At 46.4% G+C, this 288358-nt stretch overlaps 1 protein-coding gene across 1 annotated transcript; it reads right to left on the bottom strand.

The window, feature by feature from the left end:
• Window positions 1-110751: 110751 nt before the first annotated feature.
• GRIK3 (glutamate ionotropic receptor kainate type subunit 3) lies at window positions 110752-236780 on the bottom strand. Its single transcript, XM_058819929.1, has 16 exons — window positions 236666-236780; window positions 163257-163433; window positions 162166-162423; window positions 160607-160788; window positions 156783-156836; window positions 151717-151890; window positions 149194-149337; window positions 146648-146755; window positions 143012-143125; window positions 140296-140499; window positions 130391-130614; window positions 124361-124479; window positions 121945-122162; window positions 113963-114185; window positions 112688-112938; window positions 110752-110958 (listed from the first exon to the last, which is right to left on the bottom strand). Exons 1-16 carry the CDS (start codon window positions 236778-236780, stop codon window positions 110764-110766), a joined length of 2760 nt encoding a protein of 919 aa, XP_058675912.1. The 3' UTR covers window positions 110752-110763.
• Between the last annotated feature and the right edge of the window lie 51578 nt (window positions 236781-288358).

The raw sequence follows: 288358 nt of genomic DNA, 5'->3' as shown, positions 1-288358 counted from the left end.
GAAAGGTCAATATTTGAATGTGCAAAACTTACTAAGTCTATCAGAGCACGGGGAGAGATTCTGCATCAGCTCACTGAAAATCAGCCTAAATTCCCACTCAAGTAGGACAGCAGCTGGACAAGCTCTACATGGCTCCATTGGTGCTGGCTGTGGTCAGATGTGCAGAAGCAGCTCCATGAATTCCTGTTCTCTGATGGCACAACAAAGTCTCAGCATGCTGCAGGATGGATCAGAAGGAACAGAATCTGCCCCAGTGTGTCCAAAACCCCTGAGGTTCCTTCGGTCAGAGCCTGCTGCTCTACAGGAGCTGATGTGAGCTGCTGCAGAACCAGGACATTCCCCGTGGACAGGGAGGAGGATTCCCAGTCTGTCTGATAATATAAGGATCAAATATTGGGATAAAATGTGTCTAAAATCATGGGGTGTTCAGGGGAGTTGGAAAGAAAGGTTGGGCCTGGTAGGTCCTCAGAAAATGTTGAGCTTTACTGGATCATGTGAAACTGCACCTGTATAATAATTTAATGACTATGATAAATGATATGATTGTTATATGATACATTGTTATATGATCATTATATGATAAATGATATGATTGTTATATAATAAATGATATTATTGTGATATTATATGATATGATTGTTAAGTGCCATGATTGTTTGGTAATTGGATATAATTATTGTTTAATTTTAACAAGAATCATGAGAAACTATGTTGGGGGGTTTGATGGAAATTAGAAAATCCATGCTTGGATGAGATCAATGTATACAATAGAACAATAGAAGTTTAATAATTAATATGTAGTTATATACTGATAAGGGTACAAAAATGTGTTCATCCTGAACCCATGTCAGAGTCAGATTTGGGTTTGTGCCCCTGACACCCAGAGCTCTTCAATAAAAGCACCTACATGTAATCATTCTGTGTTTATGTGTTCCTGAACACTAGCATGGCCAAGCTAGGGACACTTTGCCAGTGCTGATCACTTGTACTGGGCAGGTGACATCTCAGAACTTCCTCTCCCAAGCTGCAGCTACGGAAAGCAAAGCTGGAAAGCAAACTCAGCTATGAATTGCATTGCCAGGGAATGTTATTCCTTGTTTGCAGGATCACAGCAGCTGCAGCTTTCACAGATTTTGTGGGAAAAGAAGCAAATTTCACCGAAGCAGAAGAATGAACCCAGAGCAGAGGAGCTGCTGCAGCCACTGACATCTGCTGCAAAGCCAGTGTGAATATTTCATATCACACAATATCCAAAGTTTGCTCATGTCTCCCAGATGGGGCTGGGTGGTGATGTGTAACCGAGGGGTAGCACTGCTTCAGCAGGAACATATGACATGAGTTTGCTGCAGATTTCAGGATTCTTAGCTGTGATTTTATTCTCATTCAGTGATTTGACAGGCAGCCAGTTAAATTTCAACAGAAGAGAGAAAGTGAGAAAAGGCTCCTATTCCTTGGGATCATTCAGAGAAGAAGATGCTTCCCATTTCGGTGGCACTGTTGGTCCCAGGTCAGGACTCAGGACAGGGAGATTCCAAACCCTCCAGGCAGGGCTGGGCATGGGATGCTGGCTCTGCCACAGGCAGATCTTCACTCTTGCTCTGCAGCCACTGTGTGATGGTGTTCAGAGGGGTCTGAGGGTGAGGGAAGAGACGAGGATCTGACTCCATGCTTCAGAAGGCTTGATTGATTATTTTATGATATATATTACATTAAAGCTATGCTAAAAGAATAGAAGAAAGGATTTCATCAGAAGGCTGGCTAAGAATAGAATAGGAAAGAATGATAACAAAGGTTTGTGGCTCAGGCTCTCTGTCCGAGCCAGCTGACTGTGATTGGCCATTAATTAGGAACAACCACATGAGACCAATCACAGATGCACCTGTTGCATTCCACACCAGCAGATAACCATTGTTTGCATTTTGTTCCTGAGGCCTCCCAGCTTCTCAGGAGGAAAAATCCTAAGGAAAGGATTTTCCATAAAAGATATCTGCGACACCACAGAGATTTTGGAATCCCCCCCCCCAAAAAAAGAAAATATATTTGTATCTGGTTTGCAGCAGGAAACGAATCCATGTGAGGTGATGGGATGTGGGGTTCATGGGAGACTGGGATCCTGTCTGGGTGGATTCCAGGGCTTCCCCTGTACTTCCCAACCCCTACAAGTATTAGCCAATTCCCCAGTATTTAAACTCCTTTCAAGAGCCGAAGTGTCGTTAAGTCTCCCATTTTGCCACAATTTGCAATTAGTTTACCTCATTAAGCATTGTAAAAGCTGTCGGGAAGCACCTTGGAGGTTATCTATCACCCTTATTGCTGCTGCTGCTGTCCTGGCTCTGCACTGCAGGAGAGTCCTGGGGGACCCGAGGGCTCAGAGAGCCCTGAACAAGGGGGTGACACCACCAGGGACAGCACTGAGAGGAATGAGGGATTTGCCTTTCCAAACCAGCTCTGGGGCTGCTGGGAGATAAAACCAGCACTGGGAGATAAAAGAAACCATGGGAAAGATTCCACTGATTGGTGAATGGAAAAAAGATATTTGCTTTTACAAATAAACTTTAGGTTTGCTGAGAAATGAAATTAGAGATTGAAAGATGAAAGAAACAGTGAGGAAGAAAAACCCCTAAATTCCACAAGAATTAAAAATTAAAAGGGAGGGTTGTACATTAGAGGGGAATCTTTGGGATCAGGCATATCAGGGAGTCTGAACCTCTCAAGTACCTCAGAAATGGGGAAAAAGCCCTAAATTCCATAAGTATTAAAAATTCAAAGGGAAGGTTGTACACTAGAGGGGAATCTTTGGGATCAGGTGTTCTGGGAAGTCTGAACTTCTCAAGTACCTCAGAAATGGGGAAAGAGAGAAGGGAAATGCAGCTGGGAAATTGGGATAAAAATGAGACTGTGTCCTCCAAAAATTGGGGAGACCCCAGGTGATGCCCCATGGCCTCTGCCTTGATTGGAATAAAGTTCCAGGACTTCTCTGTCTCCTTTTTGGACACAAACCTCTGGTGTTTGTGGATGAATTTTCCTGACAGCACCAAATCCATGTGTGGCACCTGCAGCCCCTGCCTTGGCCACCAAGGGCCACCAGCAGGTGTGGGGTCAGGGCTGCAGCTCCTCTACTGAGCCCTGAGCATCACCCAAGGGCCAGAGTTGTCACTGCTCCTTGTGCTGCCTTTTCTGGGCACCTAAAAACAGAGGCCAGATGAAATTAAGGCAATAAAAAGCAGTTCTATTTATTGAAGGGCCTCCAGGTACATTTAGAGCAGGCAGGGGCTGCGCCCAAAATGGAATGGGTCACAGGTTTTCATATTTTTATAATTTTGGTCCATTTGCATGTTGGGGGTTCATCTTCCAATTACAGCTTCAGCTAATGAAGTCACTTCCCCCAAGTTTGCTGCCCCCAACTCACTTTTGTTTCCATCTCTCAGGGCCTGAGGCAGTGAGGTGTCCCTGATTGCCAGGCCTGGAGAGGAATTGTTGTGTCTGCCCAAAATGGGGAAGCAGCAGCTCCCACTGTGTGTGGAGTTTGGAGTTATACACTAAAGAATTGCAGGATTACAAATACATGAAAAATATACAAGCTGAAATCCTAAGACATCACTTGCATTTTCCTTATTTTAAAGTCTGACACTTGGATAACCAGAGAAGCAGAAGGAAGCAATGTGCTCCGCACAGCACAAATAAAAGCAGCAGAAGAGAAATAGCTGGTTTTTACCAAATCCTGTGTAATAGCAGCCCAATATCAGCATGAGATTGGAGCTGCATTTTAAGAGAACAATCTCTGTTCTGCCTGTAAGCAGCTCTTATCCCTTCCAGCAATCCTGGATCAGTCCTGATGCTCTTCCTCTTGTTTTCTGCCAGTACTTGCAATTTCTAGTGAGTAGTTAAATTTGACCAAAAGATAAATCTCACATTTAGTAAGCACTGCCTGAGGACAGAGTTTGCATCCAGAGATGGGTCCTTGCTTAACTGATGTAACTCAAACAGCTCAATTCCCTTGGGAGCTGCTGTGATGCTCAACTCTGGAAACCAAGACACTTCTACTGAGTCACTGAAATTGCAGGAAGAAGTTTTATTTTAAATTATTGAACTTGAATAATTTGGGAGATATTGCCCCAAGCAGAACTTGCACATTGGGAGCAGGGAGGGTTAAACTACTCAGTCACCTGTGTCTGTGCCCCTTCAGGAACATTCCATACCAGCATGGTTTTTTCCCAAAATTCCAACAATGGTGTTCCAAGTTGCTCCACAGGCTGTCTTACAGCCCTGTTTTAGGCTCCAGCCCAGGGAAAATAGGGGGAAAACTCAGTGAAAGCCACCAGAGCTGTCTGGTGCCATTGTTTACCCCAATTCCTGTAAAAAATCCACATATCAGCAGCGGATATTTGGGATTTAATTGTTTTGATAAGCACAGGGCACTTTGCCAAACAGTCAATTGAACAAAACTGTGGCAATTAGCAGAGAAGCTCTCCCTGCAGAATTACAATCCTTAATCTCCATTCCTATTTACAAATGAGATTGGGTGAGTGGGGATGTCCATGCTCATCCCTGTGCCCACCCCCTCCTGCTCCCAAATCTGTCCCAGCTCTGTGCTCTGACCCATCCGAGTATTTCTGGTGATATTTACACACATTGAGAGAACAAAAGGTGATTTACACAGTCAAGTGAGGATTATATTTTGTAGAGAAGTTCCCACTAGATTTGTGTCTCAGTTTGTCTCCAGCGTGGAACTGCAACCTCACTTTTATATCATGAAATATTAGTTTACAGAGTCACCTCACCTCCCAAAATCCCAGCTGGAGGTCCAGGAAAAGGGCTCACTTACTCAGAATCTCCCCATCCTGGAGCTTTGCAAGGGAATATTTTCTCCCAGTTGAACACATCTATAGGAAAAATGAAATCGGGAAAGCGATTCTTTGGGTTTATTGCATCTGCTTTTGGGGGAAAAAAATAAGGAAAAAAAAAAAAGAAAAAGGAAAAGCTTTGTTTCCTTGTTTCCTCCAAGAGGAGCTGTGATTATCAAAGATCTGTCTGTGTTCATTTCCCTGCTCTCCTCACAGGGCAGGGTGTGCTGGTGCTGCTGTCGATGAGAGCTCAGAGATCGATCCGAGCTCTGACACTGATGAACGGGCAGGGCCCCAGCACCTGCAGGATCCCCACTGAGCCCAAACCTTTCTGAAAGGCCAGCGAAGGAAAGTCTCTGCCTGCTGGTGTCCTACAAGGCAGAGCAGGGGGTGAGACCGTGGTGAGGTCTGGAGGAAGTTCAGGGATTGTCCCCTTTGCCAGGGAACTTTCCTGCAGTGCTTTTAGGCTGCCTTGGTGTGGTAACTTCTTCCTGGACACAATTTTTTGCCCCAGGATGGATGAGGAGCCAGGGGAGAGAGCAAGGAGGCTGCTCTATAGAGAGGCTGCTCTACTTCACCTGTGGTCTCAGTACAAATCCAGGGTGTGACACAGCCTGCTCAAATTTTTCCTATTTTCTAGGAATTTCCTAATTCCCTTGGCTGGCAGCAGGTGTTCCCAGCAAAATCACAGTTTCAACAACCTGCCTGGCCCTGTGGTGCAGAATCTCCACATGGCAGCAATTGTGGCTGTCACATCCCCTTTGATAACCCCCCCATGGCCCCTGGGGCTGCTGTTGATGTAGAACACACTGGGCCAGTCAAACCAGCTTGAGCTCTGCCTCTTGCTCTGCCAATTAATTTTATCTCCTACTCAAAGCCAGGCAATACTCAGCCTTGTAGAATTGATTTCAGGGCAAAGGAGGGACATTTGTGTCTTACCAAAGCCACTCCACTTACAAATCCCAAGCACTTGCTCCTTGTTATTTGCATCAGCATGTTCTAAAGTAGGACACAGTGCTTGGACTGTTTCTATTCTGGTAACTTACAATGTATTTTTATAATGTCTTTTTCCTTCCCCTCCCGTCTATTTTCTTTTCTCAGAGACAAACAGCAGCTGTGTTGTTGGCACAGTGCTGAGAAAGGGAAGCAGAAGGGCAGCAAGGGCACGGAGATAAGCAGTTCTGGTGTAAATCAGATCCTTCACAAAGCCGAGATTAAAAATTGTTGCTTGCCTACAAATAAGTGATGATTCCTTCCCTCCCCGTATGTGCAGGCACTTTGATTTCTCATTCAGATGCTTTCTGAGCACTTCATTTTGGAGTGGGAAAGGCAAGGATCAAGTCTCCACTCGTCTGCAGGAGGACAGAGCTCAGTTCTGTTCTCAGTGCAGGCACAGCACACAAACCCTGCAGTGATGCCACCACTAAAGCAAGGCTGAAGCAGCAAACCTGGGCCACTTTTGGGGACTTTTGGTGGCCCATTCACCCAATGCTGGCCACCAAAATTCTCCAGGTGGGTGCTGGGACAAACCTAGAGATGGCAAACCCAGCAGGACCCACCACATTCAGCTTCAGAGAGCTCTGCACAGGATGCCAGGGCCACTGAAGGGCCAAAAAAACCTCCTGGTCTAATAAACCAGGCTCAAGCCTGTGGTTATTAATTGCTGTGGTGTTGTTGTGGGTGCCAGGACGAGGTGAGAGATGAGAATTGACTCCAAGTTCTTAGAAGGCTGATTTATATTATATTATATTATATTATATTATATTATATTATATTGTATTGTATTGTATTGTATTGTATTGTATTGTATTGTATTACATTACATTACATTACATTACATTACATTACATTACATTACATTATATTATCACATTCTATTCTATTCTATTCTATTCTATTCTATTCTATTCTATTCTATGATGTACTAAAACTACACTAAAGAAAGAAAGGAGACATCAGAAGGCTAGACAAGAATAAATAATAAAAAACCTGTGACTGACCAGAGAGTCTGACACACCTGGACTGGGATTGATCATTAATTAAAAACAATTCACATGGAACCAATCAAAGATGCACCTGTTGGTAAGCAAACCCCAAACCACATTCCAAGCAATCAGATAATTATTTTTTTACATTTTTTTTCTGAGGCTTCCCAGCTTCTCAGGAGAGGAATCCTGGCAAAGGGATTTTTCATAACATATGACAGTGACACAAACCAGACCCAGCTCAGGCCATGGGCAGCTGGGATTTAACTGTGCTGCTCCTGAGCCACATCTGTAACCCACAGCACCCTGAGATCCTGGGCAGGATGCTCCATCCCTGTGTCCAGAGGTTTTAACAGGGATTGTTCAGCAGACATCACATGCTTGGCTTCTGGGAAAGCTGAAGGATGATCAATAGTTGATTAATCTAGTGAAGAAATTAATGTATTAAAAGCAGTGACTGATGTCAAATACATTCTCTCTTGCTCATCGATTTCCTTCTTTTTAACCTGCATGTGCCAAAGTCCTGAAGCCCAATTCTAGTGTGCAGCTGGCACATCCATCTCTTTAATTTCATATGGATATAAGATACTGAGCAATGCGTTTGATTGAGTAAATGTGGTGCCATTGATTTTGTGGCTGAATTATCTGATTTGATTGGCACCGTGTCCCGTTTAATAGAGAAAGCGACCAATTCAATAAGTAATGTTAGTAATTGGGTAGTTGTTGTCTGAAGCAAGATTACTTGAGTTTACAGGACTAATGTTTCTCGGCTGCAGCATAAACTGGATAAATTTCTACACGAGATGAACATGATAACATTTATCCATGTAATAACAGAGCTCTGGGCTCTCTAATGCGGCTCCTGGGCAGCCCCACTGAGCAGCTCCCACGCTGTGAATACACAAAAAAAATACAAAGCTCAGCAGCCAGGGCCATTCATTAATTAACCCTCGAAAGGCACTGAGGAGTGCTGCAGAGTGTGTGTGTGCTCTAACAAACACATTGGGAGGGATAACACCGACTGTGGGCTTGAGTGGGAGCAGGAGCAGCCCTGGCTCCAGTGGGGCTGGATCAGAACCCCAGTGGATTCTGATCCCTGGATCAGAACCCCAGAATTATTTAGGCTGGAAAAGAACTCGAGTCCAACCTGCAATGAGCCAGCCCAGAGCACTGAGTGCCACATCCAGCTGTTTCTTGGATGTGTGACAGCACATCCTTTCCCAAAACACCTTCCCAAGCCTGAATCCAAGGTGGGTTGTTGCTATAGGACACGAAATAAAACCATGCAGACACTGGAACCACCAAGGTAAAAAGAAGGGAAGTTTATTTTCTGATTCTAACATGTATAGATTTTCAGAAGTGGATTGGAGGATGACAGTGTCACCTCTCCAATGACACTGAACAAACTAACAGCTCATCAAATGTCTCTTCCTCCATAAAATAATGCAAAACAATAATTATTTACATAAAACTGTGTGAGGAAGTTCATTGCAAGAATATAAACATCAGAAGGCTTAGAAAAACTTAGACGAACAGAACAACAGTGGGCAATTTTATTCAAGGTGATGTTCAATACTAAGAGGAAAGATATTTAATTAAGTGCTATACTCGGCAAATTTGATACCAACAATCATGTGTCAAGTTCCTGTAAAGCTGATAGAAATAAAAGCAGGACGACTCTTATACTGATTTTTCAGCCTGTGCTGTATTATTTTCAAAAGAGAAACCAGCACACGACAATTGGATTCCATGCTGATATATTACAAAATACAATCTAGCCATAACGCTGATGTGACAGCCAAAAGCAGATATTAGCAGAAGAAAGTGATTTTTTTTATTATACAATTTTATCAGTGGATGGAAATTTCAGGACTTAAATTTACCATCACATCCACATCTGAACCTGAATATCTGGGAGGTCATTTACTCCACTGTACAATAAAAGGGAGTCAGACAAGGTAATGCATAATGGAAATCAAAGTGGAGCTTCAATTTGCGACGCTGCCGCACATAAACTATCGGCTGCAGGATCTAAATTATGAGGAGATTCACTCCCAGGTGATGAATGCAGAACACGACGAGTGGGGAAGGACAGACCCCGAGGGAGGAGGAATGTGCCACTTGTAGAGGTGTTTATCAAAACAGAGATATGCTTCTGTATCTTAAAATGTTATTTTTCTCAAAATTTATTTCAGCTGCTGATAAGCAAGGCCTGTTTATTTATTTCATGGCAATTACAGGGTTGCTCAGAACTGCCTGTTCTGGCAGATTTTCCCCACAGAAAAGACTTTGCACTGAGCATTTCAGGGCTTTGCTTCTAAAAATTCAGAACTTCAAAACCATTTTTAAATGTAGAAATATTCGGTTTGTTTTTTTTTGTTTTTTTTTTTCTGTTGCGGAGGCCCAGGCTGCATCTTTCAAATTCCCAACTTCTTAAAAAAGAAGGAAAGATGTTTCAGGCTCCAGAACAGCAAAAGATATTTTGTTTTCCTCAGGGTGCTGCAGGGCAGGAGCCCCGTGGGTACCCCTGCCTCAGGGATGCTCCTGCTGCTGCTCTCTTCATCTGACACACCAGATTTACCAAGCTGTGAAAAATGCCAATCACTTGTTTTTTAAAATTTTAAAAGTTTAATATTAATAAAATGGTTATAAAAATAGGAATATAATTAGAGTAATAATAATTCGGACAATTAGGATTTAGGACAATATGAGACAATAAAAACATAGAGTTAGAGACAGTCTGGATGCCTTTTCTGGGCAAAATAAACCTGAAAAAGGACCGACGTTAACAGAGGATTAACTCTTAAAAGCAACAGCCTGTTGCATATTCATACATCTCATATATGATGCATAAATTCCATTCAAGTAAAGGATTCTGTCTGGTCAGTGTCAGCTTCTTCCTCTGAAGTTGCTGAGGAGGTGGGAAGAATTTTGTTTCTTCTGATAATGGAACAATAAATTCTTTTTCTCTGAAAGATTTAGATGTCCTGTGGCTGCTCTTGGGTGTGAGTACCTCATTCCTTTATTTAAAAAAAAATATATCCCACATACATAGTTTCTATTTTAACATTCTGTTATAACCTAAAACTATATTTAACACACTACTTAAAAAAATTAATACAGCATCACTTTCTAACATAACACATATAATATTCATTTTAATATTTGCCAAAAGCCAATCATAAAATACACATTTTTCTCACAGTTCTGGCCATAGAAAGTGGGTGAAATAGACAGAGAACTGCTTTGTGTTAGGTTTCCTTGGCTTTTCAGAGGAGACACTCAGCCTTCAGCCTCTCCTGCCTCTCCTAAGCCGCTTTGTGCAAGAGCTGGAATGGAAAACGGCAACGACTCCGGTTTTATCTGCCCTTAATTAAATGCTGAAGTGCTCGTGTGTAGTGGTGGGATTGTGTTGTGGTGAAACCCAAACCCTGTGAATGGGGTAATTATAAGCTGAGGGATTTTGCTAATACCAGACTTCCCCTCATTTTCCCTCAGTAATTAGAACACAGCAAATAAATCAGTGTGCAGTTGACTTAAACAATCCGCCACTGGAAGAATTGCTTGCTGATGACTTCCCTGGCCAATCACATCCTTACTGCTGCCACATATCAAAGAAATTGGTTTTGTGTCTTCATATTAACGGCATTTCTTCCAGCTGGCAGGATCCCGTTTTCCTGCTCCTGGATAGGACAGGAACAGGGCTGGAGTGAGGTGTAAGACAGGGGATGCTCAGAGTCCTGATGTTCAAACCTATAAATGCCTAAATTCGGAGTGGGGATGTGATGGTGATCGCAGGGGTCTCATGTTGAGGGAAGAGACAAGGATTTGACTCCATGTTTCAGAAGGCTTGATTTACTATTTTATGATATGTATTACATTAAAAACTGAAAGAATAGAAGAAAGGATTTCCTCAGATTTCAGAAGGCTTGATTTACTATTTTATGATGTACATTACATTAAAACTATACTAAAAGCATAGAAGATAGGATTTCCTCAGAAGGCCAGCTAAGAATAGAATAGGAAGGAATGATAACAAAGGTTTGTGGCTCGGACAGAGAGTCTGAGATAGCTGGACTGTGACTGGCCATTAATTCCAAACAACCACATGAGACCAATCACAGATGCACCTATTGCATTCCACAGCAGCAGATAATCAATGTTTACATTTGGTTCCTGAGGCCTCCCAGCTTCTCAGGAGGAAAAATCTTAAGGAAATGATTTTCATACAAGATGTCTGCAACATGGAGGCATGGATTTGAAAGCAAGATGTTGGTGTTTAAGTGACTGACAGAGAGAGAGAGAGGTCCTCAGGAAGTGAAGCCTCTGCTTGATTTCTGGCCAGCAGAACCAGATCCTCCTCAGGGCCCTGTGGCACACATCAGTCTGGAGTTTATGTGATGCACAGCAGCCTGTCATCCCTCTGAACCACGGGCTCCGGGCTGGTGCAATACACAGCACTAAAAAGCTGAATCTGGAAGCATCCGTTTCGCTGAGCAGGATCTCTGCCATGTGGTTGCAAGATCTGCAGTAGATCTGAGCTCTCCTGACCCACCTCCCTGCCAGTTTGACCTGTCTGAACCTCAGAGGGCAGAAGGACCCTGGTGTCTGGGTTAGGGTTGGGGTTAAGTTTAGGGTAAGGATTAGGATTAGTGTTAGGGTTAGAGTTAGAGTTAGGGTAAGGGTTAGGATTGGGGTTAGGTTTAGGGTAAGGATTAGGATTAGTGTTAGGGTTAGATTTAAGGTTAGGGTTAGAGTTAGGGTTATGATAAGGGTTAGGGTAATGGTTAGCGTAAGGGTTAGGGTTGGGGTTAGGATTAGGGTTAGGGTTAGGATTAGTTTTAGGGTTAGAGTTGGGGCTAAGGTAAGTGTTGGGGCTAGGGTTAGGGTTTGGGTAAGGTTTAGGGTATAATTTAAACCAGTGAAATCAGCCCAGCTTTCCCACCATCAGTCACACTTTTCCCATTGCAGGGACACATGTCCTTATGTAAGCACCATTTTCCCATCTCTGTGCATGTGCTGAGGCTGTAAAAGCCCTGACAATGTGTACCAGGGCAGGATCTCTGTTTACCAGCTGTCAGCTAATAACAGGAGGTGTTATCCCAGCCCTGAGACCACTGCCAGCACGAGCAGCAGCTCCCAAGCTAAGCTGGCTGATTTACTGACTGCTCACGCCCGTGTTGCATGAGCTGGTGTGAATGTAATCTACTCAAAACACCCCGCTGGGACCCATAAACTTTATATAAGGAGCCTTAACTCAAACAGTAAGAGGCTCCCAGGGCCTATGGAGAATGGCTCAAATGCTGCTTGGGATGGATTTTTTAAATGCATTTTGGTTTTTTCTTTTGTAGTCACAAGGGCTGCTTTCTGTTTGTTTTGCAAAACAAAAGCAATGCCCCCTCCCCAAACTGTCCCCAAATCTCTCATGCCACAGGCACAGGTAAGGCAGGAAAGGTGTGCCAGCACCTTGTTATCCATCCAGACTGGGATGGGGAAAGAGCTGGGCTGCATTTCCTGGTCCTTGTCCTCAGTGGGGATTTGTGGAAGGAATGATTGATGTTATTTGATTGGACATTTGCCCTCCCAATGCAGCAGGGAAGTTTAACAGGAATGTAAAAGTGGTAAAACTCGACCCTGGGATGAGCTGTGCCAGGGCTGTTCTGGCTGGTGCTGTGGCAGGAGCAGATGCTGTCTCTGGGTGACATTCCAGGACATCCCAGGACAGCCAGAGCTCTTCCTGCAGGTGCTGCTGCTGTGCTCAATAACACATCTGCACAAGCCCTTCTGATCCCACCTTGCTCCCATTTCTTCCCAGAAAAAGAAATCTCTGTTGTTCAGCCTGGAGAAAAGGAGGCTCGGGGGGACCTTGTGGCTCTGCACAGCTCCTGAGAGGAGGGGACAGCCCCAGGCTGGGCTCTGCTCCCAGGGAAGGGGACAGGAGGAGAGGAAATGGCTTCAAACTGCACCAGGGGAGCCTCAGGGTGGGCACCAGCAGGAATTTCCCCATGGAAAGGGTGCTCAGACCTTGGAATTGCCCAGGGAGGGTTGGAGTGCCCATCCCTGGAGGTGTCCAAGGAATTCCTGGAGGTGACAATGTGGGGACTTGGCACAGCTTGCTCTTGGAGAGCTTTTCTAACTTCAATGATTTATTTTTCTATGATTCTACCAAAAAACGAGTAATTTGAATGTCCACAAATGATGGAGAGAAGCTGGAACATTATCTCTCTGAACCCAACACCAATAAGGATTTGGCTGTTTGGCACAGCTTTGAGATAATTGTTTCCAAGGATCTGAATGCAGAAAATACTTTAAAAACAACTTTAAAATCAATAGCTCTTTTAATTTGCAACTTGCAGCTCACTTTGACAAATAACCCAAAAAGGGAGGATAAATAATGCAGCTTCAATTATATTTCTGTACAAAATTTGTCTTATTTTGTGTAGTGTACTGCTGAGCTAATTCAATTTTCTGCTGCCAGCCCATGCTTGTTTCCCTTTCACTTGTAATATATAACTTTATGAAGAGGGACTAAATCTTCCTACGTGAATGGCAGTTTATCCTCGAACGTGAATGTTTCTGGAAAATAAGAGAAAATAAACCAACAACAAAACTCTTCATAAAACCAAGAAAAGCCAAACAGCTGAGTTATTTTTTCAGCAGGGACAAAGGATGCACAATAGAGGAAAGCAGGTGGCAGCTGGAAAACATCCAGAAACCCCCAGAGGCTTCTGGTTTTACAGCTGGAAACCAAGACCTGGTACCCCCTGCTTGAACACATTCCTTTGAATTCCCAAGCTGGAGGGAAACTCTCTCTCTGCTCTTCCTGCTGCCTGGCTGAAGGATGCACCAAGTTCTGAGATGCAGAAATGGTGGTTCCTGGCCCCAAAAGATGAAAATTTAAATTGGTTTTAGAGCTTGGGTGGGGGTGGAAATTTTGAAATTTTAAGCATGAAGATCGAAGGGCACTGGGATGTTCCAAGGTGCCCAGGAGGTTATTGGAGCATGGTGCCCTCTCAGCTGGGCTGGCACCACAAAACTCGTGCTTGTTTTAGTGCTGTCACTGTCTCTGCATCTCTGCCAACACAAACCAGGGGTGAAATCTTCTTTGCAGTGACATGGGACATGTGGTGGCAATGGCCACAACCCCTCTGTGCTGAGCAGGACACAGGCAGGGGACACTAAAACTGTTACCCCACTGCTCACTTACTGACATTTCCATAACTTCTGCATCCTGTAATCCACTCTCATGAGCTGCCATTGGAGCTATTTCTGTTCCTTTAATTTCTTTTTCTCTAAACTGCTGCCTCTGGAGGGGGAAAACAAACCACAAACGCTTCTTTCATGTCTAAAGGCAAAATGTCAGTCAGGCTCTGCCTGTCCCTCATCTCACAGCATCCCACTGTGGCCAGCCTGGCTGCTGGGAGGGAGTAAAAAAAGAGAGGAGATGTTCAGCTAAAGGCTGGGAATTGTTTGCAGCAAACCAACAGATGTTTATGGTTCATGAGTACATTCCCAAAAGGACAATGTTAGCAGCCTGAAAAAAATGGGAGGGCGGAAAGATGGAGGAATTGATTTAACATCTGTGTTTTTCTTGAAAATCTGTTCTCTCAGGGATGTTGGGAAGCTGACATTTTCACAAGGCAGGAGTGGGGTTCATGGCTGATTGTGGTCCTGATAGTGAAACAGCAGAGGATGCAAAGGAGAGAGCTGGAGGTGCAGCATCTCCTTCACAGCTCCTCCACCACCTGGAGTACTGACAGTGAGGGAATATGGGCTTGCTACAACTTTGTCCTCTTGGCTTCTCCCACACACAGCTCAGAAAGCGATGGCTTTGCAGCCTGTCCCTTGTCTCAGCCAACACACAGCCTGGAGGGAGCACCACTGCTCCAGAAATGTGCAGGGAGAGAAATCCATCTTCACTCCTGCCTTGTCCCTCTGCCTCTCTTCTCTTCTGATCCTGCTGCTCTGCAGACCTTCCCATGCCACACTTTGTGCTACAGGTGCTCGATTATATTTTAATTTTCCCTTAAATTGGTGCTGCTCTCACACAGACACCCCACACAGCAGCAGGAGCGGGTGAGCTGGAAGCCCATGCCCCCACAACCCAGACTTACCAGATCCACATTCTCTGCATTTCAGCCTGCTTGCTGTTAATTTTAGATTGAAAAGTTCCTGTTTTGGAGCTGATAACGTGGTTACCAGCTGTTGCTGTGCCCTGCCTCGGCAGGAGGCAGCACCATCCCTGTGTGTGCCGCTGCTGCACAGGTTGGGCTCACAGCTCCTCCCAAAATCGTACAGGTGCTGCTGAAGCCATGGTCCCTGCACTCCCTGCTAGTCTGGCTGGATTGTTAGACAAAATTTAAGGTATTTCTGCCCCTGGCAATGTCAGCTTTTGTGTGCTGGATTGGTCTGCATGTGACAGTGGTCACAGGGGTCTTATGTTGAAGGAAGAGATGAGGATGTGACTCCATGTTTCAGAAGGCTGATTTATTATTTTATGATATATATTATATTAAAACTATACTAAAAGAATAGAAGAAAAGGTTTCATCTCAGAAGGCTGGCTAAGAATAGAGTAGGAAAGAATGATAACAAAGGTTTGTGGCTCAGACACCGTGTCCAAGCCAGCTCACTGTGATTGGCCATTAATTCTAAACAACCACATGAGACCAATCACAGATGCACCTGTTGCATTCCCCAGCAGCAGATAACCATTGTTTACATTTTGTTCCTGAGGCCTCCCAGCTTCTCAGGAGGAAAAAACCCCAAGGAAAGGGTTTTCAGAAAGGATTTTCATGAAAAGATATCTGTGACATCTGCAGGCGTTCCCTGAGTCTCCATCGCCCATCTCTGCCCTGACTGTCACCAGGACACTGCACAATTATGGGGGCTGGAAGTAGGGCATGCACTGAGGACACACAAAACTCCTTCCCTCACTTATCTGGTGCTTAGTGCTCTCTCTTTTCTGATGGAGCAGGCTGGGGCTCCTCGTGGAGCTCCCAGTGCTGCTGGATTGTGCTCTGGGGATGCTCCAGCTCTGCTCCTCACTGGGGCCCTGGAGCTGCAGAGGCTTCTGGAACACACTGCTAAAGTTCTGGGGGATCCCAGCTCTGGACCTGCAGGGAAAACCAGCAGCTGAACGTCACTGGCATGTTTTGTAAACCAGGCCCCAGAGGTGTGAAGCTGCACACCCCAAAATTGGGTTTCAATGAACAGGGTGCAAAAGGGAAGCCACAGATCTACAGGACACAGCAGTGCCAGAAATCCAGATCAGCCAAGAGCAGAAGCAGCTGAAGCTGTGGAGTTGTCCTTATTTTCAAAGTAATAAACTCTGTAATTAACCATAGCTTAATAAGTCATCAATCTTATGTTAAAAAAGGAATAATGAACTAATTAACTAGAATGCATTTCCCAGTGTAGACAATCAATGCCTTATCTTAATGCTGGGTATCTCTGGCGGGGAAGGAGGGAGGTTAGAAACAGTAAAGATACTAAATATTGAGAGAGAGAATGATTTGCTTTTCCCCATAAAAGAAAATTGATTAAGAGACAAACTCCAGTGCTTGAAACCCAGGACACTTTTGCCCTGTTTTAATTCTTAGAGAAGATACAGACTAAGAGCTACCCTTAGTATTCTATGAGTAACTGTTTAATGTATAAGACAAGAACCATAAGGCTGGCAAAGTCCCTTTAGATCACCCTCCTTCCCCCTCCCCAAGTTTAAAGAAATGTAAATTGCCATTCCAGAGGCAGTGCCTTTAAAAAGAGGGAGTTTGCATTTCTGTGAGATTTTGGAATGTGTCTTTCTAATCTTCCAGTCTCACACATATTTATTCCAGTGATTCCCTTTGCTTCCTCTTGTCAGACTGAAGTTAATTCAAGTCATTTTATACTCCAAAAGCAAGCCTTTTCTTGTATGTTTAAAATCCAGTTTGAACCTCTCCCAGTTCAACAGAGTCACGTGGGCTGTGAGCAACTGCTGAAGCAATTGCTGCTTCTTCCCTGCAGAATATTACATTCTCTGGTGCTCACAACAAAGCCATCACGAGTGTTAATATTGTTGTCATGGTGACTGACAGCTGCTGCAAACATGGCTGATAGAAAGTTAAATTACTGCACTTTGGAAGCAGCACAAAGCTTTGAACGCCGCTGGGGGATCTCTTACATCCTCCTGGGGAAAGCTGAGAGCTCAGAGCCTTCCCCACCACAAAAAGCCTTGCACACCCCTGTCTCCAGTCAGAGATTTCTTATCTCATCCCCTGGGCAGGGAGTGGGGGGCTCCTCCAGCCCTGCAAGCAGAGGGGAAGGGAGGTCTCTGTTAGCAGCAGCTTGTGACAGTGTTCACAGGGGCCCTTGGATGAGGGAAAGGATGAGAATGTTGACTCTATGTTCAGAAGGCTTGATTTATTATTTTATTATATATATTACATTAGAACTATACTAAAATAATAGAGGAAAAGGTTTCATTAGAAGGCTGGCTAGGCTAAGAATAGAATAGGAAAGAATGATAACAAAGGCAGCTGTCTTGGACTCTCTGTCCAAGCCAGCTGACTGTGATTGGCCATTAATTACAAACAGCCACATGAGACCAATCACAGATGCACCTGTTGCATTCCACAGCAGCAGATAACCAATGTTTACATTTTGTTCCTGAGGCCTCCCAGATTCTCAAGAGGAAAAGTCCTAAGGAAAGGCTTGTTCATGAATAGATGTCTGCAACACAACTGGCCCCTGGAAGAACAAAAAGGCTCCCATGAGTAAGAGACCAAGACCAGAGATGTAGGACTCCAGGCAGCTCTTCAAAATGCTCTTTATTGTATGGAAGATGTCGTTGCAGTCTCAGGTTTTTGGTAGCACAGCCACACCTACAGCTGTAGGCAAGCCTGAAGACCCTTTAGTTCTGGTTACATTGCATTATATATTTTTATTTGCTGAGCATCTTAATACGTAAAAACCCATCAATATCTTTACTATCACCTACAGCCTATCATTACTGCTATTATTACCACATTATGGTCATTACTGTCCAATCACATGAGTTAGTACATTACAGTTTAAGCTTAAAGTTGTTTTTCAGTCTTCTTGCAGTGGAAAATTCTTAGACTTTTTTTCTGCTTGCCACACTGGCATGTTTGTTTGCTTGTGGTATCTTCCTGCTTTTCCCAAGAACTATTTCTGCTTGGTAAAAACATCTTTTTTGTTTGTGGTCAACATATTGTTCTATTCATAAAACCCTCTTCCAACTCAACATTTGCTTTTTTAGTTGTCCAGTAACGACTGGCTCAGCAACTGTCAATTTAGACATCTATTTTCTTCTATATCAAAATTTGTTTCCATCTCTATTCCACTCTCAGGTCCTACATTCAGAGAGCTTTCTGCCGAGCATAAATATCTGTTGAAATTTCCATCTTTCAAAACATCCACGCCTGGTCCTGGTGGGCACAGCACAGCCCAGCTGAGCTCCCAGGGATGTGAATGTTCCCAGTGAGCTGCAGGATGTGCAAAATCTGAGCAAGCCAGGGTCTGAACACAAACATCTGAGAGCTCACAGGAACCAACACCTGCACCAGGATGACTCTGCTTTGTTTATTCCCTTCTATTCCATGGTGATTTGATCTTCCTGCTTCTTACCTGGGGCTCTGGGATGGGCTTTATTGGGGAAGATGAAACAGGAAAGCCTTATAAATATGATTGCCTGGCAAAAGATTTTGAGAATATGGAAACTCTAAGCGAGATTGAAATGAAAGCAAGCTTTGAGATCCCTCAGTTACTGAACAACTGGAAAACAATGGCATGGCCAGCTGAAGGTGATCCCCTTTGGATCAAACAATCCCCTCTGCTTGCAGACAGGCCCAAGGCTCAGAGCAGACCCTGCCAGCTTGGCAGAAGGGCCCAAAGAGGAGTTTTTAGGGTTTAAAATGTAACCCAGTGTGGGAATGTAATGATTCTTATAGGCTGTATGTAAATGCTGTAGGATTTGTATCTTGTACTAGATTGGTTAGTGAGAATGAGAATATTCAACACAGAGGAACATTTATTGTATTGTAATAGGAACCTCGCACTCTTAGCTCTTACTTCTTGTCTCTGAGCCTTTTATGCTCTTACCCCTTTTACTCTCTTACTCCTTTTACTCTCTTATGCTTTTACTCTCTCACCCTCTCACCCTCTCTCCCCCTCTCTTCTCTCAGGCCTGCTCTGAGCTGTGGCAGCTCCCAGCAGGGCCCTGCACCCAGGCCCTTTGCAATAAACCACAAGTTCCCAGCCCTGGCTGCAGAGATCTCTGCTCTCTGTCCATCCTGACCATCCTACCTCCCCATCAATCCTACAGGCTGCACACAGCAGGGATGTGAAATGCATCAGAGCAGCCCTGCAGGATGGGCTCCCATGACTGGCATCACCTGGGCAGGTTTAATGTTCACATCCAGCTCCTGGTCCTTCATCCAGCACCCAGCACAGCCCAGCAGAGCTGCAGGAGGGGTCAGTGCACCTGGCAACAGGTGAGCACCACCTGGGCTCAGGAACTGCCTCCCACCAGGTCTTTGAGGGCTTCACCAAGGAATGAAACCCACAGGGGAGTGAGAGGGAGAATCAGTCAAATGGATGGAAGTGTAGGAGTGGAGTTTAGGTTAAGAAAGGCCAATCTCAAACCTTATTTTTAATTAAATTGGGGGAAGTTCTTAACTGATAAAAACATCTTTAGTTGGACTTAATGGCATTTAGCTGCTTTAATTGGGATGTCTATATTTGGTGTTTGTAGACAGAAACAGATAATAAGGCAACAAAAACAGATCACAGGGGCTTAAAATCCTGGCATTTGCATAACCCAATTGTTCACATTATGAAACGGAAACCCTGTTATCAGCTTGCATAAAACAGCTTGTTTTGGTAGATTGCAAATACTGTGTTTAATTAACCAAGCTTCAGGGACAGTGAATCTTATTGTTACAAGATACCACTCTGTGGAAATAAAGGCATTTTCATTTAAATAAAACAAAAGGGGATGTTTATCAGGATGTTACTTAATTGTCAGCATTGCTAAAGAGTTTTGTTCCTGCTACGATTTATGAACTGGAATTGATCAGTGAAGCAGGGAACCAGACGCCTTTGTCCTGTACAATTAAAGTTCTGTCATCTTAAATCCTGGCATTAATGATACCAGCAGCCAAGAGGAAAGGGGGAAAAATCTGCAAGTGCATTGGAAATCCTGGGTTGGATTAAACCCAATTTTAACCAATTGCCCCCTCAAAGGACCTCAGTAAAATTTACCTCTGGCTCTTCTAGAAAGTTCATTGTAATATTACTGAGGTCTCATCATGTTCCTCACCAAAAAGCAGGGCAGGAAGCTGAGGGTATTTGCCACTGACACATTCTTTGCCACCTCCTCCCTCAGCATTCAGATCCTTATCTGAAATCCAGGAGCTGTCCACGGAGTGAGATGGAAAATAACTGAGCTGCTGTGAAGAGAATGATTGGGTTTTCCTTGCAGAAAACACTGCTGGGAATGGAAAACATTTATTTTGAGCTTAAGACATGATATAAACTAAACATTTCTCTATCTAGATGTATATTCACATTTCCAGTATGTCAGAAATCATTTTTCTTTAGGGGAGGAAAAAAAACCTACTCAGACATCTCCAGAAATGTTGTTTGCTGTGCTGCAGCCTCATTGGGAGCAGCTGTGCCACAGGGGCATGGCAGGAGTGATAGTAAAAGGTTTTAAAATCATAAAATTTGGGAAATCAGAAAGAAGCTAGACTTAGTGGGGCCCTGGAAAAATGTTAAAAATAGACTCTGAAAATGTTAGGCTTTGTGTTTGCCAGATCGTGTGAAATTGCACCTGCGTAAGCAGTATATGATAAATGATATAATTGTTAGATGTGATGATTGTTTAGTAATTAAATAAAATTATTGTTTAATCGTAAGAAGAATCATGAGAAACTATGTTAGAAGTTTCAGGGGGACCACGAGGAGCCCATGCTTGGATGAAATCTATGTATACAATACAACAATATAAGTTTAATAATTAACATGAAAGTTAGATAATGATAGCATATAAAAACATGTTCATCCTGAACCCATGTAGGGGTCAGATTTGACACCCAGAGCTCTTCAATAAAAGCACCTGCATAGAATCATTCTTGTGATTATGTGTTTCTGAACCCTAACAGGAGCATCCCCACCCTGGGAGCATCCCAAGCTCTGGGAAAAGCAAACGGAAGGGAAGAGGATGCTGAGTGCACACAGGACAGTGCTGTCCACATTAACACAAATGCACAGTACCAACCGCAGGGTGTTTCTGTGAAATGTGCAATTGTGTTTGAAAGGACACAAAAGCTGCAGTTGCTGAGCTGCTTCCAGCAACAAATGGATCCCGTGGCATGAAAAAAAAATCTTATTTATATGCTGTGTTTTCCTGTGATTGCTTAGATATGCTTATCACACTGGTCTTGCTGCCATGCAAGGCCACTGAATTGCTTCTGTTCTGGTGTGGCAATGTGCAACATCTGATTTCTAACCACAGCCAGACCCCCCAAATACCTGGAGGCACTGGGGGGTTCAGCCAGGGCAGGAGCTGCTGGTGAACCCAGCAAGGCAGAGAACCAAGGAAATGCGCTGGAGTAATTGGAGGGGAGAGCAGATGCTGCTGGCAATAAAAGCCTGTGTGAAACCCAGCTGAGAAGCCAACTGTGAGACCCACAGGGGCAAACTTCCCCGTGCTGGGACAAAAGAGACCCGGAGAGTGAATAGCAGAAAAATCTCTTGCAAGGTGCCCATTATCAGGCAGCAGCCAAGCTACAAAAAGGAGCAAATTGGATTTGAGGGGGGAAGGGAAACAGGCACCCTGCAGACACAATTACAGAGCCAGCTCAGGAATTGTAGGGTGTGAAAATGCAGGAGCAGCCGATGGGACAGCTCTGAGCCTGCAGTGGGAGCCCAGGAATTGTCAGCTCCTGCTCCTGTCCCTCCACACTGCCCAGTGCCACCAGCTCCTCCCTCTGCCTCTGTCCACACCTGTCACCATCATATTTTCTGAAAAATCCTCTTTACCCAGGATTCTTCTCCTGGGAAGCTGAGAAGCCTCAGAGAAAAATGAAACCAATAATTATCTGATTTGCTTCTCCCGTGTTTTGCTGCTTTGGAATGTAGTTTGGACATTGTTTACCAACTGGTCATTGTTTGATTGGTTTCATGTGAATTGTTTTAACTTAATGACCAATCATGGTCAGGCTGTGTCAGGATCTGGAAGGAGTCATGGGTTTTCATTATCATTTTTTGTAGCCTTCTCTCTGTATCCTTTCTCTACTCTTTAGTATAGTTTTAGTATAGCATAATATAATATAATATAATATAATATAATATAATATAATATAATATAATATAATATAATATAATATAAATTATATTATATAATAATATATACTATTATAATATACTATATATACTATACTATATACTATACTATATATATTATAATATGTATTATATATATATAATATTATATTATTATAATATACTATATTATAATATATTACATTGTAATAATCTAATATAATAGTATATAATGTAATAATAAATTAGCCTTCTAAGAACATGAAGTCAGATTCATAATTTCCTCCTTCATTCTGGAGACCCAGCAAATACCCCACACCCCCTGGCAGCTCCATCCCCTCTGTTTCCCAGTGCTGCCAAAAGTCACCTGGGGCTGTGCCCCAAGCACAGGAGGTGCCCAGCAGCAGGGCAGGACCCCACCAACACCCTGGGATTCTGCTCCCAGCTGGGATCCAGTAAGGAGATGTGATGCTGTGACTTCCACTGGAGGAGGATCTTGTAACTGTGGCTGCCAGGGAGGTGTGGGATAAGGGAGTAATTAAAAAAAAATAAATCAAATCCTGCCCCATTGCTGACTGCAAAAATCTGCTGGGAAATGAACCCCTGGGCTGTATTTGGGGGGTGAAGGTTTGCAGAGGGTTGCAGGAGGTGGAACAGGGTGCAGAAACACCCTGGTGTTGGTGTGTGAATTACCAGCAGTGTCATTACCTCCCAAAATCCCAGATCAGTGAGGTTGGAAAAGCCCTCCCAGGTCACAGAGTCCAAGCTGTGCCTAATCCCCACCTTGTCCCCATCCCAGAGCCCTGAGTGTCACATCCAGACTTCCCTGGACACCTCCAGGGATGAGACCCCAAACCTCCCAGAGCAGCTCCAATCCCTGACCACCCTTTCCATGCAGAAATTCCTGCTGGACCCACTGCACAGCCTTACCCTACCCCAGCCCTGGAACCTCCCAGGAAAACTTCCCAGCAGCCAGGCTGCTCTTGGAAAAGGTGAACCTGCTGCTTGAAAGGCACTGAATCCTTTAATCCCTGCAGCCACTTTAACCCTTGGCCTCCAGAGCCTCGCTGAAGGATCTGAGAGCTTGCTGAAATCCCAGAGTATCACAAGGATCATTGTACATCCTTAAATAAACCTCCTTTCTTTAGCTCTCTCCCTTTGTGAGGATTTATGCTGCAAGAGGCACAGCTGCTCCTGAGGAAATGGCTTGAGGATCCAAACCCCCTCCTGGTTTTCACTCCTTGCCTCTGGAGGGTTAACAATCCTGGGGAGAGCACAGCAGCCTGTCTATCCACTTTGGTAATTGAAATCAATTTCTCTGCCTTATCTGTAGGAAACCTATATAGTCAAGACACTAATCTGCTGGCTCTGGCATCTTTTAAATGAAAACCTATTTTAGAAAAGAAAAAAGGTCCTTTCCCTGCCTGCTGCTGCTCCTTCCTTCAGCTTCTGTTGGTGGGGACAGACAAAACTCCAGGGTCTGGATTTATTTTAGGAGCTCACACGCTGGCCAAGAAGACACCCAGCTGGAGAAGGATGCCAAGAACATCTGGAAGAGGGGCTTTCAGCTGGATTTCTGCCTGCTGCAGCCCCCTGCAGTTACCCCAGGCTCTGCTCCTGTCACAAACTGGATTGGAGTCGCAAAATGCTTGTGGCATCCTGATTTTGTGGCATCCTGATTTTGTGACCCTTCTCCTACTGCATTAGGGTCACAAAATCAGGATGCCACAAGCACAGATGTGAGATAAACCCCCCCAGGCTGCTCTGCTGAGATCAGTGCCTTCCTTCACAAACCTTGTCAATCTCCAGTTACCCAAAACCAATCCAGCAGAGAAAGAGCAGCCCCAAACCATGTTGTCTCCTAATCCTGGTCATTAGGAGTCCAGCCAAGCCAATAGATTTCTATTTTGCAGTCAATCAGGCTTGAAATCCCTGTGGTTTTGATTGTAATTACACAGATCAAGTAATCAATAGAGAATCACACCTTCCTGAGCCTAAAATATGGGAATGAAAAACCTCAGAGCAGGGGAAGTGGGACAAAGCACAGAACTGGGGCTCCCTCAAGGAGCAGAGGCTGAAAGGACCTGAATTATTACTGACCCAAGAGCTTTCTGTGTATTTCTGACCCTTCCCAAGCAGCCACCCCACTGCTGGCTGCACAAGGCACCAGCTCTCACCATCCTCTAGTGAGAAATGTGCATTTACCAAAAGTTAACAATTTGTACTTTCCTTCAAACTACGTGCACTTTTTGAGCAAGACAATATAATTAAATGAGGCACATTAATACTGTGAGATAAGCATCACTGACCACATTTATGACAATATTAAAGGAATTCACAGAGAAAAGGGACTTATACCCCATAAATCAAAGCATTTGGGTGCACATAATTTGGGAACACGAGTCTATGAATTGTAATAGAGCATGACAAAGTCTCATCAGCAGAAGTAAATATTAAGCCCCTGATGACAAACAGACACAACACATCCTATCTGAATGTTTTTTCAATTTAAAGCAGGTCCCTGATTCTTATTCTCTTAATTGAGGTAATTTGCTTGAAGTGTCCCCTTGCAGCTGAGAAATTACAATTGCCCCTTTAATATTCTGGTAATTCTAACTGCATTTTCCCCATCTGATCCTAATCCTCATGTTCCTCTGAGGAGGAATCCTCTTTGGGTGAAGAAAGCTTGATAAGAGGCCAACATGCACATCAGAAAATGAAATGTCTGTCAGTGATTTGACTGCATAAGGGTAGAGGAGGGAATGGCCATTTCCCTGGCCAGTTATCCATTATGGGAAATTGCCATTATATTCCTTTCAGCTCCCTGAGAAGTCAATAGAACATAATGAAGTTATCACAAGATGCAGCTTCCTGAGCTAATTTGGTGATGGCAGTATAAACCAGCTCTGGGTAAAGGTGGGGAAGAGCTTTATTTGCAGAAGGAAACACAAGAATTGTTGGGGTTATAGAGGACAGAGAGAAGTTTTTTCCATCCTCCTCTCCCTTCCAGACCAGCCCTTCTCACCCAGGGTCCCTGTGCTATTTAGATTATTACTAAATTCTGTGTACAAGCACCCCTGGGAAGTTTTTTCAGCCTCTTGCTGTAGCAAGTCACCAAGGAAGGAGGGTGGTGTTTAGTTTGGGTTTTTGCAAGAAGAATTACCAGAATGAAGGTCAAGGAGCAGCGTGGGCTGACCTGTACAAATGTGGCATTTTTCCTCCTGTCTCCAAGCACCATGATAAACCACTCTGAGCACAAACCTGCCTCAAAATGAATCACCAACTGCTCCACAGAGCAGGAAATTGCAAAGGGGACACTGGGCATGGAGAGCAGATATTCTCTCAGCATTTCTACCAGTTTTCCTTCCCCCTCAATTTTCGATAGGCCATGTCTAATTATTGACTGACACGTGTTCCCCTCACTCACACCAGGGTATTGTCAGACCACGTCACTTGTGTCAGTCCACAGAATTAGCAGCCATAATTGGGCCCTTTTAACAAGGTACACAACACATTTTAAATTAAATTGCATTCCATAAATCAGGTTAACCTTTTCAACGTTGCTCTAAGAAAATTAATTACTCATATCGAAGCACATGACCTTTTCACAGTGCTTGGGATTAGCTTCCACATTTCTTTTATTTTCCCTTCTCTCTGCTCCTCCCTCCAGCCCAGATTTCTTTTTTGACTTAAAAGCATCAAAGCCCAGAAAGCATCGAGGCTGAGCACCTTGCTTCAGCTCTCATAGCTCCAGCCTGGCATGATTTAATTGCTTAATCTCCTCTGCTAAGAAAGCTGCCCCTTGTCCCCCTCCCCTCTCTCCTGCCCTGTGCCAACACTCAGTTTTATCATCAGACCCTTCACTTGTGTTTCATGTTTGCTCAAAACACCAGGGAACTTTGTTGTGTGAGATCTCCATTTCCATCACCGGCAACACTGGCAGTGTTTCTGCTTTATTAGCCTCACAACCGTAAATAAACTGTGGATGAGTGCCTAAAAAGCTCAGAGGGAAGAAAAGGGAGAAGTGCTTTGTGTTGTTAAAGTTTGCCAGAACTTTCCACAACATTTCTGCAGGGTTAAGAGGAATAAATGTCAGCAGAGTCCCATCAGGGCATCCTCCAACCCAGCCAGGTGGGAGAAACCCAAACAGGTACAATCCCATCACCTGCAATTGATCTAACCTGTAGTTTCCATGTGATTTGGGGTCTGGGAGCTTCCTAACACCTTCCACAGTGAGTTCCAGAGCTGCATTGCACTTACAGATAACAAATCTCAGTTTTAGAGAATTGGACAAAGCTCTCAGGGAGCAGCTGCAGTTCAGGTGAGCTCAGCCTGTCCACAGCTGAGCACCTGCCCCAAAATCCTACAAATTCTCATTGGGCTTTCCTCCTTGGAAAACAGCAATACTGGGATAATCAGTGGGAGTTAAATAAACTAAATGCTCACTCTGGAGTGAGTGCCTGCATCCCTTCAGCCCTGTGTGTCATCCCAGAATCCCCTTTGGGATAAACCCAGGTGTTGGTGTCTCTGTCCTGTGAGACCCACAATGGTGGGGATTGGTGTCTCCACACAAATGTGTGACTTATGGAAGATCCTCAGTAGTTAAAAACATCTGTTGTGCTGTTTCTCCCCTGAAACAGGATAATCTATGTAGTTTTACTATAGACTGTATTTCCCAGCTGCCTTAATTTCTTTAAATTGCTCTGTGAGTTGCTGAAGTCATCAGCAGAAATGCTGGAGTCAGCTGGATTTTAAACATTTAAAATGATATAGTGCCATTTTCCTTCAGAAAGAATCTTAAAAAATTTAATTATTCTTTTTCTTTTTCCTATTTCTTTCCTTTTCATTTAATGATGGTGTTGTTGAAACCTCTCATTAAAAGTGCCATAAAATAAAACAGACAAAAAAAAGCTTAGAGCAGAATCTTAGAGTGTGACAAAATTTTGTTGAAAACACCAGGCATTTGCTGCTGCTTTAGTGCCTTTTTTTACACAGAGAAGCAAGGAATGAAGAGGAGGGGGATGATTGAAGGTGGCTCCTGTGTTTTATGCTGAAATTGATGCTTCATATTCAGCATTGCAGTGTGGTACCTGCTCCTTGGAAAGCAGATATTGAATAGATAAACGTGTTAATGACCTAAGAACAATTAAAACAGCTGTTAAAGCCTGGCCAGGCCCATCTGGCCTCAGGGTGAGGATGCTGAGTACTCTGAGCATGTGTAGACCAAAGGATGGTGATGCAGGATTAAATTCTAGCCCCCTTAAACTCATTGGGAAGACTTATTTATTCTATAATTTCCCAATTAATCAACCTGCTTCAGAGTTTTAAGTTGGAGACAAAGACAAAACCAGGAGCTGATTTGGAATGAGGAAACAAACACAGGTTTTCCCCTTGTAGTGTGCTTAAACTGTGTTTGTTTTTGTTCCTGTGTACCCAGACACACATTAAAGAGATTGAACATAATAAGTTAATTGTTTGCCTAATCCTTAATGAAGATTGCTATTTCCTCTCCAGAATTGCTGCTTGAAGTAAGATGCATTAAAGCTCCCTTGGAAACATTGGGAGGTGCTGGAGCTCAGAGGGAGTTTTTGTCTTATCTCTCAGAGTCCCCTCCTGTCACTGCTCTGCTCCTCAAAGGCAGATTCCCCAAAAGCTGCACAATTTTTATTCCTGCAAAATCCATTCAACATTAAAATAGTCCCATCAGCCTCAGTGTCCTGCAGCAATTGTCCAAGATTACCTTGAGGGTCATTTCTGGGCAAATACCTGTAGTAAATGTTTGCTGGTTGGTTGTAACAGTGAGGAACTCCTGAGGGGTCTGGGCACTCTTTTTTGTCCCTTGTTTCTATAAAAAAATTGAGTTTTTGAGGTTGTTCTGAAGGCCTTTTTCTGTGGTTGCTTCTCTTCTCTGTGGCAGTGCTGGCTACCCCAGGCTTCTTGTCATTTATAATAATTATGATGGTTTTGCTGGAGTGATTTTGCATCAATCCCTCCAGTTGTAATTATGCTTTTTGATGCCATTGAATTGCAAAGATCTGGGGAAAAAAAAAGCTTTCAACATCTTTGATAACAAAATGTGATCCATCACTCAGTGGGGCTGGGGCAGTGGCTCCTCCATCTTGCTCTGAGCACTAAATCTGATTTTTTGATGGAAATGTCCCTCAAATCCAGGAGTTAAAGCCAGAGCCCTGTCCATGACACTGCGGTGCTTATGCCTGAGCAAAGAGTGTGAACTCAAACAACCCAAACCAGCACCAAATCAAATAAAAGCAGATTTGCTTCTAGGAGATGTATTTTGTCCTAAAGTTCCATTTGCTGCGTTTCACTTGTTTCAGATGTTGCTCCAGCAGCTCCTTCATTACAGCAAATCAAATAAACAAATGAAAAATTAAAGCTATTGTTATCCAGCCGTTCCCTGGGGGGGGGGGTCTGTGGTTCTTTGCATATTTATGATGTTTTTTGGGCTGTGTGTGGGATGAGAGCAGATGGCTGATGGCTTCCACTGCCTTACCTGCTCCAGCAAACTGGCAGGTGTCCACACCTCCAGCAAATGCAAACCCACAGAGCAGGTTTGGGAAGAGAAGTACATTGTACTCATTGAAAACTGCTTCCAATTGCTTATTGTGTTTTTTTTTTTCTTGTGGTCTCTTCTCCTGTGCTGTTCATTAGCCCTTCTGGAATTTAAATGGCACATTTTATGGATGAGAGTTAACTGGGTTTGCCAGATAGAATTGCTGCATTGCCATTGCCTCTGTGCATGAAAATAGAGATGTGGACATTGATAGCAATGCAAGTCCCTCGGAATGTTCTCACTGCTAGAATATTTCTTTTCCCTCCTTATTTAATTTTGCTGTTTGGAGTGAAAGGAACGCATTTAAATAATAAAAAAGAACCACAATGTGCCTGCTGCTCTATTCAGGGAGTTTTTCTAATTTCAGTCCTTTCTGCAGAGCTGCTATAAATACCCTGACATGAGAATGCCTGAGAAATAGGTCACAAGGAAAACTGCTAATATGTACATTTGATAGAAGTCCTTCCAAAGTTGATTTCTTTCAGAGTGTTTCCTAAAGCAAATAATGTGAAGATTAGGCTGGAGTTTTCAAGAATACCTGCCTGAGAGTGGGAGCCAGATGAACTCTGCCTCTGTTCACCTCCAGACATGCTCTGAATAAGAGACAGGTGAAACTGCTGCAGGCTGGAGTCCTGCAAGAGCATCATTAAGGTGATCATCTTCTCTTAGGGCAGTTTGCTTTTTGAAATGGGCACAATTTGCTTTTTGAAATGACCATTTGGCAGATGCTGCTCCTCCCAGGGTTGGCTACTGGGCTGTCTCCTGCAGGTTGCAGAGCTGGAATGGAGCCCTCTTCTTGGAGTTCTTGTAGTTCTCTTCACTTAGAGAAAACCTTCACCATCTTTGCTCAGAGAAGGAGGTAACAAACAAAGCATCAATGTGCCCAGTGCCAGAGTGAGCAGCAGTGGGGAGAAGCCCTGAAGCCCCCAAGCTGAGCAAACCTGGCAGGCAGGGCTGGGGCTGGGCTACCTGGCTGCTGGAGTGTGGGGTTGTGAGGGCCCCCAGGATGATATGAGAGATGAGAATTTGACTGCATGTTTTCAGAAGCCTGATTTACTATTCTATTCTATTCTATTCTATTCTATTCTATTCTATTCTATTCTATTCTATTCTATTCTATTCCATTCCATTCCATTTTAAACTATACTAAGGAAAGAGAAAGGATACAGACAGAAGGCTAGAAAAGAATAAATAATAAAAAACTGTGACTGACTCAGAGTCTGACACAGCTGGACTGTGATTGGCCATTAAAAAAAATAAAAACCAATTCACATGCTGGATAAACAATCTCCAAATCACATTCCAAAGCAGCAAAACAGGGAGAAGCTGAAGATTCCCAGGAGAAGAAATCTTGGGAAGGGATTTTCCATAAAATATCCCTGGTGAAGGGATTTTTCATAAAATATCACGGTGACACTGGAGCAGCCTTATCTTGTGTCACAGAGGTTTCCAGTCCTGCTTTATCAGGTTGTCCCCATGTGTGTCAGCACGTGGCACCTTCCCCCAGGTGCTGCTGTCACCTCTCTGGGAGGCCCCAACTGCTGGAGAGGCTCCTGAACAAAAAAATCTTCTGGAAATGACTGATTTCTGTGAGCAAAGCAGAAAAAAAGGCATTAAAGTCCTCCTTGACTAAATGTGTGACACAATAAAATTCTAAACTGGCTTTGGCATCGGACTAAGCAGAATTTTTGGCTGGGATTCTGGAGGTTTTGGTGTGATGTGAACAGCCAGGCTGGAGCTCCAGAGGAGGGTGCTGGGCACTAACAGGGATCAAAGCCCAGTGTGTTTGCTGCATTTTGGCAAAAGAATTGGAGTTTTAAAAATCTCTTTTTAAGCTTTTCTCCTAGGGCCTGGGAGCTGGATCTTTTAAGAGACACAATGCACACTGGGCTCAATCTGATTTATTTTTTTCCCCACAGCAGTTTGGAGGAACTTCAGATAATCATCAGAATGTGTGGACACTTATTTAAACTGAACAGAACTTCTTTAAGCTCTGGAAAGTTGCTTAGAAAAGCTCTTTTGGGAGGAAGAGTAATCTTAAAGACAGAGTGGAAATATGCATTTTATTTAAAAAAAATCTTTGTGGTCTTCTAAGTATTTTTGATGATAAGGGAATTCATGGGCATGGTTGAACCTGAGTAGAAAATCCAGGCTGAACTTAGGTGTTTTCAGATTATGTATTACACAAAATCAAATTAAATTTTAGATTTTCATTAAGGTAATCTGTGTATGTTATTTACACTAGTATAAATTAACTGCTTTGATCTAAGATGGTTAATAAACCAAATATGTCCTGAGGTTTTCCAAAAGGATAACAAGCCTGGTATGCTTTGGGGGACTCATATTAAATAAATCTGGAAGCACTGAATAAGGGAGGAAAAGGAAAACATGATGCAAACAGAATACACTGAACATTTATTGTGGCAGCATAAATAAATGTTTGGAATGTTGGAGCCTGAATTTGAGGCAATAACTGGTAAAAGAAACCAGTGGGGAAAAAAACACGTGATAATGGCAGAATGGAAAAGTTAAAATTTCATTCCAGCACCAGAAGCAGAGCTACAACAATGATTGTTTTCCATGGATGCTGATTCCCCTGGGATGCTGCTGATATTCCCACCAGGATTAGGTGTTACAAATGACCTTTTATACCATACATTAACAGCATGAATTATCCCTACCATACATTACATTAGGGAGGCTGAGGGGTTCCCAGACTGTCTGTTGGCATTTTCTGGGGTCCCCCTGCTCTGCCCAGCCCGGGTGTGCAGAGTGGGCGCAGGCATTTGGTGTTTAATTACTGCTCTGCTGCTGTTAATTCTTAATACACTCACAGCAATAAGTGCAAGATGATCTATCCTAAGCTCCCAATGTTTATCATTAATAGAGAATGAACATAAAAGCTTTAAGTATCTCTTTCCCTTCCTGTAGTGAGTAAAAACTTGATTTCCTTAACTAATAGATTGCTGTTGGTGTAACAGGAACTGAGTTTCCAGCCTGTAGTTAAAGAAAAAAAATCACTTGCTCCATTTACTTCATAGAGCAAAAAAACCCCAGCCCCAGAACGCCGAAGAGCTCGTGCTTTGTGTGTGAAAAATCCCGTGTTTTGGAGGCAGGGATGGCATTAACATTCTAATGGTGGCTGCTGAAGTGCAATCAATGTATTGCAGGTGTTGGACAGATCCTGGGCATGGAGCTCTCCTTGTCTGAAGCTGGAATTGGCTGCCTGCCTCCTGCTCTCTGGGGGCTGATTCAGTTTGTCTGTTTGCTCATATTTTACACTAAATTAGAGACCTGTGACCATCATATTAATACTTAGAACAAAAGCCTTTGAGTGCTTTTATCTTTAGAGTAAATTATACTGACTCGAATTAAGAGACGTTTGGAATTTTCCTGATGAAACAGGAATGTCAGCAGAAGGAATACGTAAATCTCTTTTGCCATTTTTTCTATATCAAAGCCTGACATCCAGCACCAGGTTGGAGCTCAGGAGATGGACAAAGCACCAATGGCTGCTCTGTTGCATCTCTTTGGGGTAATATATATATATATATATATTTTATATTGCTTTGGTACAGCATGAGCTGCAGGAATGCTCCTGGCTGGGTTTTCCTGAGCTGCTCTTACACCAGCACACAGCTCATAAGAATCCAGGCTTGGAATCAGCTGGAAAAAGCCAGGAAACAGCAGAAATGGTCCCAGCTGGACTGAAATGTAGTGACCAGAGTGATACTGGGCTGGGGCACATGGATAAATTATTTATACCAGTGACTGGTGGTGTTTTGTAATTTAAAAAAAAAAAAAAAACAAAATTTTTGCAATTTTTACCAAAGAAAAATTTTGTAATTTTTCTCCCTTGGGCACCTGTGGACCTATTTTCAAGGGTGTTAATCCTTTTATACAACTATTAATGAAACTGGGTTTTAGAGAGAAAACAAGAACCAGAATTTCACTGTAGATTTTAATGATGACCATGTGAATTTTGGGGTCTGGTGCAGAGCATGCTGCAGGCAAGGGAGTCCTTCAAGTGACTGATTGGGCAGTAGAGCCACAGAAGAACAAAAACTGGCACAGCAGCAGAGAACCCCCAAATGCCTGTGCTCACTGTGGGCACTTAAATGTGGACAAAGCTTTTGTCAAACTGGGGGTGACTGGGGGGCAGTGGCACCCCCCAGGGAAAGGAGAACAGGCATTTTAGAGAATGAATGTGTTCTTTCCAGCCCGATAGTCCCTGTGGACCTGGGGAATGAAGAGCAATCTCATTGTAAAATATTCATAGACAGCTGCTCTATAGCATTTATCCCAGTGTTACTTCAGTCTTGAGCTAGTCTATAATTAAAGCATTTATGTTTCAGATGCTTAACAGGGTGTTTTAAAATGTTTAGGTCTTGTAAATGATGTTTATTTATGGTTAGCTAATTAAGCCAGCAGAGTTCAGCTTGGTCTCCAATCCAGCCCAAAAGACAAGCAGTGACATTCAGTGTTACTTCAGAGGCAGCTGATCCAAAACTGATCCCCAAGGTGATGCCTTAATTTTTAGCTTCATATTTTTAAGATTCTGTGCTGCTTTAGTGTGTAGTTATGAGCTTCATATTAAGTGTTAGCAAGTTCTCTTAACAGGGTAGGTAGACAAAAATAATCCTTTTCCAGCATGACCAAGGACAATCATTGCAAGCTCCAGGCCCAAAGAACTATGAACGTATCATAAATAATATTATAATAAAGGGTGAATTGAAGAGAGAAAAACAAGAAGGATGGGAGTTCATGACCTAAAGCTGTAATTGGATAATTAACTTCAATATGCAAATGAAGCAGAACTTAGAAAAGTGAGGGACCCCATGACTGGCTGTCCATTTTTGTGACCATTTTGGTTCATCTTGGGTTCATTTTGGGACCATTTTGGTTCATTTTGAGTGCAGCCCTGGCTGGGCTCTTGTGCTGCCCAAGGTGCATCCATTGAGGACTTTAATAAATCCCTGCTTTATTCTTTAGCTCTGCCTGGTGTCTGTTCTAGCTCAGCCTTCTCAAGGCTCCTCTTGGCCTCATCCCCAAGCGAGGGGAGCTTGGTGGCAGCTTTGCTGCTCTGCAGAGGGGTTTTGGTTATGGGAGGGGAGAGTAAAAGTGTCAGATGAGTGCTGGCTGCTCCCTGGAGCAAGGTGAGCTTTGGGACAGTGTCCTGCTGCTGCTTGGCCCTGGCCCACGGCATCCATGGTACCAAATGGAGTTCGGGCTCTTGAAACGGAAGTGAAAGTTTGCAGCCACACTGCTGACAGTGGGTGGGTTTGGGGCCAGCCCTGCCTCGCACAGGGATGCAGAGAGCCCAGCCTTTTCTCCCATCTACAGCAGCCTGGGGAGGACGCCCAACCTGGAGAGTGTGAAAAATGCGTGTATTTTGTGATTGGCTTTTCGCAAATATTCAAATGAATATTATATGGGTTGTGTTAAAAAGTAATGCTGCATTAATTCTCTTAAGTAGTGTGTTAAATATAGTTTTAAGTTACAAAAATTGTTAAAATAGAAATGATGCTATGTAAGATACATTTTTAAAGAAAGGACTTGCAGCGAGATAGCAGCCACAGGACACCTCAATCTTTAAGACAAAAAGAATTTATTGCTCTTTTATCAGAAGAAACGAACTTCTTCCCGTCTCCAAGGCGCTGATAGGATTCGGAGGAAGAAGTTGACGATGACCAGACAGAATCCTGTATTTGAATGGAATTTATGCATCATGTATGAAGTGTATGAATATACAACAGGCTGTTGCTTTTAAGGGTTAATCCTTTGTTAACGTGGGTCCTTTTTCGGGCTCGTGCTGCCCAGACTGTCTGTAACTCTTTGTATTTGTTGTTTCATATTGTCCTAATTCAAATGGTCCAAATCATTATTACTCTAATTGAATCACTATTTTCATAACCATTATTACTATTAAAGTTTTAAAAACAAGTGATTGGCGATTTTAACAAGAGGAAACCTGGTGCCAGCACTGAGCTGGGTGCTGCGGGCTGGAGCTCACTCTCCAAACGCACTTCAGCGTTTCTCTAGCGAACAGTTAATTATCTTCCCTCTTTTTGTGAGTGTGAACTCCCAGGCTTTCAGGGCAGGAATCCTGTCTCTGCTGCTGGCTGGATGCTGAGCCCTGCTCTCAGTCTCTGCCATTGTGATGCAAATACCAATAACACGAGGCAACGAGAAGGTAAAGAGCTGCTGGCACCAGCTGGCAAGCTCGGGTGCATTTTGTTTCCACCAGATAATCCTGCAGGGCTATGATACCCTGTCACTATTTCTCAATTTCTTTTTTTATGCAGTATTACTGTGAAGGGTTGGCCTTTAGCATCCTTAAGTTCTTGCTTTTAATCTTTGACTCCTTCTATTCCTGTAATTATTTCCATCCTCTTTCTCCCCACTGTGAAGTTCTGCTTTCAGAAGAATTCTACCTTTAAAGCAGCAACTAAATGAGGTCAAAAAGTGCATATATGGAAAGACTATCTTGTCTAAAACATGCCAGTTATGGTTCATCAGCCTCTTGGCTGTGTTCAAGTGGGTATTAGCAACAGCATGTGTAACCTCCCGTTGCTTCACTACCCGTGTTTTTTACTTTATGCTTTATCCACCAATGCAAAACCCTCTGCTCAATGAGATTTGCTGATGGACTGGTCCTGTAAAAAAATTCCTGATGGTGATTAAAGCACAGCTCAGACATTGCCCCCGAGGCTGTGATGCCCTGTGTGCTCTTTACGGGGGCCAGATGGTTGCTACATGTGCCAAATGCCACATAGAAATTCATGGCATCTCCGTGGTGAACCAGTACATTTTAGTTAGTGTAAATCAAAACACAGCCCCAAATTACTTCTTAACCAAATTGTAACACTTTAGTGTAACTGCTCCCAGGCCGGCTGGAGTGGGGTTTGCTTTTGTTCATTTCGGGAACCATCTGTGCCTGCGAGCGCAGCTCCAGTGCAATAAAAATAACTCCAGAAAGCAGAGTGAACACACAAAGTGGGCTAAATCGGGGTAAATTAGCTTCAGTATAAAAACTGGTAGAATTCCTCACTTCAGTGCTGCCTGGAAGAGAAATGTGTTGCCCCCTTGTGCAGGATCATCCAAATCCTGCTCCCTTCAGGTGAGTATGGAGGGAGGAGAAATGCAGGTGGGACTGAGCCACAATGGGAGGTTTCACCTTTGTGTCTCCCCCATGAGCTGCCCTGGTGTGGGACAGACAGACAGACAGACAGACAGACAGCAGTGCAGCTCCACAGCACAGACACCACCAGGGTTATTAACCAGGGATGTATTCTCCAGTGCTGCACACTGAGGGGGAATTCTGGGAGCAATGTAATTCAGATTGGAGCTGTGATTCAGCTCCTGAAATTCATTGAAGCAGCAGGTCTAAAGCTGAACGATTTTACCTGGATCTATGCAAATTTATGGCATAATATAACATGGAAATGTATGTAAATGTTGTCAATTATTGTAAAGCAAAGAAGCACATAGATGGAATATTCCATAAAATGTTTTATACAGCATTTTTTGAATTCCTAAAAGAGAAAACCTGAGAAATAGCAAATGAACTGGAATTGAGTGTGGATGTTCCAAGCCCATTACATCGGGACATTTTCTTTGAACTGCTTATTAATCTCACTTTCCATGCAGGTTTTCAAGAGCTCACTTCTTTCCACTGCTACATTATACCTTTACAAATCAGGGAAATGTCAACTCGTGATTTACTGACAAAGTCGACAACTGACATAATTTATCTCACTTGAGATCAGTTCATCAAACTTGGGAACATCTTGGCTGCTGTAAAATCCAGGCATTTGATACAATCGTGGCTGCTTAAAATGCAAAGGCTAACCTACATTTTTAAAATGCTGTAAAAAGAACAAGAAGTGATGCCAGGATGAAAATTTATGAGGCACGGAGCCGGGATCTGAATTTAGCGTTTGCTGCGTTTGGAGTGTTGTTACTATCTTGTTTGCACAGTTGAAAACGAGTGTTAATGGGAGGATGGAGCTTTAAAATTCGAGTCCAGCACCGGCTGTGACCTGGTGCTATGCAGGAATTTTAAATGCTCATCCTTGATTTAATATTAAATTGTTTGATACCAGTGGCTCCTTGTTAGTGAAGCTCTGATTAGAGCAGCACGTTCCGGCAGTTTGAGCACTTGCTGCATTCAAATTCAGAGATAAACCTATGAAAACACAGATGAAAGTGGAGGGATATAGTTTAATATCAACTACTCTGATAATGTTAAAATGGAATTAGCTTTTGCTCCTTCTATCAGAAGGTGTTCTGTCTGATGCACCAGCCTTGTAAGGTTTTGGGGGTGTAAGGTTTGTTTTGGGTGTTTGCACAACGAATGCTCTGACAAACAACAGCTCCTACACCTCTAAGCACCAGGGTGAGAGATTTCCTAGGATATTAAAACACAGAGCTTTAGATTAAAGCCTGATAGCTCCTTTCTGTTATCTCCAAGTGCCTCGGTAATGGCCAAACTATTGGTACAAATTGGTACAGATTCCTCTGTGGGGACTGAGAGCAGAATAACTGCTGTGGGACATGAGTTCTGGTGTTGTAAAACAACTTCGGGGAGCACTTTGCTCTTAAATATTCATGACCAAGCCATCAACTGATGTGCCAAGAGCCGCGTTGACACAAAACCTGATCCAAGGGTAAGCCAAGGCTCAGTCTCGATGTTTAGCTCGGATTTTGCACCCCAAATGTGTTGGATGCTCCTGATCTCTTTTGAGCCTGGGAAGAGCAGGGCTGGGAGTGTCTGGGGCTTTCTGCAGCTCTGCCCGGTGATGTGTGTCCTGCTGACACCGAGAGAGCTCTGCAGGTTATGAGGGAAAGCAGAGCTCGGGTTAACATTTATCTCAACTGTCATCGCTATTTGCAACACTAAATCTTCCTCATAAATAAGTGCAGAAATCTTCGCTTCAAAGTGAAAAATTCATGCTCCAGTTAAACCTCAATTATATTTCCAAACAATATTTATCAGATTTTCGGATGTGTGCTCAGCGCAGTTCAATTTTGTGCTATCAGTCAGGAGTGGCAGTGCTTGAGAAGGGGGGCTGGGGGTGTTTTTCAGGTGGGAAATGGAGCATGCAGAGAGGAGGAGGCAGCGCTGCCAGGGCAGGTGAGAGGGGCCTGTGGCTTGGGTCCACTTCTAATGAAATATCAGTGCATTAAAAAGAAAAAAAAAAAAAAAAATCTCTGTAATGTTTCTCCCCTTGTAATGTTTCTCCCTGCAGAACAAGGGAAGTGGATCTGAATGTTAAAGTCTGCTCCAGGGGCTTGGAATGGGAAGCTATTGTTTCATCTCATAATTCTGGGGAGGTAAAAACCAAGCACCTCTAATTTCATGACTCTCTGAATTTATTTCACCTAATCTTTTTTTCTACAGCTATTTACCACATTAATTTAGCAAAAAACCTGACAAGTGTGCACATGCAGAACTTAAGCTCTGTCCTTAGGTACACATTAAGTAAAGATTTAAGGTTTTAAATATAAGATTAATTCAACTCTTGCTTACAGTTCCCTTGCAAAATTGTTGATTATGTAGAAACTCATGTTTCTTGTTCATGTGAATCTGACCAAGTGTAATTCATTCTATGTATAGTGCTAACACTTATGATCAGAGAAGCAAAACTCTGGAGCTGAATGGGAATGAAGTGTGTGTGTTTTGAGACTGCAACATGGAAGTGTTGAACAGATTCTTCTCAAAGTTTTGAGAGGAAACTTGTGGGCTGGAGCTGTGACAGGCTGCATACGTGAGGTGCTGGCTCTCAGCTCGTGTTTTAGGCAGCGTCCCCAGAATCTGGAGCCTCCCTGAATATTCCTACTCCCACTCACCCACCCATTTACACCTGGAGCTGCTTCTCGGAGTCATTTGTGCTTCTTCCATTGATGTACTAAAATTGGGCTGTTCTCTTTGTTCTAAGGGAGCTTATTCTTTGGTCCTGTCCTCAAGGCAGGAATTAAACATTCATTTCAAAAGGGATTTGCTTTGGGCATGGGTAAATTTGATTCTTCGTAGGTTTGTGGGAGCACAAATTACAGCTCTGTGAAAGGAGGAATGGTAGGATGTTTCAGAAAGTCTCTGAACATGCAAGGCACATATTGTTGTTTATCTTTGATCTGTGCTTCAGAACGGGGCGTTTTATATAGAAAAAGGAGGGACTGAGACAAGTGTTGGAAAAAAACACCAGTACCCAGCGACCAGATTCCAAGATTCCCATTTCAGATACATATAAAGAGGGGAGCTATAGCAGTATCATTCAAATGTGACAGCAGTCACTCCAACCTTTGCTATTACGGCACAAAATTACATGTTCTTGCCAGAGAAATAGGAAGGGCTGATAGGGACGACAGCTGGGATTTGCTTTCTTATCTATATTTTACACACATGCTCTTTCATTTCCCTCTCTCTCCCTCTGTTCCAGGATCCAGGCTGGCTCTTAGAGCTGCTGTTAGTTTGCAAACAATGGGACAGCTTTGTATCCTTTCATCCTCAACCCCATAGATCCAGGTTGAAAATTAAATTACTTAATTCCTGTGCTTTGTAATTGGTAGCATGAAGAGTGAAGCTCTGCCTGCAATGGGCTGTTTGTCCTGAAATGTCTCCAGAGGTCCCTTCCTGAGCTGTGGGTGAGGGATCCAGCTCTGGGGAATCGATGTGTGGTGAGTTTGACTTGGCTGTAAGGAAATGGGAATGGCAATCTCAGCCTGCACTGCTTCATGGCATGTGGAGAGAAAATGCTGAGCTGAAAATCCTCAGCATAAGAGATTCTGGGAGCTTGCATGACCTTGCTCTGCTGGAGTTAATGGCAGCTATTACTTACTGCTAATAGCTCATCAAAGCACTTTAAATTATCCACCTCTTGGGTGCATATCATAGATTCCATAAGTTGTAAGATGTGTAGTACCCTCTTGTCTCTGCCTTCCTGCTTCTTTTCTTGATCTCTGCAGCACCTGCTCATGGGTTCACCCACCAGTACCACGGAGAAGTCCATTCCCATGTTCCATTAGAGATTATGAGGGATTTTTGCAGGGGGACATCCCTGTGCCAGGGCTGTGCAAACTGGAGGGTGTGGAAAAGATGATCCAGCAGTCACACTGGAGAGGAGTGATTCTGAGCTATATTAAATGTAAAATCAAAGCAAGACGAGGGACTGATTTGATGGATTAATAGTAAAGTTAATTGGCCTTCCCCAGAATGATTATCATTAACAAAATGCAGCTGCTAACCTGCCAGAACCAATCTGTGCAGACAGGGTTTGGGGCTTTTTGTTGGGCTGTTTTTTATTCTGCCCATGACTACTTGGGATAAAGGTGCTTTTTTCAGTCTTTGCATTCTCTCCTGATGGATCTTGGCGTGGGCAGCTTCAGTGGTGGCTCTGGGAGTGGGTGAGCTGCAGCTCTGAGGATGGCCACGAAGCTGGGTCCATGCCTGTGGTTCAGGAAACTTGAACTGACAGGCACTGCGGGCTGGCTGTGCGAATGCAGGGAAGTTTTCTGTGCCAAGTCACTTCCATTAATCTTGGGGCTGTGACATGTCTGTGCTCTTATTGATTTCGCAGCAGGCTGATCATCACCAAGCTGATCACGTTAGGAGCCAATATGGAGAAGGCACAGGGGGGAAATGGGGCTGGTGTGTTTATCTCTAGGGCACAGGATGCTCATAATCAATGCCACTTGGAGACAAAACCAGATGGGCTGAGATAATTGATGAAAAGTGCCTTTAAGTAGGAGAGGTTCTACATAACTTACAGCGAGGGGGAGAAATGTTTTGGTTTTGTATTTTTTTTAAGGACAGCTGATATCTCTGTAGCCCTGGTAGGCAGAGCTGGTCCAGGGAGCACTGACCACACCTGGCCAGCCCCACAGGCCAGGTGGGCACCAAGTGTGGTTTGTACCATGCTGTGCCCATGGGGAAAGTTCCTCTCCTTCAGTTGGACACAGCTGAAAAGGGTAAATAACAAACAGGAGCAGCAAATCTCTGCACAGACACCACCCAGTGCCACAGAAACACCCTCAGCTCCTGCAGCACTTGTGCAATTCTCTTGCTGTGCCAAAATACACAAACTCCCCCCCGAGTCCTTCATTTGGTCTCTGAAACTCTCCTCAAAGTAGTCTCAAAACGTATTTTTCAGGAACTTAATTATTTCTCCTCTACTCAATCAATAATGAGCTATCCCAGTCAAGCCCTACATATTAAGTTGTTTTCTTGTTGTTCTTTAAGACAGCTGCTTGGAATTAAAATAGCTCTTAGGCAAATCTTAGAGAAACAATTAAAAGCCTGGTGCTTGGGAGATTTTTGCAATTATGAACTGATCATGGTTTGGTCCTGGAAACACTTGTGCCTCCGGCAGTAGTGGATGGGAGCTGTGTGCAGAGATAAGCACAGGAATATTTTTTTTCCCCTTGATTGTGGTCTGAATGCAAACTTGGAGTTGCTGTTTGTTTATTTAGTGTCACTTAATTTATCTTGTTGTCTGTTTTGCACATCCTGGAGTGGCTTTTGGCCGGGGCAGTGAGGACTGGGACACGTCAGTCCCTCTCAACAGGAGTGCTCTGCACAGGGCAAGGCTGGTGGTTAATCTTGGCTTTTATCTAAAGAGAAATTACAGCCCAAATCTGAAAATTCTTTCCTTTAAGAGCCCAAGGAGGGTGAGCTTCAGGTGCAGTCCCAGGTGTGCAGTGGCCCAGCAGAACCTCATCCCAAAGGCTGAACCCTGGACTTTTGGCCTTGCAGGGAAGGGAGGAGAGTCAGGCTGTGAGGGCCTGAATGGTGCACTTGGAGTTCTTGTCTCCCTCCAACTATTATTTAAAAGAAACAAACCTTGAACAGCACAACAAAAAAACCAAAAAACCAAAACAAACACAAAAGAAAAAAAAAAAGACAAAAAAAGCCCACAAAAAAAACCCCCAAAAACCCCACAAAAATACCCCAAAAACAAACCACCAAAAACCCACAAAAAGAAAATAAAAGCTCAAAAAACCCCACAAAACCCCAAAAAACAAAACAAAAACACCCAAAAATATTTGTTTATGAAGAATCCCAGAATGGTTTGGGTTGTAAGGGACATTAAAGCCCACCCTGTTCTACCCCCTGCCATGGGTAGGGACACCTTCCACTATCCCAGGTGGCTCCAAGCCCCAATGTCCAACCTGGCCTTGGACACTTCCAGGGGTGAGGCAGCCACAGCTGCTCTGGGAAATCTGTGTCAGGGCTTCACCACCCTTCTAATTATCTTTCTTTTATATATATATATATATATTTATATATACACACACATATATATATTTATATATTTATACACACACACACACACATATATATATATATATATATATATATATATATATATTTATATACACATATATATGTATATTTGACCTCACCTCGCTGATGGGAGCCAGAAAATTGAAAAAAAAACAGGACAGGTTCCATTTTCAAAATTAAATTATTGTCTGGGTGTTATAACAATTTATTGTTTCATGTTTCTGGATATCAAAGAGTTTTTTCTACCTACATAGAGTAGAGGAAAGAAAAAAAATCTAATTTATTTTCTGTAGCTCATAAAAGGAAGCTCCTTTCCCCATGGCAGGACTTCTTCCTGTCAGTTAATAAGCTCCTACAGCCAAACCTATTAGGAGCACTTTTAAGTGCTTGCCAGCATGGTTTAATTTGCAGTGCCCCAGTGTCTGTTCCCACCCTCTGACAACTTCAGGCTGACACAATTGTTAAACCTTTAAGCTGCAAATAATTACAGTTAGTGTCTGATCAGGGACACATTTATACATCATCAATATCAAAAGTCTGTGCCATGGGGAGCTGCTGAGGGAGCTGGAAAGGGGCTCAGGCTGGAGAAAAGGAAACTCAGGTGGGACCTTCTGGTTTTGCACAACTCCTGACAGGAGGGGGTAGTTTGGCTCTGCTGTCATTGATGCCTTAGGATTTCAGCTTGTATATTTTTGAATCTGTTTGTAATCCTGCAGTTCTTTAGTGTATAACTCCAAACTCCACACACAGTGGGAGCTGCTGCTTCCCTATTTGGGGGCAGACACAACAATTCCTCTCCAGGCCTGGCAGTCAAGGACACCTCACTGCCTCAGGCCCTGAGAGATGGAAACAAAAGTGAGTTGGGGGGAGCAAACTTGGGGTAAATGACTTCATTAGCTGAAGCTGTAATTGGAAGATGAACCCCCAATATGCAAATGGACCAAACTTATAAAAGTGTGAAAAGCTGTGACCCATTGTCCATTTTGGGTGTAGCCCCTTCTGAGGGCCTTTGTCTGCCCTAAATGTCTCTGAAGGCTCTTCAATTAATAAAACTGCTTTTTATTCCCTTAATTTTGTCTGGTCTCTGTTTTTAGGTAGCCCCAAAAAGGAATCACCAAGAAACAGGGACATGAGAAGAGGAAACAGCCTCGAGGGTCAGGCTGAACATCAGCGGGAATTTCCCCATGGAAAGGGGAGTCAGACATTGGAGTTTTGGAGTCCTCATCCCTGGAGGTGCCCAAGGAGCACCTGAACATGGCACTCAGTGCCCTGGGCTGGAGATCAGGCAGCTTGGACTCGATGCTCTTGGAGGGCTTTCCCAGCCTTAATGATTCTGTGATTTTCTGCACCTTGGAGAGAAATAACAGTGTAAATTCTGTCATCCCTATCCAGTGTCAGAGCTTATGAGAGAGAGCTCTGTAATTAATGTATTTCTTTCCCAGCTGTATTTCTTTTCTTTCCCTTTTTATAAAAGACTCTCATCCCCAAGGTGGGCACGGCAAAAGGTGGGCTTATAACGTGTCATTAGAAGCTTTAGACCTTGTGCCTTGCAGGCTGTTATTACTGTTCAGTGTGGGAGAACAGATGCTATTTTACTGGAAAAGCAAAACTGCATTAAATTGACAGCACTTTAATTTTTCATGGTAGTAGCAAGAATCCTTACTTCCTATTTTATTTGCATTTTTATTACTGAGGAGCACGGTGACTGAGCTACCTGGTGGTTTTGTCAGTGCTGCTCATCTAGTCAGGCTCTGACCATGCAAGTAGCAGCTGGGCTATGAATATGTATCATTTATTCATGTGACAAACTTTTGGTACAGGATGCTGAATAGATGGAGGCTTCCTGCAGTTAGTGACCCGTGGAGCAGAGGGCAAAATGAAGCGTTCTGAAGTGGAACACTCCATCAAGGCATTCATTTTTACCTAGAAGTGGTTCTTCTCTTGTTGACATTCTTGCCCAGACCATTATTTGCTGATTTGGAGCAGTGTTTAGGCAGTGTTTGATGTGGGTTATTGAAATCAAAGATGCTGCATTGAAAACCGCCAAGATTTTGGTGTTTTTCTGGTATTCTCCAGCCAAGAGTCCTGGTAGGCTTCAGAAAACTCAGGGATTTTACTTTTCCTTTTTAAATTTAGCTTACATTAAAAGTTACTAAGGTATCTGATGCCCTCTGACCCCCTTCCTATGAGGGACATAATGCTGATTTATATATAAAGGTGATATTGCTGTTCAGTTTAGAAAAGATTGGCTGGACTGTTCTTCAAATGTGCAAAAAAAACCCCAAACAAGCCCAAAAAACTCCTCAAACTACAGAGGGAGGAAATTCTCTTGTGTGTTCTAGGCTGGGCTAGGAGAAATGGTGTCAAAAAGCAAAGAATAGAGGTTTTATTAATCTTGTGCAAAAGCTGTCCATGATGAACCAAATGAAGCATGGGCTTGTCATGGCTGGGGAGCACAGGGTGCCTGACACTGGGGGCTCCTTAAGGAAGTTGAGCAGGGATTTGCTTGAAATTCTTCCCTGTGAGGGTAGTTATTCTTTCCTCCATGGATATGTATAGCTGTGTAGTTATTTATAGCCAAAATGTCTGTCCTCCTGTGAAATTGTGACAGGAATCAGTAAAAATAGAAAAAACCTGTGATGCTTCAGGGCTGCATGGAGAAAAAAGTCTGGAAAGCCACGAGTGTGATCCCTCAGTTGGGTGAGCACCATCTGGAAGGGTCAGTCCCACTTCTCCTGATGTGGCTGATGATCCTCTGGGGCACTGCAGACTGGTTTCACTGGAGGGGCAGGTGGGTGAGCTGCAGCAGCAGAACTGTGCAGGAGTTCAGAGTAAATAATTGAAATGTCTCATGGCCTTAAACTCTGTGAACCTGCGAAGGATTCAGTTTGCTGCTGGTGGGAGCACCAGTGCTCTGGAGATGTTCATCCCTGTGCCTGGAGGGTGGCCAGGCAGTTCCAGCCCCTTGGTCTCTTTGCTACAATTATTTATATTTATAAAAAGAGTGAAGTGCCCGCAGCACTTTGCCCAAAATGGTAATAAACACTCCTCAACAATGCAAAAGACTTTCTTTTGATAAGATCATTTTAAAAGGTAACTGCTTATGATAATACAATTTATTCGTAATGGCTTGAGGGCAAGCTAGGATGGAAATGAAGCATGTCTTCCATTAGAACCATACAGAAACAAACTAATAGGCTGCAGAGAGAACCATTTGTAATGTTACTATAATTCACATGATTCATTAAACTGAAATGGAAAATGATAGCATTTCCCCCTGAAAAAAAATCCGTATGGAATTACATGCTGAGATCACTTAGCTGAACTATTTTATTGACTAAGCATCTTGTTGTGCTGATGTGGAGATTATAGAGGCCTGCAGCCATTTATTTTTCTGATTTCTAAAATTAGAACTCCTTTTTCTAATGGGATTGTTGGGATTTGTTTCCTCTCTGGCTGTAGCTGAGGGGTTGCTCTTGGGGCATTTCCTGGCAGTGGGAATTACTGGATCCTTGGAAATGTGCTGCTGGTGCTCACCCTCGCAGGTCCCTGCAGGGAAGTGAAGGATTGAAGGGCTTTGAGGCAGTAAAAGGCACACAAGTGATGGGTTTTTAGCAGCCAGAGATAAAAACACAGTTGCTTTCCAGGTGATTCATGTCTTTGGGATCTGGAGAAGTTTCTCTTGACATGCACACTCAGCCCTCCCTAGAATGTCACCCGTGATTAATGTCAGCAAACACGCTGTGCCATTTAAAGGATTTTTGGAAAACAGCACATTGAGCAGGTTTTAATGCTGATTTTTTGACAGCCTTCACGTTTGGCCCTGACATCCTGCGGAGGAGACTCTGTCTTCCACTGGCCATTTATCAGAAGTATCACAGGACAGAGAAAGAATATTTTAAATGAGCTCAGGATGACCTCAGAGTGGATTAATGTATTTGGGAGGACTGATCAACCTGACAATCTCACATTCATCAGTGTGAAATCAATCTGAAAGGTACAATGGATTGTATCTACTTAACTGTTGATAGAGGATGCCAGAACTGACAGAATAACCTGGCACTTGCTATTTATTGCATAGGGATGCAGAATACTTGCCTGTATACATAAACATCTCTTCCTTCTTTTGCAACACATTGTATGGCAAGAAAAACTAATGGCAGTCTGGGATAACTGGGCATTTTCTGACAGACCCACACATCTCTTCAGTCATCTGTAATTCCAGTGAATTCCCACATCATGCAACAAAGGAAAGCAGGAGCTTTCCTTCATTCCAGTGATGGAATGTAACTCTTGTGCCAATGTCATTTACATTTTGCTTTATTAGACAAAAGTCAAGTAATTAATCAGTTGATTGCTTAATTCAAAATTCAGTCGATTGCAATTGAGGCTTTATCACTCTGCTTTCCACATGATGAGATCTGGCTGATAAATTTGATTCTGTTTTGGTTGCCTGGCTCTAAATAAAGTGAGTTTGGGTACAGGCAAGCCAGGGACTTCAGGTTTTGTGGGTGAGCAGAAATTGAAAAATTGGGCTGTGAGCAACATTCCACAGGGAGGCTTTCAGACAACCCAGTTGGATTTCAGAAAGTGCACTGAGGGTTGTGTTTTCAGAAATGCTGAGCTGATGCTGGAGAGAGGGAATCCCATCAATCCATACAAATAACTCCACGGGGTGCCAAGAGGATGGTGCCAGACTCTTTTCAGTGGTGCCAGTGACAGGAGGAGGAGAAATGGCCATAAACAAAAATACATCTCAGCATGAGGAAGAGCTTCTCTGCATGGTGTGTGGCTGAGCACTGGAACAGGTGTCCAGGGAAGACATGGAGTCTCCCTTTCCAGAGACATTCCAACCCCACCTGGACACCTGCTCTGGGTTCCTGTGGTTGTGTCTTGGTAAGAGATTGGACTGGGTCATCTCCAAGGGTTCCTTCCAACCCCAACTATTCTGTGATTGTGTTTGCTCCACTTATTTCAGCTCAGTTTGGGTGAATTTACCTGTGAAAGGTCAGATCCTGTATGTCCAAGTGAGCAAAGCTTCCCTGCTCTAGACACCCATACATTGTAAAATACACCTGAGGACCTGTTCAGACCCACAAGGAGGAATCAGGGCTCTTATCCAGAGCTACTTCTGGGCAGAATTTCTGCTTTTGTGCCAATGCCCAGAGGTGCCTTGTGCTGTGGAGGAGAGCACTGGGAGCAGTGGGTGCAGGCAGAGGGGGGAACATGAGGGGCTGTGAATTCCATGGATGTGCTGGGTCCCTCTCCAATAGTAACTTGGCCATCAGTGCCTCTGAGCAGCCCTGAAGCAAGAGCAATACTGAAAAGACCTAAATTTCTGCTACAGAGGAGACCTAAATTCCTGCTTTTAAGCAAATTGAAGTATGAGTACAAAGAACAACCAAATGTGTGGCTTTGGAGATGCTCAGTTCCCCGTGAAGAATATGCATTCAGTGGTCTTCTACCTGCAAAGTCATAAATCTGCACTCCAGCCTGGATTCCCTCTGTAAGCTCCAGCAAAGCTGTCATTTCTCATTGTCTAAACAATTTACAGCTGTCTTAAAAGGGTGTCTCAGCAATCTTGACATCTCGACTTGATCATAAATTCAGAGCTATCGTTGAAGGAAATGCTTTTCCCTTTAGATAAGCAGGCCAGGGGAAATCTCCCCAGCCTGAGCTGCAGGAGGGTGGCTGTGTGTGCCCCTTCCCTGGGCTCTGCAGTGCCAGGCCCATGGGCCAGGGGCAGGTACAGGGCTGCTGCTCTACCAGCAAGTATTTCATTATCAGCTTGTATTGCTTTAAGAAACTCTCCACAGTGGAATTGTAATCGGGTAAACCTGGGGCCCATGAAATGAGATTTTCAGTTCTGTGAGTTAGCAATAGGTGTGATACATTAAAGCAGATTTACTCCCCAAGTGAGGGAGATTTTTATGAGGAATCTGATAAATTAAGCACAGAGATTTGTGGTACAGAGCACAGCTCACCTGCTGACCCACTACCCTCATTTGGCTTTTTCATCTGCTGGCTATGTTTGAGGGAATGCTCCACAAATAAAACTAGCCATAACGTTACTGATACTTTTCTGCAGTGGCAAGGCCGGGAAATTTATTCTTGAAGATGTGTGAGGTTGTAAGAAGGTGAAACTGCAAGGATGTGTTCATTCCACGAATAAAAATGGGGGTCTGGAGCATCCTGCTGACATCAGGAACATTTGCTCAGGCTGCTTGGCACTGGTATAGCAATTCATTCTGGATCCCTGGTGCTTCCCCAGCCCTGCCCCTGCTTCCCAGGAGGCAGGAAAGGTGCCAGGTGTGCCAGGGCTGTGAGCTGTGGTGCAAGGAGCAGGTGTGACCTTGCCCTGATGCTGCCCTGGGTATCCTGGGGCAGTGCCAGCCCCTGTGTGGGTGAGTCTCCACTGTCAGCCCCGTCCTGCTGCTCCTGTGGGGACAGCTGGTGCCTTTTCTGGCTACCTAAAAACAGAGGCCAGGCAAAATTAAGGGAATAAAAAAGCAGTTATATTTATTGAAGGGCCTTCAGGTACATTTTGGGCAGACAAAGTCCCCCAGGTGCTGCACCCAAAATGGACAATTGGTCACAGCTTTTCACACTTTTATAAGTTTGGGCCATTTGCATGTTGGGGGTTCATCTTCCAATTACAGCTTCAGGTAATTAGGTAATTTACCCCAAATTTGCTGCCCCCAACTCACTTTTGTTTCCATCTCTCAGGGCCTGAGGCAGTGAGGTGTCCTTGATTGCCAGGCCTGGAGAGGAATTGTTGTGTCTGCCCCAAAATGGGAAAACAGCAGCTCCCACTGTGTGTGGAGTCTGGAGTTATACACTAAAGAACTGCAGGATTACAAATACATGAAAAATAGGAAAGCTGAAATCCTGAGGCCTCACAGCCTCAGGCACCAGGACTGGCACTTGGCACCAGGACTGGCCCAGTGGAGCATCAGAGAGTGCAAAGGCCTGGTGACAACTTCTGCTCATCATCCAAAAAACCACTGGGCTTCCTGGATTTCCACAGTTTTCTTTTCTTCTTTCCCTTGCGGTTATTACAAATTTTCTTCTTAACACAATTTTTCTCTCTCTCTTAGCCTTCCTGGGCTGTTGTGCCCTTTGCCATGTTTCTCCAGCTGTGGCACAGATGGGGTCAGGGGGTTCAGTGTCCAACAGCCGGGGTCAGGCCAAGCCCATCTCTGGTATGACACCATGGAGACAGCTCCAGTGTTCACCTGTCAGCCTGTTTGGCCCTGCAGCCACCTGAAATAAAGGGTCAGGAAGAATAAAGTGGCTGTTTTGTGCTCTCTGTGCTGCCCTCCTTGCAGGTGGGTGGCTGTCCTGAGGCACTGGCAGAGCTTTGGTGTGGAATTGTTCCATGCAGAGGGAACTGAGCGGGAATCTCCAGCTGCACTGGGCCCCATGCAGCTGAAAAGCACATTCCTTACACAGAACAGCTAGAAATTCTATTTCTGTGAGGGGTTTTCACAGCCCCCTGGGCGAGGTTCACAGCTGGGGTGGCAGTACATGCAGAAGGAAACAGGAGGGTGCAATATTGACCACAGTGAAAAGTGTCACTGGACAGAGCTGGCAGGACTGTGACCATGGAAAAGTTATGAGGGCAAAAGTTATAGGAATCTTCTTCCTATTCAACCATTGGAGCACTAACAGGGATTGTCCTAGCAAACTCCTCACTAGACATTGCTCTACACAACACCTACTACGTGGTAGCCCACTTCCAATACGTACTGTCTATAGGAGCAGTATTTGCAATCCTGGCAGGTTTTACCCACAGATTCCCCCTGTTTACTGGGTACACACTCCACTCTACAGGCAGCAGGTCATGGAGAATCCTTGCAAGCAATTCTGTGTGATTCCTGAGAGAGAAATGAGCCTTGTTGTGTGTCTGTGAGCTGGGGACAAGGGTACCTGTAATTACCCTGTGCAGGTGGGGCTGTGGCACTGCCCATCACAGCTGTGACTGTTTGTGCTCACTGCACACAGACCACTCCAGCTATGTTCATTTATTCCAAGTTTTTAATAAGATGTAATTGGAAAGGACTTCTACAAGATCTGCATGTGGATTTGACATTTAAGGATATGATTAAGTGAAAGCTGCTGAGGTCATTGCTTGACTAAATTGGCTTAATGAATGTTGATTACACTGTACAAGTTAATTTAATTTAGTGAGATTTTTATCTTCTGGATTGTGTATCACCTTCTGTTCTGTTATTGATTGAAATATGGGAGGATGCCAGGAGTGGTTGTGTCTGAGTTGATGGGTCACTGCAGCCCTGGCTGCTCAGCATGCCTAGGAGCAGGGGCTGTGTGTTCCAGGAGAAAGCCTTTTTCTCTCAAAAAAATTCCTCCAGGACAAGGAAAGGCTGATGCAATGCTCAGATTCTCACAGGAGCTGCCCACGCAGACGTTTTTGGGCTGTGGTTTGTGAGTGTGTCACTGATGTGCTGCTGCCTTTGGACAGCTGTGAGAACAGCCTGGCCAGAGCTGCCTCTGCTCATGGAACTTTCCTGGCTGGTGGGCAGGAATCTGTCTGTGCAAGGGAGTGAAGAGAACAAAGTCGCCTCCACAAAAAGGCTGCAGGAAACTTTAGTCATGAGGAGATGAATTTGTCTGAGTGTGTTTTGTGCAAGGCTGTGCTGCCCTGGCCAGAGTTTCAGGGTGGTGGGGCTGGAGCTTTGCTGGCTGACACATGTCCCTCTGGTGTTTTGGGCAGGAGAGGACACTTCTTTCCCTCCATCCCTTTGCATTCCCATGTTTCTAGAGCCTGCCCTGTCACTCCACCCTGTGATAATTCACTTGTGGGGAATTTTGGAAGGAATTTGAGATGGTATCTCTGAATTGGTTTTGATGATGTGGTTTATTTTCTTATCTTCTACATAGGCAGGAAGGGTGAATTCAGCTCACATCTTTACTGTATGGTTCAGAAGGTCTCAAGACCCTTAGTTAAAAGACATTTTAAGGAGTTGTTGACCAACAAAACACTGCTAACAAGGATGTTTATGCTTTTGACCCAATCCTTAAATATTCTGTCTTGTGGACCCATGCTGCAGTGTAAGCTCTCTTAGCCAATCATGTTATGACCCACAAAGCTACAGTGCTGCATTCTAAGGTTCTTTTTTACCTCTGTAACTAGTTTTATTTTTTCTATATCTTAAACTCTAAAACTCTGAACTTTACTTGGCTTAACGTGTCTCTACTTTAAACTACAAATGCACATTCTTGATTCTAGCACCTAAGTTTGGAAGCCTTTTCCGAGGTCTCAGATCAAAATCCTGTGTTTAATTCTGAGCTTTGGCTTCCAGCCCCAAAGTTCTGAGAGTTCCCTGCACTTTGCATTCCAGCACAGCCTGGGATGGCAAAGGAGCCCAGGGAGCCCAGGGTGTCAGGGCTGTGACACTGCCAAGGAGCCCCTGCCCTCAGCACAGTGCTTGGGGAGCTGTGCTGGTGCCTTTGGAGAGAGCAGCTCCTCAGGGAGCCGTGCTCCATATGGAATGTTTCAGTGGCATATGCCCTTAATCCTGTGTGCTGAATTATTCAGCACTTTGGAATAATGAATCACTGAACAAAGCCTGCCTGTGCAGCTCCACGGGCCTTGGGCTGCCTGCTGCATCAGTCCTGGCCAGTGCTCCTGGGTGGGACCCTGCTGGAGCTGTGATTCCAGGGAAAAATTTGGATTCCAGTTTTTTGGGCCATCGCTTGTGGCTGCTAGAGCAGCACCTTCCATGTGGCTGTCCAGGAAAGCTCAGAGGAGCAGCTCTGGCTCAGGCTGCTCCTCTCTGCCATGTAGATCTGCTAGAAGGTTGTTTGGTTGGAAAAACCATCCAAGATTGAGCCCAACCATTCCCCCTGCATTGCCAAGGCCACCACCAACACACATGTCGTAGTGCCACATCCACATGTCATAAATCCCTCAAGGAATGGGGCTCCACCACTGCCCTGGGCAATCTGTGCCAAGGTTTAACAATCCTTTTTTAAAGAAATTGTCCCCAATATCCAACCTGAACTTCTGATGGTGCAGCTTGAGGCCATTTACTCATATTTTGTCCCTTGTCCCCTGGCAGCAGAGCCCAACATCCCCCTGGCTGTCCCCTGTCACAGACATCTTTTCATGAAAAATCCTTTCCTTAGGATTTTTCCTCCGGAGAAGCTGAGAGGCCTTGGGAACAAAATGCAAACAATGGTTATCTGCTGCTGTGGAATGCAACAGGTGGATATGTAATTGGCTCATGTTAGTTTGTTTGTAATTAATGGCCAATCACAGTCAGCTGGCTTGGACTCTCTGTCCAAGACAGAAGCTTTGTTATCATTCATTCCTTTCTATTCTTAGCCAGCCTTCTGATGAAACCTTTTCTTCTATTCTTTTAGTATAGTTTTAATGTAATATATATAATAGAATAATAAATCAAGCCTTCTGAAACATGGAGTCAGGTGCTCGTCTCTTCCCTCATCCAAGAACCCCTGTGAGCACTGTCACAGTACCCTCCTGTCAGGAGTTGTGCAGAGCCAGAAGGTCCCCCCTGAGCCTCCTTTTCTCCAGTCTGAGCCCCTCGAGCTCTGCCCATGTTTTCAGAATATTTTACTCTATGTAAGTATTGCCATTCTTGTGATCTTTTAAGATTCCTGTAGTTCTACTGCTCATGAACTGAATTTGGAATTCCTGCCCACAGCCCAGCTCTGGTGTCACAGGCATGGCCCTGCATGGAACCTCACCATGAATCTTCTGGTGACTCAGGATGGATAAGGAGGGGAGGCAGCCCCTGCTGCAGGGTTCCCTGCTCCTCCCCTGCCTCTAAACCATGATGTTCCTGGGCAGGCAGGTGAGGGGGTCCCTGAGGAGCAGCCCTGGGCAAGCAGGAGCAGAGCTGGGCAGTGCTGGGCTGTGTAGAGCACAGCAGCAGCTCAACCCAGACACATTTCCATGCAAATGCAGGCTGGCCCCCTGACCAGGCTCTGTGCAGCTGGGCAGGATTATTCTGGATGTGTAAAAACTATAATATAAAACTATAATACCCCAGGGGGAAAACTGCCACCCATTTGTCCTCAAATCCCAGCCTCAGTGGGGCTGCTGAAGCTCAGAGGGGGTTGTGCATTTTCTGGCTTCGTGTTCCTCTGTCCCTTGCCCTTCATTCTGCTCCTGGAATGGTTTTATTGTGATCGATTTGTGCTCAGAATTCCTTTGCTCACTTGCAGCAGGTCTGAAGTGTGCTCCAGGACAGGCTGGGCACTGCTGGTGCCAGGGGCTGTGCTGGTTCTGCTTCCCCCACACGCGACCCACAGAGCTGAAGGGAAATGCTCAGGGCGAGGATTAAATCTAGATTTTTATCCATGTGAAAACTTTGTCATCTCAGCAGATGTTATGTGCTCCAAAGCAGTAAAATTGCTGTTATTCATAGGAGACAAGAGGAAAATGGATCTTCTAATCTCTGTTCAGAGCTCAGCAATACACTTTGTCTTCAGTTAATATCAGGCTAACTTTCCAGGCAAAAGCAAAACCAAGTTGAATTTGGCTAAAAAGTTGACCTCAAAAGTGTGGACTGCCTTAAAGGTTGAACTCTTTCGCTTTGTTTGACAAAATATTTTTAACAAGTAATTTTGGCATTTTAATAACAAGATTTCTCATTTCAGAAATGTGTTTATTTTGACAGTACTGCATTTTTCCTTTTAATTTCAGTGGCATTTAAAAATTAATGTTAAAAAAAAAATACAGTTCTGCTTAATATCTTTCCACTTGTTTTCCAAGTTGTTTATCTCCACTCTCCAGAGCATCCAGTGGTTCTGAACTGGTATCAGTTGCTGAACATTAGATTGCTCAGTGTAAAAAATGCTGGAGCTCTCTGGGGTGCTTCAGCAAAAATGTGATCAACACTTAAAAATGCTTAAAGAGCAACCACCCTGGAACTTCTTGGGATGATGCTCTGACACTGTCTGACGTCTGCACTGATAGGTCTCATCACCCACCACAAACCCTGACCCTGCAGTCATGGACTGTGTGTGAAACAGAGAGAAAAAAACCCAGAGAATGTAGGGCTACAATTCATAATAACTTCTAAAATAAGTTAAAGTCCCAGAGCAACCCATTTAATGAGGAACTGAGCTGAAATACACTACAGTGGAATTGCTGACGTTCTGATGTTGTTCCCACAGAGCCCATTAAACCTCTTTATGTAACATTGCTGCAGCCACATGTTGCTGAAGATTTCCTCGTTGTGCATTTTGCTCGATGGTTTCCCGGATTTTAATAATTCTTCTTTTTGTCCTTTCAATTTAAAAAAGGAAAAATCACAGTTCAACAACTTAATAAGGGGCAAATGAAATGTCTCATTTCTTTTGAAGGCAAATTCTGGTGTTTCAGGTTTTAGCAGCGCAATTCCACCCCAGAAAATAAAAAGCAGTGTTTGTTGCCAGCCCTGAGAAGCTGAGCAATAAGAAAACTGTCAAAAGGAAAACATTCAGCACAGCATTCTCCAGCAAGCCTATGAAAGTTGCCACAGCCTGTTTATTGAAAGGAATGGGTTTAGCTTTGCACTGTTGCATGGGGAAGTGGTGGCCATGGCTCTTTGGGACCAGAGATTTTGAATGGAAAATCGAAAGCCGTGCATGCTTAGCAGGGATTTTGGATGGAAAACTGGTGGCTGTGGCTCTTTGGGTGGGATTTTGAAAGGCACAATTACGCCAGGCTGGAATTAGTGTGTGCTGCTCCCCAGAAGGCTGGAGGGGGAGTGGCTGCTGTGTGGGTGCTCTGCTGCCTTTGAGCACCCCAATAACACGTCTGTGCTGCTGCTGGAGGTGGGGACTGGTGCACAGTTCCTTAATCACTCTCTGATAAACACTGTTAAGCCTCATTAATGCAAATTACTACATGATCTATTTTTGCAGAGTCTCAGTCCCATCACTTGAACTTGCACTACACAGCAACTTTAGAAAAATCAATTTTTAGTCCTTACTACAAATTGATTTATGGTTTTTTCTGCTTGGAGCTGCTGGGACCTCGAGCCCTGATCAACCAGGCTGCACATTCCCCTGTGTGCCCCCATGGGGCAGAGGGGGAACACTGGCATGGGGGAAGAGTGTCTAAAAGAAAAATTAGCCTTGAGAGTTTTTTCTGAAAGGGTGTGTAAAATCTTACAGAATCACAGGGTTGGGAAAGCCCTCTAAGGCCATTGAGTCCAGCTGTTCCCCCAGCACTGCCAAGGCCACCATTGACCCATGTTCCCAAGTGCCACATCCACATGGATTTTAATTCCCCCCAGGAATGGGGACTCCACCACAACACTTTGGATAAAGAAAAGTTTCCAGATATCCAGATGTGCAAAAAGAAGCTAAGGATTTGTGGTGGTCATGTTTGAGTACTCTGCAATCCTTTCCTTGAAGTGTTAGAGTAAAAATGTTCAGATTAGTGACTTGTTTGGTTACATCCCTGCTGATGCCTCGTGGTTATCTTGGTGACAAGAATCCTCAACTGAAAGTTGGAAATCACAGTCACTTCACTCAAAAGTGGTGTGGTCTCCTGGGCTCTGACCAAGTAATTACGTTTCAAACTTGAAATGAAATGTCTCCCTTGAAATGAGAATTTAAATGAATTAGCTGCATCTCTTGGCAGGCACTGGTTTAATTTAAACTCCAGGTATAGTCCTGGCTTGGCACACAGAGCTTAACTGCAGCCACTCCTAACAAAGAAAAACAAGGGGAGAGCAGACCCTGGCTGAGGCAGTGCTGGAGTTTGAAGTTTTTTACAACTATTGAAATTGCTCTGTAATTAATTAACCTTGACATAATGGTTTGCCTGTTGAAGGATGTTCACTTGAGCCCACAGCTGAGTTCTCATTTGCCACTCAAATGTGAACCATCAGGGCAGGGCTGAGGGAGCTCCTGGTGGTTGACAAGGTGGGGTTTGGTCACAGGTTGGACTCAATGATCTTGGAGGTCTTTTCCAACCTGGCTGATTCTGAGAGGCTGCAGAACTCGCTGCTTTGGGGGAGGCTGTCCTGGTGCTGGTTTTGGGGTGTAAGAGCTGTCATTTCCCCCTGGGAGAGGTGGCAGGAGGCCTGGGATGGGAGCAGCCTTGAGCAGGATGGCTGGGTGGGATCTGGGAATCGCTGTCTCTGTGATGGGGCTGGGTGGAGTGACTGGGATAGTGGGAGTCAGCATAAAAATAAGTGCATTTGGAATATTGGAAATGCTTTTAAATGTACTGCACCCCTAAAAAAAGGGAAGATTATACCCCAAATGCCAAAGCAACAAAAACAATTTCATTACTCCTGACGTAAAATTGTTGGGGGAACACCACGGAGCTTCCCAAAGAGAACTCTTAGCTAATCATGAAGTCATTTGTTGATACACCTCCTAATTTTGCATCTGATATTTATTTAGCTGCCTAAAATGTTTTTGTCACGTCCTGGAAGGCACCTCATTAGCTCTGTTATTTGTCCCATTAGTGCAGTTGATCACACGTTGGCGTTGGCGGCGCGTGCCTCGGAGCACGGGCTGGTGTGGAGGCAGATGTGTTTCACAGGCCTGAGTATGAGCTGGAGCTGGCAAAACAGGGAGTGATTTAATGAAGTTTTGATACAGCTCATCAGATACTGAAATGGGAAGATGCAATATTAATTTAGAAACGCATTATCATTTCAATTGTAGTCGTTCCGAAGAGTATTAATAACAGGGGAGCTTGTGGCGGTTTGGGAGGATGATGTATTATTCTAAAGGCAAAAATATTCTTCAGAATTATGTTTCATTTGACACCTAAACATCTAGCATATTCCTATTATCACTGTGTAATCAATTTTTTTTGCTGTGTCTTCCGTGCTTACAAACATAATCACTGGAGGCATTTCAGCGCTGCACAGGAGGTTCTGGAGGGGGGAGGCAGGATGAGCTTAAAACACCAGGCTGACAACTTCTATCTTTTAATCCTCAATTCTTCTGTGGATTTAAATGACTTGAAATTCTTTTTGACAGCAGGAAGTCCTTTTGCTGTCACCAGCAAAAGAAAGAAAGAATGCAAATGTCATTTAAAACTTGTTCCATCTGTGTCAGATCAGGCCATGTCCCACGGGGGGGACTGACCACCTCTGAAAGCTTTGATCCTTCTTACATGGAACTTGGTGGATCCTGGGATGAGTGAGGGGTGTCCCAGTCTGCTGAAACAGATTTGGCTCAACCAGAGCAGCATTCCTGGTAATAAGAGATGTAGAAAACATATCCAGATTTTTCTGACCTCAGGAGATTTGACGAACCTGATTTGGACAAACCTGAATTAACTATTTCTTGGTAATCTATGAAACCAGCCTCCTTTTTACTGTGACACTTGTTCAGGGCATAGCCCCACTCTAAGTGCCCAGCCTGAAGTCCTCATGGAACCAAAAACCTTGAGGATCATTGAGTCCAACTGTGAATTGTGCAAATGGTGAGCTCAACCTCTGAAGAACAGTCAGGAGGAGCTGGCAGGAAGGGATGTGCTTTAAAAGTCTGCTTGGGGATGTCCCTCCTGCTATGCCTACCCCTGTAGCATGTCCCTGCTCCTCAGCTTTCTGAGATGAGATAAAAGGGAATGTTCTGGAAAATACTTAGATGGAACTGTGCATTGTACTGTTGAAGCATGGAAGCATTTAAGTGGCTCTCACTCTGTCACTAGTAGGAGCCCTGCCATCCTGCATTTGAATAATCCAGATCCTCCTGTGATGTGGGGATGTGACCAAGGCCATCAGTGTCATCTGTTCCTGCTGCCTCTTGGACCCATCCCAGTGGGGCAGCTCTGGAGCCTGTGAAGAATCTGGGGTTTCCTCTATGGCTCGGGCTGTAATCAAGGCCTATTCACACCCTGATGGTGCTTTGGGAAAATGCACAGGTTCTCTCCAAAAACCCTGCTCATGGCTTGGGTGAGCTCCAGCCCAAACAACCACTTAATTACCACAGTCTCCTGGCACTTGGTGTATGAGGAAATTTCCAGATAACTGCAGAACAAAGCGATATTTTGTGTTCATTTGTAGTCACAACCATTTAATGTGTGAATTCTTGAAATCCTAAAGCTTCACAGTGAATCTCAGCCTGCTGCCTTCTTGCCCAAGATGCAGGGCTAGATCATGGGCTGCTCCAGGCTGATCTGGCTCAGAGGGCTGTGGGGGATTGGGGCAGTTGTCCAGCAGCCACACCAGCTCTGCACAGCAGGCACAGCATCCTCGGGCATCCCAAAGGGCTCATCTCATACCACATGTCATCTTCTGTTTCCAGCTGCTCCTGAAGATGCCTTTCTGGCAGTGTCCCAGGAATTTCCTGAAGATCTTACTGGGTCTCTGGACTTCAGCTTTTCTGCCTGGGTTTTAATAAACCCGTTACTGCTGCCTAGCTGGATGCTTGGCAGCTCTGCTGGGCTCCAGCTGCTCACACTGCAGTGCCTTCCATAATTTTCCTGACACAGGCAGCAAAACAACCTTGGCTGGTTTCTCCCAGCCTGTGGGACCTGTCATTTCCCCAAGAAGGCTCTCAGAGCCTGCTGGCTTTTTTTTTTTTCAGCCAGCCAGAGCTCTGGTGGGGACAGGCAGGTGATGGATGAGCAGTGTTCCCTCAAGTGTGCAAGCAGCAGTGCATCATCTCGGCAGGAAGAGACAGCTGGGCACGAGGCAGAGCCTGTTTGCTCAGAGCACACTCAGGCTCAGAAATATGTTTGCTGGACGCTGTTCCCCCAGGGAGAATGCTGGAATTGAGCTTTTCTTAGGGAGCTGTGAGCCTGCTCTTACAAGCAGGGTTAGCCTTTCCTGACACTGGTTTTTAGTGGAAATACCATCTAGTGATTTCCTAGTTCTGAGACTGTCACTGTGGGGGCTCAGCTGCACTGCTGTGCCCAAGGACTGCCATGGTGGGCACTGCTGGAGACAGGGTTTTGGGCTCCAGGGAAAGGAAGGAATTTCAAACTGAATATTCAAATAGAATATTAGGAAGAAATTATTCCTTGTGAGGGTGCAGAGGCTCTGACACAGGTTGCCCAGACAAGCTGTGGCTACCCCTGGATCCCAAGGCCAGGCTGAATGGGGCTTGGAGAAACCTGAGATAGCAGAAGGTGTCCCTGCCCATGGCAGGGAGTGGAACTGAATTGGATTTAATGTCCTTTCCAACCCAAACCATTCTGGGATTCTCAGTCTGTGCTCAGGCCTGAGGGATTGTGAAGGACAGAGTCACGGGAGGAAGATCTCACACACCTGATCTCACACACCTGATCCAGGTGTAGGTGAGAAAATTGCTTTGATGGTTTATGCAGAAGTTCAGAGGCAGCATGTGTTGTTGCCTCCACCGTCTCATGGAATGAGAAGGCACCCGTTGGTTAAAAAGAGCCAGATGCTCCAACAGCTGCCAGCAGACACCTCCTCCTCCTCTTAGGGTGTCTGCTCTTGGAACAAGGATTTTACCCTGTTGTGTGCATATATATGCAAAAAGTAACCAAGGATGAGCAAAGGCAAATCTGCCACTTCAAATGAAACTACAAAATTCAAATTTAAGGGAATGTTTCCGTTAGGTAGAGATTCAGAAAAAATAATTTCCTCACTAATTTCTTTACTTGATTCCCAAACCAGGGCAAAAAAAAAAAAAAAAGGGCTCAAACATTAGCTTTTACAGTGGTTTTCCTCACTGGAAACTGTGTTGTAGCTGCCCTCTGAGTTGGATTTTGAGCTTTACTTGAGTTTCAAATTTTTTGCACATTTGGGTGCTCTGAGTGGGAGTGCTGGAGCCTGAGTGTGCTGGAAGGGCCCATCACACAGTGCTGGGCCTGAGAATCACCACAGGTCACAGCAGCCTCAGGGACAGCTTTTGGCATGTTCTCATTGAATCGAATCTATAAAAATAAATCTTTGTGTTATACTGCTGGTTTTACAATAATTTAAATCAACAAAGGCCTGAGCTCCCTCTCCAGTGGCTGCTGCTCTTGCCATGTGATGGAGGAAGACAAATAACCAGGTAATATTTTACTCCTCAGGCTCTGCCACTGGCAAACACTTCCAAACACGCTCTGTGAATTTATGCTGCTGGTGGCAGACTTCCCTGGCAATCCTGGTAATTAATCACTCTGTTTAACAATGAGGAACATTTCACTGCTCTGATTAGCACCAGGTGAAGTGATCAGCACAATTAATCAGGTGCAGGCAAGGACTGGCATTGGATTTGGGCAGAGAAAGTTTAATTTGAAACCAGAGTTTCCTCTGTGTGTGGTGTGAGAAGAGCCTTGGCACTTGGTTGTCCCCCAGACTGGGGACAATGGTAGAAAAAAGGGACAAGGGTAGAATAAAGTGTATCTGGGAAAAAATACCACAGATGTGGTGTATTTATACCCCAGGTCCATCACTCAGGGGAATCTGGGATGGCCAAGTGACTAGCATGAGCTGCTCACAATTACCCATGTTTGCACATTCCCCTGGGAAAAACTCCAAAACTTCCACAAGTCCCAAAACACTTCCTAAAAATATGTTCTCTAAAGACACTTTTCCTGTTTTTGCTGTTTATATCAGCTTTGCACTGCCTGCTCTTTGACTGTAAGACTCTAGTGAATATTTCATGTGGCTCAGTTGCCAGCAGCTGCTCTGGAGAGCCCTGAAGGAGCCGCTTGTAGCCGTCACTGCGGTGCCAGGTGATGTGACAGTCCCTCCCACGCAGCTCTGCCGTCAGTGCCACTGCTCCTGTCCTGTCCTCACCTTCTGAATCCATCCTGGAGCCACAGCGCAGTGTTTGAATTGCAGCTCTGGTCCCTTTCTGTGCCCCACAGAGACTCAAGCTCAGGGTTTTAGGGTTGTAGGATTGAACAGCCTTAGGGAACCACTGTCAGAACCAAGAGGCTCCCGGCGATGATTTGAATCTGTTAGTGAATTACAACATACATTTTTCAGATGTTCATGTGTTTATCCTTTCCCATGGTGCTGTGTTTCCTTTGGATAGATGTGCTGATGAATTACCATCACAGGATGGCTTTCCTTTGAGCCAGGTGATGTGGGCAGCCTTCAGAATCACTGAAAATAACAGAACAACTTGAAAACAATGAGAAATACCTTGATCTGTGCTTATTCTCTTACCCTGTGCTACCATGAAGCTTTTTCCCAAAGCTGGGCTGGCAGCAGAGGGGTCTGTCAGTGAACATCCAGAGGTGGAATCATAGAATCCTGGAAAAGACCTTTGAGACATCAAATCCAACTATCAACCCATATTCACCACAGAACCATGCCCTCAAGTGCCACATCCATGTGTTTTTTGAACACTTCCAGGGATGGAGATTCTACCCTGGGCAGCCTGTGCCAATGTTTTATGAGCCTTTCTGTGAAAAATTGTTTTCTGATATCTCATCTAAACCTCTCCTGGCACAGCCTGGGGCCGTTTGTGCCTGTAGCCCACGCTCTGCTGAAGCATTGCTGGCTGGGGTGACTGTCCCCTGGGATTCCTTGCTACCTAGGCAGGGGTTTTCCTCTCTGGGTGGCTGAAGTGGGAGGAGGTTTTTCCTGGTCACTCTCTGCCTGCTCCAAGGATCAGTTCACACTTGACCCAGTTTTGCCTTGCTGTGGTTCCATTGAGTGCAGGAATGGGATTCTGAGGGAGGAAGCACAAAAAAATTAGAATTAGAATTAGAAAGAATTAGAATTAGAACCAGGCCTGGTTGTGCCTGTTGCACCCTCTTTGAGGACCTTGAAGCAAGTAAGACACAGACACTCCAGACTGTTTTCTCTTCCTCTTCCTCACGTTCCATGTTTCCCAAAGGCAGTGGGTGAGCATGTGCAGGATGTGGCAGCACATGCAGTAATTTCTGTTAGGCTGGAGTTTTATTTTTAAGGCTTTCAGTGCATACCAACATCTCCCCATTGTTGCTGGTCCCCTCTGGAGTAAGAGAGAGGCTCTCCCAGGAGGAGGCAGCAGCAGCTGCAGAGCTGTGGAGCCTTTGTCAGCAAGTGGCAGAGGGGATCTGAAACATGGACAGGGTGATTAATCTGGATTACGGCAGGAAACATGTTTTCCTGTGTCAGATCCATCTTACAAATCCCAAGGCAGCTGCTGCTCTTCATCAGAGTTCAGTGACTCTTTCGCTGAAATTAAACAGTCCAGTGACAGGAGAGATGCATGAAATGGCTCTCATTCCCTTTAAACTGACTGCTCACATTCCTTGCTGCCTCTGTTTGCCTTTTCCAAAGGTAAGACCAACCATTAATTTAGTAATTTGTGGGCCTGACAGACTCGGAGGTTTTCAAAGGTTATTGCTCGCACAGCCTCGTCTCCCAGCCCTGTGGGACGTGCTCTGTGAAGTGCTGGAAATGGTGCATGATGAGGGGGATGCCCTTTGGAAAAGGTTATGCCTGCTGCTGGCTGATCAGGGCCCTGGAGCAGGGGGAGACCAGAGGGAAATCAGGGAGAGCACAGGGAGGAGGCCAGGACTGAGCCTGGGCCCACGGGTGCAGGGGGGATTTCAGGTGGTGCCTTGGGATTTCAGCTTTTATATTCTTCATAAATGTGTAATCATGGAATTCTTTAGTGTCTAACTCCAAACTCCATGTGCAAGGGAAAGAAGAAAACCAAAATGGTGGAAATCCAGAAAGCCCAGTCGTTTTTTGGATGATGAGCAGAAATTCACTGATGTCACCAGGCCTTTGCACTCTCTGATGCCCCACGGGGCCAGTCCTGGTGCCAAGTGTATCTGACTGTGAGGCCTTAGGATTTCAGCTTTTATATTTTTCATCTATTTGGAATCCTGTAATTCTTTAGTGTAGAACTCCAAACTCCACACACAGTGTGAGTTGCTGCTTTCCCATTTTGGGCAGACACAACAATTCCTCTCCAGGCCTGGCAATCAAGGACACCTCACTGCCTCAAGCCCTGAGAGATGGAAACAAAAGTGAGTTGGGGGCAGCAAATTTGGGGGAAGTGACTTCATTAGCTGAAGGTGTAATTGGAAGATGAACCCCCAACATGCAAATGGCCCAAACTTATAAAAGTGTGAAAAGCTGTGACCAATTGTCCATTTTGGGTGCAGCACCTGGGGGACTTTGTCTGCCCAAAATGTACCTGAAGGCCCTTCAATAAATATAACTGCTTTTTTATTCCCTTAATTTTGTCTGGCCTCAGTTTTAGGTAGCCCCAGAAAAGGCATCAGGATGAGTGGGATCAGATGAACCCTGCCATTGCCCCTGCTGCATTTCAACCCCTCTGCAGTGTCCTGGTGAGGGGATGCAATGTCATTGTGGCAGCAGCTTCTGCAGCCCCCCCAGCTCCATTGGGGTGCTGCTCTTGGTAACCAACAGCCAAATACTCTGTCCATGCCAGTGGCTAGGCTTGGTTTATTTTATTTTTTTAATGCAGAAAATCACAGAATTGCTGAGGTTGGAAAAGGACTCCAAGGTCACAGAGTCCAACCTGTGGCTGATTCCCACCTTGTCCCCAGCCCAGAGCACTGAGTGCCACGTTCAGCCCTTCCTTGGACACCTCCAGGGGTGGGGACTCCTGAGCAGCCCATTCCACTGTGTCACCACCCTTTCCATGGAGAAATTATTCCTGCATATACATAATTGTACATTTGCAAGCGAAACAAGCCACAGACATATTTTGGGCAACTGGAAGGAATGAAAACAGGAGCTGATATTTAGCTATTGAAATTTTATACTCCAGCATTGTCTACTTAATAACTTCATTATTGCTGCCCCAAAGCGCCTCCATTACACCACAATTGCAAAACTGGTTTTAGTCTGTGTTCTTGGATTAATTCTGTTTGTTCCTGTTTCTATCTACTTGGTTTTTCTTTCAGATCAGGAGAACTGAAAGCTCCCAGCAGCCAACACAAGGAGAAGGGGAAACCTGAACAGAAAATCCCAGAATTTGCAGCCTCATCCAGGGAGGTGAGCTGGGCTCTGTCACTACCCCCTGTCCCTGGTGAGCTGTGTCTGCAGAAGAGAATTCTGTGGGTTCCCTCCCCACAGCCTGCCCTAGGAGGGAACATTCTGCAGCTTTTTCAGCTCCATTAGGTGGTCCACCTGAAATGGATGGGGCTAATGAACATGTGCACAAGCTGGATGGCTCAGGAGCTGGAGAGCCTGGGAGCAAGTGAGGCAGAATTAGGCAGGTAAAGAACCTGATTGTTTATCAGGTGATAAAAGATTGGTGTGAATTGCAGGAGACACTGGAAATTTGGAAGATATGTAGATCTAAATGGGTACATTTGTTCCAATTAAATAAGGGTAAGGGAGCAGGATGCCTGTTCAGAAGCATCACAGACTGAGGTTTTCATCTTATTTACTCTGATTCCTGGAGGAACAATTAATGGGAATGTTCCTGTGGCTGGAAAGCCCCATGGTGCTGGTCAAAGCCTCCCTCACATGTCTTTAAGAAAGGAAGGGATGGCAAACCAAGGTGACATGGAAACCCCTTCTGATAAGTTGTTTTTAGTGAATCTGAACCTTCCGCTTTGTTATGAGGCTTGGTTTCTTCTCTGTAAAGTTTTGTTTGGTTTTAAAAACAAATTTTAATTGGGAATTTTACCAGGTTCATTTCCTAAGCTGGTATTGGCTTTTTTTCCAATTACAAGTGTTCTTCCTGCAGCCTTTGGAAAACACAATATTTCTGTGAAGGTTTTGGGAAGCATCTCAAAGAAAATTTTGATTAAAAACCTGCAAAGTGAAGCATGTGAGAAGTGTGTTGTTACGGGCAGCCTCCCCAGAGTAATCTATTTTTATGAAAAACTGGAATGTGCTCATTTACACCCATTGCCCTGAGGGCACAGATCTCTCTTGGGAGGGAGGGTAAGGATGCTTCCAGAGGTTTTTGATACAGAGAGAAAACTCAACCCCTTGAATTTCTCTTCTTCATGTCCCATCTTGAAGCTCCTGCTGTTCCTGTCACCCCTGTCCTGTCACAGCTGCTGGTGCTGAATGTAAACACAGAGATTTCCCAACCCCAGAGCCCCCTGGAAAATGTCCTGTCAGGTTCATGCAGCCACTGCTTGGCACCTTCCTCCCATTCAGGGCTCAGGATTCCTGTGGCATTGATTGAACAGGAAATTCATGGAGGAAAATTAAGCCTCCAAAAGATACAATAATTTAAATAATTGGCAATTTTTTGTGTGTATGTGAGAACATGAGAAATGCAGCTTGTTCATTCACTGTCAGTTCCTCCAGGACCGCATTACAGGAGCAGATGAATTCTTATGAAACAAAGATTCTATTTTCATGCAAATATCCCTCAGTAATAAAATACCCAGGGAATAAAAATGACAGGAAAATGTATGAGGTACAAGCAGAGCTGTTTCCAGAGCAGTGTGTTTCGCACAGAGCCTCAGTGGCTCCTCACACCCCAGGCTGTGCTGGGACAAGGTGCAGGATCAGGCAGGATCAGGCTCTGGGAGCAGTGGGATGGGGCAAGGGCTGCACCTGCTGCTCATGGAATCAGGGAACCAGTCAGGGAGGAAAAGATGCTGCTTCTGAGCTGCAATTTCTGGGCAAAAATAATCTTTTCTGCTCCCATATTGTGACAGGGAAACCTCTTTGTACAGTGTTAGAAGAGGCTGCCTGAAGTACTGTGAAGGGAGGTTTTCAGAGTTACAAATGTGAAGTTTTTCTTCCTTCTATTTAAAATAACTTTAAGTTATTCTGTCAAAGCAAAAATCTTTTGTTCAGAATTCCTTTGAATGCCAAAGCTGATAACGAATTCTTAACACCTCTGTTGTGATACAGGTGTGAGGAATTTACCTGGAATGGCAGCAGAATGGTGGGATGTGGGACAGGCTCAGCCTGGTGGTGGTTCCCAAAGCTAATTTTTTGCATATTCTTAATTGCTCCTCTCTTCTCTTCCCTTTGGGAATGCCATGTCCATCTCTCAGGCTGCTGGGTGTCCTGTCAGCCTGTTGCAACATTAATCAGTTTATTTCCTGCTGTATCTCCGGCCTTCCAAGCATGGATTTAAACATTAGATGAAACTAAATTAATCAATGTATAAATTAATTACCAAAAATGACTTCGCCTCAGAGGCTGAAGCAGGGATGGGTGAAAGAGAGAAACCTAAATACCCAAATTAAAATCTCTATCAAACTTTAAAAATAATGGATAATTACAGGGCTTTTTTTTTTTAATGTTCATATTAAATTGTAAGGAATTATTAGATATTTAACTGACATTTATCCAGATAGCCCACAGCAAGTTAGGTAGCGCTTACATGCTGTAATAAATGTCAGCATTTAAAAATTAATTGCTGTGCTATCTAACTTGCTGTGGGCTGTCTCGTTAAATATTAATGGGATGTCTAAAAATATGTTATGAGCTGAAAGGATTATTTGGATACGGGATTGCGGAGTTCTAAAGCCTAGAGGGGAAAGCTGTGTTTGAGCATCAGCAGTTCCTTGGGATTGCTGTGTGATGAGGCAGAGCTCTGGCTGTGCCCTCTCCAGCAGGAATGGGGTCTGGGAGAGCCCAGGGCTGTGTGGAGAGCTGGGCTGTGGGAGGAATCCTTCCCTGGGAGGGTGGGGAGGCTCTGGAACAGATTCCCCCTGGATCCCTGGGAATGTTCCAGGCCAGGTTGGATGGGACTGGAGCAGCCTGGGAGAGTGGAAGGTGTCCCTGCCTGTGGCAGGGGTGGAATGGGATGGGTTGAAGGTCCTTGCAACCCAAACCATTCTGGGATTCTGTGATCCTTCAGCCCCTCTGATAATGCATTAAAGGAAACCAGTTCTGGCAGAGATTGATCAGCTCCTCAGCAAGGAGATAGTTTTTCCCTCTGCTCACCTGGAGGAGAATCAGGAGATGTGGGTGCCCTGGTGATGCCTCAAGTTTTAACTTTTACATTTTTCAGATTCTCTGCTGCTTTAATGTGTACTTCTGAGCTTCATATTAGGGGAGAGTGAGCTCTCTTCACAGAGTAGGGAGACAAAACAATTCATTCTCCAGCTGAGGACCAAGGACCAATGATCCAAATCTCAGGCCCAAGAGCAGAAACAACGTGGACTGAGGAGAGAAAAACAAGAAGGATGAGACTTCAAGCTGTAATTGAAAAATTAACTCAGAACTTATAAAAGTGAGAGACCCCGGGAGCACTCATGAATTTTGTGACCATTTTGGTTCATCTTGGGTGCAGCCCTGGCTGGGCTCTTGTGCTACCCAAGGTGGATCCATTGAGGATATTGTTTTAATAAATCCCTACATCACTGGGACCCTGCTGGTGCAGGAAGAGCCAAGCAGTTCATACCTGACCCAGCTCTGCCTTGCTGTGCTTCCACTGAGTGCAGGAATGGGATTCTGAGGGAGGAAATACCAAAAAATTAGAAGTTAAGGCCTGGTTGTTGGTGTTGCATCCTCTTTGAGGACCTTGAAGCAAACTCAGTGTTGCTGTTTCACATCTCTCCTACTCCCCCATCTCCAGGGTGGGGATGGCCCTTAAGGTCAGGCTGGGAAGGAGGAGGAGGAAGGGAGAAAGTCTGAGCATGGCCTCGGCTGCTCCCTGCCAGGAGGAGATAACACACAGTGGGGAAGACAAAAGAGAAGGAAGGGAGGTCCCGTCCAACACGAGTACTGGTATTTATTATTTATTTTGTGCAAGCCTTGCCAAGTGCTTTGCAGGGAACATACAGTGTGAGGGGTTTGGTTTAAAGAGCAGCACAAGCACCAGAAGGGAAAAGTCTTTTGCAGCTCAGTGAAAAACTGAAGGGATATTTCTGTCCTGAGTCAGTCTCCCCTATGAATTATGCATGCTGGCCTCCCAGAAACACGGGGTAATCAGGAATAGCTGTGCCCATGATAAACACAATGCATGTTGCTGTAATAGAGCTAAAGACCATTCCCAGCCACTCTTACTATTAAAGCCAAGAAATATGCAGTGTTTTCCCACTCAGCCACCACTTTAACTCCAATGCTCTGCTATTCCCCAAACACTAACAAAGTGTTTAGAGTGAGTGAGAGCTTCTGCATGCAGAGGAAAGGCTGCTGGATCAGACTGTGGGATGGTTCTTCCTGTGGCTCCAGGGTTTGGAGCCAGGACAGGTACCTGCTCGGGTTTTCTGGTGAGCTCCTCCCCTGAGGGTTCACTCACAGAAGGATTTAACCCTACAACCAAGGAACTTCCAGTCTTGGGATCATTTCTGAGCATTTCTGTCCCCTGAGTCCCCCATGCTCAGCCAGGGAGTGGGGTCAATCCCAGAGGAGGATCTGGGAATGTTCCAGGTGCTGGTGCTGCAGGGGAGCCACAGCCTGGTGGGATGAGCTCAAGGGCTGCATCACCTCTCTTTGCCTCAGTTCCACTTCTCTTGTTTTTGTCCATGTCAAATAAAATCCAACAAAATTTGGACTTGGTGATCTTGGAGGTGTTTTCCAACCTAAATGGTTCTGTGATTTCCTGATTTTGTAGCCTCTGGGACAAAATCCATCGCGATGTAGCTTTGCAGTCAGCTGAAGCATGTGGAACAGATCTGCATGGATTTTGGAGAAGTGGCATCTTGGAAATAGAATTGGTGGGATTGCTGAAGGAACATCTGCTGAGCCCTCTGCCCACCTTGAGCAGGAGAAGACAAAGCATGTCCTGCACAATTTCTGTCCTTTCCAGCCTCAGCCTGTTCCCAACATGCTCTGGAATGCCCACACAAAGTAGAACATTCTCTGCAAACACTCATCCAGCACGTTGATTTTGATTCAAAAAAACCCCAGCAGAGAATTGAATTGAAGATGATTCAGAATTCCCACTGCCTTTCCCCTGAACAGACCAAGGAATGAGATTTCATTCATTGTATACTCAGTTCAAGGCACCATTTACTGCTAAAGGATCGAGCAAATATAATTTAAAGTTCCACTGTGCATGTGACAGATTTAATTAGTGTACTTGGGAGCTCGGAAACTCAGAAAGTATTTGTTTGCATAAAACCAGGCTATGTCTGCAATTTAAACTGGAATAAAGTAATGCGGTTATGGAGGATTTAATGAGTTGTTGCGTAAACACCATCCTGGATGGGGAATTAGATTAGGATATAAAACTGGGTTAGTAAGTGCACCCAAATCCAGCCTGCCATATTCTCCTGCCCACAGAGGCTGTTAATGCCATTCAGCAAACATGGATGGAACTGTGTGGCTGTGGGAGGAGCTGGAGTGAGGATTTCTGGTGTTGTTATCCTGTCTGTGCATCCACTGGAGCATCACTCCCCTGGCTGGAAGTGACAGTGGTGAAGGCATTGATGGGGATCAGCTCCTTGACAGGAGGAAAGTCTCGCAGATAATATCATCCCTTGTGGGCATTGGAGGTTTGTCCTAAAATACCCCAATGTTTTGTGCAGGGCTGTCAGAAACAGGGTGAGGCAGAGATAGAGCCCTGTCTGCTGCTCCTGCCTTGTACAATTCTGTCCATCACACTCACAGGTTGGGCTAGCAGCCTGCTCAGAACCTGCCTGTGAAGCTGGTGAGGATCCAGGCTGGAGGGAAAGGTGATGGCACAGCCCAGATGTTGGAACCCTGGATGCTGAGAATTTGAGACTTTCTGTGTTTTTAGGCACAGACCTTCAAGGGAACTCTACATTTCACCTGAGGCCGTGGAGAAGGCTTCCAAAATGGAATGATAAAACTGGGATTGTGGCATTACCCAGATTTATGTGAGGAGCAGAGAAAATGGATCACAGGGGTGGGGAGCAGGGTCACTGGCCGCGGGCAGGATGAGCAATGCTCCGTGAGCCCTCAGGGAGAAACCCTCAGGTATTGATTAAAGCCAGCACGAATTGCAGGAATTACAGGCAGATGGTTCTCTCTGCCCACTCCCCACAGGAATTTCCATCCTGAATTTCACATATAAAACCCATTATCGCCTACAGTCCCGAGCTGCAATGATGAAACTGGGGGAGCGAACTCTCGTTTCCGACTTGGAAACAACTTTCAGTTGTTACCAGGTACCTCTGGAGGTCACTATAACAAAGAAAAATACTGGAAAAATACAAAGATACTGGAAGAAGGTTTTAAGGTTTCTATTTGACTATTTGCTCTCGAAGTTATTTTTTGTGTTACAGCATGTGCATGTGTGAAACCTGATCAATTAATGTGGCTGTTTCAATTAATTTCTCTGTGGAAAGTTCTTGATCCTGCAAGATTTCAATTTGTCTGTCTGTCCTTGTTACCTACAGCACTCAATGCCTGCTGTGCCTTCCCAGTTTGAAGACTTTCCCACTGGTTAGAACTGGAAGATCTAACCTGGCACTCCACATCCTGCAGACCCCCTGAAAATCTGGGCTTTTCCTGAGATGTGAGGAAGGTTTGATGTAATTTAATGATTTTTACACTGATGCCAGAACTGCAACATGGGGTTCTTAAGAGACATTGTTTTAAATGGGAATAGCTTTAAGGCAAATTAACTCAAGTAGCACCTAATCCCTTGTCCAGTAGGTCATGTTCCACCACTGGGGTGTCAGCTGGTCCTTCTTAATAAAGCAAAAAGCTTTATTAAATAATGAATAATAAAGGTGGCAAACTGCAGTGGAATTTAACAGCTGCTAATTGTCTTTTTTTTGGTGACTTATACCAAACCAAGAAAGGACTCAATACAGTCATTATGGTTTCTCTAATGCTTCTCTAAACTGCAAAGTGGTCAAAAAGACTTTTGACAACACAAGAGTAGTAATTTCTCCTTAATCCATCCCACATCTCTCCTTACCTTGTCCCCCATCCCTCCTGTCCCCTGGAGGTTCTCAGGTGTTTGCTGGAAGCTCAGAGCACAAGCTAAAGGCTCCCACCCTGTAGTACTGCTGCTCTCTCTCCTGACTCTTCTCAAGGAATTTGTTGAAACAAGACTTTGACATCTGCACTCTGCCAGATGTGGCAGAAACAGGCCAGGAAATGAAGGGGTTACTGCAGAGAGAGGGAATGAAAACAGACTCCCCTGAGGAAGTGTTACCTTGTTCCATTTTTCCCTTAGCAGGAAAAAAATAGTACAGAGGACCCTGCAAGAAGCTACCCAGCCCTGACTCTCATGTCTCTGCTGCTGACAGTGCAAATGGCCTGATGTTTGAAAAAAAAAAAAATATCCCTACAAAGGGAATTTTTGAAGTTTTGTTAATGCCACCATTTAAAACATTGTTTGTTTGAAAGATGCTGATGGAGCCATTTCCATTGGTTTCTGTTCTTAGTCCTTGCTGGTAGAGATGGGTGCTCATATCAGCAATTTCACACCCTGTGTTGTGTCTTTATTTCAGGGTACACAATTGCAGAATCACTCACAAGATGTGATTTGGGAACTTTCCAGGAGAAATAAAAATTTTTCATCCTCGTGATATGCAACATGACCTTCAACTCCCAACACCCTAAAATAAAGTTTGTCTGAACTTTCCCATTGATGTATGCAGGCTGTAGGATAAAGCCTGAAGGTTCCTCCTGCTTGGAAGCTTGTGCTCTCCAGTAGTTTATCACCTGGAAAGTACAATGTCTATTCCCTGATATGTCAGGATAGAGACACTATTTTTTGTTTGATGGCTCAGCTTGACTTTTCAATGACTAAAATTTACATCGTGGGGTTTCAATCATCTGAGTTAGTTCTCGAAAGCCTTTGATCACTGCCCGTGGGTTAACTGCTCTGAGGAGTCTCAAAACTGTTGGTATTGTTAAACAGACAACATATTTTTCTTTTGATTAGACACCGAGGCCAGCAACACTGTCTGCTGTGCAGAGTTATCTGAGCAGTCTTCTCAAGTGCTGCAAGTTTACCCTTGAATATGACAGATATAAACCACCTTTTCTGTGTCTGTGTATCTTTCAGTCAAGTGATTGATCTGCCACATTAGTGTGAGCTCCAGCTTTGTCACCCTGGCACTTGCAGGCTGAGCTATATATTCTGCAAGGGGAGCTTGCCAAGGACACTCCTAGGATGGAGTAATCATCAGAAGAAACCTTTGCATCATTTGCAAATATATGAATTTGGTTTGTATACTAGCAGGCACAGAATGTCCCTAACAGAAATTGTTTTCAAGGACAAGCACAGAGCCCAGAGAAAATTCTCCTGCAGCTTCCAGCCTCAGTCACATCACTTAACATCTTAACTTTTCAGAGGTGCTTCCAACCAGCTGGTTAAAAACCTCTGCTGAAATTGTTTCAACAGATCTGTAAGAACATACAGGAAGGACATGAGCAACGTGGTGTGAGCTCTGATTCATAATTTTTCTTTAAATTAATTTTTGGAAATGAATGCAAAAAAGATGAAGATGCATTGCAGAAGTGGGACAGAGCATGGCAAATTCAATCACTTTATTCAGGACACGGATAATTCCTAATGACAGTAGGCAGGACAGCAAGGCCCTATCAATTAGTGCCAATCAGGTGCTAAGTGTAGCTTCTGTTCCAGGGTAAATGTGGGCAGGAGATGAAGCTCCTTCCTTTTGCTGGAGGAGCTGTTGGAGGAGCTGCATGTTCTCAGTGCTGTCTTGCACAAAAGTCAAGCAGGAAAATGCCCACAGTATCATCCCTTGGGGCTTCCTGAATTTCAAGGGCTTTAAGTGTGGAGTAACTTCCTTTGGTGAGAGGAAAGTTCAGAGTGAACAGGACACATTCAGTGGGGGAGAGGGTGTCTCTTGTTCTGCCTTGCAGTCACTCTATGCAAAAAAAGAAGGAAAATGAGCTCAGTAAGAGTTAAACAACAGTCTTAAAGCCTGCAAAGTTAGGTAACTCTAAATAGCAATTAAAAAGGATGGGTTTTACAGTAGCTTTTGAAAGTGATTTTTTTGGAAATGAACATTTAAGAGAAGCGAAACTTACTGTGTGGTAATGGATATGGAATTTTGAACAAGAATCAGCACCTGTGACCTGATGAACTGGGCAGCAGCAGGTCCAGGGTGTCCTTCCCACCCTAAAGGTGACATTCCTTTAGGATTTGGGACCTTTCCTCTCCAAGCCTGTTGCTGCCACAGAGTAGGTGGCATTGACCTGTGGGGAGCTCAGCAGAGTACAAACTGTCAGATGAAGTTGGGGAGAAAAGAGCCCTTGGAAGTTTGAATGGCAGCTGTCAAATGTGCAACCTCTGTTTAATTTGCCTCAAGAGATGAGAGATTCCTTGGTGACATTTAGCTCTGTCTCCAGAGGTGTAGAGGTGAGGGTACTGGAGACCACTTCTCTGAAGTGCTACAAATAAGTATTCAGTTCTCTTTTCTCCTAAAAGACTTTGGGCATCTCGTTGAAATACCAAGGAGAGAAAGGTAGAAAGACATAAAAAGGTCATTAGAAAAATATAAGAAAGTGGCATTTAGCAGATGGAATGGCCCTGTGATGGCTGCAGTGCCAGCCTTCACCCTAATTGTGGCTCAGAAAGATCAGCAGGAATGGTTTTCAGATGAATCTCAGAGAAATGTTCCAAGTCTCATTTGTCAATAGACTTTACTAAAGGACTGCTGATGGAGTAAAAGAGAAAGCAACACATCCCTCTCCACTGCAGGAGCTGGAGGAAGTGATCTCTTTGAAGTTCCAATAGGAATTGCAAACACCAACAGGTTGTATCTCCCAGTTCAATTTTGGGCAGTCTCAGAGGGGATTTGGAGTCCTACCTGCTCCTCACCTCCTGGAAGAGTGAAAAGCTGGACATTCTGTGGAATCACTGAATTGTGGGATGGCTTGGGTTGGAAGGAGATTAAAGATCATGTAGTTCCACTCTCCTGATATGGGCAGGAACACCTTCCACTGGAACAGGTTGCTGAGAGTCCCCTCCAACCTGGCCTTGAACACTCCTAGGGATGGGGCAGTTCCTGGAAGAACAGGAGGAGATTTGGTCATTCCTGGGTTGTGTTTGTTTGCCTTCAGAACAATCTCACTGCTGAATTTTTCATTAAAAAAACAAAACCAGGTATTAAAAGGAATTTAGTTGGGTTTTTTTTGTCTGTTTTTTTTTTTTTTTTTTTTTTTTTTTTTTTAATTTATTTTTTATTATTTTAAATTAGCATTTTAGCATGAACACTCCCCCATCCCGTACCAAGTCCATGCTCTCTATCCAGGGGGAATATTCCCATACAGGATTATTCCCTGGTGCTGATGTTCTGACTGGCTGGGAGGAAAGCTTGTTAAGAGGATTTTTTCCCCCAGTTCCTCCAGCTCTCGTCGTTGCCTTGTTTGATGTGGGCAATCTGATATGAAGGCAAACACACCTTCAAGTGCTCAGGAAGTGCCAGGATCTGTGGAGATAATGAATTAAAACGCTGCCATGGAGCTCGTTCCACCTCAGATGTGCATGTTTAATTATGTGACAGGTTTTGATAGAAAGTACAATGTTTAAGTGTCTGTAAATTCCGAGCATCCGGTTTGATGAACTGATCTTTATGTATTCCTGCCTCATAAATGGCTTTGAATGCACTTCTAACAAGGGACTGGATTAGGCATAATAGGACAGGGACAGCACGGGGAGAACGTTTCAATTGGCATCTAAAAGGCATCAGTTTCTGTGTGGGGTGAGAGTGTGAAAGTGCCTTTTAGAATAACCCGTGAAAAATGCAGGAGATGAGTTAAATGTGAACCCAGGAGGAAGGTCTTGAAGATTGTGCTTGCAGCAAAAATGTGATCAATGGGGAGCGAGAGCGAAACAATGCGGGGCTGCCGGCGAAGTAGGTCACCCGTTAACGAGGCACTGCCTCACGCAGAGGGAGAATTTAATTTTTAAACACCAGATCCTACATTTGCCTGAAATAAAACCTAGCTAGAAATTTAGCATCTGGCCAAATAAGAAAAGAAAAAAAAAAATTATGTTTCATTCTGCTGTGTTCGGTTTTTATTAAATTTACTTATATAGTGGTTTAATAACTTTTAAGTGTTATTAGATGTGAGTCCTTTGTGTTGCTGCTCAGGATTCCCATGAACCAGGAGCTGTTGAACGATGGTGGTGCAGGGACAAAGCTGTGCATTTCTTGCACTTATGCTATGGGAAGTTGATAAATTCAAGTTCTTTGTGTGCTGTCTGTTCACAGAAATAATATAAAAATCTATGTGGGTATAAAAGCATGAGGTACCCAAAGCTTTGAGAAAGCAGCTGCTGTTGGAGTATCCTTTATGTAATACCAGGGCTGTATAAAGTGTGAGTAAAGTGACATAATTCAGATTAAGGCTTTCCCAGCATATTTGCTCTCCATGAACAGTCCATAATTTAACACATTGCTGTTCCTCCAAGAGCAGCTCCACATTCACTTGAACCCCTTCCTGTTGTAATTAGTATTTTATCTTATTGATTAATAGAGAAAGATCTATAAGGCCAGTCTTAAAATCATTTAGCAGTAAAACACTGTGCAATAATAGTGTCTCTGTAATCCCTTTAATAATGACACAAAGGAGTTATTATTTCTTCTCAGGTGTCCACACTGGATTTATGTCGATAAGAGGGAAATTCCTCGCGGGTCAGGGTGGTCACAGGCTGCAGTTTTGGAGTGCAGCTGAGGTGTGTGCAGCCAAGGCTCAGAGAGTTTAATAAATGCTGATAAACCACTAATATATAATATTTAACCCTTCTGTCTTCTTTCATCTGCTACAATTTTGTGTTAGTGGAAAAATATCCTGTTTCATGGCCATACATTTTCCGCAGAGCAAAATTTTTTCAAGAATGTTATTTTTAATTGCTGTTTTTGCTGGTTAGCAGAGGGTGTAAGGGAAGGTCCTGGAAAATGCCCAGAGCCCTTTGTCAGGGTGATCTGTTCCAAAACAGCATGCACTGAAGGTAGGATGCTCCACTTTTGGGCACACACCAAGTGAATTTCTATTTTTTGGTCTCAACTGAGCTGAATTAAGCCCACACCATCCCATTTAAAAGAAAGTATAAAATATCCACATGAAGCCATGCTCTGATTTAATGGGAACAGCTCTTGTGAGCTGCAGAATTCTAAATTGCAGCTGGTGACTAAAGGTTGAATTTTTGCCATTGTGCTTGGGCTTCTGCATTATCCAGAGCAACTCATCCTCACGAGGTATTTAAAAGTAGCCTTGAGAAATGAGCACAAATTCTAGACAATGGCCAGCATTCAGCTGGCAGAAAAATGTTTTATGTCTGGAAAATATTTGAAAAAAGAGATTTGAACCTTCCCAGGCTTCATTAGGGGATGAGCTACCTGAAGAAAACTTCAGTGGAAGGAATAAAACAGGAATTGGGACAATGATTAAAACAAAAGCAGAGTAATTGTCCTTTTCTCACCTGAGAATTATTTTCCCACAGAGCCAAACCTGCCTGTCTCTCTCCTTGGAGCAATGATGCTCCTTTGGACCGTAGCAAAGGCCTGAAGGAATTAGGGGGCAGTCTCTGTGCCTTCATTTCTGGTGGGTGTTTTTACAACTGTCTGCTCCTAGGCATTGGTCTAACATAATGAAATGCACATGTATTTTTAGAGGTGATATGAATTTTGGATTAATTAAGAATGTAAGTCCCAGGCTCCTTCTTTAGATGTTAGCTCTTATTAATATTTATAAAAAACCAATTCCATATTAATACATTCATAATACATCAGATATGTGGCACTACCCTGTTCAATAGATTTTTTTTAGAACATCATTGTAACTGTGAGGATGTTCTCCTCTGTCCTTCTCCGAGTTGAAAGAGTATTCATATGGATTTTTCTCCCAATGTTTAGACAGGATTTTTCTGAAAAGCCTCCTTTTTAATTACCTCACCAGTCCATCAATAGAGGGCCGTAGGCAACGTAATTTCAGCAGCGAGCAGAGGTATAAACTGCAATGGGAACAGTCAAGGAGCAGAATTGCTGCAGGTGTGGATTGAATCACATCCAATACCTGGCACTGGTGCTGGGGAATGTGAATGGATGTGGGGCTGGGGGGCTCAGCCCTGCTCTGTGGTGTATCTTAGCTGTGTCCCCCTCTTGATGCCCACTGAGGGGCTGTCCTGGGTCACCCAGGGCCAGGGGCTGCTGTGGGGGCACTGCTGGGGCTGGCACATCACAGGGACCCCACAGGGCACCAGGGGTGTGCAGCTTAAAACTTAAAACTGTGTGTCAGTGTGACGGTGTTCACAGGGGTTCTTGGGTGAGGGAAGAGATGAGGATCTGACTCCATGTTTCAGAAGGCTTGATTTATTATTTTATGATATATATTACATTAAAACTATACTAAAAGAATAGAAGAAAGGATTTCATCAGAAGGCTGGCTAAGAATAGAATGGGAAGGAATGAATAACAAAGGTTTGTGGCTCAGATGGAGAGTCTGACCAGCTGACTGGCCATTAATTACAAACAACCAACATGGGCCAATCACAGATGCACCTGTTGCATTCCACAGCAGCAGATAATCAATGTTTATATTTTATTTCTGAGGCCTCTCAGCTTCTCAGGAGGAAAAATCCTAAGGAAAGGATTTTTCACAAAAGATGTCTGTGACATGCCATAAATTGCTTTAAACCACGGCAAGGAGTGAGACACATAGAGGAAGGAGCTGCTGGTTTTGAGTCCTTCACAGAGCTGTAGAACCATGGTATGGTTTGGGTTTGAAGGCACCTTAAAGATCACCCATTCTACCCCCTGTCATGGGCAAGGACAATTTCCACTGTCCCAGGGTGCTCCAAACCCTGTCCAACCTTGCCTTGGACACTTCCAGGGATCCAGGGCAGCCACAGCTTCTCTGGGCACCCTGTGCCAGGGCCTCAGTGCCCTCACACACCCAGGAATTTCACCCTGGGTTTTCCTAACCCAGGATATTCTAATTCTTTCACCTAACCCTGCCCTATGGCAGTGTGAAGCCATCACCCCTTGTCCTGTCACTCCAGGCCTTGTAAATCCTCTCCCTCCATCTGTCCTGCAGCTCCCTTCAGCCACAAGGAGCTCACAAGGCCGCAATGAGGCCACTCCAAAGTTTCTCCTCTCCAGGCTGAGCAATCCCAACTCTCTGGGCTTCTCCTCATGGCAGAGAAGCTCCAGCCTCTGATCACCTTATATTTAACCATAAATCAGTGAAGGTGGGGCCTTGTGGCACCGTTTCCTTTCTCTTTTGTGCTGCTCCTGGGCTCAACTTCCCCCAGCTCCTTCCCCTGCAGTAATTAGGATTCCATATTTTTTTTAAATCTTTTTAACATTCCTCATTTCAAAGTTAATTTGCTTTGAGAACAACCCAATTAGAGGTGAATCACTCTCTATATGTGCAATTTTGCGCTAATTGCTTTATTTGATCATTTTATATTTATAAGCTAAATGCCTTATTTTCTTTAGGAGGGAGCTCTCGCTGCCTCCCACCTCTCACAGCTCAAGGTCTTTTCCATTTGTGGGTGGCTGTTGGCAGTAAAGAACAATGTTATTATACCGTTGTTCAGAGAATTATGTCATTTGCAAAAGAATCACAGCTCAGACCGTGTGAGGGGAGCTGCGTGGGGGCTTGGGGGAGCAGTGTGTCCTCCTTGACATCACAGGCATGGAGGCTTGGCTTGAATCCCCGGCCCAGGAGCTGGAGAAAATACAAAATTTGAGACAGTTTTCTGTGGCACTGGGGGAGATCTGATAGCTAGTCATGTCCACAGTGACTGAGGGTTCACACTGAAATTGAACCACACATGATCCTGTGTTCTGGTGATGCCTCAGGATTTCAACTTTTCTGTTTCTCATATATTTTTAATCCTGTAATTTAGTGTATAACTCTAAACTCCATATGCAGTGTGAGCTGCTGCTTTCCCATTTTGGGCAGACACAACAATTCCTCTCCAGGCCTGGCAACCAAGGGCACCTCACTGCCTCAGGCCCCAGAGATGGAAACAAAAGTGACTTGGGGGGAGCAAATTTGGGGTAAATGACTTCATTAGCTGAAGCTGGAACTGGAAGATGAACCCCCAATATGCAAATGGCCCAAACTTATAAAAGTGTGAAAACCTGTGACCCATTGTCCATTTTGGGTGTAGCCCCTTCTGGGGAGGCTTTGTCTGCCGTAAATGTATCTGAAGGCCTTCAATAAATAGAACTGCTTTTTATTCCTTTAATTTTGTCTGGCCTCTGTTTTAGGGAGCCCCAAAAAGGCATCACTGGGACGTTATTTTTTGGGGCTGAAATGGGTGTCTCCAAGTTGTCAGTAAAGATAAATCAATAATTGTCATCTGCTCTGTTACATGTGTTTAGGATTGATTCTGAATTATTCCACAGTGGTTTTTAATAAAACTAGCTGTAGGACATTTTGCTGCTGTTAGCAGGAGTGTGAAGCCAGGCTTGGGGAGCCAGGTCAGGGCAGCAGCTCCAGCTGCTCACAGCACTTGCTCAGGCTGGGTAAATGTCCGTCAATCCTCACTGCCAAATTAACACCCAACATTTGCAGCTGGGATCTTTATTACCTAAGTTCCAGCAATCTTGTTGGAAATGTGATTTTTCCCAGTCCTGGTTTTCCCTTGGAGGGGGTTGTCCTGACTTTGTACCCATCACTGTCATCTGAATCTATAATTTCCAAAAAAGAGTGAGTGTGCTGTATGTACAGATCTAGAAATAGAGAAATTCTGAATCTAAAATATTGAGGAGGAGGGTAAAGGTGAGACAGAGAATGGGTAAAATTCCAGATTGAGCAGTGGGAGCAGCTCATGAACCAGGCCTGGCAAGAGCCAGATGACTGTGCCAATCCCTATTTATGTGGCAATAAATATATTTATCTTCTTTAAAAAAACCAAAAAACCAAAAACCCACACAATAAGAGATCATGTTATTTTGAAGCTTGGAGAAAATTTTCAACTGAGAGAAAGAAAGTTCTGTTTGTTAGTTTTTTTAATGTAGTGAATAAATCAGTATTTAGGTGAATTTTCTGGTGGTATTTACAACACTGACATTTGAACTCTTGGTTTATTTATAATTCCAAGGATCCTGTATCCAACTTAGTAATATAAAGATTGCCACCTTGTCCCATTTCAGAGCTGCAGGCAGCACTCTCCATCCCTATCAGAATCCCATCTACCAGCCCAGCAGCAGGGAAAGAAATTGGCACCAATTCAATTTATTCAGGCTGGAAATAAGATTGGGAAATGCCATCACCTTAATTCATTATTATTTTCACTATGTGAGTTGTAATCTTGTCATTATCCTTTCTGCCAGCCTTAAGATCATTCAGTTCTCCAGGGAGTTTGAAATGTTTCTTGCCAGGTAGCAGTGCTGGAACCCCAGCTGGCACTGAGCCCTGGGGGAAATCAGGGGTGCCTGGTGTGGGGCTGGGGAAGGTGCTGTGCCCCTTTGTGCCACCCTGTGTTGTTCCACAGGTGTGTGTTAGACCAGGCTGGTTGTTAATTTGTTAATTCCGTTCCTGACAATCACAACTCTGGGCACAGAAAGCCCTGGGGATATGGTCAGGCCATAAATGTGCTTCCTTACCACTGGCTGTGTTTGAAATGAGGAGCTTTGGTGAGTAATTTCCAAAGCCACTGGACCAAGCAGGCACAGGGTGAGACCCTGCAGCCTGCACAGCCAGGACAGCTGAGAAACACATTGGGGACACATTGGGGACACATGGGGACACATGGGGACACATGGGCAATGCTGGTTCTTCTGACATTAATCCAGGGAAGTCGTGTGTGTTAAATGGGGTCTGGGACAGAGTTTGTGCCCCTGGCTGGGACAGGAGGCAGGGAGCTCTGTGTGGAACCTGCCTGCCCTGCCCTGAGCAATCCCTGACAGTTCTGCCCTACTTTTGGCATCCTTGGGAGCTCTGTCCTGCCCTCAGTATCCTGACAGTTCTATCTCAGCCGCTGATCAGGCAGACTGTCGCAGACATCTTTTATGAAAAATCCTTTCCTTAGGATTTTTCCTCCTGAGAAGCTGGGAGGCCTCAGGAACAAAATGTAAACATTGATTATCTGCTGCTGCGGAATGCAACAGGTGGATCTTTGATTGGTCTCATAGAGTTGTTTGTAATTAATGGCCAATCACAGCCCAGCTAGCTTGGACTCTCTGTCCGAGCCACAAACCTTTGTTATCATTCTTTGCTATTCTTAGCTTAGCCAGCCTTCTGATAAAACCTTTTCTTCTATTCTTTTAGTATAGATTTAATGTAATATATATCATAAAATAATAAATCAAGCCTTCTGAAACATGGAGTGAGATCCTCATCTCTTCCCTCAACATAAGACCCCTGTGAACACTGTCACAGCAGACTGGACAGCAGGATGGGGAACACGTGCTGATATGTAGGACATAACCACTGTAATGCAGAGGGAAAATAAACCAAGCCCTGAGAGGTGCACAAGACGCTGTGGGTGCTGCTCCTGAGTCCCCAGCAGCTGCCACAGCCCCAGCAAACACAGAACTCCTGCATCCTGCAGGCTATAAAAACCCATGATGGGAAATATCTGCAGGAGCATCAATCTTCGTGAATGAGGAGAGGATGGAGCAGGGGAGTCACGAGTGAGTTATCCTGTCACTCCTGACAAATGGAGATAAATGGTGTGACACCAGCTATTTATTTATACACTTTGCTGGCTTTGCATATGGGTGTGAGCAGGAGGAGCAGCATGGTTGCACATGTGCCACTGCTGCTGCAAAGGGCTTTGGTCAGGGTTTGGGGATGCCATGGGACAGAGAGAGAGAAACAGCAAGCATTTCTCAGAGTGGCTTGTGAGAATTTTTAGGGAGTTGTAAGGATGTGATAACTTGTAAAGTATAAACAGTCTACAATCGGTGTTTTTCTACTTCATCTTTCTGTTCTTCTCAAGAGCAGTATGTGAGAAAAATGTTTTTCTTAGTTAGCCAATCAAATAAAATCTATCATATCACTCTATAAAGACCACACAGTTCTCTTAAATAAAACCTTTGCTTTTTCTACAATCCTGCCTGTTCCTGTGTCGTTCTTGGCACAAGAGTAATAAGGGTGAGCTTTGGGAGGTTTTTGCTGTGTGGTCACAGCAGCTCCACAGAGAGAGATCAGAGAAGAGCTTTTCCAGCTGATGCTGTCTGGGCTGCATCCCTTTGTTTCCTGAAGCCCAGAGTGCTGTGAAGATTGAAATCTGTGATTTTGAGAGCTCTGTATTGTTGGAACAAGGCCCTGATGGGGGTAATCCCTGATGCTTTGCAGTGCTTGAAGCACAGGTCTGACGGAAGGAGCTGGGGAGCTGTGGGATGTGCATCATGCACTTTGCATTATGCACCTTAGAAATGCAAATTTATTTTCATCTTAACCCTCAGCTCAGTGCAATCCTGCTAATCCTTTCACAAAGGCATGAACTGCTAATCCAAGTGCTGCACAGGTCTTGCAGATCTCTGAGCAGTTTCCCAAATTCCTCTCCACGTTGAAAAGGAAATTTGTATTATTTGGATATCAAGAGTGCAGCTGAAATTGGGGGTGACTTTTGCTTCTCTGGTGAGGTTTCCCAGGAATGAGCTGGTGTGAAACCTTCCTTCCTTCCAGCTGCCTGAAACAAGGAGCTGCTGCAGCTGAGTCCTGCTTCTCCTGGAACTCCTTCTGATGGAATTGCACTAACACAAAGTGACAAAGAATCAGACAAACTGACACTGAATTTAGGGCGCTGTGGAAGCCTGTGTTGCCTGTACTTGGCCTTGTTAAGGAACAGGAAATCTGAGTGGGTTTAAATGTGTGTTCGTTCGGTGACTGATTCGTGAGCTGGTTTCTGTGCTAAAAAAACCCCTCATTTTTGTTTTGGAATAAATTCCGTACACAAATGTAATCACCCAGAAAAATATTTACTGTGACTAGCACAATCAATTCCCTGACCCCTTTATCTTTATAAAATCACCCAGCGAGGCTGCTTTATAATTTACTATTGTTTTATTAATTTTATCTCACTGTTCTTTCAGCAATCATTCCTGTCACAGTCAGGGATTTGTCATCCAAGCCAGCCAGCCAAAAACCCAAACCAGTTTGCAAACACCCAAACAGGAACATTAACAGGGCAATGCTGAATGTGCATTGCTGGTGTCTCAACTCTGTTGCCAGCCCCATGGTGGGGGGACATCCTTGGATACTGAGGGTCCTGCAAGGCTGGACATGGTTCAGTCGCCCCTCAGAGCCTCTGATTTACTGTGAGTGAGACATAAAAGGTCCCATGAGGTTAGGAAATGCTGCCTTTGGGGGAGAGGGAAGGAGCCCACTGCCAGCATGACAAAATTGCTGCCCCTCCTGCCAACCTCCCCTCTCTCTGTGCATCAAGGGTTTCTCTAACATTTCTGGCTGGAGGGTGTGTTCAGATTTCTTTATTTATTTCATATTCCATGGACACATGAGATGAGACCAAGCTGTATAATTTTCTTCCCACTCCCTGTGTGCAGTCACTGAATTCATCTTAATTTCCTGCACCAGTGCCCATGGACTGGGAGCTGCTTTCTGCCCCCCCTGAAGTGAATGATGCTATTCAGGAGCCCAGGTGATTAAAACAGGCAGACTCCAGCTAGGCACAGAAAAGGGCATTTGTTCATGTGTGCTCTTGGTGTAATGCAGCAAAAAGCTGAGGGATTGTGGGGTGGTGCAGAGGGATGGAGTGTGCATTAAGGTGCCATGCCACCACTCTTTTGGTCTGTCACCACATGGAGTCATGGCAAAGCTGAGCCCCAGAGACCCCCTACAAACCACAGCCTTCTCTCCCCCCTTGGCTGTACTTGAGTTTTTGATTTTTCAAGCCCTTTTTCCATGTTCTGGTTGTGCATTTGTGGGGACTCCCGGGGTGTTTTGTGTAGGAAGTCAGAACAAGGCTCCTGCAACCCTTGCACACTGTGGAAAGAGGTGCTGGCACATTGTGGCTCACAGCAGGGCAGGGATGGAGGGAGGTAGGTAGGATATTTCCCATTAAAGGAAATTTTGCTTCCCTCTTCACCCACAGGCTCCTCCTGCCCAAACAGAGCCCCTTGGAATGCCTGGGCCTTGGAAACTGAGCTGCTGTCTCCTGTATAGAGTCAGAACTTCACAGAACCACAGAATCATGGAATGGCTTGGGTTGGAAGGAGCTTACAGCTCGTTTTCTTCATGGCAGGGACACCTTCCACTATCCCAGGTTGCTCCAAGCCCTGTGAATTTGTCCTGGAACATTTCAAAAGATGAGGCAGCCACAGCTTCTCTGGGTAACCTGTGCCAGGGCCTCTCCACCCTCACAAGGAAGAATTTCTCCCTAATATCCCATCTAACTCTGCCCATGTCAGTGTGAATCCATTCCCCCTTGTCCTGTCACTGCATTGTCTTGCAAAAAAAAAAAAAAAAAAAAAAAGAAACAAATAAAGTAAACAAAGAGTGTTTCATGGGCAGCTGAAAGGTTGGCGGAGGTCACACCAGATCCTTGCGGATTCTCAACCATCCATTTCTGGCTCCTTGTTCATGCCCAGACAGAGAAGCCACAAGTGCAGGAGTTGTGTCTGTGCTGCCCCAGGGCCAGGGCCTGTCCCTGCTGTAACCAGCCAATGCTCCCACCTGCTGCAGGGGATAATTTTTTGTTTATAGAAAAATCCATAAGGTTTGAGTTATCAAAAGCTGTGTGCACTAGTGAGAAGGACACAAAATCAATGCTGAAATATTGTCTTATTTAATGGCCACTGTAAATAGCTCTGTTCTGATTCTTTAGTAGCAGTGAGTTATAGCAGGGAGTGGGGGGCAGTGGGGTGGGCTGCTCTGCAGCCCAGAGCTCCACGAGCCCCACCTGGCCCTGGGGGAGCTGACAGAGGCTGTGACAGAGCAGGAGGAATGTTTTCCCATGGCCAGAGGGCAGGATTGGATGGGATATTGGGAAAGAATTGTTCTGTGAGGGTGGGCAGGCCCTGGCACAGGGTGCCCAGAGCAGCTGTGTCACTCTAGAACATGAAATAGAAAGATGTGGACACTGGAATCTCCAAGATAAAAAAGAGGGCAGTTTAATTTCTGGCTCCAACATTTATAGATTTCCAAAAGTGGATTGGAGGCTGAAAGTGCCACCTCTCCAATGACACTGGACAAACCAACAGTCCATCAAATTTCTCCTCCTCCAGAAAAGAATGCAAAACAATTAATTATTTACATAAAGTCCGTGAGAAAGTTCGTTACAAGAATGTAAACATCAGAAGGCTTAGAAGATCTCAAAAGAACAGAGCAACAGAGCTGTGGCTGCCCCTGGATCCCTGGAAGTACCCAAGGCCAGGTTGGATGGGGCTTGGAGCACCCTGGGACAGTGGAAGGTGTCCCTGCCATGGCAGAATTTGGAACAGAACAGGCTCTAAGGTGTCTTCCAACCCAAGATATTTTGGGATTCTGTGATATCTTAGTTCATGGGTTCATGGGAGTGAATTTAGCAGAATCACAGATGCCACATGCAGGGACACTTTCCACTAGACCAGGCTGTTCCATGCCCCTCCAACCTGGCCTGGAACAGGGATGCCCAAGGGATGTGATATCCATAACTTTTCTGGACAACCTGTGGCAATGTTTCACATGTGTCCTCTCCCCCTCTCTTTCTGTAAGATCTGTTTTTAGAAACATCACTGGGACTTATAAATGAGGCTTTTAAAACTGTTTAAATACCTGTCATATTTATGGTTTTTTTCCATGTCATAGCATGCAATTATCTGCTGGAGAAGTTCTTTCTAGAATATATTCAGGTAATTTGGAAAACACTGGTATTTTCCCCCTTTTCTGGAAAGGCCTGAGGTCTGGGTTGGGGATTCTGGAGTAACCCAGCTGTGTTTCCAGCAGCAACAGTAATCACTACAAGTGAGAAGAAAATAATATTGCAGAGTTCTTTGCTTGAAAGTCAGAAGGAATTAGGAAATCCTGCTCTGCACCGCTCCTTGAAGGTCAGGCAGGCATTGCTCAGTCCAATCACATGTGCAAACTCCAGCATCTGAGGGCTCCCAGAAGCTGATAAAGAGTTTTCCCTGAAGTCCTGCCGCAGCCAGCGGGATCGTGCAGGCATCACCTCTGTCAATATTTAACTCTGGGTCAATACAGCTTGATGTTTGGCTTAACAGAACTTAATATCTGCTGAATGTCAGCCAAGTTCTTGCAAGTGCAGGAGCTGCCTGGTTCTGTGGGGAAGGGGTTCCTGGCTGAGGAGTGGAGGGGAAGGAGCCCAGCTCTGCTCACAGATGAGGGCTGGAGTGGCTCCTGCTCCTCTCCAGCCCAACAGCCAGGGCTGCTAGCGCAGCATGGGTTACTGGGGCTGTGCAGGGAGCTGAATTCCAGGGCATGAGCCTGTCACTGGTGCATGGGGCAGTCACCACCTCAAGGAGCAGCAGCTTCTCAAGGCATCTGCCTCTTTCTGTGTGAGCTGCTGGGGCTCGTGGAGCTCCACCTGGCACAGAAGATGCACAGAAGAGAATCACAGAATGGTTTGGGTTGGAAGGGACCTTAAAGTCCATCTTGTTCTAACCCCCTTCCACTAGACCAGTTCTTCCACTAGAGATCTTCTGGTCCTATTGACATCCCCAAAGTGTTGTGAGTGCTGCTGTTTCTCTCTGGATTTTTTGCTCTCATGAATTTTCCCTTTTACCTGCCTGGCAGTGATGCCCTGAGGCTGCTGGCACCTGCAGTAAGGCCAGGCTGTCCCTCTGCCCTCCCTCATCCTGGCACTGTCCCCTCCTCCCCACAGCCCATGTCTTTGGGCAGCACTTAGCCAGTGCTAGGGGTTTCTTTTTATCATGCTTTTTAATATTCATGCCACATGCAAATGAAGGAAAAAGGTAATTGTCCCAATTAAGACTAAATAGGTTTTTCTCACACATCTTGAATAATTCGATGCTTCTGCTTATCTCATAAAAAGTTTCCTGGTGGAACTGCCTCGGCCTCGGTGTACAGGAGCCTGCTGAGCCTTGGTAATTAAGCTGTGATTAGCCAGCTATAAATACATGGGGTGGAATTCTACATTGCACTCGTAGGGCACCCGGAGATGCTAATAAAGTGATCAGATCAGTGAGCACCTCAGGTACAGCAGCAGAGCTGGGAGGAAGCTTTTGCTGTTAATGCAGGTCAGCTGCCATGGCTCAGCTCCTCTGGGCTCTGAGCTGTGGCTGGACCAAGGCTGGTACTTGTCAGAACTCAGCACATCCCTCTGGGTGTCCAGAGTTGCCAAGGACCCCACCAAGGGGCTCGGAGACCCTGGCACACAGCCCAGAACACCTGGGGATTTGATTGTGACCCCTGGAGCAAATTACCAGCTTTGTATGAGGACCTGAAAGTCACACAGGTTTGAATGGTGTAATAATAAAATATTCACAGGATGAAAATGTAGATTTTAGGATTTTTGGTATGGGGGTTATGTGGACAAGATGGAGGAACTTGGGCGTGTCCAGCCTTTCTTCTTCTTCTTCTTGTTCTCCATTTTCTGCAGTGATGTTGGCATTTGGGATTGGTTTAGAGTAGAAGTGCACTGTCTAACACAGGTGATGGGTATTGGGAATTTAGTGTAAATATGTTATATGTAGTTTGTAGTATAAAAGGACAACACAGAGTGCCTGTGGCTGCCCTGCTGAGCAGATCTCAGCTGGGCAAGAAGAAAATTTTATAGGTAAGAATTAATAAACAACCTCAAGACTGAAAAGTGAGGAGTCCAGACTCGTTTTTCACTTGTGCGGGCTGAAGCAGAGACATCCTGCACATCTCAGGGCAGCAATTAACAACCAGCTACCCAAGAGTGCTGGTGGATCACTTCCACTGGGAGCACCAGCATTTCCTCACAGAAAGGGAGGTCTGTCACCCTGTTCTTCTAAGTTCTTCTAAGTTCTTCTAAGCCTTCTAATGTTTACATTTTTGTAATAGAGTTGTCACGCGCTTTTCACGTAAATAAGGATTTTTTTGCATTCCTTTCTAGAGGAGGAGAAAATTGATAAACTGTTAGTTTAACCAGTGTAACTAAAAAAGTAACAATTTCATCCTCCAATCCAGAGTCACTTTTAAAATTCTATATATATCGAAGTAAAAAACCCCACTTTCCTCTTTTTATCTTAAAAATTTCAGCGTGTGTGTCATTCATTTTGTTCCTATTGCAACAGAGGTCAGGCATTGGAATGGCTGCCCAGGGTGGTTTGGAGTCCCCATTCCTGGAGGGGATCAAGGAATGAATGGACATGGCACTCAGTGCAGTGAGTGACAAGGTGGGCATGGGGCCACCTGGATGATCGTGGAGGTGTTTTCTGACCTGGGTGATTCTGGGATTCTGTGATTCCCATGAAGGAGACAGTGGTAGTGAATTGGCTTTTTGAGGAGGTGGCTCACTGGGTTCCTCTGCTCCTCCTGCCCCTGGGGTTTGGGCTCCAGAGATGTGATGAGGGGTCCAGTGAGTGAGATCCTCCTCCCACCTACAGCAGAGGACAACTCCTGGGCTTGAAACCAAGGCCCACGAGATTGTGCTCATTCAGCCACAGACATGATGGATCTCAGGGCCTCTGGACCCAACTGCAGCTGTTTGTGATGTCAGGGGACTGCTCTCCAGTGAATTACAGCTGGTACTTCATCACACACATTATTCTGTAAGGAACAAACTGGAGGAAGCCAGGACAATTTGGAGAAGAAAGTGAACTGACAGTTCCCCAGTAAATGATTCATTATTCACTCAGCTCTGGCTGCTTATTGCACTTGCCCCGTCTCCTGAACAGAAGTTGGCTCGTTTCAAACCCTGCTGCATTCCTATTTCTCTGCTGTGACATGACCTGGCAGCTGAAATGTTCATGAACACACTTATGAATTAAAACTTCTGTCAAACCTGATTCTGTGAACTGCTCACAGGAAATTCATATCAGCTGCTAATTTCCATCCCTTTACGTCTAAAATACCATTTTTGAGCTTTCTAACTCAATGCTATTTCAGTTTTAAAAGCACTTCAGGAAAACAACGTGGGATTATTTGGCAGGAGGCAGTTGTCTAAAGCACTGTCAGAACAAGCACTTTCTCTTTAGCAGCCTCTTTCCTCACCATTACAGCTCCTGCAGGGGCTGCTACAGACTCAGCCCCTTTGGGCCCGGCACTAGAGGAACAACGTGCACAAAATCCTGATGATTTGGTAGAGCTTGACATACTGTCGTGGAACTGTTCCAGTCATGTGAATGAGGAGGCAAACAGGGAAATCTGGAACTTGAGAACACTGTGCAAGAGCAAAGGGTTGGATGCAAAGGAGTGCAGCACCAGGAAGGGAATGGGCAGAGCTCCCGTGCCCAGGTGAGGGGAGAAACAGAGGTGGAACAGAAAACAGTGAGCCAGTTTATGTAAAATCAGAACCAAAAAAAATATTCACAAATGTCATTGTCATATTTTCTGAAAAATCCCTTTGCCAGGATTTCTTCTCTTGGGAAGCTGAGAAGCCTCACAGAAAAATGAAAACAATAATTATCTGATTGCTTCTCCTGTGTGTTGCTGCTTTGGAATGTGGCCTGGAGATTGTTTACCAACTGGTCATTGTTTGATTGGTTTCACGTGAATTGTTTTTACCTAATGACCAATCACAGCCAGCTGTGTCAGGACTCTGGAAGAAAAAGCCGTGAGTTTTCATTATCATTGTTGTTAAGCCTTCTGTCTGTATCCTTTCTCTATTCTTTAGTGTAGTTTTAGTATAGTATTCTTTAATAAAATAAAATAAAATAAAATAAAATAAAATAAAATAAAATAAAATAAAATAATAAATTAGCCTTCTAAGAACATGGAGTCAGATTCATCAATTCCTCCTTTGTCCTGGGGACCCAGCAAATTCAACACACAAAGAAGATCCCAAGCAAAATATTCAGAGAAAGAAAAACAAAGCCTCAGCCAGGGGCCTGCACTCTGGACTGTGTCAGGAAAATTAATCCACAAACACCAGAAGTTTATGTCCAAAAAGGAGACAGAGGAGTCCTTTATTCCAATAAAGGCAGAGGCCATGGGGCATTCCCCTGGGATCTCTCCAATTTTTGGAGGATGCAGCCTCCTTTTTATCCCAATTTCCCAGCTGCATTTCCCTTCTCTCTTTCCCCATTTCTGAGGTACTTGAGAGGTTCAGACCTCCCAATATGCCTGATACCAAAGATTCCCCTCTAATGTACAACCCTCCCTTCTAATTTTTAATTCTTATGGAATTTAGGGATTTTTCTTGTCCATCGTTTCTTTCATCTTTCACTGTCTAATTGAATTTCTCAGCAAACCTACAGTTTATTTATAAAAGCAAATATCTTTTTCCATTCACCAATCAGTGGAATCCTTCCCATTGTTTCTTTTATCTCCCAGTGCTGGTTTTATCTCTCCGCAGACCCACAGATGGTTTGGAAAGACAAATGCACCATTCCTCTCAACCCTGATGTGTGGGTGGATGTGGTGTTTTCCATTCCAGCCCTGGACGTGAATGCAGATACCTGTGAGCATGAGATCCAAGCTGCCAGCAGGAACCTTCATGCAGAGGGCTGTGAATGCATCCCACGTCATCCCACACCTCTGCTCGCTGTTCTAGCCCCAGGCAGTGTTAGAATAACCACAGAGAGCTTGGGTTTGGGCTGTTTGGCACAAAGCACCGTGTCCCTGTACGTGCTCATTCAGGCTGGGAGGGGAGATGGAAGCGCTGCCTTTCATTGCTGATTTCTCCATCTGTTTTGTGTCTCTGCTTTGTTCGCCTGCAGCGCTGCGTGGGTGCTTGTTGGGGAAGGGCGTTCCGGAGCCCTTGCACAGTTTTCCTGGTAAACACGGTTTGATAGTCACTTCAAGTGTGGCTTTTGCAGTGCTCTCACATTTCATTCCTTTATGCTCTGCCAATCCGAGTCCCGCTGCTCCTTTTGTCCCTCTGCTATTCCAGCCCAGCCCTGCCCCCAGCCATGAATGCAGCCAGAAGTATTTTTTCCAATTTAACGCTGACCAATTTTTATGTGTAGCTGTAAGTGGGTCCATTAGCGCTGGTCAGAGGAAAGCTGAAGAACATTTGGCAGATAATTGGGCCTGGATCCATCAGAAGGTCCTGATGTGGAGCCTGCAGCTCTCTGTGCTGGTGAAACATCTGTGTAAAGAGCTCTGCAGCTGAGGCTTCGTTAGAACTGCCCGTCACCACAGTCCTCTTAAAGCTCTCACTACACCAGGGACTCCTCTGGGTCTATCCAAAATAGCAACTCTCCACTTAGGCAGCCGTGTGTGAAACAGGAGTTGTCTCATTTAAATGTTCCCAGCTTCAGGCACGACCTGAGCCTCTTTGTGGGATGTGCTGAGCTATCAAAGCCTCACTCTTCACAGCTCTGGAGGACGTGGGGCTGGAGATGGCACCCAGCTGTGTCCCTGAGCTGAATGTGTAATTTTCCAGCCACATCTGGAAAGGGGCAGGTGTGTAATTGCATGCAAATGGTCATTTGTCACAGTGAAACTGTCTTTTCTAGTAAGATTATCCTCGAAAAGAAGGCTGTACCTTAGGATGAGGAGATAATTGTAGTGTTTGTGGAACTGAGTGACAGTCACATAAAATCTGGGCCACTTTTCTGTTAAAATTCTGCTCATTCTCAGCCTGGCACACCGGTGCTGCTGCTCTGGGCCCCTTGGCACTGGTTCATGCCTGAGCCTTGTTTCCCCATGCATTTTCCAGCTGTACCTGTGGCCACCTCTGCTGGGACCTGCTACTGGCTCGGGACCTTCTGCACCTCAGCCCTTGTCCATGGCACAATGCTCAGGGTGTGCCTCCAGAACTAACATAAAGTTTATTTAAGTGACTGCCGGGGATCACAGTGTTATCTGGAACAATAAAACTAACCTTCCATGAGTCTCTTATTCAACACCGAGAAAAGATGCAGAATGGACCCAGCACATCTCTGCATCTCTTGCACGAGGGCGTGATGAGCTCCTCCAGAGTCTCCAGTCTGTTACACCCTGACCGATAAAAATGAGAGCACACTCCTGGTACTAAAGTGATTTCAGCATTTATTATAATAAAAAGAAAGGCCTAAAGCAAGGGTTACTAAAAGTGATTTCAGCATAAAACTATTTATTATAATAAAAGAAAGGCCTAAAGCAGGAGCCCGGGCTAAGCAGCAGCGTTCCTGTCGAGGATGGAGCAGTGCTGGTGCTGGGGCTGCTCAGCAGTGATGGCCCCGATCTTCCAGGGGAGCAGCACAGCTTCCCTGGGTCAGATCCCCCTTTTTATCCTGTTTTTTGTCCCTCTGGATTGGTTTCTATTTGGATCTTTCATTTGCATGAAGGTTTAAGGCCTTGATTGGCCCATTACAGTTCTGTCCAGGCTGGCTCGTGGTGCACTTTACTGAAGTATAATTTCTTATAATTCCCCTTTTAACCCGTTTTACAATATAACAACCAAACTAACAGTATATGTTAAAAATGGGACCAGACTCCTGGTACTGAAGTAATTTCAGCATTTACTATAATAAAAGAAAGGCCTAAAGCAGGAGCCTAGGCTGAGCAGGAGCATTCCCGTCGAGGATGGAGCAGCGCCGGCGCTGGGGCTGCTCAGCAGCGATGGCCCAAATCTTCCAGGGGAGCAGCACAGCTTCCCTGGGTCAGATGCCCCTTTTCATCCTGGTTTTTGTCCTTTGGATTGGTTTCTTTTTGGATCCTTCATTTGCATGAAGGTTTAAGGTGCTTGATTGGCCCGTTACAGTTCTGTCCAAAACTGGTGCACTTTACTGAGGTGTGTTATGGTACTGAGTACCTTCTTTCTTATTACTCCCCTTCTAACCCCTTTTACAATGTAACAACCAAACTAACAGTACACGATTTACGACCTATTAAGTATTTAATAACAGTTTCTAACCTATTTTTAACACTGATCATCTCAACTGTCCTAGGATCCTCCAAAAACCCTTCAGTCACCCACCATCTGTTCTGTTCCGCTGCCTGCATCCCTGCCCTCTCCATCAACACAGGGCAGCGTGCCATGCTGATGGATCCCACCTCCTTGTCCACCACCAAACCCTGCACATGCTTGTGGTGTCAGCCTGGGTTGTGCAGAGGAGGTGAAGGCTCCCAGCCCTGCTGATTAATCCGGAAGAGACATTATTTAAGATTATTGTTGCACCACTGAGATGGAGTCAGAGGATGCTGTTGGCTTGCTGGCATGTGGGATGGCTTCGTGCAGGATGAGCACGCACTGAGGGTGATGCTGTGCGGGATGAATGCCAGCAGAGCAGGGAGTTTTCAGACATGCAGATTTGTTTTGTGGATCATCATCTGTTCCTTCTGTGTGCTACTTAAACTGGCTGTTGTTATGCAAATCCCGTAATGTATTTAGGAGTGCTCTCCAGAGATTTTAAATGGCATCTAATCTGGTTAGCAGATCCATTCTGCTAGAGACCTGGCTAATGTGTTCAGCTAAAGATGAGATATTGGTATTTTATGCATGTGACTAGCACAGAGGCTGTTTTATCCCATTCACCAAGCACTTACAGCACTCTGACTGACCCAAAACCCGTGTAACTGCCAGGGAGAAGAATAAACACACCAATTATGTGAACAAGCAAGTACAATGTATTTACAGCTCCTGACAGTACCTCGGAGTCGCTGCAAACTCGAACTTGCCTGTTCTGAGTTAAACAAGGCTGGGCTGAGTCTGTACCTGGATGGGAAATCCAGGAGCTCCCAGAGCTCCTGATCTTGCCCTGCCTGTGTCACTGTCACTTCAGGCCCCAGTGCCCCGTCCCTCCGCTCCCTGGAATTAGTTGTTACCAGTTTGACTTGCAAACAACCAAGCAATCTTTTTGTGCCTCCAGACTGATGAAAATTCCATGCCCAAGCTTCTTCCTGGTGTCCTTCTTTCTGTTCTTGGGCTGTGGGGTATCCCACAGGAAAGAGATTCCTGTCAAATCTGTTTTTAATGCAATTATTTTCATGCAAATAAAAGCTTCTATTTTACTGGTTGAACTCAAAACTGTGTGTATCCTCTTGGAATGTTCCACTGAAACCACTTCTTTTTAGCCCAAATGACAACCCAGACTTTTTGACCAAATGTCACTTTACTTTCTGCTAGTTAAAACAAATGTTTCTGATTTTTCTTTAAATGCTACATTAGAATTGGATCGAGATAAATTAGCTTGAAAGCACCTCATTGAAATAAAAAATGGTAATTGAAAAAGTTTTTACTCTACATTTAAATTTGAAAGGCAAATGCCTTCAACAAAGCAACGTGAACGATTAAATAATTTTGACGTACATGAAACACTTTATCAAATTAATCTTTCATTTGAAGATTATAAATACATTAACATTCACATTTGTGTATTCTGAACATGCAGAGTTTGGTGGAGTTCTTGTTCCTGGTTCCATGTAGCTCTGGGCTGGCTCCTCATTCCCTTCTCCACCATCTGCTCGGTGTCTCCTACCCCAGAACTGTCCCACGTGCCACTGTAATGTTCCTTGTCAGATGACAGATTTCGGGGAGCTTTGGTAATTAGGAACTCCACTCTCATCAAGGAAAATAATTAGTGTGAATGCTTGTGGTTTACTAAAGCAGCTCAATTAAAGAGAGTAACAAGCTTTTTACAGCAACAAAGGAGGGACTAAGCAGGCCTTGGTGAGTAAATAAAGCTGTAATCAGTGTGATTAATTTAAAGTCTTAGGAAGGCAGGAATTGGATTGATATTCCAAAAGTTTCACGCGTCTCATGAGATCTCAGAAGAAATCATTCCACATTTTAGGGCTAACATGAGGCCTTGCTAATTGTGAACAAGAAGTGGTAAAAACCTGACAAATGTAATTTGCTATTAATTTCCTCTGAAATGAGTGGTTTCATGGGGCTCCTAAAAATTCTGTGTATGTTTCCTGGCTAAAATAAATTCAAGAAAGGTTTAGGAAGGGACTGGATTTTAACCAGGATCCTTAAAACCATTCCTTATCTGCATTTTTCCTCCCTGGCACTATCATGGGGACTCCCTTGTGCTGTTTCTGTTTTCAAGAAATCACTGCTACTGGTATTCCTTCTCCTCCACCTGAAATTTGGCATCCCTCCACAGTTTATTTAGGGATACAACAAACCCTAAACAGCTGGACAGGAACTGGGACTGTAAATCGTAACCAGCTTTAATTTCATTCATTTCCCATTGGTAACTGATGGTTTTATGGTGCTTTACTGCACTTCATAATAATTTAAAGCAGATATTTAGTATGTCTATAAAATCTCTTTCACGAGCTTCTGGGGTAGGGAAGGGAAATACTCTGCAGGTTTTTGTTTGAGTTACAAACTGTTGACAAGCCAATCTACATAATAAGTCATTCCTGGGGATGGAGGAGTTATTGAACCCCTTTGCTTATAGGAACCTGTTTATGGGGGATTCTCAGTTTTTTTCCTGATTAAATCCAGACAGGCTTAATGCTGAAATCAGTCTTTGAGCCTGGGAAACATCCTGATAATGCTTCAGTCTAGAAATGTCATATCAGACAATTCTTTGGTCTCGTTTTGCTGCAGAACAGAAGGATTGAATAATTTCCTTTGGTAAGTATTTTCAATTCTTTCTCATTTTTTCTAGTGTTTCCAGCATTCTCAAATTTTCTCCTCAGCGTTTTTTAGTGGAAAAAGAAAAATCCTTTGAGTGTCTTATAACTGACGATTTCCATGACAATTACCTGAGAATAAGCACCTCTGATTGATGGCTGGGTCTTTCCCTTTGTACAAGGGAGGTTCTGAGTGATTTAGGACAAATCCAGCAGCCCTGACAGTGAAACCCTGGGTGCACCCGGCTGGGTAGTGAGGTGAAATCTCCTTTTCGAATTACAGCTCGGGTGCTGCTCATTCAGTTGTATTTTTCCGAGTTTTCTCCTGCTGAAAGTGGTGAAATCGTGTCTCAGCTGATGAAAATAAACACTCCGGCGCTGTGTCAGTCTGCTGTGGCACCCCGAGAGGGATGTGGCATTTCCAGCAGACAAAGCAAAACAGAGCCTAACTGAGACTGCAGCTGGATGAGGACAGCCCTGATGTGCTCCTGGCAGCCCCTGGAGATGTGGAAATGAGGAGGGTCAGCCCCTGCATGAGCACAGGCAGGAGTGATGGTAATGACAGGGCTTGGGTGTTCTCTGGAGAGACTCTGGTCACACCTAGGTCAGCCTCCAGTGGGATAAAAACCTGCAGAAGAAGCATAATTCTCTATGCTAATTCTAAGATTTATTAAGTTGCCATGGAACCTTAAGTTTTAGCTTTTGTATTTTTCAGATTCTTTGCTGCTTTAGTGTGTGGGTCTGAGCTTCACATTAAGGGATGGTGAGCTCTGTGCACAGAGCAGGGAGACAAAACAATTCCTGCTCTAGCTGGGCACCAAGGACAAATGATCCAAATATCAGGCCCAAGAGCACAAACAATGTGGACTGAAAAGAATAAAACAAGAAGGATGGGACTGCATAACCTAAAGCTGTAATTAGACAATTAGCTCCAATATTCAAATGGACCAGAACTGATAAAAGTGAGAGATCCCATGACTAGTTGTCCATTTTGTGATCATTTTGGTTCACCTTGGATGTAGCCCTGGCTGGGCTCTTGTGCTGCCCAAGGTGCATCCATTGAGGCCTTTAATAAATCCCTACTTTATTTAATTCTGTCCAGTCTCTGTTCTAGCTCAGCCTTCTCAAGGCCTCAACCACTTTGCAGGGTTTTCTGGACTGGCTGTGGCTCCTGAGAGCATCCTGCCCATGCATTGCCAGCTCAACCTCCACGGGTGGACCCAGGGCATCCCCACGCTGCCACCTGCCCTCCCTGCCACGCTCCTGAAATCACATCCTCCTTGAGAGGGAATTTCATTTGCAAGTCTCCAGGTTTTGGATTATCCTTCCCAATCCCCTGCAGTATTATGAATTATTTTCGAATTTAACTCGAGCGTTTCTGTGAACCCTGCCCGTGAACTCTGCAGTAATTTGTATTGTAATGGGAAGGGCAGCACGGCATGGAAAGAACCTTTCCATAAATAAATGCTGAGTGCTGGGGAGCACCTGCAGCAGGAATGAAAAATCAGAGGCGATGGGGCTATTTCAACAAGTTCAAATTCCAACCAACCTCCTTTCAGCAGAGGAAAATACCATTCCAATACCTGCCCTGGTGTTCATTTGCACTGGAGAAGGATCAGCTTTTGCATTAGGTTCTCCAAATTTTGATAACCTCATTTCCCCTGAGGGAGTTTTTGGGCAGGATAATGTATAGCCCCATGTTGTGTGTTCCGAATTCCATTTGTGAGAGATCAGGATTTTATTGCCAGAGCAGCATTTAAAAATTGCTCTCTCTTTTCTTGGCTTTGTGGGAATTTGCAGGCCCAGAGTGGAAAGAAAAGGATTTTTTGATAAGATGTAGGCTTGATTTTTATTTATTACTTTTGATGGGAATCTTTACCCCATGGATGAATCTTGCTAGTAATAAAAAGCAGTTGCTGAAAATGCCTAGCTCCTTCCTGCAGTGGTGCTGGAGCTGGCAGTGCAGGAAGGGCTGTTCTGGAGCTGAAACACCTGGTGGTCTGAGTGCCCAGCCACCAGCATTGCCAGGCAGGCAGCTCCAAGGGTGAGTTCTCAGCTTTTCCTAAAAATAGGACTTTGAAGTGTTTTAAGTCTTTTTTCCTTTTTTCTTGCCTTTATGCCATCGCTGAGCAGCTGCTGGGGCAGCTGAGTTGTGTGTTCAGGTACCTGACTGCAGTTGCTTGGATCCCTGCAGCCCCTCCTGCTTCTCCTGCAGAGGGATGAGTGCCTCAGTGGCTGGAACCATCTCCTCTTCACTCTCCTCCTTTTTATGCTCCTCCTCCTCCTCCTCTTCCTCACCCCAAGTGGTCTCCTGCCTCCCTGCTTCCTATTCTCTGGGACGCCAGATTTCAGGGAACAGGTGGGCTCTAGGAATTATCACCTGTGAGGCTGGAGGTGTGACAGACTCTGTCTTGTGCATGCTGAGCTCCTGATACAGCCCAGATCCATTTTGGGGGACAAGAGATGTGACAGACACTGTCCTGTGCATCCTGAGCTCCTGCTCCAACCCAGATCCATTTTGGGGGACAAGAGATGTGACAGACACTGTGCTGTGCATCCTGAGCTCCTGCTCCAACCCAGATCCATTTTGAGGGTCAGGAGATGTCACAGACACTGTCCGGTGTAGGAATGTTTCCTCTGTTGACGTTCTCTCCTTTGTCTCCTTAAAAACCCAGAAGTTTCTCTCCTCAATTAGGTGAAAAGACACCTCATAGGACTTGAGGTACTTCACCTCAAACTTAAGGATAGCTAAATGGACAGAAGCTAAAAAGTCTGGCCCAAGCAATTTACTACAAAAAGAACAAAAAACCTAATTGCTTTTGTGAGGTGTTTTACCAAGAGCAAAAACCTTTTCCACCTAGCTCAGTTTTTCTCTATAAAGAGTTCTGTTGTTTTGCCTTTTATTAAAACGTTTTTGTTTCCAACACTACCAGAGAAGCCCTCCTGCTAATTTTATGCCTTCTAAAGTAGCTGAGCTGTCTTAAGTTTGATATAGATCTCCAAAAGCTTATGAGACCTGGCTCAAAAGACCAAATATCAGTCCAGTGCTTGCTGAGCTCCTGCTCCAGGCCAGATCCATTTTGGGGTGTCTGGCTGCTCCCGTCTGCTGGGTCAGCTCTGTCTCCAAGCTTGGAATGTGCATCAACTTTCCCCACTGAGTTTCCCACTTGTTTTTTATTTAATTGAGCATCTCTCAGCATGTCTCCTGCTTCACTGGGCTCCTGAAGGACTGGGGCACTGATGCAGATCATGGGAATTATTCCTGGGACAGTGGTTTGGGCTGTTCCACTCCAGCCCAGCTATGGGCTGAGATCCTTTAAATGCACATATTCCTTTCCTGAAGCATTAGCAGAGGAACTCATTAATTCCTAATTGCTGCTAATTAATCCTCTGTATGGTTTCTGATGTTTATGAGCAGATGAAGTAGAACCTTCCCTCATCGACGCCTTGAGAACATTTAAGCTTTCTGTGTGGCTTGTTAAATCATCACATTTCAAACTTCCCAGTTCCCAAAGCAGTCAGTAATTAATTGATATCCCCGTGGTATGAGGTAACTGTATGTTGGTTTTCTACTCCCGCTTTACTTTGTGTATTTTTTTGTCATATGGCAAATTAACTTCCAAATTTTTCTCTGAACACTTTCAGGGCCATGGTCCCTGTGAGGCTGCTCTCTGAGGTCCCTTTGCTCACACAGGTGACCTTTTAAGAAGTCTTTATTCCAACTCTTCTCCCCTCAAAGTTCCATTCTTCTAACCCAGCCAAAGAACAGCAGCACCGGCTCCACAAATCTCATCCAACTTGTTGCTTCTTGGTAGCAACTGGAGGTAAATGGACATTCCCCTCCCTCTGGGGGTAATGATGGCTTGAAACTCCCTGTCCTGCCTCCACTTCCTTCATTTGGCATGTCTTTGGGGGTTTATATAATCTGGCACTGATCCTCTGTCTAAACCCTGTCCAGCATTTCACGCAATAAACTTAATGAACTTTTCCATCTTGGAACAGCTGAATTCTTTCAGAGCAGCTGCTCTGGTTTATTGATGGGCTCATTAGAGCACTGCCACTGGCCCGGGAGGGGCTCTGTGCACATCCCAGTGTGGAACATAAACTGGGCATTTCCAGATGATGCTGCTTAAGGGCTGGGAGGGCTGGGATTGATGTTTGGGATAGCAGGAGCTCAGACAGGGAGCTGAGATGGAACTGGGAGTGCAGGGAAAGCCAGAGGGAGTGTGCTGAGCCCTGGCTGGATGGCAGGATGCTGTTCCAGGGCTTTCTGTGGGATTTGTGTCTTTTTAGGGTAGGAGATTGCATTGAGAGACTGAGCCGTGGGTCCCCACAGCCCTGCCAGGGGAAGCGGCACTGCTCTCACTACTACATTTGGAGAAAATCTAAACAATTTGAGATTGTTTCTAAATTTTCTTTGGAGCGTTTGTAATGAAAGTGATTCCTCCCCAAGCAAGAACATTGCCCTTTCCACACAGCTCTGTTGTTTACTTCATCCATCATCCTTGCTTGGGAGCTCAATTCATAGGGGTGCCCTGACAGCTTGCCTGGGTGTGAAAATTGAAATTTCAGTTCTTGTCCTTGTCTACAGAAGCCCCCTGGCCTGTGTCCATCTGTGAGCTGGTCCAGGCCATCTCATCAGACCTCAACTTTCAATGGAATAAAAATTCCAGCTTTATTTTATTTTATTTTATTTTATTTTATTTGGAATAAAAATTCCAGCTTTATTTTCTGAGACTGTTCTACAGCATCCACCTCAATCACACTGTGGTAGAAAACATTCAAGATTGTTTACAGGGCCTTTCTAGTGATCAGCATTTCCTGAAAAAAAAGCCTCAGAGGAGTAAGAATAAACCCAAAAGATTTCCAAGTCTCGTATTTAACATTCATGATAATTTTAATTGTTCTTTAGGTTCTTTAGACCTGCAGAACAGCCCTGTCTTGCTGAGCTGGGAGATGAGAGTGAGGGGAAAAGCCTCAAGCAGCCAGTCTGGAAGGGACAGGAGCATTTGGAGCACAGGCTTTAGGATAATTAGGCTTTTGTTTGGGTGAGCAGGTGCCAAAGGCTGCTCTGTCCAAACTGCCCCTAACCCAGACCACCGTGTGCTGTAAATCCTGTTGGAAATAAATAACTGAGCCCACAAAGTGGTCATTGAGCCCTCAGAACCTCAGACGGTTTTGTTTGTGTTATTTCCATTTGCCTGGGTAATCGAATTTGTTGGAATTAGGGGTTTGTGCAGATAATAAGGTTTTTCTCCCCCTCTGGCAGGGGAAGGAGATGTGGTGAATGCTGGATTGGAATAAACTGGCCCTTGATAGCATCAATTACCCACTCCTGATGGATGGCTGAGTGCAGGCTGCCAGCTTTGGATTGCACAGGATCAGCCACATTTCTCTCTGATGGAAATGCTCTGAAAAAAATGCAATTGCAGCATTGGTGGAGACCACATGAGGGGACCCCACAGCCATGCTGGGGACAGGGACTGTCACCACATTTCTCCTCACAGAGAAAAGCAAGGCACAATTCTTCCCAAGAATATTCTTATCTCATTTGCTCTGCCTGTGTTTGTGCCAGAGTAGAATGGAATATGGAGATTGTTCACCCAAAGTGGTGGGGTTTTGTTTCCTTGGCCTATCAGGGCCAGATGTGTGTGTGTGTGTTGGGACCGTCAGGACAGTCATGAGATTCTGTGCAGTGGAGCACTCAGAGGCTGTTCCCTATCACCGGCCAGGGTCTCTGTACAAATCACAAACAGGGTAGGACTGCTGGGGAAGGTGCCTGGAGCTGTTTTATTTTCCAGGATCAGCCTCATTACATGATTATGACAATGGGATAGCTGATAACAGCTACTGAATGTCCCTGCATGGCTGATAAGAACTACAGCATCCCATTGGGAGATGGGAGCCCAGAGGGAGGAGCCAAGCATTCCTACCCGGATAGAATCTGGAGATTCTGCAACACCAGCACGGCTTCTGCACTGCATTGCCCAGAGGAACAGCAGCTGCCTCTGCCCCTGGATCTTCAGAGGCAGAGACTGCACCTTTCTGCAGGATCCCTGCTCCAGCAGAACCAGCCCTGACACTGCAGGAGGGCTGAGCCACAATTCCAGTGGCACTGCTGCCAACAGCCTGACCCACAGGGTGTCAGGTTGGGTTCTGACTCTGGCAGTGTTGGTTTAGTTCACTGCATTGTTTATTTTATCCTTTTTTTTTTCCCTATTAAAGAACTGTTATTTCCTGCTGCCATATTTTTGCCTGAGAGCTCCTTAATTTAAAATTTACAGCAACTTGGAGGGGTGGGGAGGGTTTACATTCTCCATTTCAGGGGAGGCTCCTGCCTTCCTTAGCAGACTCCTGTCTTTCCAAACCAAGACACTGCTAAAAGACAAACTATCCCACTTGTATTACCTATGGTAGCTGCACGATCTGCAGGATGGATTGGGATTAGTGTTGTAGCACAAACCTGCTGAGCAGCCCCTGCTCCTCCAGCCTCTCTAACACTGCTGTGAGCCAAAGGAGCTCTGTGTGTCCCCATGCTCTGCTCCTCTGAGGAGACAAGAGTGGCAAAGCCATTAGCTTGGAGCACATTCCTTAATGTGGCATAAGCAGCTAAAGAAGATGTATTTATGCTCCTTCATTTGCAATTGATAATCTCAAGAGTGAGAACTGGTAATAAATTCCCTCACTGGGGCTCCTCTCCCTCCAGCCCCGCCACAGAGGGGGAGAGCAGCTCATTTGCATGAGATAATGAAACTGCAGTGAAATAGTAAAATTGCAAAGCAACTTTGTTTTAATAATGACAGATGCTTCTTAAACACTTCAATTATGTCTCCCTGAATTGTTTTAGCAAGGCCACAGAAAGGGAGAGCAGTATTCTTGAAATACTTGGAATAAAACTCATTCCCTTTCCGCAACATCTCTGTGAGAAACGCCAATCACTTGTTTTTAAAATTTTAAAAGTTTAATAGTAAAATGGTTATAAAAATAGTAACACAATTAGAGTAATAATAGTTTGGACCATTTGAATGAGGACAATATGAGACAATAAAAACAAAGAGTTATGAATGTCCTGGTACCTTTTTCTGGGCAGCAGGAGCCTGAAAAAGGACCCACGTTAACAGAGGATTAACCCTTAAAAGCAATAGCCTGTTGCATATTCATACACTTCATACATGATGCATAAATTCCATTCAAACACAGGATTCTGTCTGGGCAGTGTCAACTTCTTCCTTTGAATCCTACCAGCGCCTTGGACGCAGGAAGAAGTTCGTTTCTGCTGATAATGGGCAATAAATTCTTTTCCTCAGATAGATTTAGGTATCCTGTGGCTGCTATCTCACTGCAAGTACTTTCTTTAAAAAAAGTATCCTACATAGCATCGTTTCTATTTTAACAATTATTATAACCTAAAACTATATTTAACACAGTACTTAAGAGAATTAATACAGCATCACTTTCTAACACAACACATATAATGTTCATTTTAATATTTGCGAAAAGCCAATCATAAAATACATGCGTTTTTCACAATCTCCGAGTGGAAACTTTTCCCCTTTGTTCAAATGAAAGCATTTGGCATTTTCCTGGCTCAGGGCTTGGATGTTTCAGGTCCTGAGAGGGCACAGGTGAGTGATGCCAGGCAGGTCACCCTCCCCAAGGTGTGGGATGTAGGCCCTGGGGTGCTGGGAATTACATTTCCTTGTGCTGTCCCTATGGGAATTGTAAAAATGGTGCCAATTTCCACAGTTCACGACCCTTTAGTGACACAGTGCCAGCACCAGCCTCAACTTCCCCCAGCAAAACTGGCTCCCGAGGTGCTGCAGACACTTTGCTATAAAGAAGCAGCAAATGGTGCATCCAACAAAGCACAGGGAGCAAGATAAAAACATTAATGGAAAAAAAGCCATTATGGGAGCACACAGCGTGCATGGAGAACAGGGAGAGAGATTCTGGGCAGCAGGGGAGGGTGATGAAAATCAGACAACAAGTGCTGAAGGGTGAAAATCCTGAGAGACAGGGATGCTCTGAGCCCGAGATCTGCCTGCAGCACGATTTTGTGTTTTCTGCAGTGATTCTCCAGCCCTGCTCTCTGCTGTGTGCCCCTTCCCTCCTCTAATGGTGCCCTTTTCCCTTCTGCTGGGGGCTGTGCTCTGCTTCCCCCTGCCTCCCTTTCAAGCCCATGAAAAGAAACCTCTTCAGCCCCGCTCCTCCCCTGAGCCCCGAGCAGCTCCGAGGTGTTACCTGTGTCACATCACTTCGCTAATTTACGACAACCATTTCAAGGCACATTATACCCAGAGCCCATATGTCACCTCAGCGCTGCCAAAAGAGTTCTTGTTTACTAAGCCGATGCTTTTCAGCGTGCTCAGAGTGTGCTAAATAGCACCGTCGACACTACTTAAAATAAAAGGTGTCAGCACCTTGTCTGCCCCTGCAGATTGCTCGGAGCTCTCAGCTCTGAAATGTCCCTGAGGCTGCGCTGCTCCTGCTCTGCTCCTGCTCCATCCCTGCAGCTCTGCCCTGCCCCAGCTCCCCACCAGCAGCTCTTGGGGCTGTTACAGGAAGGCAGCTCTTGGTTTGGGGCAGGATCACACAGTTTTGGTGTTTTTAATGTTTGGTGTTCCCAAGGAAAGCCAGGGAACCCCAAACAGCTGATGGTGCTGTCCAGCTGTGGCAGAGGAGCAATCCTGGGGTGTGCAGAGCCGGTCCCTGTCGCTGTCCCTGTCCCCGTCCCCCCTGCATCCCTGGGGTTTTCCCAGCACAGTCCTGACAGGAATAGTGGCTTTGTCTTTACAAACCAGCTCTGGGTCTGCTGGTAGGTAAAACCAGCACTGGGAGATAAAGGAAACAATGGGAAGGATTCCACTGATTGGTGAATGGAAAAAGATATTTGCTTTTACAAATAAACTGCAGGTTTGCTGCTACACGAAATTAGACGTTTAGAGATGAAAGAAATAGTGGGGAAGCAAAACCCCTAAATTCTGTGAGAATTAAAAATTAAAAAGGGAGGGTTGTACATTAGAGGGGAATCCTTGGGATCAGGTGTTCTGGGAAGTCTGAACCTCTCAAGTACCTCAGAAATGGGGAAAGAGAGAAGGGAAATGCAGCTGGGAAATTGGGATAAAAAGGAGGCTGCATCCTCCAAAAATGGGAGACACTCCAAGGGAATGCCCCATGGCCTCTCCCTTTATTGGAACAAAGTTCCAGGACTCCTCTGTCTCCTTTTTGGCCATAAACCTTTGCTGTTTGTGGATTAATTTTCCTAACATGGTTGTGCTGCAAGTCACTTCAGTTTCTCATCTGTGGAGCCAGAGATGGAGGTGGCATGAGCTGGGATCAAGCTGTCATTCTCTGTAAGCTGGGCTGGGATGAGATAATGCCATTTGTGAAAATCTCAGGAAGACCCTGGTGCTGGACAGACAAGAGTGTTATTAAATGGAAAGTTATTATATGCAGGTGCTGCTCCCCATTTCCATGGTTGTTTGGGCTTTGTGATAGTGATGCAAACACAGTTTTTATACCAAGCAGGGACTGTCCTGCCCAACCCACTCTGGCAGGCACTAGAGGAGACAATGGATTTCCTGCTGCCATCATTCGCTCTATTCCATCCCCAAATTTCCATTAAGGAAATTAAGTGTAATTTACCTGTGAAAACATTCAGATCCAAACTTGCCTGAGTGGCAGAGATTTTGTCTGGTTGGGGGAGAAGGAAGGAATTGGTGCTCACAGAGAGCAAGAGGGCGCAGAGGGGTCGTGGTGGCCCATGTCATCTGCCCGTGAGAGGGCACAGGGATGGATCAGAGCACTGACACCCAGGGTCAGCAAAACACCTGCTCACAGACGTACAATTACTGCTTTGAAATGGGATTGTGCTGGAAAAAATCCAGGTTAAAAATTATTCTCTGCTGAGCTGACAATCTAAAACATCTGAAGGTGCATGGCTGGGTGGTGGGAAGGTGGTCAGACACCACTCACCATTCCCTGATTTTCTCCATATTTTGCCCAGAGGGATTAATTGATGCTTCAAGGGAAAGGGAACTGCGGTTTTATGAGTGAAATCTGTTGTCTCATTCATTATTCATGGGGAGGTGATTGGCAGCTCGCAGGCGGTGGGTCACAGGCACTAAAGGGTGAGCTGCTGACTGACAAGGTTAATTGCTGCCTGCCGTTAATGCTGATAACGATTTATGTTGACAATTCCTGGTGTTCCTGGCGCAGCCGGAGGTTTGTCATGCAGGGTCAGCCCCTGCTGGCCCTGCTGTCCCCTGCTGTCCCCGCAGCTGGGAGCTCCCATTCCCTCCACACGAGGGAATTCATTCCCTGAGAAGGTCTCTGTGAAAAATGCATGTATTTTATGATTGGCTTTTCAGAAATATTAAAATGAACACTATATGTGTTGTGTTAGAAAGTAATGCTGTATTAATTCTCTTAAGGAATGTGTTAAATATAGTTTTAGGTTATAAAAATTGTTAAAATAGAAACGATGCTATGTAGGATACTTTTCTTTAAAGAAAGGACTTGCAGTGAGATAGCAGCCACAGGACACCAAAATCTTTCAGAGTAAAAGAATTTATTGCCCTCTTATCAGAAGAAATGAACTTCTTCCTGCCTCGAAGGCGCTGTTAGGATTCAGAAGAAGATGTTGCCACTGACCAGACAGAATCCTGTGTTTGAATGGAATTTATGCATCTTGTATGAAATGTATGAATATGCAACAGGCTGTTGCTTTTAAGGGTTAATCCTTTGTTAACGGGTGTTCTTTTTCAGGCTCGTGCTGCCCAGAAAAAGGTACCAGGACTATCCATAACTCTTTGTTTCTATTGTCCCATATTATCCTAATTCAAATGGTCCAAATTATTATTACTCTAATTATATTACTATTTTTATAACCATTTTATTACTATTAAACTTTTAAAATTTTAAAAACACGTGATTGGCGTTTTTCACAGACTCTCAAGTGATACAGAAGCAGCTTCGCAAAGGCATCCGTGGCTTTTACCTTTTTCCCTTCTTCTTTTTTCACTGTGTTCTTTGCATATTGATCAGGGTTCAGAGCATAAAAGCGAGGCTGGGCTTGGCTCTGCTGATCCCCCTCAGCACCAGCCTCAAAGCTTTGCTTTTCTGGGGGCTCAGGCGAATAGAGATGTGAAAGATTTTTGAGGGTGACCCTTAAAAATACTTTAAAAATGAGAAGGAGTTGTCTTTATTTCTCAGTGTGCAGAGTGGGCTGTGCCACTGAAGCCCAGAGCCACCCCTGGGGCTGTGCCTGCACTTTTTGGGGTTTCTTTTATCTCTGTAGAAAGGGCACAGCTCCAGCTGCACTCACTGCTCCCATCCCAGGAACCACAGATGTTTCCTCCCTGCCTGGATATAACAAAGCAGAGCCATAAAGATTCAGACTAATAAACACTGGCCTTTAGGGTGCTCTCAGCTTTTATGGGGCTAATAAGATTTTTGACTTACATGGGAGGGGAGAGGCAAACAGAGCCTTTATGAACCTGGAGGCCTCACTGGGGCTCCTGCACCTCTCTGTGATGAAAGCTGAGGCAGCCTGCAGGCAAAGCACAGCAGAGAGAGCTCCTGTGGATGGATGGCTCTAATGGAATATCCAGGTTTAATTACCTGTCTGATCCCAAGCTGTGAGGGCAGGGAGAACTGCCCTGTCTGAGCCTCGTTGTCTCTTCCCTCCCTCTGGCCAAAACTGGGACCTTCCCTTCCTCTCCTGAGACCATCACCACTGCCTCAAATGTGCCACAACCCCCTTGGTGAGCAGCACCCACAGCATTTCCCAGGTGTTTGGGTCCAGGTGGGAACTGGTATTATGATCACTGGCTGATAAAGTTGGGATGTTGTTAAACAGTGGGAGTTTGGGACAGAATCTGAGCAAGAAAGAAGGGACATGTTAAGTATAAACAGGCACAAACTTCATTATTTTCTAGAAATTATTTATTTAAAATTTAAAACCATATTACTTCATACAGCAAACTGTGCACTTTGATATATCACAGTGTCTTAAAAAGGAAAATAATCAGAATTTTTTCTTTTTTTTTTTTATTTTTTGGAAATTGTATTTACATCGGCCTAGAATGATCAGCAAGTAACACAGTTACTATGAAACCAAAATTGTTACAAAATGTTTACAAAAAACTATATTCATAGAAATTCTGCATGTCCACAAAGGAAAATCCCCTGAATGTCACGGAGAATATTTTTTCCTTTTTCCCACTCTTTTCTGTGTTTTTTTTTTTTTTTTTATTTTATTTTTTTTTTTTTTTTTTTTTTTTGAGAAACATGTCAAAGTAAGGTACAGAGCAGAGGGCTCATGATGCCAATGCCTGGGGATGCCCCTGCCCTGCCAGCCCCGAGCTGGATGCTGAGGTGAAGCCACCAGGACCAACAATGTCCCTTTGCTGTCACCTTCCTGGAGAGCCTCTGTGCTGGCACCCAGGTGGAGCAGTGGGTGCCCAGAGCTGGCTCCCCTTTGCATATTCCATCTCTCTGTGGGTCTGTCCCCACCACACCAGACCTGGCACGTGCTGTTGGTTGACTCCAAACAGAAATTCCACCCCGGGGAAGCTGCTGGCTGTCCCTGCTCTGTCTCACAAGAGAGCTGGAGGAAAAAGCAAGTGATAAGGGGATGGTGAGCCAAGGTGACAACAGTTTAGATACAGTTTAATAACCCGAACCTGCTTTTTCTGCATTTCTGCTCAGTTTTCTAAGCGAAGGAAGGAACAGCGTTGGAAGTCAGATGATTCCAGACTGAGTTGTTGCCAGTCACGGATGCGCTCACAGAAGGCTTTGAGGCTTTGCCATCGGCTCTGTCCCTTCCCAAGCCTCCAAGGACGTGGCGGCGAGGCCCTGGGCTGGCTGCTCCTCCTCTGGCATGAGCACAAATGGCTTTGGAGCACACGGGGAGGCTCTGGGAGCTCTCCTGGCTCAGCTGCCCCTGGTCCCGCAGGAAGGCTGGGGCTGAAATCCTGCATTTCCCCTCGGGTCACAGTGAGCGGGGCCAGGGGCAAGGCTCTGCACCAGCCTGGGGTCCCTCTGCGTTTTTTGGGTGCTGCAGAACATTCCCTTGTTGGATGCCAAGCGTTCCAAGAGATCAGCACAAAGCCGTGGTGTAGATGCGGGAATTTGGCTGCAGTTCGTGGCTGATTTAGGGGTGTGGGGATGGGAGGAAAAGGGTTTGTACACCAGTAATTCCAGATGCTCACCTGTTACATTTGTGAGTAAAATCAAATCAGGCTGGTGTCAATAAATAAATGGGGTTTGTGGTGTTAGCAATATTTATTTATTTATTAAAAAATCTGCCAAGAAGCAAAACGAATGCTGATTTCTGTGGTATTTTACTCTCTGGACATTTAAAGCCAGTTTCAGGCTTTGTTTGCATCTCTGCTTTTTTATTTTAGAGCTTAGAAATCTGCAAGGAAAACATAAAATCTACTGCTCTAAGAAGCCTAAGGATTTGCAAAGGAATACAGAAAGCATGTCATTAGCTTTGGGAAGCTGCCCCACACTTCAGCTTGTCCTCTGCTCAAGGTATTTGTGCAGCAAACTAGTAAGAATCTGCAATTGGCAACTTTCATCCCTAATTTTTCATGGTTTTTGTGAAAAGGTGAAAATGAATGTAAAATCTTTGCATATCTTTACTTGAGTCAAAATATGACAAATCACCTGGCTTTTCTTGGGGTCACTCTGTTGTTTCTTTACATCATAGAAGAAGCAAAATAAGGACAAACTGTGTTCCATGGCGGGGTCGGGGAGCAGCTCTTCCCCCTTGAGCTGATCTGCTAATTCTGCTCAGCTGGAGACAACCTTCCCAACTGAGCATGGAGAGGGAGAGGTGGGGAAAAATCCAAAATCAGTCAGGTTTGTTCCTTTGGGCAAGGATAAACTTTCCAGAATGGCTGTGCAGCTCAGGAGGGCTGTGGTGGTCTCAGCACCCTCTGAGCCAGGGCTTGGGCACTGCTCCATCCCTGTCCTCCACACAGGTGGGGTCCTGCAGGGTCTCTGTCCCTCTTATCCCTGCAGGGGAAGGGTGTTGCTGTTTTCTACACCACCAGTGGTTAAACCAGAGCCTTTAAGCACCTTTGCATCACATGTGTGACATCCTGGGTTATGGTGGGCAGAGGAATTTCCATTTGTTTGATTGTTTGAATGAATCCCACTGGCTGCCAGGTCCCTGGCAGGGATGGAGCTGAGGGAAGTAACTCGAGTGTTACCTTAGGTCAACAGAGGGGTCTTTGGTAATTCTGCCTAAATTCATCTGCAGGACCAACCTTCTGGGTTAAGCAACCTGAAAATAAGAAGTCAATTCATGGAAGATTTCCTAAAAACATTTTAGTGTGTGTTTGCTTAAATCCCATGGAGAGGCTGCCTGAGGGGTGGCAGTTCATGGTCAGAGCAGGAGGAATCCCAGGCTTGGCTCTGCTTCTCCCAGGTCAGCTCTGGCGGAGATTCATCTTTCAGGTCCTTGATGCCATGAAGAGCTTTTAGTCCTCAACCAGACCCACAGTCCCTCCCAGTGTGGAGCTGCAGTTCAGCACTGCTGAATTTCATGGAAATCCGTACTTTTGGCTCTTGGAAGCAGCTCTCCTCCTGCTCCTGCTGCTGCTGCTGGAGCCTGTGGACATGGTTGCTTCCTATGCTTCTCTGCAGGAGAGACTGAGCTTTGCAGGAAGAGCAGAGACAGAGCTGAGGACCTGGAGATCACGGCGTCACCCTGGGCTGCAGCTTGGCTCGGGGAGCGTGGGTACTGTCACTCGGAGGTGCAGGATGTCCTGTGCATGCCACGCTGTGCCCTCCCTGGCCCAGAGCTTGGGTACATTTCAGGCTCACCTTCCCCTTCCCAGCCAGCTGCCCTGGATCTGCTGAGGAACTTGTGTCACCTTGTGCCACCACGCTGCTGCCACGTGGCTGTCCTGCTCCGGGGGGCTGCGGCCAGCACAGCCGCGAGGTGAGGGCGACCGCCAGCTGCTCTGGGGCAAGCACAGCCTCCCCCATCCTGGGGCTTCCCAGATTCCTCTCCCATTCCAAAAATGTGCTGTGTGTGTCGGTGTGGGCCAGGTGCTCACACGTGACCGAGTGTTCCTGTTTATTGCCGTGCTGATGGAGCCACGCTCGCGGCTCCTCCTCACCCGCTCGGGGTTGGCTCAATTCTGCTTCACCTCCGCCTGTTTGCAGTGTGTAAACATCAGACTCCTGGGTGGTGGTTGGACTCCATGAGGCCTGGAGGATCGAAGCATTAAAAAAAATAAAAGGAATGAAAAGTAACAAAACAAACGCAAAAAGCCCCAAGACCCACGTTACTGTCCGTGCTTGGAAGTTCTGGCTCCTCTGCGGTGACGGATGCAGCTGGCTTGCAAAGGCCTTGTTCTCGAAATGAACAAACCAGGCTTTTTTTTTTCTTTTTTTTTTTTTTTTCTCTCACGTTTTTTAATCCATTCTTCCCTAGTTCAGGGTGCATCCAGCCGTGTCTGCCGCCATTCCTTCCCTCCCACCCGCCCCAGTGCCATTCCCTAGGGGAACACAGGTGCCAGTCCGGTGTTGCAGGTCATGCTGTCCTTGCCGGGCAGCCGGCGGTCGTTGAAGGTGTGCATGTTGATCACGGCGTCCGTCTTCACCATCACAGGGGGCTGGGGCTTGTGCTTGACCCGGCGCTGGCAGGTGAGAGACAGCCGGATCTCGTCGGCCATGGCGCTGCAGAAGGAGCGCTGGGGACAGTGGGGGTGATGCCTTAGCATTTCAGCTTTTATCATTTGCTTTTGTAATCCTGCAACTTGTTAGCGTGGAACTGTAAAGCTCATCAGCCGCTGTTCTCCCATTTTACTGGGGACAGTGAGGGTAATGCCTTAATCCCTTAGCATTTCGGCTCTTATATTTTTCAGATATTTGTAATTCTGCTATTTGTTAGTGTGGAACTGTAAAGCTCATCAGCCACTGTTCTCCCATTTTATTGGGGACAGCGAGGGTGATGGCCTAGCATTTAGCATTTTAGCTCTTACATCTTTCAGATATTTGTAATCCTGCAGTTTGTTAGTGTGGAACTGTAAAGCGCCTCTCAGCCACTGTTTTCCCATTTTACTCGGGACAGTGGGGATGATGCCTTAGCATTTCAGCTCTTATAACTTTCAGATTTCTTTTATTTTTTGGAAATTGTATTTACATCAGTCTAGAATGATCAGCAAGTAACACAGTTACTTACAATTTTTAGATATTTGTAATCCTGCAACTTGTCAGTGCAGAACTGTAAAGCTCCATAGCCTGTCATCCACTGTTGTCTCATTGGGGACAGTGGAGGTGATACCTTTGCATTTTAGCTCTTTTTAAAAAAAAAATCCTGCAATTTGTTAATGTGTAACTTTAAAGCTCCATAGCCCGTTAGCCACTGTTCTCCCATTTTATTGGGGACAGTGAGGGTAATGCCTTAGCATTTCAGCTCTTATATTTTTCAGATATTTGTAATTCTGCTATTTGTTAGTGTGGAACTGTAAAGTGCCTGTCAGCCACTGTTCTCCCATTTCATTTGGGACAGTGGGGATGATGCCTTAGCATTTTAGCTCTTATATTTTTCAGCAATTTGTTAATGTGTAACTGTAAAGCTCCATAGCCTGTCAGCCACTGTTCTCCCATTTTATTTGGGACAGTGGGGGTGATGCCTTAGCATTCCAGCTTTTATAATTTTCAGATATTTGTAATTCTTCTATTTGTTAGTGTGGAACTGTAATGCTCCATAGCCCGTCAGCCACTGCTCTCCCATTTTATTTGGGACAGTGGGGATGATGATGAGACATAAACTTTAAGGAATTTAGAGATTTTAGAGGAGCTCCTGCTACTGGGCAGCTTTCCTTTCTCTGTCTAGTCCATCATGAGGGCAGCTGGCTTTGATTTCTGTTCATGCACACAAGTGCATGTTCCACTTACTGCACTGGGACACCCAGGGCAGGGGAAGGACATAAAAGCAGTTCTGTTTTCTCCTGAACACTGATCAGCAATGATGGGCTGTGTCTGTGAGTGTGGCTGAGTTGTGAGACAGTGTGAGGCTTCCTGGTGAGCCCTGACTTGTTCCTCTTTGAACAGAACTGGGGAGAAGGCATGGGTAGTCACACCTGGAGCGTGCAAGGTGATTTCAAGAGGGTGAAACAGCTGAGAAACACCCCTCCTAGGGACTTCTGCCTATGATTTAATGATTTATTTGTCAGCTTGCTCTAAACCACCCTACCAATGTGTCCTGCTCTGGCTGCAGCAGCAGCAGACTCTGATCAGAGCAGACGTGACTTTCCCCTGAGTGGAGGCCATCAGAGGGACAGCCCAGTGAGCCTGTGGGGATGGCATTTTATGGGTGCCAGGCTGGATCCCTCTGCCCTCTCCCTGCCTGTCTCTGGGGTCAGCATGCACAGCTGGGCTAAGGGGACACAGAGAATCAGGGGAATCAGTCAGTACCTGCTCTCTCTCCGCCGTTTTGCGCAGCTTGTAGATGAACTCCACCATGGCCACGAAGACAGACAGCACCAGGCCTGCTGCCAGGACAATGAAGATCCCTCCAATGTTTTGAACACCCAGAGCACTGGCCTCCTTGTTCTCATCCTCAGGGCAGCCATTCCCCCGCCACCACTTCTCCTTCATGACGTGCAGCTTGTCCTCCTCCTGGAGCTGCAGGATGGCGATGGTGATCTTGTCCCTGTACGGTGACCCTGGGGGTGGGGACAGTATTATATACAGAGGGAAAGGGGGACAAAAACCCCACCCAGCAGGGATCGTGTCTGTGTTAAACAGCACAGTTCAGACCTCTCTTCAATGGGCAGACAGTGGTATTTGGAAATTTGCTGCTTGGAGTGGATTATCTTAATCACCTATTGGAATATTTACCAATATAGCCAGATGGGACCTGCCTGAGCTTCTCTCGCCTTGCCGCTGAACCAAACAGCAGCACTGTGGTGTTTCACCCAGAGACACTTTGGGCTGGCTGGGTGTGTGGTGTTTCACCCCACAGACACTTTTGGCCTGGTGGGTGTGTGGTGTTTCACCCCACAGACACTTTGGGCTGGCTGGGTGTGTGGTGTTTCACCCCACAGACACTTTGGGCTGGCTCGGTGTGTGGTGTTTCACCCCACAGACACTTTGGGCTGGCTGGGTACTGCAGCTGGGCCCGTGGGGACAAGTCCAGGCCTGCAGGAGCTCTGGTGGTGCTGGGATGGAGCTTCCCCCCATAACAGGGGCTGCTCCTCAGGTTTCCCTCTGGCAGAGAAGCTTTAAGGCGATGGTGAAGGAAAGGAGTCTGTTCTGATGGAGGGTTTGGATGCAGAGCTTTATTCTGGCCCACAGGCCTCTGAATGCAGCACCAGCTCCAGCAGAACTCCCTGAGCCCGTGGTTGCTGCTCCTTTGAACCCGGGGAGAGGGGCAGGGAAGGGGCAGGGAGCCACCAAGCAGGGACAGGAGGGGAGGGACAAAGGGACAAAGGACACCTGGATGGCCCAATGCCCCCAGGGGTAGAGGGCATCCTTTGGATCTGCCAATCACTCAATGCCTTCTGGAATGCCAGGAGTGACAGACAGTGCTGGGAGGGGAAAGGAGAGGGGACTGACACACCTGGGAGGGAATTATCATGGGAGGAACCAGGTTTCTGAGGTAAATGCTGAAATCACAATCCAACAATCACCTGTGTTGTGTTTGTGCTGACCAGCCCCCCCTGGGGTCACTGCAGAACTGTCACTTACCCATGGGTGTCCCAATGCCATAGCCTTTGGTGTCGATGAGCCCCCCGATCTGGGTGAGGTTGCAGTTCCTCTGGGTGATGTACTCGATGGTGGTGGACTCCATCAGCAGAGCATAATCAGCTGTCAGGGTTCGCTGGATCCCCTCCTCGTTGTTCTTGACCAGGGCCGTGGGTTTGCTGCTCATGAATGCCCACATTTTTTCAAAAGTGGAGATTTTGGATTTCTGGTAAAACGATAGCCCCCCATCATCAAAATAAGAATGAATTCTCCATTTGCTGAAAGCTGGTATCTTTTCAGTAAATAATAATAATAATAATAATAGTTGAGAGCAGATCACACAACGGAGAAACCATGAATTTTACTTTGTCTTAAATCCCTTCACTGTCCAGCATTGTTTGGATTTATGTTGCCTTAAAGAGACACAAGGGTGGCAGCAAACACCCCACTGTGCATGTGCTTTAGGTCCTGAGGTGGAACTGAACCTGCACAAAGCCCTGCAGGCCCTCTTAACTCCCAGTCCATTGGCTTAAATGTATTCACTTAAATCTGCTTAAATGTGTTCACTTCCTACCCAGCATTTGTTTACCCTGTAATGTTTCTGCATGCAGAAAGAACAGAGAGTTTTGGAGGACGTGGTTTTCTCTACACACACTCTGATATTTTTGTCTTTCCTCAAGCATGGCAAGGAAATGAGTCTCCTCTGAGATATGTGCAACTGCCAAACAGATTTAACGTACCCACGTAAACAGAAGCACAGAGATATTCAAGAAGATTGTCTTACGGCTAAAAATAAACATGGATATTCTTCCACTATCAGCAGACATTCTGTTGCAAAGGATGGAATATGTTTTCTAGCTTGCTATTCATGTGAATGTTTTTTTTTTCCTTACAGAAAATGTGTTGAGTGAGAAGAAATATGGTTATTTTTTGTCTTGCCATAACATTTGAAAAGTACCATTTATCTAAGAGCACTTTCTGAGTTGTCCCTGTCAGTCATCATGAAAGGCACAGAATCTCAGAATCACAGAATGGTTTGTGATGGGAAAAAAACACATCCTTAAAGCTCATCCTGTCCCCCCTACCATGGGCAGGGACACCTCCCACTAGACTAGACTGTGGTCAGAACTGGCTTTAGTTCAGGAAGATTTCCCAGACAGGCAGAGCAGTGTTCTCTTGTCCCTTTGCTGGTCCCAGTGCTCCTGTGGGTCAGTGCTTCTCCCTCAGACCAGACCTGGGACAACACTTGGATATTCACATTTGGATATTCCCACTGCTGCCAGCTCCTTTATGCACAGTTCTTCTTCCTGCCCCGTTTCTTGTTTTTCCTGGATCTGTTTTTGCCTCCTTATTTCATAAGAAGCAGCTTAGGCAGGCAAACCTCTTCGTCCCCTGTGCTGCTTGGTGAGCCTGGAGCTGGCTGATAAGTCAGGGGGCAGATAATTCCCTGTGCTGTGTCTGGAATCAGGGTGGCTTCTCAGCAGCTGCTGCACGAGGAGTGGCTGCTGCAGAGCTGTGATTTCAGCCTCGTTTATCTCTCCACAGGTCTCTGTCCTTCCATGAGAAAGCAGGAGATGGAGCCCAAGCCCAGCCCAACCGCTGCTGCCACAGCTCCCCATCATTTTGTCAGTATCACCCAAAATGTGCCAGCATAAGGTTCTTCTGATAAAACCATAATAAATAATGGTGAGGCAGCTGAAAGTCCCTTGTAATGCTTCGTTTTCCAAGTGTTTTACCCATCCACCTCCTTTATTCCAGTGTGTTTAGCCAAAGTTAAACAAAAGCTCATCACCCCGAAGCTGAGTAGTGCAGTGCTGTTCAAACAAAGGCTGTTCCTCTGCCTTTAACCCTGTGAGCCCCTTCTCCTGACTGAAATACTCAGGGATTCATTGCTTCTCCATTAAAGCTTATGCTCGTTATAATCCACTTGATGAATGCTCAGCAGTGGATGTGCTGGAGCAAACTTCATTCAAGAGTCAGGATAATCTCCCTCGCCTGAAAATCTGGACCAGTGCCTGTAAGGTAGATTTGTGGCATCTATCAAACCTCAAAGAGCAGCAAGAAATGCAGCCTCCAAAAGGATTATTAAATATCTGTACATTACAATGGGTAATTGAAATGAATCGTGTGCTCGGCTGGCTGATAAGGACTTGTTTAACATTTATATAGTTCACATCAGAGGCCTCTGGGTTCCTTGGCTCTCTCTCTCTCTTCTTCTCTTTCTGCATTTAATGCTCCTTGAGTGTTGACACAGAGCTTTTAACATCAGTGTTCTCCCAGTTTAGAGCACAGAGCAAAATAAACTGGCAAAAAATCAATAGGCTGCATTTAGTGAAATAATGGGACTTGCATGAGGCACTGGACCTCTTCAGGCAACTGAAATTACACAAGACAGGGCTCCCTGGAAGAGAAAAACCACTTTTCTCTTCTTCTCTTAAATCACTATTCCTGACCAGCTTGAAGGGACTTAATTGTGTTTGGGATGCCAGGAAGAGCCCGGATTTGTCACTTGTGGCTTTGCTGCTTTGAGCCCAGCTCAGCCCTGCCAGGGGTGGAGCACACCTGCAGCAGCTGGGGCACACCTGGGAAGGGCTGGCAGGGAGGATGGAGCTGCTCTCACTGCTGTCACTGCTGTCACTTCTGTCACTGCTGTCACTGCTCACTGTGCCCAAAGAGAGCTGGGACAGAGATCTGGGCTCAGGGCTGAGACCTGTGATGGTGTTCACAGGGGTCTCAGGATGAGGGAAGAGAGGAGGATTTGACTCCATGTTCCAGAAGGCTGATTTATTATTTTATGATATATATTACATTAAAACTATACTAAAAGAATAGAATAAAAGGTTTCATCAGAAGGCTGGCTAAGAATAGAAAGGAATGATAACAAAAGCTTCCATCTTGGACAGAGAGTCTAAGCCAGCTGACTGTGATTGGCCATTAATTAGAAACAACTCTATGATACCAATCACAGATCCACCTGTTGCATTCCACAGCAGCAGATAATAATTGTTTACATTTTGTTCCTGAGGCCTCTCAGCTTCTCAGGAGGAAAAATCCTAAGTAAAGGATTTTTCATAAAAGTTGTCTGCGACAGATACCCAGCAGGGCAGAGGAGCTGGGGGTCCCTCCAGGAGGCCATTTGGTGCTGCCAGGCCAGCTCACACCCAGCCCTGTTCAGGGCAGCCTCAGGCTCTCAAACCCGATGAGAAAACTGCTTTTCCAAGGGAAAATTGCCCATCTGTAATTCCCAGCCCTCACAGGGTGATGGTTTGCTACAAACCCAGAAGCAGCTGTGGGAGTGATGTTGGTCATCAATCCCCAATCACAGGAGCAGCGAGGGCAGGAGTGGCCCTGCTCGAGCTCACACACAATTAAGCCACAGAACATGTTTTGCAGTTGAAGGAAAAGTTCATTTCTCCCCTTCCTCCTCTCAAATACTTGGGCCACACTGCAAAGCTCTTGCTCATTGATGGGAATTTGTGTGTTGTCAGCCAGGGCTGCAGCACAGAAATAAGCAAAACCATCTTAGTAGTAATTTAGTAATAAAGAATGGCTTAAATTGTGTTTATTTTGCTGGTAGTTTTTTTTTTTTTCTGTGTTCTTTATTTGTGTGTACCTTTTACCATGATTTTACCATAGGTTAACTTTAAAAACTGGGGTTAGTTGCTGGTCTGATCTGGTATTTGCTGTTTTGTGGCTGGGTGCTAATTTCTTCTCAAGAGATTCACCATTTACTTTTTTGTGGGCTCATAAAAGAAGCAAATCTCATGGTTGTGGTAAAGGGACCCTCCTGTGCCCCCACATCCTCTGAAATGTCCCCAGGTCCCATTCAGTGACAGCTTTGCTGCCAAAGGTAGATGAGGAGCTGCTTGGGTGCTCTGAAGCATTAAGACAAATGATCTGACAATGGCAGAGAAGTTCCTGTGTCAGGAGCCCCGAGATGTTTGGAATGATGGAGATATTGGTAATTATCAAGGGCTGCTGCTGCTGCAGCCGTGGCTTGTCACAGACATCTTTTATGAAAAATCCTCTCCTTGGGATTTTTTCCTCCTGAGAAGCTGAGAGGCCTCAGGAACAAAGTGTAGGCAATGGTTATCTGCTGCTGTGGAATGCAACAGGTGGATTTGTGATTGGCCCATGTTGGATGTTTGTAATTAATGGCCAATCACATTCAGCTGGCTTGGACAGAGAGCAGAGCCACAAACCTTTGTTATCTATCCTTCTTATTCTATTCTTAGCTAATCTTTTGATGAAATCCTTTCTTCTATTCTTTTAGTATAGTTTTAATGTAATATATATAATAAAATAATAAATCAGCCTTCTGAAACATGGAGTCAGATCCTCATCTCTTTCCCAATCCAAGAACCCCCTGTGAACACCGTCACAGTGGCTCACACGGCGGGCTCGAGTCTCACTCCTGCTCACATGAGTGGAGCTTCTCCTTGATTTATTCAGGATAAATAACACCAGAATCTGCTCTGTTGTGCTCTGCATCTTAATCAGCCCGTGTTGGAGCTAAATGAGATGTGTGTGTGAAAGCAGAGTGCCAGCCCCTGTGAAGGCAGCGACACCGAGAACGCCTCCGAGTTCATTCTTCAGAGTCACAGCTCAGGAGCCACCTTTAATAAGCAGTTCTGCAGGGCCAGCCACCCAAATCAATTAATGGAATCGTTTAGAGGAGCCCCTACCAGGCATCTTGCCAAGACATATACACTTTTTTATCAGCCAAATTGGCAAGAAAGGAACTTTCAGGCTTAAGATTTTCAATTCCAGCCTGTATGAAAAAAATAAATTGATTTCCACCAAGTGAAGATACTTAGTCTTGAGGATTTAACATTTCTGTATGAGTATCTGTGTACACACACTCACAGCCAGACTCCAAACTGCACATGAGATCTGGCCTTACATTCAGAGAGGCAGCATCCTCTGCAGGGTGGGAAGGATTTATGAGTTATAATGAACTCTAGATGTTGTTCCCAAATTAATTGATCAGTGTTTATTCCTGTAACTCAATCTGCATTGCCAGGGAGTAAAGAGCTTCTCAAAAGTTCTTTCCATGAACTCAGAATGTGCCAATAAAGCTCTCTCTTCTTCAATCTCTTGGTTTGTTTGGCTGCATGGGGCCAAATTTTGTGGGAGCAGAATCCCTCACTGTGGGGCTGTTCCAGAGGGGTCTTGGTTCCATTTGGAACTTCCATTTGGAACTTCTATTTGGAACTTGCATTTAGAACCTCCTTTTGGAACTTCTGCAGTGTCCCTGGTGAGCTCTGCACAAGCTCTCAGGCCTGAGCACAGCTCAGTGCTTTGGGATCCATCTCATGGAACACTGTGCAAGGTGTCTGCCTTCCTCTTCCTCTTCCTCCCATTGTCCATTCTCAGGATCAGGGTGCTGCTCTCCTCCTGCACTCCTGGGGGGATCCAGCATGGACAGGATGGGCTCTGACAGAGGGGCTGCAGGGCCCAGGGGTGCTCAGGGCTGGTGGGAGCAGCTTGCAGCTGATTCAACAGGGAGAAAGGAAGGAGCTGCTGTGATGGGAGTGAATTTGGGGAACGGCCACACAAGGAGGTAGGCAGCAATTTGGGCCAATTATAGCTAAATATACTAAAATATATATTAAAATATATAGATAAATAATATAATAAATATACTAAAGTATACTAAATATATAGGTAATCCACAGAGCAGGTGAGATCCTCATGGGTGTGCTGCCATCAGCCTTTTGTCCCAGCCGTGACAGTGTGTTCAGAGCTGCTGGGATGGTGGGATCAGAGCTGGGATGGTGTGTCCAGAGCTGCTGGGATGGTGGGATCAGAGCTGGGATGGTGTGTCCAGAGCTGCTGGGATGGTGGGATCAGAGCTGGGATGGTGTGTCCAGAGCTGCTGGGATGGTGGGATCAGAGCTGGGATGGGGTGTCCAGAGCTGCTGGGATGGTGGGATCAGAGCTGGGATGGGGTGTCCAGAGCTGCTGGGATGGTGGGATCAGAGCTGGGATGGGGTGTCCAGAGCTGCTCAGGCACTGACAGAGTGTCCAGAGCTGCTGGGGTGCTCAGGCTCTGCAGGAATGATTCAGGAGCCCTGGCTGATGTGGGTTGTCTCTGCTGGAACCCCTGGGGCAGGGCAGAGAAGGGAGGGAAGCCAGGTGCTGTTCTTCCAGTGGGAGGGTGGATGCTCAGCTGGCACCTGGAGCTCTGTGTGTGACAGGTGTCCCCATGGAGGTGGCACTGACAGAGCAGCTGAACCAAACCCACCACAGGAATGACCCAGGTGAGAACAAAGCCCTTGCTGGAGCAGGGAGAAATCCTGTCTGTCCCAAATCCCTCTGCACAGGAAGGACCAGTGAGCAGAGCTCCCCACGTGGGAGCTCCCACTGCTCCAGTAATGGAAATGCTTGTCAGGAGAGACATTCCTGAGAATTCATCTCCATACAACAGTGATAATAAAAAGGGAAAGGAAAATGCTCTGCATCAATAAACCATGCCACTGCAGTTAGAAGCCTGAAGTATGATTCTGATGGATAATGATATGAAGCAATAAATATACTGTGTCCTGATGATTGTTAAAAGAGACAGTTTCCTTTTATTCCCATATAAAACTCGTATTGGAAGGCGCAGTCAAAGCACACAGTTACAGCCCTGCTGGTTGTTCCAGGGTTATTTGGCTTTGGAAAACACCACCACACATCTGCCTGTGCCATGGACAGAACTGCAGCTCCATGGCAGGAGGCAAGCTGGGCATTCCCAGAATCACTAAAGATCCAACCACCCCCTCTGTGGCTCTTTATCAACTGCAAACCACCCCCTCTGTGGCTCTTTATCAACCTCTGCTGCTGCCTGTCAGAGTCAGGACACACATCTAGGGAGGACAGTGCCTTCTCAGCCAGATCAGAGTCAGAAGTTGCATGGGAACAATGCTCCCTCTATTATTAAAATCCAGCACATTGCCTTCCTTTAATGAGTCTTGCCAATTAAACTGCTGAGGCCTCATCAAGCTGCCATCACCCTGTGCCTGCTCAGATCTTGCAGCACCAGGCACAAACTGCTTGGTAAAGGCTGAACTGTGCTAGTCACATGGATTTCCTTCTGCATTAGGGTGGTGGAGGGGGAAGGAGCCAGAGGTGAGGGGGAGCCAGCTCCCATTCCTGAGCCAAAGCCTGGGATCTTCCTTTGGGCCTCTTTCCTTGCCAGGGTGATAATTCCTTAATCACCCTTCATTTCTATCCCTTTATTCTCTCTCTTTTCAAATTGGGTTTTTACAGGCCAGCAGTGGTTTTAAAGGTCATTTTACATCTCTCAGTTTCTTTCTATTTTTGAGGCTACGGTGGAATCTGACTGACTTCTGAATTTAATTATGCTTTAAATAGACGAAATTAATGCAATTGGATTGTGATGCACTGGTAGTGTTACCTTGCCCTGGATCTCAGAGGTTAATAAAACTGGATTACATTGATATGAATACCTGAAGGACAGGGAAGATATTTCAGCTGTAAAAAATACAGGTCAGGGAGGGCACTTTGCAACATCTGTCCAGCTGTGGGTTTCATTTGGCTCTCCTCTGTCCCTGAAGGCTGGCTGGCTCAGCCTGGGGGCTCCATGGGGCAAGGAAGGAGCTGGATGGGTCAGATGTGGAAATTGGGAAAATGCCTTAAGGAATGTAAGATTTTTCTGCAGAGCTTTAATACAAGCTTCCCTTTGGCACATGCTGCATTTTAGGGTGTCCGAGCCAATATTGGGTAGAGCCTGCAAAAGTGTAAAATCAGTTTAATTTAGTATAAATTAAGCTGTGGCTTCAGTTAACAACAGGGAGAGGGATTTAGCCTTGGTGGGACTCAGGTGAGTGTCAGTCTCAGTCTGGGCAAGATGTGAGACTGAAAGAAGCAGCAAGGAGGAGCAGCAGGGGCGGCTTGGGAGGGTTTCTGTCTTTGGATCTTTGTCCTGGCTCCCGTTGGCATCTCTGCCTGGAAGGCACAAAGCCTCTGCCTGGTCTCACCTTGAAGAAGGTCATGGTAGCTCCATCCTTCACTGCTCCATACTCTATTTTTGTCTGCTTTGCCAAGTCATCTGCCGAGTCGATGGGGGACTCCATCCTCTCCACGGTCAGGAAGGCGGCGAGGTTGGCCGTGTAGGACGAGATGATAATGAGGGTGAAGAACCACCATATGCCACCAATGATCCGTGTAGACAGGGCTTTGGGCATCAGCTCCGAGCCTGGGGGGGACAGGGGAAGGAGGACAGAGGAAATAGAGGGAAAAAACCAATTTTATACATCCATACGTACATTTTATATGCATACATATATATACACACACACACATATATATGTATATGTATATATGCTCAGATTTCACTGTCAAAACTGTTACAGCCACACAATTAAAGCCAACTGGTTTTGAGGCAAATTATCCAGACATCTTACATGCAAGGACATCAGTAGACAGGGCTTTGGGCATCAGCTCTAAGCCTGGGACAGGGGAAGGAGGGCAGAGGAAATAAAGAGGGAAACCCCATCTTATGTATTTATATGTATATTTCATATACATATATATATATGGTCAGGTTTCACTGTCAAAACTGTTACAGACACACAATTAAAGCCAACTGGTTTTGAGGCAAATTATCCAGACATCTTACATGCGAGGACATCAGTGGGGTTTTTGTAGCATTTGCAGAAAAACCCTCTTCCTTGATTACTGACCTTGGGTACAGTGCCCAATTTACAGGAAACATCCAAACTGAAGTAATTAACTGGGCTGCTTTTATAAGATTTAAATAGCAAGCTATTTACGAACTTTTATGAGTGTTTTGTTCTGCCATTTAAAAAGGGCTTTGCTTTTATACAGATTATTTTCAAAAGACTCACTCTGGGGAGTGTGTTCAAATACACAAGGTTTTAAAAATTCAAACACCAAGAGAAAGGCACTATCAGGGTCCAGGGCTTTGAATGCCAGTCAGAAATGGGGAAGCAGGAGATGTTACAGCATAAAAGGTGTAGTGGGTCTGGAATGACTTTTATTGAGCAGACATGAAGGGCTAAATGGGTTGTGCTATTTTTGTAATCACCCAAAACACCTTTTAAAGCCAGGCAAGAGCTTTGGGTTTGAAACAGCTGTGCTCAGAGGATTTATCAGCCTGGAAAGTGCAACAAAGATTGGGCTTTGCAAAGCAATTTTAGGCAGTGTGGCATCAAAGCAGAGCATGGGGTGTAGTTTTCCTTGCTTCAGAGTGCAGCGAGGAGACACCAGGAAGAGGAGGAGTCCTGGATATTGAGGGTGCTTTGGTTCTCCTCAAGATCCTTCTTCTTCCCTCTTCCATCTCCGGCCCTTTGATGCATTGGATGCTGTGACATCAGTCTGGCTTTGAAATATTTTTCTTCTTAGATGCAGAATTGAGTTAAAAAGAATATAGCTCTTTTCATTTATCAGCATCTGATAAGAGGGATGATTCATGCTGCTAAACCGCCTTGCTGGGAACTGTCACTGTCCACGAGGGCAGCTGAGATCCAGGAGGAATCTCTATTACAGGCAGCAGTGGAGCTCAGAGCAGCTCTGTGCCTGCCACTGAGCCAAGGCTGTGCTTCTTTTGCTCTCTGGATGTAACCACTGATACATGGTAAATTAAAGTGTGACAAATGTTTGACATTTTCCACTTATTTCTATTCCTGGATTTTCTGCAATTAGATCGCAGCTGAATTTCGTTCCTTATTCAGAGCGGCTCCCTGCTGCCTTCTGAACAGATCTATTCTGTTCGTTGCATCTCTCCATTCCATTCACACACACAGGGGTGTAATCCCATCCCTGCCCCATTTCTGGGGTCCCTGTGACTACTGGAAGCTCTCCTGGGGTGCTGATGGGCACAGGCTCCAGGGCAACTCCTCCAGGCTGGGGGAGCTTCAGGGCATCTCACACTGCTCAGAGTGACCAGGGGAAGGGAAAAATGGGGATGGAGCAGAGGGCAAGGGACCCTGTCTGCTGGAAAAGTTGATTTAGAACAGACAGAGAGCCAGGTCAGAGATCCTGAAACTGGACAACACTTCCACAGCTGTGTTCCCCCACACAATGATGTCATCAATATACTGTAGGTGTTCTGGATCCTCACCCTTTTCTAGTGCCCCACGTTGGGCACCAAATTTGTCCTAATTTAGGGCAAATTTGGGAGAGAATCTCCAAAGGGGGGCCTCTCCAGAAAGCAAACACACATGGCCCCTCCCCACAACTGGTTCGGGAAGAAATGGTTGGAATTAACTGAAATAGGAATTTGCAGTCTGTGGGATGTGGGGAAATGAAGCAGCTGAGGGAGACGAAGGCAGTACTCCTCCTTGGAGCTGCAGGGGCCAGGAGGTGCTGGGAGGTTGCATCCAAAACAAATTTTGAATTAAGAAAGCCCTAAGAGCAGGGGGGTGGCCTTACCTTGCTGCATCAGTGCTCCCATCCCAAACCAGAAGCTGTTCAGGAGGGTGAAGTTGTTCTCCACGATGTCTGAGCCTGGGTTGCAGGGGTGGGCATCATACCACTCATATGGGCTGAACCTGCAGCACAGAGGGAAACAGAGCTCCTGATGGTGCCTTGAGGGGCTCCTAGGACAGAGACTAGTCAGGATTAAGAGAATAAAGTGGGGATTTATTAAAAGCCTTCAATAGATACACCCTGGCCAGCCAAAGCCTTCCGACGCTACACCCAAGATGGTCACGAGTTTTTCATTCAGTTATGAGTTTGTTCCATTTGCATAGCAGGGGTTAATCCTTAATTACAGCTACAAGTAATGAAGTCCATTACCCCCAGTTTGCTCCTCACATTTCACTTCAGCTTATACTTTTCAGGGCCTGAGGGTGTAGGGTGAGGATTGGATTTCAGGCCTAAAGTGATTGTTTTATCTGACCAGAATGAGAAGATAGTTAACCAACACTTCTATATGTAATGCAGCACAGGATTTGAAAAATATAAAGGCTAAAATCTTAAGGCATCAGTTAGTTGGGATGTGGCAGGACAAGAACCTAAAGAAGCTGGAAAAAAGGAGTCTCAATGCCTCTAGTGTGCAGGGGCTGCCGACCTGGTGCACAGCTTTGTAGAGAAAAAGGCAAATTCAGCCCAAGCCACCCACAGAGCTGTAAATCTGTGTTCTGCATTTTGGAGAGCAGAGACCTGGGGAGCCAAGTCCTCCTGAGGTGTCTCAGGTGGCTTCCCCAGAGCCTTTGGTCACTTTGGATCATCTTTTCAATACTATGTTCTACAACAGCACCCAGAGCATGTGATGGTGGGATGGGATGAGATGGGATGGGATGGGATGGGATGGGATGGGATGGGATAGGGTCCCACATAACCTCTTGTATGTAACAGTTTGAAAACGTGGGGAAAAATGACATTTTGGTTGATTAAGGAGAAGCCTCAATCATTCTGCAGCAACAGTGGGGACAAACTGGTATTTCAGGGGATTGTCTCACCAATGCACATGGGAATAGGATGGGATTTTGGTCACTGAGAAGCAGAACCTTCCACCATTCTGACAAGAAGAAGTTTGGCCCAGTCAGGGCACTAGAAGAACACTGGAATGTGGTGGCAGTTTGCTGTGGACAAACTTAATCCCTGTGGGGATGAATTTCCATGGATAGCCCTGAAGTTCTTGAGCAAGACTGAGGGAATTTCCAAGGAATAGCTCTGCAAATTCTGCGCAAGACTGGCAGGAAAACACTGCTGGGAATGAGCTCATTTAGCCAGGATCTGGGGAGGATGCTAAACAGGAGAGATGTTAATATTTTTAGAGCTGTTTATTTACATTTTCTGAGAGTCCCAAATTTTGCAGAGATTAAATTAAAAACATAATTGGTATAATTGCTTTTGAACCAGGCATTAATTATCATCTCTGCTTCCTTCTGGAATCCCTGGAGATTCACAACAGCCCCTTCTCAGAGCCCAGCCCACAGCCTCTATCAGGAGATGCTTCCCTCTGTAATTCCCCACCAGATGTGCCACCACCCAAGGAGAGGGTTTGTGGCTCCATTCCAGGGTGGCCTCGCTCAGACAGTTGGAATTTTTTGGAGAAGGGCCCCAGATCCCTGCCAGGAACCTCCTGGCACTGAAACCTGCCCTGGGCACGTGGCAGTGCAGAGCTGTGGTCCTGGCAGTGCCAAGCATGGGAGGGATCTGGGGGAAAACCATCCCTGAGGATGAACAAAGCACAGCCCACAGCTCCTGTGGCTTTGGAAAACATTACCCAGGGCACAGCTGTGCCACTTTTTGCTTCTGTTTTCCATCTCCAAGGTACAGTCCAATTAGCTCTCCTTTCCTCTCTGGTTTTTTTTCACTTTCCTGCAGCAGTTCCCTGGGCTGGGTTTGGGGTGTGGAACCCCAGGTCCTGCTCAGGCTGCACCCTGGCATTGCTGCTCATTCATCCAGGTTGGGCTCTCCTTGCTGCTCACCCTCCTCTGCTCTCTAAATCAGAGGAAATCAGCAAGAACCAGGCTGAACTCAGACCTGGCTTTCCATGCTGCTTATTCCTTGGAACTTGTTATAGATTCACACCAGAGGAGGATAAAGGATGGTGTCTTGGTCCTTTCTGTCAGATAAAGCCAGAGTTCAGGAATTAGATTAAAACTTTCTTGGGCTGCCAATGAAAGACTATGAAAAAAAGAAAGGGAATGGGTGAGATCAATGAGCCTGGCAAGATGACACGCTGGAGAACTTCAAGGCCTGAGCAAAAACCTACTGGTGCAGCTCAAATGACAGAGAAATATTCAGAAATCTGCAAAGCAGCCACAGCCTCCAGAGCAGAGAAACCATTAATGGAAGCAAGAGGTAACGAAGGAAGGAGGGAGAGGAGCTCATTGACCCCAGAGCTCAAATCAATTGGGGAATTCAGGATCCTCTGTGGCTGGCTTCCCTCATCCTCACATGCACTCTGGGCTCTGAGAAATATTTCATCAAAACCTAGCATCATTCTCCTGCCTCTTTCAGCTTTTTGGGCGGGAAATTGAAGCATTTGGAAGAAATTTGAAAGATCTAACACAAAATACTTTTGAGTCTAAATTGTGTCTCCAGAGAAATTTTCAATGGACGACCCAGACTATTGTATTTGCAGGGAATGCCTTGATGAAAGCAGGAATGATGCATCTGACTCCATGAAGAGCTAATTTTATTTTTTGACCCCAGAAGGCTAATTTATTTTTATTTTTATAACATAGTATTATAATAATATAATATAACATAGTATTCTAAAATATTATTTTAGAATACTATATTATATTAGAGAATACTATACTATACTATACTGAAGAATACAGAAAAGATACTGAATGCTAAAAAGATAATAATGGAAACTTGTGACACTTTCCAGAGTCCCAACACAGCTTGGCACTGATTGGCCAAGGAGTGAAAACAACTCACAGCAGAATCCAATGAAACAATCACCTGGGGGTAAACACTCTCAAAACACATTCCACATGAGCAAAACACAGGAGAAGCAAATGAGATAAGAATTGTTTTCCTTTTTAAACACATTCCACACATGAGCACAACACAGGAGAAGCAAATGAGATAAGAATTGTTTTCCTTTTCTCTGAGGCTTCTCACCCTCCCAGGAGGAAAATCCTGGGTGAAGGGATTTTTTCAGAGAATGTAAATGCCACACCAGACCTCAATGCAACAATTAGGATGAAGATTAAACCCACTCTGCCATGCAGCCAAAGGGGTTTGGTGTAATTTGGAGGCTGTGTGAGCCCAAGGACTGGCACCAGAACCTCCAGACACAGCATCCCATGGAGCCGTGGGGACAAATCAGTGTTGGTGGCTCTCTGGGGGCTGGGAGCTCTATCAATAGTGAAGAAAGGCTGATTAAAATGACATATGAACCAAATCCATCCTTTGCCTGCCTCTAAATAGTTCCTGAGTCTGTTTTAAGTGGCATTGACCTATGGTTATGGCATGAGCAGAGGGCTCTGGTGCCTAGTTCAGAAGAGTCATGTCTCTGAATTAAGGCTTTTCTATTTTGATTGTGGTTTTCTGCTGAGAATTGGATTTCAGAGGCCTTGCTGGGGTCAAAAGCAGATATTGTTTCCATTACTTCTGAATGCAATAAATATTTTCCCTGTGAAATCTCTTGCCTTCCATCTCTATGTGTTAAAAGACCATTCCAGCAGAATTTTAATTACCCGGAATACTTGGTGTTATTTGAAAAATAGGATGACAGAAGAAATGTCAGGAGCAAAATGTGAAAAAGGAACTGTAATTGCAATATTTTATGTGTTGAATTTAGTTCAAAAAAATAGCCTGATAGGGAAAAATTGTTCTACAACATCATAATTGATGTGATGGAGTGAGATGCTGAGGTTCATGTCAGAATAAAACCTGAGACAAAGCCACAGTTCTTACGGTTTTCAGCCAAAAACCAGGCAATGCTGCCATGCTTGGACAGACATCCCTGTTTGTGCAAAGTGGTGACTGGGGGCTTTCACATCAGGGCCTGCCCAGCATTTCCTTCAGCCTTGCTGCAGCATTTCACATGCAGATACGATTTGCACATTTAACATGCTTTAAAACTGGAATCTGGACAATTTGGGCTGGATTTGGTCATTATGAGCTGGGAGATATAAGCTCCAAAATGTAAAATTGTGTTTGGATTGTCCCTGCAGGCCACAGGAGCAGGCTGTGCCACTGAAGCCCACTCAACTGTGCCCTGCCTGGATGGCAGGGACAGACAGACAAGGGCTGTCTGTCAGCCACCACAGGATTTTCCTTCTCATGGTTACCTTGCACATCCCCAGAGCAGAGTCCTGTGATGCTGAGAGCCCTGGTTATCCCTGACAGGTTGGGTGGGGAGGGAAGGCAAAGAGAAGGCAGGAGGGTGATTGCAGGATCTGGATCAGGGAGGGCCCTCCATGTCCTCTGAGAGGAAAACTGTGGATGCTGACAGTCTGGTCAGGGAGAAAGTCAGATAAACTTGCCCAGGCATTGCTCTGAGGGAGCTTTGAGGGCGCTCAGAGAAAGAATTAAAATAATCTTTAATCTTTGCAGCTGGTGTTTTGAACTTGTTTTTTGCTTGTAAGATGTGTACAAGAAGGGTGTTCCTGATTTGCCAGTGAGGTGAGGGGTGTTGATTGAGGACCAATCAGGTCCAGCTTTCTCATAACAGTCTATAAAATAATGTGAAATCTAATAAACTTCTGAGAGGACCTTGGAATCTGTGTTGCTTCATTAAGCTGTCCCTAATACAAAAGTGACAGAAAACAAATGTCCAGCTCTGTCTCTGTGCAGAGGAGGGGCCAGAGGATGTACCTGCCTCACCATGCATGTTTAACATCCTTTGAAAGTGGGATCTGGACAATGTGGGCTGGATCTGGCCATTATGAGCTGGAAAAAACAAGCTCCTAATGTGAGCCCTGCAGGTGCTCACAGCACTCGTGCCCAGCTCACTCTGCTGTTCTGTGTAATTAGGATATGACAGAGTGAATGCAGGAAATGTGCTCTAAATGCCCCCCTGGACTGAGGGATGCTGAAAATTGTAGATTTGTTGTACCATCAGGGTTAATGGAGTCTGCTTGCTCCAGCTCTGTGTCTGATTTTCCCTGTGACTCTCTAATGCCAGTGGATGAGGGGGAAATGTTTCTGATGGATGCTCCCAGAGAGGTGCAGCACAGCAGGCCTTGGGGAAAAGGGTCTGCATGGACCCCCAGACGAAAACAGGGAGGGTTCTGAAATCCCCACAGGTATAAATGCAACTGGAAATAATGAGAAATGAGCATGAAACTGCAGAGTGGGCTGAGGACTCTTTCCTGGATGAGATGTTTATGCAAAATATCCCATTGAGGGCTGTGTGTGGTCATGGAGGGCACCTGCCTGCAGGAGGGGGAAAGTGCTTTGTTTTGATTTGAAAAGGTGGGATCATGGATTGAGAGCAGCCCTGGACTGTGTCTCATCAAAGGCCCTGTGGAATTAACAAGACATGCAAATGTATGCAAATTGTGCCTTTAAACATAGAGGATTTAAACATGCTAATTAGATGCATATTAATTTTATAAACAGACACAATGTCTGATCCGTAGCAAAGGCATCTCCGTTCTTTTGGTAGAGGGAAGGGTCTGTGTGAGCTTTACAGAGACAGAAGAGGGAAAAGGTGGGGGAGATGGGAGCACAGGTCCCAGCAGAGGCTGGGAAAGGTGTGAGCAGAGAGCATGAATGGACAATGATACAGAAATACATCTCTTCATACACCAGGAGGTGCTGACAGAAAAGCTGTAAAACTCCTGAAATCTTAAAATTCTTCCATGTTGTGAGTGTGTGAAAATGAGCAGCCAGCCCATGGTGATGGACCAGGGGGCATCTCAGGGGTGACAAGGGTTTTCATCAGAAAATGCCAATTCTTATCTCCAAATTCTCAGTTATCTGGGAGACATGGCCTGTGGGCCAGGACAGCTCTGGATGCTGCAGCTGCCAGCAGGGAGCCCTTACCTGGCTATGACAAAGAGCACACAGCTGACCCCCAGGTAGGCCAGCAGGATGTACATCCAGATGTCAGGAGAGAGAGGGTTGAGGAAGGAGAACACGCTGGGGTTGGTCCCGTTGGGCTTCCTGTAGAGGATGCTGACCCCCAGGGTCATGAAGGGCTTGGAGAAGTCGATGGCTTTCTCCCGGACGTGAGTGATGGTCAGAGGAGCCACGGCCAGGTCAGCTTTCTGCAAAGAGAGGGGGAAAACAGGCAGGGAGAAAGGAGGAGTCACAAACCGAGGTGTTTCCATCCCCTTGGAGACACCACAGCTCGCACACAGCAGAAACAGGCCAAGAACCCCCAAAGTGCAGCCCTGGGGTTCCTCCCTGCTGTTGCACATGTGGTACACATTTGGTGTGAAATACAGATGTTGGAGGTACAGTGCTGTGAAGTACAGATATTGGGGGTACAGTGTTTGCTGTGAAATACAGATGTTGGGGGTACAATGTTCACTGTAAAACACAGATTTTGAGGGTAACAGTGTTTGCTGTGAAACACAGATGTTGGGGGTACAATGTTCAATGTAAAATACAGATGTTGGGGTACAATATTCACTGTAAAATACAGATGTTGGGGTACAATATTCACTGTAAACTACAGCCCAACCAAATGGATTTGGTCCAACCAAATTTCAGCTGAGCATATTCTTTATCCCTACAGCTTGTATGAATTGTGTTTGTTTCCATTATTTCTAATTATTTACTAATTTATGTGTTAATTCAACGAGCAGCCACATTCACCCTCTTTCTGTTGGTTAAGAGCTGCATTCATTCCTCTCACTAAACATTCACCCAGGTTCTTAAAAGCCACAAGTAAACACATCCAAGGTTTCCTCAATATCACCCTCCTTGCCTGAGCTTTGCAAATCATTCTTTGGGATTGTGAACTTCCAAAGAAACACAGACACATAAATTACAGCTCTGAAGTTGAGCAGAACCTCCCCCCATGCCAGGAGCCCGGGCGAGATTTATTTAACATCTGGTTCTGAAAATTAAAATTCTAAATTACCCATGGGTGATAATTACCTTGAGATACAGTAGATTTGTCATTATTCATGGACTTTAAATCAATACTGGATGGAACATACTTTGCTTCAAACTGTAGGAACCAGAGCAGATCCCTGGCCTGTGCTGGAGGTAAAGGTTGTACTAGAGGTTTCATTTGACCTTTCCAATCTGTGATCAAGTCAGTGCAATATTTATAAATAAAGGAATTTGGGCCTTTTACTGTAGGAGGAATCTCTACATGAGCTTTTGTCCATTTACACGTGTGTGTGTAAGGGACCCCTCCTATAAGTGCAGCCTTAGAGCTCCTGAACAGAGGCCTTCAGGAATGATGTAACAAGGGCAAAAATGATGTGGTTTTGTTCTAACATGGCTCTCCAGCTGCTCTCCGGTCTCCTTTCCTTCTCACTTTACAGATGGAAATTCATTTTTACGTCAGAGCTCATTTCAGTCACTGGCATTTGTCAAAACCTGTGGAAAATGGGAACAACATTTTCCCAGTGAGCCCATTGTGCCAGCTGTGCTTGTGGTGACATGGACAGAAGCTGAAGGGGGTTGGAGGTGGCATTGGTGTTCTGCATCCTGGGGACCATCCTGGCAGCTTTGGAGCTTGGCTGCTCCCACCACCTCACAGCACACCTGGAAATTTTGGCTTAGCGCTCCGCACAGTCACAAGGCAGAAATGGCGAAAGAAATGCAGCATTTTCCCTCCTCCATCACGTCTGTGTGGGTGTCCTGACTCACCAGGGAAAGGCAAAGAAGATGTGGAAGGATTTGGCTATGGGTTTTTCTGAAGGAGGCAGCAAATGTTCTGTGGTCAGAGTTCGCTGGCAATGGCCAGGCAGGGGGATCCTCAGCCAAATTTGTCAGAACAATGCAGTGAGCTAAAGAACAGCCTGGAGTTTGTGCTTTGCCACAGAAAATGGAGAGAGAGAGCTCTGCATGGATGCCCAGGGATCCAACTGCTTTTAGCACAGAAATAAAATTTTACTGTGTGTCTCCAGCAGCTCCTATGATGTGCTCCCAGCCCCGTGTCCTTGCAGGAAATGTCACATTCAGGCAGGACAGAGCAGGGATTCTGGAGCCTGGGCTGGGGTGTGTTCTGAGCAATTAGAGGCAGCACAGGGCTGCACTTCCACATCCTTTTTATCAATGCAGATTTTTCTGAAGGTGGCCTCTAATTAAGGCTTTGCTGACAGAGAGGATCTAAATCAAACCCACCAAGGGTGAAGCTTTGATTTGTCGTGCTCTGACATTCCAAACTGGGCAGTCAATTACCAGACTCTGGCTGCTTCCTTTACTCAGCCCTGGCTCTTGTGCTGTTGCACAGTCAGGTGGGTTTTATTAAAGATGAGGAATTAGAGCAAGTGCCAGTGGCTTAAAGACCCTTGTCCAGCAAAAGCACTTAAGCCTACACCTCTGTTTTACTGGAGCTCACACGTCTTCCAAGTCTTGTGCCTGTTCTTAAGTGTTCTGCTGAACTGAGGCCAAAAAGATGAATTCTGCCAAGGCACATCAAACACAGACACTTCTCCTACACACCTCCAAGGGTTTGGATCTCCTCATTCACCTAGTTCCAGCATTTCACTTGGCTGGAACAGCTGTGAGTTCACCACAGGGTGTTCAGCACAGGGATGATTGAATTTGCTGCCGAGATATTTGGTTTTCATCAGAAAATGCCAATTCTTATCTCCAAATTCTCACTTATCAGGGAGATGTGGCCTGTGGGTCAGAACACCTCTAGTGCAGCCATGGTCACTGTGGGAATCCTGCAGTGCCTGACCTCAGCCAGAGCCAAGCTGCAGGCAGTGGCTGGTCATGGCAGAGCCCACCAACAGCATAAGCACCAAGATAAATATTTATTCAAGAAAAGAAGCTGCCTCTGTGCTTATTTTGCCAATCTGCGTTAGGTATTTACATAAACTAATCATGTGTGTGTTGCCTGAGAGACAGAAATAGTGTGTGTGTGTGTTTTACTGATTTAATTGTTACCCAGGTCTGGCACTGTCATCCCTCGGTGTCTCTTGCCACTGCCAGCACTGGGGCTTCTGCCTTGGGCCCTGTCTCTGCTCCCTACTCTCCTTGCCTGGCTGCTGTGTCCTGCTCCTGCTCCATTCTCAGGTTTCTGTGGTAGAGATGATCCCTGAGGTATCAGAAAGTCTCTTTTTCCCAGCCCCATGACTGAAGAAGTCGAGATTTGTCGGTTCTGCTTTTCAAGGTTGTTTATTTTCTCTTATCTATAACATTCTCTCTCTGACCTGCTGAGGTCTGTCTGGCAGGTCAGTTTGTGGCACAGTCCCTGCCCTTGGGGTGGTGTTAGCTTTTTATACTAAGCACTACCTGTACTTTATTTACAATAATTTTCCAATATGATTCACCTATGTCAGACAGTCTGTCTCTACTCTAAACCAACCCAGAAGTGCCACCATCACAGCAGAAGATGGAGGGCAAGAAAAAGAAGGAGGAGGACAGGACATGCCCAGATTCCTCCATCTTGCCTCTTGAACCCCCATTCTAAATCCCCAAAATTCTACATTTCACCCTGTGATAAATTCATTATCATTCTATTCAAACTCTTGTGGCTTGTAAATCTTCACACAAAGTTGGTAATTGTTTTCCATGGGCTAAAATCAAAGGCACAGGTGTTTGTGACTCTGTGCCAAGGTCTCTGAGCCCCCTGCCAGGGTCTGGAGTCACCCAGGGCCGCCAGAGGAATGTCCTGGGTTCTGACACTCCCTGTCCCCAGGGTGTGCTGGGCTCACACCTGCCCAGCAGCAGAGCATGGCTCAGAAAGGAGGGGCTGCTGCTGCTGGGGCAGGTGTGGGGGTCTCTGAGAGCCCTGTGCCTGCCCAGGGGCAGGGATGCACTCTCAGGGGATGCTCAAGGAGGGCGGGGTCAGTGCTAAGTCACTCCAGCTCTTAATGGCTGCTATTGCAATCTCAGTCCTAACTAGACATCATGTTTGTCAATGGATTTATTCAATATTTGGGTGAGTTAAGAAGAGATGTTGGCAGGAAAACCCTGAGCTGAAGAGGAGGAATGAAGGCCGTGAGGTCCTGTTGGGGCTTTTGTAATCTTCACTTTAAGGAAGAACTCCAGAGCTGGAACTGCCATGAATTGTACCTGAGGGATGTGAAGGATGGAGGATTCAGGTGAGAATGGCCCTGCTGTGAGAAACAAGCCCTGTCCTATGGATTCCTGGCAGGTGAACAAACCAGCAAGGGGCAGGGACACCTGAGAACCTGAACTCACAGAGAACCTGAACTCCCCATACACAGATCCTTCACCTGGATCTCTGAGCATGACCCAGTCATGAATCCACCCAGTAGTCATCTGAGCACAAAAGGAAAAGCTCTTCTGGTTTATTTCCATCCTGTGACCATGTTCACAGGAGTCTTAGGATGAGGGAAGAGATGAGGATCTGACTCCATGTTTCAGAAGGCTTGATTTATTATTTTATTATATATATTATATTAAAAGTGTACTAAAAGAATAGAAGAAAGGATTTCATCAGAAGGCTGGCTAAGAATAGAAAAAGAAAGAATGATAACACAGGGTTGTGGCTTGGGCTCTCTGTCCAAGCCAGTTGACTGTGATTGGCCATTAATTACAAACAACCACGTGAGACCAATCACAGATGCACCTGTTGCATTCCACAGCAGCAGATAATCCATGTTTACATTTTGTTCCTGAGGCCTCTCAGCTTCTCAGGAGGAAAAATCCTAAGGAAAGGCTTTTTCATAAAAGATGTCTGTGACACCATCCTGTCCCTAACACTGAGGTCCTGCAGTGTCTAAAAGGTGGAGGACACATGTAATTGAATTATTTGCTCCATATCCCTGGCCCAATGACATCCAAATGAAGCCCCAGTTCATGACAAGTGAGATAAAACATCCACCAGTGCAGGAGCATTAATGGGGAGCTGGCAGTGTGGTGCCATATGTATTTCTGCCAGAATTTACTGTCAGAAAATGCCCACTTATTGTGGAATTGTTAAATCAACTGTCAAGAATAGTCCCTAAGGATGGATATTACAAGTCCTCCACAGTTGCCATTGGCAGGGATTTCCATCAGAAACCCCAGTATTTGCCACATCTCTTTTATTCCCACCTGAAGTTTCAGATTGAATGGCAATGTGATGTGCACTGTCGCAGCAGAAGACAAGTTTTATTTGTGAACAAGTTTGTGCAAAATGTCCAGAACAACTCATTCTGCTGGTTTTATGGGATTCTGCCCACAAACAATAGGGAAGATTTGCAGACATTGCTTTGCCAGACAACTGGAATTTATAAATCAGAACGGATGGGCCACGGTGTGCAGTGGAGCTTTGCTTGTATCAGTAATAATTTCTATGAATAAACATCAATAGCAGCTCACTGTTGCTGAAAGGAGGAGGTTTGGCAGTTGTCAGGCTCCCTGTTTGCTATGAATAAAGGGCTCAGGAACTTCTCTGCATCACCTGCGTTGCCCAGACCTCCCTGAATACCTGAGTTCAGCTCTCGTGACCCTTCTGATCAAGGCTCCTCTGCAGGAATGGCCAGAGGGGTGACAATAAGCAGTGGGCTGAGGTTACTTCTCCAGGGAATGAACTGAACTCCTCAAAACAGGGACTTTTTGTGCTGAGGATGAGCAGCAGATGAAAGGCAGCAGGGCAGGGCTGTTGCACAAGGCTGCATGGTGCTGTTGTCTCTGGATCTGCTACTGGGGACCTGTCAGAGGCAGGGTCGTGCTGTGGCTGCTCTGATTGCTGTTGCTTTTCCTGTTTATGCTTAAGGCCAGACTAGAAACACAGGGATTTTACAAAGGATCATAGCCTGAGGCATCCCTGCCTGTGGCCAGGCACGTCTAGATCAGAGGGAGAGGAGGGGGAGGATTCGTGACTGCAGCCAGCTCACTGTGTAAACACCTGTCCCAGCACATTATTCACCTTTGGGGTGCCAACTTTTGGGCATTTACCCCTTTGGTGACAGCACCTTTGTCCCCTAGACACTGCAGTCATGCACCTGCCCAGGCCACCCTCACCCAGCTCCTCTGATGCCATCTCCAGCCCAGGGGACAGGTGCCCCTTGCTTCTCCTCTCCAAATTTCAGCCTCAGCTGAGTTGGCTGATTCCTGGGATGCAGAATCTGCTGATTCCTGCTATTCAGAATCTGCTGCTCCCACGGCTCCCAGGCCCTCTGAGCAACAATAATCACCATTTTAGCCTCTCACCTCACCCCCTGCTCTGCCCAGGTCATTCAGGGAGCCCACAGCAGTTCAGCCCACCTGTGTCACAGCAGCCCAGGGGACTAAGGGGATTTTCAGCAATGCAATGGATTTCTGCACTGAATTAATCCTGACCTCACAAAATCCGGCCTGCTTTATGCTCCCACCTGAATAATTCCAATTTGTTTATGAGAAGGAGACGCTGAGCACAGAGGAAAACCAGCTCAGATACCAAACTCTGGATGTGGGCAGCCCTGTTTTCAGGGCTGAACACAGAGGAAAACCAGCTGGACACAGAGGAAAACCGCCTCAGATACCAAACTCTGGATATGGGCAGCCCTGTTTTCATCACCACCACTTGATTTGAATGCTGTCTCTAACACTTTTCCTCCTGGGTGTGAAATAAGCTCACTCTGGCCTGTTGCAGTGTCCATGGGTTGTGCCTTTCCCCACACCAGGCGAAGATGCTGCTGAGGTAGGGCCCATCTGGCTGCAATTTCACTTCTGAAGGCTTTACATAAACGCTGCTATAAAAAGCAATGGCATGCAGATAAAGGAGCTAATGGCTTCATGTGGGGCCTGGGCAGTGTCCCTGCAGGCACAAGCTCAGCCATGCAGGACAGAGCACAGAGCTGCATCTCACAGCTAAGAACTCAACTTGCCTTGGAAGAGGATGTTTGGCCCTTTCCTGCTGCTGTGTGATGATTTGCTTTTTAGATAGTTACCCAAGAAATGCTACCATGCAGGTTTGACCATGAATTTTGTGTTATTTAATGAGATTGCTCCTCAAACCTCCTTTTTGTCTATCTCAAGTAGCTGACCACAGCTTTGGGAATGACTGAAGCCTCCTGAGAGCCTTGTGGTGTCTTGCAGGACACTGGAAGTGACATGGTTTGGGCTGATTGACTGTCTGGCTTCTATTCGCTTGGGAGGGATTTGTTCCTTGTGAGCTCTGCAGTGCAGTGAGAGCTCCAGAGCCCAATCCCAGCACTGAGAGAGCTCCAGAGCCCATCCCAAGCTTTGAGAGAGCTCTAGAGGCTGCTCCCAGCACTGAGGGAGCTCCAGAGGCTGCTCGCAGCACTGAGAGAGCTCCAGAGCCCATCCCAAGCTTTGAGAGAGTTCCAGAGGCTGCTCCCAGCACTGACGGAGCTCCAGAGGCTGCTCCCAGCACTGACAGAGCTCCCGAGGCTGCTCCCAGCAGCAGGGCCAGGCAGAGGAGCTGTGTCCCAAGGGGCTCTGCCAAAGGGCACAGCTGCCACTCGGTGTCAGCTCTGATCTGTGTCACTCACATCACTCGGAGCAGCAGAGCTTCCACTGGGACACTGCCACTCATCTAACTCGGCAGGGCTGTTGTGTAAGAGGCTCTAAAATCTGTGGTTTGAGCTGCACGGAGTTTTCCAGAAGGAAAAGCACCGAGGCAGGTTTGCAGAGCTCCCCCATGAGATGGAGTCCTGCTCCCCAGGGCTGTCCTTGCCTGCCCTTGCTGCTCTCCTGCTCCCTGGGCCAGGCCAGACCAGGGCTGCAGTGCTTGTCACAAACTGATTAAGCATCACTCTGTCCCTATAAAGGGACATAATAATTATCATCTGCATTTTACAGATGGAGGAAGCAGTGCACAGAAGCAACTTGTCCAATGTCATTTAGGGCAGAGAGAGCAGATTGGAAGCCCAGCCCAGCTCCTGAGCCACTCATCAGTCCCAACCAGTGCTTGACTCTCCACACACCACAGTGACTCACCCAGCAAACTCATTCTTCTCCCATGAATGGTAAGAGCATCACAGCTCTACAGCGGATTATTTTTGTGTCTTTGCTGCTTAGGCTGTGGATTCAGAATGTAGCCAGGACCTGGGGGTGGTCAAGGGCTGCCCCACTTGAGCAGGATGCTCAGGAGGAGAGTGCTCTGCACTGCCTGCGCTGCTGCCTGTGCTGCAGAGAGCAGCATTCTTTTTGTCCTCAGCTTTTCTTCCAGAGGCCTTCGCTGGGAATCAGATATTCATAAAAACACCAGCTTTCCTCACCTCCATAACTGGGCCCTTGGGATCACAGGATGTGCTGGAGGCAAGATATCTAATTAGCAAACTGAGCAGGCTCTGGCCGCGAGTGGCGGTTTCAGAGGCGGCGGCGCTTTGGCAGCTGCGGGAGCAAAGCTGCTGCTCCAACAGGTTCCCTGGGGCTTAAAGGGCTCCTGGAAGTGGCCATGGAAGGAGAAGCACAGCTGCTGTGTGGCAGAGGGAGCTCTGTGTCCCAGGAGAATTTAGTAAATAAGTTGCTCTTATAGAAAATAAAAAATGAAACCATCCGGGGCACACCTGCTCCTGCAGTCTGGATGTCTCCTCTGGGCTGGGCTGTGTCTGGGACATGCCTGGGCTGCCCAGGCTGCATTGGTGCTGTGCCCTTGCCTGTGTTTGTCCTCGGGGGTGAGAGCAGCTCATGCTGCCAGCCCAGGACACCCCATGTGCCCCCGGTCCAGGGGAAGCCTCTTCCCTGTCCCCACACCCAGCCTGATTCCCACTGTGGGACAGGCTGTGCCTGGAGCCACTGAGCCCATTTCTGTGCTGGGAAAACAGCCCTTTTCAGGAATTTCAAATTAATATTTGGAAGAGCCAGACAGAGGGATATTCTGGCAAACAGTGTGACAAGGAGCCAAGCAGGGTCAGGAGCTCGCTGTGGATATTCTGGGTCAGTGAGAAATTCACCTGTCCCACCCCAGAGAGCCAGCCCAGGGATGTTGGCAAGGATGAAAGTTTGACAAGAAAGCCTCACAGGTATGTGTGCTGGGCAGAAAGATTTTTGAATGTAGAATCTGAAGAAGGAATAGAAATGAAAGCAAGTTTTGATATAGAAGAAAAGAATTGCTGAGCCAGTCTTACTGGATAACCAAGGAAGCAAAGGGTGTGTTAGTTAGAAGGGGGTTTTATGGCTTAGAGTAAGGGATAAACTCACCTCCAACAAGAGGATGCTTTTACCAAGCAGAAAGATAGCACAGGCAAACAAGCCTGCCAATGTTGCAAGTAAAAAAAGTCTCAGAATTTTCCACTGCAAGAAAACTGAAAACCAACTTCTAGCTTAAACTGTAATGTACTGACTTTTAGTGATTGGAAAACAGTAACATGAATATGGTAATTATATTAGTTATGGTAGGCTATAGATAAAAGTTAAGGTATAGATTGGTTCTGCTGTATTAAGATGCTCAGCAAAGAAAAGTATATAATGCATTGTAACCAAAAGAGAAGTATAGAATGCATTTGTAACCTAAACTAAGGTCTCCAGGCCTGCCTGCAGCTGGAGCTGACAGCTGTGGGCACAGGCTCTGTTGCTCACAACCCTGGACCGCGGTAACCTCTTGGATACAATAAACTGCATTTTGAGGATCTGCATGGAGTCCCACATCTCTCTTTTAAGCTCTTACAGTGGTGCCCAATGTGAGGCACCATTAGTAAGAGCCTGAATGAGGGATGTGGGCCTCCAGGTCTGCCTGCAGCTGGAGCTGACAGCTGTAGGCACAGGCTCTGTCACCCACTATTCTGGACTCCTGTAACATCTTGGGTGTAATAAACTGTATTTTGGAGAGCAGTCCTGCATCCCTCATTCAGGCTCTTACAGTGGCGGGCACAGCCTGGCACAGCCAACCCTCGTCAGCCACCCATGGGCTCACTCACGTGGTCGATGAGCTCCTTGATCATGCCATTCCACTGGCCCTTCTCATCCTGTGCCCCGTATTTGCCATCCTCCACCAGGCGGATCTCGTAGGAGAAGCCCAGGATGATGGCCAGCTCCTTCAGGAGGTCGATGCAGTAACCCTCGAAGCGGTCGTTCCCAAACAGCGCCGTGTCAGATTTACGGAACATCACAAAGGGCTCCTCCTGCCCAGGGAAAGCAAAAAGTCCCAGTTCAGGGTCAGCTGGAGGCAAGGCCACCTCTGCAGGTCAGCCCGAGCCGCCAGGCACAGGCTCTCCAGGCAGGGCTGGCACTGTGACATGTTGGGAATAAATTAACTTTGCACAGCGCATCAGCTAATTAGCAACCTTGTTTACCCCACAAAATTTAATTTTGTCTCTTCTGAGCAGCCAACTGTTTTCCATTTGGTGGGATTTCAGGGAGAAAAATAACCATTTCATGCTCTGAAAATGAAGTGTTAGAAACAGCAAAAGAGGGGGAGGACAAACTCACCCCCGTGCCCTGCACACGGTACCTGCCATTCACCACAGGATTGTGGTGGAAATTCAGGCTTTGAGAGCTGTGCATGGCTGGGGCCACCCCAAAACCTCCCCACTCAGCTCACTCTGTGCTGGCACTGCCTGATGGACACTGCCCAGCTGCTGCCCAGGGAAACTTTGTGCTGTGTGCTGCTCTTCTGGCTGCCTGGGAGAGCTGGGGGTGTGTGACCTATAGCAGGGCTCCAACACAGAGGACAGCTAAAGCACCTGTGGATCCCTCCCCTTGAGCAGGGGCTGACAGGTGGAGTTGAAATGGACACACAGAGAAGTCCAGCATCCTTTGGTGCCTCTCAGGCTTGGGCAGCCACTGAGGACGAGCAACATCAGGGAGCCTGAGGGAAAAACGTGTGGAGGACAGATGGAAATGGAAAAGGTGGTGGGCAGCAGGCAAGAGCTGGAAGGCAAGAGGAGGCTGAGGTACCTCCAGCGAGTCCCTGGCTCAGACTGGGGGAGTCTGCAGGGTTCCTGTCCTTGCTGTGGGGTGGCCAGAGAGGGAGGGTGAGGTAGGACTGCGCTTTGTGCTGGCAAACACCCTCTGTGATTTTACCCAGGCATGGGGGGGCTTGAAGAGGCGGGAAGGCAGGTCTGGAGCCTTCATTAGAGCACTCACAGTGCCTGGTTTGGTGGGGTGCTCTGAGGAGGGGGCTCATATGGTGCTTGTCTTTGCCCACCTGCCAGCCCCAGCTCTGCCCTGGAGCTCTGTGCTCCCATGGAGGGGCAGAGGGTGCTCCTTTGACCCAGCAGCAGAGTCAGGAGGGGATGTGGCAGCACACAGGGCCCCATTTGCAGAGTTCTAAAGCCCAGCTGATCACATCACGCCCATGGAGTTTAGCTTGGCACGTGCAGCTCGGCTCAATCCTGCACTCCCCCTCCGCCTCCTCGGCTTTCTGCTCTGGAATTAGTGCTTTGTTTGTGAATCAGATGAATCTATGGATCTCGATATAAATCCATGGCTCCAGAGCAGCCATAAAGCACTATTAATTTTGGGAAGCGCTGTAGGGATTACATACATATTTAACAGCCGAAGCACTGAACATTAGGACGTCGCTCGCTTCAGTAATGTATCTCCAGGTCTCAAACATTTCCTAGGGGGTAATTCTGAACTCTGTGAACCACTTATTCACGGACTATTTCACAATTTATTACTGAAAATAGCCAGACATCCAATTCACAAGCTCTCTCAGTTTGCTAATCGATTTCTCAGTGAAGGTGCCCTCAATTTCATAACTTCACAGTTCCCATATTGCTTGGGGAGAGCGGCACTGGCTGCTGGGGTAATATTTCTCTTCCAACAAGTCACTGCAATATGAGCAAAAGGGGAAAAAATAGCCTTTCATGCTTTTTCTTTTAAAGGCTCCTCCTATGGCTCTTCTCTCGTCAATTACAGCAGTGCAGAACTACAAAGGGGTGTTGCAAATGCAAATAACATCCAGGGCTCTATTTTATGTTTCACACTCCGGCATACGCCGTGCAATCACTGCAGAACTCAGGTCTGAGCACATTCCCTCCTCCCCTGGGCACAGGGATCCAGGACAGCCCTGGTTCCAAGGTGGAAACCCCCTGGCACATGTGCAGGCCCATGGAGTGGCACAATTAATGGGAACTGATATCACCCCGTGCCTTATGTAATTCCTACGTGCTCGCAGAGCTCGAGATGGAAATGTTGCCTGAAGAAAGTCTGTCAAAGGCAGATGGCTGACAGTCCCCTCCTGGCTCCATCATTTTGCATTATGCCACAGCCTTTGAGGTGTGGTGGGAACCATGGCCTGGACCCAGACAATTCCACAGCCATGGAAATGTTTAATGGGAAAAAATGTCATGTGGTGGATGGGAAGTTCGTCAGGAGGAGTGGCTGATTTGCAAGGAAAGCTGCTGCAGCATCTGTCTTTGGCTTATGTTCAGCTTCCACCCTGCTAACCCCTTGCTGAGGGATCCAAGACCTTTGGTTCCAGCCCTTCTGCCCTAGACCAGGTGTCCCCTGTCTCTGTTCCCCTCTGGGCACCTTGGTCCCATTCCTTTTATGATACAAATCCCCACTATACCGAGTCCCATCCTTTTAAAAGGCACTGGGGTGCTGTGAGCTTTCAGAGCCATTGGGGATCCCTGGGTTATCCCTGGGGCTGTGGGGAAGGACAGTGACAGGCTGGCAGTCCCCTACCAGCACCGTGGTGACAATCAGGGATCTGTTGCTCAGCGAGTCCGTGACGTTGGGCCCTCGTCCTTTGGAGATTTCTGTGATGTTCAAACCATCTGAAGGGCTCCATGCTCCAACCTGAGAGGAAGCAAAGCAACACAGTGAACCCCCCATCTCCAATTCCTCAATCCCTACCTGCATTCTTTAATGTTCCCAGCATCCTACTGGCCTGGAAAAGAGAACTTCCTTCTTTTCTCTGCAGCAAACAGCAGCAAAACTGGAATTACCATGAATTAACCCTTCAGCTGCAGGTCAGTCCATGTTCCACATGTGACACGTTCCACAGCCCCTGTGCTGCTGCAGTGGATGAAGACTGTGGGGGCTTGAATTTAGGGGCCGAATGAATGAATGAATAATTTGCAAAGGCACCGCATTGAGCAACAATCAAACCACACTAAAGAGTCAAATCTGGGCAAGGATAAAGCACAGCGAAAGAAAAATAACCACAGATCGGAGCCCATTTTCTTTCTTTTCCATTTCCCCACCAATTTGCTTTGGTGGGGAGGATTAAAAAGGCTCGACCAGCTCTGCAGATCCCTGATAGGGCCCATTCCTGCTCTCTGTGCCGTGGCAAATCAGCTGGAGGTTTCTAACACATCCCTAGGTGTGCCATGGGCCCCCCTTTGGGAAATCCCTGCAATAGGGGGGTCTCAGTCCTGGCTTCAAACCTGGAGGAGGGGGTGGCACAGGCACATCAGCTCTACTTCAGGTGCTCTGTTTTCTCAAGCTGTCAAATGTAATAAATTATTAGACTTCAATGAAGTCTATTGATCCAGAAATGGCAAAGCATGTCTCTGTTTAAGGAAGTCATCTGGGCGAGGCTAAGCCTGTTAACCTGATCTCCACGGTGCAGGGGAGCCTTTGGGACAAACTTTGAAGGCAGGAGTGGCTAAAGGACTGTGACAGAGAGATAAAATGTCAGGAAAGCTGCAGGAATGTGGGAGTGCTGCCAGAAAATGGAGCGGGGTGGCCACGGAGCCAGCCTGGCAGGGAGAATAAAACAAACCCCACCTGGAAATGGGAACAGAACGATCCATCTGTAGGGTCAAACTGCAAGGTGGGACTCGGAGAGAAGCCAAAGGCAGGCAGCTCAATCCACCTGGGAGCCAGCAGCATCCCATCTTTTATTTATTGCTGTTTTTAAGATTCTTCAGCCTCTTCAGCAGTCCAAGGGGAGAACTTGGTTTTACTGCATCCCCAAAAAGAGACTTTGTAATGAGCAATGCTGCCTGGCAAAAAAAAATTGTCATAAATTCTGGAAGAGTTTCCGTGAACTTTGTGAAAGGTTTTAAATATTTCAGGTAAAACCGAAGCGATCCCCCATCTCTGCCTTGGATCACACAACAGCTGCAATGTCAAAAATTATTATTATTGTGGATGGGAAAAAAGCAAGCCTGAGAGGCCCCAGTTTGCTGCACTGCAGCCCAACTCACTTCTGCCTTGCTACGTTTTCTTTAAGAAAATTAAATGCACGGCACTTAAGACTGAATTAATCAGTTTAAAATATTAAAAAAGGAAGAAAAAGGAAAAAGTCCTTTAGGAGAACTGTGTGAGTCAGATAGTCAAACTATATGTAATTAGGATTTGGTAATACTCCTGTAATCCCTGGAACATCCAGGAGGTATGAGGATCAGGGGGTTCAATCCTAAAGCTCAACAAACATAAGCTGTGATACATAAAGCACAATCCAGCTGGGATTTGTTTGTAGTTTGGTGTTTGTTAGTTCAGATTAACTATTGACAGAATTCTGGCTTCAACAGAGATTTGACATCGATACTTTAAAACCCCTCTGGAGCTGACACGAAGCTTTCAGGAGAATAATGGTGGGAACTGTGAAACCTCTGAATTATTGGCGACAAAAGTTGATGGGGTGTGCAGGGGACACGTCGAGGTTTGGCAGCTTCCAGTGGGCTTGATGTGACAGAGAACTGCAATAACTCCAGCTGGTGCCAGCTCTGCTCAGCCCACCTGAGAGGTGTTGGTTTGACAGGTGATTCTGTGGCTGTGCTTAAACATTTGGATTCATGTGGTACAAAAGGCTGGAATGTTTTCTATTATCTGCCCAGCACAGCTCTCCAGCAGCGCCTCGGTGCTGCTGGACTTCAAAAAGATATGTTGTTATTTTTGGGTTAGGCTCTATAAACAAAATATTTTGTGAGGAAATAAGGCTACAAAGGTCAGCTGCTGCTCAGTTCTTGCGAGCACCAGCACCTTCCCCAGCTCTGTGAGACTGAAGGTCACTGGGTTGATTTGAAACATTTCTTTTATTCCTTATTTGACACCAAAATCTCCCCAGCAGGAGAGAGCTGTAGTGACCTTGAGCTGTGTTACCTGAGGCACAGAGCTGCTGCTGTGTTGGGGAAGTGTGGCTGCCATTCATTTCAAATCCCAGGAAAACCAAACGGTGAGGAAAGGGGATGTGGCACGGGAGCCTCCCCTCCAAACAGAGAATGGATCCATGGCTGCCTCCAGCCCTGGGGCTGCCTCCCTGTGCTGAGTGATTAATTCCCTGCACCAGCCCCCTGTGCTCTCAGGCCATGCACAGGTAATTGAAATCCCTCCCTGCTGCCAGCCAGGTGTCCTGTGGGTTCAGAACCTGTCCCCCTGCCCAGAGGGACAGAGCCAGCACTGTGCCCGGCTGCCATGGGCACCTGGTACCTGTCTCAAAGCAGACTCTGCTCTAGAAAGGGCCTTGCTGCCCTGCCAAATTCCTCCTGTACAGATGATAGACACTTGTAGCAGGACAGGGACACAGAGCTGCTCACAGAGTAGTCAGAATCATGGAATTTCCTGGAAATCACAGCTCCATGTGCTGCAGCCGCTCGCTGCTCTGTTTGTCATCAGCTGATCTCACCTTGAAACCTGCAATCTAAGGGCTTTAAGGCTGTGTGTGTTGCCTTTTTATTTTAAGTTTGCTTTTTTCAAGTAATTGAAGAGAAGGAAATTAAGTCCCCAGGCACACCTGGGATCAGATTTGCACATCATCATGGTTTACTGTGCCCAGAGGAGATCTGCACTAATTTGGAGGACCTAAGGATGCAGTCTTCATGGCTTTGACCCTCATGACACCCCCAGCCAGACAGGCAAAGCCACCTTATCTTTTTTCCTTATTGTCCCTTAGATAATAAATAAAATACCCAGTGCATCATCCTGTAAACTCCAGGCTGTAATAAACTGGGGTTGTTCCCAGCCTTGGGCAATTTCATAGTGGGAAATGACTGCAGATGATGATCTCCAGTGCTGTGTTCTCCTCAGAGAAGAACCGAGGGTTTCTGAGCCAGACCACCAAGAGGGAGTGGGACAGGCATCATTCCTGCCTGCTTAGGGCAAGGAGGGGTTAATGGATGCTCAGAAAGTTTCTTTTGCCTCCACTATCCCAGGAAAAGTGCCACAAGCACTTCTGCAATCTGTAATCCCACGCACTGGCTTCAGGGCGAGTGAGTCATGGTTGAGCATGGAAAAGGATCTGAGAAATCCCACAAAGTGAATATCCTTTTATATAAACCCCAGAAACCTGGAATCAATACAGCACCAACCATCTCTGTTGCTGAGCACCAGCGTTATCCTCAGCCACATGCAGATAAAACAAACCCTGCCTACCTTTTCAAGGCCGTCTTCTTTGAGACTGATGATATCCAAATCAAAATCTGTCCGTAAACCACTGGTTTTATTAAAGACAATGCGTCCCGTTAATCCTTCCCATTGGGCCTGTGCAAGGGAGAAAAAGTAGCAGGGCTGTTACTCAGTATCATAAATAATCTTTTGCCCTCCACTGTATGTTCTTTTAATTAGTCCTTATGCTGGTTCTTTCTCCCTAAAGAGCCTGATTAATTAATAATCCCTCCGCTGCTGCTCAGACTGCAGACGGAGCTGGAGATTTCCTTCCCTCTCTTGCAGTCCTTGCTACAATTTCTGTTCGCACCTTTTGTGCTCACCAGCTGTTGCAGGACGTGATGACTCAGTAGAAAACGACTTGCATTTATCACAGCATCCTTGTGAGCTGCCTTCATCCTTGTGGTGCTGACAAACACTGGCTCTGGGGCAGCTCCAGCCAGGAGAAATCCCTTTGTGCACCAACCTGCTGCTGCTTCCAAGGTGTGTGGAAGCTTAAATGATGGGGATGCTTCCCTCTGTCCTTCCAGAGGGACAGTGGAGCAGAAGAGGCCAGGAATGTGTTCATGCAAGCAAGCTATGAGGTTTGGAAACAGGCACAGGAGTCTGGGGCCATGTGCTGCTGGTGCCCTGCTTCATTTTTTGGCAGCATAAGGACAGGGAAGGTGCTCACTGGGACTGGGGACATCCCATTCCCAGAGATTTTTCACTGCTTGGCTGACTGAGGTCCTGAACAGCCTGGGCTGACTGGGATCAGGAGCAGGAGCTTGGGGTAAAGATGCCTCAATTCAATTCCACAAAAAATCCTCTATGTAATTCGATTTCTTTCCCACTGTTCACTTTGCAGCACCCCTAGAATGAATCTCTCTGATTTAGGAGGTGATAGAACCCCTATTGCCAGGTGCTGTGTGCCAGCAGAGCAGGAGCTGGGGGCCACTGAGGTGTCCAGTGCCTGGGACAGTGCTGGATGTGCTGTGGCATTGTCCTGAGGAGGATGCTCCTGCAGGAATGCCAGGCTGCTGCTCAGCATCACATCCCAGCAGTGTGGAGCTGAGCCTGGGGATCTCTCCCCTGAGCATCCCCATGCAGGCTGCTCACTGAGAAATGTGTTTATTTTATGGGTGGGGGAGCTTGAAATATTCCAGTGTGATCAAGGTGCCATAATGTATTCTCAGGGGGAGTAACTGGCGTTTCTCCCAGTAAACACGCTCCTCTGGCTCTCCCTCATTAATTCCTGAGCAGCAGTGACAGCCTGCTCCCAGCCTTGCCACCCTGGAGTCCTGGGGAGGCTCTGTTTGCTCATTTGGGCGTGCAGGTGGTTTGCCTGTGGGATGTGCAGCCCTCAGAGCCCCTCGGGAGCTGAGGAAAACACGGAATGTTTGAGGAGCCCAGCTGGAGCACACACAGCTGCGTGCTGAGCCCTGCAGCTCCCACAGGGCTGGTGCCTTTTTGGGCTACCTAAAAACAGAGGCCAGACAACATTAAGGCAATAAAAAGGGTTATATTTGTTGAAGGGTCTTCAGGTACATTTTGGGCAGATGAAGGGACTAAACTCAAAAAAATGGATGATGACAGGTTTTCACGCTTTTATAAGTTTGGTCCATTTGCATATTGGTGGTTCATCCTCCAGTTACAGCTTCAGGTCATGCAGTCATTTTACCCCAAGTTTGCTGCCCCCAACTCACTTTTGCTTCCATCTCTCAGAGCCTGAGGCAGTGAGGTGTCCCTGATTGCCAGGCCTGGAGAGGAATTGTTGTGTCGGCCCAAAATGGGAAATATGTCACAGACATACTTTATGAAAAATCCTTTCATTAGGATCTTTTCTCCTGAGAAGCTTCAACTTCTCCATGTTTTGCTGCTTTGGAATGTGATTTGGACAATTGTTTACCCAGCATGTGAAATTGCTTTTACTCAATGACCAATGACAGCCCCCCGTGTTGAGGCTGTGAGCAGTCAAGATTTTATTATCATTCCTTTTCTATTCCTTGCTAGCCTTGTGATGAAATCCTTTCTTCTATTCTTTTATTATATCATTTTCTTATAATATAATATAATATAATATAATATAATATAATATAATATAATATAATATAATATAACAACATGATACATACAACATAATATATATAATTATTATAATTATACATAATTGTTCTATATCATATATAGTTATAATTATATGTATTGTTATTATAATTAATATATATAACATAAAATAACAAATCAGCCTTCTGAAACATGGAGTCAAGATTCTTATCTCTTCCCTCGTCCTGGGACCACCACAGCAGCTCACACTGCATATGGAGCTTAGAGTGCTACACTAAAGACCTACAGGATTACAAATAGATGAAAAAAGATATAAAATAGATACAAAAGCTAAAATCCTAAGGCATCAGTGGGAGCACTGAGGGACTGCACAACTCCAGTCCAGGGAGTTTTCCAACGCCGGACCTCCCAAGCCTCCACTACCTACCCCCAGGAACCTGCTGCTCAGGGGGAATAATGTTTACAGTCAATTAAAACCACGTTTTTACCTCTTTTATGAAGTTCATGAAGCGGCCGCCGAACCTCCAGGCCTTGTGGCGGTGGCACTGCAGGGAGTTGACGGTCATCTGCGGCGCGCGCTGGTAGCACACGGACACCACGTGCACCGCGTCGTACAGCAGGGCAGCGTCTGTCTAAAGGGAAGGGGGACAGCGTTGGTGGCTTGCTGAGTGAAAAATGCCAATTTTGTGATTGGTTTTTTTGCAAATGTTCAAATGAATATTGTATGTGTTGTGTTAGAAAGTGATGCTGTATTAATTCTCTTAAGTGGTGCGTTAAATATATTTTTAGGTTGTAACAAAAATTGTTAAAATAGAAAATATACTTGTAAGGTACTTTTTTTCTAAAGAAAGGACTGGCAGCAAGATAGCAGTCACAGGACACCTAAATCTTTCAGAGAAAGAGAACTTATTGCTCCATTATCAGAAGAAATCAACTTCTTCCCGCCTCTCTCAGGCAGGAGGACACCGTTAGGATTATGAGGAGGAAGCTGACAATGACCAGACAGAATCCTGTGTTTGAATGGAATTTATGCATCATATATGAGATGTATGAATATGCAACAGGTTGTTGTTTTTAAGGATTAATCCTCTGTTAACGTGGGTCCTTTTTCGGGCTGCCCAGAAAAGGTACTTGGCCATCCGTAACTCTTTGTTTCTATTGTCTCATATTGTCCTAATCCAAATTGTCCAAATTATTATTCCTCTAATTATATTATTATTTTTATAACCATTTTATTACTATTAAACTTTTACAATTTTAAAAACAAGTGATTGGCGTTTTTCACAGTAGGAAAAGGTGGAACCTGCTCTGAGTTACCCCCGCCAGCCCCAGGATTTCTCTGCCTGTGCTCCCTGGTGGTTCCTTGGTTGTTTAGATCAAAAGCTCGGGGTTTTGCCTAAAATCAGCGATTCTGGAAGTGCTGTTTGTCTGTTCGGGTTGTTTCTTGCACATTTCCTGCTGTGGTGTCAAAGAGGGAGGCAACGGCTTCTAAATGTAGAAGGTAGTAACAGAGTTTTCTTATTGAGTCTGTTTTGTCTGAGTGTAAAAAAAAATATACAAGAACATATTTTCTACACTATTTTATACATGGGAAAATAAGAAACAGAGATATTTGTGGGCACACAGTTTTCCAAAAATGACACAAGCTGTCACCAAAATCAGGACCTCATGGCTTTGTAACATATTTTAGCATTTCAGTGATCTGAACTAGGGAGAATTTTTTCCCCCCATATAATGTGATGATTTTAGATTCAATTTGAGATGCCCCATCTTACACCCAAACACTGATCAAGAGAATTGGATTTATTTTTCACTCTGATGTGGTAAGACCTCCTAGTGAAAATACATTATTTGCTGGCTTCACGGAGCCACGAAACAGATGTGAGTGTAGCAGCAGCGTAATAAACCACAATAAAACAAAATAATACAGCAAATAACTGAGCAAACATCTCACAGGACGTAGCCATGGAGAAAATCCTCCAGCCTTGGCAGCCATCCCTGTGACCTTCCCTTCCCTCAGCAACCAAGCATGAAGAGCAGGAGCCCCACCTGCATCCGTGGGTGGGTATGAACCACAGCAGGGACAGGTTTGGGAATTTGGGGCTGGAGGAAAGGGGGGGCAAGGATATATCCATGCAATTTCATGGTGAATTACAGACTGTAATGCCCAGCTGAGTCCAGGCCCCAGTGGATAGACGCCTGGCAAAGAGGAATCAAAGGCAGGATCCCTCTGAGAGAGCAAAGAGGGGATGGGGACCAAGCTGTGCTGCAGGCACAGGGGGGCTCAGCCTGGGGAGAGGCAGGAGCCTGGGGAGAGTGGGGGTCTCTCCCCTAACAACAAACACAGCAGCAGGGATCTGAGGAGCCACTTCAAGGTGAAAGTCTGGGAGGCTTTGCCACTTTCTGGCAGATCTAAGGGGAAGGGAAGGAGGGAGGCAGTCAGCAGTTCTGGGGGTCGGAGACAGCCTGGCAGGGAAGACAGATGGGCGAGCAGGTGCTGTACCTTCCCAGCAGTAACTCAGCAGAGCAGAGCTGCCATCAGGCCCTAAAAGGAGTCATCAAAGCTGCAGCTCAGCCCATCTCTGCCCATTGCTTTGGCTCTTTCCCCTGCCTCAATCTCTGCAAAATGCCTGGTCCAGTCTGGCTGTGTGCTGTGCTCCCAGCCCTGGGTGCTGGTGTCCCTTTGCTCTCAGGGCTGAGAGCAAAGCCAAAAGGGGTTTGAGAGCTCAAAGCTGGACCCCTCTGGGACACGTCCTGGCTACCTGCCTTGTCTGGTGGCAATCTGTTGGCAGCTGGGCCTGAGCAGAAGCGTTACCACAGCAGTGGGGTGTGGGCTTCACCGCAGACTTTGAGGGACAGTTGTTAACGAAAGAAAGCGCCTCAGGGCAGACACCTGGAATGAGTTGTTACTGGTGCAAAAACCAATAGAAGTAACATTTAGGCCTCAATGACTGTCCCAGCCTTCCTGCCCTGCTCCCCAGACCCCTGTGCCCTGTTTGAACTGCCCGTACCATCATCACACCATCCAGGAGCCCTAGCTCGGCCTTGGGTGCTGACTGCAGCCTCTCCATGGACCACTTCTCAATGATGGAGGACACGTGGGGGTTCTCCACGTTGAGGATCCGGAAGCCGGTCAGGTTCACCCCAGAGTAGCGATATGGTTCTAGGTCTAATGCATAAAGATCCTTAAAAGAGAGAAACCGGTTTTAAACATTTTGCTTAGCTTTGTTTTGTTTGAGTTTTCTGCGTCGGTCGGTGTGTCTGTATTTGGAGCGAGACAGCAGAGCCCACAGGAGGTGGGAGGGAGTACAGTGTCACAGACATCTTTTATGGAAAATCCTTTTCTTAGGATTTTTCCTCCTGAGAAGCTGAGAGGCCTCAGGAACAAAATGTAAACATTTATTATATGCTGCTGTGGAATGCAACAGGTGGATCTGTGATTGGTCTCGTGTCGTTGTCTACAATTAATGTCCAATCACAGCGAGCTGGATCAGACAGAGAGTCTGAGTCACAAGCCTTTGTTATCATTCTTTCTTATTCTATTCTTAGATAGCCTTCTGATGAAATCCTTTCTTCTGTTCTTTTAGTAGAGTTTTAATATAATATATACCATAAAATAATAAATCAAGCCTTCTGAAACATGGAGTCAAATCCTTGTCTCTTCCCTCATCCTGTGAACACGGTCACAGTACAGATCCCTCAGGAATTCAGAGGATTCTCAGAGGATTGTGCTGCCTGCTGCCGTCAGTGGCTGCTTGCAGAGCCCACAGGAGGTGTTGGTGCAATTTGAGTGCCGTATGTGCAGGTTCCCCCACACACAACAGAAGGAAACTCCTGCCAAAGAGCCAAAGAACCTGCTCTTAGCATGAAAGAGATTGGATTGTGGGGAGAAAACTGCCTGTGACCCTAGAAGAAGAGATTTGTGACCCAGGGAGGGGGGACAAGGCAGAGTTTGTGTCTGGAGCTCCCATGGGCCTTTCCATGGAGGATCTGTTGGCAGTGCCGAGGCCCACAGGGTGCTGTGCATGACAGAGTCACTCTGAATGCAAAACGCCAATTTGCAGACTATCAAAGAGGAACTAAGACGCATTTCTTGACATTCTGGCCAGCCTACACAGTCTGCAGATGAATGAGGGTGCCCTTTATGGGATGTGAAAAGCAGAGCCAGGCAGTGCTCAGCTCTGCTGGCTGCCAGCAAGGCTTGGCAAGGGGCACTGGGGCTACTGGGGGGCACTGGGGGAGCACTGCTGTGGGGCAGCTCTTGGCTCTCCATGTGTCTGAATATCAGCCTCGGTGCTCAGGAAGGAGTTTGGGGTTAGACAGCACATCAGGAGCATGTGGCAGCTGATCTGCGCCCCAAAGCCAGCTAACCTGAGGGGGGAGTGAGGGAGTGTGGTGAGAGGCAGTTAGGGGTGAAATATTTGTTGGATGGGACATATTTCATCAGCATTTATCCTGAACAGCTTCTGCAAGGGTTTCCTGGCAGTTTAAATGTGGGGATGTGGAAAGGCAACACCACAAGTCTGCAATGGAGCGTGGGGGCGAAGATGTGACATTCCCTGCTCCCACAAGGGCTTCTCAAAAATGAGCTTCAGTATGGGAGGAGCTGCTGGGGCTGTTGTGTGCTGTGGCTGTGTCTGTTCTGTGCTCTGTGCTGGGGCTGTTCTGGTGGGACACAGCCACACTGTGGGGCCACCCACCTGCAGCCCCTATCTGCCCACAGGGGGCTGGCAAAGTCCCCCATGTGCTGCCCTAAGCAAAGCAGGACAGCAGCAGCACTTGCCAGCAACTGAGACATCCTTCTCTGTGGGAGAGTGAGGGTTTTATGGCTGCTTTGCTTTAACAAGCTTTGGGGGTTTGATCTTTTCTGTAAGCCTGGCCCCAGCCTCTGCAGGCCCACGGCTCACTGCTGATGGATGCAGTGCTCAAACCTGCAGGTGCAGCAGGGACCAAACCATTAATCACCCTACAATGGCAGTTGGGACTTGGGTTTTTGGGCTGTTTTTTAACCCTGAAAAACTGCAAGTGCAAACCTGCACGTTCTGTTAAAGGGCACTGTGAAGAACAGGCCACAATGTTGACTTTTAAATGACTTAAGGGAGCTAAGGGCAAATACAGTGGTTTGACCTCAGACAGGTGCTCATGTCTCTGGCTGGGAGGGGGACAGCAGTTCTGTGCCTGACCTGCTGGAATGGATCTGTTTTTCAAGATTCATTTTTAATCAAACACTTTAGTTTGTATTCCAGAAATTGTTGTGAGAAAATAATTTTGGTTGCAAAATCTGATGATTTTTCCCTCAGAATGTGATAAATCAGATCCCTGAGCTCCAGACCCCATGGTCTCTGCTGCCCATCTGTCAAACAATCACCCCTGGCCACCTCTCAGATCCCACTGGTATTTTGGGTGCTGTCCCTGCCCTGCTGCTCCCCACTGACCCTTCCTTTCATCAAGTTCCTATAGAAACCAATCTCCCATCAGATCCCTCTTTGATTCCAATTTAAATCTCAGCTGCAGCCTGATTTATCACCTCCTGGAATCAGTGGATAATTCAGAATACCAGCTGAGTGTCAGGACATGGGGAGGTGTGGATGGGAATCATCAGATCAGTTTCTTCTGGATTTTCTGCTCCTGCACAGCCACAAATTGAAACAGCTGGTTCTATTTTCCACCTCATCTGCATTCCCTTTCACTCATTATTTTCTGTACTGCAGATTAATTCTTCCCTACACAATTTTGCTCTCAGTGTTCTGTGATGCTCTCCCCCTTCCCCAGTTTGCCCAGTCTGGGCTCTTTGGTGGCAGCAGTGCTGGGGACTGATCCTCAGTGATGCCACATCCTCAGAGGGAGGCTGGAAAAGTGGTCCAGGATGGGTGAGGTGTCCCCACAAGCCTGCCCTGGCACCTGGCAGGGCTTGGCTGTGGCTGCAAAGCCCCATTTTACAGATTGCTGAGTCTTTGTTTATTTTTCTCTCTGCAATTTTGCATTATCTCACTTCAAAAATGTCAAAGAATTAGCAGACTCAAATATTGAGCAAAACAGGAAAAAGTGTTAAGATATAACTGAGTCTATGTGTAGGAATGCCAGGGTACAAGAGTTTCACCAGGGCTTTGAAAAGTGTTGATAAAGGTGTAGTTCTATCTCCAGAAAAAGGCTTTATTTTCTACCAAAAAAAAAAAAAAAGAAAAATATAGAAATTGCAAAAATACTTTCTGTAATATTGGCTTAAAACATGAGAATTCTTCCTTGAAGAAGAGGGACAGAGAACTACAAGGTGACTGATGATACCAAACACAAAATTAAAAATATCTTATTTTTTGCTTCCCATTAAGATTTTAACACCTGGTTTCCCATGTTCTGACTGCAAAAGGAAAGACCCTTTCTACTTCACCAAAATGTCACATTAGGACCAGTGTTTTCCATGTGTTTTGAGACTAAACCTGTAATGCAGCTTTTAGACCCGCATAGCTCATCCAAAGCCCCCACAAGGGTGGAGATCTGGGGTGTTCCCTTCAGGGCTTTGGATATAAAATCTGCATTTATCTGGATGTAAAATTTGGAAGTAAAAATGTGACAGGGACCAGTGCTCATCAAAGATCCTCCTCCTGCTCCTCCTGTGGTGGAAAAGGCTGATGGGGCTCTTCTTGCTGGAGTCAGTGAACTGTAGTCGTGCTGCCGAGCAAAATGTTGAAGCATTTCATGCCAAGTGTTGATACACTGTGCTCAGTATTGACTGGGGACCTTTTAGAAACATTCAGTATAACATAATAGACTAATTCATTAGCACCCCATGGGTCTCGTACTGGGGAAGCTGAAGCACAGGCATTGCAAGCTAGGAAAACATTGCCTTAAGGAATGACAGATTAAAATATCTTTCCCATGATATAACTGTTATTTCAGGAAAGTGGCATTAATTGTGATTGCTTATCTATTAATTTATTATAATTCCTCTTTTCCCACCTCCAGGCTGTACCTACACATGAAATGTACTCCAGGCTCAGCTGGGGCTGATTAATAGGAGGTTATCTGGGAAATGCTTAAAGCTGCCTGGAATAGATAATGGCAGCAGGGGTAATTAAAATGTCTTTTGCATTTGAAAAATAAATTTTGTAGTTTTTAAGGGTTAGTTTCATCTGTTTCTTTGCTAAAGGCAAAAAAAAAGATAAATTGGATTTTCAAAATCGCACAAAATTCAACAGTAGACTAGACAATAGCATCTTAAATGGAGACAAAAGTGACCCCGCCATGAAAGCCAAATGCCTCCCAGAGGCAGAGAAGACTGGCCCATGTTTAACAGAGGGGTGTTAGTGTCAGGCTGAGCTCCCCTCCTGCAAAATAAACCTGCAGGGCTGAAGCTTGAGCCACAGCAGGGCTGCTCCTGCCTCCAGAGGGGTCCTGGGTGCTCATCCCCAGCTCCTGCTCAATCAGGGCCCCACCAAATCCTGCATGGGAACTGTAGCCTTTCACTCTCCCTGTGCTCACTGTCAGTGTGTGGGGAGCTACACTGAAATCAAAGTGGCTGGGAGGGAAAATAAAACCAGAACCCACATCTGTGCACTCCAAAGGAGGGACTGCCCCAAAATTCCCGAAATTCTGTCCCAAAATTCATGATCCAGGAATGGGGAGACATCCTGCAGGAAGAGATGGGAATTCACAAAATCCCCGGAATCCCCAGAATTAATTCCCTAAAATTCCCAGCATTCCTGCAATTCAGTCCCCAAATTCCTAAAATTAATACCCCAAAAATTCCCCGAATTCCTCATCCAAGAGAGGGGAGCCATCCTGCAGGAAAAGGTGGGGCTGACAACTCTCAGGCAGTGATGCAGAGCAGAGGAGTTAGAGCCTGGGGGTCTGACCCTGACCTGCAGCTCCAGCTCCAGCCCTGCCCTCTCCTCCTGGCAGGGTCCCAGGTCTCCCTTTCCTTGCATTTCCCACCCCATTGCAGTGCAGTGCACACAGGATCAGATACCCATCCCACCCACATCCCAGCCCCATCAGTGTGCACAGGTTGTTTTCTGTGTTTTTTCACATCCCACACCCATCAGTGTGTACACGGTGTGTGCACAGCCAGATACTTTACCAGAGTGGTGAAGATGAAGTGGTAATATTCTGTCATCATCCCCATTGCCATAGCCTTAAGGAGAGGAGGGAAAAGGGGTTAGTAAAGGGATACAAGAACAGCCATGCAACATAAAACTCAGAGCTCATAGATCAATGTGGCAGGAGAGACCCAGAAACACCAGGTTTGGGTTCAAGATTGAGGCCATGGAGCAGTGAAGAAACTGGAATTACCAGGTTTGGGTTCAGGATTGAGGCCATGGAGCAGTGAAGAAACTGGAAATACCAAGTTTGGATTCAGGATTGAGGCCATGGAGCAGTTAAGCCAGGCTTATCAGCAAGAGGTACATGCTCTGAGCTGAGCAGACCTGTGGTCTTCAAACCATTCTGAAACCGTGGCAAAGCCTCAGTGTGCAGCTGCCATGAGGGCTGGTGGCATTTCTGGGTGACACTGGGTGTCCCTGGCTGTGCCAGGGTATAGGAATGTGCTCTCTGTTGATGGAGTGACAAAACTATCCTTTGTCCCCTTAAAAAGGAAATAAGCCCAGAAGTTTCTTTCCTCAATTTGGTGAAAAGACACCTCATAGGACCTAGAGAACTTCACCTCAAACTTAAGGATAGTTAATTGGACAGGAGCCTAAAAGTCCTGCCTGAGCAATTTACTAAAAAAGAAGAGAACAAAGAAACTAATTGCTTTTCTGAGGTGTTTTACCAGGAGCAAATACAATATGGGTCAGTGAAGGTTCGGCACAAGGATGGGGAGTGGGAATATCCCCTGTCCCTCAGCTTTTGGGGATCAGGGTCCTGAGTGCCCTTGGCCAGCACAACTTGAGATTCCCTGCCAGCCCCTACACGCAGGATGGCTCCTGCAGATTGCTGGGATTTGCATAACTGAGCACTGGAGAGAACAGAATGTCCTGGAAGCTCTTTCAGAGGACAACCATGGGCTGAAGGGGCCTTGGCTGGGTGACCATGTCCAGACCTTTCACAACATGGGGGGAGCACATTTCAGTCTATGAGAAAGGTCACCTTGAAGCTGGTAGCTGGTGATAGGAAGATTCCTGTGGGTTTGGCTGGGATACTGACTGTGTGAGCATGTTTTCTGGAGAAAACACATGCAAGAGCACTTTAAAATCCCCACTGATGGGAAAGTGACTTCAAGTCCCCCCAGGAAATGTTTGCTTCCCTTGGTTTTTTGCTAAAATTACTAGGGCGGAATTTACCTCCGAGGAAGGAAGTGACAGTCTGAAAAGAAGTGAGATGTCAAAAAAACAAGGGAAAAGAAAAGGATCTGGATTGCAAGCCTAGATATTGTCACTCCAGAGTGTGATTTCACCCCAGGTTTCCTGCTCTGGAAGTAGCTTTTAGAGAATCTGGGGGCTGTCCCTGTGGCCATTCCTGTCCCCCAGTCTGGTCAGTCCATCCAGGGGGCTGCAATGAAGTTCTCTCCCTCCTGCCCAACTTGGTGCAAAGAGCTGAAGCAGGGAATGGCACCTCAGTGTGGGAAGCACCAATTAGTGATGGGGAGCCAGTCTGGAGCAAATAATGAGATGATCCCAGTTCATGTTCTACAGCTGGATCACTCTGGCCATACCTGAGGAACCCAAACCCACTGTTAGAAGAAAGCTGCAGCTTCCCAGCCCTGGCAGCCTGGGGCAGGATGCATCTGGGTTTGTGGGGAAATGAATAAATGATCATCCTGGTGGATAAGCCACAGGCAGTGGCTGGGATGAGAGCAGGAGCTCTGGCAGAGCTGACAGGCACAGCTGTGCCCTGTGGAGCACAGAGACTGCTCGGGACAGCCTGGGAACAGACCTGGAGTGACAGCAAGGGACCAAAACTGAGGGAGGATGGATAATCTGGGGTAGAACAGTAAAGCTTCACAATCAGGACTCACTTTGTGATAGGCTCCTACAATTATTTTTTTTCCAAGAGAGCAAAATAATGGATGGTGTGATGTCTGGTCACTCCAAGAGACCCAGGCTGGAGCAGTAGGTGACAGTCCCATCTGTACAGCTGGTTCATGTGGTGTTACTCATGGATTACTAATCCATGTATTTTTTACTACTCCAATTTCAAAACCTGCCCAGATGATCAGTGCTGTGCTGATCATGGAACCTTGAATCCCTGGAGAGCAAGATCCTGACTGGCACGATGGTATGTGCACTGCTCAGCCAGCATAGGCTGTAGGTGCTCAAACCTTCTGTGTCTTCTGAAGATGTGCAATGAAATTCAATGTCAAGGAGTGGAAATTTTACCAAGGTTCTTGTGAGAACCTTGTTGCCATCCGTGGGGGCGGCAGCAGGGCCAAGAGACTCCAGGGACTCGGTCCAGCCAAATGTCTGCAGAGCTGACTGGTGTAGTGACTAAAATGTTACAAAAGGCACATAATAGCAATAAAATATTAATATTACTGATTCTGCCATAAACAGAATGCTGGGCCTCCCTCAATTTTTTTTTTTTTTTAGTCCATTATTTATTCTGTGCATTGTTCTGCTGCTGTGAAGGGAAGCAGACTCCCCTCCTCTAGGAGATGACTTTGCCTAGCTCGTACTTTCAGTGGAAAAGAAATGAAAGTGGCACCTCTAGGCATACATTTCTTGCTACAGGTAGAAAAGTGAGGAAAATATAAGGTTTTTACACCTCCTAGTCTTCAGCAGATGCAAGTGACCTGCAGGTCGTGGTGCACTGCTCTGAACCTGCCTGATGTTACACACCAGAGTGGCCAGGCATGCAGAGAACAGTCAGGCTGTGGTTTGGGTTTGTGCAACTTCCCAGACTCTGAAAATACATCAGTATTTCTCTGAGTAAAAAATACACTGTCTTTTATTGCTAAGCTGAAATCCATGGCTTCAGGTCCTGACAAAACCCCAACACATACAAACCCAGCCAGAAGGACTTAGAGAGACTTGTCTCCCCTAGTCCCCCCTCTCCTCCATCTTCCTCACTCTGCACCAGCGGTGATGAGCTGAGCAGATGGCACAATAAACTATAATAAACTGCATAATAAGTGAGCAGCACCAAACACAACCAGCACGGGAAAATAACTGGCAGGAGACAATGAGCCCCTTCTATTGCTTCCCATAATAATCCCTCCCAGGCTTTCCAAGTTCTCTGAGCACTTCCCTTCATTTTGCATCAAGCAGGCTGCAGGAGAAGGCTCTTGCCTTGTGCTTGCTTTCTCATCCCTTCAGGGATTTATTTAATCTGTGTGGTGGTGTTGTGCTGGGCTGATAGGAGCAACACTTCCACCAGCTGGTTTTTAGCATCTCTGTGAGAGCCTTTTCCTCTGCCTCATATTGATCCTGAAATCCAAAGGCACTCGGGAATGAGGAGGAGCTGGGGTGAGCTGCAAGAATTCCAGTGGAGGAAGAAAGGAGGGAGCCCAAATGAGTGGAAAATCACTGACATCTGGCTTAAAGTCCAAGAACTGCAGATGCTGCTGGGGAAGGGACAGGGGATGCAGTCCCTCCTGGCTGGGAGAACCAGCTTGAATGAAGGGAGAAGGAGGAAGAGGGAAGAAGACTGGGGCTGTGCAGCTGCAGGGAGAGCCATGGAATTGCCCAGCACCAGCCTGGGCTGGGCACTGCATTCAGCACAGCCCCTTCTTCTCCTGTAACATTTCCTTGTTCTCACCCACAGCCACTTTTGGTACTTCCAATTTTTCAGTGAAAACACTATTTTCTGTAGAAATCCAGCAGTGTCCTTGGAGGATGGACATGCTGTAGCTTTTAGTGTGGCTGTGGATTGCAGCCCAAGGTAATGCTGCATCCAGGGCAGTGCCACTCTTCATCACGGCCACCCCACACCCATGGGCTCCTGGTGTCCTGCTGGCCCCCTGCTCACCTGCTTGAGGATCTGAGCTGCCATCAGGTGGCTGCAGTCGAAGATGATGCGGAATTCCCGGCCCCGCTTCATCTCCTTGAGCAGCGGCCGCGCGTCGTCGGTGTCCAGCGGGAGCTGGCGGATCTTCAGGCGGATGTTGTAGCGGGACGGGGCCATGATGAGCTCCTGCAGCCGTATCAGGCCTTCAGGTGTCACACAGAGACAAACCCACAGTGTTACAGGGCTGCCTTCCTCACTGCTGGGCCACAGCGCATCAGTGCTTCCCTTGTTCTCCATGGAATGGAATAAGGACTGATATCCATCCATCCATCCATCCATCCATCCATCCATCCATCCATCATCCATCCATCCATCCATCCATCCATCATCCATCCATCCATCCATCCATCCATCCATCCATCCATCCATCCATCATCCATCCATCTCTCATCCATCCATCCATCCATAATCAAAGCCAAGGTGCCACACATCAACCATTGACCCCAGAGGAGCTGTCCTAGGGCAGAATGGCTTTTCCTAGTGCTTCCCTGCCACCACTGCAGCCAGTAGAGCTGGATGGGTCCCTGCACTGGGTAGGAAGGGGAGAACAATAGGTTGGTCCTAACCTCACAACCTCTGGGATCACAAAAGATTTCCTTAAGCAGATGTGCCCTTGAGAAAGGACAGGATGTGGTAATCAGCTGCACAACAAATTAAAATCTGCATATTTACCATGCACAGTAGCAAAAGGCAAAAATGAATATGCGCTTGGATTTATGAGTCACGTAGATCGTAACGGTCACTTAATCACAACTCGTAACTTCCTACTACCCTCAGAATTCATTTCTGTTTCCTGCACAAGGCAAAGAGCCATGGTGGACTCAGCTGAGCAGGAATTACTGGAATCTGAGGTTGCAAGGAGAATTTCAGCAGATGCCTGTTGCAAAGGAGAAGAGAGGAGTGTGTCCCTCTGCACAGAAGAAACACATTAGAATATGCCACAAAGGGAACATACTGTGACCCACATTTGCAAAACAGGAATGTCAAACTGTGTTTTCATCAGCCCTCCCCTAAAGAAACCATTTGGTTTAGTGAAATTAGGTTGGACAGGCTATCCAATGTGGCTTTTGTTTTTTTGGGGGGTCTATATCTAGAGCTGCGCAGCACTTTGCTTTGTTTAACTGTCAACAGCTTTCCTTACGTGAAGAACTTTGCCAGCTCTGTGTTACAGAATTATCCAGAAAACAAAAAAACTTTCCAGAACTGCTTTTGGTTTTAGCTGGGAACTGCTCCCTCCATGCAGCTTTTCTGTTACAGAGGGGCACCACAGTGCCAAAAGAGCCAGGCTGAGATGGTCACCCCATGCCAATGAACCCCTCCATGCCAGCTCACGGCCCCACTTGCTGAGAGCTTTAAGAATAAAATGCTTAGAAAGCTCCACAGCACTGTGTAGAACTCCTGAGAACCCATCACTGCACGGGACACCATTTGGCTCTCGAGAGGGTTCATTGGAAAAGCTCCCACAGAGTCCCAGGACAGAAAATCTCCAGGATTCCTTCCCTGAGCCCCTCCTTACCCACCTGTGCTGTCGTCGTACACCACGGTGGCCGACCTCCACTTCAGGTACTGCACCAGGTCCAGGATGGCGTGGCTCAGGGAAGCATAGTCAGGATACAGGTTGACATAGAAAGTGTCCTTGTTATCCAAAGGGTGATGCTTCCACCGGAGCTGGATGTGGGGCACTTCCAGGGCGTTGCAGATAGACTGGACAGCGTTGGTGCAGGAGCCTTGGGAAGGTCCAAATATTGCAACGACCCCCAGAGCGAGCTGGTCACAGGCTGGAGGGGGAAGGCAGGGATGTCAGCAAAGCCTGTGGGGGGCTAAGCATGGGGCAGCCATGGGCACAGCCCAGACACTTGTGGGCACTGACCCAGCACTTATATTAGGTAACTACAGCAGTGATTGGGCACAGAGAGAACGATTTATGCCAGGTGGGTATGGACTGGTGGGTAGAGGTGCAGAGGAGTGCCAGGCTCCTCTGAGAGAGCTTCCACCACAAAACCATCTGAAAAGGGGCTGGGTAGAGGCACAGAGGAGTGCCAAGCTCCTCTGAGAGAGCCTCCACCACAAAACCATCTGAAAAGGGACAGGGGGTCACTGGGCTGGCTGGGAGCTGATACTCCCTCCTGCTGGTGTCCCTCCAATAGCTGCCAGCTCAGGCAGCAGGTTTCCTTTCTCTCCAGCCAGAATCAAACTCCACGAGCCCTCAGGTCACCAGCTCGCAGCCTTTGCTGTGCAGTCCCTCCCCTTCAGCAATTCAAGTGTGCTGCTGTTATCCAGTAATCAAAAGTGACTGTTGTGAAGAGAACAGAACGTCCACGCGATGGATGTGAGCACTGCCAGGGATGCAGCGACACAAACACAGGCATGGCCTCCAGACCTTTGCTCAGGATTAGAGCAAACCTGAAAGGAGTTTTCTGAGGTTTCAGAGGCAAAAAAAGGTAGTTGTTCCCCTTGTATTAAAATGCCTCTGGAAGGTCAGCTCCAGCCGGAGCTCTCATCCAGATAACTGGTGAGAGCAGAACAGAACAAGCTGCTGGTCTGGAAACCAGACCTTTCTTCTGCTGAATAAATGGCCACAAAGCTGCTCAGAAGTTTGCTCTGCTCTTACCTTTCTTAGTTGCTTCAAAGCTGTCGTGGAAGTGTATCCTCTGGATGTCATAGGTGAGGGTTGTGTTGGGCAGCAAAGTTCTGTTCCGGTTAATGATGTTGGCGGAGAATCTGAAGGCTTGTTCCTCAGCACTCATCACCTGCGTGTTGGGGCCATCTGCGTACTCAAAGATTCCTCCTGCAAGACAAAAAATTCCACCTTTGAGCCACAGCTTGTTTCAGAAATTCATGCAGCGAGGATGAGAAAACTCCTGGAATGTTTGCAGGTGGAGCAGGGCTTGCTTGAGGACCTGTCCTGCACTGAAATGAAGATATGAAAACTCAGTTTTTTTCTTATATCCTGGTCTATGAGAATGTTCAGGCTGGCAGCTTTGTGGGGCAGTAAGAGGTTGTTTAAAGTCTTGGAATATTTTTATGAGCTAGATAAGTGGCTTGCCATAAAACTTTAGGACCAGACCATGGGAAGTGCTCTGACGAGTTAGTGGGTACAAAACTAGCACTGCCCTCCTCTTGAAATCCTCCTGCCTCAACACATGCTGAAGTTTATCAGTTCAGGTTGACTTTGTTTACATAGACATTTGTCTCTGGAAACCATTTTATGCCATGTTTGGGGGGCCTTTGGTGCAGTGGGATCTGGGACTGGGAGTCAGCCTTGTAGGAGATGCCTCACACAAGCTGTTGATGAAGGCTTTCAACCCTTATCACTTATTTTTCATCTGGTCCTTGCATGGGAGACAGGCAGGGCAGTGCTGCTGCTGGCAATTTTCAGTGCCATTTTCAATCCCCTTCCCCTTTTTTATTGTTCCTCGTGTTTAGCCCTCCAAGTTTTTAATTCAGACCAGCAGAGACTTCTGGATTTGCCTACCCTACAGCTCCTCTGCTCAGTAATGCACATCTCAGATGCAGCTTTCCTGTGTTCAAAAGTTGTTAATGCCATTACACCTCCCCAAGGGCAACAAGCTCATGTCACAACATGGCTGGGTTTCTTGGCTCTGTGTCTGTGAGTCTTGTCCTCAGTTCCCACTGACAGCCACTCTAATTGGAGTGACTTGGTGCAGGCACGGGTTATGTAATGAAGTGTCCTTGTCTCTGAGATGCAGGAACCACCCTGAGCCCCTCACAGAACCACAGAATGACACAAACCTTGCTCGTATTTTATTCAAAAGCAAACCAAAATAATTAATGAATGAGCGAAATAAGCAAGTACAATTGGTAACAGATGGTCTCAGGGTTCATTAGCAGAAGGAAAAACTTTCCTCTTCAATTTAAGATAGTCCTCAAATGTTTTCTTGTAGACAACAGATGTCTGCTCAGCCCTGCTGGCTTTCAGGCAATGCCATGAATCCTCCTCCAGCAGCCTGAGCACATTTTCTATAGTTTTGTGGCAGTTTGGTGCTGGCCAGGAGTTCCAGTTTGGCCAGAGCCATGGCCAAGTGTCCTCCTGGAAATGTGATCAGAGCCATGGACTGGGTGAAGCACAGGAGTGATGGTTGGAGATGTTCTCAGCAAAGAAACAGAAGGATTTGCAAAACCCCTCTGACTTTCTGCTCCCCTTGATCGTGACAAGTCCCTTTCCTCCTCTTCCTCTGCAGTCTTTGTGCATCCTGTCCCCAGTTGTGAAGTGAGTGTGGGAATTAATTTACATTCATAGACATAAAATAAGTTTGAGCTGTTTCCTGCATGTCTCTGCTACAAAAAAACACTGAGCTCAGTGCTAATTTTGGTAATAGGCAGAAGAATAAAGAAAAAAGAGGTTGAATGCTCATTCTGGAGTGTCATTTCAGTCTCACGTGATTTTCAGCCAGTCATTCATGGGCAGGTTTTCAATACAGAGTCTGAGCAGCGTAGGCAGGAGTGTAACAGAATTGTCCACGTGCCTCATTCTCACTGGATTGTGCCAAAAGATTTGGGTTTTGACTGGTGCAAAGAAAATTATTCATCCACATCAAAGATTGCATATGCTGGCAGCTCAACTTAACTTTCTTAGGACAGAAGAAAGTTCATCTACAATATTAAATCATACACAATAAACAAAACTGAAGTGAGTGTGAGATTCACCCCATCTCTCTGTTCAAAGCTTCACTGTCCAGGCTGTTTAGCCAGTTTTTTTTTTTTTTTTTGTTTTCTACCATTGTCCTGAAGTGATAACTGGTAAATGTTACATTGATTATCCACTAGCTGGCATTAGCCTTTCTCCCAGCCCAGCACTTTCAAAGTTGCTTTGGAGCATGTCTTATTATGAGATAATACAGAAGGGCTGGGAATGTGGATTATTGGTGTTTGATCCTAAATAAATTCCTGTTCCAGACATCCAGCTGGATATAATAGGCTTTTTGGCAGGAAAGAATTTTCTGTGCAGCCACCCAGCACCTTGAGCTCAGGACCAGGCAATGACAGAGCTGACAGGCAGCAGGGTTGTATTTCTGTATTTCCCACTGCTGGGAGCACACCAGGAATACTCTGGGACATTGGGAATCTCCCTGAGGTGCTGAGGGCAGCCATGGCATGCCCAGTTTGGTGCTGTCTCAGAAACTGGTGAGACTGGGAGAAACTGATGGGGCTGGGAGTACTCTGGGAATACTCTTGTGTCACTGTGATATTTTCTGAAAAATCCCTTTGCCAGGATTTTTCTCTTGGAAGCCTCAGCTTCTCCCTGTTTTGTTGCTTTGGAATGTGATTTGGAGATTGCTTATCTAAACATGTGAATTGTTTTTACTTAATGACCAATCACCGTCTAGCTGTGTCAGGACTCTAGAAAGAGTCACAGGTTTTTATTATTCATTCTTGTTAAACCTTCTGATCTATCCTTTTCTCTATTATTTAGTATACTTTTAGTATAGCATTCTTTTAATGCAATATATATAATAAAATAATAAATCAACCTTCTGAGAACATAGAGTCAAATTCATCTCTTCGCTCATCCTAGAAACCTCACCAAAACTGCACTCTGGGAATACTGGGAATACTCTGGGACACTGGGAATCTTCCTGAGGTGCTGAGGGCAGCCAGGGCATGCCCAGCCTGGTGTTTGCTCAGAAAATGGGGAGACTGGGAGCCCCTGATGTCAGATCTGTGCCTGGCACACCCCTGTGGATCCCCACATCCCTCTTGGCTGCGCGCCGCTCCTTCAGAGACGTTCACTCCCATCATTATTTAAAGAGCCTAATAACTGGCTTGAAACAGCTGATTAATGCATAATCTTCATCATGATTACACAGCATAACTGGCATTAATTTGCAAAGCCAGCTAATTATGAAAATAATTGTTGCAGTTCTTCCATTTGAGCAAAATGGAGACGCTCGGCTCGTGGCGTTGAGAGCACGAGGGGTGTGACATCAGCTGGCTGATGGCCAGGCTGGGAGACCCCAGGGGACCCTGAAAGCCTCAGCAGGAGAGATGAAGGAGCAGGGCTGGACAGCTGTGGGCAGCTCAAGCTGATCCCACAGGGGCCTTGGGCAGAAACCTCAAGCAGCTTCCCTCTCAGAGATGAGAGTCAATGGGTGTGAAAAGCTCACAACAAAAGTTTTCTCTTTTATACACCTCATACCCACAAATCCCACCCAAGAGAGTTAAACTGGAGCTCCTTTAGTGCTGCTGTCCCTCTCTAAACCTATTTTGGAAGCTAGATCCCATGTCTTGGAGATCACTGGATGTTGTGTGGTGCTCCTGGCCTTTCCCACTCTTTCCTGTCTGTGCAGGTCTCAGCTCCTCATTCCTTCTTTCTTCCCATCCTGTGGCTTGGCAGAGAGATAAAAGATGGCTGTGACAAGGTCAGTCATACTTTGTGACATCCTCCTGAGGTTCATGAGAGGATTTGCTGCCTGATTTATGCGTGTTGCTCCTTGACCAGTCAATAGAGCCCGAGGACTCCCCACTGCAGCACCAGGTGCTGTTCAACACGCACTGAAGTTTATCAATTCAGGTTGACTTTGTCTGCATAGCTGTTTTTCTCTGGAAACCTTTTTATGCCATCTTTGGTGCAGTGGGATCTGGGACTGGGAGCCAGCCTTGTAGGAGATGCCTCACACAAGCTGCTGATGAAAGCTTTCAACCCTTATCACTTATTTAACATATTTTTTGATGAAGCAATCCATTATTATATCTGACTTCTTGGATTTTAAAATCAGTCCCAGGCAGGTTAAATAATTATTCAGTTGTCTTTTACTCTTAAAGCAGACTAATTGCTCCCTGGAGAATGTCAGCCAGCGTATGGGAAAACACACTAATTACAATCAGCTTCGTGTCTGACTGCTTTATGTTATTTTATTTGATGACCTCGACGTCACCGCTAAGGTGAGGAGTTTTCAAAATCTGAAATGAGATCCCAGAGGAAATGCCTGAAACTCCCTTAGGGTTTAGACCAGAGCAGCAGAACCTGAGCCTCTCTTCAGGGTAAAACTGGATCCCACAGAACACCTAAAATCCCATTGATGGCAATCAGAACATGCCCAGCTCTGTCTGCATCCACAAAACTGCCCTGCATCCTTCTGTCCCCAGGGATGGTGCTGGAAATCCTTGGGAATGGTTCCAGGAATGAGCCAGAAAGAGACCTGGACAATGTGCTGGGAACCCTCCTCCAGTGCCCCAGTGATCCCGGGACACGGCTGCATGGGCTCAGTGCCAGTGCAGTTATTTTTAGCTTTGTCAAGAGCTAAGTCAAGAAAGTCAAAGTATTTTAGGTTTTTATTTCTCCCCTCTTTTGCTTTTTACCAAAACAAACAGCTTTCATTCTCAGAAAGAAAATTCCAGCAGCCCCCAGCGTGCGGTGTGATCTCTTATCTTCTACTCCTTATAAATCACGGAGTTATTTCGCTTTGAAGAACAACTATTTCTGATAACACTTTTCTCTCCCCCGCTGACAGTGTTGTTCACACATTTAGACAGCTCTGACAGCCTCTTTCCATGTGACATCCAGGAAGAAATACCTGGTTTGAGGCAGCTCTTACCAAGGATGGAGCTGGCGGAGCTCCTCAGGGACACGGGAGCTCCCCTTCCCTCTCACAGCCCTTCCATGCCCTGAGCTGTGTTTTTGTGGTTTTTTTTTTTCTCTGAGGTTATAAAATGTTTTTGCTGTTGCCTTCTGAGGTATGGGATTTGCCCTCTTCTGAGGACAAATCACTCTATTTTGGGGACAGTATTAGCAAATGGGCCAATGAAGACAGGTACACAGAAGTTAGTGTGTATTAAATTTCCCTGAGGCAGAGAGTGGAGAATCTATGCAGAGTCTTCCTCACACAGCTGCCACCCTGGGAAGGCTTAGAGAACCTGACACTGCTGCTTGGCTGAGAAATCCAGTGGGGAGAACCTCACTGTCATGGTCCAGGTCCCCTGAGAGCTGCTGTTTATACAGCTGCATTATATAGAAAATGAGATAAAAATGAAAGAAAGTTCCCTGGAGCACCAGGTTGTGCCTGGGAATGGAGCTTCAGCTCCCAGAGCCTGCCCATGGTGGGGGACTGTGGCAGTCTCAGGTGCAATAATAAGGATGCAGAGAGAGCAGGGAAATCCAGAGGGCAATAAACATCAGCAAAACAAAAAGGGAAAGCTGTTGGGGAAGATGAAATGGGAAAGCCTTATAAATATGATTGCCTGGCAAAAGATTGTGAGAATATGGAAACTCTAAGTGAGATTGAAATGAAAGCAAGCTTTGAGATCCCTCAGTTACTGAACAACTGGAAAACAATGGCATGGCCAGCTGAAGGTGATCCCCTTTGGATCAAACAATCCCCTCTGCTTGCAGACAGGCCCAAGGCTCAGAGCAGACCCTGCCAGCTTGGCAGAAGGGGCCAAAGAGGAGTTTTTAGGGTTTAAAATGTAACCCAGTGTGGGAATGTAATGATTCTTATAGGCTGTATGGAAATGCTGTAGGATTTGTATCTTGGACTGGATTGGTTAGTGAGAATGAGAATATTCAGCACAGAAGAAGATTTATGGTAATTGTAACGGGAACCTCTCTCTCCTACCTTTTTTACTCCCTTATGCTCTCACCCTCTCACCCTCTCTCCCCTCTCTTCTCTCAGCCTGCTCTGAGCTGTGGCTGGCAGATCCCAGCAGGGTCCTGCACCCAGGCCCTTTGCAATAAACCACAAGTTCCAATCCCTGGCTTCAGAGATCTCTTGTCTCTGTCCATCCTGACCATCCTACCCCTGACACTCCTACAGAAAGCAACGACAGATTTATTCACAAGAAATCTCTCCTTGCACCTTCCCCCGAGGAGCTGCTGCAGTGAAAAGCTGCAGGACTGTGCTCCAAGGAGTTGCTGCAGTGAAATGCTCCAGGAGGTGCCCCAAGGATCTGGTCCTGTGCTCAGCCCAGCCCAGAGCAGAGCCCCCAGGTCTGGTGTTGATGCCACCTGGTCCCCAAACAGAAACAACCCCACTCCTATAAACTGATGAGTGAGGAAAGCAGCGCCAGGAGCTCTGGGGGCTCCCACCCCTCCAAACCCTTATTACTCCTGGGCAGCCCTTGCTGGCAGAGAGGTGCAGTGGATCCCTGCCCCAGCCCTCCACAGGCTCCCATCCAGCCCTGTGTGTCAGAGGCAGCATCCTGGGATGTGCCCTGCAGCAGGACCACAGAGCTGCTCCACGCCAAGGCAGTGAGCGCAACTTGTGAACTGATTGAGACAAACCTTCTGGGAAGGAGCTGAAAATAATTCCCGTGTTCTGTCAGTGGGTTCTGGGTTTTGACAGAGCGGCAGGATCCGAGTCCCTGTCCCCTTCAACTGCTGCTGATCATGCACTGGCCCTGTCACTTCAGCGTGGCACTGCTTAATGTGATGCAGCACAGCCACGGATCCAAAGCAATTTCAGGCTTCATCAACGCGCATCACGCAAGAGAGCCCCGGCTCGGGGCTGAGCTGGCCCTGCCCACGGGAGCTCCTCGCTCTGGATGCTGATTGCTAAAAACCCAGGAGCAGGAGCTGCCTGGAATGTGGGGAGGGATTAACCTCGGAGCCGGTGTGTCTGCATCGCTGGCGCTCACACGCTGCCTGCCTTCGCTCTGCGTCTCTTTTGTGTGAATTTAAAAGGCACCAGCCTGTCCCTGAGCTGCTCCCACCCTGGCAGCTTCCCTGACTCTCAGGTCCAAGGCATTTCCACCTGCTTTTGCTGATGACCCCAGATTCATGGGGCCATTGGAGCCCATGATGTACCTGCCCACCCAGGAGCTTTCCCTGTGCCCACGGTGCCCTACAGAGAAATGGAGCCAAGCAGGGGCTGAAGACAGGACCCTGGGCTTGGGTCTGGGTGTTCCTGAGCTCCCCAGCACACCTGGCTGGATTTGCTGCTGGATATCCTTGGGAAGAGGCAGGACATGGAGCTTGAATCCCCCATTGTTGGGGAAGATGAAACAGGAAAGCCTTATAAATATGATTGCCTGGCAAAAGATTGTGAGAATATGGAAACTCTAAGTGAGATTGAAATGAAAGCAAGCTTTGAGATCCCTCAGTTACTGAACAACTGGAAAACAATGGCATGGCCAGCTGAAGGTGATCCCCTTTGGATCAAACAATCCCCTCTGCTTGCAGACAGGCCCAAGGCTCAGAGCAGACCCTGCCAGCTTGGCAGAAGGGGCCAAAGAGGAGTTTTTAGGGTTTAAAATGTAGCCCAGTGTGGTCATGTAATGATTCTTATAGGCTGTATGGAAATGCTGTAGGATTTGTGTCTTGTATTGGATTGGTTAGTGAGAATGAGAATATTCAGCACAGAAGAAGATTTATTGTGTTGTAATGGGAATCTTGCTCTCTTACCCCTTTTACTCTCTCCCCCTCTCACCCTCTCTCCCCCTCTCCTCTCTCAGCCTGCTCTGAGCTGTGGCTGGCAGCTCCCAGCAGGGCCCTGCACCCAGGCCCTTTGCAATAAACCACAAGTTCCCAGCCCTGGCTGCAGAGATCTCTGCTCTCTGTCCATTCCCACTGTCCTACCCCTGACACTCCTACACCGCCTGAGCTCAGAGGAGAGACAGGCACAGTGGGTTGGGCAGGACACCCCCAGTGTCCAGGAACTTGCTGTCCCCCAATGTGACCAGGAGTGTTTCTATTTCAGCTGCTGTGACCCTGCATGATGCAGCCAAACCTGAGTGGGAGCAGTCCTGCTGTCACGTCCCTGCCCCAGCCCCACACTCTGGTCCCACCGGGGGTGTCCCTGGGACCCCAGGGTGGCTGGTGCAGGAGCTGATGGACAGAGATGCATTCCCAGTGCCTCTGGTTCCACCACACGGTGCAGCAGGAGGCAGAGCCAGGTACTTGCTAAGTAATGCCAAGGAAATGAATTCAACCAGAAAATCAGACGCACAAAGTGTGAGTGTGTCCCATGAGGAGGGATTTCCCACCTGCCAGGACAGAAATCCCATCACAGCAGGCTGAGCCATTCCCAGGAGACGGTGTCTCCTTCTTTTCTCATTTTTGTATTGAATATGCAAAATCCTATTTCATTTGCTCTGAATTAGGCACTTCATGTCACAGGGGGTGACATTCTTCTATGTATAAGCTGCTTAACAGATGAGCAGTCAAGTGGCAAAGCAATACATTATTAATGCTTCTGGTTAAATTAACTGATTAAAACCACTGGAGCTAAAATGTATGTATCAGCACTTTACTCTCACTAAATGAGGAATTAATGGAACATGGCAGGTTGTGTTTTTAATGAACAGCAGATAGGGAAGGTCTGGAAAGGTTTGTCACTGCTCCTGGGGGTGACCTGTTGCATCCTCAGCTGGATGCTGGCACTGCTCATCCCCACGGGCTGGGTTGTCACCCTGATTTTTGGAGATTTTCTAAGCCTTCTGGTGTTTACATTCTTGTAATGAACTTTCTCACACACTTTCTGTAAATAACTCATTGTTTTTCATTCTTTTATGGAGGAGAAGAAATTTCACAGACTGTTGGTTTGTCAAGTGTCATTGGAGAGGTGGCACTGTCACCCTCCAATCCACTGTCACTTTTGGAAACCTATAAATGTTGGAGTAGAAAATAAACTTCCCTTTTTTCACCTTGAGAACAGCAGTGTGTGCACACTGTGGTTTTTTTTGTCCTATAGTGACACCGGGACATGGCCAGCACAGAACAAAACAGGCTGTGGTGTTACCCTGATATTTTCTGAAAAAATCCCTTCACCAGGATTTCTTCTCCTGGGAAGTTGATAAACATCAGAGAAAAATGTAAATAATAATTATCTGATCCTCTTCTCCTGTGTTTGCTGCTTTAGAATGTGGTCTAGAAGTCGTTTACCACCAGATGTATCTTTGATTGGTTCCATATTAATTATTTTTACTTAATGACCGACCAATCAAACCCAGCTGTAAGTGACTCTCTGAGGAGTCACAAGTTTTTATTATTCATTCTTTTCTAACCTTTGGATATATCCTTTCTCTTTCTTTAGTATAGTTTTAGTATATTATTTCTTTTAACATATTATGATATGATATTATATGATTGATATGATGTGATATGATTGATATTATATGATATGATGTAATGTGATATAATGTAATGTAATATAAAATAATATATTAGTAGGTAATAGAATACAATATAATGTAATATAACATTATGTAATATAATATTATATGGTATTGTATAATACAATATGATATAATGTAATGTAATGTAATGTAATCATTAAGGAATCTGTTGCTAACTTAATTTATTTCTGCTGTAGCAGCATGGAAGGCTTTTGATCTGAGATTATGAATAGAATAGAATAGAATAGAATAGAATAGAATAATACAATATAATGTAATACAATATAATATAATATTATGTAATATAATATGATATTATATGTATTATATAATACAATATAGTATGATGTATATTATACAATATGATATGATGTAATGTAATGCAATATAATATCATATCAATCATAATATAATAAATCATCCTTCTAAGAATACAGAGCCAGCTTCATCCCTTCCCTCATCCTCAAACCCCACACTGAGGGTGCTGGGTGCTGTTTCTGAGGGTCCCCTCACAGACACCACACTGCGCCTCCTAGAAACAAATTCTCCTTGCAAACCCTCCTTGTTTGGCCTAATTGGCAGCGTTTCCTGTGCCTTGCTCTGAACAAGCTGTTCTGGTGTTGCACGTTTGACATCTGAGCGTTCGCGTTCGCTGCGGCGTCACCCCGGCCAAGGGAGCGGATCAAAGCGCTAATCTCAGATCAAAAGCCTTCCGTGCTGCTACAGCAGAAATAAATTAAGTTAGCAACAGATTCCTTAATGATATTTAAATTTCTAATTTGCATAACACATGATTAAAATGAAATGGGCTTGCTTGCCTTTTTTTTTTTTTTTTTTTTAAGCGGCTCAATTAATTGAAAAAAAAAAAAGAAAAGAAAAGCTGCATCATAATCTCAGAGGAACAGATTTCCTATCAAGATAAAGGCGAGGAAAATGCCACGAATCTTTTAATTTACACAATATTCAGCTCACAGGAAATGCAAATCTCCCAAAGTAGCAGTGGGGTTGCAGCTTCAGAACTCCCCTAGGGACTGATGTCCCAGTGACACCACGTCCCATCATTGCCCTCCTGGCTGGGAAAGGCTCCCACGGGCTCTGAGTGGTTTATTTCTCTGCAAAATTATTTCTCTGGCAGCTTTGGGCTCCTTGTGCTTGTTTTGTTCCCACTATGGGACACCTCACCAGGTATCTGGGCTCCCTGGCATTATTTACCTGCTCAGATTTGTGAATGAGCTGCCCAGAATTCAACCATGGTGTCAATTCCAGCCTCCACTCTCTGCCACCCCACTGCCAGCTGGACTGGACTGTGCCTCCGGTCCCCCCCATGCCCAACCCTCTCCTCCCATTTCTTAATTTTCAAAACCTCACTGGAACAGCCTAAACTCAGCAGATGTGTCCTGGCAATCACTGAGGCTGGATAAATCAGGCACACTCAAATGTCACTTTTATGGCTGTGCTTTGAGCTGAGAGCATGTGTTACCCTGCAATATATGGGGGGAAAAAAGGGGTTGAAAGCTTCAAATTATTGTAGATGTGTAATCCAGGGTTGAGGTGGCATGGCTGGGAGTATTTTCTGTGGGGTTTTCTTGCCCTGTGGAGGGATCTGGGGTGTCCATTGAGGTGAGATACAGAGCAGTGAGTGAGGCCACACTGAAACACAAATCCCACCTTGTGCAGGGCTTCTAATAAAGCCTGCAGGGTGATAAAATACTCTGGATTTCTCTTTATTGTGTGCTGGCCCCATGTCCCCCTGCACACACTCCCCAGTTTGGGGAGCAGAGACTCCTCTGAGCAAGTGACATTCTTCCAATTCATCCCAGTGCAAACTGGGTCCCAATGGTTCATTTATGAAAATTCACTGTAAACTGAATGCAGGGTGCTGGAAACCAAACCCTCGTCTTTTGGGAAAAAAATTGTCTTCCCAGGTAAATTGGATTTTGCAAATCTTTGAGCTCTGCACTGGGAGACCCCATTGGCTGCACACAGACCTGCCAAGCTGAATTAAAATGCCAATTATTGCATGTTAATTAAATTTTTCTCCAATATTCATTGCTAAGACGCAGCTAATAAATGTTAATACCCAACTGGTATGTAGCATATATTAGGCACAAGAAACCTGCATTAAATCCTGTTTTCCATTCACAGTGTAGCCAAACACCAACAGTCAACTTGTTTCTCACTCTTGCATTGATGCTTCCAAAAATTGGGGCCTTGACTGAGACAAGGCATTGAATGGCAAATGCAGTTCTACAAATATTATGACACATTGTTTGTCATCTGCCCTAAATATTTAACAGTTCCATTTTGCAAGATTTTTTTGCCACATGCTGAGTATTTGCTCCTGATAGAAGCTAAATTTGACTGATGGAATGGATTCCATTCAGGAGCTGACAGCCCCAAAACCTTGTGAGGATCTTTGCTGTTGGCATCTTCTGTTTAAAAGAAAGCAGAGAAGGGGGGAAAAGAAAACCCCACAGAGTGCTCTGGGAAAATTGTTCCTGCTTAATCCCATCTCCTCTCCTCAGAAAATCCTTCTTGTGGGAAGAGATCAAAGGTCTGTAATAGATTTCAACAGGTCTCCAGGATGTGTGGGATGCAGTGTGGAGCTCTGCAGGATTGACCTGCCCCTGCTGCTGGTGCTTGGGGCAGCCAAAGGTGTAATTGGGAGATTCAGAGACTGATTTTGCCTTTTCCTCTTCCTATTTTAATGTTTTAGTGTTGTTCAGCAGAGGGAAAAAACAGATTTTGTCAGGATGTGGCACTTGATGGGTACAGGAGGTGGGGGCAGCACAGGGGCCCACACTGGGACCTGTGAGAATAAAAGCTCACAATTTTATACAAATTCCTTCCCAATCTGTCTTGACTGAAATCTTTTATGGTGGGAAAGGTCTCCCTGGGGAGGGCATTTTTGAAACCTACAATCTTCAATATATTTTATGAATGGCTATTTTCCCTCTCTTTGTTTTAACCATTTCTTAATTTTCAATTCTGAATGCCCAGGCTAATTACAGCTGAAAGATTTGCTGGCTTAAAAGCAGCACTTTATTCCAGGGACTGAAAGAAAAAAAAAAGGGAATGACAAAAGGATCTGCTGTGAAAAATGCTTTCATTATTTTTCTGTCATCTGTACTCTTGGTTTACAAACAGCCACACACAGACCAGGGGATGTGAGGGGACGTGCTGGACCTGCCTGGCAGCAGGGCTGCAAAGGGATTCCGCATCCCCTAAATGATCAAAACTGTTGGGGAAGATGAAACAGGAAAGCCTTATAAATATGATTGCCTGGCAAAAGATTCTGAGAATATGGAAATATAAGGGAGATTGAAATGAAAGCAAGCTTTGAGATCCCTCAGTTACTGAACAACAGGGAAACAATGGCATGGCCAGCTGAAGGTGATCCCCTTTGGATCAAACAATCCCCTCTGCCTGCAGACAGGCCCAAGGCTCAGAGCAGACCCTGCCAGCTTGGCAGAAGGGCCCAAAGAGGAGTTTTTAGGGTTTAAAATGTAACCCAGTGTGGGAATGTAATGATTCTTATAGGCTGTATGGAAATGCTGTAGGATTTGTATCTTGGACTAGTTTGGTTAGTGAGAATCAGAATATTAAGCACAGAAGAAGATTTATGGTATTGTAATGGGAACTTTGCTCTCTTACCCTTTTACTCTCTTATCCTCTCATCCTCTCTCTCTCTAATGCTCTTTACCACTCTCCTTATCTCTCTCCCTCTTTGTGCCCTGCTCTGAGCTGTGGCTGGCAGCTCCCAGCAGGGCCCTGCACCCAGGCCCTTTGCAATAAACCACAAGTTCCCAGCCCTGGCTTCAAATATCTCTCATCTCTGTCCGTCCCCACTGTCGTGCCCCTGTCACTCCTACACAAAACCAGCTTTTAAATCCTCGTGGAGGGTGTCTGGGTGTCCCTGTCACCGTGGTGGGTGCCCTGCCAGCTCCCAGCCTGCCCTGGCTGTGGGTTTATCCTGCTCCTGCCCCTCTGCTCAGGGTCAGGGCTTGGCACATGCCTGTGCAGAGCTGGGTGCTCACAGCAGAACGGGGTCCTGGTCCTGTCTGGGCTGAGCTTTTCCCCTGGACAGGGGATTTGGATGATGCCATGGGAGGGAACTGCACGCAAACACAGCCATGGGCTGAGCTCTGGGGAGGGCAGCACCTGCTGTGGGCACCCTGCTCAGGGAGGTGATGGGCACCGAGTGCCATCAGTGCCATGTCAGTGCTGTGGGCACCGTGTCAGTGCCATGGGTACAGCATCAGTGTCATGGGCACTGCCATGGGCACCGTGTCAGTGCCATCAGCACCACGTCAGTGCTATGGGTACAGTGTCACTGCCATGGGCACAGTGTCACTGTCATGTGTACAGTGTCAATGCCATGGGAACAGCATCAGTGCCATGGGTACAGTGTCACTGCCATGGGTACAGCATCAATGTCATGGGAACAGCATCAGTGCCATGGGCACCACATCAGTGCCATCAGCACCACGTCAGTGTCATGGGTACACTGTCACTGCCATGGGCACAGTGTCACCATCATGGGTACAGTGTCAATGCCATGGGAACAGCATCAGTGCCATGGGTACAGTGTCACTGCCATGGGCACAGCATCAGTGCCATGGGCACCACATCAGTGCCATCAGCACCATGTCAGTGTCATGGGTACACTGTCACTGCCATGGGCACAGTGTCACCATCATGGGTACAGTGTCAATGCCATGGGAACAGCATCAGTGCCATGGGTACAGTGTCACTGCCATGGGCACAGCATCAGTGCCATGGGCACCACATCAATGTCATGGGCACCACATCAATGCCATCAGCACTGTGTCAGTGCCATGGACACCATGTCAGTGCCATCAGCACCGAGTCCCTACAGAACTGGGAGCCATTGCTCCAAAGGGAGATCCTGCTGTCACAGGATCCACTGCCAGTGACCCCACTGCCAAAAGGATTCACTTTCAGTGACCCCACTGCCAGAGGGATCTGCTGCCAATGATCCAGCTGCCACCCTGGCAGAGCTGAGTGTCTCAGTCGGAACTGAACCAAGGATCTGCTAATGAAGCTGAATATTCATTATTATGACTAAACACAGTGAATCACAAATTAAAATGGGTAAATTATTAGTTGGTGGATCAGAAAAAAAGGGGAATTAGAAAAGCATTCCAATTCTAGAGGAGGTGGAAGAGGAAAGCTTTATTAAGAGATCCAAATCCAGTTAAAACTGAGTGTTAGTCACTATGCAGTGCTTCACACAGCCCTTTGTCACTCGAGACAGAGGATGTCACTGTGCCACTGGCAGCTCAGCACTGACCTGACCCTGGAACTGCTCACACCAACCCTGCAGCCCTGACGTTTTGTGGAATTCTGAGATTCATCATCATCATGACCGTTTATTTAGTGCTGAGAACACTGTTTCCTCTGCTCCAGAGTTATGAATTACCAAGGATTATGTGTTCAGTGGCTTCCATTGATTCATGCAGAGCTAATTAATGGGATACATCAACCTATCATAAACATGAGCAATAACTCATGCCTCGTTAGCACCAATGAGCAAACTGCTCCAGGGAGCAGGTAGGTCTCTGGAAGGGTTAATGGATCTACTGATTGAAGTGAAACTTCTTTTTTTTTTTTTTCTGGAATAGGGTTTTTCCTGCCATTTTTCGCATTTTAAGTATGTCTCCTTTGTAATGGTGTAAACTGGGAGCTGTAAACTGGGAGCAGCATGAATTCAATGGAAAAGTGGTTTGAAGAAGTTTGAGAAAAAGGGATACTGGTGAGTGGGAGCTGCAAAAGGAGCTGAGCATGCAGTTGAGCTGAATTTGACTTTAATTAAAAAGCATATTGAAGGAAGAGATTTCTGACAGGAAAGCTGAGGAGTGAAGGGTTCCTATTTCCCACCCTATTTATAAATCAGTGAACACGAGCTGGCATCCTCCTCTCACAGGGGCCGTACAGTAAGCAGATTGTGTGGGGGGAAACCACATGAAATTGGGCAAAACAATCCTCCTCCTCTTCCTCCTGTGTGTGGGATGAGCAGCAGGAACAGCCCCATGAGGGTCACTGCTGCGTGCCTGGACCATGGAATGAATTGGGGACAGCATCCCTGAATTTCCTCTCCTTTACAGATAACTGCTGCAGAACTTGAGTGATATCCTCAGTTTCAGAGTTAAGTGACAAAAAGCAAGATTAATAAGTAGAGCTGCCCATGTGAAAGCAAATGCAGAGAGGATGCAGCAGACACCCCCCACTGCAGCACCCAGCCAGTTCCTGCAGCACTTTCTTCTTGAGGCGTGTAATATATTTAAAAGCTATTTGGAAAAGATGCTTCTAGCATCTTCGGGCCCAGCAGTAAGTGGGGCTGTGCTGGGCAGCAGCACGTGAATCTGATTAGATGAAGTGTCGGGTCACTGCCACTTGTCCTCTGCAATATTCAGAATTAAGCTGCTGCATATCAGAAGCCAGGACATCCCTCTGGCTGTCCTGGATGGCTCCAGCCCCTGCCAGGGGGCTCAGAGACCTTGGCACAGAGCCCAAGACCCCTGTGCCTTTGACTTTGACCCATGGAAAAAATTACCAACCTTATATGAGGAGTTACAAGCCATGAAAGTTTAAGCAGAATGATAGTGAATTTATCACAGGGTGAAATGTAGGATTTTAGTGGTTTTAGGATGGGGGTTCAGGAGGGAAGATGGAGGAATCTGGGTGTGTCCAGACTTTCTCCTTCTTCCTATTATCCTCCATCTTCTGCTGGGATGGTGGCACTTTTGTATTGGTTTAGAGTAGAGATAGACTGTCTAACATAGGTGATAGGTATTGGGAAATTATTGTAAACAATGTACAGGTAGTTCTTAGTATAAAAAGCCAACACCACCCCAAGGGAGATCAGTGTGCCGCAACCTGACCTGCCAGACAGACCTCAGCAGGTCAGAGAAAGAATGTTTTAGATTACAAAACATAAACAACCTTGGAAACAAGAACAGAAGAATCCTGACTCCTTCTTCAGTTGCCAGGCTGGGAAAAGAGACTCTGACACATCCCAGGGTCAGCCAGGAGCACAGAGACTCCAAGACTGCAAACATGTGAGTCCTAGTAAAATCCCATCAAGAGGGATGGAGAGGGGGCACAGGGCTTTCAGGTTGCATCCTCTTGCCCTGATCTGTGCTCTCCTACAGCTGCTGCTGACCTTGGCTGCTCTGACAGGGTGAGTGTGTGCAGTTCTCCTGCTTTGTGGGATTCCCTTAGCTAAAATCCACCACTAACATCTTGGGGCTAGAATGATGCCTTGGGATTTTAGCTTTTATATTTTTCAAATCCTGTACTGCCCTAGTGTGTAAATAAACACACTCTATACTCCATATAGAATGATAGTTACTGTCTTCACATTGTGCTCAGACAATGCAATGCTTCTAGGCCTGATCCAGGGATACCCTCTGCCTCAGTCCTCAAAAAGCATAAACAAAAGTGAATTGTGGGGGGAGAAATTTAGGGGTTTCTGACTTCATTACCACTGTAATGGGAGGATTAACCCGTGATATGTAAATGGACCAAACTTATTTCTGTCTGAAAAACTTGTGACCATCATCCATTTTGGATGTAGCCCCTGGAGGGGGCTTTGTCTGCCCTAGATGTACCTGAAGGCCCTTCATTAAATATATCTGCTTTCATTCTCTTCATTCTGTCTGGCCTCTGTTTCTAGGTAAGCCCATCAGAAATGATGAGGATTTATGAGGCAGCACTGGGAATCAGTGGTGGTGTTCCAGCTCCTGTGGTGGGCCTTGCTTCTGAAATGCAGCAGCACTGCAGAAAAGATCTGAAACTAAACCTGAAGTGATGTGGGGTGTGTCCTTGCTCCCCTCTCTGCTTCCCTAGGGGTGCCCCAGCCATGGAGGTGACCTTGCCTTCCTTGGAGCTCTGTGCATCTCCAGGCTTTGCTCAAGTCCCTCTTGAGAAAATTCTCACCAGAAATGTGGTGTGAATTATTTTACTTCCTAAGCAGTGTTTATGGAAATACTGCCAGGCCTGACCCAAGTCAGGTCTCAGCAGACAATGAGAGGGATAACCCAGCTTAGTGCTTCGCTCAGCTTTGTAGTAGAAAGAATCCTCCAGCTTTATAGTGCAAAGAGGAAAACCAGCTAGAAGGCAAGGGGAGGAGGGATGTGACTTTTGGAGCTTGCAGGTGGTAGGATTAAGGCCCAGGAAGGTGATTCTATGCTCAGGATCAGCAGTGACCCTGGCTCAGTGTGAATCCTCTCCCTCTTGGCAGGTATGAGGGAGCCAGTGCTGCCTGGAGCTCCAGGTGTGATCCTTTCCCATTTTCAGTGATAAAATGCTTCTACCCCAATAAACAGGAGTTCATTTCAGTGCATTCGAGCTCTTGGTTCAGTTTTGTGGATTTGGGAGGTTCTTCCCAAAGCATTCATGCTGAACTAACAAATTTTTATTAATGCTTTCAAATGGAGATGAAAATTATGTGTTATCTCAGAGATGTCAGCCTTGATGAAACCAAAAATCCTACAGCTACAACTCCTGTTCTTCCTGCTTTGTTTAGCTGAGCCTTAATGCAGTGATGATCCTGCAGTCCCCTTGGAGATGAAGACAGAAACCCTGACTGGATTAGAATGTGGAAATGTTTATTCCAACTGGTTTTTTTGCTTGCAGGAGCTCCTCTGAACTTCATTCACTAACGTGCTGCTAAAACAACTGAATGGGTTCCCAACATGAGTTTCATCTTTCCTTTCTCCCCTCACCTAAGGAAACCACAAACTCCTCATTTCCTCCAGCAGAGTGATCCAGACACAAGGGTGTCCCAAGTTAATCTCTTTGGCAGCTGCAGCTGGTCAACAGAATCCCCTGGCAGAGTGAATATTGCAGTTGGTCAGAGAGAACCACACCCTCATCCCCTTATCCCTCAGGGAGGGATGGATGGCAGCACTCCAAGCTCATCCTGGCAGCACAGGGGTTTGGGGACTGGTGGTTTGGCTGCCAGGGGTGCCACAGCTCCTGTGTCACACACCTGGCTTTGGCTGCTGTTGAAGATTGCAATGCAAGATGTTTTCAATTACCATCTGTATGGCAGTTGTCTTTTGTCAAGAGGGCAGTTTGCCTTATCTCTCTCTGTGAGTGATCACATTCACTCCTCCCTAGGGAGGGGACACCTGCTGATAACAGCTATTGAATGTCCCTGCATGGCTGATAAGAACTACAGCATCCCATTGGGAGATGGGAGCCCAGGGGGAGGAGCCAAACATTCCTACCCGGATAGAATCTGGAGATTCTGCAACACCAGCACGGCTTCTGCACTGGATTGCCCAGAGGAACAGCAGCTGCCTCTGCCCCTGGATCTTCAGAGGCAGAGACTGCACCTTTCTGCAGGATCCCTGCTCCAGCAGAACCAGCCCTGACACTGCAGGAGGGCTGAGCCACAATTCCAATGGCACTGCTGCCAACAGCCTGACCCACAGGGTGTCAGGTTGGGTTCTAACTCTGGCAGTGTTGGTTTAGTTCACTGCATTGTTTATTTTATCCTTTTTTTTTTTTTTTCTTTTCCCTATTAAAGAACTGTTATTTCCTGCTCCCATATTTTTTTGCCTGAGAGCCCCTTAATTTAAAATTGATAGCAATTCAGAGGAGTGGAGAAAGTTTACATTCTCCATTTCAGGGGATGCTCCTGCCTTCCTTAGCAGACTCCTGTCTTTCCAATTCAAGACAGCTGCTGAGGATGTTGTGGCTTTCCTGGGGACACCAGGACATGTCCCCACAGGCTGGTGGCTCTGCTCAGTCACAGTAATGGGCCATGAGCTGAGGAAGGACCATGGTCCTCAGTGCAGCCATGTGTGTTGCTTTTTCCTTCACAGATTTTACTGTTAATAATGTTATTTTCAGCTTTCCCTCCCAGAACTCATCCAAGCAGAGGTTGTTCATCTTGCTCAAGTGTATTTTGAAACATATTCTTACAGGGTATATTGCATGAATATCGGAAACTTATTTTTTCCTTGGGTGTTCTTCAAATAATCCCTGCTTTGAAATGCTGAAACAAAGACACACAAAGGTCTGGCTCTGCAGGACGAGTGCAAGTGAAAGGTCACAGAGGAACAAGGGGGTTGTCTGAGGAGCTAAAGGGATAAACACAAATGCCTTTCTGAACTTTCCTCCTGCTGCTCACCTGCCCCCACTGGAAACACTTTTCCAAAGGAAGTGAGGGGGGGACATTTTTCTCTCTTCTGAATCTTTCTGCAAATTTTCATTTTTTAAAGTGGAATCAGATAGTAATAACTGTGCCTTTTCCTGGATTAATACAAGGAATCTTCCCAATGTCAAGGCAGTATTAGAACCGATGGGGCCAATTCACTCCCTGGGTTTTCCTGTGACCTTTTAAGTCTGCACAGAGCTACACTTTGTATAAATAGACTGAAATAATAGCGAAGGATGTGGGTTGGTTCTTTAGTTTAGAAGCAAAAAAGGCTTTGCTTAGATAAACACGGCAATCCTGTGCAGAAAGGTCAGAAACTGAGCCCCGTGGGCAGTGCAGGGCTTGGAACTAAAACCTGAATTGTCCCTTGGAGTCACCTCCCCACACCAGAGCTGCCCTGGGCTGCATTTTGGCTGCAGTGTGGCCAGCACCCAACATCTCGTAGGTTTAAACAAGGTGGGGGACAAGGTGGAGGCTTGTACCCGGAGCTGTCACAGGGAGCTGTAACAGGAGCCAGCAGCAGCCCTGTGGATCTCATCCCGCAGGGAAATGCTGTGCCAGAGCATTATCCTGCTTAGAAACCCATTGGAACAGCCTGGTTGGGGTTTGCTGTGGCTCTTGGGGGCCAGGTAGAGTTGTGCCCAGGGCAGTTAAGCCCTCCAGGTGTGCAGGGCAGGTACTCAAGGTGTCCAGGTGTGCAGGGCGGTGCTCAGGGCAGCTCCGCTCTCAGGTGCCCAGAGCAGTTCACCTCTCCAGGTGTGCAGGGCAGGTACTCAAGGTCTCCAGGTGTGCAGGGCAGTCCTGCTCTCAGGTGTGCAGGGCAGGTACTCAAGGTCTCCAGGTGTGCAGGGCAGTTCAGCTCTCCAGGTGTGCAGGGCAGGTACTCAAGGTGTCCAGGTGCCCAGGGCAGTTCAGCTCTCAGGTGCCCAGGGCAGGTACTCAAGGTCTCCAGGTGTGCAGGGCAGTTCAGCTCTCAGGTGTGCAGAGCAGTGCCCAGGGCAGGTACTCAAGGTGTCCATGCTCACCCCACGCCGGCCTGGCAGTGCCCAGCCAGGAGAGCCCTCTGCCAGGGCACAGCTGTGTCCTACTTGTGTCCCTGCTGCCCTGCCTATTAATGAGCAGGTATTTTAGGGCAGAGCACCGGGGAGTTGGTTTAATTAGCAGGTGACAGGGTATTTGTGCTTAAATTAACTTTGGCTCTATTTTCCTTCCATTGCACAGACTCAGTTAAAATAGAAGTTACAGTTCAGGGTCCTGGGCAAGAGGCTCAGGCTTCACCTACCAACAACCAGAGGCTGGACTGAAGGCTGTGATGTGACATTCTCCATGGATGTATAAAAATAAACACATGCAATGGCCTTTCAGTAATTCTGTGCAGGGTTTGGGCATGGGGACAGAGCATAAACACGGCCATAAAATCACTGTAACATCACACTGCTCAATGACAATATCTTGTCTAATTATGGAAAGCTCAGAGACATCCTCAAGAATATATAAAATGGAAATGTAGGTCTGTGGATGGATCCAGGATGAATCCTGAGTAAAAGAAGTGGGTATTAATGAGTAGTGCAGACACAAGGACTTGAGGAAATTCAACTATAAAAAGATGGGGAAAAGGGATTGTCTGTATAACCAGGAAACAGCTAAAACAACAGACCAAAAGGGAGGCATAAAGCTGGAAATTGGGTAATAAATCTCTGCCCTCATCAAAGAATAGACAGTTCTATTGGAAAATAAAAATAACATTCTAGAACACAACAAAGTGGAATTTATAGTCCAATTAAAAATGCACGACTGAAAAAAAACCCCCAAACCTCAAATACTTTTCTTCCTACTTTAGGTAGAATGCAGTGAGAACACAGCATATGGTGGGGCTGATCAGAAACTGCAAGGAAAGAATAGCTGGGATGTAAAATTGACTCAGGGCTTCTCTCTGCCTTGGAGGTGGTTTGCAGAGTTACAGACTATCCCAGAGATGCTGCCTCCCCCAGTTCTGGGAGTCATTTGCTCTCCACCAGCTGAAAGCCTGGCTCTGGTGCTCCAAGAGGAGTTTGGGAAGGGTTTGCAGGGGATGGCAGTGCTGTTTATGACAGGACAGTGTGTGGGGTACCAGCTGTGGGTTTCTCTGGGTCTGGATTGAAGGCACTTGAGGCAGTAGTTCATGTTTGGACTCAGGTGTTCATTATTTCTTATCAGTAAAACAGTCTCACTACTGTGAGTTCTGCAGCTTTTCATTAGAAGGCACAAAATGGCCAACAATCTCTGGTACAAGGTCTTTTAAGATTAAACTGTCCAATTATGAACTGACACCTGGATTATTCTCCCTTTTACCCCAATAACTGATCTCAATGCAGACTTTTCTGCCCAATTACAAAATTCCACCCAAACCCATGGAGAAGGAGGAAGAAGAAACCCAGGACAGCACCCTGTGCCCTCCATCTTGCTTCCATCCACAACACACTAAAAATCCCAAAACCTCAATTTCTCACCAAGTGACGCACCTACACTACTTTCAATAATATATTTCACATTTTTTCTGGATTCTAGTTTGTTCTGGAGTCTAGGAAACTTTCTCCATGAATGATGGTCAAAGTCAGAGCTCCCTTGGCGGTCAGGGCACCCCAGAGCAGAGAGGGAAATATTCCCAGTGCCCTGGGTTTCCAAAACTCTGTGGGGATCTTGTAGGTTTAAATCTGATTCCTTTACACTCGTGGGGCACAGGTGGAGGCTTGTACCTGGTGCTGTCACAGGGAGCTGTAACAGGAGCCAGGAACAGCCCTGTGGATCTCATCCCGCAGGGAAATGCTGTGCCAGAGCATTATCCTGCCTACAAACCCGCTGGAACAGCCTGATGACAACAGATTGTCTCATTATAGAGCCCACAAAAACATCTTTAAGCATCATAAAAAACAGAAGTGCAGGTTTGAGGACGAGCCTCTGACTCCCAAATGACACAGAAAAGGGCGAGGAACGCCAATGTGCTGCACAGGGACAGCAGGTCCCTCCTGTCCAGGGCTGGTGGTGGCACAGGGGAGGACAGAGGGGGGAGAATCCCCCTGTCAGTGCAGGGAGGCAGAGAGGAAAGCAAACCCTGCTGCCATCATCACAAAAGCTCCTGAAAACACAGGGCAGCTTTTGCATGAGCAAGAAAAGCCACACTGGCCACACAAACCATCTGGAGCTCCCTGTGGGGATTCAATAAACTCCTGCAAATTGCTTCAGACATTTCCCACTCTCTCCACTCATTTTATGTGCAGAGTTCAGCGAGACGCTGTTTCCTATTCAAACAACACTTGTCACTTACATTTGGGTCGTTTTTCTTCTCTCTGGCAGCTCTTTGCTTTTCTGGCTCTTTGGTTTTCTGCGTGCCCTCAGTATGGAGGGGCTGTGAGCCTTGGCAGGGCTCAGGGCAGGGCACAGCAGCCCCAGTGTGGGTGGTGCCTTTCCCTCAGTCCTAAAATTAACAGCCAGGCACAGTGAAGGGATAAAGGGTTTTTATCTTGGTATTTAATAAGGATCTTTATGCTGCACTGTGACGGTGTTCACAGGGGTCTTAGGATGAGGGAAGAGACGAGGATCTGACTCCTCCATGTTTCAGAAGGCTGATTTATTATTTTATTATATATATTACATTAAAACTATACTAAAAGAATAGAAGAAATTATTTCCCCAGAAGGCTAGCTAAGAATAGAATAAGAAAGAATGATAACAAAGGTTTGTGGCTTGGACTCTCTGTCTGAGCCAGCTGGGCTGTGACTGGCCATTAATTAGAAACAACCAACATGGGCCAATCATTGATGCACCTGTTGCATCCCACAGCAGCAGATAACCATTGTTTACATTTTGTTCCTGAGGCCTCTCAGCTTCTCAGGAGGAAAAATCCTAAGGAAAAGATTTTTCATAAAAGATGTCTGTGACAGTGCACCACTTTGCCAAGGGGGAGCTTGCTGAAATGCACACACATGATGGATTGTGTATTTAATTTAATAGACCTTGCACATTAGCATATCTAACAAAGATCCCTCAATGAGAGGCTTGAATGGAAAGTGTGGCATCCTTCTATTTCAAAATACTCCTCCCTGGATAGGCCCAGTCCTGGTTTATAGGATGTATCTTAGAAGGGACCTTAGTTTTTCAAGATAGCACAGGACTTGCCAACCTCCAACTGCAAAGCCTTTAGGATGTTTGATCTTCTAGCCTAACAGAATATTAGCACTATGTTAAGTTATTAGATTTAAGGAATCACAAATATGCATATTAAGGGCATGTCACTGAGAATTCATCCAAGGTATATAAAAGAAAAGGCAAAAAATCATCATGGCATTGTGTGGTTCAGCAGTGTGGGATCCAGAACCATCCACAGTGACACTAGTTGTGCTCTGGGGTTCAGTGCCTGCCCCTCCCCTCCTCTCCCACATAACTGCTGTGGTTTCCCCTCCTGTCCTCTCCAGCCCTGCTGCAGTGCAGGCAGCCGTGCCAGCAGCACCAGCTGGTCACCACGTCCTCCCTGCCTGCTGCTTATCAGGAGTCCAGCCACAGACACTCACACTCCAGCAGAGAATTATGATATAAAAATAAGCCTAGGCCTGATTATTCCCTTTGTCTGCTTTTTGCAGACAGATGCTCCATTATTTGTCAAGCCTGTTCTCAAACTCCACCAACACGTTCGTGGTGTGGGGTGTCTTAGATTTGAAGGCACTTTCATGTCTCCATTTTTTAAGTGCCTTGTTTAAAATGCCCTGCAGATATACATTTTGTGTGGTGTTTTTGAGTGACCTTGTGCCCCAGGACAGAGCAGTCAGCAGTGACCAAAGGCCAGAGGAGCTTTGCTTCCCAACCCTATCAGAGATGTAGATCCCACAACAGCCTTGGCCTGGAGAAAACATGTGGGCATCTACGACAGGCTGTTTCAAATTGCAATGCAAGATGGTTTTCATTACCATCTGTATGGCAGATTATCTTTTGTCAAGTGGGCAGTTTGCCTTATCTCTCTCTCTGAGTGACCACATTCACACCTCCTCCTGCTGATAACAGCTATGGAATGTCCCTGCATGGCTGATAAGAACTACAGCATCCCATTGGGAGATGGGAGCCCAGAGGGAGGAGCCAAGCATTCCTACCCGGATAGAATCTGGAGATTCTGCAACACCAGCACGGCTTCTGCACTGGATTGCCCAGAGGAACAGCAGCTGCCTCTGCCCCTGGATCTTCAGAGGCAGAGACTGCACCTTTCTGCAGGATCCCTGCTCCAGCAGAACCAGCCCTGACACTGCAGGAGGGCTGAGCCACAATTCCAATGGCACTGCTGCCAACAGCCTGACCCACAGGGTGTCAGGTTGGGTTCTGACTCTGCCAGTGTTGGTTTAGTTCATTGCATTGTTTATTTTATCCTTTTTATTTTCCTTTTCCCTATTAAAGAACTGTTATTTCCTGCTCCTATATTTTTGCCTGAGAGCCCCTTAATTTAAAATTTATAGAAATTGGGAGGGGTGGGGAGGGTTTACATTCTCCATTTCAGGGGATGCTCCTGCCTTCCTTAGCAGACTCCTGTCTTTCCAAACCAAGACAAGGCTCATCTGAAGCAAGGAGAAACTTTGTTGTGCTGACTCAGAGTCAGTTTTCTGCTGGACAGTGTGGGAATGTGCTGAAGGAGTGGTCACTGACCCCTGGTTGTGTCATCTCATGACACACAGAAGGCTGAACTCTTCAGAAATTGCCCAGTGCACGTTCTCTGCTCTACTGGATGATCAAATAGGTATTTCTGGAGCCTGCCTAGACTTAATTTGCTCAGCTGCAAGTTGTCTGTGAATACAGGAGCTCACATGATGAAGAATTATTACCTTGTGTTGAGCACATTATCCCTTATCTATCTGCATGGCATATACATGGCAAGCAGATTCATTAAAAAAAAAACAAAAGAGTTCTACATTGAGGATATTTGAAAATGTTGTGCCTACCAGGGTTGTTATGCACATGGTGGATAGAAAAGAGCCCCTGCCTGCTCATGGTGCTGCTTGTGACATTCTCAAATCTCAGCCCTGTCCCATCTACCTATGCTGCAAGAGTGTGTCCTGAATAAGGGGATTTGGTGGTGCTCTGCAGCACTCAGCAATTTCAGCTCCCAAGGATACAGAGGAGCAATTTCCCTCATCCTCCTTGCCATTTCAGGTTTCATTTCCAAAGAAACTTAAAGGAAAATTCAGCCCAAATTACTCTGTATTTGCCTCCCATCAGAGCAAAATTGTATGATAGCTTTTACTCGATTTCTGCATGAAACCCCATGTCTTTGTTGAGTTCTTTTTGGATGGATCCAGCTAAATAAGAAAGAAATGCAGGTGTTTGAAAGTGTAAAACCCAGGCTTGAATCACTCTCAGCAAGCCTGACTCACTGCAGCTCTCCAGCCAGGGAAAATGAGGGGGAAAATCTCCTTTCTAAAGTCCTTTCAGCTCCAGTGAGAACTTGTCCTGAAGTGAGTTTCTCTCTGGGTACCTAGAGCCCCTCAGCATTTGGCAGTGCTGGGATGGATTCCTGTGGGAATGGAAAAAGCCCAGGCAAGAAACACTGACCTGGGCCAGGCTCTCTGCTGCTGGTGCCAAATCTGCTTGTTCTGCTTCTAAAATAATAATAGAACAAATTTTCTGAGCATCTTGGCGCCAGACTTCTCTTCCCTGGGTGCTTCAAAGGAAAGAGCTCCTTTTTTCAGCCCTGGCTGAGGTCACTGAGGCTGCAGCACAACAGCACTCCATGGCTTTCAAAAGCATTTTCAATTAACACAAAAATCTAATGAAAGCACGTAATCACAGGTGCTCAGCTGCCACGGGACTCATCGGAGACGCCGACTTCAAATGCCTCGTCTACAGAAACTCTGCTAAAAAAGGCTTTTTATGCCTGTTAGTCTGAGACTTGTGCTTTCAGCCAAGGGGGTGGTATTTACTTCATTCTGACAGAAGGAAAAACCACTTTGCCCTGCAGGAGCTCAGGCTGGTCCCAGCCAGCAGCAGCCCAGTGGTGAGCAGGGCCAGGTCCCGCTTGGCGCTGCCCAGCCCAGAGCCACCCCTGGTCATCATCATCATCATCCCTTGGGAGGTCTGGCAGCATCTCCTGGTTCTTGCCCTTGGTCTGAAAGAGTTTGACTTCTATAAGCCAAATTGAAGCCTTGAACCTGGGTTCTTGCCCTTGGCCTGAAAGAGTTTGACTTCTGTAAACCAAATCGAAGCCTTGAACCTGGGTTCTTGCCCTTGGCCTGAAAGAGTTTGACTTCTGTAAACCAAATCGAAGCCTTCTAAATGATGTGCAGATGTGCATGGCTGTGTTGGCTGAGAGGAGGAACTTCAGCTCCTCCAAATAGCCACAAATTGCTGAAATTGGGCCACTAGGTTGCTTTGATGGCCAGGGAAAAAGTCTAAATTCAATAGTGCTCAGACTGGTCCCAGCCAGCAGCAGCCCAGTGGTGAGCAGAGCCAGGTCCTGCTTGGTGCTGCCCAGCCATTCCTGGTCATTTCTGCCTCCAACCAGGACACCATCCCTTGGAAGGTCTTTCTGCACCTCCTGGTCCTTGCCATTGGCGTGAAAGAGTTTGACTTCTATAAACCAAACTGAATGTGCAGATGTGCATGGCTGTGCTGACTGAGAAGAGGAACTTCAGCTCCTCTGAGCAGCCACAAATTGCTCAAGTTGGGCCACTCTGTTTCTTTTGATAGCCAGAAAAAAAAGCCAGCGTAAATTCAATAGCAACCAGAGTTTGACAGTCATGTATTAGATTTGTGCCCTGGAAAAGCAAGTGAAAGGAACTTTTATTATTAAGTGTCCCTACAGCACAGAATATCTGAGCATGAATTCACCAGGCTGATTCAATTGGAAATAATGTTTTCAAAAAACAAGACGCATCTGTTCTCACCTCCCCTAATGCGATTATTTAGTGCCCTACTGTTATAGTGTTGCAAGAAATAGGATTCACTGCATGCTAAAAATGACACCAAAAATTGATTCAGGCAGAGGAAGTGTGTCTGGAGCACCAGTGTAACCCGAGCAGCTGTGCCACACTAGCACACTTCATGGGAAGTGCTTTTTATAGCAGCACCAGTAAGTGCCTCACAAATGGGCTGTGTTTTGTTCACAGCCCTCCAAAACCAGCACATTGTTTGGAGTTCTTGGTGCAGGGACACATGGGATGTGTTACTTCCCAGCAGTGGGAACAGTTGGGGTGAGGGGAAGAAGGATTAAACCACATAAAGCAGAGAAGAAAGCCCTGAGTGCCTTTTCTGCCAGAATACTGTGGTGTTGTGAGGTCCCCAGGATGAGGTGAGAGATGAGAATTTGACTCCCAAGTTCTCAGAAGGCTAATTTATTATTCTATTCTATTCTATTCTATTCTATTCTATTCTATTCTATTCCATTCCATATATACTAAAACTATACCAAAGAAAGATAAAGGATTCATCAGAAGTCTAGAAAAGAATGAATCATAAAAACCCCTGACTCAGAGAGTCTGACACAGCTGGCTGTGATTGACAATTAATAAAAAACAATTCACATGTTTGGATAAACAATCTCCAGGCCACATTCCAGAGGAGAAAACAGGGAGAAGCTGAAGCTTCTCATCTTGCCATAGAAGAAATCCTGGCAAAGAGATTTTTCAGAATATATCACAGTGACAGAATACAATTTCTTGTTCTAGGGTACAAAGCCATGGGTGGTGCTGGCACTTTTTTCCTGCTCTAAAAACCAGAGACATCACCCTTGCTCCCAGAATTGTGTGAGCCCTCCACCTGGGCTGCTCCAAGGTGATGTTGTTTCTAAGGAGGGTTCAGAGATAGTGGTACAGTGATTTTTTTCCCCTAAAATTAGACAGGAAAACAAGAAATGCCGATTTGCCCCTTAAGACCCCTCCAGAGGCACCTCACCAGTTTCTGTGCCTTTCCCCATCCTCCCAAACTGCTCCTGACACCAATTTATGCCACCAGGCTCATTGAACACTGAACTCCAGCACTGGATAAGACAGGCTGTATCACCCCAATCCCAAACCTCCTCAGAGAGCAAAGTCAGATTCGTTTGACAACTGTTTTCCATGGAAATGTGTGCAGCAGCATTACACCGCTGCTAAATGCTCCAGTAAATGACTTTGCTGTCAGCTCTGCCAAGCCTGCATCAATGGGTTTGTCCTGCTCTCCCCTCCCTCACACCAACCACTCTCTCCCAACTTCTTGATCTCCCCAAATCTCACACATTTTGTTGGAATTAGCCCTTCTGCACCCAGAGCTGCTCCAGGCCATCTCCCAGGCCTGGGGCAGCTGTTGGGGTTTTAGTTTCTCCTTAAAAATGCAGTTTGGGCTCTCTCTCTGATACCCACAGGGAGAAATGCACTTCATTCTCTCAGTGGCACTAGATGCCACTTTTCTTTCCATGTAAAGATCAGGAAATCTGTTTGAATATTCTCCTGGTTGCCTCTGCACTGGTAACAACAATTACATCACATTCCCCTAACAATCAGTTCAATAATTTCATAGGTTTTCACCTGTTCTCCTCTGCCCTGCTGACCCTGGATATTCTATCAGGATGCCCTTAGATTTTCTTATCAATTTTTTGCTTCACATTTATCTTTATTGTTACCGATTTGCCACTTTTCCTTTTCCTCGACAATGCTTTTTGTGGTTTGTTTCTGCCTTTTAATTTCATTGCTGGCTCCCATTCAGGGTGGGCTCCCAGCCAAAGCTCTCTTCCTCTGTGATTTGCTGTGTAAAATTTATCTCCATATTCTGGTACATTCCCTGAGGCTGCACCACAGGGTGCAGTGGCTGGGAGCTTTGGCCAGGGCTGTGGTGCCAGTGCTGTGTGAGCAGCCGTGCAGGACCAGAAAGTTACTTAGAAAGATTCCCCAGCTTGAGGAGCTGCACCTCAGCCTCAGGGAATGTACTTCACAGAGCCTCTGTGATGTTTAAATGAGAGAATCTGGGTGCTGCACTCCAAGTTTCCAGAAGGCTGATTTATTATTCTATTCTATTCTATTCTATTCTATTCTATTCTATTCTATTCTATTCTATTCTATTCTATTCTATGAGGAAAAAGGTTTCCAATCCCCTGAGGGCAAAGTATTTTTTCCTGGTGTGCTCATCCCTGACTCCAGAGCCCAAACACACCTCAGGGCAGTAGAGAGATGCTTTTGGCTGGCGCAGTTGTCTCTGTGGCTCTGCAGCACCTTATCCAGACGGTTTTAAGCAGGGTCTTCCTTTAGGAATTTAGGAATTGAGCACTGTCCATGCTCATGTGTCTGATCAATCCATGGTTGGTGCCCACAGAGTGCATTTGCCCTGTGCCCATAGAGCAGGCAGCCCTTGATACCTTTTAGGGCTACCTAAAAACAGACGCCAGACAAAATTAAGGGAATAAAAAGCAGTTCTATTTATTGAAGGGCCTTCAGGTACATTTAGGCAGACTAAGCCCCGTGGGGGTTGCACCCAAAATGGACAATGGGTCACAGGTTTTCACACTTTTATGAGTTTGGTCCATTTGGATATTGGGGGTTCATCTTCCAATTAAAGCTTCAGGTAATTAGGTAATTCACCCCAAGTTTGCTGCCCCCAACTCACTTTTGTTTCCATCTCTGGGGCCTGAGGCAGTGAGGTGTCCTTGATTGCCAGACCTGGAGAGGAATTGTTGTGTCTGCCCAAAATGGGAAAGCAGCAGCTCCCACTGTGTGTGGAGTTTGGAGTTACACACTAAAGAACTGCAGGATTACAAATAGATGGAAACTATAAAAGCTGAAATCCTGAGGCATCACCCTGTGGAGGGGAGCAGGCAGCTGGCAGAGCTGCTGGCAGACCCTGACTCAGGGGACAGGAACAGTGCACAGAGCACCCATGGGCTGGCAGCTCAGTGCTCCCACTCCGGTGTGTGTCCTCTGCCACCTGGCACAGGATTTTTGCTAATGGTTTTTGCTAATGAATTATGGACCCTTTCATTTGCACCGCTGCAGGAGCTGCTGCATGACCCCACCCCTCTGCAGGATCCCCAGCACAGCCTGGAGGGGACACAGCCCCAGCTGAGAGACTCTGTCCTGTGCTTTTCCAATGGACTCCTTTCTCCTGGGCCCTCTCCAGCCCCAGTCCTGGGTCAGCCCAGGGCAGTGGAACATCTCTGAGAGCCTGCAAAAGCATCTGCTGGGCTCCAATTTCTCTTTTAAACCTCCTCCAGCATTTCCTGCCGTTTAGTGGGAGCTGCAGAAAGCTTTCAACAACCATGGAAAATTCAGAGTATTGGGATTTAAAACCAGTGGTCACAGGGGTCCTGATGGACCTGGCTGAAAGAAGGCTCCATTTGCTTTGCTCTCTGCAAGCCCACTCCAGCAGTGCTGTTCTGAACAACACACCAGTTCCTGGAATCTCAGACACAGCCTGAGATTGCAGTGTTTTTAAGACATAATGAAAAAGGTAATTTTCCAGCCTCCCTGCAATCTTCATCATTGGGGAGGTATTTTGTGCAATTTTCAGTCCTGGCTATAATCATGCTCCCAGAGATGATAGCGTGCTGCTGTGACACTGGGGGTCCTTTGAACCCTGCCATGCTTTGGACCCCCAAGTAAATGGAAGAAAAAGGGAGTGCAGCCACTGAGGTGCCAACCCTGCTGGGGCTGCCTGTGTACAAACCAGTACAGGGCAAAGGCTGGCAGAACACCCAGATCTGGTTCTCTGCTCACAGGGGGAGAAGTTAAAATAGCTCAAAGGTGAATGGACCCCTCAAATGTGTTGGCACACAGACCTGAGATCCCATGAAGGGAGCACTGACCTGTCCCTGGTGCGGTCAGTTGTTCCAGGGGGAACACCCAGAGCTCTGAAATTGTGGCAATCATCATCATCATCATCATCACCATCATTTTGGCAGGATTAGTTGCTATGCAATGAAAGGGACATGCAGTCCTTGTGATGTCCAGCACCTTTGAACACATAATGGGGCTTGGAAAAGCTCCTTGCTTGCCAGGCGCTCTGCAGCCTTGGCTTTGTCTGGGATGGATTTGCTGAAGCTGAAAGCAGAGGGGGAGCAGAACAGGATTTGTGGGGGGGATGAGGGCTAGGGTACAAGGTGCATTGGAATATTACCATTATAGCTGGATGGGACATGCCTGAGCTTGTCTGGCCCTTGGTGCTGAACCAAACAGCGGCACTGTGGTGTTTCACCCCACAGACACTTTGGGCTGGCTGGGTGTGTGGTGTTTCACCCCACAGACACTTTGGGCTGGCTGGGTGTGTGGTGTTTCACCCCACAGACACTTTGGGCTGGCTGGGTGCTGCAGCTGGGCCCGTGGGGACAAGTTCAGGCCTGCAGGAGCTCTGGTGGTGCTGGGATGGAGCTTCCCCCCATAACAGGGGCTGCTCCTCAGGTTTCCCTCTGGCAGAGAAGCTTTAAGGCGATGGTGAAGGAAAGGAGTCGGTTCTGATGGAGGGTTTGGATGCAGAGCTTTATTCTGGCCCACAGGCCTCTGAATGCAGCACCAGCTCCAGCAGAACTCCCTGAGCCCGTGGCTGCTGCTCCTTTGAACCCGGGGAGAGGGGCAGGGAAGGGGCAGGGAGCCACCAAGCAGGGACAGGAGGGGAGGGACAAAGGGACAAAGGACACCTGGATGGCCCAATGCCCCCAGGGGTAGAGGGCATCCTTTGAATCTGCCAATCACTCTGTGCCCTTCTGGAATGCCAGGAGTGACAGACAGTGCTGGGAGGGGAAAGGAGAGGTGACTGACACACCTTGGAGGGAATTATCAGGGGACTGACCCGAGGTTCTGAGGTAAATGCTGAAATCCCAATGCAACAAAGGTGCAGCTCTGAGGGCACCCACGTGGGTGCTGTTTTGGCTCCCACCCTGGCAGTCCCTGGGCAGGATTTGGGTTGGGGAGGCACAGGAGCAGTGCTGGGGCTGCCACCTCCAGTGGCACAAGGCACAGAGCTCCCCTCAGCCCACAGCTGGGTCTGTCACATCCACAGTCTCCTGTGGAACAGCGTGTTCCAGAGCTGTGGGACAAGGCCTGGGAAGAGCTGTGAGGAGCAGCTTGCTAATGCCTGAATATGTAAATGTGTGGAGTATTAATAACAGAACAGCAGCTCTTTAGTCAGGAGCTCCCAGCAGAGAGGCTGCCTGGCATGGGCTCCATCTCCTGACAACTCCTGGTGAGGCTGCATTTCACTCCCCTGTGGCATTCACATTCTCTGAAAAAATCCCTTCACCCAGGATTTCTCTTCTGGGAAGCTGAGAAACCTCAGAGAAAAGGAAAACAATTCTTTTCTCATTTGCTTCCCCTGCATTGTGCTCATGTCGAATGTGTTTGGAGATTGTTTACCCACAGGTGATTGTTTCATTGGATTCTGCTGTGAATTGTTTTCACTCTTTGGCCAATTGGGGCCAAGCTGTGTTGAGACTCTGGAAAGTGTCACGAGTTTTCATTATTATCTTTTAGCATTATATTTTATTATTGTATTTTAGGATTACTATGTTTGGAAAGAGTCACGAGTTTTTATTATTATCTTTTATGATTATATTTTAGCTGTGTCAAGACTTTGGAAAGAGTCACAAGTTTTTATTATTATATTTTAGCATTAAGTATCCTTTCTGTATTCTTTAGTATAGCATAGTTTACTATTCTTTAATATAATATAGTAATATAATATAGTATTATAGTACAATATATTCTTTAATATAGTATTCTTTAATATAATATAGTATCATAGGTTAATATATATATATAATATATATTATAATATAATATAGTAATAGTATATATAATATAGTATAGTAATAGTATAATTATGAATCATAATGTTAGTATATTATAATTATATATATTATATATAATATAATTATATATTATAATATAATTACTAATAATTAGTAATAGTATACTATAATTATACTATATAATTATAGTATATAATATAGTGTAATATAGTATATAATATATTCTTTAATATAATATAGTATTATAATGTAATAAATTAGCCTTCTGAGAACATGGAGTCAGATGCATAATTCCTGCCATGGGGGTACCCTGCAAATACAATACTCCCCAACTGCTTGCACCCCCAAATGAGATGCCGAGGGGTAACAGAGCAGCACAGGGTCTGTGATGCCCTTGCAGCAGCAGCTGATGGGAGAAAAGTGCAAAGTTGTGTTCCTGGCAGAGCAGAGCCCAGGAGCCCTGGCAGCAGCCTCAGAGCACTCATGAAATAAAAACAGGCTCTTGTGCTACCTGCCAGGAGCCATTAGCCAGAGAGCAAATGATCTACAAAATGGTCTGTGAGGAGAGCACAGCTCGGAGAGGGGCTGCAGCAGCTCATCTGCCATCCTTCACTTCATCGGGACATCTCTGTCACAGCCTCACGCCTCGTGCTTGCAGTGTGAGGGCTTGTGATAGAAATTCGCAGGCAACAGGATGCAAACAGACTGTAATGCTCAATCAGATGATGTTAAGGGTTTCAAGGAAAACAGAAATGAAAATGTCAAACCTGTTAAGCTGTGGAGTGCTTTCAGCAGAACGTGGGCAGAGGGACTCCAGGAGGGTGTTTAAAGCAGGAGCCAGGGGAGATTGCTCTCACAATGGCACCATTCTGGTGCCAAAGCCCCGCTGGGGCACGATGCACTCTGCTTTTTATAGATCTCTAGAGGAAAAAGTAAACCATGTGATGCTGAATTTATGAACCCACTCAAAAAGCAGGGGCTCCAAACTTGGCTGTCATCTCAAGTTCAGCCTTGATAGCGTCTGTGTCATCGTTCTGAGAGCCTGAACAAAGAGGCAGACAGGGGAGCTGAGGCACAGGCTGCCACATCCGAGGCTGGGGCCTCTTAGCATTGTTTTTAGGACACTGACACCTTGGAAAGGTGGCATCTTGCACCTTTTTTGCAGCTCTTGAGTACAGATTTCCACTTCAGAGCACAGAGAACTGTAGGCCAGCTGCCTGTGCTCAGCTCATGGGGGCTGCTCAGCTCTCTGGAGCTGCCTCTCAGCTGAAGCACAGCATGGGTGAGAAGCTGCTGAATCGGCTGAAAGCCTGGCAGGGGGAATTAATACCAGAAATCTCAGAAACTTTCCGTGTTAAGGTGCAGTTTTTCCTCCATGAGGGCACTGAGCACTGAAGAGACCAGGAAGGGTCACTGAGTGGGATTTTGCAGTTTAAGGCCATTTCATTCCCTGTGTAACTCAGACCTTTGCTCAACTAAAATATGCAGATGTGATAGCAAAGTCTTTTCTCATGTTTATTTACATGCAGATCTTTTGCTTGTGCTATGCTGAAGGGGAGAGGCATTACTACAAATCTGTTTGTTAATGAAACCAGAGCACAGGGAAAGGGAGGGTTCTCCCCTCATCTCCTGCCCCAGCAGTGACCTTACAGGACCCCACAGGGTCCCCAGCACTGGGGCCAGCCCATGGTCACGCCCAGCATCTCTGAGGTGTCACAGGAGCTCAGGAAGGTTTTCTTTAGCAGCTCTTTCAGGCCACCAGGGTTCCCTAATGGCTACAGCTGCTCTGCTAACATAAAAGTGATTTGTTCCAAGCCTACAGATACAGAAACATTTTGCCTACACCATTTTTCTTCTTGCCTGAGAGGAGGGCAGGCAAATACATCATCCCCAGGTCCGCAAGCAGCATCACAGCCAAAACTGATGTATGAAAATGCTCTGAATCCTCTCGCTATGGGTCAAACCACAAGCTGGGGACTCTGAGTGTCCCTGCCCTGCCTGAACAAGGTTCCTGCCACACAGGACAGAGCAGAGGGCCCTCAGTCCCTGTGTGAGTAAGGAGGGATGTGCTCAGCTCCCTCTGTGCTGAACTGAGAGCTGGAATGCTGTGCTTTGGGAGAGAAGGAGGGATTTGTATTGTTCCATATGCTGTCCCTTGGTAACCACGCTCCAGCCACTCTTCCCTCCATCTGCATCACAAGGCTCCCACCCTCCCTCTCCTTCCCTGTCTCTCTTTTCTCTCTCTCAGATATTTACAGCCCCAGAAACTCCTCACAGCCACAGCTGCCTTTTGCCTGGGTTTGTAGGGCCCCTCTGGGACAGGTCCTTTTGCTGTCAGAGCCTCTCACTGTCCCTGGTGCTGAAGGCAGGGACATTGTCAGGACCCAGGATATTCCTCTGACTGCCCTGGGTGACTCCAGACCCTGGCAAGGGGTGCAGAGACCTTGGCATGGAGTCAAAAACACCTGTGCCTTCCATTATAGCCCATGGAAACAATTAGCAACTTTGTGTGAAGAGTTACAAGCCACAAGAGTTTGAGTAGAATGATAGTGAATTTGTCACAGGGTGAAAAAGTAGAATTTTGGGGATTTATAATGGGGGTTCAAGAGGCAAGATGAAGGAATCTGGGCATGTCCTGTCCTTCCTCCTGCTTCTTCTTGTCCTCCATCTTCTGCTGGTGGCACTATTTGGATGGGTTTAGAGTAGAGACAGACTGTCTAACATAGGTGATAGGTATTGGAAAATGATTGTAAATAAAGTACGCATAGTTTTTAGTATAAAAAGCCAACACCACCCCAAGGGCAGGGACTGTGCCACAACCTGACCTGCCAGACAGACCTCAGCAGGTCAGAGAAAGAATGTCATAGATAAGGCAAAAAAAAACCTTGAAAAGCAGAACCAATGAATCTCAACTTCTTTGGTCACAGGACTGGGGAAAAAAAGACTTTCTGAAACCTTGGGGGTCATCTCAACCACAGAAACCCGAGAGGACATCTCTGTGGTGGCTCTGCCATGGGTGTCAGTTCTTAATTAGATGGTTTAGTCTTAAAAGACCTTATAACAAGAGATTGTTGGCCATTTTGTGGTGCTTTTTCAGAGCTCTGCGCCTGGTGTGGAGAGTGTGCAAGACTTAAGATAAGATAAACAAGAAGGTGAAGACTGAAAAAGTCCTGTATGTCTCCTTTTTCCAGGCACAGAACTGCTACAGGAGGGTTTCCCCCATCCAGGGAGCCCCCCAGGAAACAGACATCAATAACTGGTGCCCTGACAGTGCAGATCTGAGCCCTTCTCAGAGCTGTGCAGGGAAATGGAGAGAAAGCAGAGTCACAGTGGCTGTGAATCCCCCAGGGCTGGGATGGACTCTGGGAGAAAGAGGCACAGAACTGCTACAGGAGGGTTTCCTCTATCCAGGGATCCCCAGAAGGGCCAAGTGTAAAACAAACATCAATAACTGGTGCCCTGACAGTGCAGATCTGAGCCCCTCTCAGAGCTGTGCAGGGAAATGGAGAGGAAGCTCTGAATCCCCCAGGGCTGGGATGGGCTCCATGCTCTGGGAGAGAGAGGTGAGGAAACAAAAACTTCAGTCCCATAAAAAGTCGTAACGTTCACCTTATAAAACACACAAACTCAGTGATTTAAAGGGGGGAAAACTACTATTTGTTTCCAAATTTACAGGCAATAACACTTGATTTAGATCCCTGTCTGCCTCCTGTATAGACTGCAGTATAATTTAAAGGACAATAAAGTCTGAGGCCGTAACACCATCACCACAATAAATCAGGGCAGCTACCACCACTCAGAACAGAAATTATTAATCTGGGTTCCAAATGATATGCCTGCATATTGCTTATTTGAGCTGTTTATGCAGTGAGCTGAGATAGCACTTTCCCTCGTTATTATTTTTTACTTTTGCAATGAAATACCATCTCCTCCTACCAAGGGGGCATTTATTACCCAGTATATATGGGGGCAGCCAAGTGTGCTGTGCAGAGCATCCAGCATCCATAGCACTGCCCAGAGTCCACATTCTGGGATGTTCTCAGGGCTGAGGGCACTAACTCAGCCCCAGCCAGGGGATGTGGCACTGCTGTGCCCTGGGCAGGGCTGCCAGGGCTGCCACGTGCTGGGGAAAGGATGGTGCTGCTGCCTTTTTGGGGCTTACTTGGAAACAGAGGCCAGACAAAGTTAAAAGAGTGAAAGATGATATATTTTTATATTCATTTAATATATATTTATATTTTATATACATTTATATATTATATATCTTTATATACTTTTATATATTTGTATATATTTATATATTTATAAAGTTTTATAATTTTTATTTTTGTATATTTGTGTATTTATATTTTATAATTTTATATATTTATGCTTGTATGTTTGTGTATTATAAAGGTATATATTTGTATGTTTGTATATTTGTGCATGTATATTTATACGTATTTTATATTATTTTATATTTTAGATGATTTTATATACATTTATATGCTTATATACTTATATATTAATATAATTTTATATTTATATATTTATATATTTGTATATTTATATATTATATATTTTTATATATTTAATATATTTATATATTTGTTATAAGAGCCTTCAAGTATATTAAGGGCAGACAAAGCCGCCCCAAGGGGCTACACCCAAGCTGGATCATGGTCACAAGTTTTTTGGACAATTATAAGTTTGGTCCATTTACATATCAGGGGTTAATTCTCCAGTTACAGCTTCAGGTAATGAAGTCAAATAGCCCCAGTTTGCTCCCCCCAATTCACTTTTGTTTATTTTGGGGGCCTGAGGCTGTAGGGCATCCTTGGATCTCAGACATGGAGGAAGTTTTTTGTCTGACCAAAATGTAAAGACAATTAACTACAGTTTGTATGGAGTTTAGAGTTCTGGACTAATGTAGAACAGGATTTGAAAAATAGAAAGTTTAAAATCTTAGGGCATTGGTGTTCTCAGCACCAGAAGTTCCTGCTGGAACCCCAGGATCCCCAGACCTGCTCTCCTCTCTCAGCTGTGGCACCTCTGGGAGGGCTCAGAGCCCCTGGAGTGTTTGTACCCACTGCAATTACAGAATATCCGTGGGTTTGGCAAAGTATGTTTGAGATTCAAACTTTAAAAATTCACATTTGAGGGGATTTTTAATGCTACATGAGAGGGAAGAAAGTCTGCTAAATTTCAAGGGAGAAAGCACCTTTTCATGAAAAAGTACAGAGGGGAGTTTGCAGGAGGCTGATCTCCCTCTTCACATCATTCCCCAGTAATTGAAGGAATGGACTGAAAATAGTGGTTTTTTCCTAGGTTTGGGTACTATTCTACATCTTTACTGAGATTTGATTGTGCAAGGTCCACCCTCCTCTAATAAAAAACATCATTGGAATCATATTTTCTGTTCAGGAATGATGAGTCCAGCCTGGAGCAAAGACCACCCCACCAGGGGTCTTCATCTGAATGCAAAATATTCATGTTTAAATTTAGCAGAAGTGCCAACTCTCCTGAAATTGCAGGGATTTCCTGCGAGGAGGAAGTGCTGCTGTCATAGGCAAACCCACTCACAGCTGCACTCAGGATTTTGTCTGCATTACCCAGGGATTAGCATCATTTCCATTCACAGGAATGATGTGCTTTCATCTGGTGTAAAACACGAAGATGTTAACATGGATTTTAACACACTCCCCAGGACGACTCCAAAATTTGTGTTTTTAATAAAGTAAAAATTTATTTGCTAAACAAACAGCATTTAAAAAAAAATATTGCCACCTCCCACATTTTCTGCAAATCCCCTTCTGTCTGAAGCAAAGGGCTGCAAGTTCCATTTGTACATCATGAAACATTCAGCACTCAAATTGTCCCCAGGAATGTCTCCATCTGCTGCTAGCTTTCTTTTCAGCTAATTATTAAATATATCAGAACAGAAATAAATAATAGATTTGCTTTAAAGAACCATTAGTAAAATTTAATGAGCGTTTTTGGTGTCAGGATGTGTTTTTCCCTCTGAAGTTGCAGTCCCTTAACACATCCTGAACCATCCTGAGATTCCTTTGGCCACGTGCTTTTGTTCTTTATCTATTTGCCATCCAACCTTTTTCCAAAGACAGTTCTCAGCTAAAAAATGCCATTTTATGTTCTCAAGCAGACTGCAAGACCTCCTGCCCCAGTTGACCCCAGCAAACCCAGCTTGGAAGAGCTCCAGTTGCCTCCATCATTTCCCTTCCTGGTGAGCGAATTTCATCCCTTCACTGGAAGTTTTATCCAGAAAAAAAGGGATTGTTTCTGTTACAAATCATCTCACAATATTATGTCCTTTCTTTTAAAATGTGATGTGCAGCATTAGGTATTTATATTGCATCACTTAATGCTGCAGGCAGGGCCAGGGCCGAGGCAACAACACCAAAGCCCAAAAAGCCCAAACAGTCATAAATTCCTGGTCCTGTTTTCACTGATTTTTGAACTCCTGGGAAATCTTTACTGAGCACAAGGAACCTGAAGTTCCTCTGGTTCTGCCTTGGTGGAGCATAACAGTGTTGGTTCTTGTGAGATGTGATTCAGAGCAAGGCTCCTCTGGAGTTTTGTGGGGAAGGTGTTTTCTTCCCTCACATCAAAAGTGTAGTGGAATTACTAAGAAACATGAAGGAATGACAGTGTTGTACTACAGACACAGGAAATGTGGGGGAAAGAATGAGAAAAATTTTATTTTCCCTCAGAGTATTTATTGACATGCCTCTAGAAATGCTGCCTGAGAATAACTCGGTGCTGAGGGAGCCACTGCCCCCTCCATCCCACACCAGGCCTGGATGTGTCCAGCCTGTTTTGTGGGGTTCTTGGCCTGTTTGGTGATAATTTATTGGATTACCTAAAAACAGAGGCCAGACAAAATTAAGATAATAAAAAGCAGTTTTTGAAGGCCCTTCAGGGACATTTAGGGCAGGGCCTACACCCAAAATGGACAATGGGTCACAGATTTTCACACTTTTATATGTTTGGTCCATTTGCATATTGTGGGTTAATTAATTCAAATTATAGCTTCAGGTAATGAAGTCATTTACCTCCAGTTTGCTCCCCTCAACTCACTTTTGTTTTACATTTTTTCAAGGCCTGAGGCAGTGAGGTGTCCTTGATTGCCAGGCCTGGAGAGGAATTGTTGTGTCTGCCCAAAATGGGGAAGCAGCAGCTCACGCTGTGTGTGGAATTTGGAGTTATACACTAAAGAATTACAAATATATGGAAAATATTAAAGCTAAAGGCATCAGAGGGACCCAATGATGAGGTGTTTGCCCAGAGATCTCCATCCCCAGGCCTGCTGCAGCCCATGGGAGGCCCTGGCTGCTGACACCACCTTTACACTCCACACTGGTATATTTTCTCTCCTTACACTCCACATTGGTCCATTTTCTCTCCACTTACTGGAAGCAAATGTGTCCCTAATAGTGCAAATTGCTGCAGAAGTGTTAATGAAACACATTGCAGCTGTAAAGGCAGAAGAAATCTGTTACTATAAACTGCATTTCCATTTCCTTGTTTCCAGTCAGACTCAGGGAGTTGAGCGGGTCATGTTTGTGTACATCTCATCAAGAAGAAGATTCACAGATAAAATACCAGGAGGAAGAATTGTTTAATTGCTTAATGTGACATTTTTGAGGGAAGGCATGGATGGGTCTGATTGGGATGCAGCTGCCTGTCTGTGGACTCATCATCAGGGATTTTCTTTCCCCAAAATCCTAAATATTCCTTCTCTTAAATGAGGAACCTCTTCCAGCAATTACATATTCTTACCTCTAGCAAGATTTTCTTAATCCATTATTTATATCCCATGTGTTTCATGTTTTAGGGTGGTTTTAAAAATCTACAGAAGGGTGTCTTGTTGATGACAAATGTTGAAGTACAAATCCTGTTTGCAGCTTCCCCCCTTCTGCCACAGGAACTTCCCAGGGAGGAAAAATGAAAGCCACAAATGTTAAGATACAAGATCTCTATAAATAAGATTTGATTTATCTTTCCATCATTTCTGGAAGAAATTAAATTAAGTGTACCAGAGTTCATGAGGTACCTGTGCAACTGTACCTGTCCTGAGGCTTTCAGATGAAATCCTAAACCACTTTAAATCTTTTTGTTTCTGGTAGAAACTACAGGTCAGATGGATATGAAGAAGATTTTTTGGGTTTATCACCTGGACAAAAAGCTCCTTTGATTTTAAGGAAATCCCATATTCCTGCTCTGGAGATGAGCACTAACTGTGTGGTAAAACAGTTTGGGATCCCCAGCAGGCAAGGTCTGTCTTTGTGTCTGTCTCCCACCACCTGGTGCCAGTGGAGATGAAATCTTTTTCTTCTCCCATGCTGGAATATCTCATTCCTCCTCACATCTGTTTTCCCCTGTTTATTCTAGATGGCAGTGGGATTAACATATATAATGGCAAGGAAAATCTGATTTAAAATGCTTTCCATGAATTTTATGTCCGAAAACCCCTCAGCTGTGTCCCTTCCAAGTGGCTTTTTAGTTTTCTCTGGGGTAATTGCAGAGCTGTCACTGTGGTAGTCCATGGTACAACAGGGAGGAGACTGAGGCAGCAGCCAAAGGCTGTGAATTATTCAGAAATGTGCATTTCTCCAGGGGACCCAGGTGATTTCTGTTCATGCCCAAGACCTCAGAAGACCCAGAGGAAGCTTGGGAGTTGGTGCAAGCCTTTCAAGATGTCCCAGTTGGAGATGAGGCTTTGTCCATTAGCAGGTCCCTGTCCCTGTGCCCTGACAGGAACATCCCAGACACACACACTTGGAACTTCATTACATTTAAAAGCTTCTTCTCTGCATCTTCCCTCTTGCCCTGAGCCCAAACCTGCTGGTGCTGCTCCCTTCCTCTGCTCAGCTTGGTGCTGCAGTTGCTCTGGGGCTCCACAGCTCAGCTCTGGAGGACACAGTGTTGGTGGCTCTGGGGACACAGGACAGGAGATGTGGTGACCCCCAGGGTCAGGCCCTCAGGTTGTCACCAAGCCCAGAACACTGCCCAGCCCACTGACACATACCAGTACAGAATTCCAGAATCACTGAGGCTGGAAAAGCTCTCCAAGTCCAGCCTGTGACTGATCCCCACCTTGTCACCCAGCCCAGAGCAGTCAGTGCCACCTCCAGTCATTCCTTGGACATCTCCAGGGATGGGGACTCCAAACCTCCCTGGGCAGCCCCTCCCAATGGTTGGTCACCCTTTCCAGGAAGAAATTCTTCCTGATGCCCAACTTGACTCTCCCCTGGAGCAGCTTGAGGCCATTTCCACTCGTCCTGTCCCTTGTCCCCTGGAGAAGAGGCTGATCCCACCTGGCCTCACCATCCTGCCAGGGAGTTTTAGAGAGCCAGATCCCCCCTGAGCCTCCTTTTCTCCAGGCTGAGCCCCCCCAGCTCCTTCAGCTGCTGCTCATCAGACTTGGAGTGAACCAGAGGATCCAAACTCTGTCACCTGGGAGGGCAAAGCAGGCAGGGGGAGCTGGGACAGGAGGGACAAGGGCAGGGACAGGAGAAAGGCTGGGATGGGTGGGACAAGGGCAAGGGCAAGGGCAAGGACAGGAGGGAGAAGAGAAGGGACAGGAGGGACAAGGGATAGGAAGGGAGAGAGAAGAGCAAAGACAGGAGGGAGCAGGGCAGAGAAGGGAGGGACAAGTCAGGGACAGGAGGGAAAGGGGCTGGGAAGGGAGGAAGAAGGGCAGGGACAGAAGGGACAAGGGCAGGGCAGAAGGGAAAAGGGCAGGGAAGGAGGGACAAGGCCGGAACAGGAGAGGAGCTGCGGAGGGATGGGAGGCAGAAGGACAAGGTCAGGAGGAAGAAGGGCAGGGAAAGGAGAGAGAAGGGCTGGAACAGGAGAGAAAAGGGCAAGGAAGGAAGGGCAAGAGCAGGGACAGGAGGGAAAGGAGCTGTGAAGGGAGGAAGAAGGGCAGGGAAGGAGGGAAAAGGACAGGGACAGGAGGGAGAAAGGCTGGGACAGGAGGGACAAGTCAGGTACAGGAGGGAGAATGGCAGGGAAGGGAGGGAGAATGGCAGGAACAGGAGAGAGAAGAGCAAGGACAGGAGGGACAAGGACAGGAAAGGTAGGGACAAGGGCTGGTTCAGGAGGGACAAGGGCAGGGACAGGAGAGGACCCACACAGGGACAGGAGGGACAAGGGCAAGGAGGGGAGGGAGAAGGGCAGGGGCAGAAGGGACAAGGTCAGGGACAGGAGGGAGAAAGGCAGGGACAGGAGAGAAGTGTAGGGAAGGGAGGGAGAGGAGATGGGAAAAGAGGAAGAAGGGCTGGGACAGGAGGGAGAGGGGCAGGGAAGGAAGGACAAGGACAGGGACAGGAGAGGAGCCGCGCAGGGATGGGAGGCAGAAGAGCAGGGCCAGGATGAGCCGCAGCTCCAGCCAGGGGCTTTGCCCGTCCCGTGGCCGATTTGGGAGCTCTTCCAGCCCCACCTTTCACGGGTCAATGTTCCCTATCACGGCACAAACTCGCCTTGTGTCTTTGTTATGCTAATGTCCCAGCGCCGCACAATTTAAATAGCACTTCCAGAAAAATTAAGTATGTTCATTGACACAGTGAAATGTTTTCACCCTCCATGTAACCTTCACAGTTTCTGTACAAAATCTATCAGTCAGTAAACTATTCATCTGCGAATGCTTACCAATTATTATGCTAATGCATTACAATACATTACAGTGAATTCTTTTTAAATGCCAGGAAATGCAGCTGTCTGGCATCCTACCTCGCCTGTATTATGGAGCTATCAATAAACAGCAGAGCATTTGCAACTGGATTTTGACTGCTTTGTCAGAACTCTGCAAAAAAAAAAAAAAAAAAAAAAAAAAAAAAAAAAAAAAAAAAAAAAGAAATTCTTATCATTTAATATTATGAAGAAATTCTGGAATTAAAGTGGTGTAATGCATTCTTCAGGCAGGGACTCACTCCAAAGCTGAGGCTGTTGCAGGGGTGTGCACTGAGGCAGAGTGTGCAGGACAATGGGGTGTGTGGCCCATGGCATTTGCAGCATGCTCAGATATGTAACTGTTTCCCAGTTCTTGTCCCTTTTTGTCACTGAGTGACACCAAAACTTTGACTAGAATATCTAGACTGCAAGTGCAGATACCAGGTTATATATGGAGTGTCGCATATTAGTAGTTCACACTGAGATTTTTTCCCCAGATCGTGGGAAGTGCTTCCAGGTACCAAAAAGAACTCTCTCTTTTGTTGCCTGAGAGAGGAAATATTCAATATTAATATAAATCTGCCTGTACTCTAAATCATCCAGGGATCATATGATAAAAATCCCAATTTATTATCTAGAATTAGTATTGCTTGTTGGAAAGACGAAATTGCTTAGTCTGTGTATTTTAGATTTCATTGCATTTTTAGTGCCCTGCCTGTGCTGAGTGTGTGCAGAGCACTGAGCAGCAGAGCCTGCATTCCCAGCAGCACTTTCCCTGTTCCATTCCCTGGGAACATGTGCCAATCCCCATCCAGCCCCTCACAGGGCTGTGTAGGCTCCCAGAAATGTACGTACTTGGTATTTTTAAACATTTGCAATTGCATAATTCTTTAATGAATTCATTTATTCCTCCGTAGCACGACACAGAATATAGGAGAGAGACTGAGCATACATTAGTGCCACAGAAAGCTCCTGGGCTCCAAGGAGCCCTGACCACCAGGGTTTGCATCCCTGGAGAGCAGCAGCTGTCCTGTAGGACAAGCTAAGCCTGGCTGCACTCAGGGCTCTGTCAGAGGCAATAATCACATCCTTGAGGCAGAGAAAATCTCCATTTTCTCAGAGGACGTGATGCTTGGGGCCAGGAGGTGCTGCCAGAGCCTGGTGTCCCACAGAGCTGAGCTGGCTGGGTTCAGACCTGGCTGCAGCCAGACCTGCCAGGCATTGACTGGCAGGAGGTGGTGGCCCCAGAGGGGAGAGCAGGAGCACTGGCACTGCCACACCAACAAATCACTCTGTAGGTACCTGCTCCGCCATTCCAGCAGCTCTGTGTCCCCTGCAGGATGCCCAGCCCTGGCAAGGGGCTCAGAGACCTTGGCACAGAGTCAAAGACACCTGTGCCTTCAATTTTAACCCATGGAAAACAATTACCAACTTTGTGTGAAGAGTTACAAGCCACAAGAGTTTGAGTAGAATGATAGCTAATTTGTCACAGGGTGAAAAAGTAGAATTTTGGGCTTTTTGGTTCAGGGACAGTCAGGGTGCTCCCCACTCCCCAGTCCTGGGGTGCTCAGCCTTCTGCAGCTGCATAGGAGGATATTCTGCAGGAGTTTATTGTGGGCATTCTGCAGGAGTATATTGTGGATATTCTGCAGGAGTACATTGTGGATATTCTGCAGGACTATACTGTGGATATTCTGCAGGAATATATTGTGGGTATTCTGCAGGAGAATATTGTGGATATTCTGCAAGAGTATATTGTGGATATTCTGCAGGAGTACATTGTGGATATTCTGCAGGACTATACTGTGGATATTCTGCAGGAATATATTGTGGGTATTCTGCAGGAGAATACTGTAGATATTCTGCAGGAGTTTTTTGTGGATATTCTGCTGGAATATATTGTGGATATTTTGCAGGAGTACATTGTGGATATTCTGCAGGACTATATTGTGGGTATTCTGCAGGAATATATTGTGGATATTCTGCAGGAGGATATTGTGGGTATTCTGCAGGAGAATACTGTGGATATTCTGCAAGAGTATATTGTGGATATTCTGCAGGAGTACATTGTGGATATTCTGCAGGACTATACTGTGGATATTCTGCAGGAATATATTGTGGGTATTCTGCAGGAGAATACTGTAGATATTCTGCAGGAGTTTTTTGTGGATATTCTGCTGGAATATATTGTGGATATTTTGCAGGAGTACATTGTGGATATTCTGCAGGACTATATTGTGGGTATTCTGCAGGAATATATTGTGGATATTCTGCAGGAGGATATTGTGGGTATTCTGCAGGAGAATACTGTGGATATTCTGCAGGAGTTTTTTGTGGATATTCTGCTGGAATATATTGTGGATATTCTGCAGGAGTAAATTGTGGACATTCTGCAGGACTATATTGTGGATATTCTGCAGGAGTAACTTGTGGACATTCTGCAGGAGGATATTGTGGATATTCTGCAGGAGTTTATTGTGGATATTCTGCAGGAGCCCCTCTTGCCACCAGCCCCATGGCTCCAACCCTACCTCCCCCTTTTAGATTGTGGGAAGTTGCCTCAGCGTGGAAGATGTTTGGGAGTTTTAAATCAAAAATGCAAAGTAAAAAAATGCAGCTAGAGGCATCCATCAAAACTTCTCTGGTTCCTCTATTTGTCTTTTCTCGGAAGCTAATAGCCATGAATTTGGTTATTAGAGTCATAATGTTATAATTATTTCATTTAATAGTCTAATTATCCCTTGTGATTAATCCTGACCATAACAGGGATATCTGTGAGTCTGGAAGGCATGTTCCAATGGCTTCTGCATTATGAATGTTAATTTGAGTTAACAAGTATGAGAGCCAGAGGAAAAGAAACCAAAGAGCACGAGGACTCTGCTTACAAGCAAGTGCAGGATTTCTCCTGCCTGATTTTGGTGGTAACTGGGCCAGCAGCCCCAGAGATTTCTGGGGCCTTTGCATTCCCACCACTGAAGCAATCAGTCTCTGAGGAATCAGGAATCCCAAAGTGTTGGGGAAGATGAAACAGGAAAGCCTTATAAATATGATTGCCTGGCAAAAGATTTTGAGAATATAGGAATTGTAAGTGAGATTGAAATGAAAGCAAGCTTTGAGATCCCTCACTTACTGAACAACTGGAAAACAATGGCAGGGCCAGCTGAAGGTGATCCCCTTTGGATCAAACAATCCCCTCTGCTTGCAGACAGGCCCAAGGCTCAGAGCAGACTCTGCCAGCTTGGCAGAAGGGCCCAAAGAGGAGTTTTTAGGGTTTAAAATGTAACCCAGTGTGGGAATGTAATGATTCTTATAGGCTGTATGGAAATGCTGTAGGATTTGTATCTTGTACTAGATTGGTTAGTGAGAATGAGAATATTCAGCACAGAAGAAGATTTATGGTATTGGAATGGGAACTTTGCTCTCTTATCCTTTTACGCTCTTACCCTCTCATCCTCTCAGGCCTGCTCTGAGCTGTGTCTGGCAGCTCCCAGCAGGGCCCTGCACCCAGGCCCTTTGCAATAAACGACAAGTTCCCAGCCCTGGCTTCAGAGATCTCTGCTCTCTGTCCATCCTGACCGTCCTGCCCCCCGATGCTCCTACACCAAAGATGATGCTCCTGCTGTCAGTACCTTAGCCTGTCTTGGAGCTCCAGTGTTTTCCTGTCCCCACTGGTGGTTTTTGGCTCCCACTGGTGTTTTTTGGCAGCTCCCAGCCTGGTGAGAGCCCTGCAGGACCAGGTTCCTGTTCCACCTGGGGACAGGGAGCTCTCACTCTCTGACATGCTACTGCTTAGAAATCATCACTGCTCAGAGGGAAGGAAAAGTCCCTAGTGGGGAACTGCTTTGTCCTGCCTGTGTTTCATCAGCTGCACAGCTCTGAATCCATTTGCTTCATTTGTTCCCAAAATGAGCTCCATTGTTTCGCAAAGCAAGTTTACCAGGGATAGACAAATTACCAAAATTTACTAACTAACATAAACCACCTGCGTACACAAACTTACTTTTCCTCTAAATAAAGGAACACCTGGCACTGTCTGGCTTCCAGGGGGTCTGCAAATGTTGTTCTTTAAATATTTCTTTATGTGCTTGCAGACGTTTGCACATCAACCTCACTGGAGCTGGGAACTCCAGGAGTGCAGGGATGGAGCACAGGCTCTAATTTTAGGTACAGAAATGTGAAAGATTGAGCTAAATGTGGCAAAGCCTCCTGTACAGCCTGAGGTGGGAAGTGAGGCTCAGGAGAAGCTCCTGAGGGATTCCTGTGCCCCTGGATGGCTGAGGGCAAACAGGGAATTGCCCCAGGGCTGGATTATAGATAGGAAAATAAATGTTACCTGGTTTCTTCTCTACTAATCCCTGACCCTAATGTTTATTCCCAGTTTAGTTCCCATTGTAGTAAGCCTACAGCATTTGGGCTGTGGCAAACTGGATCTCTGTGCCTTTATGGACAGGGAAAATAAATGTATGGACAAGGGGAGTGGATGCTTGTGGGTGCACAGACCCACAGGGCTCTGGGATCCTGGGAGAGGCTTTGCCTCCTTCCAACAGCATGGTGCCAAAACCAGCCAGTGCTACCTCATGGGCTGAGACAGTGGCTGTAAACACAGCCCAGGGTGCAAAATGAGGGTGTAGGAAAGGTTCTGACCTTGTCTCCTACGTGCAGGAATTGGACAGAGCCAACTTGGCCCTTGTCACCATGTGCTGCTGTCCTGCTGGCTGCACTAAGCTCAGCTTGCTGCACATCTGCTCACTGCAGGCTCCTGACCTTCCCCTCCCACCTCCTGCAGCATTTCAGGTTTCCAGAGCTGCCCACAGCCCTCTCCTGGAGACAAACACATATCAGCAGGGCAGAGCTCCTGGCTGGAGAAGCTGTGCCCTGCCCAGTGAGCCATGGAGGAGAAGCTGGAGCAGCTCTGGGTGCTCAGGCTGTGCTGCCATCACCTCCATAGCATGGACAGAGCCAGACAGAGATCCAGATGTTGAGCAGCTGCAGAGGGCACGCACAGAAGGCTGGCTGGTGGGAAGAGACTCTTGTGCAGGGGCACACAGGTGGATCCTGATCCCTCCCAAGTTCTCCAAAGCAGCTGCCCAGGACTGCCAGCACACAGCAGAGCTGCAGCCCTCAGCTGCTGGAAAGACACCCCCAATTCCACTGAAAAGTTCATTGTCACAAACATCTTTTATGAAAAATCCTTTCCTTAGGATTTTTCCTCCTGAGAAGCTGAGAGGCCTCAGGAACAAAATGTAAACAATGATTATCTGCTGCTGTGGGATGCAACAGGTGCATCTGTGATTGGTCTCATGTGGTTGTTTTTAATTAATGGCCAAACACAGCCCAGCTGGCTTGGACTCTGTCCGAGCCACAAACCTTTGTTATCATTCTTTTTCTATTCTTAGCTAGCCTTCTGATGAAATCCTTTCTTCTATTCTTTTAGTATAGTTTTAACATAATATATATCATAAAATAATAAATCAGCCTTCTGAAACATGGAGTCAAGATTCTCATCTCTTCCCTTGTCCTGGGTACCCTCAAACACCACCACACAGGAGGAGCATGGGGAGCCTGGCAGTGCCCACACAGGAGCTGCCCACAGCCTGGCCATGCCCTCATTTGATTAATTAGCACACGGATTTGGCTCCAGCAGCAGCCCCTGTACAGAGCAGCCAGGCTGGGGGAAGCCAAGTCCCCTTTTCTGTGTCTCTGGCAGCCAATTACTCATTTCCAGTGCGACAGTCTGTTCCTAATTTGGCCAGTCAGGGGTTGTTGAAGGAAATAATGCAGCAATGTCCTCTCAGAGGGAGTCTCAGAAACAATATTCTAAGAGACAAGAGCAAATTAATGCAAGTCTGTAATGTTTACCAGCCCCTGTCACTGCCCATGCCTGAAGGACTGACTATTAACACCTGGTCAAGAAGAAAATCTTTCTCTGCAGATTTTTTTTTTAAAGGCATCAGGGATGATATTGAGGTGCATGAAAATAATCTGATTAGTATGATGTCTCCTTGAACCATTTCTGAAATGTGTGAAGTGTTACTTTTACTGCAGGGTTCTTTTCCTTCACATTGTGGAAATCGAAGTGCAGAACAACACAAAAAGCAGAGATCCTTACCACACAGAATAATGAGGCCATAAAACCAAACAATAAACTTAAATAATTTACCATAAATATCGAAAGCTCTGAAATTATTCTCTACATTAACTGCCTATGTTTCAAATGATCTTTGCATTCACCATGTCACAGATGGCAACATCAGACAAGAGAGTCCTTGACAAAATCTCGCTGTAATTATTCTTTCCACAGCTGCAGTTATTTTAATGCCTTTTCAGTTAAGCTGAAAGAGACGCACACGTTTTATAAATAAGGGCTTTTAACCAGTTTGACAATGAAGCATTTGAAACGTAGTGTGAAGAAGAAAAAAAAAAAGAAAAACCAACCCAAAAACTTTCACTGCATCTTGAAACCTGGGAGAGCAACTGTGAGGACTTGGAGCAGAAAGACAACCAGTCTTTCTACAGCAATACTTAGCAATTAAGACCAAAATTATGTTGATTGTGACGGTCTGAGATAGCTGTTACTGGCAACTTTCAGACTTGCTCAGACACAATGCAACAATTAGGTTTATTTTGGCTGGTAGCTCCGAGGAGTCTTTTCTCCATTGAGAAACTGCCCCTCAAGGACAGGCAGGGACTGACTCAGGAGGAAAATACAGCTTGGGCGAGGTCGAGGTTACACACTGCTCAACACCAAAGTGTCCAGCTGCAGTCTAGGTTTGGATGGCTTTTCTTGCATGTTCTGGCTTTTTCCAACGTGCTTTAAACCATTGTGGAGGGCCCTTCTCCCCAAAGAGCACCACAAACCCATGGCCATTGTGGAGGGCTCTCAAGGAGCACCACAAACCCTTGGCCATTGTGGAGGGCCCTTCTCCCCAAAGAGCACCACAAAACCATGGGCATTGTGGAGGGTCCATCTCCCCAAGGAGCACCACAAACCCATGGTCGTTGTGGAGAGCCTTTCTCCCCAAAGAGAACCACAAACCCTTGGCCATTGTGGAGGGCTCTCAAGGAGCACCACAAACCCATCACCATTGTGGAGGGCCCTTCTCCCCAAGGAGCACCACAAACCCTTGGCCATTGTGGAGGGTCCATCTCCCCAAGAAGCACCACAAACCCATGGCCATTGTAGAGGATCCCTCTTCCCAAGGAGTGCCACAAACCCATCACCATTGTGGAGGGCTCTTCTCCCCAAGGAGCACCACAAGCCCTGGCAAGCTTCAGCACCTCAGGAAAAGCAGGCTCACTTTGGAGTGGTCCTGAATCACAGAATAAACTAGGTTGGAAAATCCCTTTAATATCACCCAGCCCAAACCATGCCCTAACACCTCCTATCAGCTAAACCTTGGCTCTGAGTACCACCTCCAGTCTGTTTTTAAACTCCTCCAGGGATGGTGATTCTACCTCTCCCTGAGCAGACAATTCCGTTTCCCAGTCACTCTTTCAGAGAAAAATTTCTTTCTAACATCTCACCTAAACTTCCCTTGGTGCAGCTTAAGGCTGTGTCCTCTCCTTCTGTCATTCCCATCCACTCAGAGCAGTTGGGGAGTTTGGGACATATCAAACAGCACAGCTGAGGACTCCAACAGGGATGAAAAGTTGAGCTGAAACACCAAAATTTCATTTCCCATGGGAGTTTGTGGAAGTGTGGCCAAGAACAGCAGCCAGTGGGGCTCTGGGGGATCTTCATTCCTGCTCCCAGCTCTCTGGAGAGCCTGCAAACACCTCTGCCCTGAATCCATGCTTCAGGAGCCTGAATGAGTGGCCTTATTTTTTAAAGCTCTGAGCACTCAACAGCTCTTGTGGAAAACAAAAGGAGCTGAATCCTCTGGAAGTGAAGTTCCCCCGCTCCCAACAAGTTGCAGCTGCTTCTCCTTCCCTTAAAAGAAACGTGTGGAGATGCAGCTAAAGCAGTGGGAGCTGTACTGGGAGGCTATTTTCCTGTTTAAACCAAAAAAAAAGAAGAAGAAATGAAAGAGAGGGAGATCGGTGGGAGGTTTTTCACTCTGGAATCCTGGCAAGCTTTGGTGTGCAAAGAGGACGTGGCAGTCTCCAAGGCTTGTGGACTGGGGAGGCCTGATTAATGGGGGTTATTGTCAGGGAGGCCTGGCTTTTATGCTCAACACTGAAAGGCACCAACCCTCAAAGTATTCAACATCACACAATAACAGATTGTGTGCAGTTAGCCTCAGAAAACAAACGTGTTCTCTCTCTATAGGATTATAGAGCATCCATCAGTGGCTGGCATTAAATACCACCCAAGTGTATGTAATTACTGACACGTGAAATCTAAACATCATTTTAAAGCAGTTGGAACAACAAAAAACACCTGGAGGTTTCTGTTTCCCTTTCACTTTGAAGCATCCTTGCTTTCCTAACCAAAATGCCAGGGAACAGCCTTCTCTGGCCCATGCATCCTGGATTTCTGACATGTGGCTGCATCAGCCACCACACCCATGACTGGGACCATTCCCTGCCAAAACCTCCCTTCATCCTCTTATTAGGTTTAGACTGCAAACAAAATAAAACTGCAGAGCTGAGAGGGTGTGGGAAATGGATTTGTAGAGAGGTGAAAAACACCTCTCAATTACCTCATCTCTAAATTAAAAAAAAAATAAAATAATCCGAGAAGAGTGGGAAACAGGATTTTTATGAGACACTGTGCACTGGGTTCTTGGGCAGCTCATAAACCTGGGCTGGCCTCAAAATCCCCTGCAAAACCCAAAGAGCTGCTGCACACAGATCCCTCTGTCCTTGTTCTATCAGTTGTCTGCAGGAGAAGGGTTTGGCTCACTCTGGGGCCCGGACAGTGACCCAGGGAGCAGAAGGATCTCCCATCCTGCCTTCCTTGCACTGCACTGCAGGATCAGCCACACAATTAAGAGCTATATTTAAGCACTTGAACAAACAAGCTCCACTCTTGAAAGATTCAGGCATGCCTCGTGGGGTCCCTGTGTTCCTCAGTTTGGAATCTCAGGCTGATAAATTAAAAGCAAAAGAATCACTTATACAAATTAACTTCACATCCCGCCATGGAGCGAGCACAAAGCTGCTGTCACTTCTGATTTCAAACAGCCTTGAATTAAAGGGGGCTTGGATTATTATTTTTTATTTGAGAGAAGCAGAGCAGCCACTTGGTGGGATGGCAAGCAGCTGGCTGCAGACAGATGTATGAGAGCTCTTGCACAGAGCCAGCCTGGCACGGGGCAGGGTGACCACACCAGCATGGCACTGTGTGCCAGGTTTATGATTCCCAGCAGGGCACTGTGATTTATGATTTATGGTTCCCAGCATGGCACTGTGTGCCAGGTTTGTGATTCCCAGCAGGGCACTGTGTGCCAGGTTTGTGATTCCCCGCTGTGGAGAGGCCAGGGCAGAGCAGGGCAGGCCATGTGATGCTCAGGCACAGAGCAAGATTCCCAAGGTTCCCATGAACATCACGCAGCATTCTGGCCTTGGTGCGCCTTCCAAAGTTGTCCTTCCACATCAGAACTTGCTGCCCCTTCCACACCAGAACTCGTGGCCAAAGCTGGAGGTGGCTCCTGCAGGGCAGGCTCCTGCTGCTGGTTCCCATGGCAGTGCTGAAGCCAGAGCTGCTGGGATGGGCAATTGCCTCTGAAGAGCACACTTGATCAGAGACATTCCAGTCCTTGGAATCCAGATTCATAAAGTGTCTATGGTCCAGCCTCTCTCCCAGAGAGGAGGAGAAGATTGAAGCCATCCCATATGGAGTGGGAGAGATCCCCAGGGCCTGAGAGCCCTATGGGGTCAAGGCCCTGCTGATCCAGCCTCACAAAAAACCTCAGCCTCACATGAAGCAGCCCCACATGGACACAGCTCCACATGGAACCAGCTCCACACAGGTCCCAGATGGACCCAGCCCCACACAGACCCAGCCTCACATGGACCAGCCCCACATGGACCCAGACCCACACAGACCCAGCCCCAAATAGATCAGACCCAAATGGACCCAGACTCACACAGAACCAGCCCCAAATAGACCAGCCCCAAATGGAACCAGCCCCACACAAACCCAGCCCCACACAAACCCAGCCCCAAAGGGACCAGCCCCACACAGACCCAGCTCCACGTGGAACCAGTCCCAAATGGACCAGTCTCACACAAACCCAGTCCCAAACAGACCCAACCCCACATGGAACCAGCCCCACACAGAACCAGCCCCAAACAGACCAGCCACAAATGAACCAGCCCCACACAAACCCAGCCCCAAAGGGACCAGCCCCACACAGACCCAGCCCCACACAGACCCAGCTCCATGTGGAACCAGTCCCAAATGGACCAGTCTCACACAAATCCAGCCCCAAATGGACCCAAGCCCAAATTGAAGAGCCCCACACATACCTAGCCCCAAATGGACCCAGGCCCAGGCTTACATGCAGCAGCTCCACGCTGCCACTGTGTCATTCCAGGATGAGCCTGGCACCACTGACAGGCAGAATCCTCCATCGTGTGGGTCTGGCTGAGGAGCCAAACAATTGGGAGCTCATTACAGCCTCCCTTTTAATTAAGTGCCTCAAATAGGATGTAATTGCAATGTAATAGCACACGCTATTGTACATTAGTTAAATACAAAGGGATTATTAAGAGTATGTTTTAAAGGCTTTCCAGTAGTGGATTGAGTAAACAGTTGCTAAATTTCGATAAATAACTTTTAAAATCTACATTAAATAAGCAGTTAAGTGTATTTAGGATACTCTTTTTTTTTTATTCCCCAGAATTGCTCCAGTCAGAGAGTCCTGGGTTATAATCTCAGTATTTCACTGGTAATAGGGCTGTGCCTGCTCAAATCTGTTTGTTCTGCCTCAAAGATCCTGCTGGGTGTGGCAAGCTCAGCTACTGACATCTGCAGGCTCTAAACCCTTCCCATCCCCACAGCCCAGAGGAGCTGCTGGTGTGCTCAGCCCTATTTTACAAGTAGAGAATTAAGGAAAAGAAGAGCAAAGCCATTTGTTCAAAGCCATGCAGGGAGTCTGTAATAGAGCAGAAGAGGAGCCAACAACAGATCAAAAACGATCCCTCTAAAAATAAGGCTTTGAAAATCCATAAAGGAAACGTGGCTCTAACAAAACTCTTCTGTTACGATCAAAAATGCAATTAGTCATTAGTGACTTTGGTAATGAATGTACAAATGTCCCATGACCCCCAAAATCTAACAAACATCTCCATCCATTTGCTGCTTGTGCCCAGGGGATGCCAGCTGGGCTGACAGCAGTGGGTGGGCACCACTGAGTGGTCCCTGGGGGCAGCTTTTGCCTCTTTTGCACCAGAAAAGGCTGCCCAAGGTTGCACATCACAAAACAAGAGGTGTCATCACCCTGGGAGCCACAGCCAGGAATAATTTAGTGCTCCCTTAACCTTTGTAAGGCTGATCTTGAGCTCCCTGCTGCTCCCTGCAGCCGGGGTGTTCCTGTTGGGAGTGACTGGAGCATCCCTGGGAGGAAAAGGGTAAAAGCTGCTGTCCTGTGAAGTGGCACTGAGGCCCTGGTGGCATTTGGGGACAGGACACAATGGGGGCACAGCTGAACTGTCAGGGAGGGAGCAGGAGCAGTGATGGCTGCAGAGGGACCCCTCAGTGTCTCGGAGTCTCTGCTGCTCACAGTGACCCCGAAATGTGTTACAAAGTCTCTTTTCCCAGCCTGGTGCTCGAAGAAGGAGTCAGAACTCTTCAGTTTTCGGTCTCAAGGTTGTTTATTTTTTCTTATCTATAAAATTCTTTCTCCTGTCCAGCCAAGGGCCACTCAGCAAGACAGACAGAGGCACTCTGCCTGCCCCTGGGGCAGTGTTGTCATCTTTTTATATTAAAAAAACCTACATGTACAATATTTACAGTTACTTTCCAATACCTATCACCTATGTTAGACAGTGAGCTTCTACTCTAAACTAATCTAAAAGTGCCACCCTCACAGCAGAAGATGGAGGCCAAGAAGAAGAAGGAGAAAGGCTGGACATGCCCAGATTCCTCCATCTTGCCCCCTGAACCCCCATTCTAAAAACCCCAAAAATCTATTTTTCACTCTGTGATAAATTCACTGTCATTCTACTCAAACTGTCGTGGCTTGCAGATCCTCATCTAAGGTTGGTAATTTGCTCCATGGGTCATAATCAAAGTCACAGGGGCATTTTGGGCTCTGTGCCAGGGTCTCTGAGCCCCCTGGCAGGGTCCTGGCAGTCCAGGACAGACAGAGGGATGTCCTGAATTCTGACATCACTGATGCTGAAAAGCCATCGAGTGCTGGGTCTGGGACAGCTGCACTGCCCTGGAGGGCTCCAGGGTGGCCCAGCACACGCAACCAGCCCTGGGTGATGGGAGTGTGAAAAATGTGTATTTTATGATTGGCTTTTGGCAAATATTAAAATGAATATTATATGTGTTGTCTTAGAAAGTGATGCTGTATTAATTCTCTTAAGTAGTGTGTTAAATTTAGTTCTAGGTTATAACAAAATGTTATAATAGAAACTATGCTATGTAAGGTACTTTTTTAAGAGAGGACTTGCACTGAGATAACAGCTACAGGACATCTAAATCTTTCAGAGAAAAATAATTTATTGCTCTCTTATCGAGTTCTTCCTGCCTTGCTCAGCCGTGAAGAGGCATCAGGATTATGAGGAAGAAGTTGACACTGACCAGACAGAATCCTATGTTTGAATGGAATTTATGCATCATGTATGAGGTGTATGAATGTGCAACAGGCTGTTGCTTTTAAGGGTTAATCCTCTGTTAACGTGGGTCCTTTTTCAGGCTTATTTTACCCAGAAAAGCTACCTGGACTGTCCATAACTCTTTCTTTTTACTGTCTCATATTGTGCTAAATCCTAATTGTCCAAATTTTTATTACTCTAATTATATTACTATTTTTAGAACCATTTTATTACTATCAAACTTTTAAAATTCTACAGAAAAGTGATTAGCATTTTTCACAGGAGCCACCAGGCAGGCTCAGGCCACTGAAACCTAAAACCTCTCTAAAACCTCTCTAAAACCTCTCTAAAACCTCTCTAAAACCTTGTCCCTTCTCCCAGCTCCGTGTCCAGAGCTTCCTGCTGCTGTTCTCCCCCTGCAAAGCAGAAATCTCCTTTCAGAAGTGTCACCTCCCCTGCTGCACGCTGCTGAACAGGTAACGCTAATGAAGGAGCAGAGAAGTCGGAACTCTTCAAGCAAGTGCTCTGAAAAATTAATGAGAAGCAGCAGAAGAACATAAATAATCCGTGCTCCCCATTAGAGGTGGTTAGCACCTTTCCAGTGATCCAGGGAAAACCTGCCAAGGCACCACCATTCCCCTTTGGAATCACTGCCCTGTGGATTTTGTCAGCTGGAGTCAAAGGGCAGTTCACCCTTTAACACCTGAGCTATTTTGAAATAATTATTGTTAATCTAAATCAAAAGTGACAGCTTAACTGGTGGCAGAAATGGATATATATATATAAACCAAAACGAAGTTGCATGGCCTCAGAGGAAAAATCATTAGCTCCCTGGTGGGTTTACAAGTAATTTGCCAGCAATAAAAATGCAAAAACACATTTTGGTGTGCAATGATCATAAATAATCCTCGGACAAGATTTCTTTCTAGGACTCACAAGTCCACTCCCTTAATGGCAAGTTTTATTACCCTGGTTTCTCTGTGTTCTGTTACAAAATGTTGCTGTCAGAACAATTTACGAATTACAGCCCTGTTGGTATCAACTTCCATAATTCATACGGAAATTGGTTTCCCCACAAACCCTCGCAGAGCACAAAGAGTCGTGTAACCACATAGAATGACCTTAATAACACAGAATATAGAGACCTATAACACAAAATATAGAGGTGCCTGGGCCAGCATTAAATATCCATGGTCACCAGGCTGGGGGGAAACTTCCCTTTAAATCATGTGCACATAGTGGTGGGGTCAGTGTGGGTGCTCAGAGTGTCACCAGTGCTGTCACCCAGGCTGGTGGCACCTCACAGCATCTTTAGGAAGCCAGGAACATTCTGGGGGTGAAGTGAAAAATTCTCATCCAGCTGCTGAGGAAACTCTGAATTTTCTCAAAATTCAGCATTTTCTTAAAATACCAGGAAGTACAGCTTGTTCAGGATTTCAGCTGTGCTCATCTCTCTTCCCTCCACTTTTGAGGCCTGGGGATGAGGAGCAGCTGAGATGAAAGTCACAGAGGGAGTGGCTGTGCCAGGGGCACCAAGTGTGTGTGTGATCCTTGGAGTAGGAGAGAGAAGGAAAGGGAGTGACAGTCAATTAAGTGGGAATTGCCTCAGAAAAATTCTAAAATAAATGCAAATCCAAAGTGTAAAGAGAGGGATCTGCAGCTCAGGCTGGATTTTGGGTGTTCTGAGCCATTGCTCTCGCTTCAGTAGGAAGAAATGGATGCAGCAACTGAAATTGCCACATTTCATAGATGAAGTTGCACTGCAGAAAAGAAAACCACTCAAATAGAAACCACTGCATTGATGTCTGAGAAAATTAGGTAAAGATGGTTCTAACTATTTTATTTACTGATCCTTTATGAATAGATAAGCACACATCCAAAGTCAGTCCTGGCTATTGAAATACACCACAGGGTAGAAGGTAGCTGCTCAAAGAACTGAGCATTTCTTGTATTCAACACTTCATTTGTAACTTTAACCTAAAGGAAATTTGATAAACTGTGCAAGGACAAGCCCTCCATTTTAAAAAATGTTATCAGCTTCATCTAAGATTTTGCAACACCCGTTCTGGACGGCCCTTTTGCCATCACGTAGATGAATAGGAGAGAAAACTGCAGATCCTATTTCCATTCAAATATTATGAGCCAAGCTGAGATGCCACCCTGAAGCAAAACATCCAGGGTCTTACTTTGAATTTTGTCTAAGCAAAGATGACAAAACCTGCTTTTGCAGAAATAAAAATTCGCAAGAAGAAAAGTGCATAAAACGAGGAAGAAAATGGTTTTCTTTCCCTATAAAGAAGGAGCAGGTCCTTAAGATTTTATAGACCAGAGATTTAAACCAAGAACACCCTTTTTACAAGTCCCTGGTTCAGCTTAAAATGGTAATGGCATTGCTGCTGAAAGAAGCAGCACCTGGAGCTGCAGGAGGTGCTGGGCTCTGCAGAACTGCTTGGATGGGAGGGAAATGGATTCAGAGATTTTCCTGCAGCTCCTTCTCCTCCCATCCCAGGGACATCCTGGAGAGCTGCTGCCACCATGGGAAGCAGGACAGCAGCCGCCAGCTCCTGCTCCTGGGAGCTCCATGGGGCTCTGCCACACCTCAAGGTTTTCAGTCTGTCTAATTCTCAACTTTTGAAGAGATGGTTCAAATCAGGAAAATCCCATCTCTGTGCCAGACAGTTAAAACTGAAAGTAATTAAGACAAAATCTTTTCCTGCACAGAAAGTACCCAACATGTGGCAATAACAAAACCATCAGCGTTTCTGCCATCCTAAGCCCAAAAAACAAATTGGATTTTGAATGGAACAATGACCTTTGTGTACAACTTGTCTTGACCTCTGAAAGTAATGGCATTTTGTCTCCAATTCTACTGCTGATTGCAAATGCTGGATTCTGAATATTCACATTTGAGAGAGACTCATGGCTTGCTTGTTTCATAAATCTGAATGCCCCCGAGGAGAAGCTCCCATCCTGCAGGAACAGTGTGAGCTGAAGTTCCCAGACCTATTCTCAGAACAGTTTCCTACCCAGCCCCAACCCCAGCATGAACACCCAGACTGTGGGAGGCTGAACCCAGGCTCCTCTTCCCCAGCTCAACCACCCATAAGCTCCAGACTTGGCAGCTGTGACTCCTCTGACTCCCTCCTACAGCTCCTTCCCCAGCTCAGCCCTTTCCCAACTCACACATCAAATTCCACGTACCCCATTTGTGAAAAATGCCCATTTTATGATTGGCTTTTCACAAATATTAAATGAATATGATATGTATTATGTTAGAAAGTTCTGCTGTATTAATCCTTTTAAGCAGTGCGTTAAATATAAGTTCAGACTACAACATAATATTAAAATAGAAACTATGAGATGTAAGATACTTTTCTAACTAGCTCAAGGAATGGATAAGATTATCAAGAAATTCTTTGCACAGAGATAACAGCAAAAAGACATTAAAATCCCAAAGAGAAGAAATATTGCAGGAAGAACCAGGCTGCTTCTACCTCCTTTCAGCCCCCGTGGAACCAAACAAGATGAAGGGGGAGAAATTGGCAATAAACAGAAAAATCCCTAGTTTGAAAGGAATGTTTGCATCATGTATGAGATGTATGAATATGCAACAGGCTGTTGCTTTTAAGGGTTAATCCTTTGTTAGTAGACATGCTTTTTTGAGGAAAGGTTCATAATTCTTTGCTTTTTTATTGTCCGTTATTGTCCTAACTGTGATTGTCCAGATTCTTATTGCTTTAATATATATATATATATATATATATATATATATATATATATATTTTTTTTTTTTTATTTTTATATTTTCTATTTTGATATATGTATATATGTATATATGTATATATGTATATATGTATATATGTATATATGTATATATGTATATATGTATATGTGTATATATGTATACATGTATATAGTATATTATATATACAAGTTATTTTTATATATTTATTTTTACATATTTATTTATTTAGATACATTTTACTATTTTTTTAACCATTTTATTACTATTAAATTTTTTAAAATTTTAAAACAAGTGATTGGTATTTTTCACACCAGCACAGCACAAATGTACCCCCTCAGCCATGAGGAATCCCACCCCACCTGGGCTGAGCCCCCTCTGCTGGGCCAGCACACTGCTCCAAACCAGCACAGAGACCCCAAAGCAGATTAAGAGCAGTTAAAGCAGCCAATAATGCAGAGCAGAGCAGAGACCAGAGCACGAGTGACCTGAAGCATGATTTGCAGCGAATGTCTTTCCCTCTCATAAATAGGAGAGACACAGTGGGACGATTATCCACCCAGATTTATCTCCTCAGCTCTGTGTATATCCTTCTGTGCTTAAAAATGTCTCACTGCCCTTTGCGTTATTGCATTGCCCTTTACATTCATAGCACATAAACCTCTCAAGTACTGTAAAACTTACAAGGTGTAATATAACGTTGGGGGGTTTCTTTTACACATCATAAACAGGAGTCACTGGGAAAGGAAAGGAGCAAAGAAAGGGAGACATTACTTGGCCTGACAACAGTAGAGGAGGAAAAAATATATACAAGTATACATATATACACTTAAAATCCCGAGCTGGATTGATTATCTGGCGTTGATGGATCACCTGAATGTGTTACGTAGATAAGGAAATTGATTGTTCAATAAATCACTGTCTGCACTAAGAATCCCGTGTTAGAAAAGAAAGGGGAAATATTATAAATCTGTCTCGCATGGGCAATGAAAAAGCTAAAGCTTTTGAGGCTAATCATTATGTACCTTTTGCTGCACATCTGATAAAGGAATATCTCAGAGTTCTGCAGTGCTAAAGGACTGGTGTCTGTCCCAAGGCTCTGCAGGGAGGGAACCTCCCTGGCGTGGCTGAGGGGCTGTTCTTGGTGCCAGCAGTGGGCAGGGTGATCTGACAGAGCCCTGCTGCCCTGATTTTTTAAGTTTTTCTAAGCCTTCTGATGTTTACACTTTTGTAACGAACTTTCTCACGTGCTTTCTGTAAATAACTTATTGTTTTGCATTTTTATAGAGGAAATTTGATGGACTGTTGGTTTGTCATTGGAGAGGTGGCACTGTCACCCTCCAATGCACTGTCACTTTTGGAAATCTATAAATGTTGGAGTGAGAAAATAAACTTCCCTCTTTTTACCTTAAGAACAACAGTGTGTGTGCATTGTTTTATTTCGTGTCATATAGTGACAGAGCCCCAGGGGAACATCAGCCCCATCCTGGAAGTGTCCAGGGCCAGGTTGGACAAGGCTTGGAGTACCCTGGGACAGTGGAAGGTATCCTGCCATGGCAAGGGGGTGGAATGAGATGATCTTTGATGTCCCTTCCAACCCAAAGCATTCTGAGACTGTGGAATGAGCTGAGTTTTCATGTCCCTTCCAACCCAAAGCATTCTGAGACTGTGGAATGAGCTGAGTTTTCACGTCCCTTCCAACCCAAAGCACTCTGAGGTTCTGACATCCATCCTTGTCTCCTCTGCAGAGCAGGTGTTGAGACTTTTTGTTCCATTCAGAACAGAATCCACCCCGTTCCCAGCACAAAACTTCTGCTGCAGGCAGGAAAAATCCCCGTCAGCCCAGGCAGGCACGGTGTCTCACAGGGGGTGGAATTTCAAATCACTGCGGTGACTTCCCTCAGAGCGCTTCGAATTCACTGCAAAACTAACCAACGAGTCTAACACCTCAGTCCCCACAGACAGCCGTAACTCTGCTAAATTTGTGGGTTATACCAGATTTATTTACTGCTTCATCCTGGGAGAAGAGTGCCAGCTGACAGCCGTCTATTCATTAGAGTGGGGGAGCCGCCCACGGTGCCGCCGGCTCTCTCCCCGTACATTCCACGGCTCTAATCGAGTTTGGGCTCTGCAGAACCAGCTCTGTTATTTTGGGAATGATGTACCTTCCTACTCACCTGGGAGCTGGGGAGTTCAGAGATCTGCTCTGTTCACCCCCAAGTCCCCAGTGGGAACAAAGGAAATATCAAAACCATCAGATGTCATTACGAGTTAATGAGTGCCAGGGCAGGCTGTGGCCTCATCCCAGTCCTTACTGGAGGCAGGAACCACCATTTCCACCCAAACTGCTGCTTGCAGGTGCCAGGGAGAAATTGGACTTTGTCACAAAAGCCTGTGTAACACTGAGTGCTCCAGTCCAGGGGAGATGGGTACCCCTTAGAGGGGATCCCCAGTGCCCAATTTCCAGAGCAATGTGCAAAGTGCAAGGACCAAATTCACAAATTTATCTGAACACTTATGTAATTTTAAGTCTCTGTTTCATGCCTTTGGTATTAGCTGGTTTATCTGTGCTTAAAAACTTCTCCAAATGTCCCCACAGCATCCGTGCCTTTGGAAGCCCAGTCCCTCCTGCTGCTTTCCAGGTCACACTGCTGTGCTGAATGTCCCAGGCACAAGAAGCTGACACAGAATGTGCCAGTTGTTCCCTTATTACTTCCCAATACTTATTTTTATTCTCTGAATCTGACCCCACGCTGGGGAGTGCAGCTTCTTGGCTGGGGCACAGCAAAAAAGCCGAAGTCTAACGAGGTCCCTGGACTGAAGTATTGAATAATAGAGATACTCTGTGGTGCCCAAGGCTGGTGTCTGCTCTCCTCTCTTCCTGCCAGTGCTGCAGAGCTGAGCAGCGTGGGGGAAGCTCAGAGCAGCTCTGGGGTTGCCTCTGACGCAGGGGTACCCCACGCTCTCCTCAGCCGCTTGCAGCTGAACCGCGTTTGGCTGATGATCTTCCCTGCCAGAAATAACAGAGCAGTCACATCCGTATTTGTGTGTTCATGCTCAGTCTCGCTGCAGATTTAAAGCACAAGGAGCCAGGTAATGCTGGAGAGGTGAGAGTCTCACACTGGAGCACTGGAGCTGTGGCTCCCCCGGGGGCAGCATAGCAAAGGGGGGTGAGAGGAGGCAGAAAGGGTTAACAAATGCGACCACAAAGAAAAGCTGGTGCAGGAGCAATGACAAAGCAACGAGCTGAGCCCTCCACCTGCTTTAAGAGCTCTCGCTTGTGCTAAGGACCTGCGTCTGTTTTAGTCTTTATCACAAGTGGTAAATAGCAGCACATCACCCCTGTTTTCACTGTCAATAACACAAATCCATATACCAATGCATGAACCCCCATCCTACTGAAATCCCCTCTGCATCGGCCCACACTGCGACAGTCCCTGCCTGGCAAACCGAGCAGGGGCACAGCACTCCTGTTCCTGCCATGGAGCAGTTCTGATCCTCTCGTTCAGCCCTCAGCTCCTCTCAACCTTCCCCTCTATCCCCCCTCCGTGGCTCCGGTGCTTTCAGCTCGCTGTCTGCCATTCCCAGAGACTCTGCTGTGCACAGGGAGCAGCCCAGACAGCATCGCCGTAAAGCTGCAGCCGAGAGAAGGCGAAGGAGATTGCAAAACTGGTGGAGACACACATTACACCAGATTAGGAGGCTTAATGCTGGCTACAGACACCGCGACGGGCGGATTTGCCACCGTGTCTCCTCCACAAGGGACTCCAGCATCCCCAGCATCTCTCCTGGCAGAGCTCGGTTCGAGCGCTGGAGATCTGTGCTGCTCCGGGAGGAGACTCCAGCACCTCCAGCACTTCCAGCATCTCCAGCAGCTCAGCTGGCACAGCTGGCACAGCTCTATTCGAGCACTGGAGATTCGTGCCGGTTTGGGTGCAGAGACTCCAGCATCCCCAGCAGCTCAGCTGGCACAGCTCTGTTCGAGCACTGGAGATCCACTCTGCCTCGGCAAGAGACTCCAGCATCTCCAGCATCTCCAGCATCTCCAGCATCTCAGCTGGCATAATTCTGTGCGAATGCTGGAGATCCGCTCTGCTCGTGGAGGAGAGACTCCAGCACCTCCACAGCTCGGTGCCAGCGCTGGAGATCCCCACTGCTCCGAGAGGAGACTCCAGCACCGCATCTCAGCTGGCACAGCTCTGTGCGAGAGCTGGAGATCCGCTCTGCCCCGGGAGGAGAGACTCCAGCATCTCCAGCATCTCTGCTGGCACAGCTCCGTGTGAGAGCTGGAGATCTGTGCTGTTTTGGGAGGAGAGACTCCAGCATCTCCACAGCTCGGTTCGAGCGCTGGAGATCTGCTCCGCTGTGGGAGGAGGGACTCCAGCATCTCCACAGCTCGGTGCGAGCGCTGAAGATCCGCCCTGCCCCGGCAGGAGACTCCAGCATCACATCTGTGCTAGCACAGCTCGGTTCGAGCGCTGGAGATCTGCTCCACTCTGGGAGGAGGGACTCCAGCATTTTCAGCACTCTGCTGGTATGGCTTGGTGGGAGCGCTGGAGATCCGCTCTGCCCCGGGAAGAGAGACTCCAACATCTCCAGCATCTCAGCTGGCACAGATGCTGGAGATGCTGGAGTCTCCAGCTCTCGCTCAGAGAGAGCTGTGCGAGAACTGGAGATTCGTGCTGTTTTGGGAGGAGAGACTCCAGCATCTCCAGCATCTCTGCTGGCACAGCTCGGTGCCAGCGCTGGAGATCTGCTCTGCCCCGGCAGGAGACTCCAGCATCTCCAGCAGTTCTGCTGGCACAGCTGCGTGTGAGAGCTGGAGATCTGTGCTGTTTTGGGAGGAGAGACTCCAGCATCCCCAGCATTTCCAGCATCTCTGCTGGCACAGCTCTGTTTGAGCGCTGGAGATCTGCTCTGCCCCGGCAGGAGACTCCAGCATCTCCACAGCTCGGTGCCAGTGCTGGAGATCTGCTCTGCCCCGGGAGGAGACTCCAGCATCTCCAGCATCTCGGCTGATCCAGCTCGGTTCGAGCGCTGGAGATCCGCTCTGCCCGGGAGGAGGGACTCCAGCACCCCAGCTCTGCTGGCACAACTGGCACAGCTCCGTGCAAGCGCTGGACGTCCACTCTGCCTCGGCAGGAGACTCCAGCATTTCCAGCATCTCTGCTGGCACAGCTCTGTTCGAGCGCTGTGGATCCACGCTGCCCCAGGAGGAGATTCCAGCATCCCCAGCATCTCCAGCATCTGTGCCGGCACAGCTCGGTGTGAGCGTTGTGGATCCGTGCTGTTTTGGGAGGAGACTCCAGCACCGCATCCCTGCCGGCACAGCTCGGTGCGAGCGCTGCGGATCCGCTCTGCCCGGGCAGGAGATTCCAGCATTTCCAGCATCTCTGCCGGCACAGCTCGGTGCGAGCGCTGCGGATCCGCTCTGCCCGGGCAGGAGATTCCAGCATTTCCAGCATCTCTGCCGGCACAGCTCGGTGCGAGCGCTGCGGATCCGCGCTGCTCCGCGGAGGGTGCGGAGCCGCGGCGGGGCACTGCCCTCTGCCGATGCGGGGCCCGGCCGGGCGCCAGCGCATATCGCGACAGGCGGGGAGGCTGGGTGCCAGTCAGGAGCGCTGATTCCCTGCAAGCGCTGCTCTGTACCCAAGGAGAGCCTCATTGCCCGGGGAAAGGGAGCCAGCTCTGCCGGGGACAGGATGAGCTCAGTGTCGCTCCGGGCAGGCTCTACAGGAACCTTCTCCCAACATCAGGCTCTGCCTGGTTTTGTTAATAAAAACACCCGAGATGCAGAGATTCGGGGCAGAGAGGGGGATTTGCACCTGCTGGGGGTAAAACCAGAGGTGACACCGCAGCATGAGAGGAGGTGCCAAAGGCACGTGTGACACGGTGTCCCGGTGTGTGTCAGTATGTCCCAGGGTGTCAGTGTGTCCCAGGGTGTGTCAGGGTGTCCCAGAGTGTGTCAGTGTGTCCTGGTGGGTGTCAGTGGGTCCTGGTGTGTGTCACAGTGTCCCAGAGTGTGTCAGGGTGTCCTAGTGTGTGTCAGGGTATCCCAGGGTGTCTGTGTGTACCAGAGTGTGTCACTGTGTCCCAGGGTGTCAGTGTGTCCCAGTAAGTGTCACAGTGTCTGAGTGGTGTCATGGTGTCCCAGTGTGTGTCAGTGTGTCCTGGCGTGTGCCTGTGTGTCCTGGTGAGTGTCAGGGTGTCCAAGGTGTGTCACTGTGTCCTGGTGTGTGTCAGTGTGTCCCAGGGTGTCAGTATGTCCCACTGTGTGCTAGGGTGTCCCAGTGTGTGTCACTGTGTCCTGGTGTGTGTCAGGGTATCCCAGTGTGTGTCAGTGTGTCCTGGTGAGTGTCATGGTGTCCCAGTGTGGTCTGTGTGTCCTGGTGAGTGTCTCTGTGTCCTGGTGTCAGCATGTCCCAGTGTGTGTCAGCATGTCCCAGTGTGCATCACTGTGTCCCAGTGTCTGTCAGTGTGTCCCAGTGAGTGTCAGCATGTCCCAGAGTGTGTCAGTGTGTCCCGGTGAGTGTCAGTGTGTCCCAGTGTGTGTCAGCATGTCCCAGAGTGTGTCAGTGTGCCCCGGTGAGTGTCAGTGTGTCCCGGTGAGTGTCAGTGTGTCCCGGTGTGTGTCAGCGTGTCCCAGTGTGTGTCAGTGTGTCCTAGTGAGTGTCAGCATGTCCCAGTGTGTGTCAGTGTGTCCTGGTGTGTGTCACTGTGTCCTGGTGAGTGTCAGTGTGTCCTGGTGAGTGTCAGCATGTCCCAGTGTGTGTCAGTGTGTCGTGGTGAGTGTCAGTATGTCCCAGTGTGTGTCAGTGTGTCCCAGTGTGTGTCAGTGTGTCGTGGTGAGTGTCAGTGTGTCCCAGTGTGTGTCAGTGTGTCCCAGTGTGTGTCAGTATGTCCCAGTGTGTGTCAGCATGTCCCAGTGTGTGTCAGCATGTCCCAGTGTGTGTCAGTGTGTCCCAGTGTGTGTCAGTGTGTCCCAGTGAGTGTCAGTGTGTCCCAGTGTGTGTCAGTGTGTCCCGGTGAGTGTCAGTGTGTCCCAGTGTGTGTCAGTGTGTCCTGGTGAGTGTCAGTGTGTCCCAGTGTGTGTCAGCATGTCCCGGTGTGTGTCAGTGTGTCCTGGTGAGTGTCACTGTGTCCTGGTGAGTGTCAGTGTGTCCCGGTGAGTGTCAGCATGTCCCGGTGTGTCTCACAGTGTTCCGGTGTCAGGACATGTGCAGCCCCCTCTCTCCACTCACCACCAGCCCCCCAAGGCTCCCTCACCCCTCAAGCTGTGCCCATCTCTGCTGCCCCAGCCTGAGGGTGCCCAGTGCCCTGAGGTATCAGCCCAGCACGGAGCTGTCTGCTCTGGTGTCTCTCCTGCCTCGTGATAAATGAGAATCTATTCTTTCCTGCTATGTGGTTTGATCTTAATTTCCTGTATGAAGTTCTCGAGAGAATGCCAAGATCAAATAATTAGACTATTCTGCGATAAAGAGTTAACATTGTTATTCAAATGTATTCAGAATTCATTTACCACCAAACAATTTACACTGCCGCCCTCCTATCCTGCTGAAATTACCAGAATGTGTTATCTGACACACAAAGCGTCTCGTGACCTGAAATAACTTTATCAACCATGAAATGCTTGAGCAGTGGGTGCACGGTCACAGAAATGCCCAAGGGAATGCAGCAGAAGCTACAAAGGCAATAAGTGATTTAAAACCACCCTGCTGCCAACCCCAAAGCACTCTGGCCACTCTGGTCACCAGGCAGAAAAACCCTGGAACTGCTTTGCTGAGGATTCCCACTCCAGCATTCATGTCCCCCATGGATGTGCAGCTCCCAGCCCTTGGGTGCTGCCTTTTCAGCCTGGAAAAGCCTGTTTCTGCTTTATTTTTAAAAATACAACTTCATTTGCAGAGTGTGGGAAGGTGGCTTCAAAATAAAATTCCTGACAGGCATAATAAGCCTCAGAAAAGCCAATCACACAGAGCAGGATAATTATCCACATAATTTGTTTTCTGTGTATTTGTGTAAAATAATCAATGATATTTTTCTCACACGGATTCCAATTTGATTGTATTTTTCTGTGTTACTTGCAAATCATACAAACAATCAATGTTCTGACCCCTTCTCTATGCAAACACAGCTTCGAAAGACACTACAAGAAATAAAATCCGATAAATTCCTCACGCAGGGTTGTTTGTTTAAAAGCTTTGCTGGAGACTGATCCTGCTCACAGCGACTTCAGAGATACAGGAGTGGGACTGTCAGACATGCTTGAGGTGGGATTATTGCCACAAATATCAGCAGGAATAGAATCTCAGTAAAATCCTGGCACAAAAGTGAGGACCCAGACGTGGAGGTGATGCCTTTTTATAAGGAATAAGGAAAATGAACCCATTTTCTGGCCTGGCACACTCCTCCTGCAGAAGGGCACACAGCTGGGCTTGGGGTGACCCAAGGGAAGAGTGGGATCCTTCCTGTCCCCTTGCCCACACAGGGGGCACATCAGGGGCACTCCTGGCTGGAGTGGGGTGGCCAAGGACAATGATGGCAGCAGGACAGTGTGGTGTCACCTTCTCAGCAGCACCTGAGTGCAAACCCACTCAGGATCCCCGAATCCAGTTCCTGAATGCAAACCCACTCAGGACCTCCCAAATCCAGCAGCACCTGAGTGCAAACCCACTCAGGGCCCCCTGAATTCAGCTCCTGAATGTAAACCCACTCAGGAACCCCTGAATCCAGCTCCTGAGTGCAAACCCAGCTCCTGAGTGCAAACCCACTCAGGACACCCCCAAATCCAGCTCCTGAATGCAGGGCTCCCCAAATCTATCTCCTGAATGCAAACCCACTCAGGACACCTCAAATCCAGCTCCTGAGTGCAAACCCACTCAGGATACCCCGAACCCAGCTCCTGAGTGCAAATCCAGCTCCTGAGTGCAAACCCACTCAGGACACTCCCCAAATATAGCTCCTGAATGCAGAACCCCCCAAACCCAGCTCCTGAGTGCAAACCCACTCAGGATCTCCCAAATCCAGCCCCTGAGTGCAAATCCATTCAGGACCCCCTGAATCCAGCTCCTGAGTGCAAATCCAGCTCCTGAGTGCAAATCTAGCTCCTGAATGCAAACCCACTCAGGACACCTCAAATCCAAATCCTGAGAGCAAACTCACTCAGGACACCCCAAATCCAGCTCCTGGGTGTAAACTCACTGAGGATCCCCCAAACCCAGCTCCTGAGTGCAAACCCACTCAGGACCCCGCAAATCCAGCTCCTGCTGCCTGCCCAGTGCCAGGGGTCTGTTCTTTACAATTCACTGATCTCAGCCCATTGGCGTCCGATCCTCACCGTGTCTCACTAACACATCATCCCTCAAAAGCATCACTCGGAGGAATTCCTGATGATGCTTCAGCCACAAAAAGGGTCTGCTGGAGCCGCCAGTCCTGCTCCACCTATCCCAGCCATCCCGCCCTGCTTTGTTAGGGACGGTGCCACCAGCTCTGCAAAATGGCATCAGGCTCTGTCTGTGTGCTGCTGTTTAATCCGAGTGCAGGGTTGGACAAAGGGGCTCTGCACGTCCCACAAGCACCTCCTGGCACTGCTTTAGCTGCGATGGTGCAAATGCTCAGCAGCTCCTGGTGCCAGGTGTGAAGCGCCGGGCTCAGCCGCAGTGAGGGCGGGCAGCAGCGCAGCATCCCTCGGCGAGATGAGCACGGGCTGCTCCTCTCACCACCACCCTCCTCTTCCTCTGCTCCAGGGCACCTCGGAGCTGAATCGAGCACCCGGGTGGTGTTTTCTGATACGGCGTTTTCAAATATTTAACAGATTGCGTAATAACCGAGCAGCTGTTGAAGGAGCTTCAGATATAAAGTCCTGCTTTAAAAACCCATCCTGCAACAAGGCACAGATTTTCTTTGTACATGTGCATGTATAGATTATGTTTAGATGTGTAGATTAAATATTTATATTTTACTGGGGAGAGAAAGAGCGTTTTTGGCTTTTTCTTCCCTTTCTTAGATATCTCTCCCTGTATTTATTTTAATAGGCAGCTTCACAGGGGAAAAAAGAGAGCTTTGAGAAGTTGCCTGCTTTCTCTCTGGTTTGATTTTCAGTGCTAAACCAATAGTTACTTAAGTGCTCTGCACTTCTTGGTATAACCTAATAATTAAAATAATTACTTGAAAGCCAGGGCATCTTTGCACAAATTAATGCAGGGCAAGAAGCTGCAGTTTTCCAGTGGGCTGAAAAAGAGGTCACAAAATGATGCCAGTTTTAGCTGAGAGAGAAGGTAAACACAGATCTCCCTGCAGCCCCGATTAAAGCCTTTTCCTGATCTTTTAAGTTTCTTACTTTAGTGATCAAGAAGGTGGCTGGATGAGGGGCTGGCTGTTGTGGGATTTCTCAGCAGGTAAAGGGAAATTGTTCCTGTGGAAGACACAGCAGTGCTGGCAGTGGCACAGCTGTGCTCCTGCAGTGGGCAATGCTTCTTCCCTTCCTCCCTTCCTGCCTCCATCCTTCCATCCCTTCCTCCATCCCTCTCTCTGTGCCTCTATCCCTTCCTCCCTGCCTCCATCCCTCCATCCCTACCTTCATCCCTCTCTCTGTGCCTCCATCCCTCCCTGCCTCCATCGCTCCTTGCCTCCTTCATCTCTCCCTCCCTGCCTTCATCCCTCTCTCCTTGCCTCCATCTCTCTCTCCTTGCCTCCATCCCTCCCTTCCTGCCTCCATCTCTCCCTGCCTTCATCCCTCTATCCTTGCCTCCATTTCTCCCTCCCTGCCTCCATCTCTCTCTCCTTGCCTCTATCCCTCCCTCCCAGGCTCCATCCCTCCCTCCCTGCCCGGTGAAGGGGAGCAGAGCTGCAGCAGACCCAAGTGTTTTCATGACGGGCTGGCAGCAGTCTCTGCATTGAAATTTCCTCTGTCCTTTTGTGCAATTGCTTTGAGCCTGGAAAATCCATTTTCAGGACAACTGAGGCACTGAGCGTCGAGACTAAACATCTCCACAGAGCCCCCAGGGATACTCCTGAGTATCCTGAATATTCCCATGAGCCGGGCGAGCGTTCCCTGGAGCCTCAGCAGCCGCCCCAGCCCATTTCCCCACCAGCATCTGCCACATCTGCAGCCGCCCCTGGCCGCCTCCTCGGAGCTCCAGCCTGGCAGCAGCCGGCTCTGGGCACCGAGAATCAGCCTCAGCCCCGCTGCTGCCAAGCCCGAAGCAGGAGGAGCTGCCAGCCCGGCAGCCCAGCTGCCACAGCTCCCCCTGCACACGCAGCTCATGGTCCCAAAGGCGATCAGAGCCCTGGGACCTGCCGGGGAGGGAAACTCCAACACTCTGCCACCCCAGCACTGCGGGGCTGGCCGTGGGGACAGGCTGGTGACACAATGAGGGGTCTCACAGCAGGACTGATGCCTCCTCCCCGCTCCTGCAGAGCCCTGTCAGCAACCACAAACCAGCGTTCCTGGGAGTGGGTTTGTGTGGCACAAAACATTTCCAGCTGTTCCAGGAGGAGGCTGAGCATACTAAACAGCTTGGCTCTGGTGAAAGTTCAGCAGCCGCCAGGGCCCCAGGCCCGGAGGCAGATCCATTAACCTTTTCCACCGATATTCCTGGCACCACAATGTGCGCGGGGTAACATCTGCCTGGAGCACCCCAGTCACAGGAGTCCGGGGGATACCAGATGCTCACCCTGCAGGAATCAAGCCCTTGTCCATGACACGATCTGGGCCATGCAGCCACTTCAAGCCGTGCTGGAGGTGACAGTGTTTCACTTCAAAAAGCACCTGTCCCTCAGGAACAGCATTTTTCTCTTTCTGGCTTTCACATTGTTGCTGTGCAGTTGCACTGGCTAAAGTAAGACCCTTTTTTTTTTTTTTTTTTTTACAGTTAAAATTATTCACAAATCTATTCAATTTTCACTGTTTTTTTCTGAGTTAAAATTTGAACAGTCAAAAGGCAGGTAAACCTGTCCTTGTAATTTTTAGTGGGCAGACAGCAAATCCCCGGGAATGTGTACCAATGGCAAAGTGCATGGGATGTAACAGAAATCAGTGCCGTTCTTTACATGACATGATTAAAACAAGAATCTCGTTTAATTAGAAAAAGAAAGATAGCAGACTCATTCCCAGGATGTTATCTGTGCAATTACTTTATGTAACATTATTAAAAATTAATTTTCCCCAGAACCTCAGCAATTTAATGAAACACGCCCGGTCCTCAGCAGCAGCTGCAGCGGAGCCAGCCCACTGGCATCCTCCAGGCAGCGGCACTCGGTCCCCCCGGGCTGTCTGTCCCTTGTTCTGGGCACATCCAGCCCTGGGTCAAAGCAGCCCTGCACAGCACCCTATTGCCGCAGGCTCAACAGCTCTCCTCGCACCGGGTACCGCAAACAACCGCATGCCCCTCTCCGGGGGCTCGGCATCCCGCATCTCCGTGAGCAAAAATCCACCTTCTCCAGGGAATCAGCATCCCTACTCTCCGGGTGCTCGGCATCCCCCGTCTTTGCGGATTCAGCATCCTCCCTCTCCAGAGGCAAAGCATTCCTCCTTTCCGGAGCAAAGCGTTCCCTTTCCCCGGGGAAAGGGACAGAGGGACAGCACTCTCCTCTCCTCTCCTCTCCTCTTCTCTTCGCAAGGTGCCCGGCACCCCCATGGCACCTCGCCCGGGGCGGCTGCTGGCACCGGGAGCGCTTCTTGCTCCGTTCCGGGACACAGCCCCCGCCTCGCCGCCGGCACCTTCCACCCTGGCACCCGGCAGCGCGTCCCAGCCCCGGACAGCGCATCCTTCCCCCCGGCTCCGGACAGCGCATCCTTGGCCGGGGGAACCTCCGCCCCGGCTCCGGACAGCGCATCCCGCAGCCCCGGGTACCGCATCCCCCGGGCAGCGCGCTCTCCGCCCGTTCCCGAAGTTCTCCCGCCGCCCTTACCGATCCGGATGACATGCGGCATCCCGTGCGAGCTCTGTCCCCAGAAGCCGCCGACCAGGAGCGCTGCCCAGTATTCCCAGAGGACGCGGCGGAGCGCCGGCCAGAGATGGGGCATCGTTGGGTCGGGCTCGGGCCGGCGCGGCCCTACGGCCCCAGGGGCAGCGGGGACAGGAGCGGCTGCTGCTGCCCGGGGCTCAGGAGCGGCCGCTCGGCGCCGGGGCCGGGCGGCTCATGGCACATCTTAGAGCGGCCGCGCCGGCCCGTCCCGCGGCTGCCACGGCTCCGGCCGCTCCCTTCCGCGCCCTGCCGAGCCGAGCCGAGCCGAGCCGAGCCGAGCCGAGCCGAGCCGAGCCGAGCCGAGGCGGGCTGTTCCGGGCCGAGCCGTGCGGTGCCGGTGCCGGTCGGGCGGCACCTGCGGAGCCGGGGCTGCCGGTGCGCCCCAGGAGCGGCTCTGTCCCCTCCTACCGCTGATGCGCGGCTCGCGCAAAGCCCCGGAGTGGAGCGTGCACACACCGACACGCTCACACCCCCGACACACTCACTCACACCCCCCGACACACTGACACCCCCCGACACACACCCTGACACACTCACTAACACCCCCCGACACACTCACACCCCCTGACACACTCACATCCACCGACACACTCCCCCTGACACACTGACACCCCCCGACACACACCCTGACACACTCACACCCCCTGACACACCCACCCCCCTGAAACATTCACCCCCCTCACACACTGACACCCCCCGACACACTCCCCGACGCACTCACACCCCCTGACACGCTCACACCCCCCGACAATACCCCCTGACACACACACTCACACCCCCGACACACTCACACCCCTCGACACACTCCCTGACACACTCACACCCCCTGACACGCTCACACCCCCCGACAATACCCCCTGACACGCACACTCACAGCCCCCGACACACAGCCCGACACGGACACACCGTGGACACTGACGCACCCGCCCGCTCCCCCGGGTCGGGATGCCCAGGGGACCCTCGGCGGGCACGGCAGGGCCGGGGGAGATGGCAAAGGGATCCCGGCGGTCCCGGCAGCGCCTCCGCTCCCTCTGTCCCCGATGGAGCCCTGTCCCGCAGATCGCGGGGTGCTCGGTGTCCCCTAAGCGCTCGGGTGTCCCTTATGCCCCCGAGGGCCCCGTGTCCCCCAAGCGCTCGGGGATCCCTTATGCCCCCGGGGTCGCGGTGTCCCCGCCGGTGGGCACCGGGAGAGGCCGGGCAGGGCGGTTTGGGGCTGGGGGCGGCATCCCGGGGTCGGGGCCGCTGCAGCAGCGGTGGGAGCGCCCGGGCCGCGCTCCGCAGCCGGAGTTTAATGACCTCGGTGACAGAGACAAAGGGATGCCCGTGCCGCGGACTGGGAGCTGCTTTGTCAACGTGCTGGGCCAGGCTAGGGTGAATTTCTTTTTTTTTTTTTTTTTTTTTCTCATTTAAATAATTTGATCTATTCCATCATTTCCAATCGTTCCCATTTGCCAGCTGTCTGCTCACTCCAGCCTGGAACAGCTGAAGAGCAAATCTTTAATTTTCTTACAAACATACTATCACTCTGTATCGGCTCATCTTTTTAATTTTCCTCAGCAAGCTTGGCATGCTGAAACGCCGATCTCCAGAGCCCCATCCCGGAGAAGGCTCGGGGAGCCGGGGTGTGTGGACTGGAGGAGGAACACTGCAATAATGCAAGCCATTATTGATGTACACCTCAAAGAGAAGTTGGTGGCTGTCACCACTGCAGGGAGGTGGACACACAGAGGATTCCCCATTGCAGTGGTGTTTGTGCTCTGGCTGATGGGACAGCAGCAGTGAGGGATCAGCCAGGGAGTGTGACAACCTTCATCAGCATGGAATCATACAGAAAAACTGGAAAAATCTCTGGTTACACGGCCAGGGTAGAACCAGCCCCTCGCAGAGATGCTCCCCGATGCAATGGGAAGGTGCAGCTGGTGTCTCATCACTGTATTGTGGTGAAGGGAACGTCTCACTCCTTCCCCAGCCCCGAGCACAGAGGCAGAGGGGCTGCTCAGCCCCCTCCAGGCTCGGAGGAAGGGATGTTGGTGTTGGTTGTGGGCAGGGCCGAGGCTCCAGCTCCCAGCCCGAACCTTCCTGCCTGCGCCAAATTGGTTACGGAAAAGAGTGGCTCGTGTTAAGGATATTTTTATCCCTCCTGACACCAGCCATGGATAAGATTCAGCAAAAGGGCATGGAAGAAAATTTCTTTAAATACTGCTTAAGTGAAGGACAGCTGTTTCTGTGAACTTGTTATAAAATTAAATGTCACAACCTGGTGACTCTTTGCACCTGCAGATAAAAAAGCTCCACAAAGCTGTTGGGAGGGAGCAGGTAAAAAGGGCTGTGGCTGTTCTTTGCTCTTTGCAGACTCCAGCACACGGAGCAGTGGTTTGATTTTGTGGAGTGTTTAAATCAAACTGTAGCTGGGAGGAAATATTCTGTTAGTTTGGGATGCTGCTTCCTGCCTTTCTGTCAGCACCAGGCACAGATAATGCTCTGGATCCTACTGCAGAGCCAGCACAAACAGTTTATTTTGTATTAAATTATTTGATTAGTGGCAGATGGGTGTGTGGAGGTCACGGACAGACCTCATCTCCTGCATGTAGGTCAGAGAGGGCAGGACTGAAATAATCCTGTACCAGAAATTACCACAGCATCGAGCTCGGGCACCAGGAGAGGAGCAGTGGGCTTTCATGGCTTGTCCTTCCCAAACAACCTGAGGGCATTCAGCAGAGCCACATGGCTGTGTCGCCTTTCCTTTGTGTCCTCACACTATCCCCATCCCACCATGTCTGTGTCACCTTTCCTTTGTGTTTCTCACTGTCCCCAGCCCACCATGGCTGTGTCACCCTCCCTTTTTGTCCTCACACTGTCCCCATCCCACCATGGCTGTGTCTCCCTCCCTTTCTACTCCCACACTGTCCCCATCCCATCCCTCTCCCGTGATTTGGCAATTCTCCTCTCTCTGGGCAGCACCCAGGGCTGCTCTGTGGCAGGATTACAAAGAGGGCACTTTGGAAACTTCTCTCAGGTGTTGCCCCATCACTGCTTGGGGGTTTTTGCCCCATAAAAAGACTCAATTTTCACCCCACTCAATTTCCTTCCTTCTGCGTGGACCCAGACCTGTGAGCAATGACCTTCAGCAGCCAGGCCAGATTTCCCCTGGAGCCAGAGCCAGGCTGTGAAGGACAATTACAGCACAGGCAGGATGGCTGGACAGAAAAAGGAATAACCTGGAAGGCTGATAGAGCTCCTCAAGGGCCCAGAGCTCTGGTTTGGTGCTGCTGCACAGGTGAGTGCTGCCCAGTGGGATGCTGGCCTGGGGAACAGGATTTAATTATTAAATTTCATTTATCACCAAGCTGAGTCAGGATTTTCCTCAGGAATCTTTCGCCATGCCTTGAGGACAATCAAAGGTACCAGAAAGGCTTTGGATGACTTCTTACAGCAATGCTAAAAATACAAGATATTTGCCCAGTTCATAAGTGCTGTGAAAATAGCTTTAATGTGGTAATTCATCATTTAAGAGTGTATCAATTAATGCAAACTCTGGTGTATTTATAACTTGTGAACATAGCGTACCAGTGAGGAGAAGTCGATTGGTTATTTTGAGTTTGTTGAGAAGATATTTGGATGTTATTTTATCGTGCTGCTGTTTTTACTATGAATATGTGGGGTATTTAGAGCTCCAGGTATTACACAGATCAGATTTAAAATTGTGTACATCTTATGGGGTTTTTTGTATACACAAAAATTCAGCCCTCTCACCTACAAATACAGCTGTAGGTTTAAGGGTGTTCTCAAGACACTGATTTAAGGCTTCTTATTTTTGAGTATGAAAGGGAACCACTTGCAAAAGTGGGAATAGTGTTGAGGTTATTGATATCTAGAGGAAAATGCTGATTGAAGAAAGACATTTTCAAATCAGACTAATGCTTTAGAGCAGCGGCAGAACTATGAACCTGGCAGAAAGAGACATAAGCATTTCTATAGCCACAGCATTTTTCAATACTAATGAAGAAAAAGAGGCTTCTCTTTATTTCTGTAATGGTATCTAAACTGGTTCGTTGGAATTAGCTCCATCCACATGTGTTTTGTTTAGATTTATATGCATCAGCTCTAATAGAACCACCATCAATCTGAGTTATGAGGCTCAGTGCTCGCATTACCGAGATTCATGTGCCGGAGTCGGCTCCTAAAACATCCGAGAGGGAAAATACCTGGGAAATGCGGATTTCTGGGACTTGAGTGCCCTCTACTGAAACCGTCCCGGCTCCGGCCCTTCGCTGTGGCACCCGCAGCGTGATTGATGGTTTGTTAAATTGAATTGAAGCCAGCGGTTCGCAGATCCATTATGGAGCATCCCTCCTTTCCTTCCTCCCTGTGTCACCCCGCACTCCAACACTCTGGTTAATCCTGGCTCCTGCAGCTGTGCCACAGCAGATTTGCTGGTTTTGATGGCAAGTTTAGATAGTGAAAGGAGAATTCCTTTGGGTGTGTTAGGAAAATTAATCCACAAACACCAGAGGTTTGTGTCCAAAAAGGAGACAGAGGAGTCCTGGAACTTTATTCCAATAAAAGCAGAGGCCATGGGGCATTGCCCTGGGGTCTCTCACATTTTTGGAGGGTGCAGCCTCCTTTTTATCCCAATTTCCCAGCTGCATTTCCCTTCTTTCTTTCCCCACTGGCTGAGGTACTTGAGAGGTTCAGACTTCCCAGAACATCTGATCCCAAAGATTTCCCTCTAATGTACAACCTTCCTTTTTAATTTTTAATTCTTACTGAATTTAGGGGTTTTTCTTCCCCATCGTTTCTTTCCTCTTTCAATGTCCAATTTCATTTATCACCAAACCTACAGTTTATTTCTAAAAACAAATATCTTTTCCCATTCACGAATCAGTGGAGTCCTCCCCATTGTTTCTGCTGGTAGGTAAAACCAGTGCTGGTTTTACCTACCAGCAGACCCACAGCTTGTTTGGAAAGACAAATCCACTGTTCCTCTCAGGTGTGACCATGTGGGAGCTGTGCTGGCACTGAGGAACGCTGAGGCTGGGCATGGTGATGCTGCAGGAGAAGCTGGCTCTGCCCGAGGAGTTTGGGTCTGCTTGGTGCCTCTTCTGGGAGAGATTTAACTCTGTGCCCTGATGCCTTTTTCTGGGAGAGGCTTTAACTCATTGCCTCTTCTGAGAGAGGTTTAACTTCATGCCTTGATGCCTCTTCTGGGAGAGGTTTTAACTCCATGCCTTGGTGTTTCTTTTAGGAGAGGTTTTAACTCTGTGCCTCTTCTGGGAGAGGTTTAACTCTATGCCTCGATGCCTCTTCTGGTCCAGGTTTTAACTCCGTGCCTTGGTGCCTCTTTTAGGAGAGGTTTTAACTCTGTGTCTTTTTTTAGGAGAGGTTTTAACCTCGTACCTCAGTGCCTCTTTTAGGAGAGGCTTTAACTCCGTGTCTCTTCTGGGAGAGGCTTTAACTCCATGCCTTGGTGCCTCTTTTAGGAGAGGTTTTAACTTGGTGCCTCTTCTAGTCCAGGCTTCGACTCTGTGCCTTAGTGTCTCACTCTTGGTGCCTCTTCTGGGAGAGGTTTTAACTTGGTGTCTCTTTTAGGAGAGGTTTAACTCCATGCCAGCAGCCAGGATGAGGTGACGCTGCCACCCACACTCCAGCAGCTCCTGCAAAAGCAAACCCCAGCTCTTCGCCTTTCCCCCCACCCCAAACTCACTGCGATTTGTGTCACATTTGGCTTATTGTGGGGTGGAGGGAAGAGGGAAAATTCCCACTTCCTACTCAGCGTTCCATCTGGAAGGGAGAGGCATTGTGTTTGTTTTGTGAGCAGGGCTTGTGTGCTTGGGATGGAGGCAGGTGGGGCTGGGGCAGAGAGAAGTTCTGCCAATTCTTGTGTTGTGCTGCTGGGCAGCTGATCCTAGAATGGTTTGTTTCCTGTAGCCCCACATTTCGCACAGAAAAGCAAGGCACAATTCTGCTCAAGAATATTTCTGAGTTTTGCATCCTCTGAACCTCAGAGAAAGAAAACACAATTCTTATCATTTGCTGTGCCTGTGCTTGTGCAAAAGTAGAATGCAATATGGGGATTTTTTACCCAAAGTCATGAGTCCGGGTGCAGTTCTGTGCAGTTGTGTGCAGAGCTGAGTGCTCGGCAGATTCAGTTTAGATGTAATGTAATATAATAAAGTAATTAATTCGCCATATATGTGTGTGTGTATATACATACATACATACATACATATATATATACATATATATATACATACATATATACATACATATATATATATACATACATACATACATATATATATATACACATATATATACACATACATACATACATACATACATATACATATATATATATATACACACACATATATATATATATATTAATAATGGGGTCCTCCTCATCATTCTCTCCCCTCATTGGGGTTCCCTGCCAATGCTATAGTTTCCCATTTAGGTTTTATGAGGTTTATTCTCCAATCAATTCCCGTGGTGGAGGTGTGGCTGCTCTGTCCGGGGCAGGCAGTGCGGGGCTCCTGCAGCCTGTGCGGTGCTCACGGAATTGTTGCTTCGCTACACTGCATACATTTGTGTTGGAACATACCGCGGTATAATAGCTGGTTTGAAATGTATCCAGTTCTGCTGAATACATTATTGTGAAAGTCAGGAGAACGCGCTGGGAGAACGCGAGCTCCTGTCAAACCCAGAGCAGCGACGCCCCGCAGGAACCGGGAGGGTGGGAAGGGGCTGGAAGCGAGTGCTGCACTCCCTCCTTGGCTGGGCTGGCTGCTGAGCTCGGATCAGAGCCCTGCGTGGTGCCTGAGCACATCAAAAGGCTCTCGGTGCTCTCTGATGTGGTTGGCATCACCCCTGCCGTGCGAACCCACCCGCAGCAGCGGGAGCAGCTTCCTTCCTTCCTTCCTTCCTTCCTTCCTTCCTTCCTTCCTTCCTTCCTTCCTTCCTTCCTTCCTTCCTTCCTTCCTTCCTTCCTTCCTTCCTTCCGACACTTCCTTCCGACACTTCCTTCCGACACTTCCTTCCTTCCTTCCTTCCTTCCTTCCTTCCTTCCTTCCTTCCTTCCTTCCGACACTTCCGACACTTCCGACACTTCCGACACTTCCGACACTTCCGACACTTCTTCCCTTCTTCCCTTCCCTTCCCTTCCCTTCCCTTCCCTTCCGACACTTCTTCCCTTCCCTTCCCTTCCCTTCCCTTCCCTTCCCTTCCCTTCCCTTCCCTTCCCTTCCCTTCCCTTCCCTTCCCTTCCCTTCCCTTCCCTTCCCTTCCCTTCCCTTCCCTTCCCTTCCCTTCCCTTCCCTTCCCTTCCCTTCCCTTCCCTTCCCTTCCCTTCCCTTCCCTTCCCTTCCCTTCCCTTCCCTTCCCTTCCCTTCCCTTCCCTTCCCTTCCCTTCCCTTCCCTTCCCTTCCCTTCCCTTCCCTTCCCTCCCTGTATCTGAGGCTAATGGAACCTCTTTGAATGAGACAATAACAAAGGGTGTGAATCTCGTTATTATTTTTAATCATTTTTGCTGCAGTTTGCCCTGTCTGAAGGTGCCCTGCAGGCTCAGAGTGCCACACACACACCTGGCACAGACCCAGCAGGATCTCTGCACCAGGGATGCCAGAACCTGGCAGGGCACAGTAGGGTTGTGGCACCACACAAAAGGTGTGAATCTTGTTATTTTTTATCAGTTTTGCTGCAGTTTGCCCTGTCTGAGGGTGCCCTGCAGGCTCTCTGCACCAGACCTGGCAGGCTACATTGGGGCTGTGCCACCCTTGGGTGGCATGGACAGGTAGGAGTTTTGGAGATGGTTCAGCCACCCTGGCTCTGGTGCTAGGGCAGCTCCACCCATGCCAGCTCTTGCATGGACCCTGTGCAGCCCAACACCCACTGGGCACCCCTGGCAGGACCCCTTTGCTCAGCCCCTGCCTTTGAGGGCATCCTGGTGCTCTGGGAGTCAGCACCAGACACTTCCCAATGAAGCCACCCCAGGAAGGAGAGCAAGGTGGGATGCAGAGACCTGCCTGGCCTTTCTGGATGTGTTGTGGAGGCTGTGAGCAGGGACAGAGCTGTCCTGGCACCTGAGAGGTGACAGATCTCCCAGGGCTTGTGGAATGGAGCCACGTGCATCCCGGCTGATTGTCAGCCCCGTGCAGCAGCAGCTGAATTTGTACAATTGCAGCATGTCAAACGGGCTGAAAAGGGCAACAGGGAGCAAATGACTAAGTAAGACCAGTTCGAATTATTGTCTTTATCACCCCCTGTGCTCATATCTGACAGAAGAAGCTGTTTTGGCCAGTTGGTTCCATCAAGGTCTCCTGTTTCTGGGCTGCAAGATGATCCCTTTGAACTAGCTGAGTGAAAATACATATTTGTGTCAGATAGCCTTTGCATGTGTTTTTCATCCTCTTTCTGCAGAGGTAGGAAATAATCTTTTTTTTTTTTTTCCCTTAAAAAAAAGAAAAAAAGTCCTCTATCTTTAGGATTGGTGGGAGAAGCCATTTGCAACTGATGGGTGTAAATTATGCCTGCTTAGTCAGACAAGAAAATTAGAGACTGCAGCATTAGCCTCTGCTCGCTATTATCTTTGCATGGAACCAGTTTACAAAGAGACTTGGTATGCTCCATGGCATTCTGCTCCACTCTTCACGTGACCTGTTTGTGACCTGCCAGCCCCAGCACGTGCCCATTGTACACATCAGCTCCTTTTTCTCCTCAACAAAGGTACCAACTGGCACAGCAGAAGGTTGGGCACCTGCCAGCCTGGGGAGCGCACAGGGCTCTTTGCTCCCCACATGGCTAATTACCCATGCAAAGATTGGGAGTGAGTTGTTAATACCTTTTTTTTTTTTTTTCCCCTTTTCCTTTTACACATGCAAAGGGCAAGAAAAGATCACGTTATTTCAAATGCCTGATAAATTCCACTTCAGTGGAATTAGGCTGGGAATTAATTTGGCCAGCTGCAGCCAGTTGTTTTGCCCAATCCCTGCAAATTCCGGCCCATTTCCAATTCACAGCAGATTTCTTCCTGCACGTCCAGAGGAAGTTTAAATTTTGGGTGAGAACTGTGGGTGGATCTGGCTGTACCCACTGGCCTGATGTGTGGGGACAAGGGGATCCCTGCCCTGGGAAGGGAGAGGGGGGCTGGAGGGAGCAGGGGGTGCTGCCCACAGGAGAGATGCTGTGGAATGTTAAATGGGGAGTGTTAAATGTGTGGAGGCAAAAATTATCTGCCTGCCAGAGGAAAATGAGCTGACCCTGAGCTGTGGAGGGATCCCACCTTTGGGCAGGGCTGTGAGAGGGCACAGGGGGTGCCAGGTCCTGCCCTGAGGTGGCTCAGGGGCTGGGATGATCCTTGTGCTCACCTGGCACCTCTCAGCCAAACTCCTACCTGCAACCACCCCAAGAATCTCCCACAATTTCAACCTCTGTGAGATTTGCAGAGCTCACTTTTCCCTATGTCCTGCCTGGGTAATGAAATAAGAATTCACAGGACCCTGCCTGCTTCTGGCTGTGCCCTGCTGCAGTGGGCAGTGCCAAGCCCAGCACCTGCAGCTCTGATGGGCAGCGGGGCTGGGGGCAGTGCAAAAACCATCCTCAAATACATCCCTGTTTGGTTTTTCAGGGTTTGTTTGTGTCCAGCGAAAGCTATAGAGGGAGAACCTCTCTGTCAGGCACCACCACCAGCTCCTCCCATGGGATGTCAGGAGCTGTCCTGGATTGCCAAGTAAATTGTGTTTTATTTGCCATCTGTATGTCAGGTGTCATCTGTTAATTGGGCAGTTGGCCTTATCTCTTCCACATCCACTCCTCCCTCAGGGGAGACACCTGCTGATAACAGCTATTGAATGTCCCTGCATGGCTGATAAGAACTACAGCATATCATTGGGAGATGGGAGCCCAGAGGGAGGAGCCAAGCATTCCTACCCGGATAGAATCTGGAGATTCTGCAACACCAGCACGGCTTCTGCACTGCATTGCCCAGAGGAACAGCAGCTGCCTCTGCCCCTGGATCTTCAGAGGCAGAGACTGCACCTTTCTGCAGGATCCCTGCTCCAGCAGAACCAGCCCTGACACTGCAGGAGGGCTGAGCCACAATTCCAATGGCACTGCTGCCAACAGCCTGACCCACAGGGTGTCAGGTTGGGTTCTGACTCTGCCAGTGTTGGTTTAGTTCACTGCATTGTTTATTTTATCTTTTTATTTTCTTCCCTATTAAAGAACTGTTATTTCCTGCTCCCATATTTTTGCCTGAGAGCTCCTTAATCTAAAATTTATGACAATTTGGAGGGAGAGGGTTTATATTTTCCATTTCATGGGAGGCTCCTGCCTTCCTTAGCAGACACCTGGCTTTCCAAACCAAGACAAGACCCTCTGGAGCAGGGATTTCCAGTGGCCTTGTTTTAAGCTGCCGTGAGACTCCCTAAACCAGACCATTGTACCAGTTCAATCCCTTTTATTCCCAGTTGCCAGTGTCTGGGTTAATTTTGGCACTTTTCAGCTTAGCAAGCAGTGAACGGGTTTGGGTTCTTTCCCTTGGGGAGGAGATTGTGCAGCACGTGGGGATTTGTAGATTGAAAGGGGAGTGTGGGAGGCTTCCAGTGTGTATTACTATTCACAGGAAGAAAGAAATACTGCTTTTTATATATATATATTTTTAAATCCGATGTTTATTTGGCATTTTAATGGTGGTAAGAAAACAGTGAAAATGAATTTCAAGAGATAGAAAACAAACCAGATTTTAAAAAATGTGCTGCACTCTGGTTTTCCTGCTTCTCCCAAATCCCAGCAGTGATGCTGGGCATGGATGCTGCTGCTGGGAGACACCTTTTCCTCCAGCCCAGCCTGGTGCCACTGAGCACCTTGGGCAGCTGCTGACATCCCCGTGGAGGAGGATGGAAGATGATGTGCCTCAGGCCAAGCTGTGGGTAGCTTTTTTTGGAAACATTTTCCAGACAGTTCCTTATGGCAGTGCAGCAGATGCAGGGCTCCAAGATCCCCCATCAGAGGCTCTGGAGGTGCCTCATACAGGACATTTTCTTCTCGTGTCTCTAAATTGGAGCTAAATCCCTTTAATTTAATTTTGCTGCTGTTTCTGTGTGTTGTTTCTGCTCAGTGATGAGGCAGGAGAATAATACATTTAAGCAGCTCTTAGCACAAGCAAAATGAAGCTGAAGTGGCTTTATTTTACACAGTGTACACAAAATCTTCACTAGATTGTATCTGTGCACAGTCCTCCATGGTGGGAGCGTGACTTGCATATTGAAACTTGGTGTGAAAATCCCTTGGAAAAATAACAAGCCTCCCTTCCTGGTTTATTTCCATAATTTTTCCATGGGAAGCATTTGCCTTCTCCAAATGTAAAGGAAAAGCCAGAACTGTGTCCAGTAAGCATCTGATATTTAAAGTATTTGTACACAGAGAAGCACTCTGTGTTGGCTTTTTACAGTGTAAAACAAAACAAAAAAATGCATAATTTTGCATAACTATTTTTGGTTTATAAACATTCCCTGGGGGAAGGGAGAGGAAGGTCTTGCCAAAATTATGTGTTCTGCACAATTTTAATTTTATATTTTTTTATCCCCAAAGCATTTAATTGTATCCAAGACGCATCTGGGGGTGTGATGCCCACTCTGCCCAGGATGGGGGGAGGCTGATGCTGGACTGAGCTGAGTGGCTGTTTTTTAATAAATAAAAGGCAAAATCACACGTAATAGATCTGTTAACATTTATTTCTACATCCCACCAGGGGAGTCAGATGCCTTTCTGCGCTGACTGGAAGCAAATACATCTCTTTCCAGGAAAGCCACCACAATCCTCATATAATATTTCAGTGTGTGGGGGCAAGCAAAATATCCCAGCTCTGCCCTCCTGGGGCTCAGCCACTTCCAGCGGGCAGATGTGGCCTGGAGAGAGGCAATTACACACCCTCATGTAGCAGTTTAAAGGTCAAGTACAGAGTAGTTTGACTAGAGATTAAATATAAAGATAGCCATTTATGAATTGGGAAAAGAGAAGGAAAAACCCTGCGAGTAGATTAAAGTCTTGCAGAGCTGACTAATAAATCAGCGGCTGGCGGAGCGTGGCAGCCTCAGCTGCCACTCTGGAGTGACTGAGGATGAGTTTAATAAGGCTTTGCACTTCAGAGGCTAAATGAAGAGCAGGAAAAGAGAGAGCAGCACACCCAATGGCTCAGGGGGGTGGAGAGGGACTCAGAAGGGGCAGGAGACTTGGCTGGGGGGTCCAGGGCTGCCTGTGATTTCTCAGCATTTTAGCTTTTATATTTTTATATTTTATATACTTTATATTTTTTATATTTTTATTTTAGCTTTTATATTTTTCATATATTTGTAATTCTGTAATTCCTTAGTGTATAACTCTAAACTCCATATGCAGGGTGAGCTGCTGCTTTCCCATTTTGGGCAGACACAACAATTCCTCTCCAGGTCTGGCAATCAAGGCCTAGAGAGTGAGTAATACTTTTCAGAGGAAGAAAGAAATGCTGCTTTTAATTTTTTTAATCTGATGCTTATTTGGCATTTTAATGGTGGTAGGAAAACAGAGAAAATTAATTTCAAGAGATGGAAAAGAAACTGGTTTTTAAAAATGTGCTGCACTCTGGTGCAGCAGATCTCACTGTCTCAGTGAGGTGCAGACCTCTCTGTCTCAGGCCCTGAGAGATGGGCACAAAAGTGAGTTGGGGGCAGCAAACTGGGGATAAATGACTTCATTAGCTGAAGCTGTAATTGGGAGATTAACCCTAAATATGCAAATGGCCCAAACTTATAAAAGTGTGAAAAGCTGTGACCATTGTCCATTTTGGGTTTGGCCCCCGTGGGGCTTTGACTGCCCTAAATGTACCTGAAGGCCCTTCAATGAATAGAACTGCTTTTTATTGCCTTTATTTTGTCTGGCCTCTGTTTATAGGTTGTCCCAAAAAGGCATCACCATCATGTAGGCCCAGCCCTTCCTATGGTTCCTTTTATCTCTCCGTGCTGCTTTTATCTACCAGCAGTCCCACAGCTGGCTTGTAAAGACAAATCCCTCATTCCTCCCACCCTGGTGGGAGATGGACCTCACAGGGCAGGTGCAGTGGCACCAGGTGAGGCAGGAATTCCCTCCAGCACAGCCCCTTACTTTTCCTGAGTGAACATTCCAAACCAGGGAGAGCAGTGGCATCAGGTGAGGCAGGAATTCACCCCAGCAGCATCCCCTTGCTTTTCTTGAGTGCACATTTCCAACAGAGCAGATTCAATAGCACCAGGTGAGCAGGAATCCACCCCAGCAGCATCCCTTTGCTTTTCTTGAGTGCACATTTCCAACAGAGCAGATTCAATAGCACCAGGTGAGCAGGAATCCACCCCAGCAGCATCCCCTTGCTTTTCTTGAGTGCACATTTCCAACAGAGCAGATTCAATAGCACCAGGTGAGCAGGAATCCACCCCAGCAGCATCCCCTTGCTTTCCCTGAGTGCTCACTCCCAAGCAGGCAGCCTCAGGGGCCAGCAGCCTGCAGGATTGATTGCTGGCTCAGGCAGTGAGCAGCTCTAGGTGAAGTCAAGGGTGATCAGCCTCAGCCAGACAGTCAGCTCCCAGGAGATGCTGTGTGCCAAGGGTACCTCTGGCTATAAATTGCTTTGGATGCTTGAATATAGACCTCTTGTAAAGCCAGGCACTGCACAGGACACTTGTGTCCTCACTCTGCCATCACACTCTCAATCACTGCCTTTTATTCAAGGTCATAAGAGCCTGTAGTGATCCAGAATTAAATCAAATTGGTTTGACTGCTGGATTTTTTTTTTGTCTTGTCTTTGCACACAGTTTTCACACGTTCCTGTTCACAGGTAAGAGCCCTGTGCAATGCCAAGCAGGCTGGTCTGCACTGGGGACAGGCTTGGGAAGCACATCTTACCCCTGTCAGGAAAATTAATCCACAAACATCAGAGGTTTATGTCCAAAAATTAATCCACAAACATCACATGTTTGTGTCCATCACAGGAGTCCTTTAACTGCATTGGAATTGGAGTTTTCCCAGTTTTCTGAAGGCTCTGCAGTTGTGTCCTGTGGGGAGCTCCCAGGTCCAGCTCAGTGCTGGTGCATCAGGCTCCTCCTGAGCAGCCACAACTGGAATATTTCTGCAGGGTGCTCTCAGAATCTGCTCCAAGAGGGAGCACGGTGCTGAGAGCCTCTGGCAAGCAAAGCACTCAGGCCCCCATTAAAAACAAGCAGAACAAGTTTAATCTCTGGATGGCAGGGAAGTTTGCATCGTCAGCAGGGTTTGATCCAAGTTTTCAAGGCAAAATTGAAATCGTTCTTCACCAGGCTCAACACATTGATCTTTAGAAAAGAGCACTTGTAAATAAGCTCCTTGAGACTGTGTCACCCTCTTTCTCCTCCAAAGATACTCCTCTGTGAGAAGGGCAATCCCTGAGGATGCTCCAAAAGCAAGAATGAGGATAAGCAGAAATGGCTTCAGGGAATTTCTCTCTCTCATCCCTTCTCCATCCCACCACTGCATGCACACATCACATGCTCCAGATCACAGGCCATTAATGAGGAAAAGCACTGATGCTCGTTTCCCCTCTCCCAAGAAGGGCTGAGTTACTTTCCTAAGCAGTTCATCCTCTCTGCTGTCAGAGCAGGCTCAGGGCAGGACTCACTGCACATCCTTGGGTCTTCTGTGGGTACCAGGGTGGCAAAAGTGCATTGATTGAGTTCTGCAGGAGCTTTGTCCCCCAGCATCCCTGCTCTTCCTCTCCTTAGGGCCATGGTTTTCCATGTCCTGCTTTGGTGAGAAATTTCAAGCTTCCTGGAACTTGCAGAAACCTCCTTGTTCGTGCTGCTGCTGGCTGAGGCTCCTCTCAGTGCACAGGTGCCTGCAGGCAGCCCCCAGGGCTCTGCTCATCCTCTCTTATCCACATCAAGAATTTATTTTTTCCACCTGGCAAAGCACAGAGGCCAAGGCACCACCTCCCACTTTTTGGCAATTATTGGAAATTATTGAAGCACTTAAGCAAAGTCTCCTCTATCAAAGTTCCCTTCTATCTTATCCAAGTCACCACCTCTTGTTCTCCAAATCTCTTTTCTTTTTGTACATCCCAAAAAAAGGAGGAAACCCAGCCCATGGGAGGCACATCCCTGGGGTGCTGTGCTGCAAATCAGAGACAATGGAAGGGATGCATTCTCCTGCCTTTGGGCATGGTGCTGTGGGAGCTGGATGCAGGTTCACCTTCCCTCAGTGCTCATCCCATCCCCTCTCTGGGCTGCTTCAGTCCAGCCTTTGGGGCACAATGAATGATCCTCTTAGGATCCATCAGATGTTTTTAGGAATATTTTCAGTTGAAAGGAGGAGCAGCTAATGTTAGACTTGCTCTAAGCATGAGATTTCCCTGGCAGGGCTGGATATATTTAGGGCATCTGAATGCCAGAGAATTATAAAGTGGTTTTGGTTTTTTTTTTTTCCTTCCTCACAAAATGAAACACAGTGATCCCTTTCAGCATCTTGTAAATTGCACTTGAAAAATGGCAAAATTTCCCATTTGGAGACTTAAATTTTTATTTTTTAATTATCTCCTGGTAAAGCTTGAGATGGCTCAAGGTTGAAAACCCTGCGCAGTGTGACTGGTGTGACTGGTGTGACTGGTGTGGCTGCCACCAATGTCTGCTGGAATAACTTTGCCTCTTGTGTGGGATGTGATGGCGCAAAATGCTGAGCACTTCAGATCTGATCTTCAAGTATCTTTTGACTTCTCTAAGCTGATTCATTAGTGTCAAGTTAAGAACATGTTTAAATGATTTGCAGAATTGAGCCCAGCCAATGTGATTTGCAAATTAGATACATTTCCATGGGTATTTTTCCTTAGACTTATTGGATTTTAAATGGGTTTGAAGGGATTCTGTGGCAGTTGCTGTGACCTACTTCAGAGCAGAGGCTGGTGAGTCTATCCCATAGCTCTGTGCTGACTGACAATGTTCTCTCTAAATTCAGACCTGGTCATTTAAATGAAATTTTTCTGTTAGGGGGAAAAAAAATATCAGTGTGTAAATGGGGCAAAATCACCAGAAAGCATTACACTTAAATGTAGGTGTCTCTCTAAATTCAGACCTGGCCATTTAAATGCTATTTTCCTGTTAGGGGGAAAAAGAATAATCAGGGTGTAAATGGGGGAAAATCACAGCAAAAGCATTACACGTAAATGTAATTTTCCTGTCAGGGGAAAAAAAAAAATAATCCGGGAAAAAAATGGGGCAAAATCACAGGAAAATAATCAGGGTAAAAAAATGGGGCAAAATCACAGGAAAAATATATTTTAACAGTGGCAGGCATCAAACCCCTGTTCCACCCTGAAGAAGGAGGATTTTCCCTCTCCCTCCCTCCTCATCTTACGTGGACAAATCTGCCTGACCACGGACAGAGCCAGGACTGTGCTGACCAAGCATCTCAGTGGTGACACTCAGCATTTGATTGTGTGTTGTTCCAAAATAATGTATTCCAAATTTCCTGTTGGTCCAGAAGGGCTGGCTGAGGTGGATTGGGGGTTGGAGGATATTCCTACTGGGGGAAACAACTCTAATTTATTTTTTCCAAGCAAAGCTGTGTCTGTGCTGAAAGTGAAAATGGCCATGATGCATTTTTCAGAGAGAATCTCAGAGGAAGAAGCAGCAATGCCAGTGTGGGAGAGGCCATAGAGCTCCCCACTGGGGCTGGGATGGTTCTGGGCACACTGGGCTCCCCAGCAAGAGGAAAAAGGGTTTTTTGAGCTGGGTTGGCATCAGGATTGTGGGTCTCTGAGCCCTGTGTGTTCTGCATTGTGCAGCCCCTAATTTGTGGTGTCAGAGCACAGCCAAAAGCTGCTGGGATGTGCCCAAGGCAGAGCCTGATCAAACCTGGCCAGCACTGGAAGCTCACTGGGTCTGCCAGGACACAGGGCCAGGAGAACCTCTGGTGGTTCTGGAAACCCAGGGCACTGGGACTATTTCCCTGTCTGCTCTGGGGTGCCCTGACCCCCAGGGGAGCACTGACTGTGACCCTCATTCATGGAGAAAGTTTCCTAAACTCCAAGATAGACTGGAATCCACTAAAGTGTGAAATAGATTATAGAGAGCAATGTGGGTGTGTCACTTGGTGAGAAATTGGGGTTTTGGGATTTTTAGTGTGCTGTGGATGGCAGCAAGATGGAGGGCACAGGGTGTCATCCTGGGTTTCTTCTTCATGCTTCTTCTTCCTCCTTCTCCATGGGTTTGGGCGGCATTTTGTAATTGGGCAGAAAAGACCCCATTGCAGCTCTGTGGAATCAGTTATTGGGCTAAAAGAAAAATAATCCAGATGTCAGTTCTTAATTGGATAGTTTAATTTAAAAGACCTTGTAACAAGAGACTGTTGGCCATTTTTGTGGTGCTTTTCCAGTGCACTGAGCCTGGTGTGGACAGTGTGCAAAATTCTACATAAGATAACAATAAACCAGTCCCAGAATCTCTGCTGGTCAGAGTGACCCCGAGATATGTACTACTGGGGTCTCTTTTTCCCAGCCCAGTAGTCAAATAAGGAGTCAGGATTCTTCTGTTCTGCTTTTCAAGCTTGTTTATTTTTCCTTATCAATAACGTTATTTCTCTGACCCACCGTAGGTCTGTCTGGCAGGTTGGGTTGATGCACACTGGTGTTATCTTTTTGTACTAAAATCTACATGTACAATATTTACAATAACTTCCCAATACCTATCACCTATGTTAGAAAGTGAGCTTCTATTCTAACCCAATCTAAAAGTGCCACCATCACAGCAGAAGATGGAGGCCAAGAAGAAGAAGAAGGAGAAAGGCTGGACATGCCCAGATTCCTCCATCTTGCCTCCTTAGCCCACATTCTAAAACGCCCAAAATTCTACATTTCCACCCAGTGATAAACTCACTATCATTCTACTTAAACTTTCTTGACTTCTAATTCTTCATATAAAGGTGGCAATTTGCTCCATGGGTCCAAATCAAAGTCACAGGGGTCTTGGGCTGTGTGCCAAGGTCAGGGCTTGAGCCATCCAAGACAGCCAGAGGGATGTTTTGGCTTCTGACAAACCAGAACCTAAAGACCGAAAAGATCCAGTGGGTTTCTCTTTCCTGACACAAAACCACTCCAGGAGGGTCTCACCCAACAGGGAGGGCACAGCCAGAGTCCCAAAGTCCCAGAAATTGGGGAATCAGCAACAGGAACCCAACAGGTGGCTCTGGAAACCTTGAGGAGAAAGGAGCTGCGGGTCTGGGGAAGCGCAGGCGGGAGGGGAGAGAGAACAATGCATTGTTTGGGAATGAAATGAAGTCATCTTTAATGAGGCACTTCAAAAATAGCTTTGTCACTTTTACTCACAAAGGGAAGTCATTGTGGTGAAATTACCTGCTCATCTCGTGCTGGCTTCCCACCACGCTGTGCCTCCAGCAGAAAGGGACTCAAAAAGCTCTGGTTTTTGGTTTTTTTCTTTCTTGGAAAGCCAATGCTGTGTGGGGGTGTGTTTGTAATCAATGGGGGCTGGTAGCTAATGGATTCGAAAAGTTTAGAAGCCAGCAACAAACTGAAGGCATTAATAACTGTTGCTTTCAAGTCAATGGGATTGATTAGCGAATTCCCTTTATTTCTGAATGATCATTGCAGAAAAGTGGAGAGCAAACCAATAGTGAGAGATGTACCTGCAAGCAATAACACATGATTGCAGAGCCTGGGCTGGTGACACAACAGATCATTCATAATTGTCAGCCAAATTACCCAGCTGGTATTGAGCTTTAAAAAATGAACCATAAGAAGAATTTCAGATTGATTTTTGTTTTGTTAGAAACAATATAAGGCTGCCTTAAAGAACTGAGAACAGACAGCAATTGATTCTTTTTCTTTTTGAGCAAATTCTAGTAGAATTTGATATTGGCTATTAATGGAGGATTTCTGAATGCTTTTCCTCTCTTTTTCACATCTCTGTTGCTGTAGGAGAGATTTGAAGGAACAGGACCTGAACTAGAACTTGGGGAAAATTGGTGCCATAGGACACAAAGTGCCTTGATAGTGGAAATTTTACTGATCTTGTAGACAAGGGTAAAAAATTAAATCCAGAGTCCAATAGAAAGCTTCCAGGCCAGAGACTACTGATTCCTGGCAGGTAGGCAGGATGTGCTGCTGCCAGCTCTGCAGTTCATTTCTGCTTCTCTGCCAAATATTGGGATTATCATCAGCTCCTCCTCACTGCCCTTCCTCTGCTGTAAAGGTGCTGCCATTAAACAATTTATTTATTAAATATTCGGCCTGTATTTGCAAACAGAGAGTTCAGACGTCCAGTTCCTAAATGGTTGTTAGGTTTTAAAGTGAAAATGCCCTTTCTGTGACTCTCAGATGTTGGTTCCATGGGGGTTTCTGAGTCCTCAGCCCACCAGGGCTCCTTCCTGAGGCAGACAGAGACATTCCCTCCCCAGAACCAAAAAATTACGTCCCTGCATCCTCAGTGTGTGTGTGATTCAGCTCCCCTGCTTCCTTCCAAACAGATCCATTTGCTCTTCCATTCCCCCGCAATAAATACACGGCCCCTCATCCATGAAGGTTACACATCCATCCTTCCTCCTGGGAGGCAAAGCCTGCAAGACCTAATGTTATTTAAGGTCCTCCTTACATGAAAATGAGATGTAATCACCCTTCACAGGTGAGGTATTCTGAGGGGGTTCATTCCACATAATTCTGCATTAAGGTGGCTCAGTGAGGGTGGTTTGTGCTGGCAGTGAGGAGGGGGAGGCTGGGTGGGGTCTGGCCAGGTGAGGTCTGGCCAGGTACCTGTGGCTGAGCATTTTCCCTTTTTGAGCTTCCTGAAGTGAGGCTGGAGAGCCATGCACAACACTGGTGTTTGAGGTAAACCAAACCAAAGTAACCAGTTAGCTTAGAGTCACACTGAAGGTGTTTATGTTTTTCCTTTAAAATAATTCCCTGCTGCCAATGGCAATATCATGTGAAAACAGATATTATTTTTGCTCTGCTGGCATCACCTGGAGGAAGATGTGGCTCTGTTTGAGGGGAGTCACTTGCATCTGTCAATGTGCTGGCTATCAAAAACAATTTTTTGGGCCAGGATGGTCATTACCTGGTGCCATGTCCACAGCCAGTCCTTGGCAGAGTCTGGCTGGGGGTGTCAAATTCCAAATTCTAAATTAACATCTGTGTGTTTCTGATCTCCTGGAATACCAGATGTGCTTCAGCTCAGCCCTTGAAGCACCAGCTTCTGCCAGAGCACTGCTTTGTAGGGGCTGGTTATTCACACCCTCCTGTTAATGGTGAAGATTTAAAACTGCCAAAATTAATCACAGGATCAACATTACTCACAGACACATCAAGGCCTGAAGCTGCTGCAAGCTGGTCAGATTTACACAGATCATATGGTTAAATAATTGGAGTTGAGCAGATTAGTGTGTTATGCATCTGATGAAATGATCCCTGAATGTGCCACGGCCTCGTGCCAGGGCATTATGAGAGGTGGAAAATCCGTGTTTGCTGCCAGTGACATTCAAGTGACAATGAAAGCTGTTGCATTTACAGATGCTAAAAACAAAAAATTAAAGATGTAAGATTCTTATCAGGAGCCCAGGAAGAAAAGACATGTCAGGAAAAATACAAATCTCATATTTTTGTGCATTTGTGCAATGTTTTTGGCTCTAGGAAGGGGGTGTGAGATGGAGCAGCTTGAGGGGGTGACAGGACTCAGAGCATGGCAGCAGCAAGGCTCTGCTCACCATCTCAGGCTGGTGCAGATGTACTGATGTTCCCGTGGTTATCGTGGCTCTGGTATCTCCACAGATCCAGAGATGCACACAGCATCAGCACAGAAATCTATTAGCATAAATTACTGACAAATTCACCTCAAAAGCCAAGCCCCAGCTCCACGATTAAAAATAGTGACAGAACTTCAAAGGGGCAATAGGCATGATTTATTTTTAAGATAATGTGAATAATTTCAAGTACCAAAGGAAATGCTTATGCTGCTTTCTGTTGTGTTCTGCATAATCTGCTGTGTCCAGCTAAGATTAGATAAAAGTCAACGCAGGATCTTTTTTTCCCTTCCACATTAACTCTTTGTCTTTATCCAGTGATGAGCTTGCAGAGCAGGATATGCTGGGCCCTGCTTGCAGATAAAACTTTTGACTTTTGGGGAGTTTTGTTGTCTGTTTTTTTGTTGTTTTTTTCCTGCCTCTGCTGCTCATGGTTGCCCTGGTGTGAGTTCTGAGGGTTGGGAGAGGCATGGAATGGTTTGGCTTGGAAGGGACTGGAGGGATCATCCAGTCACAGTGAGGATACCCTGGAGTGGCTCCCTTGAACAGAGTTAGGAGAATAAAGTGGGGATTTATTAAAGGCTTTCAATAGACACACCTTGGGCAGCCAAAGCCTCCCAGAGGTTACACCCAAAACGACCAACTATTGTATTTGGTTTGCCCCAAGACAAAGGCAGGAATGATGAATCTGACTCCATGTTCTCAGAAAGCTAATTTATTATTTTATGATACTATATTATATTAAAGAATACTGTACTATACTAAAGAATACAGAAAGGATACTTACAGAAGGCTAAAAAGATAATAATGAAAACTTGTGACTCTTTCCAGAGTCCTGACACAGCTTGGCACTGATTGGCCAAAGAGTGAAAACAACCCACTTCAGAATCCAATGAAACAATCACCTGTGGGTAAACAATCTCCAAATGAGCAAAACAGAGGAGAAGCAAATGAGATAAGAATTGTTTTCCTTTTTCTCTAAGGCTTCTCAGCTTCCCAGGAGAAAAATTCTGGGGGAAGGGATTTTTCCAGAAAATGTGAATGCCACAACTGACAGGTCATGAGTTTTTCAGACAGAAATAAGTTTGGTTACACATCAGGGGTTAATGCTTCAGTTACAATCCTGCAATTACAGCCTCAGGTAATGAAGCCACATATCCCCAGTTCCCCCCCACCCCTCAATTCACTTTTCTTTATCCTTTTTGGGTCCTGAGGCTGTAGGGTGCCCTTGGATCTCAGGCCTGGAGGAATTGTTCTGTCAGACAAAATGTGGAGACAGTAACTAACACTTTATGTGGAGTTTAGAGTTATGCTCTAATCCAGTAAGGGTTTAAAAAATATAAAGGCTCAGGTATCATGATCTTAAGGTATCAGCAGGCCCCACCATGTCTGTGGCAAGTGGGGTATGTGGTCACATCCCTGCTGGCCAGGGGCCATCCAGCTTCACCCTCCCTGCCCGTTTTCATCCAAAACTTTTTATTTACTCACTTTGGGTGCAAATGAGCCTTCCACACAACCATCAGCAAAGCTCATTTGCAGTGTGCCAGGCATCTTTAAAAGTCCATTTTGTTTCATCAGGCCTTTAATTCTTTGCAAATTACTCAGGCTCAAAAGGGAGTGAACGCTTCTGTAAAACTGACGTGATCTGGGGTCTCTTTTTCCTGCACTTAATCTAATTTTGGTTCTAATATCATGGCAATCTTTCTTGTTTCAGGAGCTCCTGGAAAACACCCATAGTGCTGGTGAGTCTCCCACATCAGAAACCTCCTCCAGGCATCAGTAGCTGTGGAACATTGGGACAGCACTAATTAATTTCCAAGTTTCTCCAGGATGGGCTCCAGTGAGGATGAACTGGGCTCAACCTGCATTCTGGTTTTATCCACCAATTTTTTTTATCCCATTTTCATGGCAGAATTCTTCAAAACAAAGCAAAAAGAACTTTCAGGAGCAATCCAACCCCAGCCAAGAGCATTCTCTTGCCCCTCAGCCATGCAGGCAGCCCAGCCTGTCCCAGAATTGAGCCCTCCTCATCCTTCCACTCTTTCTCTTTCCTCTTGTTAGTGGCAGCAGAGGGAGGATCGATGCCTTTGGTGTCAGGGCATGACAATAGCTGTGTGTTCTGGCCATGATATTGACAGCTCTGCTGCTTTTCTTGTGTTGTCTCTGCTTCATTTGTGAAAAGTACCACAATTATCCCCTGGTAGTCATTTCGGGAATGGCAACAGCTTGAAAAGAAAGCACAATGGGTACACCTGATTGAAAGAAAACACTTTAAATATTGAACAATTTTTTCTAAATGGTTCAATATTTCCAGTTTTGTTCAATTTTCTATCTGCCTCAGCACTTAGCATGTGCACAACTGTTTTGTATGAGCCTTAACAATGGACATTTTACATCGAGGGCATTCAGAGCAGCAAAAATGCAGAAAGGTTCATCCTCTCCACCCCTTCTCACTGCTCTGCATCTCTCCTTCCATGTGCTCTCAGGCAATTACTAAACCCTTAAATCTGCCTTTCCCCCCCATCCATGCAGTTCTACCCAGCCTAATTGTCAGTCTGTCTTTCATTAAGCCAACTGCAGACTTTTGATCTACTCCTTTGGAAGAGCTTTTGTGCTCAGCATTTGAACGAACCAGTCCCCTGTTTACAAGATTTACATCAAAATAAGGTTTCTGGAAAAGAAAATGCAGCTTAGCAAAATAAAAAATTGTGCAAAGCCCCGAGAGAACTAATTCATCTGCATCTCAGCAATAATAGTAATAATAAAAAATAGCATGAGACAGGCTGGCTTGGCAGCGTGGAGCTGCAGTAGGGATGGGGTGTTGTCTGTTCTCTAATTTTTGGGTGAGTGTTGTAACAGCTGCAAGTCTGTGGGATCAAGGTGCTGCACCTCTGTGTCTCTTTTAATTTTGAAAATGTGTCTGATAGCAGCTCTGTGGGCTTTGTATTCAGGTAACTCCCAAGAGCTCTGAGCTGGACAGGGGTAGGGGATCCCAGCCCTGCTTTGGGATAACTCTGCTCCCTGGGGATGTGCTCAGCTCTGGAGTGAGGAAGAGCCCCTTGTGCCCTTGCTCTAGACACGCACCCTGTCACTTGGGGAAAAATCAATTTAGGAGCTGACAAAAGCTGAGGGAAGCTGCAGCAGTTAATTAATGGCCCCGTGTCTCGCACAGTTGGCTCCAACAGCAGACGCCGGTGTCGGAGCTAATTGGGAAGTCAGGCCAGATCCTATTCTACAGAACAAGTTCATGTTAATAAGTGATTTCTGTATTCAAGGGTAGTTTTTATTCAATTTCCAGTACTTTATTTTGACTAGCAAGTCAAATATCCTTGAAGTATCAAAACAATCTTTGTAGCTGTGGAAGAGGAGCGTGGCGGTGTCATTAAAACCCAGCCCAGCTTGAGCTGGATGCTGGCAAAACAACTTCAAAAGTATCCCAGTTACTCCAGGGGGAAGGCAGCTGTGTTCTCTCAGGATGAAAGGATCCACAGGAGAATAGTTTAAAGGGATCCTACCTGGAACCAGCCTGGGAATCTGAGGGTGGACTTTGGAGAGCCTCTAAGGGCTGGGGGCAGCCCCTGAGGTCACACAGACCTGGGAAGGAGAGGGGGAGCAGCAATATTCTGTGCAGAGGATTTGCTGTAAAACAGAGCGAAATGTTTGTTTTCAGAGCATGGAGGGCTTTGGTACTGGATGCTGTGGAGGACCACGAATGGGAAGGGAGGGCATGGGGGATGTCCTTGGGTGGCAGAAAATCAGGAAATTCCTGACACTTCACCAGAGCTGGAAGTACACAGAGTGGGAAATGTCACTCTGCACATACATCCTTTCAGTTTTTCTCCATACATCCACTTCTGCTGTTGTTCAAATCAGGAATGACAGGACTCAGTTTACCTCAATCTTTAATTTTTTTATTTTTTCTTTTTTGTTAAAGTTGTGAAAATGGTACTAATGATGAGAGACAAGGAAATGCTGGAGGAGTCTTTGGAGAGTCCTTGTTACATCATTCAAAGCTGTGTGCCTCAGGGTTTGACAGAGCAGCCAACAAGTAGAACAAAAAAATTAATTTTGTATTGGTTATGGAGGCTGGGATTCTCTGCATTCCCTCCTTGCTTTGGGATTTATGCTTGGTTTTCTTCCTGGATTGTGCCTTGGACTTAAGGAATAGCAAGGCTGTTATTTAGTGGCTTTTCTTATCCCAGTAGAGAAAAGGAATGTCAGACAGGTTAATTCAACAGCCCTGTGGGATGAGACTCTTCACGGAAAAACTGTTAAGGAATTTGGGCTTAAATTTCCTCATCTGGTAACATTCCTGTATCCCTATAGAGCCCAGCAGGTACCTCTGGGATCCCTCTCCCACACCAGCTGCAGACAAACGTGGCTAATTTCGGGGTTGAGGCACTAAAAGGAGGTCAGGATGGAGACTGTTACAGGTCAACAAAACCTTTGTTTATGAGGCAGTAGAGCAAACCCCAGAGGTGTGAGAAGTTGGTGCAGAATCTACATTTTCCCCAATATTTCTCTTGCCACTGTAAAACCTTGTTCACATCAGCCACGAACAGTCCTGCCAGAAGGTCACTGTGCAGTGAATGTGCAACACAAACTATTTCTGCATATTAACAACAAAAAAAAAGAGAGAAAGAGAGAGAGATTTTTCTTTTTTGCATGCAATTTTTAAGAAGCAGAGAGCAAAGAGCCATAAAGTTTCCTTTTATAGATGGAGGAGACAGCAGCGGAATGCGCTAAAGGGAGCGAGGAAAACCCAAGGTGACACATAATTTTAGCGATAATAAGCAGTGGCAAAACTCCTCTTGTTAAAGACCTAAGGCAAAACTGTGCAGAGTGTGTGAATTCTGGAGCTGAGAACCACAGGGAGGGAAGGGAGATGGGGTGAGACACCTTGAGCAGGATTCAAAGAGCCAGGCTTTAATTTTAGGGATGAAGAATTTGAATATCTCTGCCGAGCAACGAATGAATAATGCCTGTCACAGTGGGATGATCTGTTCTGCTCCTCAGGTTCACACAAAGGGAATTCTCTGGGTGAGGTGAGTGAGGCTGCTGCTGGGGCTAGGCTGGGCTGGGCTGCAGCCCCTGGCACGAGGTTCTGCAGCTCATGGCCCCTGAGCATCCCTGTGTGAGCCATTGGAGGCAATTTCCAGTGTTGGAAAGGCTGGCAGGGAGCTGCTGGCTATGCCTGCAGCATTGAAGCGGCCAGCCCTGCTCAGGTGCTGTTTTTTGGGTCCAGACAGAGATGGGTCTTGAGGGCCAAGTCCAGCCAAATTATCCTCCAGGCTTCAGGAGACAGAAGCTGCCACCTCTCATCCCGAAACCCTGCAGCCTGTGCATTAGGGGAGCAGCTGGGTCAGAATTGGAGCTGACAGGTAGAAGGCATGCAGAGGGAGGTGTTTTCTTTAGCAGGTGACCAGCTAGCAGGTCTGTGCCCCACCTCAGCCTCGTTTGGCAGAAATGCCCATTGAAACCTCAGCTGTAGAGTATGAAGAGACAGAATTTCTTTCTTTTTACAGGCTATGGGGTGAAACATCATAATTCCCATTTTGCAGTCAGCTCCAGCACACTGGGGTGCAGTCTCTGGGGCTGGGAGCCGTTGCTGGAGTGGGGGATAACTCCAAACAAATCAGTTTACTGAGGGCACTGAGCCCTGGCTGCTTTGTGCTGCAATCCTCACCAGTTTCCCTTCTCTCACTGTAAATCCTCCTGACTGAATGTCTCCAGAGGGACCAGGGCTCCTTGTACAGGGCTCTCTGCAGATGCTGATTCCCGGTGGCAGCTCTGTCTGCAGATAATTGCCCAACACCTATCCTGGCAGCACTTCCTAGAGAAGAATTAATAAACCCTAATAAGGCACTTAGAGAGTCTTGCAGCTCTGCTGGCTGCCTGTTAGCAGCGGGATATTGAGTGTCTGCTCCTCCCAGGGCTGCTGGTGCCTCCCTGAGCTGCTCCTTCTGCAGGGGTGGCCCACAACAGGGATTGTTTGTTAGATCCACTTGGATGGAAAATAGACCTAAGAGCCCTGTGTGGCTGCTGCATGGGAAGGAATTTGCAGTTTTACCCTCTCTGTGCCTGTTCTGCTGTTGAGTGGTCCTGAGACAGTGCAGGATGTTGTGCTGAGCTTTGGGTCATGTTTCAAAGTCTGGTTCATTTCTGCTTGGTGCAGTAGTGCACAGGAACTCACAGTGCCCTTCAGTAGAGGCAGGAGGATGTTTGTGATGCCTGTAAAAACTCACCTGCACAGAAATCACCATTTCTAATGTGTGAGATGGGTGCTTGAGCACCAAACAGCTGCTCCAAGGTGCTGTCTGTGGCTGTTTCCTCCCTGGAGCTCTGTGCACAGGGAGGGAGAGGGGCTGTGCTCAGCCCTCAGTCCCATCAGTGTGATCCTCATTCAGCCCTGTGGCTGCAGAGAAACTGGGGATGGTGCCTTGGAGTGGCTCCCTAGAACAGGGGCTAGCCAGAGTGAGGAGAATAAAGTGGGGATTTATTAAAGGCCTTCAATAGATAAACCCTGCACAGTCAAAGCCTTCCAGAGATGGACAATGGTCATGAGTTTTTCAATTATAAGTTTGGTCCATTTACATTTCAGAGGTTAATCCTTAATTACAGATTCAGGTAATGAAGTAATTTACTCCAAGTTTGCTCCTCTTGCCCCAATTCACTTTTGTTTATACTTTTTGGGGTGAGGCTGTGAGGATCTCAGGCCTAGAAGGATTGTATTGTCTGATCACAACGTGAAGACAATAGCTATCACGCTATATGGAGTTTGGATTTATGCACTGATGCAGTAATGAAAATATAAATTTGAAAAATATAAAGGCTAAAACCCTAAGGCATCAGTGACATCCCCATTGCTCAGAGTCTCCAGCTGTGCAGGTGTAACCCCTGTGTTCACCTCCCCTCAGGTGTGTCCATGCCAAGGTATTGTATTTATATTGGCCCCAGATGGAGGAAAGAATGATGAATATGACTCCATGTTCTCAGAAGGCTAATTTATCATTTTATGATACTATATTATAGTAAAGAATACTATACTATACTAAAGCTATACCAAAGAATACTATACTAATCTATACTAAAGAATACAGAAAGGATACTTACTAAATGCTAAAAATAATGAAAACTCGGGACTGTCTCCAGAATCCTGACACAGCTTGGCCCTGATTGGCCAATGAGTGAAAATAACCCACAGCAGAATCCAATCAAACAATCACTTGTGGGTAAACAATCTCCAAACTCATTCCAAAGGAGCAAAACACAGGAGAAGCAATTCAGATACTTATTATTTTCCTTTTTCTCTGAGTCTTCTCAGCTTCCCAGGAGAAAAATCCTGGGCAAAGGGATTTTTCCAGAAAATGTGAATGTGACACCCAGGAACATTTTGGACTCACTGTCCCAGCCCCATGAGGCTGCTGGGGCAGGACCTGGCTCCTTCTGGGGGGGCAGAAATGGATGGGGCAGCAGGGCACGACCTGAAACTTCTCCAAGGGAAGCATTTCCTTCCCTTCTGCATCTGCAGGGGAAAGGAGGCAGGCTGGACTGCCAGCTCCTGCCAGGAGGGAACAGGACAGGGAGATCAATCACTCCCAAATCCATTCCTGCGCCTCTGCCTCTCTCCTCCAGCTGGATCAAAGCAGGGCTGCCTGGCCCAGACCTTGGCTCTGAATTTCTGACGTTAAGCTGCTTTATAGCAAGTGTGTGAAGGTGAGCAGAAGGCAGCAAGAAGGGGCATCCTGTGACCAGCAGCTGCTGAGCCCTCAGCTGGCTGCAGAGCCAGCCCTGTGAGGACAGGGGTATAAATAGCCATGGAGCTGAGGGGATGAGTGGGTTACACAATGAACCTCAGCACTCTCAGAGCCAAGAATACCTGCAGCAATGATGGGCAGCTTGAATGGCACTCACAGAACTCTGCTAATGGCAAAAAATTGCTGCCACATTGAGCAGAGTCCCTGTCACAGAGTGACTCATCCTGTCCTGCCTGTGTGAGCCTCACACCCCAAGCTCCCTGTGCACTCCCTGCTCAATTCTGCCCAGGGAGGGACAGGGAGCAGCACACCAAAGGCTTCCAGAGCCTCATGGCATGCTCAGCCCCACAGCTCAGGTTTCAGGTCAATGTTATTTTCCTTTTCCATTTTGCAGAATGACAGGAGGACTGATTGTGCTCACCTTGGCAAGGCAGCGAATCCTCCCTTTGTTGCTGGATAATAAGGGACAATAATTCTCAGAGAGTGAGCAGGAGACAGAGTTTTTGTGAAATGCTCCCATTTTGTATATAAACCTGTCTCTATTTTTCAATCCTAAATGGCCCTTGAATTGAAATCCCAGTGTCAGATCTGTCTCCATTCAGTGGGAAAGCTGCAAAGAAATGAAAACTGTCCCAAGCTGCTCAGCCTCTGGAGAGGGGATGTGCTTCTCAATGGATGTCTGTAACTGTGTCTTTCTGTGAAACTGCAGTGATTTTATGCTTATGGTGTTGGGACAAAGGGCATTGAGCCCATCCTCTGGCTTTGGGCACCCTCTAACAGCTGTGGGGTCACCCCTGCAGGGTCCTGGGTGCAGAATGGGGATCTGCCCTTAGGTGGGTCAGTGCAGCCTCTGCAGCTGGATGGCCCTGGGCAGAAAATGGGCTGTTCCTCCCCTCTCTTTACCTGGATTATGGCTCATCTTGGCTGTTTCCTGGCTATGGGAGCTGAGATTCCAGCAGGAATGGGCTGTTAAATGAGGTGTGCAGCAGGTTCTCCTGACTCTGGCAGGGTTGGGGGCTGGCCGGCACCACAGGGCTGAGCTGTGCTGAAAACAAACAGTGAAGTCCAAAGCTCCTTTCCAACACAGATTCCGAGCACATTCTCCAAAAATCCTAAACTGAAAATAAGGATGGAAATTTCCATCTGTCTTCCAAGGAGGCAGTGCCCAGTTAAAACTGGCTTCTTCAAATTCCACTCTGTGGAATTTCAATATTCTGTTTATTTTCCTCTAATTTCAATATTCTGTTTATTTCCCTCTGTCTGGAGTGGTGAAATGCTCCCTTGTTTCTGCCCGTACCTCTGCCTGAGCTCCTTCAAACCATCACCGTGTCCCTGCCTGCTCCCAACCTTTGGATCCTCTAGACATATATTAGTAGTTGCATGACTCAATTGTATGAGTTGTTGCATTAAATTACACGGTGCTACTCAAAAAGAATGCTAATTTAGTTTCCCCACAACCGTGTTCAACTTAATTTTTAATCAAATCTGACAGCAAAAATTTAAATCAAGTGCTGCATCTTGGCTCAGAGAGGGCCGAGTACATCATGAAGGCACTGAAGAGATCAGGACAGTTTGCAACACTGATACTCACTAGATGTAGGCTGCCTGCTGTGTGGGAGGCAGAAATTATCCCTTTGCTCCCACCAGGCTTCAGGGAGGATCAGCTCTGGGGCTGGGAAGGCACAACCAGGGATGTTCAGACCCCAATGGACGCAGCAGCTGGAGCACGGGCTGCTGGCACAGGGCTGGCAGCAAACATAAAGCCGAAGTAGATTGGAAATGAGGCTTCAATCTTTGCCATTTTGGAATTTGAACAGTGCTGCAGACCAGGGAGGGAGGAACCAGAAGCAATTTGCAGCCCGGAGGAGTGTGTGACTGCAGGCATGGAGGTGACAGGGAGTTCTCTGGGCACCACTGAACTGCTCCAGGGGCAAGAGCATCTCCCCAAAGGAGCAGATTGGTGTCTGCTCAGCACTTCCTGCTCTGCACTCAGGAGATCAGGTGCTGCAGATAAAGAATGACTGATTCATTAGGAGTGGTTGGCTAATTAAAGAAAAAATAAGCCGCTAAACCCCTAGCAAGCCAGTGGCCTGTTAATCATAGTAATGTTCTGTGGGGAATTCAGAGAGATGTGCAAGTCCTTAAAAATCCCAGCAGAAACACTACACTGCTCTTCTTTTCCTTCTTTGTTGAGATGATGACATTAAAATGTGTTAATCTGCTGAAAATACCCATGGTCACTTGTCCAGCTGCATGGGTAGGGGCAAATGTGGCCTTGTATGTCACTGTGGTATTTTCTAAAAAATCCCTTTACCGGGATTTCTTCTCCTGGCAAGATGAGAAGCCTCAGCTTCTCCATGTTTTGCTCCTCTGGAATGTGGTCTGGAGATCGTTTATCCAAACATGTGAATTGTTTTTAATTAATGGCCAATCACAGTCAGCTGTGTCAGACTCTCTGAGTCAGGGGTTTTTATTATCATTCTTTTCTAGCCTTCTGATGTATATTTTCTGAATGGAATAGAATAGAATAGAATAGAATAGAATAGAATAGAATAGAATAGAATAGAATCATAAATCAGACTTCTGAGAACATGGAGTCAAATTCTCATCTCTCACCTCATCCTGGGGACCTCAACACCACACTGGTGCTCTGGGTTTCTGTCTTTGTTCCATCAGAGGCAGGAAAGGGTTTTCTCTTTCTAGAATCAAGCTGCATCACTGCGTGTCTTCTAATAAAAAAAGCAAGATCTGTATAAATTCATAATGGCTGCAGTAATCTTTCTTCCTCGTGAAAAGCTGGTATTAATCAGGAGTGTCACAAACTATGAATTTTATTGTGGTGATATTCATTATATGTGATGTACAGAGGGAAAACGTGCTGCAGAAAGTGCAATGAATTGCATTTGTTGCAATGACTAGAGCTAAGTGGAAATAAATTAAGCGTGATGTGTTTTAGGAGGTTCTGTGCTCTGTAGCAGGTATAAAAAACTGTCCAAAAATGTTGATATAGAAAAGATTTCTAAGGTGTAAACAGAGCTACAAACAGAGCAAAAGAAAAATAAATTCATTTTGATGCACACAGACATATCCTTTGCTGTGCACTTAACAGAGGGCTGCAGAAAGCAAATATTCTTTCTATTCTAGAAATTTCCAGAACCAGGATAATTGCTACCTGCGGTTGCTGTGGGAACCAGAACTTTCTGATTCCAGATTTTAAGAGCATGAAGTCTCAGCCAAAATGTGCCCTGTCAGGGTGACTGCTGCCACATTAAAGAAAATTGGGCAGATTGTGGTAAACATAAACATATTGAGGAAAAGAGGATTTTGTCAGAGTAGTGTTGGTTGGTGTTTTTATCTGGAGAAAACCTGGGGTCTGGCAGCTGGATGGAGCCACAGGCTTTGTTCTAAGGCAGAGCTGTTTGACCCCAAATTGCATTTTTTGTCCTGGAAGGAGGGAGAGGAGCCAGGGGCAACACAGTGGAGGAGCAGATCCCTCCAGAAGAGCAGAATCAGCCTGTGGGATGCATGCTTCAGAAGGTCACAAGACCCTTAGTTACAAGACCTTTTAAGGATTTATTGACTAATAAAACACTGCTAACAAGGATATTTATGATTTTGACCCAATCCTTAAATATTTCATCTTATAGACTCATGCTACAGTGTGAGCTTTCTTAGCCAATCATGTTATGACATACAAACCTACAGTATTGAATTCTAATTTTCTTCTTTACCTCTGGAATTACTTTTATTTTTTCTATATCTTAAACTCCAAAACTCTAAACCTTCGTCTTTTTAACTTTGCATGTCTCTGCTTTAAACTACAAATCCACATTCTCACTTCTAGCACCTAAGTTTGGGAGCCTTTTCCAAGGTCTCAGATCAAATTCTGGGTTTAATTCTGAGCTTTGGCTCCCAGCCCCAAAATTCTTAGAGTTCCCTGCACTTTGGATTGCAACAAACCATCACAAATACACCTGTGCCTCCAGTGTCACCTCTGCCTGGCAGTGTTGGATTTTCAAGGGGCAGTTTGAGAACCTCACCAAGGCAGAGTGACAGCAGCAGGATGGAGCAGGGGAGGCTGGGCAGCAGCTGGAATCCCCAGTAACGAGGCCCTGGTGAGAACCTCCACAGGAAACATCACCTGAACTCAGAGAGGAGGAAAGGATGCTCCAGCTTAAATCCATCTGCAGTGAAATTTTATTGATTGTGTGAAACCCTTCAGGCAATCCTGCTCGCACCTGCAAAGGAGATTTGGGTTTGTTCCCCAGGATGCTGTTGTTTCCTGGCTGCCACACTGCCTGGAATAGTCCTCCTGATTTCTTTTGTGCTGCAAGCTGCTGGAATAATCACTTTAAAATTCACATTTCTAGAAGCAGCTAGAAGGAACAGAGCTGTTCATCTAAAGCCAGGCTTCCTTCAGCAGTGCTGCATTTCCAGACTCTTTAAGCTCTGCTCAGAGTTTGCTGTGTTGGCACATTTAGGCTGGGTTTTAGCAACTGGCACTCAAATTCCTGTGTAAAAAATTTATTCTGGTGAGTACACAGTGACTTGTGCTTCTTCAATCTCAAAGGGTGTTGCTAAGTGCAGTAGGAATAACAATTATTGTGCACAAATACCACAAATTAGAGGGAACACTTGAAACTCCAGCACAGCAGCTAAGTGACATTTAAAGTAGAAGTGAAGAGGGTCCTGTGTCAGCACAGCAAGTCTTGATGCTCAGGAATAAAATTGGAAAGAAATAAATAAATTTGGAGATTAAAAAAATGGAATAAATGAATTTGGAAAAAATACCATGTGTTATTTTCTGTTCTGTGTAACAAGGGTTAAAAAGTGCAGCACATCTGTTGAATTTGGGGGTTATTGCTTGCAGAGCTTTGCTAGAGGTGGTTTAGAGAGACAGTGGAATAGAAACCCAAGGGCTGGTTGATATTTCCTGCAGTCCAGCCAGAGGTTCCCAGGGAATTTGGGGTGTCTGGGGTGTGCACAGCTGGCATGGGGTGGGTGAGGGTGTTTGGGCACATCTGGCACTGAGGGGGTATGTGCACATCTGGCACTGAAGGCTGATGTGTGCACATCTGGCACTGAGGGATGTGGGCACAGCTGGCACTGAGGGGGGGGTTGTGCACAGCTGGAATTGAAGGCTGATGTGTACACATCTGTGCCCTGAAGGCTGGACTCTCTCAGGCCATAGCTGGAATTGCTTCTCTGAGCTGCTGGTCTAGTAGCCAGTTCAGAATCCTGTTCCCACCTTCAGGGCAATGTCTTGTACTGGATTAAACAGGAAGATTTTAGGCTTTTAAGTTCATAAACAGACAATGGAAATACCCAGAGCCTCAGCCATACATCAGTGTTTGCATAAAGAGCAAGAGTTACTCTCCTAAAAAAGCAATTTCTGTGCTCAGCCCCCTGCTAGGCAAAGGGGGTTTTTACTCGCTCTGAATAAATGTTCTCATTTTAAAAGGAAATAAATCCATGAATTTTTATTGTTATTTTGAACGATCTTATAGCACAATTAAAATACTGGGGTTGGTATAATTTTACTGGGAAACAAAGGATTGTTTATGGAGTAAAGGAAATAACAAGCTTGCTCTTCTTGTCATTTGAGGATTCTCCTTTCCAGGGAAGGAACAAACCTGCCCCTGCAGTGGAAATGGAAAGTAAAGATTTATCCTGAGCCTGGAAGTCAGACAAGTTGAATCAAAATGGCTTTTTTCAATTTGCACATCTTTACTGCAGAATTTTAAGATACTCAAACTTGATGTTTCCTTTAACACTTTCGTTAAACACTTTTCTTAAAAACAAGGTTTGGGCCAAAGCAAATGGAACCAGCTTGGGACTGGAAATCTGGTTTGGATTTTAAACCCATGATAGTAAAACACTTTCCAAATTCCAATTAACTAGATTATTTTTCTCTGCCTTTTTTCTCCATAAGCTTCTATTCTTTATGCATTTTTAATAAGCTTTATCCTGGGAAAACATGAGGGCGCTGACTGCAAGTGAAAAGAATAAAAGCAGTTGTTGGATCACTCTGAAAATCTGAGGAGTGCTGGCAAGCTTGGAGAGCAAAGTAAAGCAATGAGGAAATCTGAGCTCTGCTTTTATTAGAAACTGTGAATGGAGATAAAACCTTTCACAAACCCTGTTTAGCTGAAAGAGGAAAAAACCAGCAGAGTAACAGCAGCAGATAAACCTATGTCAGGGCTCACAGGTGTGCTGATAGCAGAATCAATGGAAGGAGACCTCCCTGTCCTTTTTCTCTCTCTAAATCTTAGAGCTCTGAGTTTGGGACTGGCTGGTCCCTCCCTGAGGAGAAGGGGAGGATGCCCCAGGTCAGTGTGAAGCACACAGAGGAGGAATCCCTCCCAAACCCAGATCTTTAAGGAGAGAGCAGTGATAGAGATGATGCTTCCAGAATGTATCATTTGAATTTCTGTTTTCCTTTCAGGAGAATGGATGGGCCCAGGGTGCCCAGCAGATGGTTTTAGCTGCAGTTTGTGCTCTGGGGGCTGCTGGGCAGGGACTCACTGGGAGCAGAGCAGAGGTGGCTGTCAGGGAGATGAGCCCACCCCTCCCCTTCCCACCTGTGGCATTCACATTGTCTGAAAATATCCCTTCACCCTGGGTTTTCTCCTGGGAAGCTGAGAAGCCCCAGAGGAAAGGAAAACAATTCTTATCTCATTTGCTTCTCCTGTGTTGTGCTCATGCGGAATGTGTTTGGAGATTTTGTAAACAATCTCCAATCTCATTGGGTTCTGCTGTGAGATGTTTTCACTCTTTGGCCAATCACGGTCAAGTTGTGTCAGGACTCTGGGGAGAGTCACGAGTTTTCATTATTATCTTTTTGGCCTTCTGTAAGTATCCTTTCTGTATTCTTTAGTATAGTTTAGTATAGCATTCTTTAATACAATATAGTATCATAAAGTAATAAATCAGCCTTCTGAGAACATGGAGTCAGATGCATCATTCCTGCCTTCATCAGGGCATCCCTGCAATACAAGACCCACCAGGCTGTGCATCCATGGGGATTGCTGGGCTGGAATCCAGGAGATGTGGTGAGGGCTGAGCCCAGACTATAGGGTCAGAGAATTCCTTCAGGATTTGGCCCATATCCTCCTATTTCCCACACCACTTAGGATTTTCCACACCTGGGTCAACTCCTGAGTCAGGGGTCTCATCAGCCCGTCTAGAAATCTCAGCCCTCATTCTAGAGAAGCAGCAGGCTGTATAGAGGAAGGTTACCAGATTGAATACCAGGAAGATGGTTTCTTTAACATTGAGGGGAAACTCAACATCCTTCACTAGTGATGCAACTGATTCATAGGAGAAGGAGGAAAGCAGAGGCTGAAAAACCTCATTCCCTCCTGCTCCTCCTGCAACAAACTGGATGCATAACCATAGCCATGAACCATTCATACCTGGAGCAGACCCCAGCATGTTTATAAACTTCTTGCACATCATTGCCACCAAGCCCAGCAGGATAGCTACTCTGGTCACTGCCCCTCTGATGTAAAAACTACGTATTAGGGGCAATACTAAAGCTATTTCTGGATAAGAAAATAAACCTCGGGACCAGAGAGGTATTAAAATCTCAAAAAACCCTAGGGACCAGAAATGCATGCAAACCTTCACCCCAATAGACATTATGAATTCAAAAAGCATGGCTACTAGCTGATTTAAATGAACACAGAGTAATAGCAACCAAAATGCAGTCAAAACAGGGTTTTTCCACTCTCTCTCGAGCCCCACGTTGGGCGCCAATATTTTGCCCTGGTTTAGGGCAAATTTGTTAAAGAATCTGCAAAGGAGGGCCCCTCCAGAAAGCAAAACCCACACAGCCCCTCCCCCCAACCGGTTTGGGAAAAAATTCCTTGGAGAGAGGTGGAAAGAACCTGTTTATTTCAGGCACAGCACCCCCAGCACACAAAATGAACAATACCCGATGGCACTGCTCTGAGAAAGATGACAAAATCAGAAAGTCTCTTTCGGGGGTGGTTGCTCTGTTCTCAGTCCCTCCGGCGCTGGGCAGCTGCTGCAGCCAAACCTTCGGTGTTCCCAGGTCCCAGTCCGGAGCAGGAGAGGAGAAACAGTCCAGGAAGGAATTTGGACTGTTTAGCTACAACTAGCTAATAAGCAGAAGCAAAAGCGAGAGCAGAAGCAAGAGCAGAAAAGAAAGCAAGCAAAGCAGCAAGCTGAAAGCCAGAAGTGAAAAACAGCCCTATGTACTGCTGTCTCTGTGTCCCTGATAAGAGAAACCCAAACAAAACTTCCACTCTTCAGAGCCAGTCTTAAAGGCACAGAACAGATGAATGGGGATACAAGCATCATAACGTCACCCCAGGACAGATGCCTTGTTGGGCTGCCTAAAAACAGAGACCAGACAAAATTCAGGCCATAAAAAGCAGTTATATTTATTGAATGGCCTCCGGGTACATTTAGGGCAGACAAAGCCCCCCCAGGGTCACCCAAAATGGACAATGGTTCACAGGTTTTCATACTTCTATAAGTTTGGGTCATTTGTATATTGGGCGTTCTTCTTCCAATTACACCTTCAGGTAATGAAGTCATTGACCCCAAGTTTGCTCCCCCCAGCTCACTTTGGTTTCCATCTCTGGGGCCTGAGGCAGAGAGGTATCCTTGATTGCCAGGCCTGGAGAGGAATTGTTGTGTCTGCCCCAAATGGGAAAGCAGCAGCTCACACTGTACGTGGAGTTTGGAGTTATACACTAAAGAATTGCAGGATTACAAATAGATGAAAAATATACAAGCTGAAATCCTGAGTCATCATTCCCAGGATGGGAGTGAGGAGCAGGACTGCCCAGGAAGGCTGTGGGGACAGACAGGCTCTCTCAGGCTTGCTGCCATGTGTTCCTTCCCACCTGTTTGTGTTCTGTAAACACTAAGAAATAATATTTAGCTCTTTACATGAAACAGAATCCTGATTTGAGACTAATCATTTGTAGTGGGTGGCTGGAGCCTCCAGAGCTGCTGCTGGGTGTTTGCTGTGCCCTGGCAGGTGCCTTCCCTTTAACAGAAATGACACAAGCCCAGAAGTTCCCCTGAATTGTGCCTGATGTTTGCTCCCTTTTGGTGCCTGCTGTCCTGAGGGTACCACAACCTCTGGCCAAATGTGGGGTGCTGGAGCCAGTTATATATATATATATATCACTAATATCAAATATTATGCTAAGAGAAGTTTTATAGATGTATCGTTATGTTTTACTGTGAGAGATGAGCAATGCTATGGTTGATTCTCGCAAGTAAAAGACAAATACCATGTATGTTTATATATTATATATTATATATTATATATTATATATTATATATTATATATTATATATTATATATTATATATTATATATTATATATTATATATTATCATATATATCACAAATATCAAATATCACATTAAGAGAAGTTTTATGGATTTATAGTTATGTTTTACCCCTCTTGTGTTGTTATCAGGGTGTCCTGGGTTTGGGACATTTGGAAGGGTCATTCATTATTATAGTAACAGCTGGCCTCCAATCAAGGTTTTAAGTAGTGATCTCCACCACTGGACAGAGGAGTGAATGGACAGAACTTTGGATGGGGATAAAGGGTTAAAAGGTGAAACCTCCATTGTGTGGATGAGCACATGGTGGGGAAAATCCTCTGCTGTAGTATTTTCTCCACTCAGTCTTCTGCTGTATTTTTGATAAGGTTTTAATAAACCTTTTATATTTTTGACAATGGGTATCATTTCTCACACGTGGATGGGTGCAGGATGCTGCAGGTGGCTCCTGCTCACCTCCTTGGTGGTCCCACAGCCCCCCAAGCCCCAGGCAGGGGAGCAGCCTCAGTGGGAGAGCTGCAGCCCAGCCCTTTCCCTGTCAGAACTAATCAGCATCACTGCAGCTAATGGGGAACACAAAACCTATTTAAAAGCTACATTTACCACTTGGCTGATTCCATTAGGTCGTGTAATAACCAGGTGTCACATTTCCTCTCCAAATGCCGATTTTAATGCTTCCCTGGCCTGCTGGGCTCAGCCCTGTGACAGGGTCCTCCCCCTGTCCTCCTTCTGCCCCAGGATCCAGCAGTGGCAGGAGGAGAGGGGGCCCTGGGGGTGGCAAAGGGCTATGTGGGCCAAGAGGGTGCTTGGATGGGTGCTCCAGAGCTGGGGATGGTGTTGCCGTAGCTGAGCTGGATGTGATGCTGCCAGACCTGAGTCTGATGGAGGAGGTTCTGAAGTCTCACAGGTTTCCAAGGCTTTCCCTGGTCCTGCTCCACGTGCTGATGGCCTCAGCTCCCCATGGCAAAGGCTTCCTTGCAAGGGAGCATCCCCTGGGTGATTTCTGAGATCTGAGCACATTTGGTTTGAAGTGTCTGTGTAGCCTCCTTATCACTGAATTATGCATGGTCCCCTGGGAGCTGGAATGCAATTTAAGTTATCTGCATTTGTTGTTTTCAGGGGGACACGTGTTCCCAGCTTTCCCCACTGTAACACACAAACTATGGCTTTCTGCCTTCTCTGTCTGCCCAGAAGGGACAGGGACAGCTGAGGCCACCCAGAGGGGTGCACAGGGTGGCTTGGTGTCACCCTGTGGCATTCACATCTTCTGAAAAAATCCCTTTGCTCAGGATTTTTCTCCTGGGAAGCTGAAAGGCAGCGAGAGAGGCCTCAGAGAAAAGGAAAACAATTCTTATCTCATTTGCTTCTCCTGTGTTGTGCTCATGTGGAATGTGTTTAGAGATTATTTACCCACAGGTGATTGTTTCATTGGATTCTGGTGTGAGTTGTTTTGACTCATTGGCCAATTAGGGCCAAGCTGTTGTGTCTGACCAAAATGGGAAAGCAGCAGCTCACACTACATATGGAGTCTGGAGTTACACACTAAAGAATTACAGGATTACAAAAATGTGAAATATAGAGAAGCTAAAATCCTGGGAAGAGTCACGAGTTTTCATTATTATCTTTTTTAGCATTCAGTAAGTATCTTTCCTGTATTCTTTAGTATAGTATAGTATTCTTTAATATAATATAGTATCAAATTAGCCTTCTGATGAGATGGAGTCAGATGCATCCTTTCCCTCCCCTGGTTGGTGGCACTGCATTTACAATATTCCCCCCATGCAGCGCTGCCCTTCCCATCAGAGCTCCAGGACTCTGCAATCACCTGCAACATCAATCCCTATTTTGCAGTAATTCTTGTTTTACAGCAGATATTTTTGCAAGGATTCAGGTGCTTAGTGAAAAGTAAATATCACTGGGGCTGCTCACCTGGGTTCCCACAGGGCTGTGTCAGGAGCAACTGCACACAAGCCCCAAAGAACAACACTCATGCCAAACAAGTTCTGCTGTGGGATTGGGATAGACCTTGTAATACTAAAGTGAGATTTTTAAATCCCAGACAGAGCTTCCAGCGTGCTGGATTTCTCCCAAGGTGAGAACTATGTTTTTTCAGCAAAGCAAATGACATAACTCCTTCAGCTTCATCCTTTCCCTGTACTGATGAAGCCGGAATTCCTTTCCTAGCTTTTGCTTTTCTTCTGTTTTCTTTTCCCTTTGGGCCCTGAAATCTCACAGATCTCTGCTTGTCTTAGCAAGTGTATCCAGAATTAGAAGAAAACCTTATCTTCAGGCCTCGCTGATACTTTCTGTTCTTGGTACACAAGTGCCAGAAAAAAGCCCGTGAGTTTGCAGCTTGCACTCGAGCTGTCTTAGAGGGATCTGAAGTTCCCGGGAGTTCTGAAGCTCCTTTCTAGGAGCCTTAAGTCAAGCATCAAAGATCAGTTGTCATTTTTTCCTCTCTTGTTTGTGTTCGTGCTCTGCTATGTGTTACTCGTGGTGGTTTTTATCTGTAGCTACAGTTTCACAGAACAAGATTAGGGATGTAATTGCCTGCTTTGATTCTTAACGAGATCAAACAGAGCGACAGGAACACCAGTAAAAGGTTTGGTAAACTGCTCAGCCTTTGGGAGCAGCTGAAGGGCTGGGGATGCTCTGCTGGAAAGGAGAGGCTGCAGCCCCAGATTTGTGCTGCTCAAACACAAATTTGGGCGGAGCAGGGCTGTTGTATTTGTGGGGTTCCCAGATGAAGGCAGGAATGATGAATCTGACTCCATGTTCTCAGAAGGCTAATTTATTATTTTATGATACTATATTATATTAAAGAATATTATACTAAAGAATACAGAAAGGATACTTACAGAAGGCTAAAAAGATAATAATGAAAACTCGTGACTCTTTCCAGAATCCTGACATAGCTTGGCACTGATTGGTCATTAAGTCAACATAATTCACATGAAACCAATGAAACAATCACCTGTTGGATAAACAATCGCCAAACACATTCCAAAGCAGCAAAACACAGGAGAAGCAAATGAGATAATATTGTTTTTCTTTTTCTCTGAGGCTTCTCAGCTTCCCAGGAGAAGAATCCTGGGCAAAGGGATTTTTCCAGAAAATATGACTGTGACACAAGGCTATGGGTGCTGTGGTGCCTTTTTGGGACATACCCAGAAACAGAGACCAGACAAAGGTAAAAGAATAAAAGCAGAGATATTTATTGAAGGGCTTTCAGTTATGTTAAGGGCTGATGAACCCTCTCAAACCCTTCCAAAATGGAAGATGGTAATGAATTTTTCATACAAATAAAAGTTTGATCCATTTACATATCAGGGGTTAATTCTCCAATTACAGCTTCAGGTAATTAAGTCAAATATCCCCAGTTTGCTCCCCCCCCCCCCCCCCCCCCCCCCCAGTTCTCTTTTGTTTGCAATTTTTGGGGCCTGGGGCTGTGAAGTGTCCTTGGATCTCAGGAAAGATTGTTTTGTCAGACCAAAATGTGAAGACAGTAACTAACACTTCATATAGAGTTTAGAGTTATGCACTAATGCAGTAGAGGATTTGAAAAATATAAAGGCTAAAATCCTAAGGCATCAGGGAGCCCTCATGCTGCCCTGTGATGTAACCTCATATTCTGTGTTATCCTGGTTCTGCTGTTGAGAACATCTGTGGTTAAATACAGGGACTTGTCCATTAGTCTGTGAAGAAAGGAGAATTTGAGGAGAATTCAGCCAAGTGCAGGCAGAGGAGCCTGGAGCTGTTCAGGGATGTCCATGCCATGGCCATGTCCAGAGCATGGACATGCATTCTCTGGAAAAGAATGGGAGGATTGAGGGTGGTAGTCAGGATAAAAAATGCAGTTTAGCATTTGGGGTTTTAGAAAAAACCTCTTTGGGTCGTCTTAAGGCAGCTTTGTGTATGTGCTGTTGTGAACTCTACGTGAAGGTACTGACAAATATTCAGGAGGAATGCAACCACAGTATCATATTTTGCACACCCTAAACACAGGTATTCAAATAAACAGAAGAGGAGGAGTATGACAAATGGATGTAGAAGGAAGCGTTCCGGGTGCAGGTGCAGAAATAAAGAGAAGGGAAGTCACAGGATTTTGTTTTCCTCTTTGAATTATCCTTTGCTCCTCTGAGATATGGGAGTGATAAGTCTTTGAGAAAGGAAAACCTTCCTCTCAGTGACCTTATGGATTTAAGATCTATTTCTAAACCAAATTTTCATAAAAAACCTGCCACACACAATCTCCAGATTAAACCTCATTTTATTTTCAGACAGACATGACCTTTCCCAGCTTTGGATATTAAATATCACAAAACCTGCTGCAATTTAAGATGAGGATTTTCCATTCAAATAAATGTAACTTCAAATCAAAAGTAACTTCTCTGCAGCACATAAGGGACCACAGGGCTGGAAGGGGGAAGCACTTCCCCCTCTCCCAGAAAGGATCTCACATTCCATGCCCTGCAGTAGGCTCTGCACCCTCCCCAGCCCCTGGGACAGCCTCTTTAGCTTGAAAAAAGGAGTTTGCTGTGCTGTCAGGGCCTGTGGACGCTGTAGGAAGGGGAGAAGACAACCTGGGAATCCTTCCCAGTGCTGCTGGGATGGCCAGTGCCAGCACAGGGGCATCAGCAGAGCCTGAAGGGACAGACTGTGCAAAGGGAAGAGAAAACACCCCCTGGTGTGAGAACTCTGGGTTTGCTCTGCTCATCCTCCCCAAAAGCTGCCTCATTATCAGGGGAATATGCACCAGCATCAGCAGATTCTGTCTCTCCCTGCTGGAGAGCGTGTTCTCAGCTGTAAACCAAAGTTTGGCTAATTTGCAAAAACTCTCAACTTCAGGGTTTTTCCCTCCTCCCCTTTCAGCTGGAAATGCTGTTCAGGTAACAAATGTTTTGTGACAACAAATCAATGCTGTTCTCTGTAACAGAATTAGCTTGAGTCGCTCAGCTTTGGTCTCTGTCAGTGTCTGGGCTCTCAGGGGTGAAAGGAGGGCTCTGAGCTCCTCAGCACCTGCTGAGCTGAACCAGAGTCATCCTCAGGAGGAAGGCAAATGTGGCATTCACATTGTCTGAAAAAATCCCTTTGCCCAGGATCTTTCTGAGAAGCCTCAGAAAAAGGAAAACAATTTTTATCTGATTTGCTTCTCCTGTGTTGTGCTCATGTGGAATGTGTTTGGAGATTGTTTACCCACAGGTGATTGTTTCATTGGATTCTGGTGTGAGTTGTTTTCACTCTTTGGCCAATCAGGGCCAAGCTGTGTCAGGACTCTGAAAAGAGTCATGAGTTTTCATTATTATCTTTTTAGCATTCAGTAAGTACCTTTCTGTATTCTTTAGTATAGTTAGTATCATTTTCTTTAATATAATATAGTATCATAAAATAATAAATTAGTCTTCTGAGAACATGGAGTCAGATTCATCATTCCTTCCTTCGTTTGTTGGGGCACACCACGAGTACAATAGTGGGGGACTGCTCCAGTTGCAGGGAGCAGCAGGAGGGAGGGAAGAAGGTGAAATGTTGAAAAGGGGATGTGGAGCATCAAATGGAATATTTCCACCCAGCTGGGCCCATGCTGCAGGTGCAGAGCAGCACTCAGCCAGGTTCTGTGGGGTGTGTTGGGAGATGAAGGTGGGAAGAAGGAGAGCCCTTGGTGCACCCACACCACTCAGAATCACAGAATCACAGAATCCCATAATAATGAGGTTGGAAGAGACCTCTGAGATCATCAAGTCCAACCTATGCCCTCACACCTCAACTAGACTGTATCACCAAGTGCCATGTCCAGTCTTTTTTGAAACACATCCATAGATGGTGATTCTCCCCGGGAAGAGCATTCCAGTACTTTACTATTCTTTCAATGAAAATTTCTTCCTATTATCCAACCTGTACCTTCCCTGACTCCAGGCACTGCAGTGGAGCCTGGAGGGACAGAACTCCCTGGCTCCTTCAGACCATCCTCCCATTTACCCAGCCCTGAACTGGAGTGTCTGTCTGGGATTTGACAGGAGGGTGCTCATGCCTGCCCCATCCCACTCACAAAGCCAGTCTTGTCCCTGACACACCTCCCTGCTTCCCAGCCTGCCAACCTGATTTACCTGGGCAATTCCAGCAGAAACAGTGATGTTGGAAACCCACAGGCCCCACACTGCTCCCCTGCTCACCTTCCCTACCCCCACAGATGTGGGGGCAAGCTCTGAGCAAACCAAACCTCCCTGAAATTCCAAGAGAACCCCAAATTTATGGGTAATTTATGGGTAATTCCAACAGAAATAGTGGTGTTGGAAACCCACAGACCCCACACTGCTCCCCTGCTTACCTTCCCTACCCCGACAGATGTGGGGGCAAGCTCTGAGCAAACCAAACCCCCTTGAAAGTCCAGAAGAACCCCAAATTTCCTGACACTCCTATTCAGGCCACATATGCGAGTTGCCATGGAGATGTGCTGAGCACAGGCACGATGCTCCAGCAATGGAGCCTCACAGCCAGAGGCATCTGTTAATCTTATTTTTATCAATTTTTAAAGAGGGTATGATGGTGGTATCTCCCCCATCTTCCCCCTCATCTCTTGCAAAGTTTGGCATTTGCACTCGCTGGGAGCACGGGCTGCAGCCACTTTGAAAACGAACCTTAACGAACACGGAGCACCAGAGAGGGGAAGGTGTGCTCTGAGGGGTGGAATTTAGTAGCAGGGAGCTGCCACCTTTGACATCCAGCTCCAGCTTTAATGAGGGGGAGATTGACAGCCCAGCACAGGTAAAAGGAAGAAGAGTCTTTGCCTCTGCCTCGGGGGGTCATGGCTAAGCTGGGGCCCGTGGCCAGGTCAGGAGGAGGAAATGGAGCTTTTATTTATGAAACTCTGAGTCAGTGTCCATCTGAAAGCAGAGCTTTTAATTGGATTTTCTTTCTTCTTGTCCTGAGTTCCTGGTTCCTGCCAGTGCTGTGTTCCAGAGGGGATGGGCTGGCGGGTCCTGGGTGAGTGCCTGGCTCAGCTGGAGCATCCCAGGCTGTGTAAAAAAGGGGACACTTCTGCCTGTGTCTGTGTCTGAAAACACAGACAAGGCAAAATTAAGAGAGAAAAAAAAAAAAAGTTATATTTATTGAAGGGCCTTTAATAAATATTTAGGGCAGACAAAGCCTCCCCCAAGGGCCTGTACCCGAAATGGACAATGGGTCACAGGTTTTCACACTTTTATAAGTTTGGTCCATTTGCATATTGGGGGTTCATCTCCCAATTACAGCTTCAGCTAATGAAGTCATTTACCCCAAATTTGATCCCCCCCAACTCACTTTTGTTTCCATCTCTGGGGCCTGAGGCAGTGAGGTGTCCTTGATTGCCAGGCCTGGAGAGGAATTGTTGTGTCTGCCCAAAATGGGGAAGCAGCAGCTCACGCTGTGTGTGGAGTTTGGAGTTATACGCTAAAGAATTGCAGGATTACAAATAGATTAAAAACATGAAAGATAATATCTTAAGGCATCAACACAATCACCCCCAGAGCTCCTGCTTTGACCCTGTGGAGGCAAAGGGCCTGGTTGGGGCCTGGCCGTGGTCCTGCTGCCCTGCTGAATTCCTGGGGCAGGATTTTGTTTTCCTCTTTGAATTATTTGGGTCCTCTTTGACCAACCCCTGCCAGGCAGAATGGGACCCCACAGCAAGCAGGGGTTGGGCACCAGAATTCCTCTGGAGTCACCCAGGGATGTCCATCCAGGGTGTGTCTGGTTTAGCTCCTCAGCAGAGGCTCTGAACACACAGCAGCCTTTGGAGTCCTCACACAGCAGCCACCGCAAGAGGATGGAAATGCTGACTACCAACAGTGTTCTGAGGAAGAAATAATTGTTTAATACAAAGAGAATATCTGTGTTTTCCTCTTTTCCCACATGATTTTATTTAGCTAAGTGCCATCAAGTCTCAACAATGGGAACATTTCCACTTCAGCTCTGACAATAGCCAGCCTGTCTCTGGCAGTAAATCACACTCCCTCCACTGAGGCTGTTAGAAATCACTATAAAAATGACACAAAGAACCACACAGGGCGTGAGCCAAAGCCAGCAGGGAGAGGGGGAAATAAAGCAGTTTTAGCTCTTATCACCACAAAGTACACTTTCCAAAGAGATTCCCAAGAAGAATAGCCTGGACTGTCTTGCTGCAAGCCAGACAGCGATGATGTGAGGATGTTTCTGCTCTTAGAGCGTCCAGATTTTTAGCATCTTGGTGGTGCTTGAGGCCATTGATGAGGCCCTGGCCTTGTTAAACTCTGCAGCCATGTGAGGAAAGGCTGCTCTCCTGGGAATGTCTATCCCCTGAGCTGAAGATGAGCAGGGTGGCTCTGAGCCCAGTGGGCAGCACTGACAGGATGGGTGCTGCTGCCATGGGAGGTGACATTATCAAACTAGAAAGTGATGCTCCTCTAATTAGCACAAGCTGAACCCTAATGAGTGTTCTCCAGAATAAAAAAACCTCGGGTTATTGTTTTATTGAGACCACCTTCCCTCCTGGGGCTGGGTCATGTCCAGACCTGTGCTGTGCCTGCTCTGCTCCTGCCCATCCCAGACTCCACCTGAGGTGAGGGGACACAGTTATTCCTGTGTCCTTGCATGCAGCTGTGTGCAGAAGTGTCTCTGGAAGCCAACACGATAGCACATAACACAGAATTATGAGAGTTGTTTGCCTGAGTATTATCTAATCTTGGAGCCAAACTGAGGTCTGTGCTGATGTGGGCACATTTTCTACATGAGTAACCTGCAAAGAAGAGGCTCGACATAAATACCACCTGATTTTTGCTTGGATTTAATCCCCTTTATTTATTGCACCCGTTTATTATGTTGTACTGTTCTGTTGTACCTGTTTTTGTACAGGTTCTGTTGTCCCTGTTTATTATTTTCAGTTTCTCCTCTGGCATTTTACCTCACAGCACCTGTGGTGTTTCACCTGGGTGAGGGCAGCACAGTTCCTCCGTGTCATTCCCTGCCTGGATGTGAGAGTAACAGAGGAAATGCAGAGAAAATAGATGCCAAAATAACTGTACCTTCCAAAAATAGTGCCACAGCTCCTCACAGTGCTGGCAGGGAGGACTCTGGGGGCAGCCACCAGCCCTGCACCTGCTCTGGGTCAGTGCCAGTGTGAGCTCCCTCCACTGCCTGTGTGTGCCCTTGGACCCAGCCCAGGGCTGTGACGTCTTAGGATTTTAGCTTTTATATTTTTCAGATCCTGTACTGCATTAGTGTATAACTGAACTCCATATAGAGTGTTAGTAAGGTCTCTTCACATTTTGGTCAGACAGAACAATCCTTCCAGGCCTGAGAACCAAGGGCACTCTCTGCCTCGGTATATAAAAACTATAAACAAAACAAACAAACAAACAAACACAAAATTATATTATATACTATTATGTATATATATATATAAAACAAAAGTATAAACAAAAGTGAACTGGGGGGAGCAAACTGGGGGTAATTGACTTTATTACCTGAAGCTGTAATTGGAGGATTAACCCCTGATATGTAAATGAACCAAACTTATAATTGTCTAAAAAACCCATGACCATTGTCCAGCTTGGGTGTAGCCCCTCTCAGAGGCTTCTGACTGTCCAAGGTGTCAGAAGGCCTTTAATAAATACCCACTATTGAATAAATACCCATCTATTGAAGCTTGTATTTAATAAATACCCACTATTGAATAAACACCAATCTATTAAAGGCCTTTAATAAATACCCACTATTGAATAAATACCCATCTATTGAAGACCTTTAATAAATACCCACTTTATTCTCTAAACTCTGTCTAGCCCCTGTTCTAGGGAGTCACTCCAAGGCATCAGCATCTGCCCCCCAGCCTGACCTGGCTCCCCCAGGCTGGTCCCACTCTGCTCCAGCACCCTGCATTGGGGAAAGGGAGGCTTTAAAGTGCTGCCCAGGGTGTCCCAGTGTAGCCCCAGGCCAGCCCAGCCTGGAGTTCTGGTCTCAGAGAGGTTGGGGACCCATCCAGCCACCCCTTCTCTGGGCAGGAGAACGTTCTGGATTCTCCTCCTGGAGCACAGAGGTGGCTCGTGCTGAGCTGTCACACTTTTGTACAGGTTCTGTTGTCCCTGTTTATTATTTATTATTTATTATTTATTATTTATTATTTATTATTTATTATTTATTATTTATTATTATCAGGCATTATTATGGCAATTAGCCCCCACACCAGGCTCCAGCCTCAGTCAGGCTTCCCCACCTGGCAGTGAATCTGTGCTGTGCAGAGGGGCTCAGCCCTTTCCCTGAGATTATTGCAGAATAATCAGCCTGGTCAGGCACTGCTGTTTAGCACAGCTGGGCACAGTTTGGGTACAAAGGCCTTGGTTTGTGGCTGGTTAGGTGCCCTGCTCTGCAGGACTGGCATCAATCCTCATTCAAACCAAAGCCCCTTCCACACATGCTCCAGTGAAGTGGAATTTTTTGCAGAATAAGGTGTTATTAAGCCAGGTCTGCACTTCCAAGGGAGGAATGAGCCCTGCCACTAAAACCATTCCTCACCAGTGAACCCTGTTAAACAGCAATTATCAGAGATTCCAGCTCAGGCAAAGGCAAACCTCTGACCTTACCAGCTCTCAGCTCCAGTGGCTTTTAAGACATATTTTCTATTTCTCTTCACAGAATTCCAAAAAACTTGATTTTTACAGGTCTTCTCATCAGGTCATCTTTTTTCCACCTCTCTGTTTCAGTTTCCTTCTGCTCTCCCTCTTGCTCACAGCTCTTCTGGCACAGGCTGGAGGGAGAGCAGTGGGGAGAGGAGCAGGGACACCCTGGAGGTCAGGGACACCCTGAAGCTCAGGGACACTTGGCAGAGGTCACATCCTCACCCTCCCAAGGGACCTTGGATTCCTGGCAGTGCTGTGGCAGAACCAGCAGCCAAAATGGCAAAGCCTTTGGGGAGCTGCTGAGATTTGGGATAGGAATGGCCAAACACCCCCAAACACCCATATCTGTCTGTGACAGAACCACCCAGCACAGCCCCAGGCTGTCTCATGGGGGTTTGATTGGTTCCAGCTGACCTGAACTTGTGCTTTTCACACAGAAAATTCCCAGCAGAACTGGCAGAGGGAAGTGGTGTCAGCTCAGGTACCAGAGCTTTTTCTTGCAGATAAGCTCTTACATCAGTGCAAAGAGCTAACAGCTGTAATTATTAGCTTTAGAAATGCTCCAAGTTTGAAATGAAAAGAAAGTTTCAGCATAAAGCAGAAATCTCTGTTATAGGTATTGACACAGTCCTCACCCGCGTGCGTTGTCATAAACAAGGACATGATAATTAGATATTTTTAACAGACAAAATTATTTTATTTGCTTCCCTCCCAGTTTCCATGAGCCCATCAGTCATCCCCTTCATAGACAAGATTTCTTATGTTCCCTGACAGGATAAATTATATGGTTCTCATCCAGCAAATCAGCTTTACTGTGCAACATTATCTCTGGCAAAGCGATGGCTGAAAAAATCATAAATTCTGTCCAGGTTTATTAGATCTGTCTTTTATTCACATATTTATTTTATCCCAAGCTGAGGTGCATTTTTTTCCATAATTAATGGCATTTATAGAGGAGATGATGTAGCTTTTGTTAAGCCAAATCCAGGGCAGTGATGCTCAGGTCATGAAGGATTTTGGTCAGAGGGTACAATGAGGTCTGAGCCTGAGAGATGGTTGAGACCTTCCAGAATCAGAGTTAAGTGTTTTAGAAAATCTAAATTATTGGAATAACTTAATAATTATAGGCTTCCACATTTTCCCTGGTGAGCTCCCTGACAGAACTCCAAAAATGAGTGGTGCAGCAGGAGGGGAATTTCTCCCTGCCAGCCTCTTGGTTATCAGGGGAATTAGTGAATCCCAGCTCTGATCACCTCAGAATTCCAAATTAAATGAGGGTGTGATGGGATAGGATACTGCAGAACTGTAAATGAGAGACAAGGACCTGCTGTAATGTGAAGTGTGGTATTTTCTGAGACCCCTGTCAAAGGGGGGAAATGATGAATCTGACTCCATGTTCTTAAAAAGTTAATTTATTATTTTATGATCTATATTTTATAAATGAATGCTATACTAAAGAATAGAGAAAGGATTCACACAGAAGGCTAAAAGATAATGAAAAATTTGTGACTCCTTCCAGAGTCCCAACACAGCCTGACCATGATTGGTCATTAATTCAAAACAATTCACATGAAACCAATCAAGCAATCAGCTGTTGGTAAACAATGTCCAAACCACATTCCGAAGCAGAAAAACACAGGAGAAGCAAATGAGATAATATTGTTTTCCTTTTCCTCTGAGTCTTCTCAGCTTCCCAAGAGAGAAATCCTGGGCAAGGGGATTTTTCCAGAAAATGTGACAGTGGCAGTGAAGGGGTTGAAAACAGAACAGAGAAAGAAATCAGGAGCATGACTGGCATTCAGAGGTGATGACCCTCATCCCCAGCCCAGCCATGTGGGCTCTCCTGGCACCCCTGGACATCCCCTGCCACCACACACCTGCTCTGAGGAAGGCAATGGTGCTTTCCAGGTGTGATGTGGCCCTGGCAAGAAGCAGAAACCAGATTCAGAAATTCAGATTCAGAAGTTCACCCTCAAATCCAGAAGTGCTGAATTTATCGACTGTGGGAGCAGCTGGGTGCCAGGGGCTGAGGCATTTTTCACATCACTTGTGTGTAATATGGTCGCTGTAATTCCACATCCTTTTATTCTCCAGGGCTCGTCAAAAGCACTGAGAAATGAGGCTGGAAACGTGGGCTGGGGTGAGTGAGGCTGAGTTATTGTGGAAGTTATTGATTGAAGAGTGGGAACAATAGCATTAGAGTCTGCATCTCATACTATTCTGGTAGTGAGAGGAAACAACATTTTCTTAAACTGTAAGTTGATAAATAACTGTTTGTGGCTGTTTTCTACCTTTTCTGATAATGGTTTTATGTAGCTCTGAGGTGTTTTGGGAAGGAGCAGAGCTTTCTTGGCCTGTGGAGCCGTGAAATCCATCACATTATCTGGCTGGTTCATGTGAAAAGGAGGAGCCTGGGTGCCTTAAAGAAAATCAAATCTCTAAGCAGCCACAGAGGACAGGAGTGACAGGAACTCATGACCTGATTCTGGTGTCCACACCCAGTTTCTGCCAGGGCTCTGTGTTGAGGTGTGCTCTCCACCCTCAGAAATACCAAAGGAACCTCCAAACCAGTATTTAAAAGAGCAGCAATATGCAAGGTGTCGTTTACCCAGCAAAATAAAGTTTTCCTCCACAGAGATTTCTCTGAAGGAACAGGTAATTGACTCCTTTGTTCAGTCACATTGAGCTGATGAGTAAAGAGCAGGAGCAAGGTTTTCATTTCATTTGGCACTTGCCATTGTGGGCTAGGCTCTGGGACTGGGAGCCCAGGGGATGTTTCTCTGCCATGGCTGCTCTCCGGACACTTTAAAGGAAGCCCTGCATCTTCCAGTACAAGAGAGTTTATTCCTGTAATTAAATTAAACTTTCATTATGAGCCAAAAATTTGCTTTTCAAGAATGTAATTCAGAAAAGAACTGAATTCTCTTATTTCATCAGCTCCCCCAAAGTGAGCAGTGGAGGCATTTTCTGAGATTAAATTAATCACCGAGCAGAAATTTGCGTGTAATTGGCTGCCACCAGAGCAGTCACTAATGATTTTAAACATTTTACTCTCAGGGTCAGTGATTCCTCACCCTTTTGGGGATGGGATGAAGGGGCTGCCAGGCTTCCTGTAGAGAAATCTCATTTGTTAAAGATGGGG

The sequence above is a fragment of the Ammospiza caudacuta genome, chromosome 25, assembly GCF_027887145.1.
Source record: "Ammospiza caudacuta isolate bAmmCau1 chromosome 25, bAmmCau1.pri, whole genome shotgun sequence".
NCBI classification, from domain to species: Eukaryota; Metazoa; Chordata; class Aves; order Passeriformes; family Passerellidae; genus Ammospiza; species Ammospiza caudacuta.
The sequence above is the reverse complement of the archived record's forward strand: the minus strand, read 5'-3'. Positions and strand labels throughout refer to the sequence as shown.

Excerpts from the sequence above, each read along its gene's own strand:
- GRIK3 (XM_058819929.1), bottom strand. The coding sequence starts at position 236,780 with ATGCCCCATCTCTGGCCGGCGCTCCGCCGCGTCCTCTGGGAATACTGG. Across the intron at positions 149,338-151,716 it reads TCCTGGATGGTGTGATGATG|ACAGACGCTGCCCTGCTGTA; the intron begins GTACGGGCAGTT and ends CCTTCCCTTTAG. Across the intron at positions 130,615-140,295 it reads TCAAGGAGCTCATCGACCAC|AAAGCTGACCTGGCCGTGGC; the intron begins GTGAGTGAGCCC and ends CTCTCTTTGCAG.